Here is a 288358-nt window from a genome sequence, read left to right on the forward strand (position 1 = left end):
ATATGTTAGGGAAGCTAGAAAATCTGAAAAGGGAGACGCAAAGTCTCAATCTAGGTATAGTGGGGATTAGTGATGTGAAATGGAAAGAAGACAGAGATTTCTGGTCAGATGAGCACAGGGTAATATCATTAGCAGCAGAAAATGTTATAAAGAGAGTAGGATTCGTTATGAATAGGAAGGTAGGACAGAGAGTGTGTTACTGTGAACATTTCAGTGATAGAATTGTTCTTATCAGACTCGACAACGATAGTGCAAGTACACATGCCGACGACGCAGGCTGAAGACGAAGAGACAGAGAGAGTATCTGAAGATATTGGAAGACGAATACAGTACATAAAGGAAGATGAAAATCTTATACTCATGCGGGACTGGAATGCAGTTGTATAGGAAGGAGTAGAAGAAAAGGTTACAGGAGAATGTTGGCTTGCGACGAGGAATGCGAAAGGTGAAAGACTAATTGCGTTCTGTAATAAATTTCAGCTAGTAATAGCGAATACTCTGTTCAAAAGTCACAAGAGGAGGAGATATAGTTGGAAAAGGCTGGGTGATACGGGAAGAGTTCAGTTATATTACATCATGGTCAGACAGACAATATACTGGATTGTAATGCGTACCTGGGAGCAGTAGTAGTGATGAAAAGTAGGCTGAAATTTGAGAGATTAGTCATGAATAATCAGTATGCAAAGAAGTGTGATACGGAAGTAGTAAGGAATTACGAGGTACGCTTGAGTTTCTCTAAGGCTATACATACAGCCATAAGGAATATTTCAATAGGCAGTACAGTTGAAGAGGAATGGATATCTCTAAAAAGGGCAAATATTGAAGTTGCAAAGAAAAATATAGGTGAAAAAGGTAACTGTGGAGAAATCATGGGTAACAGAAGAAATACTTCAGCTGATCTATGAAAGGAGGAAGTACAAAATATACAGAGAAATCCAGGAATACAGAAATACAAGTCGCTGAGGAATGAAATAAATAGGAAGTACAGGGAAGTTAAGATTGAATGGTTGCAAGAGAAATGTGAAGAAATCGAAAAAGAAATGATTGTCTTAAGTACTGACTCAGCATACAGGGGTGGTAACATTAAGAGTACAACGTGAATTTCACTGTTAAATGCATAGCAGAGATCGGATAGGTGGAAAGAGTACAGTGAAGGCCTTTATGAGGGGGAAGATTGGTCTGATGTAATAGAAGATGAAACAGGAGTCGATTTAGAAGATAGAGGGGATCCGGTATTAGAATCAGAATTTAAAAGAGCTTTGGAGGACTCCATCAGAATTTCTACAATCATTGGAAGAAGTGGCTACAAAGCAATTATTCGCGTTGGTGTGTACAATATGAGCCGAGCGACATACCATCTGACTTTAGGAAAAATATCTCCACACAATTCTACAAGAGCTGACAAGTGCGTGAGTTATCGCACAATCAGGGTAACAGCTCATGCATCCATGTTGATAACAAGAATAATATACAGAAGAATGGAAAACAAAATTGAGTATGTGCTAAATGACAATCAGTTTGGCTTTAGAGAAAGTAAAGGCACCAGAGTGGCAACTCTGACCTTGCGGTTGATAATGGAAGCAAGAGTAGAGAAAAATAAAGGCACGTTCATAGAATTTGTCGACCTGGAAAAAGCGTTCGACAGTGTAAAATGGTGCAAGATGTTCGAAAGTCTGAGAAAAATAGGGGTAATCTATAGGGAGAGACGGGTCATATACAATATGTACAAGAGCCGAGAGGGAATAATAAGAGTAGACGACCAAGAACGTAGTGCTCAGATTAAATAGGGTGTATGACAAGGATGTAGTCTTTCGCCACTACTGTTCAATCTGTACATCGAAGAAACGATGATGGAAATAAAAGGAACGTTCACGAGTGGAATTAAAATTCAAGGTGAAAGGATGCAATGATACGGTTCACTGATGACATTGGAATCCTGAGTGAAACTGAAGAAGTATTACATGATCTTCTAAATTTAATGAACAATCTGAGTACAGAATATGGCTGAGTCTAAATCGAAGAAAGACGAAAGTAATGAGAAGTAGTAGATATGAGCGCAGCGAGAAACTTAACATCTGGGTAGATGGTCATGAAGTGGATGAAGTTAAGCAAGTCATCTACCTAGGCAATGACGGACGGACCAATGAAGACAGCTAAAGCAGATTAGTGTTGGCAAAGAGACCAATCCTAGCCAAGAGAGTAGTAGTACCAAACACTCGCCTTCATTTGAGGAACAAATTTCTGAGAATATACGTCTGGAGTACAGCATTGTAAGCTAGTGTTACATGGACTGTGGAAAAACCGGAGCAGGAGAGAACCGAAACATTTGAGATGTGGCGCTGCAGGGAATGTTGAAAATTCCTTGGGCTGACAAGGTAAGGAATGAGTAGGTTCTGCGCAGAGTCGAAGAGGAAAGGAATATGTGGAAAACACTGACAAGGAGAAGGAACAGTATGATAGGAGATCTGTTAAGACATCGGTGAATGACTTTCATGGTACTAGAGGGATCTGTAGAGTAAGACAGAGATTGGAGTACATCCAGCAAATAATTGAGGGCGTAGGTCGCAAGTGCTACTCTGTGATGTAGAAGTTGGCGCAGGAGAGGAATTCGTGGCGGATCGCATCACACCAGTTAGAAGACTGATGACTCCCCCCCCCCCCCCACACACACAACAAAGAAAAAGATCGATTTCCGAAATGGAATTTTCAATGAGTATAGCTCCAACTACCATTCTGCGTTCAAAGTCTGTTAATTTCCATCGTGTGGCCACTATGACGTCGGAAGCCTTTTGACATGAATCACCTGAGCACAAAACACAACTCCGCGAATGCCCTGCTCTTAATACCTTGTGTATGCGATACTACCGCCATCTTATATGTTCTCCTTGCTATCTCATAACTTTTGTCACCACACTTTACAATATGTACAAAAAGGATGAACGAAGAATGGAAGACCAAGAAAAAAGCGCTCGGATTGAAAAGGGGGTTGGCCAGGAGTCCCCTATCGTTCATTCTATACATTAAAGCAGCTATGGTGGAAATAAAAGATACCTTCAAGAGTTGGATTAAAAGTCAGGGTGTAGTAAGTGACTGGATTCGGTATTGACATCTCTCTTGTCAGTGAAAGTGAAGAATAATTTTTGAATATCTTGAATGGAATGAATAGTAAGACTAAAACAGTGATTAGCGGTAAATATAACATCAAAATTGGTCTCCACAAAGTAGATGAAGTGAAAGGTTTCTGGTGTCTTGGAAACTAAACACATGACGAACGGAGCATGTAGCACGTACAAAAGCAGACTAGCACATGCGAAAGGATCATTCCTGGGCAAAAGAAATCTACTAGAATCAAATATTGGCCTTAATTTAATGGAGAAATGTTTAAGAATGTATGTTTGCAGCATAATATTCCACGGAAATCAATCACAGTGTGAGGGCAACCCGCAGAAGAATTGAAGCGATTGAGAAGTGATATTAAAAGAAACATGTTGAAAATTAGATGAATTCATAAGGAAGGCAAGAAACGTTACAATTAAAAAATGTAACCAAAAAATTATTATAAGCAACAAAAATTAAATTTACATACCTGTTTTTTCGGCATTCGGTTGTTGCGGGTACAAAGCTTTTCCGATACGTTGTTCAACAGCTGTCTTCAATTTCAGTCCGTACTTTCCAACAAATGAATGCCAATTTCGTGTATGACTCCAGTCAATTGCAAAATCAATTATAGCTTTTGCATCCAATTGTTGAACACGTTGTCTAAATTCTTCTTCTGTAAATGGTCGTTCCCTTGCTTCCTTTAGCAAATTATCGTATCCAACGTCGTGCTCTTTAGCAATGGCATCTGCTCCACTGCGCGGTGCGTCTATATTTATAGGATTTCCAGGTCCTACGTAATCACTACCAGGTAAAGTATATCCTTTCTTCTGTACACGTTCAACTAGTTTTTTAACGCCGTAAGCAGCACCTGCGGCGGCAGCAGTCGTCGCGCCAGCCGCTATCGCTATCTTTCCTGAACTTGTAATACCAGCTGTGCTAATTGCGGCCCCGTCCGTGACACTTTCAGATAACAAGGGCACTGTTTCGCTAGAGGTTGCTGTATCTGCACTCCGGTGACCTCTACCACGATTTCGTGGTCTATTTGGGCGGCGCCGCCGCACTCCAAGATTGCTTTCTTCTGGCGTTGTTTCAGGCACGCGTTCAAATTCAACTGTTTCGCCACTCGTATCCAAATCGTCGTATGCTGCATTATGGCCATACCGTATACGATTAGCAGCATCCTGTCTTTGCACTGTTCGAATATCATTAGTACTACGAGAACGATTAACATTTGTTAATGGAATTCTTTCCCCCATTTCAATGTCTTCCTCAGGTCCCGGATATAAAACACCTCCGTCGTATTGTATAGAGCCATGGTTGCCCGTGCTTAAATACTGATTTACCCAAGACATTTTGCTGACTAAAATAAATAAATCATTACCACCTTTTATATACATTACATTATCGAACAGCACGTGTCGGGCAACCTTTTGCTGGCGTGGGTGCTTGCTCAGATAATTGTCCTAAAAGGACAAATTATCTCGGCGGGACAGTGACGCCGCCATCGCGACCTTGGGACCCGGGGGGCCCCTTTTTTTTTATCAGTTGCTGACCCTCGAATCATGAAACGACGCGACGCAGTCATGTTTCGATTCATGAGGGTCAGCAACTGATAAAAAAAAAGGGGCCCCCCGGGTCCCAAGGTCGCGATGGCGGCGTCACTGTCCCGCCGAGATAATTTGTCCTTTTAGGACAATTATCTGAGCAAGCACCCACGCCAGCAAAAGGTTGGCGCGTGTAAAAGTTGTCTTTTTGGAGTGACAGACATGTGAGTACTGATAACTGAAATTGCTTAGCAACCAATCTAGTATATAAGGGGCATAAAATTGTTGTCTTCACAGTATGTCCTCTGACTACACGTCGAAAACGTCTATTGTCTGTGACGAGCTGCCAGAAACAGTAAGTACATTTCTGTATAATGGACAGTTTGTACAAACTTGCACGAATTGCTGTTTGTGGAAGACTTACAAATGCTTTAGATGTGTATCAATTAGAAGTTCCACAAACCATACGAGAAGATATTTTACTGGAATTCAGATATTCAAAATTCAATTTCATGCTAAATTCATATAGACTGCCAGAATGCTATATTTTTGATAGAAGTGAAAATGTCCCGATGATTAACGAAATTGTAAATGATGCAATAGAAGCAGCTTCCAAAATAAGAGCTGGAATTCCAGTTCCATGGGAAGCACTCGCTTTAACCACAATGTCTTTCTTCGATACTACTACATTCTGGCAAAGTCGATTTAAAATTAAAATGTTTTTTTATGAAATTACTTATAAGCAATTCGTATTTACCATTTGTGAAAATTGCTTATATAAATTATCAGATTCCTGGCAAAATCCGCTACTACAACCACTTCTAATTGATATGAAAATTAATATGGTTACCAAGCCACCATATTTTTCAAATGGTGTAATTTGTCCTCCACAAATTAAGCAATATAGCCATTGGTGCATGTTCTGTGCCAATAGTCCTTTATTCAGAAGTGTACGTTGTGGTGGCTCATTAAGCCAAGTATTTGATTCCGAAGACGACGATGATGATTTACCTGGTTTATTACTTGCAGAGCTTTCTTATTATTGGCAGGTGTGGAGTGTAAAAATTTTATTTACAGAAAAAACTGCTTTATTCTTACCTATTTAGTGTGTTTGCCCTGAAAAGTTTATCTTTGACTGTACAAGTAAGCGGAACACTATATGTCACCTTCTGGCTGTTGTAAGTTAAATGGCCAGTTCTGTACCTTATTTTGTTATGCAAATAGGCAGAATACGGCGCTGCTGTCGGCAACGCCTATTGAAGACATCAAGGATCCGGCGCATTTGTTTGATCGGTTACTACTGCTATAATGGCAGGTTATCAAAAGTTAAGTGAGTTAGAACGTGGTGTTATAGACGGCGGACGAGCGATGGGATCCAGCATCTCTGGGGCAGCGATGAAGTGGGGTTTTCCCGTACAACCATTTCACTAGTATACTGTGAATATCAAGAATCTGGTAAAACATCAAATCTCCGACATCGCTGCGGCTTGAAAAATATCCTGCAAGAAATGGACCAACAACGGCTGAAGAGAGTCGTTCAACGTGAAAGAAGTCCAACCCTTCCGCAAAATGGCTGCATATTTCAGTGCTGGGCCATCAACAAGTGTCAGCGAGCGAACCATTCAACGAAACATCATCGATATGGGCTTCCGAGTGCAAAGCCCAATCGTGTACCCTTGATGACTGCACGACACAAAGCTTTACGCCTCTCCTGAGCGTATCAACATCGACATTGGACTGTTGATGACTGGAAACATGTTGACTGCAAACATGTTGCCTGGTCGGACGAGTCTCGTTTCAAATTTTGTTGGGTGGATAAAGGTGTTGGGGTATGGAGACAGCCTCGTGAATCCATGGGCCCTGCATGTCAACAGCGGAATTTTCAAGCTGATGGAGGCTCTGTAGTTCAAATGGCTCTGAGCACTATGGGACTCAACTGCTGTGGTCATCAGTCCCCTAGAACTTAGAACTACTTAAACCTAAGTAACCTAAGGACATCACACACATCCATGCCCGAGGCAGGATTCGAACCTGCGACCGTAGCAGTCGCACGGTTCCTGACTGCGCGCCTAGAACCGCGAGACCACCGCGGCCGGCGAGGCTCTGTAGTGGTGTGGGGCGTTTTTTTGGAGTGATATGGAACCTCGGATACGTCTAGATAGAGCTCCGACTGGTGACACGTACGTAAGCATCCTTTCCGATCACCTGCATCCATTCATGTCCATTGTACATTCCGACGGACTTCGGCAATTCCAGCAGGACAATACGACATCCCACACGTCCAGAATTACTACAAAGTGGCTCCAGGAACACTCTTTGAGTTTAAAAACTTCCGCTGGCCATCAGAAGTCCAACTCTTCCGCAAAATCGCTGCATATTTCAGCGCTGGGTCATCAACAAGTGTGAGCCTGCGAACCATTCAACGAAACATCATCAATATGGGCTTTCGGAGCCAAATGAATTCTCATGTACCCTTGATGACTGCACGACACAAAGCTTTATGCCTCGCCTGGGCCCGTCAACACCGTCAGCAGGGGCTGTTCAAGCTGATGGAGGCTATGTAATGGTGTGGGGCGTTTGCAGTTGGAGTGATATGGGACCTATGTTACGAACCACTGATATGACAGATGATATGTACTTAAGTATCAACAAGTATCCTGTCTGATCACCTGCATCCATTCATGTCCATTGAGCATTCCGACGGACTTGGGCAACTGTAGCAGAACGATGCGACACCCCACATGTCCAGAATTCCTACAGTGGCTTCTGAGTTTAAACACTTCCGCTGGCCACCAAACTCCCCCGACATGAACATTATTGAGCTTATCTGGGATGCCTTCTAACATGCTGTTCAGAAGAGATCTCCACCCCATCGTACTCTTACGGATTTATGACAGCCCTGCAGGATTCGTGGTGTCAATTCCCTCCGGCACTACTTCAGACCATAGTAGAGTCCAAACCACGTCGTGTTGCGGCACTTATACGTGCTCGCGGGAGTCATAGACGATATTAGGCAGGTGTAGCAGTTTCTTTGGCTCTTCAGTGTAATTTGGGAACTTATAAATGTAAGAATCATTTACTCGAATATTAAAATAGCTTCATTTAAAACCATATTTTCTTTTCTAATTGCCGATTTTTTTCTTGTTATTATTTTAGCTCCTGAATATTTAGAGTGATTCTGGCGTGTTTTATCCTCATTCGGCCTGCCATCTCATGTCGGAATAAAATATACGAGTGGATATATTTCACTAAAGAAGAATTTATGTACCAGTACCTTTGACGTGCACTCGTTACGTTTACAGTTTGAATATAAGAGCTTCAATGTAAGAAGTGAGCTGATACACATAAATTTGTTTATCGTGAGGACTTTCTTCCTCCCCCACGTCTTCCCCCTTTGGTTCCGAAAAGTAGTTTGTAGCTCTTCATTTACTTATCTAGTCAGTTACGTAATAGATTTTTTGTACTATATTCTGATAGTTATCGAGACACGTAATATTTTCGTATTTACAGTAGCTGGCGATAGTTTCTGAGTATGCACATAATGAAACACTGAGAGAAATACTAGAGATGAACGTTAGCCTCTGTGTAGTTGCTGCACGCCTGTTACCGGGGGACGGTCGACGCAGAGAGCGGTTCGCCTCATTAATCGTTATTGATACTGTTAATGAAGCAAGGCCACATCCAGCGCCTGCGAGGAATAATTAATGCGTCGCTACAGCAAGAGACGGCAGTACCCTGCCGAAAGGTACGCGAAGGCGATACAAGACAATCACGTCGGCGTTTACAGGAACCATTTCGACTAGGATTTTTCTCCAACTCCATGCAGGAAACCCTGCTTATGAGGGCAGAAAATGTCTGTTATCTCATTCATTGGCCTATGTCCAACTGTCAAAATGAACAAAATTTTTCTTCTGTGTATACGTCCGAAATTTGATAACAGCTGTTAAGTGCGTTGGAGAGGGTATTTCCCACCGTAACACATGACAGTGTGTCTTGCAATTCCATTCGCACATGTAACGCTGTAATAATGACTGCTTCAGTGCCTCACCACGCTGCAGTTAGTCTACTCTTGTCTTCGCAGTTCCTCACAGTGATATACAGGTATAGGGTACTGTACTATACAATGAAGTGACAAAAGCCATGGGATACGCCCCAGTATCGTGTCCGATCTCTTTTTGCCCGAAGTAGTGTAGTAATCCGACGTCGTATGGGTTCAGAAAGTCGCTGGAAGTTCTCTGCAGCAATATTGAGCCATATTGCCTCTATAGCAGTCCACAATTGTGGAAGCTTGCCGGTGGAGTATTCCTGCACGAACTGACCTTTCGATCACGTGCTATAAACGTTCGGTGAGATTCATGTCGCGCTATCTGGTGTCAGAATCATTCGCTCGAATTATCGAGAATGCATTCCAAACCAATTGTGAACAATGGAGGCCCAGTGAGATAACATAGTTGTTTGGAAACATGAATGACTGCACATGGTTTCCAAGTAGAGGAACACAACCATTTCCAGTCAATGATCGATTCAGTTTGACCAGAGGACCAAGTCTATTCCGCGTAAACTCAGCGCACACCAGTATGGGACTGCTGCCACCTTACACAATGCTTTATTGATAACTTGTGTCCATGGCTTCGTGAAGTCTATGCCACACTCTAACTCTACCGTTAGTTCTTACCAACTGAAATAGAGACTCGTCTGACCACGCTGAAGTTTTCCAGTAGTCTGGGGTCCAACGGATACGGACTCAAGCCCAGGAGAGGCGTCGCAGACGGCGTCGCGCCGTTAGCAGAGGCACTCACGTCGGTCGTCTGCTGCCATAGCCCATTAACACCAAATTTTGCCGCAGTTCTGATATACTGGATTCTGTACTTAATACTATTTCTTGAAAATTTGCTAGTAGGATTTCGTAGGATATACGTAATATGGGTTATAAACCATCTTTTACGATTGTAATATAAGTCTTATTGAGATCAATGCGTTTTTATCTATTTCAAAGCAAAGTCGGTGTAATAATATGGTTTTCCTTGCAAAATCTGCATGGCAAGATCGTAAACAATTCTCCTATATTACAGTAGTATCATTAAAAAGAATTAAATTACAGTTATTACTATTTACTGTTCACTACTTCATTCCTAATGTTCTTCTACATACAGGTATTAGTGTAGTACACAGCACTTCCATTGACATTGAATATTCGTATATTTTCGTTTTTATGTTTGGATTCATTCAGAATAAGTGCGCGTGCATTCGCGCACACGGACGCACACACGCGTGCTCACGCGCATACAAGCGCGCACACATGCGCACTCGAACACGCACGCGCGCACGCACGCACGCACGCACACGCACACCAGTCAAACAGTATACACTCAGAGGAAAAGCAGAGGTTTAAAACACCACAAAAACAAACCAGAAGATGATCATATTCCGTAGACCCTCATTCCGAAGCAAATTACAAAAGCTGTAAGTGGATCAGTGAAAGTATACTCTCCTATAATCGAACAACAATGTGTTGAAGAATATTAGGAATCAAGTAACAAACACAAAACAGTAATAATTTTAATTTATCACTGTTTAATAATAATGATTTAAAGCGTGAGTACTGTTTACTACCCTTGCAGAGAGATCTGTAACGAAAACCTCATTGATAAAATAACCACTGAAGGTACTTTGAAATAAAGCGAAACTTATGTGGTCTAAATACGACTTTTTTTAGAGTGGCAAAAGACGGTATATAACCTGTATTACTTGTGCAACTTCAGTTGTCGAAACGAGGCTCAGTAACAAAAAATTCGTCAAGTGCGAGTAAGACTTGTGCTCTGGTATTTCTGTACAAGCTTAGTTATGTACGTAGCTAATTCACCCATCTCGGGAACAGAGAATCTCGGCCGTTTTTTCCTGTTATCCATTTCTATACTGGCAAGATATCGGTTCCGAGACTTCCGAGACTTTCGAGAATGTTTCAATTTTTAGTCTGAAACATACATTTTGGTGTAATTTCGTATTTGCTATTGTAATTCTTGTGAAGAAAGGGGATCTTAATAGACGGACAGACAGATAAAAAATGACAAAAACAATTGTTTTTCGGATAATATAAATGCAAATTAACAATATTCGAATTTCTATATAGCTTGCACTGTAAAACCTTGCTTACTGCTAAATTTCATGATTGTAGGTCAACGGGACGTATTCTGGAGGTTTCGTTGAGGGATGTTGGCAGTATAAAAATAAGTGACGTAAACGGTCATAACTTTTGATTGCATTAATTTAGGAGGTAGAGTTTATTACAACTCCCCCCCCCCCCCATCTCCTCCGAAAGGACCTTAGTATATGACATAACTTGAAATGTCTAGCTGTGCCTAAGAAAAAGGGGTTTTAACAATAGGACAGAAAAGGTTCCGTTTCCACCGATTGAGGTGAGGAACCCGAAAAGGGCAACATGTTCTCGTAAGATTATTAACATCTGTCGTTAAGCATCGGCTTGTTCAGGTTCTTCAGCGTCTGCTTGACGCGCTCCTGAGACAAACAAATGTGAAAACAGTTTATTGTCTAACCCAGCCACATTAACTTCAAACGTTGTTACCAGTTTCATTTTGCCATCCTCAAACGAAATACATGATTTGGTTGGGTTTCACCACTGCGAAAATCACACAGTCTGTCCATATTATCGCCGCGCAAAGTGGCCGCACGGCTAGAGGCGCCGTGTCACGGATTGCGCGGCCCCTCCTGCCGGAGGTTCGAGTCCTCCCTCGGGCATGGCTGTATGTGTGTGTGTGTGTGTGTGTGTTTTGTAATTAGCATAACTTAGTTTAAGTAGTGTGTAAGTCAAGGGACCTATGACCTCAGCAGTTTGCCCCTTAGGAATTCACACACATTTTGTTCATACTATCTGGTATGGATTCCATACACATACTAGTAGGATGAGTTCTCTTTGTAGATTGCGTGCATTTTCCCATGATCCTACCAACTAACCCAAGTCTACTACCTGCTTTATTTACGATTCCGTCTGTGTGGCGATTCTACTTAGGACTCTGAGGCTTGATACATCCACATATTTTTTGCAGCTGCCTGATTCCAGATGTGACTGTTTTTACAGTCATAGGATACTAAGTTTTGTGTTTTCTAAAGTGAAATACCTTACATATCTGAACATCTGGTGTCATCTCCCAACGTGAGTATTGAGTCAGCTCCGAATCTTTACACTATTTGGAAAACTTACCAGTGGAAGTGGAAGCTGTCTACGACGGGCAGTCGGTATTAATAACGCTCAAACACACACACACACACACACACACACACACACACACACACACACACACACACACGGAATCGCGCACGCACAGGTACACTAACACAGCCACATATTTACGCACCTATTCGTTGCTCTGTTCGAGTCACACAAATATAGCACAGTTCTAAAGTGGTGACATACTTTTTCCTACTTCACTTTGCGTGTACCATAGTATTCATAAATACAGGAACGAATTTTCTTTCCCTCTTTTGAATTAAAATGTCGTAAAAACATCTGCGCTGTTAATCTGATGACATTGCAGTAATTTCTTAAAGTTATATGTACCCAGTCTACAAACACGTGTAGACCGTGTGTTGTTAACGCTTTTCAGTTCTGCGCTCTGATGATGTTCCATGGTAGTGAAGCTGCAGCGGCTGAACACTATTGCACAATACATTAGTACCCTGAAAGTATTAAAACGAATAAAGTTATTGAGGAAATTGTTTATGGTCCGCCACAATCGCACATAATACAATTTACCGGTTTCAGTTGTCTCCTCTCCTCACGCACAGTGCTTCCATTGATACTGAAGACTTACCACACTCATATACAAGGGTTGGAACTTTAATAGTGGCAACTATTTATTCACAGCTCGTACAAAATAGTCACGTGTTTCAAAGTTTTACTGACCTTCAAAGTGGTCACCAGCATAGTGTATAACCCGTTGCCAGCGATGTGGAAGTCGTAGGATACACTTAGCGGGGCCAGTTGCGTTCACAGTTCGAGCGGCGCGGTCTATTGCCCGACGAATTTGTAGCAGTTCTGAAGCGAATGCTGTGAAGTGTTTCTTTCAGTTTAGAAATAGAGTTGAAGTCATGAGAGCTTAGGTCAGGGGAGTACAGCAGGTGGTATAGCACTTAGCAGCCCCATCAGTCAAGCAAATCAGTAACAGCTTGCACTGTACGTGCTTGAGCATTGTCCTGAAGAAAGTGTCATCACTTCTGTCTCTATGCTGTTCATTTTTGGAACACGACCTACGACCAGCTTAGAGACAGAAGTGATGACACTTCCTGCAGGACCTGCCCATCATTTATATCACATATTTTGACTATAGGAAACTAACTTCTGAAACCTGTACGGTAATTACCGTTGGCCTAGAATCGTTAAATTTGGCAAGAAGTAAGATTTCACGGTACAAGTATGGTGAGAATATAGAGATTGTTAATTAGTAACTATATTTTTTTCTTGCAGTCTGTTGTTTGTCTGTTTCTCTGTCAGTCTGTTAAGATGTCTTAGTCTCAGGAACCGAGAGGGATATCAAGTTGCCATTTATATCAAATACTAAGGTCTATGTCACCTTGTCGTTGTAAAAAATTCAAGCTTTTAAGTGAATATAGCCAAAAGATAGGACCCTGTAAGTCACATATTTTCGTACTCGCCGTTTTACTTATCAGAACTTACAGATCTATCTACATAGAAGTCGCACATGGCGGTCTATTAAAGTGCGTGCCTGAAATCCGAGAGGTCGTGGCATCGAGTTTCGGTCGGACCATGGATATTTCAGTCTTCGTTTTATCCTAACTTTCACTTAGGTATCCTTTCCCAGTTTGGATAACCGCGTGGGTTATGGGCACCTAAGTCGCCGAAGTGACGTGCAATAGCTCTTCCACCATGCTATTGAACCAACCGAAATTATTAGTATTATATGTATACATAATTACGTTAGAACGTTTTTTTCGATAGAACAGCGTATCATTTTAATGGTATGTAAGAGCTATTGAAGCGTAGACCCCACTGATGAAACGTTTGTTAATATTTGCTGCGGAACTAGTCACCGAAATGGGAGTATTCGACAAAAGCGATAAATTATTGTTCATTACAGCGCAGTTCCATTTCTCTTGCCACAGAGTCGTATTGACGCAAGGTCCTTTTTGCCATGTAAATGTAAATTCGGGGTTAAATAACGCTACTGGCTTTACATTAAAAAAAAATGGCATCACTGTCGCTTGTTGACGCAACGGCACTCACTGAATAATCTCGATTCGCTGCCTTCAACTGTTTTTGCGATATTAGTGATGTCCACAAATGTCGGACACCATATGCATTAACAGCCGGTGTTTCATGAATAACCAGTGTGAAATCAGTGCATCCCACCACATCTCTGCACTAAAAATCTAGGGAACAAACGGTGAGCAAAAGCGTGTGTATTTAGTAGCAAAATATGAAAAGCAAATGAACAGAGGAAGAGGGAAAGCGAAGGCCACGAGCGAAGAAGGAAAAGAGGAACAATAAATGCTGAAATGACTACCAGGCTCTCGTCGTTGGATAAAATATATGAAAGTTTATGTTTCCTCTCGACACAAGAGGGCTACGTTACTACGCTGACAAAGAGGATTTGGGGGTCAAACGCGGACGTTTTGGCCGTATTTACAGCCGTAATGTAGATGGCGAGCAACTGTATGTAGGTACACTGATCAGACAAATCATTACGCCCCCTGTCCACCTGAATGCTGCTTGGTAGTGTTACTGGCAGGTGATGCTATAAAAGCATATAAATGGAGCGGGGACGAATTGGGATTAAATCTATGAGGGACGTTCCGAAAGTAAGTTTCGTCAATGTTTTTGATAGAGAAGATGGTACGCCAAGCAACGTGATATGAAACCATACACTGCTGTTTCAGTGACAGAAGGGCTGGCAGCGGAGGAGACAGTAGCAGCAGACCGACGTGCCCGAGGTTATTAGAGTACACATCACGATTGCAGATGTACGTGTATCGACAACGTGGTCGCCAATGAAAGTGGGTGCTGATATCCGGTATGAATGGGCACGTGCCACTAGTGTGTCAGTCATCCATGAATGCCTACAGACCATATATTTTGCAGTGGTTGGTTGCTTGTGTAGCATGTTCAGAGAAGGAAGGCAGAGCCAGAGGGATGAAGGCCAAAGTGGGCGTCCCTCCACAGCCAAAAATGAAAACAACATTGCTAGTGTACAGGACATGATGATGTTAGCGGATGGGTACATAATGGTGTCAAGCACACTGCATATTGGCCGTGTCCCAGCCTATCACAGGTTCGCTGATTTGGTAGGTTACCGAAAAGTGTATGCAAGGTGAGTGCCGAGGAACCTGACCACGGATTGGGAATTAGCCTCGATCACTCGATGTGGTACGTGCGAAAGGGAAATGAGATATAGGTGTACCATTTTACCACAGAACAAAAGAACGCCTCAGTGACGTGGAAGCGTGCTATTTCACAAGACGAAGAAAAAATTCAGTCATCTTCAGCAGGAAAGGTTATTGTCATATTGTTTTGGGACTTGAAAGGTGTGATTGTCTTTGATTTCCTCCAGTGAGGGGCCATCAGCGCAGCACATGTGACACCTTCATCAAGGTGAGGTCCACCGCTCGACGTAAGAGACCAGGACTCTTGAGTGAAAGTGTTGTGCTCTTGAACGACAACGCAAAACCACATGCAGCATAGTTCATACAGGATCAGAGTCGTCGCTTTGGACGAGAGAGATTACTTTACCTGGACAGCAGCCCCAGTCTTGCTCCATCGGACTCTTGCCTATTCCCTGCGTTGATAGCCGCACCCTGCGGACGTCAATTCCGATGCTGAAGTGGAGCAGGCAGTGTGACAGTTTCTTGCATTACCGAGTTTTAAAAGAGTGGTTTCTTCAAACTGATTTCATACTACAACAAATGTCGGTCGCGACTATGCCTAAAATAGTTCAAGGTGTTGTAATGTAATAAAATAAACATTTTATTTGTGACTCCTTTTCTTTGCTATCAGCGTAATGTAACAGAATGAATGTGAGCCATGACTGATATAAAAAAGAAACAAACATTAATGCAATGGCTCAGCATAAAAGAGAAATAACTAATGTAGGAACATTATTAACAGTGTAATATGTTGTTTAATTTAGCCGGACGTGTATAAGCACTCAGTAAACTAGCTCAGTTCTCAGGGTAGTTACGTAATCGTCGATAATTAATTGTCCTTTTCTTATTTCCCAACACTACGGATATTATTCCAGGCTCGTCAGAAGTCGTGTACTTATTGCACCAGAGAATATTTGCCAAGTCTATTCGATGTACACTACTGTAATACGTAACATCGTCTCGATTCCCCAATATAAGATAACAAGAGTAGCATCTGCAAATGAAACCCTATAATGGGACTGAAATCCTGTGACCAGACCTTTTCTGCCTGGGATGTTATCTCGTTATATAAAGAAAATCTGTAAATAAAATTGTTAAATTATTAGTAGCTGCCTCCGGTCTCATGGGAACTGAAATAAAGTTAATTGTCCTAACCGACGAAACGTCTCGTGGATGAGCTAAAAGAAAAATGTTAAAGATATTTCTGAGATGGCGCCTAACAATGAAAGTTCTTTGTTAAGTCCCATATCTACTTAAGGCAATACAGGTATCAGACTAACAATAGATTGACCACATACACTAATTCAAATGGCCCTGAGCACTATGGGACTTAACATCTTAGGTCATCAGTACCCTAGAACTTAGAACTACTTAAACCTAACTAACCTAAGGACATCACACACATCCATGCCCGAGGCAGGATTCGAACCTGCGACTGTAGCAGTCCCGCGGTTCCGGACTGCAGCGCCTAGAACCGCACGGTCACCGCGGCCGGCGACACTAATTCCTTTGACAAAATAATTATAATTTTCGGGTTTTAAGTACAATTTACATTATCAGCTCGTACAGCAAGATGAGCTTTACACAAGAACGTCCTCTTAGGTCCAAATCCAAGCAGATAAGTGAAAGACAAAGGAAAGATAGTTCGTGCATAGAAGCGCAAGAGTCGATAGAATAGCATGTCCATTGTAGTTCTATCTCTTGTTCTTTGGCGTACTTGTCGATTATTTATAAAATTTATCGTAATATTTAGTTTACATTTTTTTAAACCCAAGTCCACCCAGGAGAAACAGTACAGTGTATAGTTCATGATGACATGGCATATTTGTTCTTGGCAATGAAGTTTCCGTGTGAAAGGCAATGATGAAATTGACTTTCGGAGTTATGATGCGGACATCAAATGGGAAAAGCCACTTCTACAAGCGACTTTGACAATGGGAAGATTACTGCAGTTCGATATATGGGAAGAATTAACTCTGGAATGGGTGCAATACCTACGATCTGAATGAGATGTTCCCCAGCAGCTGGTTGTGACAAGCGGACCACACACGTGACAGTTATGGTTGGAGATGTGGAACATTACGCACATCTTGCAGTTTTTCTGTATAGCGTACCTTCTTTCGTGTAAAGATGTCCTCCTCGCTGCAGAAGACAACGCCCGGTCATGGTTTCGTTTATGAAATTGTGCTGTAATTGTGATGAAAGCAGCAAAATACCGGACTACTTTTCAATGAAGAACACACAACATTTTTGAAGCATTCTTCTGCTAAAGACTGAGGCGTCCTGAGTGGGATACATACTTTGAAATAAGGATTGTTTATTACGAGAACCAAATTAAGTACAACTTCGGACAATAATGCCAGTACAATTCGGAAACAGCAAGGCCTTGAGGAGCAGGAAAGATTAATAATGACACAGATCTACGAGGCTGGCAACGCGTAGGCAGTCTCCTGATAAGCAGCAGTGGATGGGCCGACATGGTTCTACGGGACTGGGATAGGCGCTCGACAAGTAACGGGATGGTCCTACAAGGCAAGGGGCCCATAGTCATACAACTGCTGACAGGCAAGGTGCCGTACTGACATTGTGGGCTGCCGAAACAAATACTGCGTTGCGGTGCCTTCGAAGGGGCTGACTGGAGTGCAGTGTCGGGCGTGGCTCAGAACGAAGTCCGCAGCTTCGCGGGCAGCGTCGGAGGCAGGAGCAGGCGGGAGTGGAGATCCCTAGCGGAGAGCTGAGGCGACCGTTGGTTGCACTTTGCTCGGGACGTAGCTGGCTCTCCCTGCTTTTTTCCCCTTACTGTTATTTCATCCGCCCCCTCGATCTTGTGCGCTGTCAGTGGTACAAACAACCCGCTCTTCAGCCAGTAGAACTTCTCTCTTACACGCTAAAACAAAAAAGCAAGGGGACTTGTGTATTATGAATTTAAAATGATTTGGAAGGTGATGATAATAGGAGAATGTAAATAATATAATGCTGTCTTCACGAATTGCTTAGAAATGATAAAAATGTGAACAATTGAGAAAACACTTGAAGGACACTAAACACTTGAAAAAACACTTGAAAAAACACTGAACACGACTGGAGATACGCTGACCATTAAACACGGAGCACCGTATGCTTTCACTAAAACCGGGAAAGGACCTGCCTTGGGACAGTAGATTTCCCATGAAAGGGAGGATGGGTATGGAAGAGAATAGGAGACTTGCGGTGTATGGCGGTAGATAGGAGACTGGTGGAGATGAGGGCTGATGATTAGTAAGAGATGGTGACCACACAGGCGTGGCTATGGGGGTCGAGGAGAGGGATAGTCGAAGAGAGGGATAACTGATACCAAGACCCGTACATCAGAGAGCGGGTGGGGGCGAAAGGGAAGCGGAGAGGAGGAAGTAGGAGCCCTTCAGAGGGATGTCGATAGGGTAAGGTGGATGCAGAGTTGGTAAGGTGGAGTTTGTGGCGTTCATAGTCCAGGAGATGGTGAAATTTCTTTGGGAGAGGATGTGGAAGGTGTGAAGCTGGAGGACTGGTGTGATGTGTAGGTTCTGGCAGGGCTGCACACCAGGACTGGAAAGGAGAGGGGACTCTACAACCTGGGTCTCCTTCTTACTAGGCATATGTGCTAAGTATTACACCACAGTGATACTGTGGCTAACAAAGCTGAAAGGACAAGTATGTACCCCTTCCTAACACATACTTTCGCGCTTTTAGCCTACTCTCGCCTTTAGCCACAATACTAAGGTGCTGTAATGATCACCATATCCGCCTAACAGCAAGGAAACCCAGTTAGAGTCCCGGGATTGGCACAAATTTTAATCTATTTCTTGAGTTTCCATCGCTATCAAGGATAAAGTTGAGACTCATATTTCTCTAAGAAAATACAATTCCATCAGATCAATAAGTCACCTATATCATATGTACAGACATGATCCCCCACTACATATAAATCTGGGATGCTATCCCAGTATTGAAGAGCTTCAGCAGTACTGACGGTTTAGAAAGTGGAAAGAGACTGAATGTCAGCTACAATATCACGCTGCTGTAATGGTTCAAATCGCTCTGAGCACTATGGGACTTAACTGCTGAAGTCATCAGTCCCCTAGAACTTAGAACTACTTAAACCTAACTAACCTAAGGACATCACACACATCCATGCCCGAGGCAGGATTCGAACCTGCGACCGTAGCGGTCGCGCGGTTCCAGGCTGTAGCGCCTAGAACCGCTCGGCCACCAGGGCCGGCGCTGCTGTAATGGTTAGCACCTTTGTTAGTAAGGAGACGACCTGGGTTCAAGTCCTGGATGTGGCATCAATTTTAATTCATTTATTCAGCTTCCATCTACACATAGGTAAGTGTGGTAGTCCAAATATGCAGGGGGCAGCCCTGCATACACCACAATATGTTCCAAGGGATGCCTTCTTTATTTCTTGCTGTGCTATGAGCACTTTACATAAGTGAATGATAATAAAGTTTAAGGTGATTCTCATTTATTGTTTCGTCTCAGTTGCATATTTTTAATTAGATTACATGTTTCGACCCCTCTGGATCATCTTCAGATCTAAGTAGTTGCATAAGCAACCTGTCTTGTCTACTCTGATATGTGCTACTGAGTAGAGAAGATGGGTTTCTGTTACGAACTACTTACAACTGAAGACGATCCAGGGGTATCGAAGCATGTAAGCTAATTAAAAATGTGCAACTGATAAGGAAGCATGTGTGTGAGGTAGCAAGTTCATTTTTTAGTAAGGCTCATGTGACAGTGTTGTGTTAACCATTATGATGGCAAAAACATTAGTTGCCAATGACTCACTATGTGCAACAGGAGAGCACCAGAAAATGAGTGTCCGTGAGGTCAAGAGATCAACCTTCTGTGGGATTTATGTATTACGCTTCACAAAATGGACATCATTGTGTAAGATGTCTGGATTTTATGGACCTTACATGAGTTGATCCATAACGACAGTATTATACAGTATGAGATCCTCAGAAGATAATAATTGTATTATATCAAAAAAAGTCAGTTGCAGTAAACTCATGTACTGAAAACTGACAAAACAGTATCTACCAATATAGACAGGGAATGAATATATAAGTGAAACGCATTTTGGAGATGAAACGAGCAGGTGGTTGATGGCATCAGAAAACAAGAGAACAGCGAGCTTCAGTGCAGAAAGGGGTAAGGCCAGAACAATACATTATTCCTTTTAATGTAAATATGGCCAGGACCTAGGGTAAGTGGCTGGACGGCTTTTACAGGGCTACGCTACAAGCCGGCAAGAAAAATAAAATTCACCTCTAACAAGATGGCGATTGGCTGGAGCCATACTGGACGACGCAGACGTGGTGAGATCACTATTATATAAAATCATTTTGAGAACTAAAATTTCTAGATATCTCTCTCGTCTCGCGGCAGACCGCACAAGTGTGTGGAAAATAGCGAGAGCGTTGAGAGCTTTGCTTTCTGCGAAGTATGGACGATACGCTTCACGTATCGTGGCGACAGATAGCAAAGAGGTATTTAATTAGTCCTGCTAGGATTTTTGCGCGTAAAGAAATTTTGCACATTGCTCCAACCGTTAGCGAGTGTGCAATAGCCATTATTTCGACTAGAGAAAAACTTAACATTCTACGGAATACAGAAAAGTTGAGACTGAGTGAATTCAGTCAAGACTAGAGTAGGGAATTAGTGTTTCAGATGAGGCACGGAGACAATGGCGTTGCAGATGCTGCTTGGTAAAGTACCATCACGCATTAAGCTACAGTAAATGTTGAGTCGAGATTTTGCTCACTCCAACGTGCATACACTTTGACTATTGTATATCGAAAGGTATGTTACTAACCAACCATCACATTGATACATGAGAGTTTTTTCACTGGTTCAAAAAGTAAATTTATTCTCCACCAACTCAGGGCATTGACCAGCTATAACGTTGTAGATGTAAATGAGCTAATGAAGATTTAATGATTCTTTCCTGTGATAAAATTTTTTTCATAGGTAGAGATGATGATTTCAATAACCATCAGTTCAATATGTCCAATAGTTAAAAATTTTGTTACTGAGTGTAAAAAGTAATTGTGCATGATTGTTGTGTATCACTTGATCCATGAAAGCACAGTTGATAAATTATATGTAGAATAAAAAAGAGAATAGCTGTTTTGTCTTTCTAGAATAGACACCAAACTTTCACTTTTATTAATTCATGCATTCTAGTTAAGTGAAAGCAGCATTTCTAACGATTTTGCTACGATTGCACATGATATTAGCTGATTTACAGGGCCAGGTTCATATTTATATAGAATGTATGTTTAACACCATGGGGTTGAGAAGACAGTTCAGATGTTTTGTCCATTTGTGCGCTAAGTCGTAAGCTAAGTTTTCACCCATTAGTCCACTCGCTGTATTCATTGTATTCCTCTTGAATACTGTCTGTTCAGTCGAGAGTGTACGACATTACACATTACACTGAATCATCTGGCAGAAACGCTAATATTTCATCTGTCACTGCTTTCTCACTCTGTGAAATTTCGTGGCTTCCTTTCTAATAAAATCTCAGCTTCGTCACCTGTTGTCGAGACATGATGCAATAGTTGCTTTGTTTATCGTTGCCATTGCTCTGCTTTGTATCAACACCACTAGCACTGTAGCTCTGTTATGAATTACTCGTCGGCTAAGCAAATTGACCACACTCCATAGCCTCATCCTCTGCTCCCCAGGAGTGCGGTCTGAAGCGCTTTGACATAGTTTGCGTTGCTCCCGCCGTCGGAGGTTCAGGTCCTCCATCGAGTATGGGTGTTTGTATGTTGCCCTTAGCGTAAGATAGTTAGCGTAAGATAGTTTAAGTTACATTAAGTACTGTGTAAACCTAGGAACCTGTGACCTCAGCAGCTGGTCCCCATAGGAACTTATCAAAATTTTTTCCAAAATCTGCTATTTGATATCTCCAGTCCTGCCCCCTGTGGTCATTAGCAACCAATATTATCGTTGAATGGTAGACAGCGTACAGGGCGTCGAATGCTGTAAACATCATTGGCCTTTCGCAACCTCGCACTCAAGGGGTTCTCAATAAATGAGAATTATTTTAAATATCAATAAAGTTTCTAAATCTCTCAACACGATTATGTCGGCTGTAGTGAATAAGAGCTTAATACTGTTTTAACTCTTGGCAATAATACATAATGTATTCTGTAATTAATATCATGGCATAGTTAGTGGTCGGTTCACCTGGTCAGTCTCAAGCCTTTAATCGCTGAACCTATGTGCCAAGCTTTATTCCTAATAGGCCAAAAAGGAAAATTTCGATTCGTTTGTTTCGTACTTGCTTTAAGGATAGGTATAAACCTTCCATAATTAATGTAAGCGAGAAAGCGCTAGAAGTCAATACAGTAGCTTGGTAATTGAACATTTTTCTGCGAGCTGCCATATCGACCGCTAACACTATTAGATTGACTAAATCACCCTGAACCCTAGAGTGCAAACTTTACTCCCACTGCCGGTTTAGTTAGTAGCTCCGTCCCTGCAACAGGTTTAATCTGCGACACTTCACTCCACCAATGCAGATACAATGATTACTTAACATGGTTCATCGAAATAGTTGGCTTACTTGGGTAAGCTCCCTTGTTTGGCCTTTGGTTCATTAAAATTCTTCCGAGATATCGTGCACGAATTCTTCCGAGTTGGTATATTGGTCTTATTTGAAGAATGACTTTCACAACTCTGAGTAATTTTCTGAGTAACTTGCCCTCCACGTATGAAAATTTATCAGTATGCTCCTCGTCAGAGGTGTACACGATAGCAGCTGCGGTGCCCACGTCCTGATACAAGGTGTTAGGAAACAATACCGACAAAAGTCGAGGGGCTGCAGGCAGAGTCTTTAAGTACAAATTGAGGATAGAGCGTCGTCATCGTCGACCAAACGAGGTAGCGCAGTGGTTAGCACACTTGACTCGCATTTGGGAGGACGACGGTTAAACCCGCGTACGGCCATCCTCATTTAGATTTTCTGTGATTTCCCTAAATCGCTTCGGGCAAAAGCCGGGACACGTCCTTTGAAACGGCACGGCCGATTTCCTTCTCCATCCTTCCATAATACAAGTTTGTGCTGTGTCTCTAATGACCTTGAGGTCGACGGGACGTTAAACACTAATCTCCTCCTACACAGCGTAGAAGTCATAGGTACCGGCGCGTGCAGCTAGGCCACCCATTTGGCAACAAACGTGACTTTGTACACCGACGGACCGTAGGCGGAACGTCTCTCAATGTTGTTTGTTATTCAAAGATCGTAACTGTTTGCCACGATCGCCATTGGAGAAGATGGAGCTAGCTGATGGGTAGACAGACCTCGTCTCCTATGAATGCGATGCTCTGTTGTCTTGGTGGATGACGCTTTTGGACACAGGTTTCCATCCGTAGTTTTTCTTCTGTATAACTAAAAATTCCGAAGATTTCACAACGTTACAGCAGAAAAATAAACCGCAGATGGAAACCCGAGTCCGAAATCGTCCTCCTCCGAGGCAACAAAGCATCGCCTTCAGGGAAGGCAGCAGTTTGCTGCATTTTCTCCATTGGTGATCGTGGAAATAATTCGCTGGACAAGAAACAACAATTCGAGACGTTCCGCATACAGTATGTCAACACACAGTCACGCTTGTTGCCGAAGGGGTGGCCTGGTAGCAGGCGCCCGCGCATATAACTTTGACATTCTGTAGCATCATTGGATTACGTTTCCAGACACGGATTCCTATCCTCAATTTATTCCCCAAGACACCCTGTACAACATCTCGACGTTTGACGGTATCGTTCTGTAACATCATATACATAAAACAATGCTTTGGCCGTGACATGATGTCATAATGTTGTAACTGAGAAAACCAGACTATCTAGTCTAGAACGTTGGACATGGCATGGCGATGGAGAGGGCAGGTCCAACGTGTGACGGGGGGGGGGGGGGGGGGGGGGAATTGCAACCAACGCTACCACCTCCCATCTCCATTAAATCAATGTTGCAATTTTTAACAATCACGAGCACATTTCTGTTTGTCCCATTATTCTCCACCACATTTCTGCTAACAGCTTAGTAGAACTCACAGGCTTTAGTAAAGTTAGCTATTACAAGTCATAAAATACCTATGAGTACTCTAAGATTTCCAAAGTTCTGTGATACATGTTCCTCTAATGGTGGTTACAGTGGTCGGCGATTGCGGCAATATTCCGCCCTAGCTGATTAGAGGTACATCCGCATACGAATACAAACTCTGCGAATTCTACGCTCCAGAATATCATGTAAGCTCACTGGAGAGAACATTGGACGCTCCCTTAAAACAACACACTGGTCGTGCTGAAGTGCTGTAGATGCTGTCGAATTGTTACGTCAGTTTCAATCGCTGATATAGGTAATTACAGTGAAGTGCAGTGGATGTGCCAGTCGATTGCACATAATATTGCGTAGTAAGATGGGTAAATGTGCAGATGTGACACAAGGCTGGAAAATAAATGTCGCGATCGGAAGTGAAGACCACACCGAGAGTTGTTTTTGTTTCAGTACTTACTGTCCAACGTATCTACAACGAATGGTGTATCACTCGCGGCCATATAGCACGCGTGAGAACGGTAGTAGTAAAATGATGCAAACCGACAGCCGCTGGGCATAAATGTCAGGCCTTCTCAATAATAACTAATTTCAAACATTTTTTAAATGGTTCAAATGGCTCTGAGCACTATGGGACTCAACTGCTGTGGTCATAAGTCCCCTAGAACTTAGAACTACTTAAACCTAACTAACCTAAGGACAGCACACAACACCCAGCCATCACGAGGCAGAGAAAATCCCTGACCCCGCCGGGAATCGAACCCGGGAACCCGGGCGTGGGAAGCGAGAACGCTACCGCACGACCACGAGATGCGGGCAAACATTTTTTAAAATTGTGTTTATACTTATTATCGATTTCGTTCCATTTTAGAACATCTTTAGATATATCGTAGTTCTAATTCAACTTGTTTTTCTGTGTTTTAGTTAGGTAGTTTGTGGATCAGTTACATGTTGCATATGTAATGTGAACGATTATTCTATCGAAATGATGTCGAACGAGTCAATTTACAGGATATGTATACATGATACGTGTTAACATTAATGAAAGTGATATTTTTTCGATCTGCCTATGCAACAAAACTCAAAAACAAGGTTTAGTTCCGGGCTACCAGGAGAAATTATATTACATTAAATTAAAACTTGCATTGCCATCTGTCGTGTATACTATGTGGCTGGGCAAATCATCAAAAACTTTTTGCTGCTTTAATAATGGATAATCAAGGTAACTTTTCCCCTCTAATGCTGTAGATATAAACATCATTGTTGGTTAAAATCGTGATTGATTATTTATGACGAATTTGATTAGCAAATATATATATATTGTGAAAGTGCAGTGAAAATGCATAGCTCCACGGAGAGATACGTACATAACGACGGCGAGTGAAATCTTACTGCTCGCTTTTATGCAATCAGTTCTCTCTGTGTGACGAGTTGCCCCAGAAAAATATTCCATAGGACACTATTGCGTGGAAATACTTCAGGAGGTTGATTCGTTTGCTTCCGAGATTAGAATTCGAAGAACAAAAGTAGCTGAAATTAATTGTTTGAGAAGCTCAGTAATATTCTTCTTGGTGTTGAAGTTTTCATCAATATGTACACCTCCAGAAATCTGGACCATTCTATCCTATTCACTGATCCCGCACATGTTCTACACAAGTAGTTGGTATGACTCGATTTGTTGTACAGAACTGAATATAGTGTGTTTTCTCAAAATTTTGCGTGGGTCCACTTTCAGAGAACCACTCGATAATTCTTTAAAAAACATGAATAACGATCCCTTCTGTGGCTTTCTCTCTAAGGAGATTTATTATAACACTAGTATAGTTTGAAAAAAGTACTGAAAGTGCCTGTTGAATTTAAGTGGAAGATCATTCATATCACTGGCCCCATTCATGCGACTACGCGTCAGAAGCCTGAATATCCACCTTTTGCACCTCGGACCGTTTCGATACGTGCATGAAGAGTCAGTGAGGTTGCCTAAGGTACCGACAGAAATGTGGAACCATGCTGACTCCAGCGCCTTGCCAGGTGCTCTAGGTTCCCGGTTGAGGACCCACTGTGTGAATAGCACGATCGAGCTGATCCGACATTCTCGATTGGGTTTTAATGCGGCTAGTTTGGTAGCCAGTGGGTACAGTAACTTCTTCTGGTGCTCTTGAAACCACGCAGATACACTGCAAGCAGTTTGATACGTTGCACTGTCCTGCTGGTAGATGTCATTGTACTGAAGATAAACCAACTGTAATGTAGGGGTACACATGACCCCTAAGATAGATGCATAGAAATGTTGATCCATTGTGCCTTCCAGAAGTACGAGATCACTCAGGGAATGTCACGAAAACATTCCCCAGACATAAGGCTCTCTCCTCCGGCCTGAACCCTTCTGATGATTGTTGCAGGGTACGGCCATCTGTCTGGTGAAGTATAAAACGTGATTCATCTGAGAAGACTGCCTGTTCACACTCGTGGAAGTCTAGCTGTGGTATTTGCATGAAAATTCCAGCCTTCGTCGCCGGTGAAGAGCAGTTACCATTGGTGCATGAAACAGGCGAATGCCACGGAGGCCCATACACAGAAACGTTCGCAGAACGGTCTTTGAGGATACACTGTTGGTAGCCCCTTGGTTCATCTGGCCGGTCAGTTGGTCAATAAATGCATGTGTGCTCGCCAGTATACACCTGTTCAGCTGTCGTTCACACCTGTCATCCGTGTACTGTGGTGCACCACGGTAGCCTTGGTGCCAGTTTTGGATAAGGCCATTTTGCCCGGCCTGATATACTTTAGCGATGGCAGCATGCAAACAAAGTTATCCCTTTTTGAAATGGTTACACCTTTGCCCGGAAGCCAATGATTATTCCCTTTTCGACTTCAGATAAATCACTCGTTTCACCATTACTGCAACGACTGCACTGTTTACGCCATCCCCCGACACGCTTTATACAGGGTGGTCCATTGATCGTGACCGGGCCCAATATCTCACGAAATAAGCGTCAAACGAAAAAACTACAAAGAACGAAACTTGTCTAGCTTGAAGGGGGAAACCAGATGGCGCTATGGTTGGCCCGCTAGATGGTGCTGCCATAGGTCAAACGGATATCAACTGCGTTTTTTAAATAGGAACCCCCATTTCTTATTACATATTCATGTAGTACGTAAAGAAATATGAATGTTTTAGTTGGAACACTATTTTAGCTTAGTGATAGTGCGCTGTAATAGTCACAGACATATGACTCACAATTTTAGTGGTAACAGGTAGGTTTTTTAAATTAAAATAGAGAACGCAGGTACGTTTGAACATTTTACTTCGGTTGTTCCAATGTGATACATGTACCTCTGTGATCTTATCGTTTCTGAGAACGCATGCTGTTACAGCGTGATTACCTGTAAATACCACATTAATGCAATAAATACTCAAAATGACGTCCGTCAGCCTCAATGCATTTGGAAATACGTTTAATGACATTCCTCTCAACAGCGAGTAGTTCGCCTTCCGTAATGTTCGCACATACATTGACAATGCGGTGACGCATGCTGTTAGGCATTATCGGTGGATCACGATAGCAAATATCCTTCAACTTTCCCCACAGGAAGAAATCCGGGGCGTCAGATCCGGTTAACGCGCAGGCCATGCTATGGTGCTTCGACGACCAATCCACCTGTCATGAAATATGCTATTCTATACCGCTTCAACCGCACGCGAGCTATGTGCCGGACATCCATCATGTTGGAAGTACATCGCCGTTCTGTCACGCAGTGAAACATCTTGTAGCAACATCGGTAGAACATTACGTAGGAAATCAGCATACATTGCATCATTTAGATTGCCATCGATAAAATGGAGGCCAATTATCCTTCCTTCCATAATGCCGCACCATACATTAACGCGCCAAGGTCGCTGATGTTCCACTTGTCGCAGCCATCGTGGATTTTTCGATGCCCAATAGTGCATATTATGCCAGTTTACGTTGGTGAATGACGCTTCGTCGCTAAATAGAACGCGTGCCAAAAATGTCATCGTCCCGTAATTTCTCTTGTGCCCAGTGGCAGAACTGTACACGACGTTCAAAGTCGTCACCATGCAATTCCTGGTGCATAGAAATATGGTACGGGTGCAATCGATGTTGATGTAACATTCTCAACCCCGACGTAATTGAGATTCCAGATTCTCACGCAAGTTGTCTGCTACTGGAGTGCGGATTAGCCGCGACAGCAGCTAAAACACCTACTTGGGCATCATTTGTTGCAGATCGTGGTTGACGATTTCCATGTGGCTGACTGAACACTTCCTGTTTCCTTAAATAACGTAACTATCCGGCGAACGGTACGGGCACTTGGATTATGTCGTCCAGGATAGCGAGCAGCAGACATAGCACACGTTGGGCATTTTGATCACAACAGCCATACATCAACACGATATCGACCTTTTCCGCAATTGCTAAACGGGCCATTTTAACACGGGTAATGTATCACGAAGCAAATACCGTCCGCACTGGCGGAATGTTACTTGATACCACGTACTTATACGTTTGTGACTATTACTGCACCATCTATCACAAAGCGAAAAAAGTGGTCAAACTGAAACATTCATATTTCTTTACGTACTACACGAATATGTAATAAAAATGGGGATTCCTGTTTAAAAAACGTAGTTTATATACGTTTGACCTATGGCAGCGCCATCTAGCGCGTCAACCCTAGCGCCATCTGGTTTCCCTCTTCAAGCTAGACGAGTTTCGTTCTTTGTAGTTGTTACGTTTGATGCTTATTTCGTAAGATATTGGGCCCGGTCAGTATCAATGGACCACCCTGTATACCGTCTACTTCTAGTGCTGCCACCTGCCGTCTGTGAGTGGTTAGTGCACGTTGACGTAGAGCATAGGCGGTGGTCATACTCATCTGACAGGACTGATTAAGGAATAGGAGTGGACCAAGAATTAAACCTTATGGTACTTCCTTTGTGATTTTTTTTCTTCCCCACTAAATCTATCTCTCTCTCTCTCTCTCTCTCTCTCTCTCTCTCTCTCTCTCTCTCTCACACACACACACACACACACACACACACACACACACACACACACACACACACACAAATTGGGTCCAAAATTGTGATACGCTAGGTAATTGGTTTCTGCTTGAATGTGAGACCACCCTTCAGTACAATACTTTTTCGAATATTGTTGAAAAAGATGTAAGTAAGGAAACTGTACGATAATTATCTATGTCCTTTGATGAGGTTAACTACTGCATATTTTAATCTGTCTGGGGAAACTCCTTGTGCTAGTGATTCATTACATACATCGCTAACGACATTACTTATTAAATTATATGTGCTGTGCTCAGCCTCCATAAGTAACTACTTCAATGGCTGCCGTGCAAATTACCGGCTGCGCGAACAAAACGAGGTCGACCTATGTACCCAGGGAGAGTTCGTGACCAGCAGGGCTCATATGACGACGGCGAATAGTCTTGCAGCGATCGTCCTCCTTGAAACTCGTCTGAAAAGACGACATGGTTCCACTTCAGTGTTGGCACTGGGCACACCGTTGTCTGGAATATATGTTGTCACGTTGGTAACCATGCTGTCCCTCGTTACACTGTCCAAAAGTACTTTGATGTCGCAAACAAGCCCATTTCATGACTCCAGGTAAGTGATACGGATGTACGACCCTGCATGCAGTAAATTTCCTTCCTGTCAAGGGGGTATTCATGTTAAAGGATCATAATGGCGCTGAGTATGGCCCTCCTGAACTTGTCGACTCAAGTATTAATTAATAAAATGTTCAATGTTCACATGACAGTCGTTTGATCCCGACCAAAGCGACTAGGAGCATCACAGTGTGAGGTGGGGTGGTGGTGGCTGTAGTGTGTGAAATTAAAGTCCCCGTGATCGGAAAACTAGTTATGGAACCATACAAGTTTACTTTTAAAAGGGAATGAAACAAGTCGCATAATGGATGACATCTTAGTAAATCCGAATTTAACAGTTGTAGGTCCACCTTTTAGTTAAGGGAAGGGTCTAACTATTAAATGAAAGAGCATAATTATAAGATATGCTACTTCCTTTCCTTTATTTCTCTTAACAAGCATTCATGTGGGAAGACCCTGAACAAAATAGCAATTCATGCGAGGTTAAAGAAACAGTTATGTGTAATTGCGATCTTGCTACCAATTTTAGGATCGTGTAAAGAATATTGCTAATGCTCAAGTGAACAGCATAACATAAAGTGATAATGGAAAGTGAACTTGGAAGAATAAACACCGCTCACAGATGCAATATGTGTCCTGCAAATTAAACAACTAACTGCGGTCACAAGGTACCCAAACGACTAACTCTGCGAAGTTAACAAACACTGCGTCCTCTGAATTATACCACGGGAAAGCATTGCCGCTCGAGTGTAGTCAAATAATTTCCAGTACTCGCGACTGCGTGCGCGCCGACCGTGTGGACAGTTAATTACGTACCGCACACATCTTCGCATGTGCAGCCCTCAAGGTACTCCAAGACCGTTGTTTGTGGAGACAGGAGGCAGAGAGAGTCTAAACAGAAATTCCAACTTCTCTCAAGTTTTGGAAAAGCTCCAAATCATTCACCAGTGACGGTAATAATTACGCGAGCTATCCACTCTCTAGCCAAGTTTTGCCGAAATTGCTACCATCACCCACAATGAAATTTCAAGATTTCGACAGAGTGCCAGCAAGGGTGAGACTTTTCGTTTATTTTATGGGCAGAGGTACAGGCAGAAGCCAACAATCTTCCTAGCCACGCTCCAGAGCAGGCGTTGAGACGCTGTCTTGCGGTTCCAACGGAAAACTTCTAACTGCCGCATTGTTTAACCCTTTTAGACCCTCTGGTATTGTGTACATCAACTTTCACTTTGTCTTAGATGCAACAGAAATATTTTTCCCAACGTACGCATTTGTGAATGTTCTAGCTTTTCATCATGCGCGAGTGCTGTCAACTGTTAAGCATCCCTACGAAAATATCAGCAAGTCAATGTAGCAGAGCGCAGCAACTCGTGACCTCCCGAAAACACAGACGTATTTCCTTCTCTATATTTGACTGTATAAATGAATACAATTATTGTTATTTTGCATGGTAATTATTAAATGAACATTTCATCGTTTATTACAACAGTTATTTTAGTCCATAAAAGGAAGCCAAACGTACGAATTATGTTTTGCATCAGTGCTTTCTAGACGGCCGGCGCATTGTTGCCTCCCATTGTATTAACATGGCCAGCCCCGAGGCGGGGAAAGCGCTAGGGTAGTAGCTGCATCGGCCATGAAGACCAAGTTAACGATACACGTTTACGGCTGTGGCGAAGGTCGAATGCTCTCGTCCCTCCACCGTTTCTATTCTAGGCTGCTGTGGCTAATAAACGGAAAAATACAGCTTCTCACAAGCCGAAGTGAACAGCTTTAGTTCCTAACTTGGTCGTAGGCAACATGTGGAATTACAAATGTATTTTGCAAGTACACTACTGGCCATTAAAATTGCTACACCAAGAAGAAATGAAGATTATAAACGGGTATTCATTGGACAAATATATTATACTAGAACTGACATGTGATTACATTTTCATGCAATTTGGGTGCATAGATCCTGAGAAATCAGTACCCAGAACAACCACCTCTGGCCGTAATAACAGCCTTGATACGCCTGAGCATTGAGTCAAACAGAGCTTGGATGGCGTGTACAGGTACAGCTGCCCATGCAGCTTCAACACGATAGCACAGTTCATCAAGAGTAGTGAATAGCGTATTGTGACGAGCCAGTTGCTCGGCAACCATTGACCAGACGTTTTCAATCGGTGAGAGATCTGGAGAATGTGCTGGGCAGGGCAGCAGTCGAACATTTTCTGTGTCCAGAAAGGCCCGTACAGGACCTGCAACATGCGGTCGTGCATTATCCTGCAGAAATGTAGGGATCCGCAGGGATCGAATGAAGGGTAGAGCCACGAGTCGTAACACATCTGAAATGTAACGTCCACTGTTCAAAGTGCGGTCAATGCGAACAAGAGGTGACCGAGACGTGTAACCAATGGCACCCCATAACATCACGCCGGGTGATACGCCTGTATGGCGATGACGAATACACGCTTCCAATGTGCGTTCATCGCGCTGTCACCGAACACGGATGCGACCATCACTTTGCTGTAAACAGAACCTGCATTCATCCAAAAAAATGACGTTTTGCCATTTGTGCAACCAGGTTCGTCGTTGAGAACACCATCGCAGGCGCTCCTGCCTGTGATGCAGAGTCAAGGGTAGCCGCAGCCATGGTTTCCGAGCTGATAGCCCATGCTGCTGCAAACGCCGTCGAGCTGTTCATGAAGATGGTTGTTGTCTTGAAAACGTCCCCATCTGTTGACTCAGGGATCGAGACGCGGCTGCACGATCCTTTAAAGCCATGCGGATAAGATGCGTGTCATCTCGACTGCTAGTGATACGAGGCCGTTGGGATCCAGCACGGCGTTCCGTATTACCCTCCTGAACCCACCGATTCCATATTCTGGTAACAGTCAATGGATCTCGACCAACGCGAGCAGCAATGACGCGATATGATAAACCGCATTCGCGATAGGCTACAATCCGACCTTTATCAAAGTCGGACACTTGATGGTACACATTTCTCCTCCTTACACGAGGCATCACAACAACGTTTCACCAGGCAACACCGGTCAACTGCTGTTTGTGTATGAAAAATCGGTTGGAAACTTTCCTCATATCAGCACGTTGTAGGTATCGCCACCAGCGCCAACCTTGCGTGAATGCTGTGAAAAGCTAATCATTTGCATATCACAGCATGTTCTTCCTGTCGGTTAAATTTCGCGTCTGTAACACGTCATCTTTAATGGCCAGTAGTGTAATAATACGAATGTAGGGTGACGCTACATGAATAATTGTCACCTTACAGCCGCACAGCTGAACGATAAACCGCGGGCTGGATAGACCACGATTCTGTCTTTGCCGAATATAGACACATTACTTACAGGAACAATAGCATGATTTTCTGACAGAGAACCACCATTCCACTACCATTCCTGAATGAGGAAACAACTGCGTAATCATTCATGAATTGAATATGGGCTAATTTGCACTGAAATCTTCATGTTTGGCATTCTAAGCATGCGGTATCCTTCACGCCAGTGTTTCCCGCATGTTGCATTCATCGCGTTGCAATTTTAAAGGACAGCAATATACTTCCTTATTAACTGCCAGTCAAAATACTTGGTCACATGCAAGCCCTTTCGAAATTCTATGCTGATTCTGAAACAAAGTGCTGCACAATAAAGGTGGACCTAAATGAAGAAGAATTAGGCTTTAACATGACATTGATGACAAGGTGCAATAGCTCCCAGTAGTAGACAACGATGCAGGTAATATTCTGTCTTCGTTAAAGAACTACCGTGAACCAAATCCTGATGTAGTCTACAAACCTTTACTCCGAACTCGACCCTCTACATTATCGTTTGTCGACTTAGAAGAAGCGTTCTACAATGTAAAATGGTGCAGAATGTCCTAAATCCTCAGGAAGATATGTATAAGGTGTAGGGAGAGACGTATGATATATAATAACAAAAATTGAAGGGGAAACAAGAATGGGAAACCAAGAGCGAAGTGCTCCGATTGGTAGTGGTATAAGACAGGGATCAGTTCTTCGCCCTTACTCTGACATCTATACATCTAAGAAGCAATGATGGAAATAACTCATGGTGAACCGATATCAGTGATATGGTTCTCTGAAGACATTACAACTACCAGTGAAAGTTGGAAAGTACTGCAGAGCTTGTTTAATGGAATGAGAAGTGTAAGCAGCACATATTTTGGATTGACAGTAGACCGAAGAACGTCGAAAGTACATTAGCAGTAGCAGAAATGAGATTAGCTATAAATTTAATATCAAAGTTGAGGCCAGGAAATAGACAAAGTGAAGGAATTCCGCTACTTTGGAAGCAAAATACGTGACGAACGAAGCAACGAGGGCAAACAAAATAGAATAGCACTGGGAAACAGACCCTTCTTGGCCAAAAGAAGTCTGCTAGTATCAAACATCGGTCTCGATTTGAGAAACAAAAAAATTTGAGCACAGAATTATATTCCTACGAATAATGACCTGTGAAGGAACTTGAAAAGAAGAGAATCGAAGTATTTGAGAATGGGGTGCCACAGAGGGATTCTGAAAAACTATGTAGACTTATAAGAAAGGAAATGAGGGTCTCCGTAATTTCGGCGAGGAGAAGAACATGTGGAAATCATTGAGGAGAAGAACAAGAAGAGACATGATGACAGGACTCGTGTTAAGACATCAGAGAACAGCTTCCATGGTATTTGAGGGAGCTTTAAAGGGTAACAACTGTAGAGAGAGACTGAGACTCGAATGCGGCCAACAGGTAATGGAGGATATCTGAGACAGAGGAATTTGTAGCGTTCCTCCTGTGAATTTCGTTCTTACGGTTGGGACACGTTCAAGTGTTTATTGTAAAAGCAGTGACAGTTAAGCAAAAATTTGTGTGTTTAATACAGGAAAAGCAAAATAATTACTGATCTTGAGCTTCAGGCGCATCTTTTCGCCAAGAGTTGATAATCTTTATGCATGTCTTCCTGTATTTTTAATACACACATCAAAAAAAGTTTTGCATCACCTCGGTTGCGAGAGTTTCGAAACCTGTAGAGAAAATTGGAATAGAGATCAACATAAACATCATTTCCGCATTGTTTATTAGTCATGAAAACCACACATTGCATGTTGTACCACCATACAGCTAGACCTTCAGAGGCGGTGGTCCAGATTGCTGTACACACCGGTATCTCAAATACCCAGTAGCACGTCGTCTTGCATTGATGCATGCCTGTATTCGTCGTGGCATACTATCCACAACTTCATCAAGGCACTGTTGGTTCAGATTGTCCCACTCCTCAGCGACGATTCGGCGTAGATCCCTCAGAGTGGTTGGTGGTTCACGTCGTCAATAAACAGCCCTTTTCAATCGGTCCCAGGGTGCATGTATGGAGAACATGCGATGTAGTTATCCTGTAGTGCCTCGCCAATATGTTGCCGCTATGGTAGCACTATCGGTCGGAGGATGGCATTCACGTATCGTACAACCGTTACGGCCCCACATAATGCCATCCCAAAACAGCAGAGAACCTCTACCTTGCTGCACTCGCTGGACATTGTTTCTACGGCGTTCAGCCTGACCGTGTTGCCTCCAAATAAGTCTCCGACGATGGTCTGGTTGAAGGCATATGCAACACTCATCAGTGAAGAGAACTTGATGCCAATCCTGAACGGTAAAACCCGGCGTGTTGTTGGGCCCATCTGCACCGCGCTGCATGGTGTCGTGGTTGCAACGATGGACCTTGCCATGGGCGTCGGGAGGGAAGTTGCGCATCATGCAGCCTAATGTGCACAGTTTGAGTCATAACGCGATGTTCTGTGGCTGCACGAAAAGCATTATTCAACAGGGTGGCGTTGCCGTCAGGGTTGCTCCGAGCCATATTCCATAGGCAGTGGTCATCCACTGTAGTAGTAGCCCTTGGGCTGTCTGAACGAGGCATATCATCGACAGTTCCTGTCTCTGTGTATCTCCTCCATGTCCGAAAAACATCGCTTTGGTTCACTCCGAGACGCCTGGACACTTGCCTTGTTTAGAACTCTTCCTGTCACAAAGTAACAATGTGGACGCTATCGAACCGCCGTATTGACCATCTAATCACGATTGAACTACAGATAACACGAGCCGTGTACCTCCTTCCTGGTGGAATGACTGGAACTTATCGGCTGTCGGACCCTCTCCGTCTAATAGGTGCTGTTCATGCATGGTTGTTTAGTGACATCTCTGAACACTCAAAGGGTCATTGTCTGTGATACAATATCCACAATCAACGTCTATCTTCAGGAGTTCTGGGAACTGGGGTGATGCAAAACATATTTTGATGTGTGTGTTATCTGTCTACTAAGACGACCCAATTCGTCATTTAGAAACGGCGTCAAATCACTGCGTGTGCTATTTGCCAGGAAATAGTTTTGATCAGTTTGTGCCACCACGTTGGAATAATGTGATGTTAATAGAAACCACCAAAGTTTATCATGCCTCAACGAGTTTAGTGCTAAGTGAACATCTTCAGGTGATGTCTAAAAATTTACAAATAATCTTTGTGTGACATAAATGCGTAAAGTCATAATGAGGAACAGAATTACAAATAAATTCTGCGACAGAGACACAGGGAAGGAGTGAGAGGAGTGTGGGCGGGGGTGCGGCCTGAGGAAGGATTCTTTTTAAATGGGGGCGAATGGAATATTTCGGCGTGTCACGTGACTGAGATACTAGCGTTCCTTGTATCTGCATCCACCGTATGAGTGCAAAAGAGAATTTGAGCATGGGAGATGTGGTATGAATGGCGATCCTTGTTCGAGTGATGACCGGATGGCGTCAGTTGTGAACAAAATAAATAGGTAGGAAAATGGCACACCTGATTAACGAGGGATTGGAAGGTGAGAATAAAAAGTGAGAAAAGGCTAAGGATGCATCTACTTGCTATCAATTGTGACTAGTTTTTTCGTGCATCTGAATTTGACGGCGTCTTCATTTTACACTATTTGATTGTTGACTCAATAATTGTATCATTTTTTTACCGGTTCAAAGAACATCGCTTTACTCATCATGTTACAAATAATGAAACACACAATAGATTACTATAAACGTAAAGGAAGTACTGTATGGCCTCTTACGTGTTGCAGCTGCTTATGACTCTGCGTTTTGTACACCTGTGCGCCCGTGAAAGTTCTTCTGGCTTTGCAAAGTCTTAAAAGAGAATTGAACTGAGCTCTCCTGTCACCCTATCAGATCGGTTAACAGCGCAGTCAAGTTACAGTAGCTACGTATAAATAAATCATGTGAAGTCGATGAAGATAGTGGAACATTTCAAGTGCAGCACTCAACGATAAATGTGGAGGTCTTGGCCGCAACTTTTATTGTTCTTAGACATGAAACGCGTCTTGCCTGAGGGAAATAAAATATAAGTAGCGATCAGGATAATGTATAATTGTGCGCTGAATTGATTGCCGCATGGCTCCAAAAGAAATTTTTATTTCGTTACACGTGCAGAGGGATCGTAGTTAACAGATTTTATTCCATGTGCGGGAGTTTTCAAAACCAGCTGATGAAATTGGGAAATGCTTTCTATCGACGATAGCGCAGTTGAATTTTTAGCTATTTTTTCGTAATTACCTGTTTTCTTAGTTTCATATTTACGAAAAGTACTGTTAATAATTGAACTGATCATGAATATACAACATTGCAATGGCGCCTACCACCTACTGTAATATTTATTACTGTTAATATAGACATAGAAATTTCTGTGCGGCATATCTACACTGCGCAAAGAAATTAGAGGGTCATTTTTCTGAAACACCGTCGTTTTTAGTCAGTTTCTGGTCAGAAGTGTGAAAATTGGCTCAAAGGTGCCTACAACCGACCTCTGTCATGGCACAAAACTGTGGCGCTCTGCAACTTCGCCCTAGGGTTCGGCGATACTTCAAAAACGACGACCAGAATTTGGCACGAAATCTTTGAGGGGGACATCCAACAACTCTGTCAATCAAAGCCAAGCCGAATAACTGCTTGGATAAGGGCCAGAGGTGTATCAACGACTTATTGATTTCAAATTTGTGAAGCTCTTTCTCTTGAATAAAATATCCAATCAGATGTTTGTCTGTACGTGTACATCATATCCAACGATATCCGTCCCATTCTGATAATTCCTTCGCGTGGCGTCCTTTTTTTCTATCTTAGAGTGTATTAGTGTGAAAGGAAAGAAGATTGTTTGGTCAAGAGGGTGTGGCCTGGATCATCTCCTCTATATTGTCTGCTATAAGACATAACCACCGATGATCCGCTTGTCGGATAAACGGGTTAAAGTTTAGTGGCCTGACTCACGCTTTTAGAGTGGAACTGGGTTTGTGCGGCTCTTTTTACATTTCATTATAAAAATTAACAGATGTGATTATCAAAACATCCTCAAATATAGGTAGGATTTTTCCAATCTGTGTCTCCCTCTACAATTTTTACCTTCTCCAGCTACCTCTAATATCATGGAAGTTATTGCCTGATATCTTACAAGATGATGACATTGCTATCCAGAGTGAAACTGAAGGATTACAGGATCTGCTGAATGGAATGAACAGTCTAATGAGTAAAAAATATGGACTGAGAGTAAATCGAAGAAAAACGAAAGAAATGAGAACAGCGAGAAACTAATCTTTGTGGTTGATAATTACGAATTAGATTAATTTAAGGTATTCTGCTACCTAGGCAGCAAAATAATCCACGACGGAAGAAACAAAGAGGACATAAAAAATATCACTGGCAAAAATGGCCGTCCTGGCCAAGAGAAGTCTGTTGGTATCAAACATAGACCTTGAGGAAGAACTTTCTGAGAATGTACGTTTGGAGAATAGAACTGTATGACAGTGAATCGTGGACTACGGGAAAATGGGAAAAGAAGTGAATATAAGCATCGAAGCATTTGAGATGTGGTGTTACAGAAGAATCTTAAAAGTTACGTGGACTGATATGATTAGGAATGAGGAGGTTCTTCGCAGACTCGTCGGGGGTAGGAATATATGCAAAACGCTGACAAGAGGTAGCCGGCCGCGGTGGCCGTGCGGTTCTGGCGCTGCAGTCCGGAACCGCGGGACTGCTACGGTCGCAGGTTCGAATCCTGCCTCGGGCATGGGTGTGTGTGATGTCCTTAGGTTAGTTAGGTTTCAGTAGTTCTAAGTTCTAGGGGACTTATGACCACAGATGTTGAGTCCCATAGTGCTCAGAGCCATTTGAACCATTTTTTTTTTTGACAAGAGGTAGAGACAGGATGGTGATCACAATAAACTACAATCGATAACCGTTTTCAATGACTAATAACCATCTTCAGATCTGTGAAAGAAAAAGAAAAAAAAATGCCTTTGAGTTTGATCACAGTAAGGTAAATCTTAGCAAAGATTATTAATCTTATGATTAATATCCTTTCACCTTGAATTTTAATTGCACTCTTGAAGCTTTCTTTTATTTTCATCATAGCTTCTTCGAAGTATAGACTGTACATCAGGGGTGAAAGACTACATCCTTGTCTTACATCCTTTTTAATCCGAGCTCATGGTTCTTGGTGGTCCACTCTTACTGTTCCCTGTTGGTTCTTATACATAATGTGTACTACCCGTCTTTCCCTAGAGCTTACCCCTATATCTATCAGATTTTCGAACATCTTGCTTCATTTAACATTTTAAACGCTTTTTCCGGGTCAACAAATCTCATGAATGTGGCTTTATTTTTCTTAAATTTTGCTTCCATTATCAACCACATCATCAGAATTGCCTAAATAATGAAATATTCAAAAATGGCAATATGATCCCTCTAATAATAAACCAGTCAAAATAAGTAAGTAATATGTCTGTTACATTAAAATGTGTGCGTAAACTGTTTACGTCGTAGTTATTATCCTACATGTGCACTGTCAGTGGAAATAATTTACACTGGGTGAACATTACTAAAGCCGACAACCTGCAGGAACGTATTCCCAACTAGAAATGGAGGAAAAAAGGTCCTGTGAACATGTGACCGGAAATGCATCGTTCCCACGGTAGAAGGCGCTGACAAGTGAAAGTTCCTCTAACAACATGCCTTGTGTTGCTAACAAGCTGCAGACTATGTGATTGCCGCAGCGTGTTACTGCGTTGCTGTGCGATCCGTATCTGTTACAGTTCCCACAAATGAGTTGAGGTGTTATTTTGATAAAGAGCTATACATTATTTATGACGCATTAAATTAACTGATAAAACTGTTGGAAAGCGGTAGTTAGTATTTACTGTCTCTTGGAATGGCCGCTGCAGGACGTTTTTGGATCCACACCACAAATAATGAATGAAAGTTTTCCGTCAACATATACTCCGAGGTATCGTGTCGTACATTTTCGTTGTTTGCTGGTATTGCAAAGTCTGATTGATGGGTTTATTTATAATGCTCTCTTTATCAGTAGGTAGATAGCGCTTTTTTACTGCTGTTTGAAATCCGTTGTTGTTGCAAAAGGTATTTACTTTTTCCAGTATCTGTGTTACCTTCAGTACAGTGTCTAGCAGAGAATTTACGAGGGTCACTCCAAAAGAAGTGCAAACTATTTTTTTCAATCCATCTTTTATTCTACATGTTTGAAAGTTTTACAGCGTGTAGATACATCCTTTAGGAACAATATTTTCATTTCTCCACATAATTTCCATCCCTCTCAACTGCCGTACGCCATCTTGGAACCAGCGCCAATATACCTGCACGGTAAAATTCTGAATCTACCTGTTGGAGCCACTGTTTGGCAGCGTGCAAAAGGGAGTCATCTTCAAACTTTGATCCACGAATAGTCTTTCAGTTTCCCAAAGAGATGATAGTCACATGGAGCCAGGTCAGGACTGTAAGGCGTGTGTTTCAGTGTTGTCCAACCAAGTTTTGTGATCGCTTCCATGGTGTTTTGACTGACATGTGGCCGTGCATTGTGCAACAGCAGAACATCCTGCTTTTGCCGATGTGTTCGAACACGACTCAGTCGAGCTTGAAGTTTCTTCAGTGTTGTCACATATGCATCAGAATTTATGGTGGTTCCAATTGGCATGATGTCCACAAGCAAGAGTCCTTCGGAATCGAAAAACACCGTAGCCAAAACTTTTCCAGCATAAGGTGTGGTTTTGAATTTTTTTTTCTTTTTAGGTGAATTTGCATGATGCCATTCCATTGATTGCCTTTTCGTCTCTGGTGAAAAATGATGGAGCCATGTTTCATCACCTGTCACAATTCTTCCAAGAAATTCATCTCCACCATTCTCGCACTGTTCCAAAAGTTCACTGCATACCGTTTTTCTTGTTTCTTTGTGAGCCACTGTCAACATCCTGGGAACCCACCTGGCACAAACCTTTTTTAACGCCAACACTTTTAGTATTCTGCAAACACCTCCTTCCCCTATCCCAACGTAGCGTGACAATTCGTTCACTGTGATGCGTCTGTCAGCAGTCACCAATTCGTTAATTCTCTGCACATTGGAGTATGTGCAGTACGAGGCCTGCCGCTGCTAGGACAATCCTCAATGATGCCGTGCCCGCTTTCATCACGTAACCTGCTTGCCCACCGTCTAACTGTACTGCGATCGACAGCAGCATCTCCATACACCTTTTTCAACCACTTGTGGATGTTTCCCACTGTCTCGATGTCACAGCACAGGAATTCTATGACAGCACATTGCTTCTGACGAACATCAAGTGTAGCAGCCATCTTGAAGACATGCCGTGACGCACCACCCACGGCAACAGGTTGAACTAACAAGGGGAGGCCGCCAATTGTGAAATTCAGAATCGATTCATACTGCGCATAATAAAAGCTCATGGCCAGAGGTGTAATGTGGCAAAGCACCAAGATGCACTTCTCAACCGTTGTCGAGGAAATCGACAGTTAAAAGAAACCGTTATGGTGGAATACTCTCTACGATTTGTGATTTCCGACAGCGTCGTGGCGCAGGGATAAGCGCTCGGGTTCGTAATGCGAAGGTCGCCGGATCGAATCTCGCGCCATGCAACTTTTTTTTTAGTATTTGTTTTTTGTAATTCAAATATATATATATATATATATATATATATATATATATATATATATATATATATATATATATATATATATACTCCTGGAAATTGAAATAAGAACACCGTGAATTCATTGTCCCAGGAAGGGGAAACTTTATTGACACATTCCTGGGGTCAGATACATCACATGATCACACTGACAGAACCACAGGCACATAGACACAGGCAACAGAGCATGCACAATGTCGGCACTAGTACAGTGTATATCCACCTTTCGCAGCAATGCAGGCTGCTATTCTCCCATGGAGACGATCGTAGAGATGCTGGATGTAGTCCTGTGGAACGGCTTGCCATGCCATTTCCACCTGGCGCCTCAGTTGGACCAGCGTTCGTGCTGGACGTGCAGACCGCGTGAGACGACGCTTCATCCAGTCCCAAACATGCTCAATGGGGGACAGATCCGGAGATCTTGCTGGCCAGGGTAGTTGACTTACACCTTCTAGAGCACGTTGGGTGGCACGGGATACATGCGGACGTGCATTGTCCTGTTGGAACAGCAAGTTCCCTTGCCGGTCTAGGAATGGTAGAACGATGGGTTCGAAGACGGTTTGGATGTACCGTGCACTATTCAGTGTCCCCTCGACGATCACCAGTGGTGTACGGCCAGTGTAGGAGATCGCTCCCCACACCATGATGCCGGGTGTTGGCCCTGTGTGCCTCGGTCGTATGCAGTCCTGATTGTGGCGCTCACCTGCACGGCGCCAAACACGCATGCGACCATCACTGGCACCAAGGCAGAAGCGACTCTCATCGCTGAAGACGACACGTCTCCATTCGTCCCTCCATTCACGCCTGTCGCGACACCACTGGAGGCGGGCTGCACGATGTTGGGGCGTGAGCGGAAGACGGCCTAACGGTGTGCGGGACCGTAGCCCAGCTTCATGGAGACGGTTGCGAATGGTCCTCGCCGATACACCAGGAGCAACAGTGTCCCTAATTTGCTGGGAAGTGGCGGTGCGGTCCCCTACGGCACTGCGTAGGACCCTACGGTCTTGGCGTGCATCCGTGCGTCGCTGCGGTCCGGTCCCAGGTCGACGGGCACGTGCACCTTCCGCCGACCACTGGCGACAACATCGATGTACTGTGGAGACCTCACGCCCCACGTGTTGAGCAATTCGGCGGTACGTCCACCCGGCCTCCCGCATGCCCACTATACGCCCTCGCTCAAAGTCCGTCAACTGCACATACGGTTCACGTCCACGCTGTCGCGGCATGCTACCAGTGTTAAAGACTGCGATGGAGCTCCGTATGCCACGGCAAACTGGCTGACACTGACGGCGGCGGTGCACAAATGCTGCGCAGCTAGCGCCATTCGACGGCCAACACCGCGGGTCCTGGTGTGTCCGCTGTGCCGTGCGTGTGATCATTGCTTGTACAGCCCTCTCGCAGTGTCCGGAGCAAGTATGGTGGGTCTGACACACCGGTGTCAATGTGTTCTTTTTTCCATTTCCAGGAGTGTATATATAGTGGGGCCTCTACTCTAATTCGAACGTTTGACTTACACTATACGTATTCGTTTCGGAATATCGTTTCTACGTCTTCCGTTAAGTACACGTGTAAACATTATGAAGACAATTAATAACATTTGTGAAATACAACTTTGTTTGCGGAAAACATTATCATGTTCGAAGTCGCCAGTTTTTCCACGACAATCGACTTTTAACAACTTATTATATGCATAATTGTTGCAAACTGATTGCCGGGAATTATATATATATATATATATATATATATATATATATATATATATATATATATATTTATATTATATATATATATACTTTTGAATTACAAGAAAAAAACTAAAAAAAAGTTGCATGGCGCGAGATTCGATCCGGCGACCTTCGGATTAAAAATCCGAGCGTTTACCGCTGCGCCACGACGCTGTACGAAATTGTAAATCGTAGAATTTCACCGCAACGGTTTCTTTTAACTGTCGATTTTCTCGACAACGGCTGAGAAGTGCATCTTGGTGCTTTGCTACATTACACCTCCGGCCATAAGCTTTTATTATGCGCAGTATGAATCGAAACTGAATTTCACAATTGGCGGCCTCCCCTTGTAAGTTCGAAAACAAGCGCGAAGGATGTATCTACACACTGTAAAACTTTCACACATGTAGGATGAAAACTGTATTTTTACAAAAATAGTGTGCATTTCTTTTGGAGTGACCGTCGTACTTAGATGTCAGATGTAGGTGGCGGTGCTGCTGTTGTGATGTGTACAGAACGTGGCGCTTGCAGGCGGTGCGCGATGCGACGCCGGCCGCCGTGGCCGCCGCTGCTGCTGTGGCTGGGGGTGGCGTCGGCGCCGCTGTGCCTGGTGACGCTGGCGCTGCGGCTGGACGCCCGCCTCGACGCCGTGCGACGCCTCCTCACCGACTCGCCGCTCGTGGACGGGTGAGCTCCGACGCCGTCCCCTCTTTTTATGCCAACTGTCGCGCACTGTGCACTGACACATCCTACCGGGGAGAGCCAAATGAAGGTATAAGGGATAGTTGCCTGTTGTAACGACTGTGGTGATAGGAGCGCACATGGCTGCGGAAGCAGGAAGACCAGACCCATTTAAGGATACAATGTACAATGATCAGCCAGAACATAATGACCACCGACCTACTATCGATATAAACCTAAACCTGTCCAGGCGACAGAAGCGTCACCTGGAAAGTCTGGTAGTCAGACACTCACGCGGTGGATATAGTATCAGTGAGCATGCTGCCCCTGCGTAGAATGAAAAAGGTGCTCGATTTACCTGAGTGCTGACCCGGAGGCTTGGCATCAGCATTTCGGAAACTGCACTACTTCTCTGGTCTTTGAGGAGTGCTGTGGTGAGTTTCTTCAACACGCCGCGAAACTACGTTCAGACGTCATGGGGTTGGGCAACCATCCCTAGTTACAGATATCGCAAAGCGTAGGCTATAGTGAAGCCAGAATCTGAAAAGCAAGTGTCTAGCATTACGCTATAAATTAGGAAAAATAGTAAACCAAATAATTTCGAAAGTATTAGGCTCACGAAAAACTATGAAAAATTGAGACTTACGTAGTAATGATGAAATTTATCAAAACCAAGAAAACATGTCAGAAGTAATGAGAAAAAGAGGTCTGCTATTTTCTGAACGTTTATATGAATTTGACCGAGGGCAGGTTATGATGGCCTGGACGCTCGGCACGAGCATTTCGGAAACTTTGTGACTTTTCGGATGTTGGAGGAGTGCTATGGCGAGTGGCTTCAACACGTGGTGAAACCAAGGTGAAACCACGTTCAGACATCATGGTGATGGATGGCCACCCCTCTCTATAGACGTCGCACGTCGTATAATGGGCAGGCTGGTAAAATATGACGGGATGTGAACTGTGACTGAACTAACGTCAGACTTTAAAGCTGGGCAAAGTGCAAGTGCGTCTGAACATACAGAACCCTGACCACTCTTAACGATCTGCCTTTGGGCCGACGACCCATATGTCTGCCAAGTTAACACCCGATATCGGCAACTACGACTGAAACTAGCACCTGACTATCGGCTTTGGACACTGGCGTAGCGGCAAAGCGTTGCATGGTCTGATGAATCTCCTTATCTTGTGCATCATGCTGATCCGTCGTCTTCCAGGGAAACAGGTCATCGACACCTACACTGCGGGACGGAGACAAGCCGACAGCGGCTCCTTGCTCTGCGGAACATTCACGTGGGCATCCGTGGGTCCAGTGGAGCTCGTGCAAGGCACCATGACGGGCAACGAGTCCAGTGCACTAGTTACAAACCACGTTTCCCGACGGCAGTGGCTTTTTTCAACAAGATAATGTGCGATGTTACAAGAAACACAGCGCCGAGTTCCAATTGATGTGCTGCCCCCCCCCCCCCCCCCCCCCAATTGAATCCGATCGAACACATCTAGGATGTGAATGAACGTGGCGTCAGAGCACATCGACGTTCTCTCCGGAATTTACGGGAATTAGGTGATTTGTGTGTGCACAGATGTGGTGCCAATTCACTCACGTGGCCTACGAAGGAGGACTCGTTGATTTGATGGCGCGACGCGCTGCCTCTGTTATTCGTGCCACAGGTGGACATACGGGCTATTAGGTAGATTAGGTAGGTGGTCATGATCTTCTGGCTGATCAGTGTAACTATACCCTTTTTTTCAGTCTGCAATAATCAGTTCCTAGCCGGTAAACCTTATTTAAATAAAACGTAACAATAAAATGAAAAACTAAAACTGACAAACAATGAATTTATAGTTAGGAGCCACATGAGATTAGCCCGTGAAATATAACACACAATAATTAAAACCCTAAATTCTTAAGAAAGATAGAATATTTATATATGAATGCCTGAATGTCAAACAAAAATCAATCTTGTACCGTGAAAATAATTGGCACGGCTGGTGAAATTATACCTCAACTGAATTTAAACTTCACCTTAAATCAAAGTGCAATTTCATAAAAGAGATTATCACAAGGATACAATCAATCCCTTGTCAAGGGGACTTTCAGCATGCCAATTTCACAGCATGTATACCGACTGATCTTACAGAAAAATAGAAAAAACAAAATCCTTCAAAAAGCAATTTTAGTGTGTCTATTCTCCAACCTGACAGGCCCAGGCTCCACTTCTTCTTACTTAATATAGCATGATCTACAGTTAAAAATATTTTTTTAAAGCAAGCACTTCTTCATCAACATTGTGTTGTTGCACTAGGGGGCACCTCTGAGAGAGCGTAGGCCCCACTGACTGCGTTCGGCGGCGGCAACATCTGAGGCAGCCTTGGAAGCGACATAAACAAGTTTCTCACTACAACATATGGAAAAAAATAAAAAAAAATTTAGCCAGCCATTGTGACTCTTGTGAAGCCGTTACCCTTTCACGCAGCACCAAAACCTGAATGAACCGATAAGAGGAATCAGTTATTTCGGTAAATATCAACGCGGCTCGTTTTGTGGCTCATACAGACCTATCTATCGCTTGAGCCTTGCCTTACAGTTACGCAGGGTGAGCCATCGTTAATCGTATTTGGCATGTTAATGTTAAGGGGTGGCCGGATGCCCTTCCTGCCGCCACCCCATACCCCCTGGGATGGAATTAGTGTACCCCAAATGTCTGCGTCGAGTGTAATCCATGGAATAGTGCGAAAGTGTGTAAATGTCTGCGAGCCGTGTAACTGAGGCGGAACATGGGGACCAGCCCGGTATTCACCTAGCGTAATGTGGAAAACTGCCTAAAAACCACATCCAGGCTGGCCGGCACATCGGCCCTCGTCGTTAATCCGCCGGGCGGATTCGATCCAGGACCAGCGCGCCTATCTGAGTCGAGGAAGCAGTGCGTATGTGCTCTCGGCTACCCTGGCGGGTTGTGGCTCATACAGACCAACCTTCAGAAAAGGTGAAAATTAATTGTGATTAGTCGTATTCTACCTTTCCTCTTTAGATAAAACTGATAGCACATTGGGGTTTAGTTACGCAACGCAAGTTACAGAAGTAATGGGCAATTAAAAGGCTAGCTGACCTAAGTAACATCGAAAACCAGTAACGTTCAGCAGCAAGATTTGGAACTTATAGTATTTCTATTGACACCTCCCAGGCTGAATGTAGTTTAAGAATCACTAATAGAACTACAGGTGCTTAGCGTCTTTCACTGGCTTCACATTAAAACATTTTAAATGGTACGTGACTGGGACAACCACAGAAACTCATTTTTGAGTCACAATTTACGACAAACTGATTTCAATATAAGTAGTAGTATGGAAGGGGCAGAACTCGCGGACTGCTGAGTCAGAAAGTAACATAGTGCAATCACAGGTCGGTAGTGTTTCCAACTGAAAAATAACCGCCAACAACTTATTATTTCGGAGCATAGATATTAAAACAGCCCACTATCTAGAAAGGACGTCGTCGATAACAGAAGCACGAGGGTTGGAGGGCCACACCAAAACCTAAATCTGCCACAGACAGCAACAGCTACCACTGCGCACGCTGTTAACCACGTCTCTGCTACACCGACCCTCTCAGCTGTGCCACTACCCTGCGTACGCCAAACCAACGGCGGCCCCGCACTGTTTCAGGGCTAAGTGCTTGCTATGGCGTACCACACCCAGTACAGGAGAGTACTGCCCTGTCCAGAAGAGCCCGTTACTCCCTCCCACGTCGCTAGAAAGAGACTTGTCAGCCCTTCTTAGCTCGCTTCTTTTAAACTTGGCGCGGCCAATCACGCCACGGGTAAGGCGAAGAGACGACACACGGCTGGCGCCAGAGACAAGTAGAGGCCGCCATGACTCAATACCAATGTTCATACTGGTATCGAGAGGTGTGCAGATCAGTTTGATAATAATTTAGCATTTCTTTGTTTTATTAAAACAATATTTAACACTTCTCTACCAGGAGAAGTGAAGTCCATGTTAACCCTGTACTTTTCTAGTAACTAAGAAAACAGGAAGCCAGAGTCATTAAAATGGTATCAAAGAACTCTCCTAAAAGTTGACACAGACATTTAAATAGCTATCTAACAATTAAAAAAATAGTTTTGCACAAATGAATCATATTAAAAGTGAGTAACCTTCAGCCAGATTTGGAATTGCAGAATATTAATTGACCATAGCATGATAAGAAACGAACTCGGGAAACAATGAGCCATAGCAAGTGATGATATTCGAAAACATAAACAGACACTTTAAGGAACAAATAAAGCTTTCTTAAATTAAGCGCTAAATATCGGCCACTAATACCGGCCTCACCAGTTGGATTACAAAATGTTCTATCTCCACTTGCTCATAAATCTTGTAATAGATTCACTTTCTTATTCAACATAAAATCCGTAATTCAGAATGTTACAGTGAAACTGCTTCCAAACTATGCAAGAAGAACCTTCTCTCGATACATGGTATAGTAGTACCTTCTCAATAACAAGTGCTCTGTGTACTCGTTACAACGCCCCACTCGCCAGGAGAACCAAACACATGGCCAGGTGTGGCCGCACTGTCAGCCATGTTCGAGCGATATGACGAAGTTAGTCACGGAGTGTGCAGTGCTGCTCGACCAAAACGTGAAGCGCCTGTACACTAAAACATCTTGCACTAACGTGGGAACCTCACCTACTAGCCATCCAACAGAAGGCCCACAATAGACTAAAACTACCAACAGGCCGAACTTGGACATTACACCCCTCCACTATTCTGCATACCTACAAAATCCTGATACGGCCTATCCTCTGCTATGAAAATGTTGCATGGATCTTCGCCACCCCGCCCCCCATCCGAAAACTTTATAACTACCTCCAAATTCTCGAACGCCATCCATGCATTCCATCTCGCATTCCCCATTCGTTTACCTTACAGCACCTGCATCCTCTACCGTGTCATCAAATTCCCAACCCCTCCTCATCTTCTATGATGTCCGCAAACTAGACTCCGATCACCCTATTGTCTCTCCTACATTGTGGAGGGATCCATCCCTATACTTACACACTCCATATTCTATACCAAGGAACTTCAACCAACGCCCTCTCCCAGAAAATGAGATTCACCCTGATATTTATCCCTCCTACCATCTTTTAACTCTTCCTCACCTATCCCATTCCACATTAGGGCTCCTTTCTCTTTTCCCTTTTCCATCCGTCCCATCCCTTTCCTACTGCAACCACTGTCCTACCCACATGACGCACCTCTCCTCACCCTCTGTCTTTCTCACCGACTGTATCTCTCACTATCCATCTCAACTTCTACCTTTCATCTCCGTAACTTTCTGTCCACATTCCTCAACCCCATGGAACTCCGACAATACTTGTAACCCTGGTGCAGGTTCGTCAGATTTTAAGTGAATGTGCAGTACTTCAGTGCTTTATCATAACTCCTCCTGCGATGTATTTTCAAAATGTACATATTTTCTTTTTCTTTTTTTAACTGTCAGTCTTTGATTTTTACTCTAAAACTGAAACGCCCAGATTTTGTTTGTAAATTCTCGTTATGCATTTTTCTAATTTGCTTGTCTGAAGAGCGGAGAGTTGCGCCGCCCACATGGGGCGAGGAGGATGAAACAACAATTAAAAAAAAATCCGCGAGGCGCACACCCAGCACTTTCGGCCGCCGTGTGTATTGCTTAAGCGGCGCGGCGGTCTGGACTCGCTGAGCGGCAATTCGAATCCGCGGTTTCTGGTGACGGATATGAACCGTCACGTCAATACTGCACAGGCCTCTAACTTATACCACTTCTATAAAAAAACATACCGCTCCTACTATCCACCATTTAGTTAGGTAAACGTCAATTACGATCTTCTTGGAGCCATACTGTCAGCTATCATTCGTGTGTGTTCAGTAACTGTTCGCCTAAAGAGAGCGATGATTTTTTTGTGGCATTCATCTAACCTTTTATTTATGTGGCGAAGAGAATTACTCTTATAAGTTTTTCTCTGCCTCGTGATGACTGGGTGTTGTGTGCTGTCCTTAGGTTAGTTAGGTTTAAGTAGTTCTAAGTTCTAGGGGACTGATGACCATAGATGTTACGTCCCATAGTGCTCAGAGCCATTTGAACCATTTGAACTCTTATAAGCCAAGTGGCAACATAATGTTTACTTTATGGATGGATGAACAAGAAATAACAATAGTTTTCAGACTGTCAGGAATGTGTATTCGTTGTCATTCTTCTGTAGCCAACTGTAAACAGGAAATGGCGTCGTTGCCTACAATGTCCCGGTATGAGTTTCCGATATTGTACCGGTACATTTTATGAAACTTGCTCGTATTTACCATTTACCATTATTAGTACATAATGTTGAGATATTATATGAACGTTGTTATGCGCTCTTTATTTTAAGTTATTGAACTGGTCCTGTCTTTCACTAATGCAATGAAACATGAAAATGTGAAACTTCCTTGGGACTAAACAATATATAGCAATAAACTGAAAGCAAGAGAAAAGACAAAATTACCTTCAAACTCGAGAGTGCTTACGAGCATACACCGAGGCAACAGTTTTAAATTCACAAGACTTTATTACGATATTTTACTTCAAAATAAATACACTCGTGGAAATGGAAAAAAGAACACATTGACACCGGTGTGTCAGACCCACCATACTTGCTCCGGACACTGCGAGAGGGCTGTACAAGCAATGATCACACTCACGGCACAGCGGACACACCAGGACCCGCGGTGTTGGCCGTCGAATGGCGCTAGCTGCGCAGCATTTGTGCACCGCCGCCGTCAGTGTCAGCCAGTTTGCCGTGGCATACGGAGCTCCATCGCAGTCTTTAACACTGGTAGCATGCCGCGACAGCGTGGACGTGAACCGTATGTGCAGTTGACGGACTTTGAGCGAGGGCGTATAGTGGGCATGCGGGAGGCCGGGAGGACGTACCGCCGAATTGCTCAACACGTGGGGCGTGAGGTCTCAACAGTACATCGTGTTGTCGCCAGTGGTCGGCGGAAGGTGCACGTGCCCGTCGACCAGGGACCGGACCGCAGCGACGCACGGATGCACGCCAAGACCGTAGGATCCTACGCAGTGCCGTAGGGGACCGCACCGTCACTTCCCAGCAAATTAGGGACACTGTTGCTCCTGGGGTATCGGCGAGGACCATTCGCAACCGTCTCCATGAAGCTGGGCTACGGTCCCGCACACCGTTAGGCCGTCTTCCGCTCACGCCCCAACATCGTGCAGCCCGCCTCCAGTGGTGTCGCGACAGGCGTGAATGGAGGGACGAATGGAGACGTGTCGTCTTCAGCGATGAGAGTCGCTTCTGCCTTGGTGCCAATGATGGTCGTATGCGTGTTTGGCGCCGTGCAGGTGAGCGCCACAATCAGGACTGCATACGACCGAGGCACACAGGGCCAACACCCGGCATCATGGTGTGGGGAGCGATCTCCTACACTGGCCGTACACCACTGGTGATCGTCGAGGGGACACTGAATAGTGCACGGTACATCCAAACCGTCATCTAACCCATCGTTCTACCATTCCTAGACCGGCAAGGGAACTTGCTGTTCCAACAGGACAATGCACGTCCGCATGTATCCCGTGCCACCCAACGTGCTCTAGAAGGTGTAAGTCAACTACCCTGGCCAGCAAGATCTCCGGATCTGTCCCCCATTGAGCATGTTTGGGACTGGATGAAGCGTCGTCTCACGCGGTCTGCACGTCCAGCACGAACGCTGGTCCAACTGAGGCGCCAGGTGGAAATGGCATGGCAAGCCGTTCCACAGGACTACATCCAGCATCTCTACGATCGTCTCCATGGGAGAATAGCAGCCTGCATTGCTGCGAAAGGTGGATATACACTGTACTAGTGCCGACATTGTGCATGCTCTGTTGCCTGTGTCTATGTGCCTGTGGTTCTGTCAGTGTGATCATGTGATGTATCTGACCCCAGGAATGTGTCAATAAAGTTTCCCCTTCCTGGGACAATGAATTCACGGTGTTCTTATTTCAATTTCCAGGAGTGTAGATGTAGTAGAAAAACATTGGTAATTGCAAAGGCTGTTACAAATGGGTACAACACGCTCCCGGGCCCCACATTATGCCAACAGCGGCCGCCTGCTGTATCACGAACTCTCTGATTACAGGCTGGTAAAGGGAGCTTCTAAAACGAGAAACGAGCATACATGTAACAAGTAACATAATGACTTCACAAGCTCACAACCCGTCCCGAGCTCGGTACTGCGCAACACAATGGCAATGACTGCAATTAATAAAATATTTTTCGTAAATAAGAACTTTAAAACCCAACATTAACTAAAATATACACGGCGTCAGCTAACAGCGCCATCAAATTACTCAGCAGTTACATTACATTAGAAAGAGAACACACTCTAGCAATAGCTGTCCAATAATAGAAAAATAGCGAACAATTGGTGTGGTTAGTTAATGTGCCAATGACTGCAAATTTAAGTATATTTCGATAAACTCTGCCTGCTCAAGACAAATCGGTAAAGTGGAAATCACACAAAAGCTTTAGAAGGAAAAACACACTTGAACAAAAACACCAATTTTTTGAAAGCAATAAACACACTGACATATTAAATTCACATAAGGCTAATAAAGCTCAGAGTTCAATTTTGTGGCAGATTATAACTGTTTGCAGGACCGGGAATCGAAGTCGGGACTTTTGCGTTTCGCGGACAAGCGACCGTAAAAGCCAAAGGTCCCGAGTTCGAGTCTTTGTCCGCCATAGTGTCAATCTGCCAGGAAGTTTCTTATCAGCGCACACTCAACTGCAGAGTGAAAATTTAATTCTGGAAACATCCCGCAGGCTGTGGCTGAGCCATGTCTCTGCAAATATCCTTTCTTTGAGGAGTGTTAGTCTTGCAAGTTTCGCCGAGAGGAATTCTGTGACGTCTGGAAGGTAGGAGACGATGTACTGGCGGCTGGAAGGTAGGAGACGATGCGCTGGTGGGAGTAAAGCTGTGAGGACGGATGGTGAATCGTACTTGGGTACCTCAGACGGTAAGGCACTTTCCTGCCAAAGACAAATGTCCCGTGTTCGAGCATTGCCCCGGCAAACAGTTTTAATCTGCCAGAAAGTTAAATGTCAGCGCTAACTCAGCTGCAGAGTAGAAATTTCATTTGGGATGCAATGTGCTGTAAGGAGCAGGGCAAAACACGCTAAACAATTATAGAACAGGCAATGAAGAAAGTTTAACAGACTCGCAGACGCTCACCCATATCATGCCGAAGCAAAGCTCAATTCTGTTCAGCCACATAGAATAACTTTCTATCAGCACTCAACGCCTTCCCAATATGACCGCAACCTAAGCCGCTTGCTTTGATCGTGTTACACTTTAGCGAGCCACAAAAATGCCGCCACGCGGTACGGCTACAACGGCGCACTCAACCCGCTGCAACGAGAAACTTCCTCCACGCCGAGCACCGACTCTCTAAGTAAGCCCGTACATGACGTCTTAATAACAGTTCACAAGATTGCTCCGCTACCTCTGCTGTTTACAACATGTTTTATACTATACCACTACCACGTCACCTCCTGCCTGCCATAAACTCAGCTTTGACGAAGCACTGCCTACCGCTCGATGATAACCCACCGCATTCTCTTGCCCGTCCACAGCTGTCTCCACTGGTCCGCACTTATTTCCTTTAAGCTTCGGCGCTACACGCCCACGACCTCATCGAAGCCGATAGCAAGACTTTCTGCAATCGACTACGGACCGTCTCATTATCAATAAATTATTTTGTATTAAAATATGCCAACGGAAAGGCGTTACGAAAATTGGAGCACAAATGAATTGCATTTAATTGTAACATTATATCTAAATCAGAAACGTGGACTAATAAAAGGGCACGACTATAAAATGTGCCTAAGTCAACAGCTAAGAGGTATTCAGAAAATAGAAACAAACATGGAAACTTGGATATTAAAATATTTTGACTTTTTTTTTGACTGTTTTCAAACAAAGATGGAAACGAATTTGAAGAGCATGTCGGACGTAGGGAAACTTAAGTTTGACACTGCAAGACTGAAAGCATTGCCCCAAATCTTCAATGCAGTAGACGCTATGGCAGGGAACAAGTCGGCTCAATGTGTCTTTACAAGAAAATCGCCGTATCCGTGGTGAGTCGAGGAAGCTACAAACGTAACTTCAAAGCCTAGCGAATGATCCTTTTGTTGGTGGCTGTCTACAGCTGTTAGACAATTTGAATAATGTGTATTTGTGTCATCAGCTGTACAACTGTATGTTTATTCCCTGCCGGTTTCGGTTATTTCAATCATCCTCAGAGCATGAAACAAGTACGAAAAAGACGAATGTAGAATATATACAAGAATCATAGAAAATGGAGGAATTAAAGGAGGTCATTTTACATTAATTGCACTTACACAGTGTACATCAATGGATCAAACATATACTTCCGGCAAATATAACCCAACCAAATGGGGAATTCTCGTAATAGGCTGCCTTAATGCAGTCCATGTAAACGCACTGTACCTTGCCACAATTACAATAGTACACACCTGGTGATAACTTCACACTTAATAACTCACACGTTATAATTGTCAAAGATATGTGAAAGTTGAAACACACAAAAGTGTGAATACCTAAAATATACTGGGACTCCAGTATCGTAATGAGGAGCTAGTGAGACATGGACTGTGGGGAAACTGCAACAGAAGACAATAGAAGCATTTAAGATGTTGCGCTACAGAAGACTATTGAAAATCGGGTGGACTGATAAAGAAAGGAATAAGGAGATTCTCCGCAGCATCGTGAGGAAAGTAATACGTGGAAAACAGTAAAAAGAAGTGACAAGATAATAGCACATCTGTTAAGACAAAAATGGGTCTGAGCACTATGGGACTTAATATCTGAGGTCATCAGTCCCCTAGAACTTAGAACTACTTAAACCTGACTAACCTAAGGACATCACACACATCCATGCCCGAGGCAGGATTCGAACCTGCGACCGTAGGAGTCGCGCGGTTCCAGACTGAAGCGCCTAGAACCGCTCGGCCACCATGGCCGGCCTTCTGTTAAGACAGTAGGGAATACTTCCATGGTACTAGCGGGAGCTTTAGAGGATGTAAACTGTAGAGGAAGACAGAGATTTGGACACATCCAGTAAATAATTGAGGACGCAGGTTGCAGTTACGAAGGAGAGTGAGGTAGGAGAGGGAAAAAACTGTGTATTAAAAACTAACGTGGTGCAAGCCTTTTTAGCAGTTGCATGGGAATAAAGTCATGGTTTAACTTTATTTGAGCCACCCACACCAGCTTGTGGTTGTGGCTACTCAGAATATTTCGAATTTGGTATTAACACGGTACTTAAAGAAAACTGAGTGAGACGTGGTACTTACTGGAATGAATGAAAACGTGGAAGGGAGAACCCACCAATATAACTTTCTTTTCACACAACCAGTTTATTTAATAATATATCACAATAATTTTTTTATACAAAATGAACAAATTCGTAAATTTTTTTTGATCTTAAACCTTAAGATAAATAAGCTTTTGCAAAATCAATCAAAACAGCAAACAATATGACCATAGTTACAAGACGGCCAGACCTGCAGCCCACCCGTTATCGGGTGAAACAGTGGTGTTTACTACCGCGATGGACATAGTCTCTCTTATAAAATGAACTTCTGCAACACATGAAAACTATATAAACACCATTGATGACAGGAGTGATTCAATTACTCAAAACGGGTGACGTAAATTTTAATTTGAAAGCTGTATGTCGAAAGGTTCGGGTTACGAAGCGCAACTGTACTTAAAGGTTAAACAGATAAGAAACAATATGAGAATGATAAGGCTTACTTCAAAGCAACCAACTTCTTAATTTCAATGGGCAACCCAGGTCCGACTGGATCCCAACCCGTCCCTTTTGGCAATCGCAAATAGTTGGCTGTTAACATTTTCAAAGTTAAACTGAGTCTCAGTTATTATGACCGCTCTGAAGGAACGTCTTAAGACATTACCTGTGAACACTTATTACAAGAGAACTCACTCGGCGGAACCACAATCTCCAGCTAAAATACACTAATAATGACCTGGTCTTTCACACACAGAAACGAAGAGCTTAGTACAACAGGTTGTTCAGATTATAACTAATGACTAAAAATGCAATTACAATCAAAGGATCGAACCGGTTAAAATCTAAATCTAACCACAAAGTTCCTCTTTGTTTAACGGTAACCTGTGCCTCAGTACAATTGTTCCGGCTGTATTTACGACCAGGAGCTAATTCAATAGAACATTAATGATCGGGTAGAAACCAGAAAATAACGAGGAGGAGAGGTAAACAATGACGCAAACCACCACGAGGATTACAGAATTTACTCTCCTTATCAGCAAGCAGTTCCATGGATCCACGGTGCGTCGCAGCGGTTATTGAGTGGTCCGATGAAAGCCAGGTAGAAGACGGCAGCCAGGCCACGAGCGGTCGTCCGACACGAATGTTGCCAACCAGCCGACGGGATGTCGGCCTGCTGCTTGTAGCAGACGCTGACCCCGGTGAAGTACTCCAGTATGTTCGCTCTGCGCAGCTCGTGGCTTCCGGCACTCGGACCTCGTGACCACCTCTTATCTCAACCCTACCGACAATCCCCAAACTTTGCACCACCTCCTCTCGAACCAGCGAATCCGTATATACAGGGTGGGCCATTGATAGTGACCGGGTCAAATATCTCAAGAAATAAGCGTCAAACTAAAAAACTACAAAGAACGAAACTTGTCTAGCTTGAAGGGGGAAACCAGATGGCGCTATGGTTGGCCCGCTAGATGGCGCTGCCATAGGTCAAACAGATATCAACTGCGTTTTTTTTAAAAACCCCATTTTTATTGCATATTCGTGTAAGACGTAAAGAAATATGAATGTTTTATTTCGACCACTTGTTTCGCTTTGTGATAGATGGCGCTGTAACAGTCACAAACATATGGCTCACAATTTTAGACGAACAGTTGGTAACAGGAAGGTTTTTTAAATTGAAATACAGAACGTAGGTACGTTTGAATATTTTATTTCGGTTGTTCCAATGTGATACATGTACCTTTGTGAACTTATCATTTCTGAGAATGCATGCTGTTACAGCGTGATTACCTGTAAATACCACATTAATGCAATAAATGCTCGAAATGATGTCCGTCAACCTCAATGCATTTGGCAATACTTGTAACAACATTCCTCTCAACAGCGAGTAGTTCGCCTTCCATAATGTTCGTACATGCATTGACGATGCGCTGACGCATGTTGTCAGGCGTTGTCGGTGGATCACGATAGCAAATATCCTTCAACGTTCTCGACAGAAAGAAATCCGGGGACGTCAGATCCGGTGAACGTGCGGGCCATGGTGCTTCGACGACCAATCCACATGTCATGAAATATGCTATTCAATACCGCATCAACCGCACGCGAGCTATGTGTCGGACATCCATCATGTTGGAAGTAAATCGCCATTCTGTCATGCAGTGAAACATCTTATAGTAACATCGATAGAAAATTACGCAGGAAATCAGCTTACATTGCACCATTTAGATTGCAATCGATAAAATGGGGACCAATTATCCTTCCTCCCATAATGCTGCACCATACATTAACCCGCCAAGGTCGCTGATAATCCACTTATCGCAGCCATCGTGGATTTTCCGTTGCCCAATTGTGCATATTATGCCGTTTTGCGTTACCGCTGTTGGTGAATGACGCTTCGTCGCTAAATAGAACGCGTGCCAAAAATGTCATCGTCCCGTAATTTCCCTTGTGCCCAGTGGCAGAACTGAACACGACGTTCAAAGTCGTCGCCATGCAATTCCTGGTGCATAGAAATATTGTACGGGTGCAATCGATGTTGATGTAGCATTCTCAACCCCGACGTAATTGAGATTCCCGATTCTGGCTCAATTTGTCTGCTACTGATGTGCGGATTAGCCGCGACAGCAGCTAAAACACCTACTTCGGCATCATCATTTATTGCAGGTCGTGGTTGACGTTTCACATGTGGCTGAACACTTCCTGTTTCCTTAAATAACGTAACTATCCGGCGAACGGTCCGGACACTTGGATGATGTCGTCCAGGATACCGAGCAGCATACATAGCACACGCCCTTTGCGCATTTTGATCAAAATAGCCATACATCAACACGATATCGCCCTTTTCCGCAATTGGTAAACGGTCCATTTTAACACGGGTAATGTATCACGAAACAAATACCGTCCGCACGGACGGAATGTTACGTGATACCACGTAATTATACGTTTGCGACTATTACAGCGCCATCTAACACAAAGCGAAAAAAGTAGTCCAACTAAAACATTCATATTTCTTTACGTGCTACACGAATATGTAATAAAAAGTGGGGGTTTCTATTTAAAAAAAACGCGATTGATATCCGTTTGACCTATGGTAGCGCCATCTAGCGGGCCGACCATAGCGCCATCTGATTTCCCCCTTCAAGCTAGACGAGTTTCGTTTTTTGTAGTTTTTTTGTTTGATGCTTATTTCGTGAGATATTTGGCCCGGTCACTATCAATGGACCACCCTGTAGATATACATTCTATAGTACCCTCCAAATGCTCAAGCGCTCTGCACTCCGTCTCGATTTCCTTATTCACCTATTCCTCCTCTTTCCAAGCCCGTCTCGTTTTGCTTTTGTCAATTATGCATAACAGGTTTGCCTTTGTAGTCACAGTCACAAAAGTCTTCAGTGTGTATGGCCGATTTCGACAGTAACTTCATGTTTGCCTGGTCATACATTCACCTCTTGTAGCTCATTGTCCGGTTAGAAACGACCTCGTTACTTATCTGCTGCTACTGAAGCAGCTTGTGGTCGACTGTGTCGTCATTATCCTTTGGGTGATTAGTGGGAGAAGCTGTCTCATTAACTGATGGCAGCACAGGTGCAGACTCCTTGTCTTTTGTCCGACGTATCGTTGGGTAATATGATAAGTTGGTCGATTCATGCATGAGAAGCAGGTACGGACTTCGAATTTTATTAGTGCCGCTATGCTAGAACTTATAAACTTACCCGAGTAGTCAATGGACGTATAATACTTCCGTGGTACGATAAAGTAAGGCATGTGACAGTCTTGTGTTTTCCTGGTTTGGGCTGATTTTCCCAGATGTGATGTGCTTGAACAATAATGTGCTGCATTCCTACATGACGATAATTTTGTACCAGTTATATCAAGTTAAGTAAATGTGGTGAGCTGTGTATAAGCCATTCCACACAGCACACAGCACATAGCAGAATGATGTTAATGGTCTAAAAATTAAGTGCGTCTCTCGTATTTGTATATCAGCTTACATCTAATATTTTTACTTTATGGCCTGTTTTTTGCATGTTTTGCTTTTAGCATTGTGTAAAAGAATTTCATCCTGCACAATACACAGCAAAATAAGTTAAGGGTCTAAGATGTAAGTGCATATCCCGTAATTTTATACCAGCTTGCATCTAATATTTTAAAATTTTTCATATTTTTGCTTTGTCTTACTATTTGCATACTCTTTCTTTTAGCATTCTACTCGATAATGGTGCGAAAGACGAAATCTAGATTGTACACAGAAAACATACTGTCAAATAGTTGATGGCAGTGTAATAAAGACGAGAGAGAGCTTTGCAACTCTTTTCGTATGGCAAGATGAACAGTAAATCGCTTTAACCAACTGCAGAAAAACTGGCTGTGGTGAACTTATTTAAGTTCTTATATGAATTTGAAAATGACTTTGAATATAGCGACCTCAGCAATACGTGAACTTGAGAAATAAATTTATCGTCTGTGAAAACTTTTGCGTTTCAGTGATGAAGTGAGACCAGGTACGTAAGGTACCTTCAGTATAAACTTTAATGTTCAAGAGACTTGTTTAATCCACGCTTGCACTAGGTTTTGTTCTTGCGAATCGTGATAAGTGCAGTGAACTCTTAATAGTGGCAGCACTGTGCACCAAATCACATATTCTACCGTTACTACATGAGCTCAGTATTTATTGAACTTCTATGATTGTCAAGAAAGGGCTGCTAGACACAGATACGAGCGAACTGAAAAAGAAAATTGCCAATTACAAACGGCCACAAAAGTTCAGCAGTTCCATGATCAACTTACCATTCCCAACGCTGTTATTCACAACAGCCGATATTAATCGCAATTCTTGGCCAATGAATTGTAAGGAAATTGACCGAAGGGCAATCAGAGGGCTGTGATAGGTCCTATCAATATCATCTGCTGCGTCATCGAGCAGTCGCGGACTTTCTGCGTACCCACTAAAGCGAGTCTGTCACCTCCGTGCCACGAAATGATTTCTATTCGTCTGGCAGAGGCAAGAAATTGCATCGTATGTAACATTAAGCTAGCAGTATGCATAATATAAGTAGAAAGAATAATAATGGAAATGCTCTCCAGTAGAAGCGAGGCATACTCAGTCTCATTAAGCTGCAGTAGGGAGGTACGGGACAGTTTAATCAGAATTTGTATTCTTATAAATGTGGAAAAAATTTGAGGTAGGTAGGTAGAGAAAACAGTCCTCTAACGTTCGAATACAGTGTTAGTCTTGTGCTCCTTGACACAGTCACGTCGATTAAATATCTAGGCGACACGAAGCGGAATGAGAGTGTACAACCGCTCGTAGGGGCGGCGAATGGTCGATTTCGGTTGATTGTTTGAGACAGAGTGAAAAGCACGTGCAATTCGTATTTTGCTACTGCTCGAGCTCTGCTGCCGACCAGGTCTAATTAAAGACAGATATCGAAGCAACTCAGAGACGTGCTGATACATTTCTTGCCGGTAGGTCCGATCAAGGCCTGAAACATTATTTAGAAAGTTTAAAGAACCGGCGTTATGATAGACTGGAAAACTGTATTACTGACGCCAACGTACGTCTCGCGTAAGGATCGCGAGGACAACATAAATCAGAGCTCTTACGGAAGCATGTAGAGAGTGGTCTGTCCTTTGCGAGTGAAACCGGAAATGGCAGTCTCCGCCGTGCGCCACACGATGTCTTTTTGTGTACAGAAGTGTTCTCTCTGCATTTTATCGGTAATAGTGAACGCTTTAATTTCAGACAGATAGAATCGCATTTCTAATACACTTCCGGGTTTTGTGACGGTGAGGCTATACAAGCCCGACACTTCAACGACAGCATCGGTTCAAGAGAGCAATACACGTATTCCTCAGAACGCATTGGCTGAATTCCTTTGAAGAAGATCCACCGATCATCTGTAATGAATGCCGCACAGCACTTAAGAGCCCTTTTTTCTTCACCTAACCTCATGCACGTTTACTGAGCGACGTACAGGTAACGGAAGGTTTGGACAGCATATTCTCTCGGTAACAGGTATACATGTACGAGTATGTGGATTTTATTTCAGCAAAAGTCAAGGGACAGTTAAGAAACTACGATTTTCTTCTTTATTGTTCGCTTATGAGCAATTTTTCAGTAGCTGACACACTGCGTCTTTTTGTAATTAGGGTAGGTAGTCGTGTAAAGATTGTAAGTGGATATTTTCAGTTTAAATTTCAATACCATTGACCCTTTGTCTCTGCTTTTTGATTTTGATTTTGTTGCATTAAAGTCTTGTTTCCAGTAAAAATTGGAAACGCTCTGAGGGATACAAGCAGAGTGATTTCTGTAAATACATGTAAATCTATACTTCCCAAGCCACATTACGCTGTGTGGCGGAGGGTACTTCGTATACCAGTGCACTTCCCCCTTTAACAGTTCTAGTCGCCTATTGTTCGAGGGAAGATCGACAGCTGGTAAGCTTCCGTGTAGGTATGAATCTCTCTGATTTTATCTCCATTGTGGGAGGAAGTAACATAGTGGCGGACGATTCTAGGAACGTACGCTCTCGTAATTTTAACGTTAGACAATACCGTGATGCGGAACGTCTCCCTTGCAGCCTCTACCACTAGAGGTGGCTGAACATCTCCTTGACGCTTCCGTGCTTACTACATGAACCTGTAGCTAAACGTGCCGCTCCTCTTTCCATCTCCCGTATTTCGTCTAACTCCTATCTGGTGTGGATCCTAGACTGACGAGAAATATTAAAGTATCGTTCGAATGAGTGTTTTGAAAGATTCTTTGTCGATGGAAGCATGAGGGTTCTTCCAGTGAATCTGTTTGGCATCTGCCTTACCCGCTGTTAATTTTAAGTGGTCGTTCCAGTTAATATGCATCTGAACGCATATTCTTAGATATTTTAAGATGAAGATATAAAGAGTGAGGTATCCGACAATATTCAATAAGCTATGAGGAGTATTCAATAAATAATGCCACACTTTCATTTCTCGGCGAATTTCTGTTGAAAAAATACAAATATTTTTGTGGGACTTCGTGGAATATTCGCGCTTCAACACAAGCAGGTGGCGGCGCTACACGTAACCTTCAAAATGGTGTCTGTGATGGAGGTGCGTTCCAAGCACGGAGCTGTCATTGAGTTTCTTTTGGCGGAAAACCAGAGAATCGTTGATATTCGTAGACACCAGCAGAATGTCTACGGAGACCTGGCAGTGAACAAAAGTACGCTGAGCCGTTGGGTGTCGCTTCTGTAATTATGACAACAAGGTCGCGCAAGCCTGTCCGATCTCCCGCGTGCCGGCGGGCCGCACACAACTGTCACTCCTGTATGTTGGAACGTGCGAACACTCTAATTCGAGGTGACTGACGGATGCAAACGAACTTCCCCTTCTCCATGACAACGCAAGATTTCACACAAGTCTGCACACCCGACTGCTCTTTCTCTTCCGTCCTACACCCCGGAACTCGCACCTTTCGACTTCCATCTGTTTGGCCCAGTGAAGGACGCACTCTGTGAGAAGCTGTAGGTGGATGGTACAGAGGTTACTGATGCAGCAAGAGACGTAGAGTGGTACCATGTGGGCACACAGGACATTCCTGTCAGGTGGCATAAGGCCATTTCATTAAATGGAGATTATGTTGAAAAATAGGATTGTAGACAAAAGACTGAGGAATAACATGGCGTATCGGAATCCTGAATAAAATCAACCGGCTTTCAGAAAAAAGTGTTGCATTATATATTGAACGCCGCTTATAATACTGGGCATTACTGTGTGATCGTGCTGCTGAACTTCACCTGAATACTGCTGATATCAAAGGAGACATTGTACAGCTAGGTATTCTGCGGAAGGTGCACTGAGACGTGTTTTTGCAAGCCCAGCGTTATTGCTAAGAACTTGAGCGGAACACGAAAGACAATGAACCGTCGGCACAGCTACAGGTATGGTTGTCGACGAAACTACATATGCTTTATTTCTTCGTTAAAGGTAATTTGTCGGTGTGTAGTGGCCCTATAGAATCACAAATCAATATGCACACTACGCCTAGTTATTCTTTGTCTATTTTTCACTGTCTTTCGTTCTTCCTCTTGTGTCTCCTTCCCCCTTTTCCCTGGCAGCTCGTCATACATCTCCGACACTTCTTCACGTGTATGAATTCACTGGGTTCAGTTTTAAAAACCTACAGAGTATCCCGTATTCGAAAACAAAGTGGAAAACGCTAGAGGTCTTCGTCCTTCCGGTTTATCCTCCGAGACGTCTCTCAGTAAAGATCCCTGCTGTCTTCTATAGACGTGGCCGGCTCATCTTAGTCTTCTTGTTTTGGGTTCTGGAACTACATCTGGTTCATTGAATAGCTACCTGAGCTCCATGTTCTTTCTTCTCCCTTATAGATTGGTCTAAATATGTTTCGCATTATTTCATTTTTAAAAACTTTTACGTTTCTCTCCGTCTCTATATTTGTGCCTCACATAGTATTACTAGTTTGAATATTGTTTTACACTCCTGGAAATGGAAAAAAGAACACATTGACACCGGTGTGTCAGACCCACCATACTTGCTCCGGACACTGCGAGAGGGCTGTACAAGCAATGATCACACGCACGGCACAGCGGACACACCAGGAACCGCGGTGTTGGCCGTCGAATGGCGCTAGCTGCGCAGCATTTGTGCACCGCCGCCGTCAGTGTCAGCCAGTTTGCCGTGGCATACGGAGCTCCATCGCAGTCTTTAACACTGGTAGCATGCCGCGACAGCGTGGACGTGAACCGTATGTGCAGTTGACGGACTTTGAGCGAGGGCGTATAGTGGGCATGCGGGAGGCCGGGTGGACGTGCCGCCGAATTGCTCAACACGTGGGGCGTGAGGTCTCCACAGTACATCGATGTTGTCGCCAGTGGTCGGCGGAAGGTGAACGTGCCCGTCGACCTGGGACCGGACCGCAGCGACGCACGGATGCACGCCAAGACCATAGGATCCTACGCAGTGCCGTAGGGGACCGCACCGCCACTTCCCAGCAAATTAGGGACACTGTTGCTCCTGGGGTATCGGCGAGGACCATTCGCAACCGTCTCCATGAAGCTGGGCTACGGTCCCGCACACCGTTAGGCCGTCTTCCGCTCACGCCCCAACATCGTGCAGCCCGCCTCCAGTGGTGTCGCGACAGGCGTGAATGGAGGGACGAATGGAGACGTGTCGTCTTCAGCGATGAGAGTCGCTTCTGCCTTGGTGCCAATGATGGTCGTATGCGTGTTTGGCGCCGTGCAGGTGAGCGCCACAATCAGGACTGCATACGACCGAGGCACACAGGGCCAACACCCGGCATCATGGTGTGGGGAGCGATCTCCTACACTGGCCGTACACCACTGGTGATCGTCGAGGGGACACTGAATAGTGCACGGTACATCCAGACCGTCATCGAACACATCGTTCTACCATTCCTAGACCGGCAAGGGAACTTGCTGTTCCAACAGGACAATGCACGTCCGCATGTATCCCGTGCCACCCAACGTGCTCTAGAAGGTGTAAGTCAACTACCCTGGCCAGCAAGATCTCCGGATCTGTCCCCCATTGAGCATGTTTGGGACTGGATGAAGCGTCGTCTCACGCGGTCTGCACGTCCAGCACGAACGCTGGTCCAACTGAGGCGCCAGGTGGAAATGGCATGGCAAGCCGTTCCACAGGACTACATCCAGCATCTCTACGATCGTCTCCATGGGAGAATAGCAGCCTGCATTGCTGCGAAAGGTGGATATACACTGTACTAGTGCCGACATTGTGCATGCTCTGTTGCCTGTGTCTATGTGCCTGTGGTTCTGTCAGTGTGATCATGTGATGTATCTGACCCCAGGAATGTGTCAATAAAGTTTCCCCTTCCTGGGACAATGAATTCACGGTGTTCTTATTTCAATTTCCAGGAGTATATATTTGACGCCTCCGTTTGTCAAAAATAACAAAATTCTTGTTGCCAGCGTTTTTTTATAGAATTAACCAAATTTTTGCGCTTGATCCGTAATGTAACTGCGAGAGACGTCTTCAGTCAGGTAGAGAATTTTCCATCAAGGTGCCAGACTTTTCTGTTGCTGATAAATCTGTGAATACCTTAAGTCTTAATACACGTGTAAATGTTTTTTCACGTGGCGGGCCATCTGAAGTGTTGTTGCAAAGTCTTCTTTCCGTGTCTCTTCGCTGGAAGTGGAATAAGCGATAGTAGTCTAGGAAATCATATGCTGGATAAATACAAAAGAAATAATTCTGCAGCTGATTTCCCCTGAATACTCCTACATATCAAGTTTTAGTCATGGATTCTTCTGTCTTTATAATTACGGATTTCTATCAACAGTCTTTTATACATTTTATTCACAGAGACGGCCACGTTTCGTTTCAGGCACAACGACCTTCCGTGGAACATCCGCAAGTTCCTGAAGAACCAGCTGCGGGACTTCCCCTTCCAGGAGGATCTGCGCCGGGTGTCGCCCTGGTCTCGCAGCTCCTGGTCTCACACGGACCTGCCGCGCCTCAAGGAGGGCATGGTCGCTGCGCAGGTGAGCAACACTTTGTGGGTAAATGCTGACTGTTCGATCATCTCTGCCGCATCTATAAATTGGTGGTTGTTCTTAAAGTCACAAGCTCCACTACGTACGGTGGGGTGGGACGCGGTGGGGTGGGAGTTCTTAAAATTTCAACTGTTGGCCAGCAAAATGTAATCTTTAAGTAATTGCTTTTTGTGATTACCAAGCATAGTCTTGAAGGAGGCGATCTGTAATTGTAAATGATGAAGCGTTATACAAATACTTTGGAGTTGTAAAATGGCTCTGAGCACTATGGGACTCAACTGCTGTGGTCATAAGTCCCCTAGAACTTATAACTACTTAAACCTAACTAACCTAAGGACAGCACACAACACCCAGCCATCACGAGGCAGAGAAAATCCCTGACCCCGCCGGGAATCGAACCCGGGAACCCGGGCGTGGGAAGCGAGAACGCTACCGCACGACCACGAGATGCGGGCTAGTTGGAGTTGTACATAAACACTTTATCATAATCGGTAATAATAATAATACTCATAGAACAATAATGGTCCCTATCGACGCTACTCGCTACTGCTTGTAGTAATGTGATTTGAAAACGGCGATTCAGATTTGCCGAAACTAGTCATTAGTCTGCAAACAACTCGATCTCGCCACAAGAAGTATTTGTGTAAGAACACTCCAACATTTAAAAGTAATTTTCGATTGTGTACAGGTGATAATTAATACTTTATGACTATCTCTAATATACAACACTTTTAGACTTACAGAAGGAATTTATATTTTAGAATGCGAAATTGGAATACGCTTAGTTTAGGTTCGAAGCAGTATCTCTTCATCTGTTCACGGGCTACACATCTAATATCAAGCGCTCTTATGTAGCATAACATTTTAAAACTTTTCTTTACTTTTCGTCTGGTTCGTTTATCACCCTCGTTTCACCTCCATAAAAGGTTACACTCCAACTACATTCAAAGATTTCCCAATACTTAAATTTACGTTAGATGTTAAATTTCTGTTTTTCAGAAATCTTTATTGTGCTGTTTCCAGGTTACAGTTTATATCTTTTCCTTGCTTCTGCCACCATCAGGAGGTGGTCACGGTTAAAGCAGGCTCAGACATGGTAATTGGATGTCTCTATAGGACCCCTGGCTCAGCAGCTGTTGTGGCTGAGCACCTGAAGGATAATTTGGAAAATATTTCGAGTTGATTTCCCCATCATGTTATAGTTCTAGGTGGAGATTTTAATTTGCCGGATATAGACTGGGAGACTCAAACGTTCATAACGGGTGGCAGGAACAAAGAATCCAGTGAAATTTTTTTGTGCTTTATCTGAAAACTACCTTGAGCAGTTAAGCAGAGTACCGACTCGTGGCGATAACATATTAGACCTTCTGGTGACAAACAGACCCGAACTATTTGAAACAGTTAACGCTGAACAGGGAATCAGCGATCTTAAAGCGGTTACTGCATTGATGATTTCAACCGTAAATAGAAATATTAAAAAAGGTAGGAAGATTTTTCTGTTTAGCAAAAGTGACAAAAAGCAGATTTCAGAGTACCTGATGACTCAACACATAATTTTTTGTCTCAAGTACAGATAGTGTTGAGGATCAGTGGACAAAGTTCAAAACCATCGTACAATATACGTTATATGACTATGTGCCATGTAACATCGTAAGAGATGGAAAAGGGCCACCGTGGTATAACAACCGAGTTAGAAAACTGCTGCGGAAGCAAAGGGAACTTCACAGCAAACATAAACATAGCCAAAGCCTTGCGGACAAACAAAAATTACACGAAGCGAAATGTAGTTTGAGGAGGTCTATGCGAGAGGCGTTCAATGAATTCGAACGTAAAGTTCTATGTACTGACTTGGCAGAAAATCCTAAGAAATTTTGGTCTGATGTCAAAGCGGTAGGTGGATCAAAACAAAATGTCCAGACACTCTGTGACCAAAATGGTACTGATACAGAGGATGACAGACTTAAGGCCGAAATACTAAATGTCTTTTTCCAAAGCTGTTTCACAGAGGAAGACTGCACTGTAGTTCCTTCTCTAGATTGTCGCACACACGACAAAATGGTAGATATCGAAATAGACGACAGAGGAATAGAGAAACAATTAAAATCGCTCAAAAGAGGAAAGGCCGCTGGACCTGATGGGATACCAGTTCGATTGTACACAGAGTACGCGAAGGAACTTGCCCCCCTTCTTGCAGCGGTGTACCGTAGGTCTCTAGAAGAGCGTAGCGTTCCAAAGGATTGGAAAAGGGCACAGGTCATCCCCGTTGCCAAGAAGGGACGTCGAACAGATGTGCAGAACTATAGACCTATATCTCTAACGTCGATCAGTTGCAGAATTTTGGAACACATATTATGTTACAGTATAATGACTTTTCTGGAGACTAGAAATCTACTCTGTAGGAATCAGCATGGGCTTCGAAAAAGACGATCGTGTGAAACCCAGCTCGCGCTATTCGTCCACGAGACTCAGAGGGCCATAGACACGGGTTCATAGGTAGATGCCGTGTTTCTTGACTTCCGCAAGGCGTTTGATACAGTTCCCCACAGTCGTTTAATGAACAAAGTAAGAGCATATGGACTAACAGACCAATTGTGTGATTGGATTGAAGAGTCCCTTGATAACAGAACGCAGCATGTCATTCTCAATGGAATGAAGTCTTCCGAAGTAAGAGTGATTTCAGGTGTGCCGCAGGGGAGTGTCGTAGGACCGTTGCTATTGACAATATACATAAATGACCTTGTGGATGACATCGGAAGTTCACTGAGGCTTTTTGCAGATGATGCTGTGGTATATCGAGGGGTTGTAACACTGGAAAATTGTACTGAAATGCAGGAGGATCTGCAGCGAATTGACGCATGGTGCAGGGAATGGCAATTGAATCTCAACGTAGACAAGTGTAATGTGCTGCGAATACATAGAAAGAAAGATCCCTTATCATTTAAGTACAATATAGCAGATCAGCAACTGGAAGCAGTTAATTCCATAAATTATCTGGGAGTACGCATTAGGAGTGATTTAAAATGGAATGATCATATAAAGTTGATCGTCGGTAGAGCAGATGCCAGACTGAGATTCATTGGAAGAATCCTAAGGAATGCAATCCGAAAACAAAGGAAGTAGGTTACAGTACGCTTGTTCGCCCACTGCTTGAATACTGCTCAGCAGTGTGGGATCCGTACCAGATAGGGTTGATAGAAGAGATAGAGAAGATCCAACGGAGAGCAGCGCGCTTCGTTACAGGGTCATTTAATAATCGCGAAAGCTTTACGGAGATGATAGATAAACTCCAGTGGAAGACTCTGCAGGAGAGAAGCTCAGTATCTCAGTACGGGCTTTTGTTGAAGTTTCGAGAACATATCTTCACCGAGGAGTCAAGCAGTATATTGCTCCCTCCTACGTATATCTGGCGAAGGGACCATGAGGATAAAATCAGAGAGATTAGAGCCCACACAGAGGCATACCGACAGTCCTTCTTTCCACGAACAATACGAGACTGGAATAGAAAGGAAAACCGATAGAGGTACTCAAAGTATCCTCCGCCACACACCGTCAGGTGGCTTGCGGAGTATGGATGTACATGTAGATAAAGATATCGTTACCCCAAAACCAAAGCCGGCCGCTGGTGGCCGAGCGGTTCTGGCGCTACAGTCTGGAACCGCGCGACCGCTACGGTCGCAGGTTCGAATCCTGCTTCGGGCATGGATGTGTGTGTTGTCCTTAGGTTAGTTAGGTTTAAGTAGTTCTAAGTTCTAGGGGACTTATGACCTCAGCAGTTGAGTCCCATAGTGCTCAGAGCCATTTGAACCATTTGAACCAAAACCAAAACATCCTTATGTGCCACATTTTCTAATCTAAAACCCTCAGCATGACCTAATTTAGTTCCTTGTACGCTGTTGCGTTTGTTTTCGTCTTACACATCATCTTTTACTCATATTAATTACGGGAACTACTTGCTATAATACGACGTGAATTAGCACGTTACCATACAAAACAGCGTTGTAGAGACTAGCCCTCTTTATCCACTAAATAGGATTTTACTTCCCAAATATTCCTTAGACCGTTGCGACCCTGAACATGAATTACGGGGTATGGACACAGTGCGAACTGAATGCTTGAACATAAATGAAGACCTGCTGGTTGTGAAAGGCATGTGCGTAATGTCCTTAATACTTTGGGAGTGTCAGTCGTGGTCAGAATAATGTTCTGTATAGTTGTGAGCGCATTATGTCGGATCTCAGTGCATTCGAAAGTGAGCAATTGTTGGTGCTCGTGTGGTGTGTGAACCCGTTAACCATGGAAGCTAAAGCGTTTGGTGTTTCAAGATGATTTGTACCGAATACAGGGAAAGTGGAAAACCATCATACGCTTAGTTACAAAGCAGACGAAAGTTTGTGTTGTGTGGTCGTGACGAGACGGGCACTGAAGACAAATGTGACAAAAAAATAAGAGGACGTCAGCTGGAAAAGTCTCTGCCGAACTGAATGTCGCACTCTCGAACCCTGTCAGAACCAAAAAAACGCGAAGGGACTCATAAGCTGTGATTTGCAGTGCGAGCTGGAATTCTAAAACCATTCCTCAGCGATACAAATGCTCACAACAGGAAAATGCTGTGTCTAATTTTGGAGCAACGGAAGAATTTCATTTACTCGTATGAGTCTTGTGGTACAGTGTTGCCAACTTATGACCGAGTTTACGTCCCAAAAGTAAAATATGTTCGAAATTTGGTGACAATTTGGGCAGCCATACAGTAGTACTCCAGCGGCCCCATGGTAAGCGATGTGCACATATGGCAGTAGTATCGCGTACACAAGATATAAAAGAGCAGTGTATTGGCGGAGCTGTCATTGTTACTCTGGTGATTCATTTGAAAATATTTCCCATGTCATTATTGCTGCATGATGGGAATTTGTAGGCTGAACGTGGAATTGTAGTTGGAGTTTGACGCAAGGAACATTCCGTTTCGGAAATAGTTAGGAAATACCGAGATTGACAGTGTCAAGAATGTGCTGAGAATACCAGATTTGAGAAATTACCTTTCACTCCAGACAACACAGTGGCCGACGGCCTTCACTTAACGATGGAGAGCAGCAGCGTTTGTCTAGAATTGTCAGTGGTAACAGATAAGCAGTAACGTGAAATAACCGCTGAAATCAATTTGGGACGTACGACAAACGTATCCGTTAGAACAGTGCAGCGAAATTTGGCGTTAATGGGATGACCAACGTGAGTGCCTTTGCTAAAAGCACAACACAGCCTGCAGTGTCTCTCCTGGCTGATGATTATATCGGGTGGATCCAGAACGACTGGAAGACCGTAGCCTGAAATCTCAGATTTCCGTTGGTAAGAGGTAATAGTAGGGTTCGAGTGTGACGCAGACTCTACGAGTCCATGGACTCAATGTGTCAAGGCACTGAGAAAGCTGGTTTTTCTGGTCCAATTGAAACGATCATTGACTATAAATAGTCATGTTCGGCTGCTTGGAGACCATTTGCAGCCATTCATGGACTTCATGTTCCCGAACACAGACGAAATTTGTGTGTGACAATGCGCTGTCTCACCGGTCCACAGTTGCTCGCGATTTGTTGGAAGGACGTTAGAGCAAAAGACCTGGCCACCCAGATCGCCAAGCCTGAATCCCATCGAACATTTATGGGACATAATCGAGAGGTCAGTTTGTGCATAAAATTCTGCACCAGCATCACTTTTGCTGTTATGGACAGCTGTAGAGGCAGCATAGCTTAGTATTTGTACAGGATACTTACAACTACTTTCCGGGTTGACGCCTCGTCGAATGACGCACTACACCGGGCAAAAGGAGATCCGACACGATATTATGAGGTATCCAATGACTTCTGTCACTTCAGTGAAATTGTTGATACATATAGCTGCGCGAGAACTGTTCTTTGCCCTGATAACCACAAGTAACAATGTTTACATATTAGACAGTTCATCTTTAAGACGGCGCGCGTGACTGTTTCAGTGCGGATGAATATAGTCTCCGCAACATGATAAGGAATCGAAGGTTCTGCCACTCGTGAAATATCATAATTTAGCGTAAATTGATACTTCCAATTAAAGCATCAAATCTACAACTGCTCAGCCATCCTGATGCACCTACTCGAAAATAAAGTTACGTAACTAGTAATACCTTTATTTTACACTTCTCAATTAACTAATAACTCAATATTACGACCGTTAACGTAATTGTAAGAGTTTGTTTATGACGCACTGGACGTTACTACTACCGGTCGTGTGCCCGTCTCAGAATTCATTACAACTGTATGTCCTGCTTTCAACAGTCACATTCACGATACAAGTCTGGCTACCACCGCACTCTGCCTACTTTTGGTATTACTTTTCAATATGTGTTGGATCAAAGGTACTTGTGGTCCTGTTATAAACGTTAACTTTAATTGTTGCTATATTGCTGTAATTATGTTCGGTGTTTGGTGTGCTGAGATGTGTTAGATACAGTCTTTACTAGTCATTTATTGCTCCCTCGCGTAATCCCAACTGCGCCAATGTTATGGTCTTCTGAGCGGTCATTTCCGAGAATTTTTGATGTCAAATGAAACTATGTGTTCCCAGAGGCTCTTTCAAGTGTCAGGTGTCTATGAGTTATCCTGTTTCTGCAGACTGAACTGACGAATTCAAATTTATACCATAGCTGGGATTCGAACACGGGTCTCCCGCTCATTGGGCAGGCGAGTAACCAGTAGGTCACCTTGGCACAGTAGCTTTGCTCAGTCATCACTTCAGTCTTCATATACAAATCCTTGACTGTGCAAGAGGTAACGCGAGCCACTTGCGACACTTGCATTACCGATCACAGAAAACAACGTACACAGCCTAAGCCCCTAGCATCAGATATTTATCTTTTAATGACTAACCAGGAGGATTATATCCTTACAGTAGACATGTTCAAGCAATGTAGCGATAGGATTTCAAACACAGTCAGTTCAGTCACTGAGTAATGTGTAATGTATGCAGTGAGACTTGCCTTTGGCACTTTGAACAGCTGCTGTGACCTCAAGGCGTAAGGTCTTTGTGTCAATAAAAAAAGGAGGTATTTATTTACGTTCGTCAGCTCCTTAACTCTTTTAGGACCTAACGACCCATGCCTCGTAAAATATGCTATATGCACTGAAGATCCAAAGAGACCGGTACACCTTCCTAATATCGTGTAGGGCCCCCGCGAGCACGCAGAAGTGTCGCAACACGACGTGGTATGGACTCGACTAATGTCTGAAGTAGTGCTGGAGGGAACTGACACTATGAATCCTGCAGGGCTATCCATAAATCTGTAAGAGAACGAGGGGTTGAGGTCTCTTCGGAACAGCACGTTGAAAGGCATCCCAAACATGCTCAATAATGTTCATTTCTGGGGAGTTTGGTGCCCAGCAGAAGTGTTTAAACTCAGAAGAGTGTCCCTGGAGCCACTGTGTAGCAATTCTGGACATTTGAGATGTCGCATTGTCCTGCTGGAACTGCCCACGTCCGTCGGAATGCACAATGGACATGAATGGCTGCAGGTGATCAGACAGGATAATTACATACGTGAAACCTGTCAAAGTTGTATATAGATATATCAGGGGTCCCATATCACTCCAACTGCATACGCCCCACACCATTACAGAGCCTCCACCAGCGTGAACAGTCCCCTGCCGACATGCAGCGTCCTTTGGACTTATGAGATTGTTTCCATACCCGGACACGTCCATCCGCTCGATACAATTTGAAACGAGACTCGTCCGATCAGTCGAATGTCTATGTTGACGGGCCCAGGTGAGGCATAAAGCTTTGTGTCGCGCAATCTTCAAGGGTACATGAGTGGGGCTTCGGCTCCGAAAGCACATATCGACGACTTTTCTTTAAGTGGTTCGCACGCTGACACTTGTTGATGGCCCGGCATTGAAATCTGCAGCAGTCTGCGGAAGGGTTGCAATTCTTTCACGTTTAGCGAGTCTCTTCAGTCGTCGTCGGTCCTGTTCTTGCAGGAACTTTTTCCTGCCTCAGCGATGTCGGGGATTTTGTGTTTTACCGGATTCCTGATAGTCACGGTATACTCGTGAAATGATCGTACAGGAAACTCCCCTCTGCAGAGGTTTAAAAAAATAACGTAACTGACAGAAATAACCGGTAATTGAGAAGTAACAGTTACTGCGATAAAAACTCTTCCGGTACTAGCACTGATTTCAATAACTGCCAACAGTGCCTGGCGCTATCTAGTTACCGAAGATCGTACTACTACGATGCTCTACACGCCATGGAAATAACCGTAAGACTGCGCACCATCTGTTGTTAGAACGGTGTTCTATTTCGTACGTTCTCACTACTTTCAGCACTAACAAATAAAGTTAATGTAAGAGCTTTGGCTGATAGGTGCGAGAGTGACGGCATTACACATGTACTGTCGTTTCCTTGAGTCACCGCTCTGTGTGTCAATTTAGTTTTGGCTGGTGGTACAAATAGTTACCATAAGGAATTCGAACAAATATGGAAATAACTGTCAGAGGTCGCTATTTTTCCGTGTCTGTTATCGTATTCGCTCACAGTTCTTGTTCTCTGGCAGTTAACGGGCTACTACTACAGTTAACATAGAAGTTGTAACTGTGTTCCTCACTCCAGTTAAAGGTCGTAGAACGTGGTGATGTTCCGATAGAGGATAGGTACTGGAATGAACAAAGTATTTTCGTACTGGTACAGAAATAATCGCCGGCCATAAGTAGTTCCCGAGAGTTGACAAATTGTGGGATTCTATTCTCTCCGCCGGCCGAAGTGGCCGTGCGGTTCTAGGCGCTGCAGTCTCGAACCGCGAGACCACTACGGTCGCAGGTTCGAATCCTGCCTCGGACATGGATGTGTGTGATGTCCTTAGGTTAGTTAGGTTTAACTAGTTCTAAGTTCTGGGGGACTAATGACCTCAGAAGTTGAGTCCCATAGTGCTCAGAGCCATTTGAACCATTTTTTTCTATTCTCTCCATTTGTTGTAGTTCCGGTAACGGTGTCACTCTCTTTCCGGCCTTTTGTTACGTTAGAGCGTATTGAATTTCGTTTCGTGTTCTTATTTCTCTGTGTTGTTGCCACTAGGATAGTAGTACTAGCAATAGTACATGGAACGCTATGAAATATTGTAAAGAGTGTGCTACATGTTAATATTTTTATGGGTTTTACACTTAGTGAAATATTTGGCTATTGTAGGTGAACTAAAAACGGAAAATAGTAAAGTAGCTTCTTAAAGTATACCATACCCCTAATTCTTAATGGCATCATTACGATAAAACAGTGCCGGTGCAGTATCAGATCAATCTCATTAAGTGTGTCTTATCAATTTGAGTAGAAAGAACTTTTTCAGTTCGGTGAAATATAGGTTTGTGGCTTTATTAAAAGAAACATGAGTTTTCTCAATTTGTACACATCCATTGCCAATAGACTTTTTATATTTAATTAGTTTTTGGTAATTGACTTTCAAATATTTTCTACATAGTATTGAACTCATCAATTTTATACAGGAAAATTGTAAAATGGAATATTTACACTTCAGACACATGTATGGCAAATTAACTATTTGATGTACGCATATTTGAAATGATTACTGGTATGTTTACAACAATAATCAGGTCAGATACTTTGTCAGTGGTATTTAAATAAAAAAATACATTTACTTACATTAGGGCTACTAGTACTTAAGCATGTTTAAGCAAGTTTTTGAATATGTATGCTTTTCTGTTTTCAAAGACCTCAAGTCAGTTCATTTTTTATTATCTTAAGCAACACTAAAACACTCTGTCAGAGGCACTCACTGCTAGTTTGAGATTCTGTTATATGCAACACTTAGCCCTTCATTTTGACTGCTCACCTGCCTCATTCATGAATTAGTCTGTTACACATTCTGACAGGTAACTGTCACGATATTAAATTGTAAAAAGAAAAAAAGTCAAAGTAGGCAGGTGGCATTGATAGACGAAGTGTTTATTATTGCCTCATATGTGTGACAGAAGGGGAAAGAAAAGAGAAACATGGAATAGACAGGTAGAGTATTCCTCAGGACAAGGAAGTCTGTTATTGAGAAATTTCTGTAAGCTTAATGCAAATTTGTATTCCCAACCTCAATACTATTAATTCGGGCTCTCACAGTCTGGATACCCAAAGAAGAATTAGACCAGCAGCGTAAAAACTGTATCGTAATGACGCCTGAGGCGTTTAAATCTGTTACCATTACGAGGTCAACACAACCAATCGTCCACTGGAATTTTGCGTACAGTAATGCCAAACGTAAGAGATTGACAACAAACTGATGGCTTAGAGAAATGTAATTTAGTCATCCTCCCACCAAAAAATTAAGACCCTACAGTAGCAGAAGAAACCGAGCAGTTTTTCAAATCTCACATGAAACTTGGATTAGCCTACTCGTACTTACCTTAAGTGAACTTCCTTGTACAAGAGTAAGCGAATCTATCACGTTACGTATATTTTGTGTTGTATTAGAAGGCCGTACACTTATTCTATTAAGTGCACAGCACAAGAAATTAAGCTTCGAATTATACCTATAGGTTTCAGCTTACCTGTTACTTCAAATTTAAGGAAGCACTTTCTTAACACTTCACTTAAACTATGCTGTAGCAAAGTTCTGCATACTTTCTGTTTGCAGCTGCGAATATAATATTACTAATGGCGACCGATAACCTACATACATATAATATGAAACACATAATCGTCCAATCATCAAGTAAAATATACCGGACAATTAATTAGCTAAGGTTATGGCACGATTAATATGACATTCTTGCCACCTTGCACTACTCGCAGTTATAATTCACTGATAACTAAACTGATGGACTCCACATTTTTTTTTTGTTATCGAGTTGAGCCTCTATGGATTGCGTGGTAACAACGAACTTCACTCTAGTGTCCAGATCTTGTTCATGTCCCAGCTTTGACTTCCTGCCAGTATCTTCCGAGTCCACCAAGAAGTGTCTGTCTTTTGGACGTTGATGCCATTTTAAAACCTTTTTAGCTGTTCACCAATCTTCTTAATTTGTTCCTGTCAGTAATTTTTCTCTCTAAGATACCAATCTACCTGAGATCTTTTTCACATTTTTCGAACCATCTTGGTCTTGTGTTCTTAGATTGGATGTAACTCCATATTCTTTTTGTTAGTCGGTCACTGTCCATACTTATGAGATGACCGTAAAATAACAATAGTCTCTTCTTAATGGATGCTGTGATAGGTCCTGTCTTGCCGTACACGTCTTCATTTGCTCTCATTCGCCATTGTCCACCAACCCATTTATTACCTAGGATTTTCCTTAATATCCTAGGCTCTCGATTTTCCAGCCGCTCATCTTGAACTTGTCTATTCATGGTTTGAAGTTTCGGACGAATACAAGCCCTCAGGTTTTACAATTGTATTATAATGTCGGAACGTGGCCCCTATACGCATACTTTTCTTATAGATATTCTCCGTTATTTAACTGTAACGCTGTCTGGAATATTCTGTACAGAAAAATAACTGACAGTTATTTATAACCGCTAAAAATAACGATTATAAAGGAATAACTGTAACCGTGATAACGGTTACTCCAAAATAACCATGCCTCGTGATGACTGGGTGTTCTGTACTGTCCTTATGTTAGTTAGGTTTAAGTAGTTCTAAGTTCTAGGGGACTGATGACCATAGATGTTAAGTCCCATAGTGCTCAGAGCAATTTGAACCAAAATAACCGTTTGGCCCACCTTTACCCCACTTCATCACTACCTCGGAGATGCTGTCGTGCGTCTGCTACACCACCACGTTCAAACTCAATAAATCTTGATAACTTGCCATTGTAGCAGCAGTAACCGATCTAATAACTTCGCCAGACACTTGTTGTTTTATATAGGCGTTGCCGACCGCAGCGCCGTATTCTGCCCGATTACATACTTCTGCATTTTAAATATGCATGCCTATACCAATTTCATTAGCGCTTCAGTGTGTGTGGCGCTGTTGACATTAAGACAAAGACTACGACAAAGATGACTTGAACTGTACTTCTGATTGCAGTTCTGGTCGGCGTACGTGCCGTGCTCGGCACAGCACCTGGACGCGGTGACTCTGGTGCTGGAGCAGGTGGACGTCATCCGGCGGCTGGTGGAGCGCTACCCGCGGGACCTGGCGCTCGTCACCGACGCCAGAGGTGAGCCAGAGCCAGCCACTAGAAACACGGATTTGCCGTAGAGAGCGAGTATCTCTGTCACTTAAGCTACTGTGTCTGTTGCTGTTGTTCGTATGGTAATCCTCACTCCTACGACAGATTTGATGCGGCTGTCCATAGTAGTCTGTCCCATACAAGTTTGTTCATCACTGCATTGCTAATGTAACCCTTCCATTTAAGCCTCCGCACTGTACTCAGGCTGTCATATTCCTTTTCAATTACCCCAGAATCCCTCCCCCCCTTTCTACTTGATACTTGTTTCGTTCTTTCTCTCTTTTCGCTAGCGGCTATTCTGTCAAGTAGATGATCCGTTTTCTCAGGATGGCGGGACGGAACCAACATCTTGCTGCAAGAACCTCCTCACCATCCTCGCATCCACAGACTGTTCCCCGCGGAGTGAAACTTTCATTGGGCCAAACAGATGGAAGACGGATGATACGAGATCCGGTCTCTAGGGTGGATGAGGAGCAGTCTAATGCAGTTTTTTGAGATTATTTCCGGAGCGCAGACTTGGGTGTGGCCTTGTGTTGTCATGGAGAAGTCTGTTTACATTTTTATGGTAACGAGCAAGCTGAATTAAATTTACTGAAGGTAGTACAATACATTTCAGAGTTTGGCGTTGCACCAGGATGGAGGACATCAAACAGAATAATGTCTTCAAAGATATCCGCCTTGATTTTACCGACTGAGGGTGCGGCTTTGAACTTTTTAAGTGATGAACCCATGTTTCATCGCCTGTGACAACGTTTGATAAAAACTGTAACGATCAGCCTTGTAACGCGCAAGCAATTCCGCACTGACTGGCCTCCGTTGCTTTTTATGTTCTTCCGTTAGGCGGCGAGAGAACCACCGTCACCGGAACTCGTCCACCAAACTGGTGCACGAGTGCGTCAGAACTATCAAGAGACGTCCATTTGTGAAGAGAGGTGTTTGTGATCCACCGATCGTCTCGAATGAGAGCTTCCGCACATTCCATCATTGCAGGAGTCGCAGCTGATGCGGTCGGCCCACACGCGGGAGACTGCAAAGATTTGCCCGACCTTGTAGCGATGATGCCAGACGCCTCGCCCAACTAGACACAGTACTTTTGTTGACTACGAAGCGCATATTAAGATCTAAGATGGTCTATTTTTCCATCAAAAGAATCTCAATTACAACTCTGTGCATGGAACGCACCTCTGTTACAGGTACCGTTTCGAAGGCTACGTTTAGCGCCGCCACGTCTCGGAACTTCATGACACTATAAGGGCTGAAGCAGAAATATTCCTCGATGTCCTACAACAAATTCTGCATTTTTTCAACCGAAGTTAACCGAGAAAAAAAATGTTGTATTTCTGATTGAACGCCTCTCGTATGTTCTGTGTTATCAAATTTTAACTGTTTGTGTAGCGTACTCTGAGGCAGAATTTTGGGACCAGACCAGCGTTTGCCTGAACGAGTGTGGGAAACCGCCCAGAAATCACACTTACGTTGGCCGCTGCACAAGCCATGCCCGTTAATCCGCAACGCAGATTCGATGCGGGTCTGGATCATTTTCTTTTCTCGCAGAGTATCGCGCTGTACTTTAGGCTGTACGAGCAGGTCTTCCCCTCTCCCCCGCCCCCCCCCTTCTCCTTTCACAAATGAAAAGTATTCTCGTTTCCCACTGAGTATTCTGTGTACCTATCCTTTCTTTCAGTCAAATTATTCCATATAACTCATAGATTCAGTCATCATCATCATCATCAAGATCTGTTTCATCTTTAACCGGTCCCTTGCATTTCCATTTCAGGTAGTCCACAGCTTCATTCTTAATGCAGCTACACGTGCTGCTGCCTAGCACATCATCCAAGATTTGGAATCTCTTCCTCGACGTACTCTTCTAAGACTGTTTTTGTTTCTTAATATATGTTCACCCAGTTCATTTTCCTTCTTTTATCACAGTAGCTATCTCTGACTCGTCGCAGTACCTTCTTATTTTTCAGCTTACCCATACAACTTATTCTTTCCATCCTTCACCACGTTCAAATCTCAAAAGCCTCCAGCTTTCCTCTTTCCTCTTCTTTGCTCACGTTTCAGCATCATACAGAACGACACTCCATAAAGACATCTTTGACCATATTGCTGCAGAAAACTCTCCTTACAAAATGCCTCTTCCGTCATTTCTACCCCGGTTTTAATTTCTGTGCGGCATTTCTAATCGGTCACTTTTCTGATTCCAAGTTATTTGACGCTCTGTACACCTTTTAAATTTCTTCATTCATCATTGTCCATACATTTTTATTTCGTTCCAGTGTTATTACTTTTGCTTTCATTGTTTTGATTTTTATTCCATAGCTCTTACCTTTAGTTTCCACTATTTCGCGCAACTCTGTTTTGTCTGTTGTTGGAAGGATTATGTTATCTGCAAACCCACCGTACCCTTCTTCCTCCCGTTTTAACCCCTCGTAATCTACTGGATCATGCTCACTCATATTCCTGACGTACACACACAAAGGGACTGGAAAGAGAAAACAGCCTTGTCTTACTCCTTTTCCTAATTCGATCCAACTAATACTTTCTCCTCGCACTTTCACTGACACATTTTGATTTAAATGTAACAACTTGACAGGTATCCTGCATTTTCCTCATTACAGTGGTAAGATATCCCAAACCACATTATTAAATAACTTTTACAGATCTACAAAACACACGCATACGTTTCTTCCATTTTCAATAAACCTCTTTCCCAGAACTCGTGAAAGTCTTATTGCATATGTTGTACTCTGATTCAGTACCTTTACGTTAATTATCCTCACTATCCATCTAAGTTTAAACATACCTCTGTAATATATATTTCAATACCCCTTATTCTCTGCTTGTCTGTACTATAGAAACACAAATACAGTCTTTTGAGAGTGATGCAACATCTGAATCAAAAGTCAAGACATGTCTCTAAAGAAAGTGTCGCAATGAAAAGTTCATATGACAATTTGAAAAATCAGCTTTCTCATTTGGACTAAGTTTTAGTGAAGGTGGTTTACGACTTGCTTCATCTCGATAGGGGAGCTACGTAAAAAGTTACACAGTTTAAAGCAGGATTCGTGTTGTTGTGATCTGCATATGAATGAAAGACGGCGAAATACGGTGTTGTTTCTAAGAACGCCCGCCTTATCAAGCGTTTAGTGGGAGATGAGAGTCTCATTTGACCAACATAAAACAAGCGATATTATTTTTCATTGTTCATAGTTCACTGAGAAGAGGTTCGCAAATTAAAACAAGACTGTACAAGGTTTTGGCATACAAGTTACTGATAACCTAATGTAAATTTTCACCGCACTTCCCCAGGAGACGAATTTACGGCAATGAAATTTCTACGCTTGAAATGAACTGTGTTTTCGGATCAAGTGCTACTGTAATGGCATAACTGTTTACTGGTCCTGAATGCCGGTCGGCGGCTCACTACCTTAGAGAATATGGAATTAGCTATTTGGACTTCTATGTAATTATTCACATATGACTAGTAGAATGTGTAATGGCAAAGTTTTGAATGAGTACTTACGTTCAAAGCAATGAATATGAAAGAGGCGATGGGGGTGTTAATTTGAATTGAACAAATGGCGCAGCAAGAGGTATGTGCATTTACAGGAGAATATTATTATGTGGTTTAGAGATGTAGTTTTACCATCGCTGACTGTTTCCTGAAGAAAAGAAATACAGCCCAGCGTGTTATCGTATTCAATCACACGGTCTGGTATAGACTCCTGCAATATAACGTCCGAGATTCTGCTCATCAAGTAATACGTTTCAACAAAAGTTTTAAATATTCATGTAATGAGTTCATAAATACACTGAAAACATTACGAAAATTGTAAAATGTAAATATGTCCTTTAAGTTTTTTCCATAAAATACAGAGGCTGAGAACTTCTTTGAAGTAGTTTTCTCAATGAGGACAGACTGTCACCTCAAAATACACCTGTGTCATCTTTATCATCAACTGGAATAAAGAGTTAAATACCCTGACATGTGCAGCCGAACATTAGTGTCAATACACATTGTCGCGAAAACGCCAAAATAATGTCATTACGTACCTTAATCGCGTGGCCAGTTGGACAGTCGAACTGACAGACAATCCGTTTTAAGTAAGCTCACCGGAAAATAAATATTAATCTCCTTAGAAAACTATACTGATCTTTTGGGAACGCTTTAGATCGTGGCATTGCTCGTGTAAAAACAAAGTCCGATTTAAAGCTCTTGGCACACACAGTACAGAAACGAAGACCGAAAGGGACCAAGAAGAGTCGGAGTTCACAATGAGACAGTACTGACGGAGCCAAATGAAAAGAAACACTGAAATATTACTTGTCGGGTGGTGGTCATTATTTTGGGACCGTGTCTTCTTCTGGATGGACACGTTGCAGGAATCCGGACGAGAAAGTTCCCTCGCGCGGCGATGATAGTGTAGTGATGCATAAGCTTTTGGCCCGTAGCTCAGGAAGCCCACTCGGATTCAACTGGCTGCACGAGCGCCGTGCATTGGCCTGTGTACAGCCCCCAGCGCCAGGATACAGTCGTGGTGTAGGAGAGAGATCCTTAGGGCTTTGTGCAGCATGGTAGCCTTCGATTGTAGGCGGTAAGGAAGTCGGCTATCCGCGTAACTTGAATGTAATTTGGGTTGCAGCCAGAGTAGGCGTAAGCTCACGGTAATGCATGGGCAATATCCACTCGACGGTCATATGACCTTCCACCACTGATCTAAGCCATGGCAGGAAGGTGCGTTTATGGCAGTTGTATGGAATAACAGCAGCAAGATGGGTCGACGTGGGGATGTAACAGAATGATAGAGAGTAGCTTTGGACGTGTCCATAACCACACCCTGAATGAAGTTGAACAATAATGATGTATCAAATGTGGACTCTTCAACAGGTCTACCAGGATTGGAGTACTACTCTTAACGTTGCAAACCGGCGTCAGAAGAATGTTTGTAACAAGATACGGACCTGTAGGAAGTGGAGACGAGTGTCTCGCCTAGTGAATGGAAAGCAGATTTAAAGCCGGCAGAAATTGTTGGTGTCAGTGAGCAAGGGTCCATCTCAAGCAGTTTTGGAACTACAAATGTGTTGCAATAGGGTACCTCGCAAAACGCCATTGCTGATAGAGGTACTTAAATATACACTACTTTAATGGACCAAAGAGTACAAGAAATGGACAATAGCTGACAGGAGGCGTGTAGTCTGGTATTATTTGTCGCTGTGCTGCCGCTTTTCAGTGATGCAAGACGTAAATACACTGTCGACCCAGTGAGGGTTTGAACTAGCAGTGTGCGGAGGGAGTAGTTAAGTTTTGGGAGCGTTTTCCGTATGTGAATTCGGTCGACTCTTTAAGACTGCCATGACTATTTCAGTATTCTCGGTGACCAAACGTTGTTCACGGGATCATGAATTCTATGTGCTTCAAAATGTTTGATTGACACCACAAACGGTCGTCAACCCACAATCACTAACACAATAAAATTTTTGAAAGGTTACATAACTAGTTTCGACCCACTGAGCCGTCATTTTAAAATGTAATCACAAACCTGGAAAAATGAATTAATAGTTGCAGGCGCACTTCTTTCACATATTACAAAAATACACAAAAACCTGTAAACTGCTGCAAAAGGCAGCAGAAACGGGTCATAAGACATCATGAAAATTTTTAGTTAATCAATAATTTCACACCTTAATGCAGTGTAGATGAAAACAGGATCGGGATGGAAGATATGATATACTCTCGCATTACGTCGTGCAGTGAGGCAGCGATAATTTTGCAAACAAAGGCTCACCCATCGTAATCTTATATCGTACAAAAAGTCCAAAACCAGAACACAACACGCAGTCATACTGTGTTCTGCTACTGATATCTTACAAAGAATATGCACTCCCATTGTCTTTGTAAGATTTCATTAGCAGAACATAGTTTACTGGTGTTAGCGTATTTTTCGTAGTATTTGAAATAAATCTGGTTGCAATTATTAATGCAGTTTTACAAGTTTTAAAAATGATAGTACGTCGAAAATTCGAGTAGTTACCTACCCTTTTTAAAAAATTTATTGTTTTAGAGAATGGCTTGACGACCGTTTGTGGTGTCAAATAAAAATTTTAAATTTCATTCAGTCACACTCATTGATGGCAGTTGCGTTGTAATACAGAATTCTATGGGCACGTCTGTCTTCCGAGATGACAACTGCCGCAGTTTGCCGGTTGCATACAAACGTTTCTCATTTCACTAGCAGCTTATCGCATCTCGACTGACGCACTAAACCCTGATCTTAACCCCAAAGGAAATATGTGGGACTATTTGGAGCACCTGGTGAAACGTGGTAATCAGAATCTCCGTAATTTGGTAGCTCTGTGGGGGACCTAATCATCAGTAATGAATTCGGCTGAATATAGCAAACTAAAAAACTTGAGGACTTACTTCCACGCCGAATTAAGGTCATTAGCAAGGAATCAACGTTATGTCCCTTGAGGATCAGTAATTTTTTTTGTCCGGTGTATTTTGCATGACATGTTTGTGTTTGCAGGTATAGAAGACGCGCACGCGGCGGGAATGTTGGCTAGCCTGGTGGGCGTGGAGGGCGGCCACGCGCTGGGGGAGAGCCTGGGCGTGCTGCGCGCCCTCTACACGCTGGGCGCACGCTACCTCACGCTCACGCACGCCTGCAACACGCCTTGGTGAGTGGGTAGTCCTTCCCAGCCTACGCTGTAAGGAGGCAAACATTTTGCGCTTTGCGTTTGTTGCTCAACAACCCTCATTAAGCAAAAGCATTGCAGCGGTTTAAGTTCCATGCATGGATACAACATTTCGTCATTTTACGTTTTTCTATATAATCGGTGTTGTCCTTTTCTTGTAATAAGAATCATTTAACTGAGTTCTAACATATATTAGTATTAAAAAAATACTAAAACATATGAAGATGCTGTCACACAACGTAGTTTCTTGGAAGTAATCCAACAAAAATTTTAGTTACGAATTTTCGGAAACTGTTGTTTTCGTTCATGAAACACAATAACAACATACATAGTTGATACAAAGAATTTATAAATATACCACAATGACGATTATACGTTCAGAACTGTTATTTGTTGTCTGTGCACAATTCAGTAGGTACAGAGGTCGTAGAACGTTAAAAAAAAGAATCTTCAGAAGTTCTGAGACTCCTTTATTTACTACCCTTTATATTCAGCATGATCTTATAGTTAGGGTTTAAGCCATGGCTTAGATTTTCAGTATAATTCATCGGTTGTGATCATCTTTATTATGCCAGTTGTCGTATCAGATGACGAAGCAAGAGTGAATACAGATTCAAGACATCTTCTGCCTCTAGGGTTCGCAAACTGTCTTTAAAGACAGAAGCACCAGCAGTGGTGAGGACCTTGAGCTTCAAAAGTCAACTGCACCATCACGATGAAAATATGAAATGTGTATCTTCAAAACTTGTAGTCTCTTAACACATTCTGAAGTTGACCGTTTCCTTGGCAAAAACGTATGATGTTAATTCAGTTCCTCTTTCGCCGGCCACGACTTCCCCCGAAGTCTGTAGTATTCCTCCGCCTACATCCCGTTACATTATCAATGACGCTTCCATAATAACTTTGATACTCAAGACTCACGTGCGTTACTTTATTATTTCGATTACCTTCCAACACTCCATGAAGTTCACAACAAAGCCCAACACTATCTGCGTTATTTAATACTTCTAAGTTCAAACTGATCGCGTTTCTATTCCCAAGCGGAAGCAGGACATCATTTTGCCACACTCTAGTCAATTTATTACGCTTTGTTAAAATGGTAATCGAATCCTCAGGCTGGTACACTAGGACAACTCTTTTGCAATACTGTTCAGAACCGCAGTTCACAACGAATTACAGTGGAATCTTGTTTATCTGGCCCTCATTTATCTGAAAGTCCAGTTCATCCAGATCATATTGTTTGTACTGCAACTGTTCAGTACCTGATACTGCGGACGTAATAGTGGCAGAAATCTACAAAGAGAGTCACTAAGTTTGAAATAAGCCGACTGCCATACGCAGATCCTGGCAAGGTGTAGTTAAGACGTTGACATTCAGCTCTACAGTAACGTATGCATTACTTTGTTGTGAGTGTAAGATACATCGAAGAGGAAAAAAAAAGTTTGATCCCTTACACAGGAGAATTGTTGAAGAACATAGCTGCTGAATTTCCTAATATAGCATTTGCAAAGATTCCAGGATGCTCAGGCATAGGTGATAATGACATAAATGACTGCGAAATGATAATGACGCTGGTTACAGCGTTGACGAAATTATCACCGTTTGTTCGTCCGCAGACAATCGACCGTAGTGATGATCGATTAAGCGACTAAGTTGGCGCTTATTACAGAGGCAACAACATAGGTGGACAAAATAATAGCTTATATGCAACGCCACGGCGAAATTAATTCAGCCGCACTATTGCTGCCGAAATCCCTGCGTGATCGCGCTGCACATTAACGACATGTGGATCTTTTTGGAAAGAACGACGTTTCTGTCGAGCAGAAGACCACAGAGAATGACTGTTTTGAAAAAAAAAAAAAGAAATTAGTTATCTGGTGCAGTCACATTTGACACTGATGAGCCAAAACATTATGACGACCTGCTTAATAACTAGTTCGTCCGTCTTTGGAACGAAATACATAACTGTTTCTGCGTATCTGGGATCTGACAGTTTATTGGTAGGTTAGTAGAGGTATGTGGCATTAGTTGTCTTCGCACAGGTCATGTAATTTGGGTAAACAATGGCCGCTGATATGTGTACGTGGTGACGACGCCACATAACGACTCAGATGTGTTCCATAGGATTGACATCAGGCGAATTTGGGTTCACTATAATGCTCCTCAAACCATGGTAGTGCGGTTCTGGTTCCGAGACATGGACAATTATACTGCCGTCGGGGAAAACATCAACCACGAAAGGATGCGGGTGTTTCGCAGCTGTCAGCATGTCTTCGGTTACCACCACAGGTCCTATGCAAGAGCAGAAGAATGTCTTCTGTCACGCTGCACGTTTCGAGCCGCTGTTCAACCTCGATGATGGCGTTCATAGAGACGAACAGCAACCTAGTGCAGCAAAAATGTGATTCACCCGACACGTTTCCATTGTTCGACGGTCAAATGCCGGTGGTCCCGTTCCCACTGCAGTCTTACTTGATGACCTCGTTGGTCAATATGTGAACACTTAGGAGTGGTCTGCTGCGGAGATCAATGTTCAACAATGTACGATGAACGGCGTGCCCCAAAACACTTGGCATGCACCTGCGTTTTGCTCTTTCGGCAGAGATGCCACAGATCACCAACTACCCTACTTCAAAGAGCGGAGAAGCCTCCGAACGCAACGTTCTGTGAAGAGTTGTGGACGACAACCATTTAGCACCTAGTGCTAGTTTCACAGTCCTTCTGCCTCTTTCGGTAGAAGCTCACGCCAGTAACACGTGACCATTAGACCAGTTCCACCGCTTTCGACATACTCATTCTCAGACTCTGCGTACTAATAATCTGCCCCTTGTCAAAGTCGCTTATTTCTATGGATTTCGCTATTAGTAGCCCATAACTTCGCTAGAGTAACCCACAGCCCGTGTCAGGTCCGCTTAATACTTTTGTTATCACGTCACCTGCACGCAAGGCCACCAGGCGGCATCATCGTCGCGGTGGACAGTGGCCATAATGTTTTGGCTCACGAATGTATAACTAATTTCGGTCGGCATCGACCATCCTCATCATAAAAAACAGGAAGAGGTTCATAGAACCTCATTTTGATTGATAACCGCACGTTTCGTTAGAAATAAATTTCAACGGGTCGGGTGGTTAAATTGTTTTCATATATGGAACTGGCTTAAAAGTAACTTACTGATTACTTCAAATTATAAAATTTACAGTTCTTTTTCCAGTGTCTGGTCAACATTCACTTAAAAATGTATAATTTGTGACTTTGCCCCAAAAATAAATGTAACATAAGTGTTTGTAGCATTATCGCATATCATTGTTTCTCTGACTTCCCGGAGTATCCGGATTTTCAATTATATAGATGATCTACAGTTCCTACTCGTCTAAATAAACATGGTTCCACTGTGCTACGAATGTAGGCGCGTCTAACAGTGCTTCTAAATGGTCCATTGTTGGCGGGCAGCATTGTACTGTTCACATTCTTCCAATGGCTGGATATATCTGACCTGCTGTCGCGTACCTACTGTACTAGAGATAGCAAGCAAGACAGCACATGAGAGCTTAAAGAACAAAAATAAATAAATAAAGTGAAACTTGAGTTTCTCTCGGCATGTAAAATGCTTAAAATGTTTGATGAACATACGGGAATGCAGCCAGTTGTCATCATTGACAATAGCCGACATTTCTACAGGTGCACACCCTATCGTGTTGAAGGCGCAGCACTGTGTAAGCCAATTTAAAACCTCGATATGGAGGGCATCTGACGAGAGAGTACACACACAACAATCGCTAGGGACACCACACTACCGACCATGACCAAGATCATTAATTAACGATAGTGAATACTAGTATTAATTACCACTGGATGCGGTAGAATTAACTCTGTACCTTTGTTGTTTGACCAAGGACAGAGGAGGATTCTAAGCAGAATTTAAGCGGAAAAACCTCCATTTATAAGATCATTTTCTAATTTAATCTCAACTGCTTGCTTAATAAAACTAAGCTGAAATGTTACCTCGGAGTCTTTCTCTACGGCATTTCTGAATAAAATATCGGTTTCGATTCGAATAAAATACTCCAACTTTCGGTGGATATATCCACCATCGTCCTCAGGAGTAAAATCTTGAGCCGCTTGGGCCTTAAACTCACTGGTTGCAACCAATCGTGAATACCTGCGTGCGTTACGTCTGCAACATTCGAATATATTACCATGTCAGTGATTTATACGCCCAGACAAGTTACGTTACTACCATATGTTATATCTACTTCATCGGTCCCTCCGTACAAAAGTACCCAAAAACCTAACATCAGAGATCAAATGCCTGTCATCTCATCATATCGAAACAGAAGATCCCACTTACATAGTCTCCCAGCTACGACCATTCATAATATGAAAACATTCGCTAACTCCTTCGCTGTCACTACTGTCAGTCTCTAGAACAGACTGCCTTGCACTCTGCGTACAATTGAATCCTCTGCTGCTTTTAAGGAGATGCCAGAGCACTTCTTTAGTCTCTCGTATAGCGTCTCGCCAAAAATTGACATGTATTGACAACATCACTTCTGTTAAACAGTGAAATCAATGATCCTACTTTATCCCAGTTATGCTTCTTTCTACTTTCCTTTCTCTGCGAGCCACGCCACTCTTTTCCATTATGTACGTTAACTTCATGTTGTCACGTTTCTCTTTCCCTCCCTCCTTTCTCTCACGCCTATTGCTAATAGCACCCGTAATTATATACCTATATTTCTGTAATTTATAATTATTGTTGAACTTGTCATGCACGAACATAAACTGTATGTGTTTTATCTGTACTATAGTAATTTTTAATTTTGAAATCTAGTATACCATGGTTATCGCAATATATGTAATTCAATATATGTAGAGCGTCTGGTTAGATGTAAGAGATGGCCAGATAGCCCTAACCTTGCCAGGTTAAATAAATAATGGAATAAAAGGATTTTATGCCCATTCAAAACGGTTCAGGATGCGTGACAAGCAAAAACTTATAGCCGAATGTTTGGCATAGACGGGGAGTGTTCTTCTAGCCGAAATGTAAGAATAATCCAAATGAGACAATACACAATTACAAACGACAAAACTAAGGTTGCAGTTAGGCCACTGTTCCTGCTGAGCAATTTTCTCAGAGTCTGTATGTCGTGTACGTTAAGCTGCGACGTCTTTGTGCTTTTCGGTAAAGGAAAAGCGTGCCAGACGACGCATCCAACCTTTGAGTGTGTTCTCCATTCACCATCCAAGGCACTCTGCGTCAAACTGTGAACAAAGTTATAATATTTAATCTTTCAAAAAAAAATAAAATGAATGAAAGAACTGCCACTCGCCTCATTTATCGTTGTACATCTGCACTCAACCAAAGCTTTTATACACTCATTCTTAACAGATTTAGTTATGAAAGAGCTGGTGGAGGGAGGAGGGGAATGGAGGGGGTGGCCGGGGGGGGGGGCGGGGGTAGACATTGAGAAACACATAGGATTTATTTGAAACCTACGTATATTTTTTTTGAGCCTGTGACTTCCGATACAACGGAGGTCGACTCGCATATGCTATGACCATAGCTTTTCCTTCGCAATTTCTGTTTCTATTCGATATTTAAATAAACTGGAAGTTCCCTCTAACAGTATCTACAAGAGAAAAAAAAACTAGTAGTGCAGTGTTCGGATCGGGAAGACGAAGCTTCATAGGACGATCTAGGAAAAGGACAACTCTATGAATGTCCGTTATCTATAGGAAAATGGTGCAGTGAATAAGAAGGTAACCGATGATTGCAGTGACTTTTCATGCACGCGAGTGACCCAGAGTGAATACCACGCTCCACAGTAGCCCAGTTGTTAGACTATAAGCCAATTGCTGAAACTTATTTTCACAATTTCTTTGTCATGCTGTACCCATAAAAATGTTCTGGTTTCAAAAGCGAATCATAATCAGAGGCAACACATAATTGTTAAAATCCATTGCATTGAATTTTACTCTCTTTCAGGGTATCTCTGCCATTAACAAAAATTCTGTCCACACAATGTGATTCTATATAAAGCGAGGAGGGATCAAGAATTGCTGTGATCGTTTTCTGTTGTTCTGGAACGACAAATTTTGGTTCAAATGGTTCAAATGGCTCTGAGCACTATGGGACTCAACATCTTAGGTCATAAGTCCCCTAGAACTTAGAACTACTTAAACCTAACTAACCTAAGGACATCACACACACCCATGCCCGAGGCAGGATTCGAACCTGCGACCGTAGCAGTCCCGCGGTTCCGGACTGCAGCGCCAGAACCGCTAGACCACCGCGGCCGGCCGACAAATTTTGGATAAGTGGTGTGGGCAGCCTGATGCTCAAGAAAGTGTCTAATTTCTACAAATAAGCATTTCAAGGACAAGTATTGCGAACTTTCAGTACCAAATCCGAATATCTCGTTTTTCTGTGTGGGCATACATTCATGTTTTGGAGATAAGGAAAAAATTACGTAGGTCTTATTCACAGAAGTTTGAGTAATATTATCCCAGTGCTTCAGTCTTGCTCGGAGGATGGGTTATAAAGGAAATTCCGTTGTTTGAATGTATTAGTCGTGCTTCAGAGCATATCGGAATTACCCCACCCTTAGCGTATATAGCTAGTAAACGTTGATGTAACGGACTTGTTAAATTGAAATAAATATACCTCACTAGAGCTTTGGTAAGGACTGGGTATTCGTCCTCTGCTTTATGAAGGGTCTAAAGACCGTCGCTAAAAGAATACTGTGCGGTGAAACCATTCTCAATAGAGCAAAGCAAGGTCTTTGTATTACCGAGTAGAGAAGGGCATAGTAAAATGAAACGTTTCTGTAACAAAAATCTACAGAAGAGCTACAAAGGTTCCAAAAATCGACCAAATTGTTAAGCGACTGACAGACATTGTTAAACGGGCATTTCTTGGAATTCGGCGTGCCTATGGGCAGACTTATATGGGTGCTACAAAGAGAACGTGAAGGAATGAATTGAGGAAAATGCAGAAAGTTGATGAGGGGCCGAAACGAGTAAACTAGGTGTGACAAAACACGCTGTGTAGGCTGGACGTTACACGATTCTGGTTAATAATGCCCAGCTCCCTACACCCACTGGCGGATACCTCGATAGACTGATTTTGCTCAATTAGCGATTTTAATTGATGAGAGGAAGGTGTAAAGCATAATGGTATCTGGTTTCCGGTATGAAAGAGGAAGTACACCAGTCATCCAGTATGGGACTATAATGGCAACCACACACCGACAACGGCCAAATTATCCTTTAATTTGAAAACAAATGACGTCATAGGTCGGAGCGGAAGCAATCCACAACGCAAATTCACTTTCAGTCATTAGCGAGCCACGGCGTACGTCAGCTGTTCACCGAAGCCATGAATCGTGTTCCAGATGTGCTTTACTGACGGGGACGAAACGTTTACATGTTCGAGAGTATTGCATGATAGTCCATAACAAATTATTTTCATTGCCAAGTGTTTCATACTATAACTACTAATACAGAATGTTTACAACTCCGAAAGATGTACGCCAATGCACTGTTGACAGTTTTCATGTAGTTTCTAAGGAATTCTGTATGGTGCTACATTCGATTTATTTGTTTTCCTCGTAAACAAATATTACATTTGTTTTAGTGGCACTAATGCTTTCTATTACTCTAACTGTAAGTTCCCCAAAGGGTATACAGTGTTCATTCCCATTTGTATGAGCATTAATTGGAGTAACTCCAACTAGTGTATTCTCTGTGTTGTTAAAAGTAGGTTACTGTTCTCTATTGCTTGTATCAATTTTTTTTTTAAATTTACTTGAAATGTATTACACGCAAGGAAGAAATTAATAAATTTAGAAAAATATTTAGACTCATATTAAAGCAAAAACTAAATCTGTCCTTAGCTCTGTCAAATTATTGCTGCTGTAATATACTGCAACGCGATTTAAACAATTTATGAATGATTTAGTGAAAATAATTAGTAAAAATGGCGGGGAACGGTGGACAGCCTTGTCTAACTCCTATTATTATTATTACGTACTGCACATATAAAATCCACATTGGTTAGATTTAAGAAGGGTATAAAGGGCACAATATTGTCAGTAAAAGAAACAAGTAAATTGTTGAAAACCTGTACTCAGTTTTTGCGTACGTACAAAATAATGTAACGCTCTTGGGAGCCAGTGTAGTGATTGCTTCTCTTTGTTAGGGCAGACTGCTCCATAGTGGATGAGCCTGGAAGAATACCCATCCTGGGAGGACTGTCTAGTTTCGGACGGGTAAGTCACGGTTCTTCTGAACATCTGCTTGCAGTTTCAAATATATCTTAGATAATAATTTACAGATTAAATTCCGTATATTTTTTAGATGTTAAATTTCTAATTCCAACTTTTAATTTCTATTGCGGTAGTTACAACAAGATATATTCTACTTCTCAGCATCTCACACTGATATACCAGATAGAAGTCACACATAACCTTCTAAATATGGGGATAAATAAAACGAAACAGCCGTTTTAAACATCTATGAATACTACCTTAATTTGATATAGTCTGGCATCAAATGGGAAAACCGCTTGCAACGAAAGAAATATGTTTCTCAGGTAAATTATTCACCAAACTGCGTTGCAATGGCTTCATAATTGAACATCGGGTGTTGCTTAGACAATCGGAAAAGCGAATTCAGATATTATATCCTGGATGTGCAAGTAATTCCAACACAATAAATACGAAAAAAAGGCATAGAGGTCATAAAGGACGGAGCAGGATGAGGGAAGGCAGTGGACCGTGTCCTTCTCAAAGGAATCATCATAACTTAGTCATGAAACAGTCTCCAGAGACCACGGGAAACCTAATTATGGACAGCCGAACAAGAATTATCACCGCCATCCTATTGCGTTATAACAGCGGTTGGTTAAGCTCTCGAAGTGAGGATTTACCTCATCATTTCCAAACCAACTGTAAAGAAAATTACTAACTCCAGCCTAATTGGGTTATAAGAGGGTTGAAGGCAGCTAAGATGATATTACGACAGATTATAAACGTAGTAAAGGTACCACAATAACTTACAACTTATTAACTCTTGAAACACCAACGAAACACGCTGAAATGTGCAGTCAAGATGCTTTTCAGTCAGATTGCACCAGACAAGTTACAAAAGAAACACTATTTTCATATCGCTGCTGCTGTGACAAGACGCAGTTCCGAACAACACAGGCAGATATCACTAAGAAGAACACAAAAAATTCATATAATGAAATTAATTGTCATTGTTTAACATTGTTTATTGGCTAAGTATTTGATTGTATGTTGCATTTAATTTAAGTTTCAGGACTGTCTTTGTGTCTAACTGAATACGGAAAAACCTTTCTAAAATTTACAGTTGCGCATTATCATAATTTATGTTACAGTATATGAAGAATGATGTTGCTTTTCTATAAATACTTGACTTTTTTGTTTTGATACAAACAATGAATGCACTAGCCAATACGTGTTTCATCTTTTATTGGCTGTAGTAGTGAGGTAGAAAAAAACACAAGACACACAATGAAATGATTTAGGCCATATTTTTGAGTAGCTAGCTGGGGTACCCGGCTTCGCTCAGAGAGTTTATGTGAGACTGTGTGGTAGGTGGAATGAAGGAATAAACTCTAAAGTATAAGAGATAAAAAGCTCTTATTGGAAACATATTCTAACTATTTACAATACTTGTTAAAGTAGAAGAGGTAATATTTTTTTATTGAAAATATATTCTAACTATTTACAATATTTGTTTATAAACATTTTTCATTTTGTCACCCTGAGTATATAATAGTATGTACGAATTTTTCGAATTTCCTACTCGAGAGCAAGCTACGTATAGATGACTGTGTGAGAAGCAGGAGTCTTTGAGGCTGATACCGAAATGTTTTAAAGTTTGTTCTTCCGCTGTGTTACTTGTAAAACTGTAGGCTAATTTGATTAGAAATTGCGGTCTTTTAAACTGGAATATCACTTCAGTAGCGATCAGTGGTATTCTGTGGATAAATAGTGTGTCATACTTGCACTTTCATTGATAAGTTCTGTTTCGATAACGTTATTCGATAGCTGTTTGACTGTCATCCTTGCTAATTACGTAATTTTGGAATGTTCAGATTTCTGAATAGTATGATTGAAGATCCAATTTTAAGTCGAAGACATTAAAACGACAGTCCTGGTACTTGCGAAGAGTTTAGAAATTCTGTAGGCAAGTTCACACTATCTTCAATGTTTAACAACTTGTTGACCGCTTTGTATATTCTCTATTCCCCGGGAATTTTCTTTTGAATATTAAAGCTGATATAGTCAAAAATATTATTTTTAGGTGCCAAAATCGCCCTTTAAAATAGCCGATGCGGTATGCTATAGTTGTGAACAATGTTTGGATAAATGTGGCCGATGAATTTGTTTCCAGCGGTTACTATGTTGCAGAAATCACTGTTGAGTTTGACACCGGTCGTCTAGTCATTAGGATATGTGCCTTCACTTATTTGTAAAAGTTGTTGAGTTAAATGTGCTGTTGTTTCGTTTTTCGATATTTCAACTCCCATGTTCTTTGCTAGTAGCAATATTTGTATGTGTGGCCAGAAATGTGATATTTTTGGCAGGCATTGATGTCGTCTACTGATGTTAACTTGAGGTTAACTGGAAGTGTTCGTCGAAAACCTCCTGAGAGAATGGGCAGAGCTCATCTCATCACTTCAGAGTTTCCTCACAAGTCTTGTTCTGTTCTATCCATGGCTTCGAGTGATTTTTTTTAATGTGCCATCATGCATTAGTCCCAGAAGATAATTTTAGATTGCTTTAGAATTTCACCCCTTTCCAAATGCTCTTGAGATATCAGGCCTCGAGAATTGTTCTTCGGCTATATTCAACGGTTGTTGTTGGTCAGAATAGGCAATTCGTACACCTTCCATACGTGTGGCTGCCTTGCCGCTTGATGCCAGTGATGGTGCGATGTGTTGTTTAGCACGTACACTCCTGGAAATGGAAAAAAGAACACATTGACACCGGTGTGTCAGACCCACCATACTTGCTCCGGACACTGCGAGAGGGCTGTACAAGCAATGATCACACGCACGGCACAGCGGACACACCAGGAACTGCGGTGTTGGCCGTCGAATGGCGCTAGCTGCGCAGCATTTGTGCACCGCCGCCGTCAGTGTCAGCCAGTTTGCCGTGGCATACGGAGCTCCATCGCAGTCTTTAACACTGGTAGCATGCCGCGACAGCGTGGACGTGAACCGTATGTGCAGTTGACGGACTTTGAGCGAGGGCGTATAGTGGGCATGCGGGAGGCCGGGTGGACGTACCGCCGAATTGCTCAACACGTGGGGCGTGAGGTCTCCACAGTACATCGATGTTGTCGCCAGTGGTCGGCGGAAGGTGCACGTGCCCGTCGACCTGGGACCGGACCGCAGCGACGCACGGAAGCACGCAAAGACCGTAGGATCCTACGCAGTGCCGTAGGGGACCGCACCGCCACTTCCCAGCAAATTAGGGACACTGTTGCTCCTGGGGTATCGGCGAGGACCATTCGCAACCGTCTCCATGAAGCTGGGCTACGGTCCCGCACACCGTTAGGCCGTCTTCCGCTCACGCCCCAACATCGTGCAGCCCGCCTCCAGTGGTGTCGCGACAGGCGTGAATGGAGGGACGAATGGAGATGTGTCGTCTTCAGCGATGAGAGTCGCTTCTGCCTTGGTGCCAATGATGGTCGTATGCGTGTTTGGCGCCGTGCAGGTGAGCGCCACAATCAGGACTGCATACGACCGAGGCACACAGGGCCAACACCCGGCATCATGGTGTGGGGAGCGATCTCCTACACTGGCCGTACACCACTGGTGATCGTCGAGGGGACACTGAATAGTGCACGGTACATCCAAACCGTCATCGAACCCATCGTTCTACCATTCCTAGACCGGCAAGGGAACTTGCTGTTCCAACAGGACAATGCACGTCCGCATGTATCCCGTGCCACCCAACGTGCTCTAGAAGGTGTACGTCAACTACCCTGGCCAGCAAGATCTCCGGATCTGTCCCCCATTGAGCATGTTTGGGACTGGATGAAGCGTCGTCTCACGCGGTCTGCACGTCCAGCACGAACGCTGGTCCAACTGAGGCGCCAGGTGGAAATGGCATGGCAAGCCGTTCCACAGGACTACATCCAGCATCTCTACGATCGTCTCCATGGGAGAATAGCAGCCTGCATTGCTGCGAAAGGTGGATATACACTGTACTAGTGCCGACATTGTGCATGCTCTGTTGCCTGTGTCTATGTGCCTGTGGTTCTGTGAGTGTGATCATGTGATGTATCTGACCCCAGGAATGTGTCAATAAAGTTTCCCCTTCCTGGGACAATGAATTCACGGTGTTCTTATTTCAATTTCCAGGAGTGTATTTCCGCCATGTAGATATATAAGAAACCTTTTCCCGATGCCACCTGATGCGTGCAGGTACATAATTCCGCCAATGTTGTCGACGCGGTCCATGGTAACGCTGTAAATTTCCTTTTGATTGTCACTGGGCTGTAATTTGTTGTGAGAAATATGTTGAATTAGTTCGTTGTTGTTGTAGCTTTCTTCCTTTTGTAATTTGGAAGTTTAGCATACTGATAGCATCTCTTCGTGGTGATTGCATCCCAAGTTCTACTCAGGTATGGTTGTTTATTCGTAAACATTTATCCTCTAGACGAATGAGTGTTTCATTGGAGATGTAGTTGTTGAATTCGATGGTAACTTCAGGATGAGCTTGTCAGATTTGGTGTCAGTATGTCATCACTCATACTCTCTTTGAAGGAGTCCCATAGCTGTTTTGGATTCGATAGGTTACATGTTGTTAGAATTATGGGAAAGAAGTCTCTCATTTGTTCAGCTGAGGCAGTGAGTGAGGCTTCTTGTAGTGTTAATTCCAAGTTCTTGTCGTGTAGCAGTAGTCTTAAGCGATGGCATGCTTCTCTGTACGTCTGGCATATGTAACCGCCAACAGTCTTGAGATCTGTGAAATTTGCTGGTCCTAGTACTTCGTGTAGCAACACCCGGAGATAGAAACATTCCATGTTGTTAAAATGTACGGTGTGTACTCGGCCTAGTGCGCCAGTTTTCGCGATTCCTGGATGATCTTTCGTCTTTGAAAGTAGGGACGTCGACGTGTAGTAATGATTCCGCGTATGGATCCGTTTGGCGCATTTGGTAAAAAAAAAAAAAAAAAAAAAAAAAAACAGTCGAGTTGTGTCCTGAGGTGGTTCGCTTGCAATTTTTCTGGCGGTGTCTTTCTTGAAGTAAATCTCTGCACTGAGGAGAGGTATATGGGAAAACCTGAAATTCACCATGCTGCTTCATTACTGTTGACGTATCGTCCCATTTGGTACATGAGAATCTCGTCGTTCCTGTTTTATTGCTCGCTCTCTTTCGCTATTTGAAATGCGCCATGTCACTGCCTTCGTTCGCATACTTACAGGCGTATTTGATGGGCCAGCCGCTATGACCGAGCGGTTCTAGGTGCTTAAGTCCGGAACCGCGCTGCTGCTACGGTTTCAGATTCGAATCCTGCCTCGGGCATGGATGTGTGTGATGTCTTTAGGTTAGTTAGGTTTAAGTAGTCCTAAGTCTTGGGGACTGATGACCTCAGATGTTAAGTCCCATAGTGCTTAGAGCCATTTGAACCATTTTGAATTGATGGATTTCACTGAATTGCGGTATTCTACGTTTGCGTACGCTTGGAAAATTTTGGAAAGCTGTGTTATTGGTACGACCCATTGATTACCTATTTCTAATTCATCGTTGCCTCGTATTCGTATGTTTGCTGTGAAGCCACCGTTTTTAATTGATCATCTTCGGTACTAGGGATAGCTGTCAACTCCGGTTTGTGTGTCCTCCAAGTTTGGTTTTGGTATTTCTTAGTACATTTTCCATCACTCGTATATGGTGAACTGGGATTTACACTAACCTATCTTTAGCGCAGAAAGGGGTAAAATATGCTGGTGTAAAACTTTTCGATAAATTACCAGATGAAATAAAATGTCTGGTAGACAGCAGTAACATGTTTAAAAATAAACTGAAACCAATCTCCTTGGCAACTCCTCCTATACCATAGATGAATTCTTGAATAGGGTTAAATAAATCTATAGGTATAATACACTGTCATCAAAAGAATGTGGACACCTGGCTGAAAATGACGTATAAGTTCGTGGCGCCCTCCATCAGTAATGCTGGAATTCATATTGGTGTTGGCCCACACTTAGCCTTGATGACAGCTTCCACTCTCGCAGGCATACATTCAATCAGTGCTGGAAGGCTTCTTGTGGAATCGCAACCCATCCTTCACGGAGTGCTGCACTGAGGAGAGGTATCGATGTCTGTTGGTGAGAAATGCCACGAAGTCGGCGTTCCAAAACATCCCAAAGGTATAAAATAGGATTCAGGTCACGACTCTGTGCAGGCCAGTCCATTACAGTGATGTTATTATCGTGTAACCACTCCTCCGCAGGCCGTACATTATGAGCAGCTGCTCTATCGTGTTGAAAGATGTAATCGCCATCCACGAATTGCTCTTCAACGGTGGGAAGCATACACACCTCAACACAAAAAAGCCACACCACGAAGAAATTAACCGAATGGGACGGACATCAGTAGATGTGATGTACAGAAAAACGAACGTTTAAAAGTTCAGAAAAATTGGATGATTTATTCAAGAGAAAGAGCTTCACCAATTAAGCTAGGCAATAACGTGTTGGTCCATCTCTGGCCGTTATGTAATCAGTTACTCAGCTATGAACTGATTGCGAGAGTTGTTGGATGTCCTCCTGAGGGATAACGTGCCAGATTCTGTCCAATTGGATCATAGGATCGTCTAAATTACGAGATGATGGAAGGGTGCTATCCACAATGCTCCAAACGTTCGCAATTGGTAAGAGATCCGGCAAACTTGCTGGCCAAGGTAGGGTTTGGCAAGCATGAAGACAAGCAGTAGAAACTCTCGCCTGTGTGGGCGGGCATTATCTTGCTGCAATGTGAGCCCAAGGGGGCTTGCCACGAAGGGCAACAAAAAGGGTTGAAGAATATCGTCGAATTCAGGGCATTCTCTTGCCCTTGGCTTGGGAGACTATCCCCAAAGGCTGAAGAATCAGCAATGATCAACGGCACGAGAGTGCAGAAGGCAATGGAAACCAATGCATTAAAGACGCATAACGTTTATCCACGGGACATATGGCCTATAATGGAAAAACTATGATCTCTCCACTGACAAAAGATTCCGGAATAGTTCCCCATTCGTAACTCCTGGAGGGGACTGCCAAGGGGTGTGTGACGATGAGAACTAGAATGAATAGTCAGCGAAAGGATAACGTTCTACGAGTCGGGGCGTGAAATGCCAGAAGCCTAAATGTGTTAGGGAAGCTAGAAAATCTGAAAAAGGAAATGCGGAGGCTAAATCTCGATATACACTCCTGGAAATTGAAATAAGAACACCGTGAATTCATTGTCCCAGGAAGGGGAAACTTTATTGACACATTCCTGGGGTCAGATACATCACATGATCACACTCACAGAACCACAGGCACATAGACACAGGCAACAGAGCATGCACAATGTCGGCACTAGTACAGTGTATATCCACCTTTCGCAGCAATGCAGGCTGCTATTCTCCCATGGAGACGATCGTAGAGATGCTGGATGTAGTCCTGTGGAACGGCTTGCCATGCCATTTCCACCTGGCGCCTCAGTTGGACCAGCGTTCGTGCTGGACGTGCAGACCGCGTGAGACGACGCTTCATCCAGTCCCAAACATGCTCAATGGGGGACAGATCCGGAGATCTTGCTGGCCAGGGTAGTTGACGTACACCTTCTAGAGCACGTTGGGTGGCACGGGATACATGCGGATGTGCATTTTCCTGTTGGAACAGCAAGTTCCCTTGCCGGTCTAGGAATGATAGAACGATGGGTTCGATGACGGTTTGGATGTACCGTGCACTATTCAGTGTCCCCTCGACGATCACCAGTGGTGTACGGCCAGTGTAGGAGATCGCTCCCCACACCATGATGCCGGGTGTTGGCCCTGTGTGCCTCGGTCGTATGCAGTCCTGATTGTGGCGCTCACTGCACGGCGCCAAACACGCATACGACCATCATTGGCACCAAGGCAGAAGAGACTCTCATCGCTGAAGACGACACGTCTCCATTCGTCCCTCCATTCACGCCTGTCGCGACACCACTGGAGGCGGGCTGCACGATGTTGGGGCGTGAGCGGAAGACGGCCTAACGGTGTGCGGGACCGTAGCCCAGCTTCATGGAGACGGTTGCGAATGGTCCTCGCCGATACCCCAGGAGCAACAGTGTCCCTAATTTGCTGGGAAGTGGCGGTGCGGTCCCCTACGGCACTGCGTAGGATCCTACGGTCTTGGCGTGCATCCGTGCGTCGCTGCGGTCCGGTCCCAGGTCGACGGGCACGTGCACCTTCCGCCGACCACTGGCGACAACATCGATGTACTGTGGAGACCTCACGCCCCACGTGTTGAGCAATTCGGCGGTACGTCCACCCGGCCTCCCGCATGCCCACTATACGCCCTCGCTCAAAGTCCGTCAACTGCACATACGGTTCACGTCCACGCTGTCGCGGCATGCTACCAGTGTTAAAGACTGCGATGGAGCTCCGTATGCCACGGCAAACTGGCTGACACTGACGGCGGCGGTGCACAAATGCTGCGCAGCTAGCGCCATTCGACGGCCAACACCGCAGTTCCTGGTGTGTCCGCTGTGCCGTGCGTGTGATCATTGCTTGTACAGCCCTCTCGCAGTGTCCGGAGCAAGTATGGTGGGTCTGACACACCGGTGTCAATGTGTTCTTTTTTCCATTTCCAGGAGTGTAGTATGGGTCAGTGAAGTGATGGAAAGAAGGATTTCTGGCCCGATAAGTACAGAGTAATATCAACAACAGCATTAAATGGTATAACATAAAATGGTATAACGGGATTAGATTAGTTACGAACAGAAGGGTAGGGCAAAGAATGTGTTACAGTGAACAGGTCAGTGTGGAGTTGTTCTTATCAGGATCGATAGCAAACTAACACCGACACCGATAGTTCAGGTATACATGCCGACATCGTAAGTTGAAGATGAAGAGATAGAGAAAGTATATGAGGATATTGAAAGGGTAATACAGTACATAAAGGGAGATGAAAATCTGATAGTGAAGGGCGACTGGAGTGCAGTTGTAGCGGAAGGACTAGAAGACACGGTTACAGAAGGATATGGGCTTGGGACAAGGAATGAGAGAGAGGAAAGACTGAGTTGTGTAATAAACTTCAGCTACTAGTAGCGAATACTCTGTTCAAGAGTCACAAGGGGAGGCGGTATACTTGAAAAAAACCGGGTGACAAGGGAAGATTTCAGTTAGGTTACATCATAGTCAGACAGAGATTCCGAAATCAGATACTGGAATGTAAGGCGTACCTAGGAGCAGATATAGATTCAGATCACAATATAGTATGATGAAGAGTAGGCTAACGTTCAATAAAGAAGAATCAATATGCAATGAAGTACTAAGGATTCACGAGACGCGCTTGAAGTTCTCTAAGGCTACAGAACAGCAATAAGGAATAGTTCAGTAGGCATCACAGAGGAAAGGACACATGTAAAAAGGGCAATCACAGAAGTTGGAAAGAAAAACATAGGTAGAAAGAAGATAACCGTGAAGAAACCATTTTTAACAGAAGAAGTAAGGAAGTACAAAAACGTACAGGGGAATTCAGGAATACAGAAATACAAGTCGCTGAGGAATGAAGTAAATAGGGAGTGTAGGGAAGCTAATACGAAATGGCTGCACGAAAAATGTGAAGAAATCGAAAAAGAAATGATTGTCAGAAGAACTGACTCAGCATACATTGTGGGGGAAGATTTGTCTGATGTTATAGAAGAGGAAACAGGAGTCGATTTAGAAAAGATAGGGGATCCAGTATTAGAATCAGAATTTAAGAGAGCTTTGGAGGACTTAAGATCAAATATGGCAGAAGGGATAGATAACATTCCATCAGAGTTTATAAAATAATTGATGGAAGTGACAACGAAACGACTCTCCACGTTGGTGTGTAGAATGTATGAGTCCGGCGACATACCATCTGACTTCCGGAAAAATATCATCCACACAATGCCGAAGACTAAAACAGCTGACAAGCTCGAGCATTATTGCACAATCAGCTTAACAGCTCATGCATCCAAGTTGCTAACAAGGAAAATATAAAGAGGAATGGAAAAGAAAATTGAGGATGTGCTAAATGCTGATCACTTTGGCTTTAGAAAAGGTAAATGTACCAGAGAGGCAATTCTGACGTTGTGGTTGATAGTGGGAGTAAGACTAAAGAAAAACCAAAACACTTTCATAGGATTAGTCGACTTGTAAATACCGCTTGACAGTGTAAAATGATTAAAGATGTTCGAACTTGTGAGAAAAATAGGGGTAACTTTAAGGAGAGACGGGTAATATAGAATATGTTAAAGAGCCAAGAGGAAATAATAAGAGTGGATGACCAAGAACGAGGCGCTCTGATTAAGAAGGGTGTAAGGCGGGGATGTGATATTGCCTCTCTACTGCTCAATCTGTACATCGAAGAAGCAATGGTGGAAATAAAAGGAAGGTTCAAGAGTGGAATAAAAATTTGATGTGAAACAATATCAGTGATACGATTCGGTGATGAATTGCTCAAAAAAATGGCTCTGAGCACTATGGGACTTAACCTCTGAGGTCATCAGTCCCCTAGAACTATTTAAACCTAACTAACCTAAGGACATCACACATCCATGCCTGAGGCAGGATTCGAACCTCTGCGACCGTAGCGGTAGCGCGCTTCCAGACTGTAGCTTCTAGAACCGTTTGGCCACTCCGGCCGGCGTAACAGAAGAGAATCGAATCATTTGAGATGTGGTGCTAAAGGCGAATGTTGAAAATTAGTTGGACTGATTAGATAAGGACTCAGGAGGCTCTGCGCAGAATCGGAGAGGAAAAGATTTCGAACCCACTGAGAAGGAGAAGGGACAGGATTGTAGGACATCTGTTCAGATATCAGGGAATGACTTCTATTGTAAAAGAGGGAGCTGTTGAGGGCAAAAACTGTAGATAAAGACAGAGATTGAAACACGTCCAGCAAATAATTGAGGGCGTAGGCTGCAAAGGCTACTGAGATGAAAAGTTTGGGGAGTATGGTGGGTGACAGTTAGGTTAGTATCACATCGCTACCTGGGGCGTCTCCAGACACGTCGTTTCTGGTCTCGGAGTTCAGTTCGAAGCTGAAGACAATTCTACTCCAGTGAATGAGTTTCCAGGCCGAATGCGCGCGATACCACTATTAACTGGCATGTTTGTATACAAAGGTCAAATGGTAGTCGGTGCAAGAAATGCCATGAGCTCAACCCCCTTTCTGTGAACCGCCTTAATGGTCCTCGTGGTGACTGAAACATCAGTTGGACTTCGTATCGGTGATAGTGATAAATCCTGAGCTCTGAGTGCCTCTGTGACGATTGCTAGGTCCTTAGTTCCGTTCTCTCACTATCTCGACCACTTCCTTCTCGACGCTGTGTCCGGTCACGGTTCACCCACTCTTGCCAACATCGTCGAATAGTGACATCATTCCTATTGAAATGTCGAGCGATTCTTTAGTTACTCCGACCGGCTTCTTTGAGTCCAACTACACATCGTCTCTCAAATGCTGAGATCTCCGTATATTGTTCACGCTACCGTCTGCGATGCGGGGTTAGTGTCAAATGGTTCAAATGGCCCTGAGCACTATGCGACTTGGCTTCTGAGGTCATCAGCCGCCTAGAACTTGGAACTAATTAAACCTGACTAACCTAAGGACATCACACACATCCATGCCCGAGGCAGGATTCGAACCTGCGACCGTAGCGGTCGCTCGGCTCCGGACTGCAGCGCCTAGAACCGCACGGCCACTCCGGCCGGCGGTTAGTGTCAAACTGAGTACACGGAACGTAATTCGCAAAGACTCTGTCCTGATATCGACTATCCTTGCCAATTGCGCGTTGAAACTGTGCTGTAGTGTCACACATTCATCCTACGGCCGCCAGAGATTACAGTTTTGCGTTTTCTATATACATCTGGTAGAATATCAATTTGTGACCAATTTAAATAACTCCTGTCATCATGCACTTTACAGTATGGAGCAGAGTCCTTGACATGTCACTATCATTTCTCCCGTTTCCTGTTCAAATCGCGAAAGAGGGGCCGCTTCCATTAAACACAAGAGTATAAATAAATTAACCCTTATTTGTACAATTTAATGTCAGTTGTTTGTGGAGGACTCTCCTGTTTGTGATGGCTGAGAGACGAATAGCCGATAAAAGCGTTAGGCCGGCCTGTCGGTTATCGTCAAAGCGGGACAGCCACTCAATCAGCAAGGCATGGCGCCGGTACTAATTCTGGGATTAGGGTAATCGCATTATGCAGCAACTGGCGCCAAAGGACAGCCAAATTGGATGGGCAACTTTACGCAGCCGGCTGCTATGGGGAGAACTGCCCTTGAGTGATATGATTAGCAACGTCTGTCTTTGAAGATAACCGCTACGGTCAGCGTTGCTACCGAAATGAGAATACTGTGATGTAAATTCGTTGCAGCCCAAATTACTTGAATCGGGAACTGACCCGATTACTGTGTGGAGCCAAGAAATGCAATTTTCCTTAAATGATACTGCTGATGAAAGCTTTCAAGTTACTTGAAAATACGCTTGTATCCTATGTTTAAGTAATACTAATGATATCTACGGGAACGTCTGAACCATCGGAATTGATTGCTAGCGGTGGAGCTACGCGATTTGATTTTCCCGAGTTCGGCGTTATTGATCTAAGAAGAAATGTGGATTATCAAAAAATCTTCAAAACACTGACATTGAAGTAGTAAGGTTGGTAAAGTAGGCAACTGAATGACTTGATCTGATTCGCCACGAGTTTTTCTCCCGTGTCAGCCTCATCTCAGAGTAACACGTACACCCATCATGAGCCATCATTTTTTAAAATATCTTTCATTACTTGTCTCCTCGTATAGCTTTTATCCTCTAGTACCAGGAGAGTTATTTCCTGTCTTATCCTGTTCGTTCTTCCAGTTTGTGTTTTCCAGCTATACGAATAAGCCTTGCCGATTTTAAGTAAAATCTCCTTATTTCTTGTCTTGTTGATCCACCTGATCTACCTAATTTTCTCTAGCATCATGTATTAAATGTTTTGATTCTCTTCTTTTTCGGTTACCCTGCAGTCCACAATTCGCCTACGTACAATTCTGTGCTCTAGACTGACGTCCTCTGAATTTTTTTCTTATGCGAAATTCTTTATTTCAGACTAGTAGGCTTCGTTTGTTGAAGAATGGTCCCTTTATCTGTGCTATCTGTTTCTTACTTCCTTCTTGCTTTCCACGTCTTGCTGTGCCTCACTGTCAAGGCAGCAGAAGTCCATCGTCTGCTATGAGGTTACTAAATATGATAATAAATTTGTCGCTCAAGTGACGTGTGCTTTTTATCATAACTTTCACCTTTCTTTGTTTTATTTGCAGTCCATATTTTGTGTTCGTCGGACTACAGCTTCCATTCTGAATTTTGGTCCCCGTCTTGAACCTTTCTTTCATCATTGCTTCTATAATATACATGTGGAACAACACGGAATGAAGGCTGCGCCCTTGCATTATAACATTTTTAAACAGGGTTTTTCTCTCATGGGTTCTATATAAATGTTTCAGAGAGCATTTACAGCCTACGTCCTAAATTATTTGCTGGACGCATTCCACTTTCTGTCTTCCTCTATAGTTTTTACCCTCTACAGCTCCCTTTAATACCATTTATGTTAATCCCTCATTTCTCAACAGATATCCTATTATCCTACCTCGTACATATGTTTTTTGTCTGTCTTTTCAATATATTCCATTCCTCGTCATTTCTTAACCTATCAGTCAACCTAATTTCGAACATTCACGTGAAGCACCACACCTGAAATGTATGTTTCTGAAATAAACCGCTTTCAGCTATATATGAACTTTTACAGGCACACGACTGGTTTCGTGATGGCACATAGATTCTTCAGGTGTACATAAGTCAGTAAAACATTTATGCCCCGACACAGGATGGATGGGAATTCAGCTTACTCAAATAATATACCGCGACCTGCAACAAACAGGACGTCATAGGTCAAATGTGATTTAACATTACGAAACATTCGTGTTCCTGTCAAAGTTCATATACAGCTGAAAGAGGTTTATTTCGGAAACGTGGATTACTTCAACTGCGGTTGCTCTCAACAGAAAATTGTATGTAACACCTTAAATACTTCGATGCTCTTCTTTTACGGTTTTCCACAGTCCATGTCTCATTCAAATTTAGTACTGTGCTCCAAACGTACGTTTTTAGAAATTTCTTCTTCAAATTAAGGTCTATATTTACAACTAATAGACTTCTCTTCGTCAGGAATGGCCTTTTGCCAATTTTAGTCTCCTTTTTATGTCCCCCTTGCTCCTGCCTAGATAGCAGAATTCCTCAACTTCGTAATCCCCAGTTCTGATGTTTCTCAATGTTCTCATTTTGCTGTTTCTTGTTACTTTCGTCTTTCTTCGTTTTACACTCTAAATTCTGTACTGATTAGACTGTTCATTCCATTCAACAGTGACACAAATTATTCTTCACTTTCACTGAGATGGGAATGTCTTCAGTGAATCTTACCACTGATACCAATTCCCCTTGAATTTTAATTCCACTCTTGAACCTATGTTTTATTTCAGTCATTGGATTTCGATGTATAGACCGAACACAAGGGGCGAAGGACTACATCCCGGTCTTACAGCTTTTCAATCAGAGAACTTAGTTCTTGGTCTTACACTCTTATTGTTTCATCTTGGTTATTGAACACATTGTATATTACCCGTCATTTCCTACATGTCTTAAAGTAATGGAATGCCATTCTAGTCTGGGCTGCCAGATATGGCGAACATGTGTGCGCGAGGTGGCTTGCTTGCGTAAATGAATGTGTGTGCGTTCCTCTTTCTCTTTCTGACGAAGGCTCTGCCGAAAGTTAATGTGTAAATGCGTTTCAACTGCACCTGTGTGAAACTTAACGTGTCACCCTTACGGGAAGTAACAATCTATCTTTTCTCTATATTTCTCTGAATTTCGAACAACTCGCAGCATTTGACATTGTCGAACGCTTTTTCCAGGTCGACAAGTCCTATGAACGTGTCTTTATTTTTCTTCAGCCTTGCTTCCATTATCAACCGTGATGCGAGAAGTGCCTCTCTGGTGCCTTTACCTTTCCCGCAGCTAAGCTGGTCGTCATCTAACAGATCCTCAATTTTCCTTTCAATTTTCTTTCCATATTGCTCTTGTCAAAAACTTGAATGCATGAACTGTTAAGCCGACTGTCCGATAATTCTCGCACTTGCCAGCTCTTACTATCGTTGATATTGTGTGGATGATATTTTTTCAGAATCATAGTAAGTGACCAGTCGCGTACAGTCTACACACCAATGTCAATAGTCGCTTTGTTGCTACTGTCTCAACAATTTTAGAAATTCCGATGGAATGTTTCTGCCTTATTTTACCTTAATTGTCCATAGCTTTTTTAAAGTTGTGGTTCGAGTACTGGATACCCCATATCCTCCCTGTCGACTACTGTTTGTTTTCTATCAAGCCATCAGAAAAGCGCCGCCCCTCATGTAGGTCTTGAAGGTACTCTTTCTACCCATCCACTCTCTCCTTTGTATTTAACAATGGAATTCCCATTGCGCTCTAAAATTTTCCACCATTTCTTATAGTTTTATCAAAGGTTGTTTTGACTTTTCTAAACGCGGAGTCAGTCCTTTCGACAATCAACTCTTTTTTATTTCTTCACGTTTTTCATGAAGCGCTTCCTATTTATTTCATTCTTAAGTGATTTGCATCTGTATTTCTGAATTTCCCCAAACTTTTTTGTACTTCCTTCTTTCATAGATCTACTGATGTGTTTCTTCTGTTACCTATGGCTTCTTTGCAATTACCTTCTCTCTAAGTATGTTTTTCGTTCCAGTTTCTGTGATTGGCCTTTTTTAGAGACGTACATTCCTCTTAAACTGAACTGACTACCGAGCTATTCATTATAGCAGTACGTATAGTGTCAGAGAACTTCAAGCGCATCTCTTTATTCCTTAGTATTTCCGTATCACACTTCTTTGCGCATTGATTCTTCCTGACTGGTCTCTTAAACTTCGGCCAAATTTTCTTCATTACTAAATTGTGATCTGATTCACATCTGCAACGGGATACGCCTTACAATCCATACCTGGTTTCGGAATAATTGCCTGCCGATGATTTAATCTGACTGGAGTCTTCCCGTATCTTCCTGCCTTTTCCAAGTACACTACCTCCTTTAGTGATTCTTGAACAGACTGTTGGCTATTACTAGCTGAAAATTCTTGCAGAACTCAATTATTTTTTCACCTCTCTCATGCCTACCAGCAAGTCCATACTCTCCCGTAACTCCTTCTTCTACTATTTCCTCTAGAACCGCATCCCAATCCCCCATGACGATTAGATTTTCATCTTTTACGCACTGAATAACCCGTTCAATATTCTCATATGATTCCTCTATCTCTTCGTTTTCGGCCTGCAATGACGGCATACCTGAACTCTCTTTGTTGGTGTTGATTTGCTGTCTATTCTGATGAGAACAACTCTGTCACTGAACTGTTTGCAGTAACACACTTATTAGTAACGAATCGCACTTCCGTTATCCCATTTCCTGCTGCAGTTGATATTACCCTAAACTCACATGACCAGAAATCCTTTTCTTCTTTCCATTTCACTTCAATTGCCCCCACTGTATCTAGACTGAGCCTTAGCATTTCTCTTTCAAGATTTTATAATTTACCTATAATGTTCAAACTTCTGATATTTCACACACCGACTCGCAAAACGTTATCCTTTCGCTGGTTAGTCAATCTTTTGCTAACGGTTACTTCCCCCATGGAAGGCCTCACCAGAGATCTGAATGGGGGACTAGTCCGGAATCTTTTGCGAATGGAGAGATCTTCGTAACACTTTTTCAGTTACAAGCCACAAGTCTAGTGGATACACATTGTGTGTCTTTAAAACGGTAGTTTCCATTGCCTTCTGGATCCTCAAGCCGTTGATCGTTGCTGTCTTCCACCTTTTAGGTGGCGTTTCCCTCCTTAAGAGCAAGAGATTGGCCTGAACCTTCATCCACGGTTCCACCCTCTTTAAGAAAGCTGTTGGCAGGAACAGGGTGACTTCTTATGCCGTACGTCTACGGCGGCCATTACTGATGATGGTTTTATAAATTTTTATAAATTTAAGCAGTGGTGAAGTTCTATTCCGGCACCCAGGATGTTTTGATTACTAGTAAAAGAAGTAGCCTTAGACTAGTAGCTACCTCATCTCACTTTCAAGGCCCTCACGGCCTCCTCAATAGTCTTACACATGGTCTACTCATATCAATGCGACCACTGCCTACGTTGGAGACCAACGTGCAAGAATCACTCACAGACTGGAGTTGGCAGCACTAGCACTGGAGGACATATAAAGCGTGTCGGAGGGGCACAGAAACCAGTGCGGTTGTTGTAATGCAAGAAGGAGAAATTTATCTCCTGTCAAAGGGACTGACTGTTCACGTGCCGTCGTGGTTAAAGTATGCCGTGAACGGAAAAATGGCGCTTTCCAAAACCGGCTCCGAGGCTAATGTGGTGCGCCTCGGGAAACAGATAATTGAGGTGAACGACAGCTGTACGCGAGAATAGGCGTGCTACAGTTGAGCAACTGACAACGCAGATGAACCAAGGGGCCCTTCGACGATCGTCCAGCGAAAGTAGCTGCTATGAGGCTAAGCGGCAGGTGGCCGATTCGTGCATCCATGGTGACTGCTGTACATCGGTGACGAAGGCTGGAACTTGCAAGCCAATACCTCTACTGGACATTCACTAGGTGGTGACAGGTGGCCTTTTCAGACGAATCACGTTACGTGCTCCATCGCACTGAAAGCAAACAACCTGCAACAAACGTCGGAAGGGTACTCATGGCTTTCCCTGGTTGACCTTGTCATTGTGAATGCGTAACAGATGAACACAAGTATGCATCTATCGTTGGGAAGCATGTCCCCTCCTACATGCAATTTGTTTCACCGCGGCATGATGGCGTGTACCAGAGGGACAATGCATCGTCTCACACAGCTCACAGCGTATGTGCATGGTTCAAAAAGAGCACCTGGATGAGTTCACCGTACTCCCCTGGCCATCGATCTCTCCGGATTTAAACCTAATTGTGAATCTGTAGGACCATCTCGATCGGGGTGTTCGCACCATGTGTCCTCGAATGAGGAACCTAGCGCAGCTGAGCACGGCACAAGAGTCGGCATGGCTCCACATCCGTTCGGCACCTTCCAGAACACTGACTCTCTTATTGTACGCCACACAGCGGCTCTACCTGTAAAATGTGGTTATTCAGGCTCTTCACTGGATATTGTACATATTTTTCTGAGAACCACAAATATCTTGCATCATTTTAAGTTGTAGAACCCTACTAAACTGTCTTGATTTTTCGTACCTTATTCCTTGGTCACTTCATCTTTCCATAAGCCAGGGTGATCGTTATTGAACAGATATTAAGTTTTCTTTTCTATTCTGCTAAATATAAGTCTTGGAAGTAATTTGGAAACAAAGGGCGTTAAACTGATTGTGCGATGATTTATGAGCTTTTGATATATTCGAGATTGTATGGATGATATTATGCATGGTATGTCTCCAGTCTCGCAGATTCTACGTACAAACTTGAATAAACATAGGAACTATCCATTCAGTGGCACTTCTCTCCACCGTCTAAGTTCCCTATTAGTATCACCAGTAACAACAGAAGTTCTAGTAGACGACATCGGAAACATTTCAATTGGAAATCCCGCGAAGTGAACTTTATGTTTTACTTTGGGTTCAGGCTTCCACAATGCAAAAGCTGTTAGGTTGTACTGCTGTCAATGTACAGTGGTTACGACTCCACTGAGCTCAGTTGCCGCCTGGCGCATTGTTTCTCCAAGCCGCGCGGGATTAGCCGAGCGGTCAAAGGCGCTGTGCGGCTGGTCCCGGCGGAGGTTCGAGTCCTCTCTCGGGCATGGGTGTGTGTGTTTGCCCTTAAGTTAATTTAGGTTAAGTAGTGTGTAAGCTTAGGGACTGATGACCTTAGCAGTTAAGTCCCATAAGATTTCACACACATTTCAACATTTTTTTGTCTCTCCAAATATTTTTGGTGCTTTGTTTTAAAGCGAAAGACAACTTACTGGGGCAGCGCTTTTGCCGTAAACTTCTTCCATGTCGAATGGCGTTCTTTCGCGTCCGAATTTATGATTGGTGGTTCTTATAGCTCCCCCCATGAACCATAGACCTTGCTGTTGGTGGGGAGGCTTGCGTGCCTCAGCGATACAGATGGCCGTACCGTAGGTGCAACCACAACGGAGAGGTATCTGTTGAGAGGCCAGACAAACATGTGGTTCCTGAAGAGGGGCAGCAGCCTTTTCAGTAGTTGCAGGGGCAACAGTCTGGATGATTGACTGATCTGGTCTTGTAACATTAACCAAAACGGTCTTGCTGTGCTGGTACTGCGAATGGTTGAAAGCAAGGGGAAACTACAGCCGTAATTTTTCCCGAGGACATGCAGCTTTACTGTATGATTAAATGATCATGGCGTCCTCTTGGGTAAAATATTCCGGAGGTAAAATAGTCCTCCATTCGGATCTCGGGGCGGGGACTACTCAAGAGGACGTCGTTATCAGGAGAAAGAAAACTGGCATTCTACGGATCGGAGCATGGAATGTCAGATCCCTTAATCGGGCAGGTAGGTTAGAAAATTTAAAAAGGGAAATGGATAGGTTAAAGTTAGATATAGTGGGAATTAGTGAAGTTCGGTGGCAGGAGGAACAAGACTTTTGGTCAGGTGATTACAGGGTTATAAATACAAAATCAAATAGGGGTAATGCAGGAGTAGGTTTAATAATGAATAAAAAAATAGGAGTGCGGGTTAGCTACTACAAACAGCATAGTGAACGCATTATTGTGGCCAAGATAGACACAAAGCCCATGCCTACTACAGTAGTACAAGTTTATATGCCAGCTGGCTCTGCAGATGATGAAGAAATTGATGAAATGTATGACGAGATAAAAGAAATTATTCAGGTACTGAAGGGAGACGAAAATTTAATAGTCATGGGTGACTGGAATTCGTCAGTAGGAAAAGGGAGAGAAGGAAACATAGTAGGTGAATATGGATTGGGGGGAAGAAATGAAAGAGGAAGCCGCCTTGTAGAATTTTGCACAGAGCATAACTTAATCATAGCTAACACTTGGTTCAAGAATCATAAAAGAAGGTTGTATACCTGAAGGAATCCTGGAGATACTAAAAGGTATCAGATAGATTATATAATGGTAAGACAGAGATTTAGGAACCAGGTTTTAAATTGTAAGACATTTCCAGGGGCAGATGTGGATTCTGACCACAATCTATTGGTTATGAACTGCAGATTGAAACTGAAAAAACTGCAAAAAGGTGGGAATTTAAGGAGATGGGACCTGGATAAACTGAAAGAACCAGAGGTTGTAGAGAGTTTCAGGGAGAGCATAAGGGAACAATTGACAGGAATGGGGGAAAGAAATACAGTAGAAGAAGAATGGGTAGCTCTGAGGGATGAAGTAGTGAAGGCAGCAGAGAATCAAGTAGGTAAAAAGACGAGAGCTAATAGAAATCCTTGGGTAACAGAAGAAATATTGAATTTAATTGATGAAAGGAGAAAATATAAAAATGTAGTAAATGAAGCAGGCAAAAAGGAATACAAACGTCTCAAAAATGAGATCGACAGGAAGTGCAAAATGGCTAAGCAGGGATGGCTAGAGGACAAATGTAAGGATGTAGAGGCTTGTCTCACTAGGGGGAAGATAGATACTGCCTACAGGAAAATTAAAGAGACCTTTGGAGAGAAGAGAACCACTTGTATGAATATCAAGAGCTCAGATGGCAACCCAGTTCTAAGCAAAGAAGGGAAGGCGAAGGTGGAAGGAGTATATAGGGGGTTTAAACAAGGGCGATGTACTTGAGGACAATATTATGGAAATGGAAGAGGATGTAGATGAAGATGAAATGGGAGATAAGATACTGCCTGAAGAGTTTGACAGAGCACTGAAAGACCTGAGTCGAAACAAGGCCCCGGGAGTAGACAACATTCCATTAGAACTACTGATGGCCTTGGGAGAGCCAGTCATGACAAAACTCTACCATCTGGTGAGCAAGATGTATGAGACAGGCGAAATACCCTCAGACTTCAAGAAGAATATAATAATTCCAATCCCAAAGAAAGCAGGTGTTGACAGATGTGAAAATTACCGAACTATCAGTTTAATAAGTCACAGTTGCAAAATACTAACGCGAATTCTTTACAGACGAATGGAAAAACTGGTAGAAGCCGACCTCGGGGAAGATCAATTTGGATTCCGTAGAAATGTTGGAACACTTGAGGCAATACTAACCTTACGAATTATCTTAGAAGAAAGATTAAGAAAAGGCAAACCTACGTTTCTAGCATTTGTAGACTTAGAGAAAGCTTTTGACAACGTTAACTGGAATACTCTCTTTCAAATTCTGAAGGTGGCAGGGGTAAAATACAGGGAGCGAAAGGCTATTTACAATTTGTACAGAAACCAGATGGCAGTTATAAGAGTCGTGGGGCATGAAAGGGAAGCAGTGGTTGGGAAAGGAGTGAGACAGGGTTGTAGCCTCTCCCCGATGTTATTCAATCTGTATATTGAGCAAGCAGTAAAGGAAACAACAGAAAACTTCGGAGTAGGTATTAAAATTCATGGAGAAGAAGTAAAAACTTTGAGGTTCCCCGATGACATTGTAATTCTGTCAGAGACAGCAAAGGACTTGGAAGAGCAGTTGAACGGAATGAACAGTGTCTTGAAAGGAGGATATAAGATGAACATCAACAAAAGCAAAACGAGGATAATGGAATGTAGTCAAATTAAATCGGGTGATGCTGAGGGGATTAGATTAGGAAATGAGACACTTAAAGTAGTAAAGGAGTTTTGCTATTTAGGGAGCAAAATAACTGATGATGGTCAAAGTAGAGAGGATATGAAATGTAGACTGGCAATGGCGAGGAAATCGTTTCTGAAGAAGAGAAATTTGTTAACATCGAGTATAGATTTAAGTGTGAGGAAGTCGTTTCTGAAAGTATTTGTATGGAGTGTAGCCATGTATGGAAGTGAAACATGGACGATAACCAGTTTGGACAAGAAGAGAATAGAAGCTTTTGAAATGTGGTGCTACAGAAGAATGCTGAAGATAAGGTGGGTAGATCACGTAACTAATGAGGAGGTATTGAATAGGTTTGGGGAGAAGAGAAGTTTGTGGCACAACTTGACTAGAAGAAGGGATCGGTTGGTAGGACATGTTTTGAGGCATCAAGGGATCACAAATTTAGCACTGGAGGGCAGTGTGGAGGGTAAAAATCGTAGAGGGAGACCAAGAGATCAATACACTAAGCAGATTCAGAAGGATGTAGGTTGCAGTAGGTACTGGGAGATGAAGAAGCTTGCACAGGATAGAGTAGCATGGAGAGCTGCATCAAACCAGTCTCAGGACTGAAGACCACAACAACGGTTCTTAAAGCTACCACAGACGTTTTAACGTTCCAAGTACAAAATTAGTGCAAAATCCCTTCGTCTCGAGACGGACATTCTGCAATACCGTGACAACAGAAAATGGTTTGGACGAACTATAGCCAATAGAAGCGAACCCAAATTTGGTGGAGGTTAATAACGAATATTGCTCTTAGTGTTCAGAAATCAGGAAATGGTGAGATAAATTTAAGTCTGGCAGCTTCTGAAGAAGTTGATGCCCTTGAAAGACGTCACAAAATTACAGCAGGAGATGAAAAACCCCAAGAAACAGCACAAAAAACAACTGGAGTGTTATTAAAAGAGTGAATAAGAGATGCCATAGGCGAGGTGAAAGAAGAGTAGTGGATACTGTCAGAAGAATTATCTCCGAGGAAACATTATGCTGGATGGGTGCAACATTTCTGAACACTTTCCGAAGCAAATGTGGAAACGAATTTCTTAGAAATGTTCGGACTTTCTCTACGTCTATTTACATACCCTACAAAGTACTACAGAGCACGTGGTAGAGTGTACTTTATATGGTACGTCGTGTTAGTTTCTTCCTGCTTCACTTTCGTATAGAGTGCGTGAATGTTTCGGTGCCTCTGCACGTCTTTTCACGCATTCGCCACAGCCTGTCCAAACGGAACGTGAACCACGTTCCTCTAACTCACCATGAAACTCACCCAGAGATGTACCCAGTATTCCAATTTTTACAGAATACACTTCTTCCTCCCCACGTAACGGTTCCTCTTCATTCTTTTTCCGGCCTCCCTCACTCCGTTTGCAACATTTGGTTGTTGCCCCCCCCCCCCCCCCCCCTGCGGAAATGTTCTATCCCAAATACTTTCCAAATCACACTCGCTGCAACAACATCCTCAACTACTGCTCATTTTCAGCAACCTAGTCCAATTAAGTGAAGTGCTTTATTTTTTATAAGACCTATCATAAATAAAATACACACACACACACACACACACACACACACACACACACACACACACACACACACACACACACACACACACGCACGCTCGCGCGCGGCTGCACGTGTACATATAGGGTTTGATTGGTATAATTGCAAATATTTGTATATGTGGTACCTTAATATGTACACACATCTGTTTCTAACAGTCTTTCGACAAACACATCACATAACTGACAATCTAATATTTTCTTTGTGGTCGTTACTGCACTATTAAGTGGACTACCCTGTCAGTGTAGACTACGCGTTTTGCGCCCACTTGTCCACACTTCAACGCCGTACCTTCTGCCCAGGGGAAAATAAGAATTAACGGCCTGCTCTTGCCACATTGGCAGTATGAGGCCACCTATCAGTGCCACGTTGCGGCTCCTCTACCCTGAATGTAAACACACATTCTTTTCGGTAGGGTGTTATAAATTTGATATCCTGGATACTGGCAGTGGGACGGAGTTGACATCCGATGTGATGATGTCGATGATGATATTCGGTTTTGTGGGGCGCTCAACAGCGCGGTTATCAGCGCCCGTACAAATTCCCACTCTTACACAGTCCAGTCTCACCACTTTCACGAATGATGATGAATGACATCCTTGGTGGTACCGCACATGTTCTATCAGAGGCACATCTGAAGATCTTACTGGCTACGGGAGTACCTCAAAATCGCGCAGACCGTTTGTGAAGACACATGCCGTGTGTGGACAAGCATTCTTCTGTTGAAAAATGGCACCACGACACTGTCACATGAGAGGTGACATATGACGAAACAGGATATTCGTGACCTATAGTTGTGCCATCAGAGTTCCTATAATCATTACCAGTCGGAACCTGGAGTTACACCCGATGGCTCACCACATCTCGATGCCAGGAGTACCTATGCCTTTCCAAAACATTGGAAGAAAGAGAGATCTCTTAAGTCTCAGCCATAACTGCCTGCCTACAATTGTCATCCATCGTAGTACAGAACCATGACTCCTTGCTGAACACAACGCGGTGCAATTCATCAGCAGTCCAAGCTTGCTGGTGGCGTGACGACTCGAAACGCAACCGTTTGTGTTGTCTTGTTAATGGCATTCTACGCATGGCACGGTAATTCCCGAACCTGGCTACTGCTAGTCTCTGACCAACAGTGTGAGGAGACACTGAATGGGTTATGATGGGCTCAGTACACAATACGGCGACCCTCCTCTGTGGTGGCCAGACATGATCGACCATAACGTTGACGGCGAGTGTGCCTGCCCTGCCGGCCCGTGTGGCCGAGCGGTTCTAGGTGCTTCAGTCTGGAACCGCGCATGCCTCGGGCATGGATGTGTGTGATGTCCTTAAGTTAGTTAGGTTTAAGTAGTTCTAAGTTCTAGAGGACTGATGACCTCCGATGTTAAGTCCCATAGTGCTCAGAGCCATTTGAATCTTTTTTTTTTTTGTGCCTCCCCTCCTGTGCCCATGCAGTGCATCATGAGGGCGCTGTCACATACCATGCCCCATAAATCTGGAAATGCAAGTTTCGACGAGCTAGCCAAATGGAGACCCACAGTAAGACCCCTTTTCTACTCTCTCAGGCGCTGATAACACTACGTCACCTGAGTAGGCGGCATCTTCATGCCGTTCATAGTGACCACTCACCATCTGACGCTGTTCGTAGCCCTTATGTACCGTAGCAGTCCTGGTGATATTACTAAACACGAATTACACTAATGCACTGTGATGGGCGTCCTAGCTACCACAGAGAATTGCAACTCTAATCATTTGCACACTCACCAATAGTATGTACATTGACGTCCGACGATGATTTCTGGGTACTTCACATTTTTTGTTAGGTGAAAGTTATATTGTTAGAAACTCTGTGTATACATTAATGCTGTAGGGCGAAGAGATGCAATTTTACGCTGCTACTCAAGCTCGCCACGGGCGAGGGAATGTAGTTCCAATAAAAGATCGCACTGTTGTCGTTTTTGCAGCTGGTGGTGCGCGAGATGAACCGCCTGGGCATGATGGTGGACCTGTCGCACGTGTCGGTGCCCACGATGCTGGACGCCCTGCGCACCAGCCGCGCGCCGGTCATCTTCTCGCACTCCGCGGCGCATGCGCTCTGCAACAGCTCTCGCAACGTTCCGGACCACGTGCTTCGCCTCGTCGTGAGTATCCTACTTGCGGAATTCCAGTGGCCAGCAGAGTGCCGAGCCTTGTACCTCTGCGACATGAACCGGAAAGGGACGAACCTGCGCATATGAGCGTCGGCACTCGTGGATCCCTCACACTGACAGAGCGCCTCCGCTTGCCTACCAAGTTACTACAGGTGTTAGTATTGCTCATCTCCCTGCACCGGCCCCTTCCCTCCCCCCCCCCCCCCCCCCACACACACACACACTCAAAATGATGTGCTCAGTCATGCTGCATGTCCAACCTTACACTGTATGGATTGAACCACGTACACGAGCACAAGTCATAATGGTTCAGTGTGAGCGCCGAAACGAAAGCCCGCAGCAAAGGGCGGTGTTGCGCCAGGTTTTTGTCAACAGTGCGCCTACCTCCGTGCTGTCACAACCACTGGACTCTCTGCGACAGAGAATAATACGTGTAAGAGATGTGAAAAATCGAATTTAAAAGGGCTTAAAAATTACAGTTTATTAGTATGCACGGCTGCTGTAACCTATAGCAAATGAATACATTTTCGGTTACAGTATTAACTTGCCATAATTTGTTAATACAACTCAAATCGTCTGCCCCCATGTTCTGGTATCAACGTAAAGCCCACAAGAAAATAGCGGAGTAGGGAGAACAAAGCGGGGGATGGGGTGGGGGGGGGGGGTTGGGGAGAGGAAGCTCCAAACTTCCAGCTCTTTCACAGGATGCAGTGCCAGTTGATTAACGTGATCAAGTACAAAGTTTTCGACATGACGTTGCGGAGATAGCCCGAGGAAAAGCTTCAGAGTCTATCAAAGTAATCGACTGACTACTTTATCGCAGCCACGCAGAGGTAAATCAGGACGGATTCGGCAAAGTTCAGCGGACCGGAGCGATGTCTTCATCAGAGTCCAGAGGCGTAATGTATCCTGGCGATAGGATTTGGATTTGGTGACCGGTGGAATCGTGATGTAATTATCGTCATTTGTTGAAGAGCCGCTAAATCCAAGATGTCCATCGTCTCTGCCACCAATACGTCTTCGTCCATTATTGGAAACGATTAATACAGCATTTAGATATAAGACGTTTGATGAAGCAGCATTGAAACGTATCACTAACGACTATAATAACCAATCACACATCGCAACTTTGTGAGATGCAGTAGTAACTCTTTTTGCAGGAAGTACTCCAGAACTCTCAAATAATTCAGGAATAACATCATCAAACACTCTAAAGCTTTCTTTTACTCCTTGTACATATTGTATATTACACGTCTCTTCCTGTACATTACCCTTACTTTCCTCAGAATTTCCTAAATCTTGCATCACTTTACATTATCGAATTCTTTTTCTAGGTCGACAGATCCTATGAAAGTCTTTTGACTTTTCGTAAGTCTTGCTTCCATCATTAACCACAGCGTCAGAACTACGTCCCCTGGTGCCTTTACCTTCCGAAACTAACTGATCGGCATCCACAGACCCTCTATCTTGTTTCCATTCTTTATTATCTTGACAGCAACTTACATGTATGAGCTGTTAAGCTGATTATAGGATAGCTGTGACACTTGTTTGCCGTTTCTAACTTCGTGATGTGTGAGTGATACTTTTCTAAAAAGCGATACAATTTCTCCTGCCTCACAGACTTGTCTGGTTGCCACTTCCCTCCAATCGTTTTACAAATTCCGAAACCATGTTATCTGCCCCTTCTGCCTTATTGGATCGCAACTCTTCTAAAGCTCGTTTTATCTCTCATAGTGGATCCCCTGCGTCATCCCTATAGAATTAAATTTGTTCTCCTGACACGTCATCAGAGAAGACCTCCCTTTCTTGGTGACTCATTGCACCTATCCTCTCTCTCCTTCTTTTAACACTGAAATTCCTCTTGAACTCTTAATTTTGATGCCCTTGATTTTAATTTCACTGAAGGTTGTTGTGACTTCCTACACGCTGAATCAGTCCTTCCAAACACTCATCCAAAGACCATTTCTTTCTCGACTACACATTTTTCTTGTGACAATTCCACAAGAAAGTCACAAAGTGACTCACGTGCTGTTTTCCTGTCTTCCCATAATGTTTTTATCCTTCTCTCATCTACCAATTAAAGAATTTCTTATGTTACTCAAAGTTTCGTCTTTGTTTTCTACTTCTACCTATTTCTGATCATCTTCTGTGATTGCCCGTTTTAGAAACGTCCATTCATTTTTAACTAACCACACTATCACGTTATTCACAACGTTAGAGAACTTCAAAGTTAACTCGTCATTCTTCAGTACTTCATTACTACACTTCTATCCACGTCAATTCTTCCGGAACAATTCTCTTAAGTTTTCGTCTATCTTCATCAGTACCAAAATGTGATCGGATCCCATACCAAATCCGGGGTACACTCTACAATCGAGTATATAATTCCAGAATCTCTGTCCGATTCCAGAATCTCTGTCCGATCATGATATAATCCAACATGAATCCTCCCGTGTCTCTGGGCCTTTTCCAACTATACATTCTCCTCTTGTGATTTCTGAATAGAGCATTCGCTATTTCTTAGCTGACATTTATTGCAAAACTCATTTAGACTTTCTCCTCTCTTATTCCTATTACCTAACCGATATTCTCCCGCAACCCTTTCTCTATTTCTTCCCCTACATCCCGTTTCAGTGACCGAGGTTATTATCCCTTTGCCTCGCATAGTAGCCGCGCAGTTTGAGTCGCCATGTGACGGATCGCTCAGCCCCTCCCGCCGGAGGTTCGAGTCCTCCCTCGGGCATGGTGTGTGTTGTCCTTAGCATAAGTTAGTTTAAGTAGTGTGTAAGCCTAGAGACCGATGATCTCAGCAGTTTGGTCCTTTAGGAATTCACATACATTTGAACATTTATTATCCCTTTACAGACGGAATTACCCAGTCAGTATCCTCCTATAGTTTATGTCTTTATCTTTTGTTTGCCGCTTTGTCATGTATACTTGAACTGTTGCTATCGGCGTTGGTTTGATTCTTAAGAGAACAATCCTATTACTCTAAAGTTCACCGTAAGTCACTACCTTCCTGCCTACCTTCCTGTCCTTAAATAATCATACTGCAGCCATACTATTTTCTACTACTACTACTGTATTCGTTTGATAAGAAATTATCTTCTTTCCGTTTCAATTCACTGATCACCGCTACAGATTGAGTCCTTGCGTTTCAATTTGAGATTTTTTTAGCTTCTCTACCACACCGACATTACACTTCGTCTCGTGGAATGTTACCACTTCGATTGTTATTCATTCTTTCGTGGTAACCTCCACCTAGGCAGCCCCAGAGATTCAAATGGGGGCAAATCAGGGCTTTTTGCCAACAGAGAGATCATCATGACACTTTTCCAGTTGCGGGTCTAATTTCCTGTGGATACACATAATGTGATTTTAATGTGCATCCTCATGGCTTTGGTCATTACTGACTCCGCCTTTCAGTGGTAGCTTCCCACTCCAAGGACAAGAAGGAGTCAATAACCTCTACCCGCTCTACTGCCCTGTTTTCAAGGCCGTTGGCAGAACGAGGGCGACTTCTTATAACGGAAATTAATAATGATTTTTATTCAAATTTTAACCTGGGTTTCAACCTGGGCGCTCCCCCCCCATTCTAACCCCCCCCCCCCCCCCCCCCCCTTCGCGCAGATCCTGTCATAGCACTAGTTTAAAGTTGCGCCTGTCTGCACACAGGCAGTCCGTAATTAGTGGCATTTCAACCATGGCTCCTGGCTCGTGTCATTCGTAGGCTATGGCTACAACCTTCTTTCGAAGAGAGAAAAGCGATAGCTGGCGACCCTCATTAAAAATTATTTCACCGTTACAAGTATAGCAGAGCACAAAGATGATACGAGTCCGCCGATTAGTACTTCCCTCGCCGATAGTACGAACGTTGTCCTTTGTGAATGATATTTGTTTAGTGAAATATTGTAAACTCTGACCAAAATTGTAATGTGTGAGTGTTAATTTTATTTAGTGAAATATGAAAGCTGTTTTTCTCATATATTTAAAATCGTAATTAATAATCTGGTTATTCGTTCAATATTCATCATTCAATTCACTTACTGCGTCACGAGATGAGACAAAATCGAACAACGAACTTTATTGAGGCCCACTCTAAATGATTAAATAAATTGTTTGCAGCAGGAAATGTACGAGACTTAATGCGATTACGCTACACAGAGGTATGGGCTCCTCCCAGCGTTAATAGGATCAGGCTATGAAACTCTAACTAAATTAATGTTCAACCCAATTAAATGTGTTTCATAAGTGTGTGTGTGTGTGTGTGTGTGTGTGTGTGTGTGTGTGTGTGTGTGTGTGCGTGTGTGTGCGCGTGTGTAGGCGTTCGGTTTTGACAGCAAATATAACTAAATTACTGCATTTGACTGTCTTTACATTTCTAAAATAAGTGATAAATTCACAGGAGCAGGTATAAACGAAATGATTCATTATCAAGACTTTTTCGGCTATCAGATCAATTTAAATATGTATCGTATCAGTATAGCACAGTAATCATTAAAATATTAGATCACACTTCGTGGAAAATATCTTGACATGAGTGAGACTTCTCTTATAGGTTATTCAGTGAATCTTGAAATCTGTTCCTTTGTCATACTCGCACACCGATAGTGTCTTTACAAACGACTAAACATTAATGCAAGTATTAATAATACTCATAGTATAATCAGTCATTGAGCTTCCTCGGGCATGTATGTGTGTGTTGTTTTTGGCATAAGTTAGTTTAAGTAGTTTGTAAGTCTAGGAATAGCTGACCTCAGCAATTTGGTCCCTTAGGAATTCATACACAGTTGAACAGTATACGTCTACCGGAGTTTCGTTCTGTACTTTCCCCGAGGACTCTGGATTTGAACTTTACACATTCACTATTTACACACTTTATTAGAGATGCTGAAAGTACTCGTACCTAACGTCTGCTGTCTTACAACTATGTTATGAGTGCGTTCGTCTATAATGTGGAAAGATTATTATAAATATATGTATATCTGTGGGTATTGTTTTTTCCACAATTTCACCTTATTTACATATATTAAATACATAAATGTGATCTGTGAGTATTTTGCTTTATCAATACGTAATGAACATAATTTTAAAAAAATGATGCATTAGTTAGTCTGATAGTGATTTTGTTTCATGAACTGAACTTGATTGTAATTTTGTTTTAAAATTAACATTATTTTCGTATATAGAAGAAGAGGGTCTACAGCAAATAAAATTATACACTAATAATTATCTTCGAAGTGGTTTGAGGAAAGAAAAGTGCCTCTCTATAATTCATTACTTTTGTGTTTTCATTGCCAAAGTTTCTATACAGAATTACATCTACTTCTAGCTTCTGATTTTCGTGGACTTCTAGTGCCTCTAAGGTATTAAGCTTTGTGCCGTTTGGCTGTATATGCAAAATTCTTTATTCATGCCGTACTCTTGCCTGTTATTTTGTATCGTGTTACGTTCAGAGCGATTGCAGCAACTGACCTACTGTAATATTTTAGTCAAACAGCTATGAAATGTATACAGATCTATTGCAGGAAGCTCTTCCCGTCTGCCCGGTATAAACTTTTCAATATCAATAAAATTCACCAACTGCTTCATACTTTATGATATTTTATTTTATTCTGAAAGCAACCAGGTTCCACAGTTCATTTTGTCATCTTCAGGCCCCATACACCTTTATCCAAATAAATGAACTTATCGAACAGCGCCATAAAAACTGGATAACGTGAATTCCACTCCTTATACAGATGCTTCATACGAAAATGTGACGGCAACTTCGTGACAGCGTTCTTTTAAAACAACGCAAAATCCCCAAGGCTGACAGAGTTTTGCAGAAGTTCGAAATATAATGCATACTTTAATGGGAGATTCTTTTAATAATTTCCACAATGAAACTGTCTCGAAATCTGACAGAAAACCCAAAGAGATTCTGGTCATACATAAAGCACACCAGTGGCAAGACGCAGTCAATACCTTCACTTCGCTAACAACGCTGAAGCCACTGCTGACAGTGCCACTACAGCAGAGTTATTAAACACGGTTTTCCGAAACTCCTTCACCAAAGAAGATGAAGTAAATACTCCTAAATTCCAATCAAGAACAACTGCCAAGATGGAAAACACAGAAGTAGATCTCCTCGTCGTCGCAAAGCAGCTTAAACCACTTAATAAAGGCAAGGCTACCGGTCCAGATTGTATACCAGTCAGGTTCCTCTGAGTATGCTGATACGACAGCTCCATATTTAGCAATTATATACACCCGTTCTCTCACTGAAAGATTCGTACGTAAAGACTGGGAAATTTCTCAGGTCACACAAATACCCAAAAAGGGAAGTGGGAGTAGTCTGTTGAATTACAGGCCCATATTACTAACGTCGGTTTTCAGTAGGGGTTTGGAAAATATACTGCATCCCAACATTATGAAGTACGTCGAAGAAAATGATTTATTGACACGTAATCAACACGCAATCAGAAAATATCGTTTTTGCGAAAAACAACAAGCTCTTTGTACTCATGAAGTAATGAGTGCTATCTACAGGGGATGTCAAATTGATTCCATATTTTTAGATTTCCAGAAGGCTTTAGGCACAAGCGTCTTCTAATCAGACTGCATGCCTATGGAGAATCGCCTCAGTTGTGCGTCTGGATTCGTGATTTCGTGTCAGAAAGATCGCAGTTCGTAGTAATAGACGGAAAGTCATCGAGTAAAACAGAAGTAATATCCAGCGTTCCCCAAAGAAGCGTTATAGGGCCTCTATTGTTCCTAATGTATATTAACGACAAAGGAGACAATCTCAGTAGCTGTCATAGATAGTATGCAGATGATGGTGTGATTTACCGTATTGTTGAGTCATCAGATGACCAAAACGAATTGCAAAATGATTTAGATAAGATATCTGTTTGGTGGAAAAGTGGAATTTGTCATTGAATAAAGAAAAGTGTGAAGTGATTCACGAAAGTACCGTACCAAAAGAAATCCACTAAATTTTGATTACGTGATAAGTGACACAAATCTGAATGCTGTAAATTCAGCTAAATACTTAGGAATTACAATTACAAATACTATAAACTGGAACGATAACATAGATAATGTTGTGGGTAGAGCAAACCATAGGCTACGATTCGTTGGCAGAACACTTGGAAGGTGCAACAGGCCTACTAAAGGCACTGCTTACACAACGTTTGCCCACCCTATTCTGGAGTACTGCTGTGCGGTGTGGGATCCGCATCTGGTTGGACTGACAGATGACGCCCAAAAGGTACAAAGAAGGGCAGCTCGTTTCGTATGCAGGCCGTGGTGGCCGTGCGGTTCTAGGCGCTTCAGTCTGGAACCGTGTAACCGCTACGGTCGCAGGGTCGAATCCTTCTGTGGCACTATCTCCTCTGTTTCGCGTTAATACAAAACGAAAATGGTTCAAATGGCTCTGACCACTATGGGACTTAACATCTGAGGTCATCAATCCCCTAGAACTTAGAACTACTTAAACCTAACTAACCTAAGGACATCACACACATCCATGCCCGAGGCAGGATTCGAACCTGCGACCGTAGCAGCAGCGCGGTTCCGGACTGAAGCGCCTAGAACCGCTCGGTCACAGAGGTCGGCTACTAATAAAAGTGATACTGATGTATTGTTGTATGATGAAATGGATTTGCAGTTCTCTAAGGCTGTAAAATCTGTGGTAATGAATACTTCTGTAGTTAGTTATATTAGGAACGGACATTTGTCAAAATAAAGTAGTCAGATTTGTTGGACGGTGAAACTTTAGTATAAAGAAGGTAACTGCGAAGGAACCTTGGGTAACGGAAGGTAACTGCGAGGAAACCTTGGGTAAAGGCAAAAATACTTCTATTGATCACGAAAGAAGGAAGTACGAAAATGTTCAGAAAAAAACAGGGATACAGTAATTAATTCATTTAGGAATGAAACGAATAGAAAGTGCTGGGAAGCCAAAGTGAAATAGCTGCATGAAAAATATAGAGAAGTGGTCTTTGGGAGAAATTTAGTAGTTCTCAATTGTTCATCGAAATAGCAGTGTGTTTACATTTCGCGCCTGCGGTTGCAGCTGTAGCGGTTTTAAAGTTAAATACTGACAAAGTTATTTTTATAATGTATTCGGTTATTAAATATAGTACTTTCAACGTTGTATCGTGCTGTTTCTGGTGAAATAACGGTTTAATAAACTTTCGGAAACTTTCGCTAGCTATGTTTTATAAAGTAGTATGTGTGTTTAATCGGTAATTAAATTTAGCGCGGTAGTTTTCAGGCGGTGTTTCTTGCTGTTTCTAGTGAAATATTTCAGTAAAAACACTCACTGTTCCCGTGGACCCTTGCATGTTTTCGGTAATTGTTAACATTTTACCATGAGGGAGCAGTGTGGGCTTTGTCGTAGGTTTGTGAGTACTGGGTTATGGTGTGAGATTTATTGAAAGTATTTTCATTTGGGAGGAGGGGGAAGGGGGGGGAGGAGGGATGCAGTAGGGAAGACAGTGGGAAGTCTAGCGGGATCTCCTCCTAGAAATACGGAATTTGTAGCAGAAATAATTTAATAGAGGAGCAGGAATGTAAGATTTGTGCCCTTCAGATGCAGTTACAAAACACAAAGGAGGAACTAGGTATGATGATGGAGAAGGGCTCTGGGGAATTGGAATTGGCAACTGATAAGAAGACAGCTAGGAGGAGGAGATTCTCAGACAGCTATACTTTGCGCATCCCAATAGACCTGACTAGAGTTTAGTGGAGAGGGGCCTCTTGTAGCTGTATGTGTAGGAAACATGCAACAGACCTCATAAGTTAAGGACCCTAAGACATTTGAAGTTTCAAACAGAAAGAAGAAGGTTCTGCTATTAGGTAGTTCACGTGGCAATTGTAGGAAGTGTTGGGGAGTCAGTACCAGATCATCAGTGTTGTGAAGCCTAGTGCGGGGTTGGGGCGGAAATTAACTTAGGAGTGTTATGTAGATATTTTACGAAAAAGGATTAGGTTGTCATTGTGGGTGAAATTGGACGTACTCTTGATAAAGACGGAAAGAATGATGCATGTGTTGACCTGGAAAAGATAGCAACTCAAACTGGTGGCACAAATGTGCATTCGGTACAGTTGTTTCAGCGTCATGATTGACCTCATCTTAATACTGCTGTCAGGCGTGTTAACATGGGACTTCAGAACGAAGTGACGGTGGAGGGCATGGCACAGACTGCAGTGGTGCCAGTTGAGTCTATTATTAGGGGTGGCCTGCAACTCAGTAGTTATGCGAAGGGGAGGTTGGCAAAGCTTACAGGTGACAACGTAGTAGGCGGTGGTGGGATTCCTCATGGGAAATTTCCTGCTGTAGTTGGTGTTAAAGCTGCACCTTTTTAAAATTGAAGCCATCTGATAGGTATCCCCGCTTAAAAGAAGGCTTGCTAACAAAAGAACCGCCTTCAAAGAATGTCAGTTATCCAAGAAGTGAAGGAATTAATACACTTCATCAAAATATAAGAGATATTAGAGATAAAGTTAGTGAATTGCTTATAAAAGTTGACTTCGACATTATTGGTACATCAGAGCATCACTTAATGTGACAATTCAGATACTTCCTTTACTTGGATATACATTAGTTGCCTGTTTATCAAGGAGCTCTTTGCAGAGTGGGGGAGTGGCTATATACATAAAAAGCAGTATTGCATTTGAGTTTGTAGATGGGTCAAAGCACAGCCCCCAAGAGTTATTTGAATGGGTTGCAGGGGTATTTGAATTTAGGCAAAGTAATATTGTAATTGATGTCATTTAATGAAAGTAAACTTCTATTTGTTGTTATTTATAGGTCCCATAATTACGACTCCGGAGCATTACTGTTCAAGTTAGAGAGGATTCTTGGTTCACTTTACAGGAAGTACCAAAATTAATTGTATGTGGTGACTTTGATATTAATTTTGTATAATTCCGATCCCAAAGAAAGCAGGTGTTGACAGATGTGAAAATTACAGAACTATCAGTTTAATAAGTCACGGCTGCAAAATACTAACGCGAATTCTTTACAGACGAATGGAAAAACTGGTAGAAGCTGACCTCAGAGAAGATCAGTTTGGATTTCGTTGAAATGTTGGAACACGTGACCCTACGACTTATCTTAGAAGATAGATTAGGGAAAGGCAAACCAACGTTTCAAGCATTTGTGAAATTGGAGAAAGCATTTGCAATGTTGACTGGGATACTCTCTTTCAAATTCTGAAGGTGGCAGGGATCAAATACAGGCATCGAAAAGCTATTTACAATTTGTACAGAAACCAGGTGGCAGTTACAAGAGTCGAGGGGCATGAAAGGGAAGCAGTGGTTGGCAAGGGAGTGAGACAGCGTTGTAGCCTATCCCCGATGTTATTCAATCTGTATATTGTGCAAACAGTAAAGGAAACAAAAGAAAAATTTGGAGTAGGAATTAAAATCCATGGAGAAGAAATAAAAACTTTGAGGTTTGCCGACGACAGTGTAATTCTGTCAGAGACAGCAAAGGACCTGGAAGAGCAGTTGAACGGAATGAACAGTGTCTTGAAAGGAGGATATAAGATGAACATCAACAAAAGCAAAACGAGGATAATGGAATGTAGTCGAATTAAGTCGGGTGTTGCTGAGGGAATTACATTAGGAAATGAGACACTTAAAGTAGTAAAGGAGTTTTGCTGTTTGGGGAGCAAAATAACTGATGATGGTCGAAGTAGAGAGGATATAAAATGTAGAATGGCAATGGCAATGAAAGCGATTCTGAAGAAGAGAAATTTGTTAACGTCGAGTATAGATTTAAATGTCAGGAAGTCGTTTCTGAAAGTATTTGTGTGGAGTGTAGCCATGTATGGAAGTGAAACATGGACGATAAATAGTTTGGACAAGAAGAGAATAGAAGCTTTCGAAATGTGGTGCTACAGAAGAATGCTGAAGATTAAATGGGTAGATCAAGTAACTAATGATGAGGTATCGAATAGAATTGGGGAGAAGAGAAATTTGTGGCACAACTTGACTAGAAGAAGAGATCGGTTGGTAGGACATGTTCTGAGGCATCAAGCGATCACCAATTTAGTATTGGAGGGCAGCGTGCTGGGTAAAAATCGTAGAGGGAGACCAAGAGATGAATACACTAAACAGATCCAGAAGGATGTAGTTCGTAGTAGGTACGGCGAGGTGAAGAAGTTTGAACACGATAGATTAGCATGGAGAACTGCATCAAACCAGTCTCTGGACTGAAGACCACAACAACAACAACAACATATGACTATGTAAGAAAACGGATGTTGGAAGATCTCCTAAATTCATATGATTTGATGCACACTGTCTTCTTTCTAACCAAGGAGCAGTGGGAGCAATAGCACAACCAGAGACAATATTTTTAATCTTTCTTCATTACCAGATGGGCATTCTGTTAGTAAAAGGATGAATGGCTTTTCGGACCATGGCATGACGTACGGTATTTTATTTTGAGGTAATTCTTCCCATTCTGAAAGCTTATTTTTGACTCAGAAACGGGTGGTATGGGCAATAAGTGGTGTAAGTTCGCGAACTTCTTATCGAGCTCTGTTCATTAGTCATTAGTATTCTGTCATTGGCCTCTCAGTATATACAATCTTTAATGTTGTTTGTTGTTAACAATATCAACTTATTCCCAAGAATTTGAATTCACTCAATTAATTCTATGCATAAATCCAATCTGCATTGGAGCGCACCTCCTTGACTCCTGCGCAGAAAGGCGCACAATATTATGATGTATCCATTTTCAATAATCTATCACAAGAATTCAAATCTCAGCAGTAATCTACGCTTCCTCATGGGCCACGTCATCACGTCTGTCGAGGAGTTCCTTGAAAAATTAAGCTGATTCCTGTGTTATATTGTTGGCTGCGTTCTAATGAGCCGGTGCTGGTTTGGTGTGGTCAACCCCACCACTTAGCGCACAAGGAATGCTCTGTAAAGGAAAACTAAATCTTAAGCCTGTGAACCCAGGCCTTGCTAGTAGTGGAGATCCCAGACTCAGCGACAGACATCAGAAGAATAGCAGCCGTTGGTGTACGTAGTATATGTCAGTGAGTAACGGGAGGAGTGAAGGGACTGTACTTTAGGACAAACAACAGTCTACTCTCTGTACAAAAGAATTTATTTCATGAATTACCATAAACATTTGGGTTAAAGATGCGGAAATGATAATTGTAGGAAAATCCTATACGAACTAGGAAGATCTCATAAAATATAAACACAAGGAAAATATTGATTAAGGTCATTAGCGACTGAATACCACAAATCTACTAAAAGTATTTCAATTGATATTGCTATCAAAACTAGAACTGCGTACTGCGATAATATTAACTAAACTGCTGTAGCTGGGCAGTAATTCCTATCTGCCGCATCACTTCCTCAAATTTAAACCTCAAGGCCACACATGAATTACGTGGCTCACAAGGATGCGAGGCAATGCGAATAATTACTCATGCTGGTGACCTCAACATCTAAGGCCTGAGCAATGCGTCATGTACCTTTCGCAGAATGCAGCGACACACTCAACGATGGTCGCCTGTTGCCTGCGTCGCCGCTCGTACTTGTTGACCTGACAAACCGTCGCTGGGCTCTGACTGAATTTGACAATCTAAAACTTCCCTGTGTTTCTGAGAAGCGTCCCTACATAAGACAAATGTCTTTGTACACTCCCCAAGGCTCGACGACATGCACAGTGTTCCCCTAAAAATTATAGCAAGAACTTTAGCTGTATGAGCCCTTCTCATCTCCTCCACTATGGAGATGTACCAGAAATTCGGCTGACACAAACCTTCCTGAATCAAGTTTTCACAGAAAAATATCTCTCTCGGCATCTCCACAGGGCATGAAGTGTTCCTTGCAACACACAGCACCTCCAGAGAGAAATAGAGAGAGAGAGCAGCCTCCCAATTATCCCTACGTAGCTGAGTATATTGTCGCTAACTTCCTAATCTGTACCACAGCTTCAATTCTTTCCGTGGCTGGTATCGGCCAGGGGACGTGATTGTTACTGTCTATCGTCGCTTAATCATCCTATAAGAATCTCCTAAACAGACTCCTGCATATGCTGGCTTCTACCTGATCAACAAGCGTTCGAGATTCCCGCCTTGCGTTAAAAGCTCCACGAGGGGAGGTGCTCAGCATGTGAAGCACACGCACTGTCCACTGTAGCATCACGTAATTTTAATTTTTACAGAAGACGCATTGTATTTACCTTCAAACTAATAAACTGTTAATACCGTGTACATGCAAGCCACATATGTTATTATTACACTACCTGCTATGCGAATTACCTAATTGCTTTGAAAGTGTGACTTGTGACGTATAAAAGGAATCGGCTTAAGGAGTAGAATCAACCAAACGAGTAAATTGAAATGTTGTGGTAAAAATCACCCAGCCACTCTACAGCGTTTATATAAACTTACAGCTTGTCTTTCTAAGATTCATAAACATTTTATTTTATCTATCATTACTTTTCTGTTGTAATTTCAGATACTGACACGTTCCATGACCATGGGCACTTGCTACTCTATTTGGTCCCACGGAACTAGATGCGTAAAATGAATGAATAAATAAATAAATAATAAAAACTGATTTAGTAATAGGAAATCCAAATCAACCTTCAGTGAAATTAAAATATTACGAACATTAAGAGCACAATGGTAATTTCACTGATAAACCTCAGAGGAGAGAGTGAATAGTGGAAACTGTATACATAAGTCTTCTACGGGGGAGGGCGTATCTGATGACGAGATAAGAAGAGTCGATAGGGAAGATGTAGGTGCTATAGTGTTTTAACAGAGCTTCGGAAGACTTCCAAACAAATAGAAAGAAAGGATAGGTAACATTCTACAGAAGTTTTTTAATCATTGTAGAAGAGGCAACAATCGACGATTTAAGTTCGTTTGCAGAATCTATGAGACTTATGAGATACCAACAGACTTTCGGAAGAATATTATTCATAGAATCCAGCAGTTGGGAAAGCACAAATCATTCACACAATCAATTTAACGGCTCGAGCATCCAACTGCTGAAGACTGGAACAGAGGATTAAGTATGTGTTAGGGGACAATGATCTCGACTTTCGAGAAGGTAAAGGCACCAGAGAGGTAGTTCATAAGTAGCACTTGATGATAGAAGCAAGACTTTAGAAAAGAAAATAGGATTTGCAAATCTAGAAACAGCATTAGACACTGTAACCCGATGCAACATGTTCGAAATGCGGAGAAAGTTTGGAATGAGCATAGGAACTAACTGGTAATATACAACATGCACTATAACCAAGGAGGGATAATAAGAACAGAAGATGTAGAGGGAAATGCTTGGATTAAGGAAACTGTAAGGCAAGCATTCAGTCCTTGACCCTACGATTCAGTCTAAACATCGAAGATGGAATGACGAAAATAAAATAAACGTTCTAGAGTAGGATTAATATTCAGGATGAAGGGATATAAATGGCAGGATTCGTCGATGTGGCTGCTATCCACAGTAAAAGTGAAGAATAACTACAAGACCTATTCAATGGAATGAACAGTCTAAAGAGTAGTGTATATGAATTGAGAGAAAACCGAAAAAAGACGTAAGTAACGAGGAGCAGCTGTGTGGTGCCACACATGGATGTTGGAAATTATGTGGACTGATAAGAAATTAGCAGGTCCTCCACAGAATCGCACGAAGAAAGGATCATATGGAAAACGCTGACAAGAAGATGGGGCAGAATGGTGGAGACCACAAGTTAAGGCACCAGGGAACAACATACATGATACTGGAAGGATCCGTTGGGATTAAAAACTTTGTCGGCGGCGCTGGCCGAGCGGTTCTAGGCGCTTCAGTCCGGCACCGCGTGACTGCTACGGTCGCAGGTTCTAATCCTGCCTAGGGCATGGATGTGTGTGATGTCCTTAGGTTAGTTAGGTTTAAGTAGTTCTAGGGGACTGATGACCTCAAACGTTAAGTCCCATAGTGCTCAGAGCCATTTGAACCATTTTGATTAAAAAATTTAGGGGAAGGCAGAGTTTGGAATACATCCAACAAAGAATTTGAGGAAATACTCTCAAAGTGCACTCAGAGATGAAGAGGTTGGCGCAAGACAGCAATTCGTGGCGTGCTGGAATACTGTTTGACTTGTATTGGTCTCAGAAAAGTTAGAACTACTGTTGTGATATGACAGGGGGAAAGGTAGACTACAGTAGATCGAATATTTTGGGGGGAGATTACGATAAGCTCCTGTTTGCTGCAGCCAAAAGATGACCGCATCTGATTCGGCGGGGAGTTGACTCTTTATCTGTTCACGAGGATACAGACTTGGGTTTTTATTCAGAACCAGCAGAATGAACATAAAATTTATGTGTGTCTGATTTCAGACTTGGCATAGTTTCGCCACGGCTAGCAACGGATGTCCCAGTGTCTATTTCACTTGGCACATGCTGACAGTACTCCATTAGCTTTACCCCTTGTCGTCCTTTCCCAGAAAGATAACACCGTGGACTGTATACTCAGTCTTTCTAAAGTCTTTCTCGCACTAGAATTAACCGATTACAACATACTTCGCGAACCCTATGGCACAGACACTAGGTCAACCCGAGCGTTTGTTGAGAACTAACTTGTTTCATTCGTAAAATATGTTTTTGCCATTGTTAAATTTCATTATTGAACTAATTCAGTTGCTCCAGAATGCTGTCACAACTATTTTCTTTCATTCGTAAACCCTGTTGTTGCCATTATTAGTTTTCATCATTGAACCAATTCAGTTGCTCCAGGTTCCTGTCATAATCCTAACAGAAAAATCACTTAATAAGTACCAGTGCAGTTACCTGGATTGTAATTTTGTTTACATCACTTTTTATGCTTGAACTAACAATAAAGATATATGGCTTTCCCCGTAGGAAAATAGTAACAGACATGTTGTCAACTGTGTTAATAACGACTCATAAAATTAAATCTACGTCTGCATTTACTCTACTATTCACAATAAAGTGCCTGGCAGTGGGTTCAATGAACGACCTTCAAGCTGACTCTCTACCGTTCCATTCTCGAACGGAGCGCTGGAAAAACGAGCACTTAAATTTTTCTGTGCGAGCCCTGATTACTCTTATTTTATAGTGATGATCCTTTTTCCCTATGTAGGTGGGTACCAACAGAATGTTTTCACAATTGAAGGAGAAAACTGGTGATTGAAATTTCATGAGAATATCCCGTCGCAACGAAAAACGCCTTTGTTTTAAAGATTGCCACTCCGATTCACGTGCATGTCTGTGGCACTATCTCCCCTATTTCGCGATAATACAAAACGAGCTGCCCTTCTATGTACTCTTTCGGCGTCATCAGTCAGTCCAACCTGATGCGGATCCCACACCGCACAGCAATGCTCCAGAATAGGGTGGGCGAACGTGGTGTAAGCAGTCTCTTTAGTGGACCTGTTGCACCTTCCAAGTGTGCTGCCAATGAATCGTAGCCTATGGTTTGCTCTACCCACAAAATTATCTATGTGATCGTTCCAATTTATGGGATTTGTAATTGTCATTCCTAAGTATTTAGCTGAATTTACAACCTTCAGATTTGTGACACTTATCACGTAATCGAAATTTAGGGGATTTCTTTTAGTACTCACGTGAATCACTTCACACTTTTCTTTACTGAATGACAATTGCCACTTTTCGCACCATACAGATATCTTATGGTATCTTTTGGTCATCTGCTGAATTTACAAGACGGTAAATCACAGCATCATCTGCATACTATCTAAGACGCCACTGAGATTGTCTCCTATGTCGTTAATATAGATCAGGAACAATAGAGGGCCTATAACACTACCTTGGGGAACGGCGGATATAACTTGTCTACTCGATGACTTTCCGTCCATTACTACGAACTGTGACCTTTCCGACAGGAAATTTCGAATCCAGTCGCACAACTGAGGCGATATTGCGGTGTGGCGGTGTCGGTCGTCTGCGTTTTTGTTATTGCTATCGCTCAGTCCACCTACCTCGATAGGAGTATTGCCGATGTTGCTTCACTCTGTGGCAGCAGATACGTGCTATGCAGTGTAAAGTAGCGTTGATGAAACAACCACCTACTACCTACCACACAGAGGCCGCAAATAACTCTGGTTGAAAGTCAGTTCCTGAAAGTTCACTATTTAAAAAATCGGGCGTTCGGGATCTTTACTCTCTTTGCAGAAAAGCGTTTAAAATTAGATTAACTCTGCTTTGTATTCATACTGAAACACATGAAGTGGCTATCAAGTCCTTATTTATTACGGTAAAACGTTATAATTGTAAGTGCACTATCTGTATAACAAATATTCACTCGAAAATCAGCCACAATTTTAGTAAGTCCGACCGACTAATTTTCGAGTTCTACGAGTCGCAGACGCACAACTATTCGCGAGTTAAACGTTCGGTCGTTTCAGTAATCTTCTTCGAAAGAGGTGCTCACTAAAATATTTCATACAGAGCATGGAACACGCCACGCGGAGTTGTTAGTATGACCAGAAAGTTCACACCCCATACCTCTCAAACTGTCTAACTTAGTAACACCAAACGTTCATTAAATGTTTGTAACCCCAGTCGCTTCATTCGTGATATGTCTGAACCGAAATTAACTCACTATTTCCTCATGTTACAGAGTATTTCTAAGGAGCGATTTGACATCGTGTTATCCGTAGACAGGCTAGCAAGCGACTCCTCTGTAGGTACTCTCCTATATGCCCGCTCCTCTTTACGTGTGGGAACAGTTTAATCAGAACCTTTCTTCCAGATCATTCTCGCGGCAAATCTTGCCTTATCCAGTCACTAACTTTATGGTAAATAATGTCAGCAAAACTTCAAATTCTTGTATATTTTTTAATCAAAATAAACGATGTGCGAAATATTCTTCAAATTGATAAATAAACTTATTCCGCCTCTAACATCCATTCTGGATACTTTTATACAAAAACAAGCACACACCGACATACGTCACCTGAATCGTGGTTGCAACATAACCTTCCCACGGTTCCTTTGTACCTAAAACGAAATATTAAATTTTTACGTATGTACCACATACAATCTCTCAATGATTTCCACGCACTCACACGGCAAAATATAACCAAATAATAATGTTGACTGATTTTTGTATTACGTAACGTACAGTGACTAAAGTTTTAAAAAGAAAATTATAATTAATTAGTTTTTATGCACTGATAACTTTGTAATTTCTTCAAATGATAATGAAAGTCAATCTGTTATTGTTCCTAACTTAGTTAAAAAAAGGCAAGAGTAGGTTTTAGGAGTTTTAGCTAATTCTCTTTATTTCCAAAACAATAATAAATAAAAATATGAAATTTTGACAACATCATGTCATTAATAACAAAAGGCTGTATACTAAATTTGAACAAACTCGGATAATAACTAATATGGATTATTTAGATTCGTATAGGGCATGTATCTTCTTCGTATTGGCATAATGTTGCGCTTTGCACTTCTCACGGCAGGCAGCGTCTGCTGTGCTATGAAGAAAAAAAAAAAAAAAAAAAAAGAGACCTAGCCAGCCTTCCTGCAGCGGCTGCGTGCCTTACTGCAACGACGAATGTCATCTCGTAATAACTTGCTGCGTTACAATATTCCAAATGATTGCATTTTGGTCAGAAGACGCTTGTGAGGAACGGTGTCGAAAGCCTTCTGGAAATCTAAAAATATGGAATCAATTAGACATCCTCTGTCGATAGCACCAATTAATAAATGGCTGAAACCGTGCCGATTACGTGTAAATAAATTGTTTTCTTAAATGGTTCAAATGTGTCTAAGCACTATGGGAGGTCATCAGTCCTCTAGCCTTAGAACTACTTAAACCTAACTAACCTAAGGCCATCACACACATCCATGCCCGAGGCAGTATTTGAACCTGCGTCCGTAACAGCAGCGCGGTTCCGGGCTGAAGTCTTTTTCTTCGAGGTACTTCATAATGTTCGAATACCCTACTGCAAATCGACATTAGTGATATGGGCCTGCAATTCAGCGGACTACTACTACTTCCCATTTTGGGTATTAGTGTGACTTGAGCAATTTTCAAGTCTTTAGGTACGGATCTTTCTGTGAGAGAACGGTCGTAAATAATTGCTAAATATGCAGCTATTGTATCGCCATACTCTGAAAGGAACCTGACTGGTATACAATCTGGACCCGAAGCCTTGCCTTTATTAAGTGATTTAAGCTGCTTTGCGACACCTAGGATATCTATTTCTGTGCTTCTCACCTTAGCAGTTATTATTAACTGGAATTCAGGAATATTTACTTCTTCTTTGGTGAAGGAGTTTCGGAAAACCGTGTTTAATAACTCTGCTTTAGTGGCACTGTTATCAATGACTTCAGCGTTATTCTCGGGCAGTGAAGTTATTGACTGTGTCTTGCCACTGGTGTGCTTTATGTATGACCAGAATCTCTTTGGGTTTTCTGCCAGATTTCGAGACAGTTTCATAGTGGAAATTATTAAAAGAATCTCCCATTAAACAACGCACTATATTTCGAACTTCTCCAAAACTGTGCCAGTCTTGCGGATGCTTTTTCGTTGCTTCTGCAACAGAGATCTGATCCGTTTTGTGTATCATAGGGGGGTCAGTACCATTACTTATTAATTTATGTGGTATATATATCTCAAATGTCGTGGATACTATCTCTTTGAAAACATTCCACAGCTTTTCTGCGCTTACGTGATCAGATCGGAAGGAGCGAAGACTATCTCTTAAAAAGGCATTAAGAGCATTTTTATCAGCCTTTTTAAACAGATATACTTTGCGTTTCTTTTTGTTGGTTGTAGGTGTGATGGTATTCAGCCTTGCAGCAACTGCCTTGTGGTCGCTAATCCCTGTATTCGTCACCATACTCACTATTTGTCCGGGATTATTTGTTGCTAAGAGGTCAAGTATGCTTTCGCAACCATTTACGCTGCGAGTGCGCCCATTGTTCAAAATAATTTTCTGAGAAATCATTCAGTACAATTTCGGATGACGTTTTATGCCTGCCACAGGCTGTAAACGTATAATTTTTCTAGCATATAGAGGGTAGATTAAAGTCGTCACTGACTACAATTGTATGAGTGGGGTACCTATTTGAAATGAGACTCAAATTTTCTTTTAACTGTTCAGCAACTGTATCTTCTGAGTCGGTGGATCGGTAAAATGATCCAATTAATAGTTTAGTCCGATTGTTAAGTATAACCTCTACCCATACTATTTCGAAGGAACTATCTACTTCAATTTCACTACAAGGCAAGCTATTTCTGACAGCAATAAACACTCTAACACCAACTGTACTTAGTCTATCCTTTCTGAGCACTTTGTTAAGTCCCGTAGTGCTCAGAGCCTTTCAGAACACTTTTAGATAGTTTGAAAAATTTTGGGCCGAAGTTATTTCCGGCTTTTGCCAGCATTCTGTACCTATGACTATTTCAGCTTCAGTGCTTTCTATTATGGCCTGGAGCTCTGGTTCTTTCCCAAAACTGCTACGACAATTTACAATACCGATCGTTTTTGCAGTGACTTTGATCGGATTAGAAGACACACAGTGCAGCACTTAGTTTGTTCGAATAGAATTCTGTGCTAATTTATGAGCCTGATGTTTTCTGTGCAGAAAGCGAACGGAGGAATCGTGATGGTGGCGTTCTACCCGCACTTCGTCAGCTGCAGCGAGTCCGCATCGCTGGTGGATGTCGCAGGTACGTAAAACATGGCGAAGTGGCGAGCGACACGCAACACCTGCATCATCATTTGAAAGCTGAGTTATTTGTTCATTTCCTCTACCAAATAGAAGCACGGCAAAGTCGGAAATGCAAGAAACCAATACATACTGTTGGCGTGCGCTTTCAGGAAATTAAAATATTTATTTATGTTCAAATATGGACACTCACGCACGGAGTAAAGTACGATGGAAAGATGAATAAAATGGACTAAATGAAAACGCAAGTGTGGCACACCCAGACTGAATGCGCTAAGTGCCGGTCATGGATTGGTGAATACAGCCTCATATAACTATCCTTTCGGAGACACTAAAACAGGACTTTATGGTGTCATTATTCTCATCAATTACATAGAAAGAAACATCATACATGCTGTAATAGTGACCAAATTTACAATCTAATTTCTACTTAGCGGCACAATCTGTAGTTAATCTGAAATGTGGTACTATCATATCATTTAGCATTTGATAGACCTCCGCCACACACCGTCAGGTGGCTTGCGGAGTGTAGATGTAGATAGTGAGCAATACCCATTTCCAGAGTGTACTTTGGTCGGCGAGTTTCGCAAGTGCACTAAATATTGAACAGTGACGTGCTCTGATGCGGAAACTAGTGGATATGTAGACTACGCATGCAGATAATAAGGAAAAGTTTGATGTCGTGTCAACGATGCGGTCATTGGAATAGGGACAGATGTTAGAAATGCCCAAGAGTGGCGGAAGATACAGGCAGTAGACTGCTTTTAGGAAGCACGGTGGCACTTTGGCATTCGCATCGCATTGGGTTCAACCGATTAAGGCATATTTCACTAACCTCGTCCTATAGTCGATAGGGCAAACCGAAGCTTTTAGGGAGCACTTTGGCAGTCGTATCAGGTGGTTTAGGAAACCACATAGATTCCACAATAGGCTGGCAGATGCGAGATTTGAACCTTGCTTCTTCTGAAAACGTGTCGTGTACTGAAAACCACTAACGAAGCTTAAGGAGAACCTTAATCGATACTCGTGCACTGAAGAAACACATACCTTGATCGGAACCGCTGTTTGCATTCAGAAAACTTGATTGACTCGGTATTGAATAAGTGGCGTTATCTGTATTTACTGCCGGCCGGAGTGGCCGAGCGGTTCTAGGCGCTTCAGTCTGGAACCGCGCGACCGCTACGGTCGCAGGTTCGAATCCTGCCTCGGGCATGGATGTGTGTGATGTCCGTAGGTTAGTTAGGCTTAAGTAGTTCTAAGGTCTCGGGGACTGATGACCTCAGAAGTTAAGTCCCATAGTGCTCAGAGCCATTTGAACCATTTGTATTTACTAAGTAACTGAACCCTTGTCGATAAAAAGGACTTAGACCTTTCCCATATTTTAAAAGAACGTCCGAAATACATATGTGATGAACCTGAACTGCAGCGACTAAACTTTGGAAGTTGTTCAGGGATATTTAGCAGGGATCCGTGGTCTCTGGTGGCTCGTAATAGAGAAGCAGCATTTTGTTTGATTTCTTGCCCTCCTTTATCTTTGTGCCTGTAATACACTGAAAATAATTACACAACGATGCAAATGTCGGCGGCATGCATGTGTGTTTTGATCGTAAAAAATAAGATAAATTCATTTACTCATATTCACAATAGTAGTGCACACTCTGCTTTCAAGTTTGATTTTGGTACTGATCGGTTCTGTCTCGGATTTGAAGGCTTACGTAGTCTGTGACAAAAGACAGACGACTGTCCGTGAAAGATCTGATGATGGATTACAAAGCTGGTGGAGGAACAAGTGTTCCGATGTTCACTTTTCAGCGCACATTGTTGAATAGGGGGCTCCGCAGCATTTTGACCCTATTTCATCGTCAATTACGCAGGCAGCAGGCACGGGATAATCGATTATGGACCAGTCAATGGTCGGGCGCATCAAGTGTCTTGTTGCACAGAGTCGATCTTTTGTCCGATCGCCTTCTTCCAGGCGAACTGCTGCACGGAACATGCACCACGCCTCGGGTGCAGGCCATTCGGTGCAGGTTTACGCACTCGGAAGTGTTCTGCTGGGCATCCGTGAGACTTACAGTACTAATGGAAAGTATCGTGACAGCTGTGGACTTAGCGAACATTATTGGAAATCACGTCCATCCTTTCACGCATTGTTGTCTTTCCTTACGGTGACGCATCTTACAGCAGAATAACTGTGAATGTCAATAGGTCGATACATGCTTCGAATGTCAATAGGTCGATACATGCTATGGTGGTTTGAGGAGCGTGATAATGCACTCCTGTTGACGTCTTGGCCATTAATCTGAACCCAATGGAGGGCATCTGGGACGTTACTGGGCGGTAGCTCCGTGCCTACGGACCATTGGCCCGCAGTTTACAGGAATTGAGTGAGCTGTGTGTATACATTTGGTGTCACATACTTCCTGAAATCAACCAGTGACTCGTTTTGTATCCCGCATGGAAGGAGCAGGAAAATTACGTCGGTACTGCAGTGAGTAAAAGTGGCTTACTGGTGCAAGAAGAATACATAACTTTGTACGGATGCGAAGTCTTACACCCGTCGTATGTAGAACAAAGCTGAAGCGAAGTTTCCTGGCTGGCTACACCTGATGAAATGGGCTGAATCTGTAGCGGAGCTCGTAGAGCTGCACAGCACCAGCTAGAGGGCTCTGTCGTCGGTGTCTCGTGGTAGTGCCAACCTTTGAAACTATTCCGTGGCATCGTTGCTGTCGATAGCACATCTCGTTTAATTCATACTACGCACAGTCGCTGCTGCATTCCATATTGCTCACAAGTTTCTGCTCATCAGTGCTCCTGTTATTCTGTTTGTTAGCTGTAGTAATACTACGTAGACATCACATATGATACAGTGGATATAATTCCTACGGAAAAATGTCAACAAATCCTCGTATTTTAAGTATGTTCGTAAATTTTCATTTGTTTCTTGTATCAACAATTTCTTCCTCCCCTCCAGCTGAATTTTTAGCATCTGTAATTTCTTTCCTTTCCTGTCCATTCGCCTTCCCTATATTTTCTTCCGTTCTAGTTTCAGACGTAATGTATCATGTCTTTTAGCACTTGAAATTTTTCTGTGCGTGATGTGAAATATCTTAACATTAAAGTTGCAGGTTCCATACCTCCCACGATTTTGGAATGATTATCTTGTTGTCGCACTTCTGTTGCCAGTAATTTGTATCCTTTCTCTGTCCGTGTTTTCAGCTCACATACAACACATTCGTTCGGTGGCGGGCGTAGATCATGTCGGACTCGGAGCTGGATATGATGGAATCAACATGTGAGTAGCTAGATGCTGTTAAATATACCACATATTAGAGGTAGTATGACGACAGCTACATTTACGGTGTCGGTGATGTTCATAACTTGTCTAATACTGTAAGTATAGCCACGCGGCACTGTACTAAATTTCGTCGCGGTGAGCTGTCTTTGATTCTTTACTAATGCGCTGTGGTATCCTTGTAAAAGATGTTGCACTGTGATATCCTCGTAAAGGATATCCATGTCACACCATAAAAGACGCGTCCAACCATGAGAACTCAACACTATGCGTATGATTTAAAATAGTAATAAATCGTCTTTTCGAAAGACGCTCTTTTGAACTGGACATTCGCCTAAGGATGGGATACTGTGGAGCTGAGCAATACCTTCGAAAGTACATTATCCATTGTTTCAGCAAAAGACCTCTGCCACAAATACCTACGGTCTTATCGGGTCGTGAACGATCGCAGAAGCGTGCAAATTTCTGATCCTGTCAATAAACATTAGAAATTTAGTATAGTTATGTAGTCTCAAACAGTATGCTTCATTTAATTCATTTTTGCGGCTGTAACCCATGAAGATACTAGCCTACCACATTATCGGAGATCGAAATCACACCTCTTCCTCACAAATGGTACTAGTTTTCTACCATGTGCTTCATCTGTAATATCATTTATAAAGGACATCTACTGTTACGTCGGTTCACCACCTGCACACCATAGTTTCCAATAACTGATATTGCTACAGTACCCAGTTTTTACTATTGGGTGAAAGATGAACAACCTATCGTTCCCCGTACAGAGATTCATAACAAGAATTTGTGTATTATTCCTAAATCAATTAAACGGCTTCTGGGACGGTTCCTTTGAAAAATCAGCAGCCAATCCAGTTCTTGTCCAGTACGATGGATCCTTCTGTCTCTATTGACCTCATCATCTCGGAGAAGTGAAAGCTATTTTCCCTAGCTACTACTCAGTGGACTCTACAGGGCAAGCAGTAGATTCAAAACTTGTGGAGGAGGGGAGACATTGGAATACTTACAGTAATTGGAGTAATAGGATTTATCGTATGAGCACATCATATATTTACAGTAGAAATAGATGTTGATACACGAGCATACTTCACATCAGCAACAATAATTATTGCTGCACCTACAGGAATTAAGATATTCAGATGATTAGCCACATTATATGGAACTAAATTCAAGTTTAACCCGACAATAAATAATTGAAGACATTGGATATGTCATACTCTGAGCTGAAAAGAAAAGAAAAGGAAAGGAAGAAGATTTTATTGGAGATATCATACTCTGACCTGAAGAGGAAAGGAAAGGAAGGTGTCTGATTCCCATTTGGTTAATGAATGGCAGCTATCTTTAGAACTGGTTAAATGTCCGTATCATAGACAAGGAAACTGACAGCGTCTGATTACAAAGCTAGTGGTGAGCATGTACTTAGGGCACACATAACAAATAATACTAAATAGGACGATCAAGTAAAACCAGTATTAGGAAAGGTGATTGGAAGAGATAGGTATGTTGCAAGGGTTCTGGGAAGGTGCACTGAATCTGTAAAGGAAATCACGTGCAACACACTGCTCTGACCATTCTATTTTATGACTCTTTAGAGTTCTTATCGAGTAGCCATGACAACAGACATAAAAAATTCTGAAACGCGTTACTGGGATCGTAACAGGTTGGTACAGCGCATGCGAGAGTGTAACAGAAATGATCGGTAAAGTTAGATCGTAGCCGTAAGAAAAAAGGCAGCTTAGTTCTCGAAACGCTGTTTACAGATTTTGAGAACCTGTATCCGAAGAATGAAGACTGTAGATCGTGGTCTAGGGGTAGCATCGAAATATCCTACGTCCAGAGTTGGAACCTAGCTACTGCTGAAATTTTGAGTAAAAGAAACACTACGAATGGCGGCCGAAGATTTCCGAAACAAATCAGCTTCGTTCTGCCGACGTCGTCGTCCTAGAGAGTCAAGATGCGGAGTCTGAGGCCAGTCTGTAGCACTTGGAATGTGAAACTGTCCTTAAAGGGCGGATAAATCAGCACTGATCAATGTACGACGGTGCAGAAGGCAATGTAAAACACTGCATTAAAGACACAAAATGTGTATCCACGGGTCTTGTGGTCTGTAACTGTTAAAGTTTCATGATCTCTCCGTTGACAAAGTATTCCGGATTAGTGACCCTTTGCGATCCCCGGACGCGGACTGTCAAGGGGAAGGTGAACTTGAGAAAAAGATGGAATAAACAACGACTGGGTAACTTTCTATGAGTCAGAAGATGGAATGTCGGAAATTTGAACGTGATAGGTAATGTAAAAAAATTCAAAACAGGAAATTCAAAGGCTCAGTCTTGATATACCGCGAGTCAGTGAAGTGAAACGGAAAGAATATAAGAATTTATCATCAGACGAATATAGCGTAATATCAACGGCAGCAGAAAATTGTGTGCCGGGAGTAGGATCTGGTACGAATGGAAAGGTTGGGCGGAGAGTGAGTTAAGACCGCACTGACTGGAACAGCACTGCAGCAGAGTGGCGCGGTACGACACGGCCTAACACTGTATGAAATCGTTTGAGCCACAACGCACTACGTGACAGCGGAGCTGCGCGGCGCAGCACTGCCAGAAAATTTCACCAACTGGCCGACTGTGATAAGTCGCGACGCGTTACGTAGTTCCTCTGTCGCCTGGTCTGGTATAGCAAGAGTCCAAATATTGCATGTCATTCGAATCGCAGCTATTTTCACCTGCGAAACGAATGTTTGTTTACCAAAATGGCGTTAGATGACGAAAAAATGGTTCAAATGGCTCTGAGCACTATGGGACTCAACATCTTAGGTCATAAGTCCCCTAGAACTTAGAACTACTTAAACCTAAGGACATCACACACACCCATGCCCGAGGCAGGATTCGAACCTGCGACCGCAGCAGTCCCGCGGTTCCGGACTGCAGCGCCAGAACCGCTAGACCACCGCGGCCGGCCGTTAGATGACGAAAAGTTAATTGTATGTATAAGTGAATATCCGGAGTTATACCACCTTCGAAATGAACATTATATGAAAGGTACCAGAAGAGCAACATTTCGAAAGAAATTTCAAGGAAACTGGAGTAAACGTACGAGTACCTAGAAATTATTTTCATTTTATTTTGTGAAACGGACGATTCGGTCAGTATGTTTTATGACTACATGCTTATTATTACATTTTTCACTACTTATTTCCTCTTCGGCGACATCACCTCTTCACCATGTCATTTTGCCAGAGAAAACTATCTTACGGGGAACTGAAATAATCTTTGAATCTTTCCCGTATCTGGATAGCATTATTTACGAAATTGCACCCTGTGGTCCGCAGCTCGTGGTCGTGCGGTAGCGTTCTCGCTTCCCACGCCCGGGTTCCCGGGTTCGATTCCCGACGGGGTCAGGGATTTTCTCTGCTTCGTGATGACTGGGTGTTGTGTGATGTCCTTAGGCTAGTTAGGTTTAAGTAGTTCTAAGTTCTAGGGGACTGATGACCACTGAAGTTAAGTCCCATAGTGCTTAGAGCCATTTGAACCATTTTGCACCCTGTGTACAAATTACAACCGCGTCGTGCCGCACTGCTACGCTGCAGTTCATTTCCCATCAGCGCGGTCTTGCTTTCACTGTGACCGGTTCAGTGACTGGAGTGTTCTGATCACATACGACAGCCAATCAACGGCGACAATAGTCCACCTATACATGCTGAACTCCCAAGCAAAAAGTGAGGAGACAGAGAAAGTACAGTTATCGGGATACTGAACTCATAACTCAGTGTGTAATTGGAGCTGAAAAACTAAAAATCGAGGAGGATTGAGAAGCGGCTGTAAGGCTGGACTAGAAGAAAGAATTATGGGAGGATATGAACATGGTAGTATGAATGATTGAGGATAATGGCTAACGGAGTTCTGCAATAAATTTCAACTTGTAATAGAGAATACATTGTTTAACAATGACAAGAGAACGAGGTATATTGGGAAAGGCCCGGAGACACGGGAACATTTCAGCGTTATTACGTGACTATCAGGCAAAGATTTCCCAATCGGATAATGGGTCTTAAGGCGTACCCTTTTAAGGTGTGGTCAGGAGCAGCAGATATAGACTCAGATCACAATTTACTAATACTGAAGAGTAGACTGGAGATAAAAAGAAACGTCGTGAAGACTCAGTGAGGAAGAAAGTGACAAACTGAAGTACTGTGGAATGATGAGATATGTTTGAAATGCGCTACACTTGTGGAAGCTCCGAAAAGGAATACCGCAGAAAACGGGTCACTTGAAGAAGAGTGGGCAACTATAAAGAAATTCACGGATCTTCCAAAGAGAACATAGGTACAAAGAAGGCAATCGCGAAGAAACCTCGTGTAACACAAGTGCTCCAATTGATTGATGAAAGAAGGAAGTAAAAAAAAAATGAACGAAATAAATAGGAAGTTCGGGGCAGCAAAGGTCACAAGGCTGCCGCAAAAATGTGAAGAAATCAGAAAAGAAGTTATCGTAGGAAGGACTGAACAAACAGAAAAGTTAAAACAGGCTCGTAGAACATTCCCCTTTTTTTAAAATTCAATCCACCTGGAGTAGAATCCAGGCCCCCCACACAGCGAGCAAGCATTCCACCACAGAACCACACTGCTCGTCGAAAAAATATCGTCTTTATTTTGGTGTGTATTTAACATGGTGGGGAAACTTCAAAGTCGACTTTCTCGATAATTAGAGTTGCATCGAAATGATTTGGGACAGGTATATTTGGGTTCTGAACTTGACTTACCATAAATATAAAAAGTTACGAAAATATGATTACCACGTGGCCCCCTTGTCAGACCATTTTCAACGATTTCTTTTTAGTTGCCTAGTTCCTATTCATTTGTGTCAACTTATTGCATGCATCGTTGGATAACATTTTGTTTGTAGCAGGACTGGTGTTGCAGCACGCCGCTGGGTCTGGAGGACGTGTCGCGGTACCCTCACCTGCTGGCGGAGCTGATGGCCCGTGGCGGCTGGACCGAGGAGGACCTGCGGAAGCTCGCCGGCCTCAACCTGGTCCGCGTGCTGCGCGAGGTTGAGCGGGTCAGTTGGGGGACTGTCTGCCTGAGTGTCTGCAGTGGCGCTGATCTGTGCCTTGCTCTAGGCCAGGGATGACCACCAGCCTAAAGTTTGGGAGCCGCAGACTGTTTGAAAAATCCACCATTAACTATACTGGGTGGTCAGGAAGAAAGGGAGAAGCTCGTAAGTGTGCTGCAGAGTACGTTGGGTTGAGAAATAATTGTTAAGGAAAATACTTCGATAAGTTGTGCCGTTTCCGAGCTACTTAGCACTGAAGTTAGCCAATCGGGCCGTTGCGCACCCACATTCATGCAATCTGCCATAGACAATGTCGCCAAACGTGTTGTTCGTTTGGTTTTCTAAATCCGAACAAGAGAGCGATACAAAAATTAGACATGGGCAGTAGTAAAGATCGAATCGGAGCCAAAGGTTGAACAGTCACGTACGCTATCATCTACGATGCGAGAACAACAAACACAAATTGTATCTGGCACGCCGCTTGAATTTGCGCGCGCAACGGCCGGAATGAATCACTTCAATGCTAATTAACTCGGAAACGACGCTGCGTTCGAGCGTTTTACTCAACCATTATTTCCCAGGACAACCTACCCTGCAATAGCCTTACATGCAGTGCAGACTTCTTCTGACCACACTGTCACTATTCGCATTAATGAACAGATGCTGTGGTTCGTTAATGAAGGAACACTATTTTCTTAACTAACATCACTTCATTATAGATCAGGAGATAAAAAGTTAGTTTCGGATGTAATTTTTCTAGTTATCAATTTTGCTGCGAGCTGGTTGAAATCTGGCTGACATGCACAAGTTCACTTAAATATGCACAAGTTCACTATATATATATATATATATATATATATATATATATATATATATATATATATATATATATATATATGTGTGTGTGTGTGTGTGTGTGTGTGGTGGAGAAAAATTGTCCCTCGATAGCTGATGCCAGTGGGAACCAAAATTACTAATGCTATATAGATCGGCAACGCACAATTTTTAAACTACGGAAACTTGGCGCCACGCGCTCCGATTAGCCGCGGGATTGCCCTGTTGCCGGATGCTCTGAACAACGTATGACCGCGAATGGTGTGCCTGCCGGAGATCGCGATGTATCCAAGGCGGCCCGGACGCTCGGTGCTAGCGCGCCAGCCCTCCACTTTGGGTCCTGGGGGCGAATCCGCTGGGGTCCCGACACATCCATTGTAGTTTTCTGATAAGATTTACCGGGAAAAAACCGTCAGTAGCTGTTAGTTTGCGTACAGAAAGTCTTTTACAAATTGTGTCGGCCCAGAAAACGGTCTTTTTTTGTAGCCAGGCATTGTTTACTTAAAGCAGGTGCTCGAACTGGCGGCCCTCTGACGCAACACGAACTTGGTAACGTCGAACGGTTTTTGCCGAACTCTTTCAAAGTTTCATGGCATTGCCCTGACGTGATTGGCGGCGTGTTGAATGCGATCCATTAATTCCTCTTCGTTTCTAGGGGGTTCCCGTCCGGGTGGGTGACCTAGAACCCTGAAAAATCCCCACACGAAAAAGTTCTGTGGCATCGCATGACGCTGCAACCCCATGCGTAGCCGTATGTCCAGGGGAAATCTCCCAGCACACTGGGTGAGTTTCTTGCAAAAAGTGAATTTGGCCCGGTAAGTCGAGGATGTAGACGGACCGGCCCAATCAGATGGTCACCCACAATGCCTGCCCAAATAATGAGCGCAAATCGTTCCTGGTGTCCGTGGACGTACGTGACGTAAGGATTTACCCTTGCCCAGTAATGAACGTTTCGAGTGTTGTAAAGGCCATCGCGATTGGAAGTGCACTTGTCGGTAAACAACACAATGGCGGGGAAGTCAGGATCTCGTGAAACACGTCGCAGAAACCACCGACAAAACGCTAGCCGGTGTTCATAGTCCGCCACAGGATTTAAGTCTTGGACAGTATGGTGGTGGCTGAGTCGTTCTAGGCGCTACAGTCTGGAACCGCGCAACCACTACGGTCGCAGGTTCTAATCCTGCTTTGGGCATAGATGTGTGTGATGTCCTTAGGTTAGTTATGTTTAAGTAGTTCTAAGTTCTAGGGGACTGATGACCTCAGCAGTTAAGTCCCATAGTGCTCAGAGCCATTTGAACCATTTTGACAGGATGGAAACTAAATGGATGCTGGCCTTCATCCCTCAAAACCTCTCAGACTAAACGATGAGTGACTCTCATGTCGTGTCCAACCGCTCGAGTACTTGTCGTAGGTGCTTCCTCGAAGCGCTCGAGAACAGTCTCTTCAAATACACCATACCGTCGTGTTCGAGGTCTTCCAGCATCACCATGATATCCCGCTTAGCGAGCCTGTTTCGCCAGGTCGCCGATGAATTGGTGTAAATGTTTGCGTGTGTGAGTGGCGTCTTGCTGGGTATCGTTCCTCATACAACCGTCGAGCTTCATGCACATTACCTTCGCCTGGTCCGTATACAAAAACCATAACTCGTTGTTCTTCAAACGAATACTGTGCCGCCATGCTTACTGTAGACTAAATCGCAGGTGACGTGTTTGCACTCCGTAGCGAAGCTTACGTGTGAATGCCTCTGACGTGAGGTGGAGACAAACAGCAAGACCTATACAACACGTGCGCGTACCACATTGGGCCAGTGACGGGGCGAGGGACGTTTGTATGAGTGAACGGACAATCATAGCGGTGTCCGTCAACTGACGAACTGCAACAGGGCAATCCCACGGCCAATCGGAGCACGTAGCGCCAAGTTTCTTAGTTTAAAAATGGTGCGTTGTCCACCTACACAACATTAGTAATTTTGTTCCTACTGGCATCACCTATCCGGGGCTTTTCTCCACCCTGTACATCCTTTTCGAACATTCTTTCAAAATTGAGTAGTTCAGCCCAAGTGTCATTTGAAGTATAAGAGGTGATCAAAAAGTTTCTCTGTGAAGGTCGTAGAGTCCGGAATCAAGATGCTAATGACGTAAAATCGCAGTTAATACGGAGGCAATCATCCCAGCGACGCACGAGGTTGAAGACGCCCGTTTGATGAAACACCATGTCTTGCTGGGTGAAGTAGTCCGTAACTGCTTGCTGCACATCCTCGTGCAAGAGGAATCGTCGACCTTCCAAGGCCTTTTTAAGAGACTGGAGACATGGCATTAGCATGGGGGCGGGGGGGTGATCTTGATTATAGAGCGGTTGCTCTCCCAGTTGAGGCTGGCCTCCCAGATCAACGCCGTCTTATGCCTAATTGTGACCAGGTAGAAATTTGGCGCACCATTCCACAACGGTGGCTTACGACATACATGTTACCCCATACCCATCCTTCATTCTTCGATAGATGTATGGCAGTGTTTGTCCAAGGAAGAATAACAGCACGTTTGTCGTGTTTGGACACATAGTTCAGGTTTCCGCATTAGCTACAAGCACATCGGAAAGACGCGAATGCTATACTAATCCCTTGCCTACGTGCCATTTCTTAAATACACACATTGGAGTCGCGTTACGGTGCATATACGTTGCAGCCACGGCCTCAAAAGAAACTTTATGATCGCCTGTTATACTTCAGTTCTTCGTCCTTTTGCGCTTGCTTCAATTCGCTCCGTTGTTCCTACAACTGCTACATCCTCTACTAAACGGCAGTGAAACGGGGCGTTTGCCGTGAAATGAGTTAAAATAGCTTTACTTCCGCCATTCCTTTAAATCTTCTGTGAAATGGGAAGATACTAGATGAGGTACTAGCTCTGATTAAGGGGCGTGTGACGTGCTCAGATTTTTCAGTTGCTCTAAGTTTCGAGTCTCGGTCCGAGACATAGTTCTGAACTACCATGAAGTTACAATTCAGCACACATCCCGCTCCAGAATAACAATTTATTCAGGAAGGTACGTGACTAGCAAAAATTTGAGACACATAATACTAGAAATTCGGAAAACCAGGAAACTCTCTTATTTCAAGAGACCGTCCTAAAAATAGCTATGAAATATTTGTAGATCAGGCACACCGCCTTAGAGAAACACAATGTTCATCTTACAGCTTCTTCTTATTTAACCGTATTGTCACGTTACATGCAGTATCAAGTCAAATCTGAAAGCAAGGTGGTCAATGAAATACAACACTTGGCAATAAAAGCACTTTCATTTCAAACACCAATGTGCAGGAAGAACAGAAATGAACTCCTCGACGATGAATGTTTGTTTGTATAGAAACATTGTATATTCTAAACTATGCGAACATTACAAGCATGTTGTTGTGGTCTTCAGTCCATAGACTGGTTTGAAGCAGCTCTCCATGCTACTCTATCCTGTGCAACCCTCTTCATCTCCGAATAATCACTACAACCAACATCCTTCTGAATCTGCTTAGCGTATTCATCTCTTTGTCTCCCTCTAAGATTTTTACCCTCCACGCTTCCTTCCAGTACTAAATGGGTGATCCCTTGATGCCTCAGAACGTGTCCTATCAATCGATCCCTTCTTCTAGTCAAGCTGTGTCACAAATTCCTCTTCGCCCCAATTCTATTCAGTACCTTCCCGTTAGTTATGTGATCTACCCATCTAATCTTCAGCATTATTCTGTATTACCACATTTCAAAACCCTCTATTCTCTTCTTGCCTAAACTATTTATCGTCCATGTTTCACATCTTTGCATGGCTACACTCCATATAAATATTTTCAGGAAAAACTTCCCGACACTTAAGTCTATACTTGATGTTAAAAAATTTCGGTTCAGAAACGTTTTCATTGACATAGCCAGTCTACATTTTATATCCTCTCTACTTTGACCATCATCATTTATTTTGCTCCCAAATAGCAAAACTCATTCACTACTTTAAGTGTCTCATTTCTCAATCTAAAATCCTCAGCATCACCTGATGTAATTCGACTACATTCCATTATTTTCGTTTCTCATTTTTTGATGTTCATCCTCCTTTCAAGACACTGCCCATGCCGTTCAGCTGTTCTTCCGGGTTCTTTGCTGTCTCTGACAGAATCACACTGTCTTCAGCAAGCCTCAAAGTTTTGTTTCTTCTCCATGGATTTTAATTCCTACTCCAAATCTTCCTTTTGTTTCCTTTGCTGCTTGCTCAATACACAGATTGAATAACATCGGAGATGTCTGTTTCATTCCCTTCTCAACTCTATTTTCCTTTCATGACTCTTATAACTGCCATCTGGTTTCTGTACAAATTGTAAATAGACTTACGTTCCCTGTATTTTACCCCTGCCTCCTTCAGAATTTGAAAGCGGGTATTCCAGTCAACATTGTCAAAAGCTTTCTCTAGGGTCAATATTACCTCGCGTGTTCCAACAATTCTACGAAATCCAAACTGATCTTCCCCGAGGTTTGCTTCTACCAGTTTTTCCATTCGTCTCTAAAGAATTGGTCTTAGTATTTTGCAACCGTGACTTTTTAAACTGATAGTTCGGTAATTTTCACACCTGTCAATACCTGATTTCTTCGGGAAGTCTGACGGAACTTCCCCTGTCTCATACATCTTGCTCACCAGATGGAAAAGTTTTTTCAGGGCTGGCTCTCCCAAGGTTGTCATAGTTCTAATGGAATGTTGTCGACTCTCGGGGCTTTGTTTCGACTCTCTTTCAGTGCTCTGTCAAATTCTTCATGCAGTATCATATCTCACATTTCATCTTCATCTACGTCCTCTTCCATTTCCATAATATTGCCCTCAAGTACATCGCTCTTATATAGACCGTCTATATACTCCTTCCACCTTTCTGCTTCCCCTTCTTTGCTTAGGACAGGTTTTCCACCTGAGCTTCTGATATTCATACATGCGATTCTCTTTTCTCCAAAGGTCTCTTTAATTTTCCTGTACTCAATATCTGTCTTACCCCTAGTGAAACAAGCTTCTACAGCCTTACATTTGTCCTCTAGCCATCCCCGCTTAGCCACTTTACACTTCCTGTCGATTTTATTTTCGAAACGTTTGTATCTCTTTTCACCTGCTTCAATTAATGCATTTTTATATTTTTACTCCTTTCTTAAATTGAATTCAATATCTCTTCTGTTACCCACGGATTTTTACTAGCGCACGTCTTTTTAGCTACTTGATCCTCTGCTGCCTTCACTACATTGTCTGTCAATTCTACCCATTCTTCTTCTGCTGTATTTCTTTCCCTTGTGCTTGTCAATTCTTCCATAACGCTCTCCCTGAAACTCTCTACAAGCTCTGATTCCTTCAGCTTATCCAGGTCCCATTTCCTTAAATTTCTATTTTTTTTGCAGATTCTTCAGTTTTGATCTACAGTTCATAAGCAATAAATTGTGGGCAGAGTGCACATCTGCCCTTGGAAATGTCTTACAACTCTTAAAATTAAATATCTGGTTACTAAATCTCTGTCTTGCTATTATATAATCTATCTGAAACCTTCCAGTGTCTCCAGGCCTCTTCCATGTACACAACCATCTTTCAGGATCTTAAACCAGATGTTAGCTATGACTAACTTATGCTCTGTACAAAATTCTACCAGGCGGCTTCCTCTTTCATTCCTTATCCCCAGTCCGTATTCACCTACTACTTTTCCTTCTCTTTTTTTTCCTACAGTCGTATTCCAGTCCCCCATGACTATTAAATTTTCATCCCCTTTTACTGCCTGAAGAATTTTTTTCAGTCTTTTCATCAACTGCGGAGCTAGTTGGCGCATAAACATGTACTACTGCGGTAGGCGTGGGCTTCGTGTCTGTCTTGGCTACAATAATGCGTTCCCTATGCTGCTCGTAGTAGCCTATCCTTGTTCCTATTTTTTTTATTCGTCATTAAACCTACTCCTGCATTACAGTCATTTGATTTTGCACTTATAACCCTGTATTCACCTGACCAGAAGTCTTGTTCCTCCTGCCAAGGAACGTCACTAATTCCCACTATATCTAACTTTAACCTATCCATTTCCCTTTTTAAATTATATAACTTACCAGCCTGATAAAGGGATCTGACATTACACGCTCCAATCCGTAGAACGCCAGTTTTCTGATAACGATGTCCTCAGCCCGGAGATCCGAATGTGGGACTATTTTACCTGCGGAATATTTTACCCAAGAGGACTCCATCATCAATTTTTTTTTCTTCAATCAGTGTTCTGACTGGTTTGATGCGGCCCGCCACGAATTTCTTTCCTGTGCCAACCTCTTCATCTCAGAGGAGCACTTGCAACCTACGTCCTCAATTATTTGCTTGACGTATTCCAATCTGTCTTCCTCTACAGTTTTTGCCCTCTACAGCTCCCTCTAGTACCATGGAAATCATTCCCTCATGTCTTAGCAGATGTCCTATCATCCTGTCAGTTCTCCTTATCAGTGTTTTCCACATATTCCTTTCCTCTCCGATTCTGCGTAGAACCTCCTCATTCCTTACCTTATCAGTCCACCTAATTTTCAACATTCGTCTATAGCACCACATGTCAAATGCTACGATTCTCTTCTGTTCCGGTTTTCCCACAGTCCATGTTTCACTACCATACAATGCTGTACTACAGACGTACATCCTCAGAAATTTCTTCCTCAAATTAAGGCCGGTATTTGATATTAGTAGACTTCCCTTGGCCAGAAATGCCTTTCTTGCCATAGCGAGTCTGCTTTTGATGTCCTCCTTGCTCCGTCCGTCATTGGTTATTTTACTGCCTAGGTAGCAGAATTCCTTAACTTCATTGACTTCGTGACCACCAATCCTGATGTTAAGTTTCTCGCTGTTCTCATTGGCCCGCACTAAAACCATATTGAGGCTTAGCATTTTCCTTTTCAGATTTTCTAGCTTTCCCACCACGTTCAAAATTCTATGTCACACCCCGACTCGTAGAACATAACTGTGTACTCATTAGACTGTTCATTCCGTTCAGCAGATCATTTAATTCTCCTTCACTTTCACTCAGGATAGCAATGTCATCAGCGAATCGTATCATGATATCCTTTCACCGTGTATTTTAATTCCACTCCTGAACCTTTCTTTTATTTCCATCATTGCTTCCTCGATGTATAGATTGAAGAGTAGGGGCGAAAGGCTACAGCCTTGTCTTACACCCTTCTTAATACGAGCACTTCGTTCTTGATCGTCCACTCTTATTATTTCCTCTTGGTTGTTGTACATATTTTATATGACCCGTCTCTCCCTATAGCTTACCCCTACTTTTTTCAGAATCTCGAACAGCTTGCACCATTTTATATTGTCGAATGCTTTTTCCAGGTCAACAAATCCTATGAAAGAGTCTTGATTTTTCTTTAGCCTTGCTTCCATTATTAGCCGTAACGTCAGAATTGCCTCATCGTTTAACCATACAGTAAAGCTGGATGCCTTCGGACAAAAACTACAGCTGTAGTTTCCCCTTGCTTTCAGCCGTTCGCAGTATCAGCACAGCAAGGCCGTTTTGGTTATGTTACAAGACCAGATCAGTCAATCATCCAGACTGTTGCCCCTGCAACTACTGAAAAGGCTGCTGCCCCTCTTTAGGAACCACACGTTTGTCTGGCCGCTCAAGAGATACCCCTTCGTTGCGGTTGCACCTACGGTACGATTATCTGTATCGCTGAGGCACGCAAGTCTCTCCACCAACGGCAAGGTCCATGGGTCATGTGGGGAGATTACAAACATATGAAATTATAAATACTAAATAACAATGTTAGTTGTGGTCGGATTTGAATTGGCGACCTGCACGACAACAGCAATCAACACTGATCGCCACGGGTCTTACACGGTCGAATCGCACTAAAGTGACCACCATCTATGTTCGACGTCAGCGTGCAACAAACGACACACAGACGGCAGGTGGCAGCACAGGCCAGTGTAGGGTTTATAACTGGTTTCAAGGGGAAGGGGGGGGGGGGGCGGACATCACTGCATGCGTTGTCGTAATTCGGAAACGGAGTGATTTATCTGACGTCCACAAGAGCTTGATCATTGGGTTTCAGAGAACCGTAAAAACATTTCTGAAATGGCTAAATTTTTAAATTCTTTGCGCGCCGCTGTGGTTGATGTATATCGTGCATGGTGAAATGGCACTATCCAAAACAGGCTCCGAGGTCACTGTGTTGCACCAGCTATCATGCATCACGGGGGTGAACGACGGCTGTGGAGATGTATGTGGGCGAATAGAAGTGCAACTGTTGAGCAACGGGGCATCCAGATGAACCAAGGACCTACCAACAGTGTCTCCTCAACAACTGTTCAGCGAACAGTGCTCGTATGGCCATTGCAGCAGGCGCCTCGTTCATGCACTCACGCTGACTACTGTTTATCGGTAACGAATGTTTTAATTTGCACACCAGTATCGCAACAGCACGTACAGTGAGTGGCGGCCGGACACCTTTTCAAATGAATCACATTATTTGCTCCATCGGACAGATGGCCCTTGGCATGTACGGGCATGTTATCTGAAAGCAAGAACTCTGCAACAATCGTCAGAAGGGTCCAGGCTGGAAGGTATTCCCTGCGTGATCTCGTCATTCTGGAAGGCACAGTGGACCAATATAGTTATGCGTCTATCCTTGGGGATCCTTGTTTCTCCTCGGCACTATGGCATCTACCAGAAGGACAATGGAACTTGTCGCACAGCTCGCAGTGTAAGTGCGCGGTTCAAAGAGCATCAGTATGAGTTTACCATACTCCTCTGCCCGCCAAACAACCCGGATTTAAACCCAGCGAGAATCTGTGAGACCACCTAGCTCAGGCTGTTGCCGCCATGGATCCTCAACCAAGAGACCTAGCATAGCTGGCACGTAACTTGTGTTGGCATGGCATGGCATCCTTTTCGATACCTTCCATAATCTTGTTGCCTCTCTCCCTGCATGTCTCGCAGTGGGCCGCGTTGAAAAATGTGCTAATTCATGTTTTTGAATGCAACTTCTACCCTCAGCTATACCCTCTTGAATATGATGCATAGGAACTCGCAAACTGAACCAGTCTGGAGCGGTAAACATATATGTTCTGAGTTTGTTCAAACTCAAGGCTGGAGTTAACTACGTAATATGAGATAGTCTTTGACTAGTCGGGGATCCCAGGTTCGAAATTCCCATGCTTAAATTTTGAATAAAAGTCATCAGCAATGGCGGCCGAAAATTTCCGGCATATGAAGTCACCCTCGTTCTGACAATGGCCTTGTCAAAGAGGGCGTACGTACGCACTGAGATTCAAAGAACTCTCTTGCCCCGGGGATGGGAAACTGTCTCTAAAACACGGAGAATTATCTGTGATCAACGGCGTGAGGACCTAGAAGGTATTGGAAACAGCTGCATTAAAGACATATAATGTGTATCCCCAAGAATGTGCACTGCAATTGATAAAGTACCATGATGATCTCTCCACTGGCAAAAGTTTCCAGACTAGTCCCCCATTCGGATCTCCGGGAGGGAATTGCCATGGAGTGGTGGAAAATATTGAATAACCATTGAAACGGTTATGTTCTACGAGTCGGGGTGTGACATGTAATAATTTTGAACGTGGTGGGAAAGCTAGAAAATCTGAAAAGGAAAGTGCTAAACCTCAATATGGTTTTAGTGCGGGACAATGAAGTAAACTGAAAGTAGACAAGGATATCTGGTCAGACAAGTGTATGGTAATATCAACAGCAGCACATAATGGTGTAAGTAGAGTAGTATTACTTATGAATAGAGTAGGGCAGAGCTTGGTTTATTGTGAACAGTTCAGTGATAGTTGTTCTCAGCGGAACTGGCAGCAAATCAACACCGACAACAGTAGTTCAGGTATACCTGCCGACGTCGCAAGCAGATGACGAAGTGATAGACATAGTATATGAAAATATTGAACCGGTAATTCAGTACGTAAAGGGAGATAAAATCTAACAGTCACGGAGAATTAAAATGCGGTTGTAGGGCAGCGAGTAGAAATAAAGGTTGCGGGAGAATATGGGCTTGGTACTATCATTGAGAGGAAACGAAGACTAATAGACTTCTGCAATAAATATCAGTTAGTAATACGTTGTTCAAGAATCGCAAGAGGAGGAGGAATACTCAGAAAAGGCGGGAAATTCGGGAATATTATAGCTATATTACATCATGGTCAGGCAGAGATTCCGAAATCAGATAATGGATTGTAAGGCGTGTCCAGGGGCAGATATACACTAATATCATAATTTAACAATGGTGAAAAGTAGGCTGAAGTTTAACACACTACACAGGAAGAATCAATGCTCCAACAAGTGGGATACAGAATACAAAGGAATGAAGAGATACCCTTGAAGTTCTGTGAGACTGTAGCTGCAGCGATAATGAATAAACCAGTAGGCAGCTCATTTGAAGAGGAACGGACATCATTAAAATGGGGAATCTCAGAAGCTGGACAGGAAAACATAGCTACAAGGAAGCTTACTACGCAGAAACGATAGATGGCACCAGAAACAGGAAGTGCAGCGCAGCTAAGGGAGGATGGCTGGACGGAAAATGTGAAGGAATCGAAAAATCAATTATTGTCAGCGTATAGAAAAGCCAAAACAACCTTCGGTGAAAACAACCACATAGATGCAAGATATAAACCAAGAGAGTTAACTCTTCACTTGGATACGAACTCCAGACTAGGAGAGTTAACTGTTCACTTAGATGCAAGTCCAAAAACAAACACTTGTTGAGGGTGCGAGCAGGACGGTCGATTGTGACTTCCTGATGACCACGGTTTGGATATTCGATGAAAGTGGTGGTACTGGAACTAGCTTCACAATCGGAACTCACTGGACGGACTCCACAACCACAATTCTCTGGGCTGTAACTGGACTGTGACCGGTAAGCCCTACCGCACTGATCCCCTAACCAGAACTGCTTGACTTCAGTCTTATTGAGGCCACTTAAGTAATGACATAGTGAACTATTTTGTATACTAAGGACGCTTCATCAGGTTAGGAATAGTAGTGCGGAGATTTGGCGCCACCGGTCTGGGTGAAGTCTTCCTCAACCCACCCCATGAACACGTCATTATTTACATGCTGGTGGTATCTGTTGACATATGCAAGCAGCCGAACCTGGGTGTGCTGCAGTAACGAAAAAGACCTGGGATACAGCAGCAAAATCAATAATTGCAGGCAGTAATTTCTGCTGCATATATTGACAACATTGACTCAAAAATGTCATTACTGAACTTTAGTGTTGTCCTTGTACGTTAGATGTGTTGGTCCAGTGAATATCCATATTCATAACGATTCCGGAGCATTTTATTATGCGAGTCCGATTGTCCGGCATACGAAGTCACATTTGAGGCTAGTGATTCGTTTTCTGTTCTCTGAAAGAGTTGACGCTGTGGAGATTATTAACAGAATACAGTTGTAATATGGTTATAAATTTTTTAATAAATTGAAAATTTTCAAGAAGATAGATAGTTTTGTAAGTGGTGGTGTATTTGTCTGCGACGCAGATTGTTCGGATAGAGCATCCACTTTGAAAACAGGCAGGAAAATCGAAAAAGGTGAGAGAGTTTATGTTATGATCATTATGCCACAAGTAATGAAATTATTTGTAAATTTTTGGCCACGATAGCACAAAGCTTCTGCCAGGATGGAATTAGGAAACTCGTCCAGAGATGGACACCGTGCATATGGATTTTGGGTAGGTGCTGATCCAGCGTTTCATTCCGAGGTTCGGGGATAGGGGATAGGCAATACAGTTTCTTATTGTCTCTGTAGCCAATCCTGTCTCTTCGACCCGCCCTCTCTCCACCCCCAACTGTAACTCTCAATCCTCCACAACTGTGTAAGATTTTAATAGTAACAACAATAAAATATATAAAATGATTCAACATAATAATAATAATAATAATAATAATAATAATAATAATAATAAAATTCCCATGAAACATAAAAATTATTTCATTGCAATAAGACAGTTTGTTTGAGTAGGATAACATTACATTTATTTCTACAGCGTGTCGACATTGTTCTCTTGGCCTGTTCGAACACGAGATCTGTCTCCAGTCGAGCACATATCGGACATCATCTGACATAACACTAGTATCATGTACATCCCTGTATTGACCAAGTGCAACAGACATGGAACTCCATCCTACAGATTGACATCTGGCACCTGTACAGCAAGAAGCATGCACGTTTCCATGCTTGCGTTCAACCTTTTGGCGGTTACACCGGTTATTAATGTATCAGCATTTTACGTCACTCTTACGTTAACCTGTGAACTTGCGATGTTAGTCACTTAAGTATGCTACCTAGACAAATGTATTCCCGAAATTTTATTACCCTGCATTAATTATTTTTTGGTACTGCGTTTTTCTCCGTCAGTGTATATTATTCTTGGTAGCAGTTTGGATGCATGCGCTGTTAAGCTGATTATGTGATAGTTCACGCATTTATCGGCCCTTGCTATCTTTGTGGACGATATTTTTAAGAAGGTCTGATGCTACCTCGGGTCTTACGTGTTCTACAAACGAATCTGAGTAGTCGTTTGGTTGTTACTTCCCCCAGTTCCCAACGAACGTTGTCTCAAGTTTTCTAGAGATCATTTAAATTATGACTCCAGTACTGGATTCCCATTGACTTTGCTGAAGATCCCAGTGCCCATCATCACTAACTTCTCTGGTTTCAGCTCATGAGAAGGAATGGGCTGCCATTCCTCCACGGAGATTCAAGCACCTCATTGAAGGTGTCCGTAGCAGAGTTCAAGACATTATAAAGGCGAAGGGTTGACTCATCTCATGTTAACGTCGACTATTAAGTGTCCGATTACTTTTGAACACATGAAGTATATGTAAAAATATAAATGTTTATACTAAAAACCTTTTCGGTGTCTTCATGGTCTCCATGTTTACCCCCACCCCTTACCTCCTCTTGCAACTGCTCCTGATTGAGGGAGCATGTGAATAGAAGTGAAATGTCGTTGCGCCGATTCTTTTCTTTTTTACTTACTCTCTTCACCTAGTAAGTTGCCCTCGTACTTCGTAATTGTAAGACAGTGAAATGCCTCCAGCACTCCAACCATCAACTGACAATGCGTTGACATCACAGTTGCAGTTAGTCTGCGTAAACCAGCTATGTTGGCCACTAAGGCACCGTATATATGGACCGTGATAGCCTCTTCAGCATCAAATAAGGCTCTGAATATGGTAGGTACACAATAAATAAGATCATAAGGCCGGCTACAAGCGTTTAATTTTCTTACAATAGAGATCGGCCGTGGTCCCCAAGACCTCCAGTCAAAAGGATGGGCATATAAATGCTTCGTAATTGGTCGATGTCGTCTTGAGACTTAAATTTTTTGTTTTCCATTATGTATTATTGCCCGGAAATATAGTTAGGAGGAGCGGAGATACTTTCCGTAAAGATCGCGCTTTGCACCGTTGGTTATTCTTCCTGTGTCTCTGGGCTATCCTCTAACAAAGCACGCACAGATAAAATTAATAATTTTACACTGAAGAGCCAAAGAAACCTGTACAGCTGCCTAATATCGTGCAGGGCCCCGGCGGGGATGCAGAAGTACCGAAACATGACGTGGCATGGACTCGACTAATGTCTGAAGTAGTACTGGAGGAATCTGACACCATGAATCCTGCAGGTCTGTCCTTAGATCCGTACGAGTACAAGGGGGTGGGGATCTAAAAAGTATATTTCAAGCGATTCCAGATATGGTCAATAACGTTGACGACTAGAGAGTTTAGTAGCCAGCGGAAGTGTTTAAACTCAGAAGAGTGTTCATCGCGCCATTCTGTAGCAATTTTGGACATGAGGGGTGTCGCAATGTCCTGTGGAATTGCCCAAGTCCTTCGGTATGTACAATGGACATGAATGGATGCAGGTGATCAGACAGGATGATTACGTAAGTGTCACCTTCCAGAGTCAGGTCACATATCACTCCAACTGCACACGCCTCGCACCATTACAGAGCCTCCACCTGCTTGAACAGTCCCCTTGCTGACATGCAGGATCCATGGGTTCATGAGGTTGTCTTCATACCCGTACATGTCCATCCACTCGATACAATCTGAAACGAGACTTGTCCAACAAGGCAACATTATTCCAGTCAATAACAGTCCAATGTTGGTATTGACGGACCCAGGCGAGGCGTAAAGCTTTGTGTCATGCAGTTACCAAGAGTACAAGAGTGGGCCTTCGGCTCCGAAAGCCTATATCGATGATGTTTCGCTAAATGATTCGCACGCTGGCCCTTGTTGATGGCCCAGCACTGAAAGCTGCAGCAATTTGCGAATAGGCTACACTTCTGTGACGTTGAACGATTCTCTTCAATCGTCGTTGGTCCCGTTCTTGCAGTAACTTTTTCCGGCAGCAGCTACGTCGGAGATTCCTGATATTCACGGTGCATTCGTGAAATGTTCGTAGAGGAAAATCTCCACTTCATCGCTACCTCGCAGATGGTGTGTCCCATCGCTCGTGCGCCGATTGTAACACCACGTTCAAACTCACTTAAATCTTGATAACCTTCCATTGAAGCAGCAGTAACCGACCTAAGAACTGAGCCAGACACTTGTCTTATAGAGGTGTTGCCGACCGCAGCGGCGTATGTGGCTGTTAAGATATCTCTGTGTCTGAGTATGTCTGCCTATACCTGTTTCTTTGACGCTTCAGTGTAAGAATTACTTGCTTGCTAAGTAGCTCTATGTTGAGATCGGCAGTATCTGACCAGTTTCTGTGTGACCCGTGTCCAGGTGCGGGACGAGCTGGCCGTCGCCGGTGAGCAGCCGGTGGAGGAGCGTATCCCGGCTGAGGACGTGCTGGGGCGCACCTACTGCCGCATGCCGGCCGCCTCCGCTGCCGGCTGCGAGCCGTCGAGGGGCGCCGGTGACGACACCGACGTCGACGCCGGAGCGTCGCTGTACGACTAGGCGCCGTCCCTCGCGCTTCCATTACCACCCCAACGACCGTCGCAACCTAACTACACAGCGGCGTTAACCAAGATCGGCCTATGAAGTCAAAACATGACCTATTGTGTTATTTGTCTCTTTCATGCAGATGAGAGAAGAAATAACAGGAATTTACAAACAACACTTAATGAGTACTTGAACTGCGTAGTATCTTCGTTAAGAGTTTCTCGCGCAGTAATGCAACTCTGCTCAACTACAGTCTTCTTTCAAATATTCCGCCGAATAGAGCCGTTTTTCACTTTAGAACCAAATTAGAATTGTATTAATACCGACAGCTGCTCACGGGCGTTGATGTACATCAACGCGGATAGGTGAAAATGTGTGCCCCGATCGGGACTCGAACCCGGTATCTCCTACTTACATGGCAGACGCTCTATCCATCTGAGCCACCGAGGACACACAGCATAGTGCGACTGCTGGGACTATCTCGCGCACGCCTCCCGCGAGACCCACATTCTCACCTTGTATGTCCACACACTACATTCGATGTGTCCCACCCCAACACACTCATTACTCGTGGAAGACATTCTTACCAAGTCCAGTAAGAGTTCGGGGAATAGGTGTGCATCCGCACAGAAGAAGGTCATGGCCGGTATTGCCAGAACTATATACTTATATGGATATGGTGTCTGTTCTTTCGGGCTTGTCCTAAAGAACAGACACCATATCCATATAAGTTTTTCAGTTTTGTCAGTGATAACCTAGAGAGGGTCCAAGGCCCACCACTACTGCTATCTACTATGAAACAGCTGTGTATGTAACGAACTAAATCGTCACTTAATGTAACACGTAACTATTAGCGCTACAGGTATTTCTATTGTCACATGACGTGGTCAAACTGGAGTGACGCTATCTGCAATTGTTTACATTTATTGGATTCAGTAAAATATGCTTTGTTTTTGAAGATCCCAATTCGTTATTTTTATTGGTTACTAGTTTCGGCTAAAGTTGTTAGTCGACTTCAGATCTGAGGATAAAACATTTTTTTCCGTCTACAATCACCAACTGGTGGGGCACATCGTCATAAATCTTGTGCCGGCCGGTGTGGCCGAGCGGTTCTAGGCGCTTCAGTCTGGAACCACGCGACCGCTACGGTCGCAGGTTCGAATCCTGCCTTGGGCATGGATGTGTGTGATGTCCTTAGGTTAGTTAGGTTTAAGTAGTTCTAAGTTCTAGGGGACTGATAACCTCAGATGTTAAGTCCCATAGTGCTCAGAGCCATTTTGAACCATAAATCTTGTGCAAGCTGCGTAACTCAATCTTACTACATAGCTTGAGGAAACAATAACTCGGGTAATCTTACGTTGATGTTTCATCTAGCTGTGTAATAGGTCTGAGTTATGCTGCCGGCACAAAATTTATGACGATGTGTTCGACCAGTTTCTGATTGAGCATGTAAAACAAATATTATGTTCCAGTTTTTTTTCGGAAGACAGATAACGACTTCAGCCCAAACTAGTAATCAATGCAAATAAAAATGATGTGATCTTGATAAAAAAAGACATTTTTTCTGAACCAAAAAAATCTAAAAGTATTAATTATTACATCCAGCTAAATACTCGTGTAAACATCTACCGAAGGAATTGGTTCACACGATAGCTATAGATGAGTTCATGCCTGGTGTTGTACCTCGTGTGATGTAAATCGCTTTCGTCTTTTGTAATTATCATCCATAATTGGGTAGTGGCATTTAATGTAAATTTATTTCTTGTTATTGCTATGTACTGCCGCTCGCAGCTGACTAATCGGTTTATTCATCGATGTACATTGAAGTATCCTCTTCTATAGTCGTACAGTATCCGTGAAAAATGTTGGCAACGTGCTCGTGAAGGTGTCTAACCGTTCAGACAATATGTGGGTCATGTACCAGATATGTAAACGTATCTTGTGGATGAGCATCATTGTGTTGTGACATCTTTGTATTATGATGGATGAGCGAGTGAAAGCTAGGAAGGCAGACACTGTACTAGTGCCGGCACATACATCGCTCCACCAGAACAAAATTTACAGTTCTTCCCGAAGGTTGCCGTCAGCGTACGCGTGAGCACTCAGTGAGATACTGGAGAGAGGTTTTAATCCATGATCAAGAGACGTCGCCACAGGCCATCGCCGTCTTAGACCTGCCACACTTTCTCTGCCAAATACTAAGATTCCTCAACCACTGAATTTCAAAATGTCTTTTTAAATCCTGTGTGCCATTGTTTTGATGTACGTTCTATCTACAGATCTCTTCTCCGTAAGGTACCGTGTAATGTGCAGTGGAAGATATTTTGTATACAACAGTCACTTCCTTCCTTTCTTGTTCCAGACACAAAGGACATGTGGGAAGAAAAATTGTTCCTGAGCTTTCGTCCGAACTCGAATCTCTCTAATTTTCCCTTTTTAGTCTTTTCACCAGATATTCGTAGGAGCGAGCAATATATTGGTTGACTCTTTTGCGACTGTAGGCTCTCGGAACTTCAACAGTACACCACTCGGTGATGGACGACGCCATTATTGTGACGTCAGCCACTGCAATTGAATGAGCGTCATCCTGGCGCTTTCGACTTAGTAAATTAAAATTAGACGAAACACGCTTTTTTTTCTCTGGATTTTCTGTATGTCATCTGCCACTCACATCAGGCAAAATCCCACACTGACGAGCAATACTCAAGTAATTTTTGTAAGCTTTATAGCATCTCAGAATTTTGCACTGTAGTCTTCTCAACGGGCCGTGGTCCACGGTACATGTTTCCAGACTCTTCTGATTCAGCACACATTTTTAGGTACGCATAGGAAAATACATCCGCCCACCTAAAAATGTTAAACTTGGCTGTGGGTTTATGCGGGTCACTAGCAGCTATTATCTCACACAATATATCTCTGTAGTTTTGTACACGGAGATTTTGAACAATGCTATCAAATTCCGGTGGACAACACCTAAGAGGAAAAGGAATAAATACGGTCTCACAGAAATGAGTCTGAGAAGTCGTGATTTGCAACATAAATGCGGTTCTATTCATATCAGGGGTTTGCGCTTCCTGCCAGTGGACAGAACTGGGACGGAGCACAATAATATATTCCATCCTTGGTGACAAAGTCGCTTATTCGAGTAGATGAAGCTCTGTTTGTCACGAGAAGGGCAGATACGTGTCGACTGTGAGGCCTCGAGAAATAAATAAAATCTCAGAAAATTTGAAATGTATTGTTCGTGAGAAACCATCGTATTGATTTTCAAACATAGAAATTATACAGACAACCGGTTGCAAATAAATGTTTAGTACAATTGACCTAGGTTTCGACACCTACTAAGGGTGTCTTCGTCAAAATGAAATTTGAGAAACCGTAAAATTACATTGCGAGAAAGCAATGGTCAGAAATTAGAGCAGCTATTCTCAAGTCAAAAATAAAATAAAATACGGTCCAGAGTCGTCACGTTTGCCAAGCTAGGAATAACATCTAACGCCATAGGATTAATAATGTAGATGGAAAAAGACGATTACAGTTTACACGAAATTAGTGTTTATTTAGCTGCACATTAGCTCACGAAAATCAATAGCAAATATATTAACTTTGAAAGTGCATTTTTCCACTATCAGTCGTGACGAAAACTAACGTTCGATGTTCTGATTAACCACCGTGAGAACATGTACCAAATCCAGAAACAAAGTTAATGTTTGTAACATTGCGCAAAATAGGTCACCGAAAACACAGTCAAATAACCTGATTCCTGTGAAAAGCCAAAGTATGGGCCTGTGCCAAATAGCACTATTCTAAAACCAACGAAAAGTAAATGAAAGTAGCGCTCACATAATTATTATAAGTCCCTACAACGACCGTCTAAAACTCAATGCCATTTACTAGCAAAATACCACACGCGTACTATAACATAATAGCCGTAGAGTTTCGGTCATGTGTTCATCAGGTCTCATTTGTACTTCACCCCTAACTCAGATTCACTACATTGTTCAAAATCACCCGGAGTAAGACATAGATACCGGGAGCTGCTGTCCTTAGATGAACCAAACTGAGACGCATCTCACAATTTAACAACGGTTTTACTACTATGCAACTACCTAACAGCAATCTGAAGCTTCCCAATATTGTTTTAACCTTTTGTTCCTATTCTTTGTTTTGCAATTGCTGTGTATTTCAGTTCAGAACTACTTCATGGTCCAGTGTTTACTCGCCATTCATGTTGCACGCTTACGACGATTTTTTTATGTGCATTCGCTTTTAAGTACAAATTCTGAAACCAGTGTATACGTACCTAACAGATCAACAAGTAGGTGTATCGAATCGAAGTTTGTGGAGTACTTGGAAGTTTCTTTAAAATCCTAAATCTCGCTTGTTCGATTGTAATAAGTTGAAGTCTTTCAGGCTCATTGGGGATCATGCACATTCCTGATTGCAGCTAAGGAGGTACCTTCCCTAATCGGATGGGACCAATGGCCTCGCACTTTGGTTCCCCACCCCTCGCAGTTTGGTCACTCCCGCCCCCTCCCTCCTTCCTCCTCCCCCCAAAACAACCAACGTAGTGCAACGAGAACAGTCGGCCTAACTTTTCAGCCACATCCTTCTGTACAAAGAGTTGAGTAAAATTTCGAATTTTCCTCAATTTTTTTGATCTATATTATTTTCTCTTCCTGATCGAATTCACAAAAACAGCACAGTACCACTCATTATTCCTTCCGTCTCTGAAAATGTTACTGAGTTTGGTATGGACGTGAGGTGTGCAATAATCTTGACAACAAATACCGTGCATCCCTAGCTGCAATTTCTTTAGTTCCTATCTAAGACTTCGCGTACCAGTAGTGTTTAATATATTCGCTTTTATTTTTTCTTGCTTCGCTGGAAAACGTACCACAGAACTTTACTTTTCTGTTTTAAATAAAGGGTAGATTGTTATCAACTATACTTCACAGTTTACATCAACAGTATCAAAATTATGACTGCCTTTTGCGTCTTCCAATGGCTATAGATCAGCAGGTAGAACAGCGTAGATAGAGCGTCAAGTGTCAACGTGCAGTCCTAGCGGTCTCTTCCAAGGAAGCAGCCAGACTGTTCGTTAGATAGAAAAATGGCATTGTTAGGATATGAAATAAAAATTGGGTTGTAGTAGCCCAGATGAAAGAATTGTGATCAGTCTGTAAGAAAAAGTTAAAGATAATACTAAATTTCCTACGTCTGTCAGAAAAATAGTGGTACCTCTACAGGTTACTAAACAGTGAACATGTTTTTGCGGACAAACATTTTCTGATGATAATTTTAATTTTAACAGTTGTAAGTTACTTAATAATTAACGTTTTTTAAATACTGGTGTAATCAATGTGTGAAAAGAAACTTACAAAAGATAATGGTAATGATTTGTAAAAATGTGATAATGCTAATTCTAAAATCATCTCAGATGGTTCTGACCAATACAGTTCCACTATATGTGTATGTAACTCGAACATACTACTGTGTATAAGAAAAGTAACTCGAATAAAATTTATTTTCAGAAGTTAACATCATGTAATTTTGTCAAAATCATTTTTTGTAGAAGCTAAAATACTTAAGCTCCATAGGACATTCAGTTTAGCGAAACAGCTCATTAGGACTGTAATGAAATATAAACAGTTAAATCATACATACGAGAAACCGGGTTTAGTTCACAGCATCTAGTATCTACTACGGCAACAAAGAAAGAGCTGCAGTCGTCAAGAGCAGTATATCAAAACGTGTGTGGAAAACATTTTTCTATGTGCATCTTCAATTTTCAACGCAATAAATGATCCTTTAAATTTCGGGCGTGCAACAGCGGAAGAGAGAATGTTCCTGCGGTTAAACGCCCGAAATATAATGGATTAATATTTTTCTAGCTTTTACATGAGTGCGTGTTACGGATAATAACGTTAACGACATCAAACGGGGGGATGAACTGGGAACGTTACGCGTTATCACTGGTCTCTCGCACGGCACCAGTCTACTCGAACAACGCTATATGATGCAAAATATCCAGAAACCTACTAGTGGACATTAATATGCGATGTGTCTACTCTTCACCTTCATGACGACTTGAACTCTGATTGGGTAGCTTACAGTGAGATGTCTCAATGTCTTTAAGAGAATAGCAGCAATTTCTTTCTCAAGAATGGAAACTGAGAAAGGTATTGATGTTGGACACTGGGGAATGGAGCGAAGTCAACGTCCAAGTTGGAACTCTGACCAAGCCAGTCCATTACAGGATGTTATAGTTCACAAACCATTTCCTTTATGATACGAAGAATTAAAAATGTGCCGGCCGTTGTGGCCGAGCGGTTCTAGGCGTTTCAGTCCGGAACCGCGCTGCTGCTACGATCGCAGGTTCGAATCCTGCCTCGGGTATGGATGTCTGTGATGTCCTTAAGTTAGTTAGGCTTAAGTAGTTCTAAGACCTATGGAACTGATGACCTCAGATGTTAAGTCCCATAGTGCTCAGAGTCATTTGAACCATTTTTTATTAAAAATGTGTTCATATCCTTCTGCATTTAGCGCAATTGATGGACCACACCTTAGCCACAAGAAAAACCTCCATACCATTACCTCACTTCCTCCATACTTCACTGTCGGCTCTACAATCGATGGTAGCTAACGTCCTCCAGGCATTCATCAAACCCAAACCCTTCCATTGGATTGCCAAAGGTACAGCGTGATTTAACACTCCAAATCACATATTTCCTAAATGAACTTTTCGCTCTGCAGCGGAGTGTGGGCTGATACGCAACTTCTTGGCAGATTAAAACTCTGTGCCGAACCGAGACTCGAGCAGGGGACCTTTGCCTTTCGTGGGCAAGCCCTCTACCACCTGAGCTACCCGAGCATGACACACGAAACGTCCTCAAATCCTCAATTCCGCCAGTACTTCGTCTCCTACCTTACAAACTTCACAGAAGCTCTCCTGCATACCTTGCAAAACTAGCTCTCCTGGAAGAAAGGATACTGCGGAGACACGGCTTTGTCACAGCCTGCGGGATGTTTCCAGAATGAAATTTTCTCTCTGCAGCGGAGTGTGCGCTGATACGAAACTTCCTGGTCGATCAAAACTGGTGGTAGAGCACTTGCCCGCGAAAGGCAATCGTTCCCAGTTCGAGTCTCGGTCCGGCCCACAGATTTAATCTGCCAGGCAGTTTCACATATTTCCAGTTATCCACTGTAGAATGACGTCGCTCTTTACACTACCTTAAGCATCGCTTACTATTCATTGAAGAAATGAATGATTCATAATAAGCTGCGCAACAAATGTGCCCCATTCTTCTTCCTACGTATAAGTAATTGCGCTAGCTGGACTCCTGTAGCACTTTGGAACTCACAAGCGTTTCTCTGCGCTCATTTCAAGCTACGTTTTACAACCACCCTCCGTACTGTTCGACCGTCCCTGCTCGTCATTACATTAGTAATGTCTCGTCTTGGCTCAGCTGATGCTGTTCTATAGCGTTTCCAGCCACAGTCGCATCGTCAACAGTCTTCTTTGGCAGTTTTAGAAATATTGAAATGTCTCTGACGGATTTGTTATTCAAGTGACATCCAAAGTGCACGTACGAAATCACCGATGTCTCCCAACCGACCCACTCTGGTATTGCTGCTTCTCTACTGACGACCAAATATTCGCCTCCACCTTTAATAATGAAGGGTCTGTCTCTCGTGACATCTAGTGGTCACTTTCACATTTAATAACGATTTCCGCTTACTTTTGATCAGATAGTGTACTTTACTTTAAGAAGATTATGTTTCTACCAGATGGTGCTCGTATCCTTCTTAGCATAGTAGTATACAGAAGAACAGTACGAAACATTAAAGACAGTAAAGAAGCATGCGACTGAGAGTTGGACTTAATCATGATTGTTATTTTATTTGTGCGTCGATGAACCAACGAAAGAGGAAACCGTCGGAAAAGGAATAGAATTAAAAGGGAACAGATAGCTGTCAGTGGCAAGGCTGATGAAGATGCGGCCATTCTAGATGGATGTAAGGCAGATTTAAACATCTGTTTGGAGATTGGACTGCGTAGTTATCACCCAATATGGTCCATGGGTAAGTAAAGTAGAGGCGAAGGTAAGAAGGAAAATAACGATTTGCTCATCGTCAAATTTGGGAACTACTCTGCAGAAGAATAAGTGATAGTATTCTCTGATCTAGGAAGGAAGATAAGATTACATAATGTCGTCGAAGCAAGGAAGGTATCAGAAGAAGATTGTAATAAGCAAAGAGTCTATTGATGTCAGTTATAGATACGAAAACGAGGGAGAAATGCCTAAAAGTCTCCTTCTGGAATACGGCTTTGTATAGACGGCAAGTGTGGATCACTGGAAACAAGAAGAGGAAAGTAGCTGCAATTTCACTACTGGCCATTAAAATTGCTACACCACGAAGATGACGTGCTACAGACGCAAATTTAACCGACAGGAAGAAGATGCTGTGATATGCAAGTGAGTAGCTTTTCAGAGCATTCACACAAGGTTGGCGCCGGTGGCGACATCTACAACGTGCTGACACGAGGAAAGTTTCCAACCGATTTCTCGTACACAAACAGCAGATGACCGGCGTTGCCTGGTGAAACGTTGTTATGCCACGTGTAAGGAGGAGAAATGCCTACCATAACGTTTCCGACTTTGATAAAGGTCGGATTGTAGCCTACCGCTATTGCGGTTATCGTATCGCGACATTGCTGCTGGCGTTGGTCGAGATCCAATGACTGTTAGCAGAATATGGAATCGGTGGGTTCAGGAGGGTAATACGGAACGCCGTGCTGGATCCCAACGGCCTCGTATCACTAGCAGTCGAGATGACAGGCATCTTATCCGCATGGCTGTAACGGATCGTGCAGCCACGTCTCGATCCGTGAATCAACAGATGGGGACGTTTGCAAGACAACAACCATCTGCACGAACAGTTCGACGACGTTTACAGCAGCATGGACTATCAGCTCGGAGACCATGGCTGCGGCTACCCTTGACGCTGCATCACAGATAGGAGCACCCGCGATGGTGTACTCAACGACGAACCTGGGCGCACGAATGGCAAAACGTCATTTTTTCGGATGAACCCAGGTTCTGTTTACAGCATCATGATGGTCGCATCCGTGTTTGGCGACATCACAGTGAACGCACATTGGAAGCGTGTATTCGTCATCGCCATACTGGCGTATCACCCGGCGTGATGGTATGGGGTGCCACTGGTTACACGTCTCGGTCACCTCTTGTTCGCATTGATGGCACTTTGAACAGTAAACGCTACATTTCAGATGTGTTACGACCCGTGGCTCTACCCTTCATTCGATCCCTGCGAAACCCAACATTTCAGCAGGATAATGCACGACCGCATGTTGCAGGTCCTGTACGGGCCTTTCTGGATACAGAAAATGTTCGACTGCTGCCCTGGCCAGCACGTTCTCCAAATCTCTCACCAAGTGTAAACGTCTGGTCAATAGTGTCCGAGCAACTGGCTCGTCACAATACACCAGTCACTACTCTTGATGAACTGTGGTATCATGTTGAAGTTGCACGGACAGCTGTAACAGTACACGCCATCCAGGCTCTGTTCGACTCAATGTCCCGGCGTATCAAGGCCGTTATTACGGCCAGAGGTGGTTGTTCTGGGTACTTATTTCTCAGGATCTACAGTATGTAGCCAAATTGCGTGAAAAATGTAATCACTTGTCAGTTCTAGTATAATATATTTGTCCTGTGAATACCCGTTTATCATCTGCATTTCTTCTTGGTGTAGCAATTTTAATGGCCAGTAGCGTATATGATATATGAAGCTAAGATGGCGGCCACTGAGTGACGCGCGTTTCTTTGGCTCGCGAGTTTTTCCGCTCATTGAAGGTGTTACAGAGAAGTGCGGCAGTCCACAACGTGTGCATCCGACTAATCAAGAGTTACTTGCCGTGGTGTGTTGTTCTCCGTTGATTACCACAAGTGATAAGTGATAAGTGAGTGAAAAATGGGAAGAGCACGAGTAAGCGGCAGCAGGCGAGGCTACAGGGGCGCAGGCGGCGCGGGCGCCCGGTCTCCGGCGGCAGGTGAGGCCTCGCTTCCCGACATCGGGGAGCTCGTCCGGTCCCAGGTGAGTGCGGCGCTGCACAGCAAAGACACGCTAGACGTAATCGTGCAATCCATCACGGATTCTGTGACGGCCGCGGTCATGGACAAACTACAAGAGTCTGTCGGGCGCAACAGCACCGAAATCCAGTCTCTTAAAAAGTCCCTGGCCGCACAAGAGAAAAAAGCCGCCGACCTAGAAGCTAAACTGTCTGCGGCCACCGATGAAATCGAGCAGTATCAGCGAAGGAACAGCTTGCGCTTGTTCGGGGTAGCTGAAAACGATCGCGAAAACACCGACGACCTGGTCATTAGCCTCGTGCGTGAAAAACTTGGCGTGCGAATCGACGTGACCGATATTGACAGAAGCCACCGTGTTGGGCGCAGGATACCAGGTGTCATGAAACCCAGGCCCATAATAATTAAATTTGTGTCATATCGGAAAAGAGCTGAAGTGTTTGCTCAGAAAAGAAAACTCGCCAAGAGTGGGGTTACCCTGAGGGAAGATCTGACGCGCGAAAGACTAAAAATTTTGAACACTGCGATCACACAGTTCGGCCTTCAAAATGTATGGACCCAGGATGGCAGGATCGTAGTCAAGATGGAAGGAGGGAGGAAAACGGTGACGAACATGTCCGAACTGAAAGACTGAGCGAAATCTCGCGAGACACAAAGTCTCATATTGTACTCTGTCTAATAATAAGTTAATTAGTATTCTTTCTTTTCATTTTTTTACGTAAATATTGCTTCGTTAATTCTATAAGTACCATAAGTACTCTATTTAAAATCAGTCAATTGTTTCACATAAATATTGCTTCTTTATTTGTGTATCATAAGTGCTCATGTATATTCATATTGTCAGTCAAACGGGAATTAACATTCACCATTAACAGGAATCTCCTTAAAACCGCCTTTCTATATCTGTTATTTTCATCCTCGTCACTACCACTACTACTACTATTATCTTTTTCGTAAGCACCACTGCCACTTTCCATCTTTCTTTTCGCTCCCTTCTCCGATACCTCCAGCTTGTCTTTCACCTTTAGCCCACAGACGCTTGAGTCAGTCACGACCTTGGACACACCTGTAAATATGTCTTCCCCCGCGAAATCCAGCTTTTGTCCCTCTTCCGGCCAGCAGGTAAACGGAGCGCGCTCGGTCCTACAGGCGGCCACAATGGGACGGACCGGTTCCGGCGGCGGGCTCTTTGTGGCCCACGCGAACGCTCAGTCGCTAACGGCTCACTTCGACGAGTTCTGTAACCTGTTCTGCCAATCGCTGTTCCATATTATCCTCGTCTCTGAAACTTGGTTGAAACCAAACATCTCTTCCGACGCTATCCGAATCACTGGTTACACTCTCCTAAGGGCAGATCGTGAAACACGACGCGGGGGTGGTGTGGGTGCCTATGTTCGCTCTGATCTGAGACCTACTATACTATGCACATCGGATGCAAAGTGCGAAGGAGAAGCAGAGTTCTTGTTTTTCGAAATAAATACATCAAATCAGAAACTGCTAATTGGAGTAATCTATAAACCTCCAAACGTCGGTGCTATGTCCTCCTTTCAGTCTGCCCTGTCCTCGCTCGTGACACTGTATGAACACATAATCATTATGGGCGACATAATCATCTTGTGGTGCAGTTCTTCTTGTTGTCTCCGTGCTTGCTAAGAAAATGGGATGAGAAGTTCCGCCTTATGCAAGACACCTTTTTTCTCTTGTTTCACCCATACATGTTTCAGCACTTATGTGCTATCATCAGTGGGTTCATTTTTATTTTAACTGTAAATTTGTTGTTATCATATTAACATTTTCGTCGTTTACAACATTATGTAAAAGTTGCATTTATAACTTAATTGGCATTGGCGAAAAATAACATACCTTACATTATATTATTGTCCTCTTATTTTGGTAGCTGTTATGCTACACAATATACAACATGTCATCTGCAAACAGCAAAACATAATTTATTTTCTATTTGCTATGTATTTACGAATGGAAATAAGACTATCATGTTTTCTTTCTGTAACTTACAGTTTTGAGGTTGTGGTATGTTTTCCTGTTTTGTTGGCGAAGTAAATAATATAATATATTGGTACAGATATATAATATATTGGTACAAATACGTAGATGACATAATTTGCTTAATAGATGAACCACTGTCCCGCATAAAAGAACTTCATGATAACATAAACTCCATCCACCCACAAATACAATTCACCATAGAAACACAAACAGATGAAAAACTTAATTTCTTAGATCTCACTATACACAAGAGAAACAACAAACATGAATTCACAATCTACAGAAAACCCACACTCACCAGCACCATTATTCATAACCAATCCAATCACCCCATAACCCACAAAGAAGCCAGCTTCAGATATTTACTTCACAGGCTGAACAAAATACCCATGAATAAGCATGACTACACACAAGAACTGAACACAATAAAACAAATTGCACAGGAGAATGGATATGATGCAAAGAGAGTAGACAAAATAAACCACAAAATACAAAAACAAACAGCACATAACCATGAAACACACACACATACAAACACAACTCATCACACAACAAATCGGCAGACAGTAAGCAACAAATGGCACATAATGACTTACAACAACAAAGCCACACACAGGGTGGGTAATATACTAAAGAAACAAGGACTCAACATAGCATACAGAACCAACAACACAATACAGAGCAGACTTGGAAGAATTACCTCCAACACTGACAAATACAGCCAGTCTGGCATCTACCAACTTACCTGCAACTGCTGTCAATCTGTATATGTGGGCCAAACATGCAGGACCTTCAGAACCAGATATAATGAACACCTCAGAGCACTGAAAAGCAATAGCACACACTCAACATTTGCAGACCACCTGGTAGCACACAACCACCACCCAACAAACATTGAAACTGACCTTCACATCCTAAAAACTAGCAGCAGCCTATACCAAAAATTAACTATAGAAGAAAACTACCACATCCAAAAATCAATAGCCCAAGGAAATAAAGAACTCAATGAATACACATCACTGTGCAACAAAACTCTCTTCGCCACAATAGAAGAACTATACAAGTAAAACACACACACACACACACACAAATCCTCTCTCTTTTCTTTCTTTCTTTATTTCATTCTTTCAGTCTCTCTCTCTCTCTCTCTCTCTCTCTCTCTCTCTCTCACACTCACACACACACACACACACACACACACACACACAATCTCTCTCTCTCTCTCTCTCTCTCTCTCTCTCTCTCTGCCCCAGTACTCATCACACACAAGCAAACCCACATAAACCACACACAACTAACACCAAATACAATTCAAACTCGCGCGCCTCAGCTAGCAGAACACGCAGAACACGCTGCGAAACAAATGAACGCCACACAGCCACAACAACACGTAATGGCAGCGAAAACTCTGCTTATGTTTTGAGTATTCGAAAAACTGCATTACCACACGAACACAGGCAAAGAAGTAAGCCCATTTACTTCGCCAACAAAACAGGAAAACATACCACAACCTCAAAACTGTAAGTTACAGAAAGAAAACATGATAGTCTTATTTCCATTCGTAAATACATAGCAAATAGAAAATAAATTATGTTTTGCTGTTTGCAGATGACATGTTGTATATTGTGTAGCATAACAGCTACCAAAATAAGAGGACAATAATATAATGTAAGGTATGTTATTTTTCGCCAATGCCAATTAAGTTATAAATGCAACTTTTACATAATGTTGTAAACGACGAAAATGTTAATATGATAACAACAAATTTACAGTTAAAATAAAAATGAACCCACTGATGATAGCACAAAAGTGCTGAAACATGTATGGGTGAAACAAGAGAAAAAAAAGGTGTCTTGCATAAGGCGGAACTTCTCATCCCATTCCCATTATGGGCGACACAAACATCGACTTACAGTTAAAATCTCCCTCTGCAGAAAAACTAAGCAGACTGTTCCACTCCCATGATATGAGTTTAACACCGCTGGACCCAACTCATCACACGCCACACAGCCATACACTCATAGATATAATGGCAACAAAGCGACCAGATAAAATAATTCGCGCCAATCAGACATCCGCTCCAGGACTCTCTGCTCATGACGTGATATTCTTAAATTACTCAGTGCATACTACCAAAGAAAAATCTCACCTGGTAACCTACAGAAACCTAAAAAATGTTAACCATGACGCTCTTCAAAAGGATTGCTCAGACATCCCTTGGTATGATATAAGCAATGAACCGACTTTAGACGGAAAAATTCGGGAATTATGTCGCAAAATCATTGCACTGTATGATAAACATGCTCCTCAACGCACTGTCAAGGTAAAGAGAGCTCCCGCTCCGTGGCTCACCACTGCATTACGCCAGTTAATGAATAAACGTGATGCTGCACATAGGGCCTTCAAGCGTAACCCAACTCCCGAGGCGTACGAAGCTTATAGGAAACTCCGAAATAGAACCAAGCAGAGCGTGAGGAATGCCAAAATCAGACATGCCCGCTCTGTCGTATGCGGCATATCAAAACCTGCTGCACTGTGGAAAAAGCTGCGCAGTTTCGGTATAGGGAAGCGAAGATCTGACGCTGTTTATCAAGCGTCTGCAGAAGAATTAAACGATTTCTTCTCAACAGCTGTAAACTGCCACGCAGCGACAAATTACCAGCCCCAAGATATCAATCTCTCGAGAGACAAGTTTTTCCTAAAACATGTCACTACCGGCACAGTACACAAGGCATTTACGAGAATCTCTTCCGAGGCAGTAGGAAATGATGGAGTGAGCATTGGCATGATCAAGAACGTCGTAGACACTATTACTCCAGTTATCACAGACATCTTCAACCTGTCTCTTGTCAGTAGTACATATCCTACTGAGTGGAAGCAAAGTTTAATTCAACCTATACCCAAGACTGACAACCCTAAGTCGCCTGGTGACTACAGGCCGATCAGCATACTACCTGCAATATCTAAAGCCCTAGAATACATCGTCCATGAACAGCTGACGGATTACCTCAAAACTCATAACATCCATGACAAATATCAGTCAGGCTTTCGAAAGCACCATAGTACAGCAACTGCATTAATCAAAGTAACTGATGACATTAAACATGCTATGGACAGACGTGAAGCTACCATCCTAACACTGCTTGACTTTAGCAAGGCTTTTGATACAGTTGACTTTGATATATTACTAATTAAAATGAAGCAGCTGAATTTCTCAAACAGCGCAATACACTGGTTCGACAGCTACCTCAAAAACAGAAGTCAACAAGTCATTTGTGGGTCGGAAAAGTCGTCATGGAAAAACGTGCGCTCTGGAGTTCCCCAAGGCTCCGTCCTTGGTCCATTACTCTTCTCACTGTACATTAATGATATTTCTTCAGTGATTCACTCCTGCAACTACCATCTATATGCCGACGACATCCAACTGTACATAAGTGCAAGCCCCAAGAACATTGCTGACGCAGTAGCGAGTATGAACGCAGATCTTTGCTCTGTTTCTCGGTGGGCACAGAACCTAGGTCTGAAACTAAACCCCAAGAAATCCCAGGTCATACTTATATCTCATCCAAAGTTAATCAGTCGGCACTTTCACGAAACAGTCCCTCAAATACACCTCAATGGTACCCAACTACCATACCAAAAAACAGTAAAAGACCTTGGAATAATCTTGGATGAACACCTAAACTGGGAAGAACAAACAGTTACAGCTTGCCGGAAATCGCTCTCCTCCCTACATGCAATTCAGAAATTTAGAAAAATATTTCCAACCCATGTTAAACAAAAATTAGTCCAAACACTAGTCTTGCCTAATCTTTACTACTGTGATGTAGTTCAACACGGCACAAATAGTGAAAATTCGAGACGCCTCGAGCTAGTGATGAACGCTTGCGTTAGATACGTATGCAATATACGGTTGTACGATCATATCAGTCCTCCATACTCCCAGCTAGGTTGGATACGCCCACATAAGGCACGCGATCTCCACACGATGTGCTTACTTCATCGATTTCTTAGCCACTGGTGCCCCCAATACTTATCTTCTCACATTAAACACCTATCATCATTCCACAACCGCAATACCAGATCGGATACGTCTAGCATCTTGGCTGTACCTTTACATAACACAAAATCTTTCTCCATGTCATTCTCCATCTCGGCCATACGACTATGGAACGCGCTCCCCTGTGATCTGCGTCTTATCCGGAACCACTCAACATTCAAGAGTGAACTCAAGACTTACATATTAGGGACGGTATAGCCACCATTGTTGGGCCCCTCTCATCTCTTTCTATCTCCTCTCCATCATAGCTTCGAATTTTACCATTCTATTTCTCTTCCTCTAACCTATCTACCTCTTCTATATCTCTTTCACCCCATTCTATCGTCTTATGTCTCTGCTTGATGAGAATAACTCACAAGCTGCAAGAACATAACGAGAAAATTCCCAACTAGCAATAGGACTGACATTCATAAAAGAAAAATATGTTTACTTTCATATACATAGTCATTATTATTATTATTATTAGTATTATTATTATTCTGAAAGGTCTCTGTTGGATTCCTTTCATGTTTAATTTCTCAAATTTGTTGTCTTTTATGGAATAAATTCCTCTTCTAAATTTACTGTGGCGTTTCTGACTATCTGGGAGGAGACTGAGTAGTGGAACGTGTTACTTTTACACGTAAACAAGAACGATCTCTCACACTACTACACTTTAAAGCACAGTTTATATGTAATTCTTATATGTAATTCATGTCACACAGTCTCATACGGAACCTACATCCGCTTTCTTTTATATACTGTGTATGATAAGATACTGTCATCCCCCTTCCCTTCTGTGTGAGAGGATGAATGATCAAATGTGTTTGTAGCTGCATGCTTGAGGGTAGCAGACAAGGCTGTCTGCTAGAGAACAGTAGGACCAACGTTGAAACAGGTAGCTACGGTTCCTAAAAGCAGAGAGGTTTCCATTCTTAGTATGGTCCGGTCCGTCCCCTGTCATGTTGGTATAGGAAGCTGCCCCTCTGGCGCCTTCCGTTTGTCTTTGTGAGCGACTCTCAGGAGCACGCTGGGTAGTTCAGTGGCAGTAGGCAGTTGGAGTCCAGTAGTAGCGCAGGGCAGTCCAGCAGTTGCAGTCTGGCGGTGCGAGCGTCTGAAGTGGTAAGATCTCCGGCCAAGCGCGTGTCTGTTAAGTCCATAGGACAATGGATTTGTTAAGTTCAGGTTAACTGAGAATTTAATCATTTTATTTCGGGTTAGCTTTAAAATAGCTAAGGTTATCTTTAATTGCAGCGGAGTGTAATTCTCGTGTCCAGTTCAGATTAATTTGCGGTAGTTGCTTTGTTACTACTTTGTGAGTAAAGTCGAACCACGTGTTGGTCAGTAACTCTAAGTAAGATCAATCTTAAATGCAAATGCTTGTGTGATTATAACGTATCGTCTTGAAAAGATTTTGAATATACCAACTTTTCTTTATGTTCAACCCACGTGGCGTGCACTTTGTGAGACCAGTACCACGTGCTTATATAACTGTTTGACCCATCAGGTTAGTAGTAAGACGTTAGTAACCAGTTCGAGGTTTTTGTTTTGTAATTTGCTTTTTGATCTAATTTATTTTATTATCTAAATTATTGTGGAGTTATACGCTTTCTATAAACCAAGTTGACCACGTGAAGGGTAATTACAAGACGGACAGGATTGTGCTATGAAAGCAAATTCTTTAACTGAAAATTTGAATCTGTTTGTAGTGATTAACTTTCTGTTGCATGTGTTTCAATGTTCTTTGTGTGTTGTTTTATGAATGCAGTGTTGTACCCAGTCTCCCAATCTTGGCCCCATATTTTATGTGTTCCGTAATATTCCAATCTCATAGTCTCACAATCGTAAATAAGGCACCAGCTCAGTTATAACTCACGTATAATATGCTGAAATTTCAATGAACAATCTTTAAAATAAATTTGGAAATATAAACTGATTTCTTTCTTTTTATTTAAATTCTCCTTTTATATAGATATATTACCCGTTGTTGTATGACTGTAAAAGATTATAATCAATGTTAATCTGATTGGTAAGGTGGTAAACCTAGACTAGTTACCCAGTCGTGAAACAGTGGCCCAGTAAACACACGGTTAATCTCCCAAGACAGCTCACAGTTTTAAACCGCTTTCATGGTCTAATTAGCACTCGATTTCAGCATACCAAATTCAAGTCACAATCTTACGCAATTCAGCAAAAGCAAATTAGAGTTTCAATCTTTCACATGGCGACCCTGTTCTGTGATTCCGCTAGACTCTGGAATCTCTGAGACGTTAGATTGCAAGCGTTGTATAATCTTAATTTTTTTTTCCCTACAGCGCTCAAACAACTTTTGCGTTGTTTCTGAGCAGACGTTCAAAAGATTCACGGCGTTGTTGAGCGGCGTTGTGTTGTTTGTCTTGTTTTGTTTTCTATATTTGTTTGTTCTATATATGTGTGTTTTTTTTTTTTTTTTGCTTGTAAATTCCACTGTTTCGAACAAAGATAAAAATTTGTTTTGCGTATGAAAAAGTGCGTACTAGGTTGAGTATCTTTCGTGTGACTGTCGTAAATTTTGGGGGACACATTTATTGTGATTAGTGTGTTGCGTACTGGGTGTGAATTGCACTAATGCTGACACGTAACCAAGCTAAAAGTAAGCGGTCCGACAACTTAAGCAACATGGACCAAGGGGATAATTTGATTTCCAATATTAACGCGTCGGGCGGTTCCGAAAATGCAATGGGGAATACTTCAGACGAAATGCAAAACAGCACGAACGGCCTCACATCAGAGCCACAAATTAATGTGCCTCCAACTAACCAAATTGATTTGGCAGAACTCGTGAAAGCCTTATTACAACAAAATAAAGAATCGTTCCGAGAACAAAAAGAATTATCAGAAAAATTGTTCCGAGAACAAAAAGAATCCGAAAAATCGATCCGCGAGCTAGGCGAACAAATGACGCAGAAATCCGAAAAATCGATCCGCGAGCTAGGCGAACAAATAGACAAAAAATTAATCCAGCAGACAAATAAAGTTGACAAGTCGATGCAGAGAGTGTCCGATGATATCTCACAAAGAATAAACAATCTGGCAAGTGAAATAAAAAGTGACATTATGAAAGAATTAGGCCGTACATTTGAACAAATCGACGACCGTCTGCAAGCCCTAGAACAGAGCAAGCGGTGTGGCGAGGCCGAATCTAAAGAAAGCGAAGAACGGCTACTTAGGAATTTCCAAGAGCTGAGAGAACAATGCCAAAGAGATCGTCAGCAGGTACTCTCGAGGGTCCAGAAGGCTGAAACGCATTGTCCCACGGTCGTTAGCAACACAATAGCGGACAACAGTTTAGCGATCCACGCGTTGGAACTGCAGGTCGAACAATTGAAGCAGACTGGGGCGGAGGACAAGAGACAAATAGATGAGAAGATCGCGGCATTAGCGGACATTGTAGGCACGATGAAGCTGACGGAAAGCGAGAACAATATCACACAGGTAGCGGCCGCAGAGACCGAAGAAGTGCGTTCGCTTCTTAAATTCCAGAAGGGACAGTTTGAAGTGAACAGACAGCACAAAGCTGTAACAGGCGATTTACAAGAACGCGTGGCGCATCTGGAAAACCGCATGGCGTGTGATTCTGAACTCGCCAATAGCAATAAAAATAGCCGTACGAACAGTGCAGAGAGGGACTCCGGCCATGAGGGAGCTTTTGACGACAGGGAAGAATGTAATTTAAGGGGCAGACATGAGACAAATAGAAACATTCAAGGGCCTCGCCAGGAGGAAATGCGGGGATTTGATTTCAAACATTTCCTTACGGTAAGAAAATTTGAGATATTCCGAAATTCTCTAAAAGGCATACATCCACGAGCATGGCTCGAGCAATTTGAGTTCTGTCTTCCTCCCGACTGGGCAAGTTCACATAAAATAGAGTATATGTGTGGCTATTTGGAAGGCGAACCGGCGAGTCGTATGAGGTCGGCAGCGCGTCACTGCAACTCCACTCGGGAGTTTCGACAAGCCTTTCTCTCCGCCTATTGGTCGGAAGCGGCACAAGATAGGGTCAAACATGGCATAATTATGCTGCCAAATTTGAACCAGTCTGGTTTCGGCAGCCCTGCACGCCTATTCGACCACATGCTGCAGGCAAATCAATTTTTATACGACCCATACGGACCTGCGGAACTAATTAGGATATGCATCACCAAATTGCCGATGCACTTGCGGCACGTCATTCTTGCGGGACGATGCAAAGAGGACGTGGAAACGTTTAAAACGCTTCTCCAAGAGTTGGAATACAATACACCAGAATGCCCGCCTAATCAGGCACAAAGTTATTACGGGGCTCAGCAGCGCGATCGCAGTCGTGGCCGTATTACTAATCAACGGCGTGACTGGTCGTCGCGACGCGAACGAAACAATAATCGAGACAGGCCGTATAGAAACTGGGGTAACAGTCGCGAACACAGGTGGAACAACAGAAATGATCGAGGACGTAGACAAGATCGTGAACGCTACAGGTACGGCAACCAGAATCGTTACTACGATGAACACGGTGGGAGTAGGATTGTAGGCGGAGCCCCACATGATGTTGAAATTCGGCCGGCCAATCCTAGACATAATCCAGTAAATGGAAATGAACGAAACCGGCAATGACAAATGATCAGCCCAGAAGGCGCCAATCGGAACAAATGAGCGACATGGCAAATGAGTACATAGGATTTATAGAGAGGAGAATGAATTGATTAGTTTAAATTTGTGGCGTATGAATTTTGAATAATATGTTAGTAAAAATAATGATAAAGATATTTTTATGTGATTGATTGAAGTGATGTTGTTAATTTGTTTTCTTTCCTTGTGCAATTAGGATTTAGTTTGATTCAAACGTAAAGATAAAAGGTTTCCTTGTGAACAAGTGAAATGCTTTTTTTTTGTGTCAATTGAAAAGAGTCGCTCCTGAGAGAAGCAAGATCGTTGCTGAAATTGCAAAAACTCAGGGGAATATCCGATCTGTGGGTATTATGGGTCTGGCAAACCCAGGTCCCCAGCTGTTAGTAGCCTTGTTTCCGATTTTCTGCTTTCAGTGCTACTATCTATCTATTACTATTCTATATCTGTCAGTATAAATGAGGATCTCTTACTATAGTATGCGTGCTGTATGAAAATTTTAAGTTACGAGAACTCTGAGAAAGGAATGAGTAAGTTTGGAATCTTGAAAACAGGATGTGATAATACGATTGTTTAACCATTGGCTTCCCAATATACGATGATTTGTTAATATTGGTGATATATGTCTTTTTTGTTCTTTATAGCTGAGTACGTAAAGTGCTGTCTGTGGATTTCGTAAGTATATTGATTCCCTTCAAGGTGAAAGAAGAATTGTGGTTTGTGTAATTTACGTGGTCCTGAAATATTATTGTGGTAGTCAAATACGAGCAGTTTTTCAGCAAATGGAGAATGGAACGGAAATATGGATCCTTTTTGTAGTCTTGATTGATGTTGAGCCAAAGCCTGGAAAACTTATTCTGCGTTAATACTTGTCCCAGAAAAGCGACGTTTATGTGTTTTGTGTTTTGCTGATGCTGTGAGCAATACAGCCTACTGTTTTCGCTGGTGCGGGATGCACTGCAGCCTATATGATTTGTACTGAGGAAATTTCCCTCTTGAAGGTAGAGGATGGTTAAATAATTTTGATTATGGGAACGAAGGAAAGCTTGGTTTAAGGTAATAAGGATGAAGCAAAACATTTGTCATTTAAACTACAGGAGGATTCGGATCTTTTGTGTCTGTTGTAAGTTCAATATGTTAAGATGATACTGTTTTACAGAATAGAGGTGACCACAATTTTGCCATTCATGAGAAATGAATCCAGAATAACCACCACAGGCGAAATAACTGATTTGAAGGCGAAAGGTAACGTAAAGAAGGAACGAAATCGAAGCAAAATGGGTAAGAAAATGTAATATAACCTGTATAATTAAAATATTTTACCTTCTCAGAGCCGTCTGTGTGATTAATTCTAGTGACAACGTAATTTTAGATGAAATTTTCTTACTGTGTTATGTGTGAATCTATGAGTATGATAAATGTATAATTGCGAGTCTCTTTTCAGGTGTGTGAACTGGTATAAATGTTTTTGCGTGTAAATAACCATTGTTCTTTTTACTGTGTATGTTTAAGGAAAGTTTCTACATATTTATCATGTGACAAGACGTATGCCGCGAGCGTCAAGAAGAGTACGAAGTATAAAAAATGTTGTAGTGGTGTAAACACTTTGTTGAAGTAGCATTGAAGTGGCTTGTGGGATTAATTAGTAGTGGATAGAAGTAGAATTTTGAGTAATGCATGTGTATGGGTAGTTAGTTTGTAGAATAGACAACAGGTGTGCATGTGTGTGTGTAAATAACATGTGAACCCCATGCTCTCCTAACCTATACTTGCGCAAGGCATAACCCTATTCATTTTAGTGAATTAATAAGTGGCATTTGATTTATTAAAACACAAGTGAACCACATTAGTGATGTGGATTTAAATATTGTATTGTCAGTTCATTTAATTTTTATTTTTACATTGTAAAGTCATTTCACTTTTATTTTTTATATTGTCAAGTCATTTAACTTTTAATTTTATATTGTCGATTCATCTAACTTTGTTCTTAAAAATTGTGAAAGACAATACTAAGTGATATTATGTATGACATTGTGTAATCACATAAGGATGATGAAAAATTTCTGTAAATGCAGATGAGAACGTGAAAGCGAACCGGCAAAACTCTTAAGAGACAGCGGGAGCAGCCAGGTAGTTGTAAACTGGCGGGTTTCCCAGCGGGACACGCTGTCAGGCCACTTCGGGAGCGCGGCCGACAACAAAAGACCCTACGCCGCAAACACTTTCCCTCATACCTGCAGCTAATGGGCGGCCGCCCCGCGCGACCCTTCCTGAAGGGAATGACCTGAGATGGGCGAGCGGTCCACCGCGCGGAAATCCATCTCCTGGCAACGCACCTCACGCACGCGACCGTGACGAGACGGCTGCGGTGTAACAACACAAAGGGCGTGGAGCCTTTTGACAGGTACTGTCCAAAGAAACTTGCAGACGTCAACGACGCCTATCGACATTTCCTGACGGATGCCTACTGTCAAGCGACAGTAATTCATGGTTAGATGTTCTCTGGTCGCTAAGGGTGACACGAAGAAGAGCCATTGAAGTGTCATCCTTGCCCAGGAATATCAACCTGGCATGTCAATCGAGGATACTGCACGAATTTGACAATACAAACATGGAACAAAATCGAGATGTACGTGACACAAGAGAAACTTCATGAGAGGGCAGAGACGGCGGGATCGCACGCAACAGATGGACAAAAAATCCCTACTGACAGCTGCGGCGACGAACCCCCTCCCCCTCCCCTTATATTGTGCCACGGAACAGTGGAACTAGTGAGTGTATTAGTGAACAGTGATTATACGGTTCTTAGTTCAATGCATATACGTGTGTTTCTGTCACAGAAACTTTGACTCGTGTGTTTTGCAGGGACTCGATTTATTGGTCTTTATTAAACTTTGACTCATGTATTTTGCAGGTGTTCTATATTTTTGTTTTGTTTTGAAACTTTGACTCTTGCATTTTGCAGGTGTTTTATTTATTGGTGTTTTGTTTTAGATGTTGACTATTGTACTGTTTTATTGATCAATGTTTGTTCTTGTGTTAGCTATTAGATTTGTGTTATTTTGTTTGGTAAATTCATTGCTGTGGCACTGCTTCCTTTATCAGTCAGATTGCTATTCATTCTCATTGGACTGTGATCAATTAGCCTTTGCATGGGGCATATTTATTGTGAGGAACCCCTTAAGGGTAACAATCACACAATTATTGTACTTTCAGTATAATGACACAGTGCTCATTGTTTGCTAACTAACTGAAATATTGTAGAGTGATTAAATTAGTGCCACATAGTTAGGTTAATTCTACAGATTATTAGTTTTATAAGATATAGAATTTTTTTGCGATAACCACTTAGTAAAACATGTTTTTTTTTGTCGATTTTTTGCCTTTTGCGAATTGTGCATTGTAATGTTCTACTTTATGATACTGATGTTATTTGATGTTCTTTTTTTTTTAATTGCTGTGGCACCTTTGCTATTTTCATAAATTTTGCCTGTTAATAAACAGTCATAAATTTGCCTGTGATCAGTTGGCTCTTGCAATGAGCAAATACTGGTGAACTCCATAAGGGTAACAACCAGAAATTGTTTTCATATTAATGACACAGGAACCATTGTTTTTACTTGCTGACCGATTTAGGTCTACATGATCTTTTAAATAGGTGTCACAGATTGTGTGTTTTTATTTTTCTCTCTTTGAAATTGGTAGATTGTAAAGATGTTTGAAATTATTGTTTTTTAGCAAGTAGCTGGTGACCTTTTGCCTTTTTTCTTTACACTTTTGGTTTAAGTAGGGTGTGAGAAGCCTGCTTGGGAATGTCCTAGCATGGCCAGAAAATTCCCTGCACAGTCTTTTCCCGGAGCGTTGGGGTTATGAAAGGTCTCTGTTGGATTCCTTTCATGTTTAATTTCTCAAATTTGTTGTCTTTTATGGAATAAATTCCTCTTCTAAATTTACTGTGGCGTTTCTGACTATCTGGGAGGAGACTGAGTAGTGGAACGTGTTACTTTTACACGTAAACAAGAACGATCTCTCACACTACTACACTTTAAAGCACAGTTTATATGTAATTCTTATATGTAATTCATGTCACACAGTCTCATACGGAACCTACATCCGCTTTCTTTTATATACTGTGTATGATAAGATACTGTCATCCCCCTTCCCTTCTGTGTGAGAGGATGAATGATCAAATGTGTTTGTAGCTGCATGCTTGAGGGTAGCAGACAAGGCTGTCTGCTAGAGAACAGTAGGACCAACGTTGAAACAGGTAGCTACGGTTCCTAAAAGCAGAGAGGTTTCCATTCTTAGTATGGTCCGGTCCGTCCCCTGTCATGTTGGTATAGGAAGCTGCCCCTCTGGCGCCTTCCGTTTGTCTTTGTGAGCGACTCTCAGGAGCACGCTGGGTAGTTCAGTGGCAGTAGGCAGTTGGAGTCCAGTAGTAGCGCAGGGCAGTCCAGCAGTTGCAGTCTGGCGGTGCGAGCGTCTGAAGTGGTAAGATCTCCGGCCAAGCGCGTGTCTGTTAAGTCCATAGGACAATGGATTTGTTAAGTTCAGGTTAACTGAGAATTTAATCATTTTATTTCGGGTTAGCTTTAAAATAGCTAAGGTTATCTTTAATTGCAGCGGAGTGTAATTCTCGTGTCCAGTTCAGATTAATTTGCGGTAGTTGCTTTGTTACTACTTTGTGAGTAAAGTCGAACCACGTGTTGGTCAGTAACTCTAAGTAAGATCAATCTTAAATGCAAATGCTTGTGTGATTATAACGTATCGTCTTGAAAAGATTTTGAATATACCAACTTTTCTTTATGTTCAACCCACGTGGCGTGCACTTTGTGAGACCAGTACCACGTGCTTATATAACTGTTTGACCCATCAGGTTAGTAGTAAGACGTTAGTAACCAGTTCGAGGTTTTTGTTTTGTAATTTGCTTTTTGATCTAATTTATTTTATTATCTAAATTATTGTGGAGTTATACGCTTTCTATAAACCAAGTTGACCACGTGAAGGGTAATTACAAGACGGACAGGATTGTGCTATGAAAGCAAATTCTTTAACTGAAAATTTGAATCTGTTTGTAGTGATTAACTTTCTGTTGCATGTGTTTCAATGTTCTTTGTGTGTTGTTTTATGAATGCAGTGTTGTACCCAGTCTCCCAATCTTGGCCCCATATTTTATGTGTTCCGTAATATTCCAATCTCATAGTCTCACAATCGTAAATAAGGCACCAGCTCAGTTATAACTCACGTATAATATGCTGAAATTTCAATGAACAATCTTTAAAATAAATTTGGAAATATAAACTGATTTCTTTCTTTTTATTTAAATTCTCCTTTTATATAGATATATTACCCGTTGTTGTATGACTGTAAAAGATTATAATCAATGTTAATCTGATTGGTAAGGTGGTAAACCTAGACTAGTTACCCAGTCGTGAAACAGTGGCCCAGTAAACACACGGTTAATCTCCCAAGACAGCTCACAGTTTTAAACCGCTTTCATGGTCTAATTAGCACTCGATTTCAGCATACCAAATTCAAGTCACAATCTTACGCAATTCAGCAAAAGCAAATTAGAGTTTCAATCTTTCAATTCTTGATTGTTATAATTAATTTTTGATTGTTATAATTATCATTGTACTACGTTTATAATCTCTATTTTTTTTCTTAACATTAATACTGTATAACACGTAATATGTCCTTAATGTTCTGTAGAAACTGAAATTTGTTGAATCTGAGTATGCCTGGTTAGGTGTAAGAGAGGGCCTGAAGGCCCTAATCTTGCCAGGTAAAATAAATGCATAAATAAATAAATAAATAAATATTAAAATTTTTTTGAAATCGGAAAAATACAACAAAAGTTCTTGGACTGAGTCGTCTCCCATTTAATACTGCCTGCCGTCTTTCCATTAATTCTGAAGTGTTTTTGTCTTTTCTGTTCACCGAATAAGTCTTTTAGATACACCACATTTGCGATTTCGTCACATTTCTCCTGCTGCAGTCTTCGCTTTACCTTCCTCGTATTTTCCATTGGTTTCCTTACTATGTTTTTGGCCGGATACTTTTGCATTTCCTTGTTGCGTCAGTAGAAGCGGGTATGTTTCTATAATCTTCTTTACATCCACTGATGAGTCAGAACGTTATGAGTACTGACCGGCGCCAGCCTGGTGTGCGCACGCGAGGCGGCACAGAACGTGGAGGCCGGAGGAATACCTACACTATAGACCAGGGCAGAAGGTGACCTGTGACAGAACTGGCGAGTGAATACAATGCTGGTGCAGGCAAAAGTGTTTTGGAGCATACTGCTCAGCGGACATTGTGGAACGCGTTCCGCAGCGGACAATCCTCACATTTCCTTCATGTTCACCCAACGACGTTGTCCATTACGATAGCAGTGGACACGGTGAAAGCTTGCTACTTTCCATTTAAATTTGATCGGAGTATAACAGGTACGGCATCTGTATCTGTGCCCTGAAAAAATTCCTCTTTTATACAAAATATTGACTTGTGAAGGAACATCAACGGTCTCTGACTTGAAGAAATATTAGGAAGTAGGCAGAATTTTCGTAGCGCAAGGGTAAACGTAGGGTAACTTGAACACGTGTTCAAGTAATTTTAAATTACGACCAAGACGCTCAACCCTTCTAATGCAGTCTGAAAGTGTAATGCGTCCTCTCTTGTAGAGAATATGCGTTCTATGGAGATGTAGACTCCGCCTTGTATATCCTACCTATTCGTAAAATCCATGAAACGTAATAGCTACTCTCAATATGTTCAGGATCTCGGTCTCTCAGACTTACTGTATAAATGCAGTAACATGCATATGAAGAAATAAATGTTGCCTGCCGACAACAGTTTACCAGAATAACGAGTCCACTGAAGGTAGGCCGCATTCAATAAATTGTGCTTGGGTCATGTAAGGACTTAGGCAAAGGGTAAGTGACCATGAAAACCTAGTAACATATAATTCACTGTAAGATGTGAAACCTTTGAAAAGAATTTGAAAAAGCTATAGGTTATTACGCAATAAATAAACTCGAAAATTCAGTAATGAAATTGCCTATGTCCTCCATTGGATCACTTGGAGTACACCGTAAATCAAAAATAGAACGAAAGTAAGCCCATATAATGTCTAATCACCGCAGTATTATTAAAAAGTGGAAAAGTAGCGTTGGCCCTGTTCTACATTCACAGATGACTCAATGAAAGACCGATGTTGACCCTAGCACATGACACGAAGCCTCGATAAAAAAAAAGAAAAAAAAATTGGTCACAAAGACAACAAATCTGCAGGGCCGAAAACCATGTAAATATAATACCTCAACACGATGACAGATAACGCTCTCTCACCACAATGAACTTTCCACTCTGCAGCGGAGTGCGCACTGATATGATGCAAGTGAATATGTCATTTTAATTTTTTTAAGTTATCGACGTGCACGTCAGATGTGTCTATTAAACAATATTTGGTCTTGTTGAGACACAGTCTTTGCGCACTCTGACACGTTCTTAGTTGAAGGTGATGGACGTGTTCAGTAGTAGCCTACTGTGTTGACTTGTGATTGTATCTGTTAGGTGAAGAAAGATGTATCGTAAAGGATTAATATGATGTGTGCCTTCGAAAGCGAAGAGAATATAAATTTTGAATATCGTCATTATTTCTGGAAAAAAGATGTTTGAGGTAAGACTGCACCACTGCTCAGCTAATTTTTTAGAGTAATTATTGTCAGCTAGTTGACATTCTGAGATCTGAGAGAAAGACCATCTCACTTCCCTGAGTAATGCACTAAGAAATCAAATGATTAAGCTATTTGGGTTTTATAGACATTCTCCGTTCACAATGTACCCTCTTCAAATCATTGTTCACTACGTTAAGCACAGTGTTATCAGACCAATTTATGCGTGAAGATCGTGCGAAATTTTACTTTGTCGTTTTGAACACATACTTCATTCTAAAACCGTTGATTTGGAATATCGTTTCATGTCAATAATTACTGTCTCCATCCCACTGTTTAAGGAACGTTTATCATTACGCATTATCACACTGCATCATGTGATACGCAACAGTATGAATATCGTTTGGAAATTTCATCTAAAAAAGAAATCTAACTTAGTTGCTGCCTGCTTGCTGTTTCCTATTGAGTTTTTGAGAAATCTGCAACAATGTTGTCAAAACGCGAGATGAGTGGAAATTTTCATTACGGCCAGCTAATTGTTTTACTTCAGTTGCTCATTTAATAGAAATACAAGTCGTATTCAGGCTAGTAACAGTTCAATTCAAATTATATTCTATTTAGTCAAAGGGTAGCATACGAGTTTAAGTTGGATAACAGTTTTGAGTATATAGTTTTGGTACTATGTAAACTTTTTATAGAATTGGAGATAAATTTGGGCTAAATTTCATACATAAACTTACAATGGGGAAGCTACTACGTAACTTTCTGGTATATTAGAACTGTGTGCCGAACCGAGACTCGAACTCAGGAACTTTGCCATAGTTTGGAAGGTTGGTGAAGATATAAATTATTACCTGTTGATATATGACGTCTAGTAATTTCGTAACAATATTAATGAAATATTTTGACAAGAAAATACATTAGTGTTGCGTTTGCGATAATAATTGTGTATTGGTGTCCCAGTACCCACTCTGAAGCAATAAATTCCACTTAGATTGTGAATAATCTCTAAATATAGTGAACGTATGCCAATGCAAACAGCATCTTACGTGATACCAATTACATCTACATCTGAATCTACATGACTACTCTGCAATTCACATTTAAGTGCTTGGCAGAGGGTTCATCGAACCACATTCATACTATCTCTCTACCATTCCACTCCCGAACAGCGCGCGGGAAAAACGAACACCTAAACCTTTCTGTTCGAGATCTGATTTCTCTTATTTTATTTTGATGATCATTCCTACCTATGTAGGTTGGGCTCAACAAAATATTTTCGCATTCGGAAGAGAAAGTTGGTGACTGAAATTTCGTAAATAGATCTCGCCGCGACGAAAAACGTCTTTGCTTTAATAACTTCCAACCCAACTCGTGTATCATATCTGCCACACTCTCTCCCCTATTACGAGATAATACAAAACGAGCTGCCTTTTTTGCACCCTTTCGATGTCCTCCGTCAATCCCACCTGATAAGGATCCCATACCGCGCAGCAATATTCTAACAGAGGACGAACGAGTGTAGTGTAAGTTGTCTCTTTAGTGGACTTGTTGCATCTTCTAAGTGTCCTGCCAATGAAACGCAACCTTTGGCTCGCCTTCCCCACAATATTATCTATGAGGTCTTTCCAACTGACGTTGTTCGTAATTTTAACACCCAGGTACTTAGTTGAATTGACAGCCTTGAGAATTGTACTATTTATCGAGTAATCGAATTCCAGCGGATTTCTTTTGGAACTCAAGTGGATCACATCACACTTTTCGTTATTTAGCGTCAACTGCCACCTGCCACACCATACAGCAATCTTTTCTAAATCGCTTTGCAACTGATACTGGTCTTCGTATGACCTTACAAGACGGTAAATTACAGCATCATCTGCGAACAACCTAAGAGAACTGCTCAGATTGTCACCCAGGTCATTTATATAGATCAGGCACAGCAGAGGTCCCAGGACGCTTCCCTGGGGAACACCTGATATCACTTCAGTTTTACTCGATGATTTGCCGTCTATTATTACGAACTGCGACCTTCCTGACAGGAAATCACGAATCCAGTCGCACAACTGAGACGATACCCCATAGGCCCGCAGCTTGATTAGAAGTCGCTTGTGAGGAACGGTGTCAAAAGCTTTCCGGAAATCCAGAAATACGGAATCAACCTGAGATCCCCTGTCGATAGCGGCCATTACTTCGTGCGAATAAAGATTTAGTTGCGTTGCACAAGAACGATGTTTTCTGAAACCATACTGATTACGTATCAATAGATCGTTCCCTTAGAGGTGATTCATAATGTTTGAATACAGTATATGCTCCAAAACCCTACTGCAAACCGACGTCAATGATAGAGGTCTGTAGTTCGATGGATTACTCCTACTATCCTTCTTAAACACTGGTGCGACCTGCGCAATTTTGCAATCTGTAGGTACAGATCTGTCGGTGAGCGAGCGGTTGTATATGATTGCTAAGTAGGGAGCTATTGTATCAGCGTAATCTGAAAGGAACCTAATCGGTATACAATCTGGACCTGAAGACTTACCCGTATCAAGCGATTTGAGTTGCTTCGCAACCCTTTAGGAATCTACTTCTAAGAAACTCATGCTAGCAGCTGTTCGTGTTTCAAATTCTGGAATATTCCATTCGTCTTCCCTGGTGAAGGAATTTCGGAAAATTGAGTTCAATAACTCCGCTTTAGCGGCACAGTCGTCGGTAACAGTACCATAGGCACTGCGCAACGAAGGTATTGACTGCGTCTTGTCGCTTGGGTACTTTACATACGACCAGAATTTCTTCGGATTTGCTACCAAATTTCGAGACAATATTTCGTTGTGGAACCTATTAAAGGCACCTCGCATTGAAGTCCGTGCCAAATTTCACTCGTCTGTAAATTTTAGCCAATCTTCGGGATTTCGCGTTCTTATGAACTTCGCATGCTTTTTCCATTGCCTCTGCAACAGCGTTCGGTCCTGTTTTGTGTACCATGGGGGATCAGTTCCATCTCTCAGCAATTTATGTGGTATGAATCTCTCAATTGCTGTTGCTACTATATCTTTGAATTTGAGCCACATCTCGTCTACATTTGCATAGTCAGTTCGGAAGGAATGGAGATTGTCTCTTAGGAAGGCTTCTAGTGACACTTTATTTGTCTGTTAGGAAGACTTCTAGTAACACTTTATCCGCTTTTTTAAATAAAATTATTTTGCGTTTGTTTCTGGTGGATTTGGATCACTAATCCCTGTATCAGTCATGATGCTCTCTATCAGCTCTGGATTGTTTGTGGCTAAGAGGTCAAGTGTGTTTTCGCAACCATTTACAATTCGCGTGGGTTCGTGGACTAACTGCTCGAAATAATTTTCGGAGAAAGCATTTAGGACAATCTCGGAAGATGTTTTTTGTTTACCACCGATTTTGAACAAGTATTTTTGCCAACATATCGAGGGACGGTTGATGTCCCCACCAACTATAACCGTATGAGTGGGGTATTTATTTGTTACGAGACTCAAATTTCCTCTGAACTGTTCAGCAACTATATCATCGGAGTTTGGGTGTCGGTAGAAGGAGCCAATTATTAACTTAGTTCGGCTGTTAAGTATAACCTCCACCCATATCAATTCGCACGGAGTATCTACTTCGAATTCACTACAAGATAAACCACTACTGACAGACACAAACACTCCACCACCAATTCTGCCTAATCTATCTTTCCTGAACACCGCCTGAGACTTCGTAAAAATTTCTGCAGAACTTATTTCAGGCTTTAGCCAGCTTTCTGTACGTATGACGATTTATTCTTCTGTGCTTTCTATTAGCGCTTGAAGCTCAGGGGCTTTCCCAGCACAACTACAACAATTTACAACCACAATTCCGACTGTTCCTTGATCCAAGCACGTCCTGTATTTGCCATGCACCCTATGAGATTGCAGCCCACCCCGTACTTTCCCGAGGCCTTCTAACCTAAAAAAACCGCCCAGTCCACGCCACACAGCCTCCGCTACCTGTGTAGCCTCCAGCTGAGTGTAGTGAACTCCTGACCTATTCAGCGGAACCCGAAACCCCACCACCCTATGGCGCAAGTCAAGGAAACTGCAGCCAACACGGTCGCATACCCGTCTGAGCCTCTGATTCAGACCCTCCACCCGGCTCTGCACCAAAAGTCCGCAGTCGGTTTTGTCAACGATGCTGCAGATGGTGAGCTCTGCCTTCATCTCGTAAGCAAGACCGGCAGCCTTCACCAAATCAGATAGCCGCTGGAATCCAGAGAGAATTTCCTCAGATCCAAAGCGACACACTTCATTAGTGCCGACATGTGCCACCACCTGCAGCTGGCTGCACCCTGTGCTCTTCATGGCATCCGGAAGGACCCTTTCCACACCAGGAATGACTCCACCCGGAATGCACACGGAGTGTACACTGGATTTCTTCCCCTCCTTAGCCGCCATATCCCTAAGGGGCCCCATTACGCGCCTAACATTGGAGCTCCCAACCACCAATAAGCCCACCCTCTGTGATTGCCAGGACCTTGAAGGCTGAGAATCATCCACTGAAACAGGGCAGGCAGCTGTATCTGGCTCAGCCAGAGACAGTGCCTGAAACCTGTTTGTCAGCCGCACCGGGGAGGCTTTCTGATCAGCCTCCGGGGACGTCTTTCGCTGCCTGCCACGCCTTGGAACGACCTCCCAATCAACCACAGGCGAGAGCTCAGACCCACTGCGGGCAGCAACCGGGGCAACCACAGCGGCAGACCGATCTGGGGACATGCTGATGTATGAAGCCCTGTGTTGTGTCGATTCCCTAAGGTCTCGACACAATGAGTGGCTAGGTGCACGCGAAACTAACGCAGACGGGCGTAAATTCTGAAACAGGAGACTGGATGAAAACTATAAAGAAAAGAAGAGAGATTTTAATATACTTAACTTTAATGTAGTCTTGTTCTTGTTGAAATACATCTCTTGCATAGTAGTAAGCAATTAGCAATGATACACATGGCGCCTTGCTAGGTAGTAGCGATGGACTAGCTGAAGGCTATTTAATCTGTCTCTCGGCAAATGAGAGGAATACTTGGTAGGTCTAGTCGCAAGCTATGTCGTCCGTACAACTGGGGCGAGGTCATGTCCGTGTCTTGTGACCTGCCATGTGGTGGCGCTAGGTTTGCGATTACACAGTGGCGACACGCGGGTCCGACATGTACTACAGGACCGCGGCCGATTTAAGTTACCACCTAGCAAGTGTGGTGTCTAGCGGTGACACCACATTCCTCCCCCGCAAATCGGCGAACGGTCGTGAGATAAGGCTTCCGCCCGCCGTGGGGAGGACCCCATGTTGACGTATGCGATGAGGTGGGGAGCCTAACAACAGGCGAGGCTGTGCCACCCGCACCCGGCCATTCGGTCCGAGGGGAGCTAGGAAACGCCTGCAAACCTAGTCCAGGGTGCACGTCAACATGAGGTGTATGCGCACGTAATGAGACAGAAGGGTCGACCTCCATGTGGTCGGAGCACCCGACGGGCGAAGACGACATCTGGTCCGGAGCGGGCAAGAGGTCCATGGCGGAGGACGGCTGGTCACGGGAAGCAAGCGGCGGCGCGTGACCCAGGGAGGCGCGAGGCGGCTGCAGCGAAGCGTCCGCTGCTGGCGGCGCCGGCGGCGGCTGCGGCGGCGCGACGCCATGAGGCAAAATGGAAGGCATCGTCGGTAACACCTGGGGATGAGGCGAGCCAGTAGATGGGTCCCCAGGGCGCTGACCCGACGGCTCCGTCGCTGAAAGCAGACGGGGAGCGGCAGAACCCAGGCGACGACAGAGGCGCAGCTGATTGAGATGCCGACGCACCTCACCAGAGGCCCCCAAAACCAAATACATCGCGCGGCCGAGGCAGCGAAGAATGCGCCCTGCGAGCCAACGCTGTGAACCGCGATAGTTGCGATAATAGACAACGTCGCCAGGAGCAAAAGCAGGAGACTGCCGCTGCACAGGAACCGGATGTGGCGGATGCAGCAAAGACATCAGGTTGCGATGAGGACGACCGTGGAGCAACTCAGCCGGCGAGCGACCAGCGCGAGGCTGAGAGCGATATGAAGACAAAAAGAGCAACAAAGCGTCCTCCCGAGAATGCGACTCTTTTAATTTCAACATCTGTGACTTGAAAGTCCGGACCAATCGTTCAGCGGCACCGTTTGACTGAGGCGAAAACGGCGCGGATGTCAGATGTTGAATACCATTGGCCTTGCAGAACGACTGAAATTCTGCGGACAGGAATTGCGGGCCATTGTCGGAAACAAGAGTCTGCGGAAGACCTTCAATGCAAAAGATAGCAGACAAGGCTTGGATGGTGGCAGAAGACGTCGTGGAAGACATCCGGACAACAAAAGGAAAATTACTGAAAGCATCGACCACAACCAACCATCGAGCATTCCAGAATGGACCAGCAAAATCGATGTGCAAGCGTTGCCAAGGGGAAGTGGCTTTCGGCCATGCAAAGAATTTCCGCGGCGTTGCGGATTGTTGTTCGGCACACGCCACGCAAGAGGAGCACATATTCGCAATCGCAGCATCGATTCCGAACCAAGTACAGTGCTGTCGAGCAAGTTGTTTCGTTCGCACTATACCCCAATGTCCTTGGTGAAGAAGCCGTAAGACAGAGGACTGTAACGAACGTGGGACCACGACTCTGGATTGATCATTATCAGAACGCAACAACAAAACACCACGTCGGACAAAAAGTCTCTCCTTGTGGGCAAAAAATCGGCGAACCAAAGGATCCTCGATCCGTGACTTTGACAAGGGCCATTGCGTAGCAACAAAACGCAAAACGGGAGCAAGGACAGGGTCAGCAGCTGTGGCTGTAGCTACACGACGAAAATCAATCGGAAACGATGCGACCACGTCATCGGCTTCCGAATCAATGAACATGCAAGCAAGTTCGGAAGAATCGAATGCTTTATCCTCAGCAACAGGCAAACGGGACAACGCATCAGCGTTGCCGTGCTTAGCAGTGGACCGATACAAGATATCGTAGCGGTACTGCGAGAGAAAAAGTGACCAGCGAATGAATTTCTGCGCTGTACGTGGAGGTACAGGCTTGTGCGGATGAAAAAGCGATGTCAAAGGTTTGTGGTCCGCGATGATTGTAAAGTGACGACCATACAAGAAGTCATGGAACTTGGTAACACCAAACACGAGAGCTAAAGCTTCTTTCTCTATTTGTGAATAATTGCTTTGCGCAGATGAGAGCAATTTTGACGCAAAGGCAATAGGGCGATCATGCGAGCCATCCTTGTGCGCAAGCACAGCACCGATCCCGAAATCCGATGCATCTACCATCAACAAAAGGGGTTTTCTGGGATCGAATGGCGTAAGGCAAGTATTTGAAAGTAACGCCGATTTCAACTGGCGAAAGGCGCGTTCGCATTCCGTCGTCCAGACGAACGGAACACCTTTACGGCGTAAGCGATGAAGCGGAGCTGAAATGGAAGAAGCATTGCGCACAAATCGGTGATAATAATTTACCTTACCCAGCACACTCTGTAGCTGTTTTAAGTTCTGCGGTGACGGCAAGTCCTGAATGGCACGAAGGTGCTCTGGACTCGGATGTATTCCTTGGGCATTTATGACATGCCCCAGGTACGGTAAGTCACGAGCAAAAAACACACATTTGTCCTTCCTCAAGCGAAGACCATTCTGACGCAATACCTGAAATAATGTTCGGAGATTTTGCAAATGTTCGGCTTCTGTCTTTCCTGAGATCACTATATCGTCCAGATAGTTCGCAGCCGTAGGGACCGACGCACAAATAGTTTGTAAATATTGCTGAAATAAAGCAGGGGCGGATGCACACCCGAATGGCAGTCTTTTGAAGCGATACAAGCCAAGATGCGTGTTTACCACTAAGACGCGCTGGGATTCTTCGTCCACAGGTATTTGCAAGTACGCATCTGCTAGGTCCAATTTTGAAAAATATTTTCCCGGGCACAGTTTGTCAAAAAGATCTTCCGGGCGGGGCAAAGGAAAAGTAGCATTCACAAGTTGTGGATTCACAGTTGCTTTGAAGTCCACGCAAAGTCTCAATGTTCCGGAAGGTTTTTGGCAAAATTACTAAGGGTGAGGCCCAGAGAGAAGCCTGCACACGTTCAATGACACCTTGAGATTCTAATTCGGCTAATGTTCTTGCGACCTCATCACGCAATGCGTGGGGAACATTGCGCGCTCTGAAAAATTTTGGTTGCGCGTTGTCTTTCAGTTCCAAATGCGCTTCATAGTTCTTAGCGCAACCAAGGCCCGGTGCAAAAATGTCTGCAAATTCTTCACAAAGACTAGAAACACTGGCGGACGGCACAGTCTGATTCACTGATAGGACCTGATTTACTATAGACAAATTAAACAATTGAAACAAATCCAATCCAAACAAGTTCACTGCACTAGAGGAACGAAGAACATAAAATGACACAAGTTTTGTCTGTCCCTTGTATGTTGCAATAAGGCTGCACTGTCCCAACACAGGTATATGCTGTCCTGAGTAACTAGTTAACGTAACATTTGCGGCACGCAATGGCGGGGCGCCCAGTTGTTTGTACGTGTCGTGATTGAGCAATGAAACAGCAGCTCCGGTATCGAGCTGGAATGGGATCACTGTTCCTGCAAAGTCTAAGTCCACAAAAAGTTTATTGTCTTGTTGACGACAAGAGCGACTGTCTCGTGCAATTTGAACTGAGACAGGTCCAGAAGCACTTGCAACTTTACGGGATTTCCGGCGACGTCGACGCACACGTTGGGTGGGACGAACACAGTCACTGTTAGCTAAAGTGTCACTGGACGGGTGGGCATGAACTACATGAATGTCCATGGGCGAAGGTCCACGAGCCTGATTGTCCTGGGTTCGATTCCGGCGCGAAGCAAAAGGCCTGGAATTATTGCGAGTGTCTGATCTAAGCTTTTTCTGGCAAACACTTTGTACATGTCCTTTCTTTTGACAGTAAAAGCAAATAGCTTGGCGTGACGGGCAATTTTCACGCGAATGTCTAGTTGCACACCGCGGGCAAGATTTCACTGCATTTGCTTGCTTACGCGGCGCACGTGGTTGCAAGCTAGGCGGCCGCAGCGAAGTCGGGCGCGAGGGCCGCTTAGCGTCCCGTGCAGCGGGCCCGGCGGGCCGATTAATGTGACACACTGCTGGCGAAGTTTCAAATGATTCCTGAGCAAAGTCAAGCGTGTCTTGCCTGTCCAATATGTCTATCACTTGTTGCAGGGAGGGATTAACGAGTTTCAAAATCTGTTCCCGTATGCGAACATCAGAAACGTTCTGTGCAATTGCATCACGCACCATAGTATCTGAATATGGGAGGCCACATTCACAGGCAAACGCACAGTCTCTAGTAAGTCCTTGCAAAGTTGCTACCCACTCCCTGTTAGTCTGACCGGCCGTACGTTTTGTACGAAAAAACGTATACCGTTTTGCAACTACATTTACTGTTTCTTTGAAATAGGCATCTAAAGCCGACAAAATTTCTTCGTAGGTCAGAGTTGCTACGTCGCGTCGGGGAAACAATTTCACTATCACACGGTAGGTAGACACACCGACACAAGAAAGCAAAAACGGCTGCCGCTCTTTACCTTGAATTCCATAAGCAGTGAGGTGGAAGTTGAACTGATCGGCCCACTCAGTCCAGCTTTCGGTTGTGGCCTCGAAGGGCCTAAATGGCGGTGCGACAGCGTTGTGTGGCTGCGGTAGCGAAGAAGCGGCTGCCGCCGCATCGGTTTGCAGCGCACGTTGACCCTGGACGAGCTGTCCAAGGGCTTCCAATAACGCCTGCGTCTGCTGATTCTGCAAGCGAAAAAATTCGGACAGTACATCTGGAGAATGCGGCGAAGCCATGACACAAGCAAATTAGAGCAAATAGAACACAAAGACTGCAACGTGGGCGCGGCACCACACCTCGTCGCCAAAATATTGTTGTGTCGATTCCCTAAGGTCTCGACACAATGAGTGGCTAGGTGCACGCGAAACTAACGCAGACGGGCGTAAATTCTGAAACAGGAGACTGGATGAAAACTATAAAGAAAAGAAGAGAGATTTTAATATACTTAACTTTAATGTAGTCTTGTTCTTGTTGAAATACATCTCTTGCATAGTAGTAAGCAATTAGCAATGATACACATGGCGCCTTGCTAGGTAGTAGCGATGGACTAGCTGAAGGCTATTTAATCTGTCTCTCGGCAAATGAGAGGAATACTTGGTAGGTCTAGTCGCAAGCTATGTCGTCCGTACAACTGGGGCGAGGTCATGTCCGTGTCTTGTGACCTGCCATGTGGTGGCGCTAGGTTTGCGATTACACAGTGGCGACACGCGGGTCCGACATGTACTACAGGACCGCGGCCGATTTAAGTTACCACCTAGCAAGTGTGGTGTCTAGCGGTGACACCACACCCTGTATTTCGTAACAACTATTATGAAATATTTTGACAGGAAAAAAATACATTAATGTTGTATGGGTGTGGTACTGTGTGGCAAAACTGTTCATTTTGTTTAAAGAAAAGTGTTACCATCTCGAATAACAGTAGCGTTAATTTTGATAAACGTTCTGCTACTAGCAAAGAGTCTTTTAAGTAACAGCACTGAAGTTACTAAAAATCATTAATGTTGTCTGGTGCAGTTTACTTATCATTCATTTATCTTGTTTGTTGGTTGTAAACGATAACTTTTTTGAATGAACTTAGTGACATTTACACTGCTTGTCAGACAACATTGCTACACGCTCCCAGGTGGAGAATTCCTTAGCCGGGAAAAGCAGTGATTAAATAAGACTTCCTTTTACATTGATAATAAGCAACTAATTTTATTGTAACCTTGCTGAACTTGTACAACACAATACACACACAATTAACGATACGTCACACTGGTTTTGTATGATTGCGTTACACTTGCTTACCTTTCATTTTGTCATCTGCAACCATACAACACTAATGTATTTTTTCCTGTCAAAATATTTCATAAAAGTTGTTACGAAATACAGGGCTTCATACATGTAGAAAAGTTTTTTACTTCGAAAATCTGTGACTGGGAATGTTCTCATTAAGCCCAAAATTAAATAATTTGATGTGGAAGATTTCGTGTTTGCTTGTGTGTGTGTTTGCAATAGGTTTGACTCACTTTTTCTAGTTTCTCTGTAATCTTCCCCGAGTAAAACTGAAGTACGTAACTTTCGTTGTCACTACAAACTACAAAGAACAGGATGGCGGACAATGAAACAGCTCGATGTGTTCAGGACATGAGTTTTAAACTTTTTTGAGGTGTTTCTGCGATTTTGTGTGTGGAGTGTGTTGCGCGTGTTGGACGTTAGTTCTTTGGTGCCGAAGAATACAGTACCATTGCAGACAGCTTTGTATTCATTTATTACTATTATTTCTTTTTTTTTTTTACTAAGCCCTTTTGCATTTGATAGTTTTCTTCAGTTAGCAGTTTTTGTGGGGGGCTGTTGCTACATTTGATAATTTCCAAGTCCGTGTTGATACCTGATGGGTTGTTTCATGTCCATAAGGTGTTCAGCAAATGTAGAACGACAGCTGTTACTCTTTAATAGTCTTCTGTGTTCTATGTGTCTGGTATTAACGTTTCTGCTTCTCAGCCCAATATAAATTGATTTGCACGTCAGGTGGTAAACACCAGACATACTGTATGTATTGGTTGCTCTTAGTTTTTGGCGGTAGTGAGTTATCCGATCTGTAGGCGATTTTTATTGCTTCCGTAGTGCGTCTCAGTTCCATTAGGACAGTTTGTGTGAAATTCCAAACTGCAGTTCTATCTTGCGGCAAGTTGCTGATCCTTGCAGTTTCAACAACAGCTGTGCAGAAGGTAAAAGTGCTAACATCGCTGCAGCAGGTGTCCCGGTTATGAATGTGACAGTATTTGTCTGGCACTTTACGGAAAATGACGGAAGAGCAATGAGGCAACATCAGGTTTTGTACAAATTTAGCCACATAAGTCAGTGAATTCGTCGAATTGCACCGAAACACGAGTAGGCAAAATCTTGGACACTTCTCCATCACAACGTCTCCGCCCACAAAGTGAAGACTGTGTTCGTTTCGCCAGCAAACTGATCAAGGTCCTGGATTACCCGTGGTATTCGCTGGATTAGTCTCCAACCGACTTCTGGTTGTTCCGCAATTTGAAACTGGCAATGAAAGGACACTGTAAATATATATTTCATAGCATCCAAGAAAACAGTACTTCAGTACTAAAAATAGCCCCAGAAAAGTAAGGCAGTGAATGTTTCAAAATATTTTTAAAGCGATTTCAGCTGCCGGCCGAAGTGGCCGAGCGGTTCTAGGCGCTACAGTCTGGAACCGCGCGACCGCTACTGTCCCAGGTTCGGATCCTGCCTCGGGCATGGATGTGTGTGATGTCCTTAGGTTAGTTAGGTTTAAGTAGTTCTAAGTTCTAGGGGACTGATGACCTCAGAAGTTAAGTCCCATACTGGTCAGAGCCATTTGAACCATTTTTTCGAATTCAGCTGTATATTGGTTCAGGGGGAGATTTTTTTGAATAAATACAGTGATCTTGTTTTTCATATATACATTCCTAACGGAACAGGTGCACACCGTGTATTTTGTGGGCTGCTTTGCTGTCGTAAGTGACAGTACACCATTTACCTGTGGTCATGGGCATTTCTTGTTCATGTGTGTTGTGTGTGTTTATGTTTTGTGTGTTTGTGTTTGTGAGCTGGTAACGAGTTGTTTGTTTTTGTATGTAGGTGCCTCATTTCTTTTAGTTTTAATTTTGTGATTCAGTTCCTCTACAGTGTTTTGTATTGTATCCATCCTCTACAGCTATTTGTTATCGATAATTCATTTTTGTAAAAATTACACTTAATTGAATTTTGTCCAATCTGTGTAGCATGTACTGGAAACCGGCTAGTTTGTATGCAGTCGGGGTTTAGAATATTTGTGTGCGGCTGTACTGGTGATTGTGATGGTGATGGTGAATATAGAGAATTGCTGTTGTTGGTGGTTGTTTATTTACAAAGCGATACTAATATCCTACAGTAAGCTACTTGGGCCTAAAAGTTTCAGATACTTTGTTATCAGTGTGAAGTGATCAGAGAGACATTTCCGATTTTACGTTCCATAATGGAACCAAGGCTGAAAAAAAATCAAAATCGCTCATAGGATTTGTCGACCAGGAAAAAGCGCCCGATAATGTAGAATGGTACAAGGTGTTCGAAATTCTGAGGAAAATATTATTCAGCTATACACAACCAAGAGAGAACAATAAGGTTGGAAGACAAAGACCGAAGTGTTTGGATAAAAGAGGATGTAAAACATGGATCCTGACTTTTTCTTAACTGTTCAGTCTCTTCATCTAAGAAGTAATCACGAAAATTAAAGCAAGTTTCAAGCGCGGGACTGAAATTCAAGGTCATGGAATATTGCGCCGTCTGCTTCGTTGTATGTGGTTGCAACTTAATCCCGCCGCGTATTTCATAGCCAGCGTATCTCTGGTATCTGATAATCAGAATGGCACAGGAGTGGTACAGTCCTCTATTATTTAACTGGTTAAATGAACTGCTCACTGTAAGGTAAAATTCCGTAGCATGCGTATCATACAATGAAGGCTTTCACGACGGGATGGTACTGTTGTCGATAATTCTTCCGGGTTATTTGGCCGTGGTCCATGGAATTCTTCTATTCCTAACGTTTCGTCCAATACTACGTTGGACATCCTCAGAGGTGTGGCTAGCCCTGCTGAGTCCTGCCGACTGATGAGTCGGGATTTTTTTTTTTTCTTTATTGAATTTCAATTCCCCCCCGAAGGGGGCGGGCTGGCAGCAGCTTAGTATGCCGCTCTTCAGCCGACAGATTTTGTGACAAAGATCAAGAGAACAAATAATAAAAAACAGGCGATAAAATCGGAGACTTAGAGAGTAACAAGGCGAAAAGAAATCGTGGAACTTAAAACAACAACAGAGGGATGATGACGCTAATAAAAATACAGACAAAGCAGACAGGGAAAACAATAGACAATTAAAAAACACAGCGACAGTCTGGATTCTGTTCGCAAAAGACATAAAATGCACACCGAGCGACAGCATGGTTTCTGTTCGCAACATGAGAAAGACAAACAACACTGAATAGGCACTGGAACACTGCACTAAAAAGTTGGCAAATGTGACACCACAGTCGAGAGCAGGTGGGGGGAGACGGGACAGAAGATGGGAAAACAAAAAAGGGGGGAAAGGAGAGTAAAAGCGAAGGGGGGGAACCGGGAAAGGAGCTGATGGAGGATGAGGACCCAGAAGAGGGGTGGAGGGCAGACGCGACAGGGAGTGGGGGAGGCAGAGGAGGGGAATACAAAAGGACTGGGGGGAGAAGGGAGGTAGGGAGAGGTGTAGTGGGGAGAAAACAGGACGGAAAAGGGGGGGGGAAGAGGGAGCCCAGGGAAAGGACAGAGGAAAGGAGGGGGAGTGAGGATCAGAGTTGATAGGAAGGATAAGACGAGTCGGGAGTCGGAGAGCGGCCTAAATACCGAGGAAAGTGGGTGTGGTCTAGCGTGCACATAGTAGCAGAGAAAAAACTAGTCAAAGATAAACTGTAACTACCGATAATAGTCCGTCAAAGATAAAAATCACTTATCGATTCTGTAACGCCACTGTCCATATCTCGCTTAACATCAAGGCCTCTTCTTTTCTATTAAAATTATCTTCATGTTTATAAATTTCAATAGCATCCCTATACAGTCGTGGATAATTGTTCGTGGTAGCACTTAAAACTGTAGTTTCAGAAAACGTAACTACATGGTCACCTGACTAAAGTGCATGTTGCGCAACGGCCGATTCATCAATTTTTCCCAGGCGGCAAAGACTTTTATGCTCCTTTACCCTCGTATTCACACTTCTTTGCGCAGTACCAATATAGACCTTGCCACAAGTACACGGAATTTTATGCACACCGCTAGATGATAACGGTGGCCCTCTATCTTTAACAGAACGAAGTACTTGTCCTGTTTTTCTGGAAGGTTTGAATACCGGTTTCACTTTATGTTTCAGCAAAATTTTGCCGATTCGATCTGTAACCTTACTAACGAAAGGTAAAGACACCGTATTCTTCCATTTCTGTGTACCATCCTTGTCCTTTAGCCTGCTGTAATTAGGTCTTAAAACTCTATTAATTTCTTTGTTTGAGTACCCATTCTTTTCGAAGGCCTGTTTCAGATGATTCAGTTCCGTATCCAGATGTTCCGGAGTACAAATTTATAAACATGAAGATAATTTTAATAGAAAAGAAGAGGCCTTGAAATTAAGCGAGATATGGTCTGTGGCGTTACAGAATCGATAAGTGATTTTTATCTATGACGGACTATTATCGATAGTTACATTTTATCTTTGACTAGTTTTCTCTCTGCTACTATGTGCACGCTAGACCACGCCCACTTTTCTCGGTATTTAGGCCGCTCTCCGACTCCCGACTCGTCAGTCGGCAGGACTCAGCAGGACTAGCCATACCTCTGAGGATGTCCAACGTAGTATTGGACGAAACGTTAGGAATAGAAGAATTCCATGGACCACGGCCATATTACCCAGAAGAATTATCAACAACACTACCATCCGGTCGTGAAAGCCTTCATTGTGCGATTAGAAGACTCTACGGGGACAATGTCTCGAAATCAGTTAGACTTCTGGAAGTTTCACGTAAGAAGAAAGCACGTTTACTTTGCACTTTAACTTTTTTGTTATGTTGCAGAGACTCCTCTTCCATACCAAATTTTTAAAATTTAGAAGAATGTTTCGGACAGCTCGTCTGCAACGGATTTATGATTACGCAGAAGCTGCGTTGCTCCGTGAAAGAATACATTTTACGAGACGAGAGATGGACTCTGTGGACCGTAAGTTACTGCAACTGCATTTATTTATTGCTAACACTGTATCGGTAGATCTGTGGAATAAAATAGATGGTTTAACGTTCAAACCAATGGAATCTGTAATGGAAGTGACCACCAATAGGCATAAGAGGAAGTTCAATGTAATAAGATCTAACGTACAGAGTACTAATAACACTGTAATTGCAGAGACTGTTATTAACAAATCGTCGAGAGCATTGTCTCAGGATGAGATTTCAGTTCCCGTAAAAGGAGGTAATTATGCTATTACTCCTACGCATGTACCAGTGGAAGAGATTATTGCGAGTGTGGAAGCAGGGATTCGAACCCTCCCTAAGGCAACTGCTAATACAATTCGTATTGAACTCACAAGGGTCTTATGCCATAATAAGCCATTGGAGAGTAATTTAACTAAGGGGGAGAGAAAGGCCCTCAGGGATTTAAATGCGGACGAAGGGATAGTTGTTCTTCCATCTGATAAAGGCAATGCCACTGTGGTGATGAACAAAGAGGACTACAGAAGTAAAATTTTGGATCTATTTGTGGCGGGACATTACAATAAACTTAGAAGAGACCCGACGGCTGTTATTTTGAGGAAAACTAATGCGTTGATGAAGTCTTCTACTTCCATTCCACAGAAGGATAAAAAAGTTTTGCTAAGGAGTTATGCTAAGTGTCCCTGACTTTATGGTTTACCTAAAGTTCACAAAATAAATCTCCCTCTGAGACCCATTGTTAGCGCGATTGATTCCCCTACTTATCAAATATCTAGGTATCTACCTCCTCTTCTACAACCATTCATTGGTAAGACTGATTCTTATGTGAGGGATTCACGCCATTTTATTGAGAAAATTGAAGATCTAACCTTGGCTCCTGAAGACATTCTTGTCAGTTTTGATATTGCATCTCTGTTTACTATGATTCCGGTCAATGAAGTTATGGTTTACATAACGGACGTTTTCCCTGAAGATTTGACCGCTCTGTTTAGACACTGTCTCACATCTAGCCAGTTTCAGTGGGATGAGGAGTTTTATGAGCAAGTGGATGGTGTTGCCATGGGTAACCCGTTGAGCCTTGCGATTGCCAATTTTTACATGGAGAAATTTGAACAATTAGCTTTGAGTAAAGCAAATAAGAAACCATGTTGTTGGTATCGTTATGTAGACGACATATTCGTGGTTTGGACACACGGTAAAAAAGCCTTAGTCGAATTTTTTGATTATCTTAATAGCATAAACCCTAAAATTCAGTTTACCATTGAAGTGGAAAAAGACCAAGCTATTTCGTTTCTCGATGTGTTAGTCATGAGACAGACAGATGGCAGTCTAAAACATAAAGTGTTTCGGAAGAGCACACATACTGATAGATACTTACATAAGAACTCCAATCACCGCCCACAACAAAAAAGAGGTGTAATCTAAAGTTTAGTGGACAGGGCAAAACAGATTTGTACGCCGGAACATCTCGATACGGAACTGAATCATCCGAAAAAGGCCTTCGAAAAGAAGGGCTAATCAAACAAAGAAATTAATAGAGTTTTAAGACCTACTTACAGCAGGCCAAAGGACAAGGATGGTACACAGCAATGGGAGAATACGGTGTCTTTACCTTTCATTAGTAAGGTCACAGATCGAATCGGCAAAATTTTGCTGAAACATAAAGTGAAACCGGTATTCAAACCTATCAGAAAAATAGGATAAGTACTTCGTTCTGTTAAAAATAGGCCACCATTAGCATCTAGCGGTGTGTATAAAATTCCGTGTACTTGTGGCAAGGTCTATATTGGTACTACGAAAAGACGTGTGAATACGAGGGTAAAGGAGCGTAAAACTCTTTGCCGCCTGGGAAAAATTGATAAATCGGCGGTTGCGGAATATGCAGTTCAGTCAGGTGACCATGTAGTTACAGTTTTAAGTACTACAACGAACTATTATCTACGACTGTATAGGGATGCTATTGAAATTTATAAAAATGAAGATAATTTAGTAGGTAAGAAGAGGCCTTGAAATTAAGCGAGATATGGACAGTGGCGTTATAGAACCGATAAGTGATTTTATCTATGACGGACTATTATCGATAGTTACATTTGAAACGTCCCCTTAGAAAAATCAATGAATTACTGTGCTGATAAACCTCTCACATTATTTGATTTTCAAACAACTGAGCAGAACTGAACGTACTCAGACATTTTGCTCTTTCCCTATTCTGATCAACACTAAACTGACACACAATATTTTTAGCGCAACGCAATCTGACTTTTAATAATTCCTACAAAAGAATGGCCCCGACTAACAGTAACCTATACCTTTCACAAATCACTTACCTCCCGAAAATCTTCGTTACTCAAACTACTGCAATACAGCGAGCGCCAATACTGCCAGCTAAATAAAAGATTCAAACTACTGAAGGCACTAACTACTGATAGTGCATAGTTAGCAAATGAAAGATTTTGATAGAGAACTAGCAATGTATTTACCTTAATAGTGTTCAAAAGTCATCTCATATATATATATATATATATATATATATATATCAGTCCATGATATCCAATATTACAAATTTACTGTCTCTGTCCAGATCATCCGCTCTCAAAACTCCGCCAGCTCACTTCCCACATCCACCACTGCTGGCGGCTCACCTCCAACTGCACAACGCTACGCGCTGTTAACAGCCAACTGCCCAACACTACAACAGCAAATTCCAACAATGCCACCCAGCCACAGACAGCACCCAGCACAGCCAGTGATTTTCATACAGAGCGCTAGGTGGTGTTACCAACATAAAAACCTAAATAGCCTACTTACATAGCCCCCATGCTCCCCACAAAAAATTTTACAAATTGTTTTTGGCACTGGCTGATACATATTTGTTACAATTTTTTCACAATTACAATAACAAAGAAATTAAATGCAAACACTTATTGATACAATGTTGGTCAAACGCTAAAACTTTCTCACAGTCCATAAAGTCCTGATCGTTCATCACAGTAAAATTGCAGTGTTTTTCTCAAAGTCTGAGAAGCAAAAGAAAATGCACACGGAAGTAGTGGATTTCCATGCAGTCTTGAAGAAGTAGTGTTGTCCTTCCAACGGAAAGACAGTGCTGACTCTCGACATGCAGACAGGTAATGGGCCACAACAGAGCAAACCCACAGCAGAGTCAGTCGAAGTTTTGAAGAATATTGGTAAGTAGGTCATCACAGAGCAGAGGCGCAGACCAACTGCAGTCCTTGTGGAAATAATGGTACTGGTGAGTCAGCAAAGGTGTAGACCCACTGTAGTCCTTCTAGAAATAATGGTATTGGTGGGTCATCAAAGATGCAGACCCCCTGTAGTCCTTTTAGAGATGGTCAGCAACCATCTGTTGTGACTGTGCGGGTGCACAATCACCATTGAAGAGTCTTGCGGGTAATATAGCAAGTCCATAACCACCACTTTTGCACTCACAAAGTTTTTGGAATTGTCCTTAGAACCAGCAACGATGTTAACGAGTCCCTTGCTGAATTACTAACACACATGCAAGCACTAACAGTCCCAACTTCTCACATACTGTGCATATATTATGACCAACAGAAACGTGCGCACTGAAATGAAACTTAATTTGAAGAACTGGTGTCTATACAATTATAAATTTAGAACATAAGAATACAATTACAAAGGTACAAAATACATCATTAAAGAACATAACAGTACAGATAACATTTGTAGTAACACAGGCTTTACAAAAGAATAGAAATAAACATATACATCCGTGTTACAGGAATTATGATATAAGTAAATACATAAAAGATCAGAATAGCTTTTGAAACATCAACTTCACACATGGGCATTAAAACAGAACAGAATAAATAACGTTCTAAATATCTTTACAAAGAAAATAACATATTATTAGAAAAATTCTACAACATAACTCGTATCAGCTAAACACATGAAGACAGGAAAAACACAAATATACAAGAGTACACAAACACATAGCGGAATAACAGAAAAGGAAAGGACAGGGTTTGTTTTACTGCAGTATCTTGCAAACAAAACTTTCTTTACTTCTTGGAGATCTCCCTTCGTTCTTAATTATTTCAAAAAGTGCTATCTATACCTGCTTTTTGTACCTTTTTCGTAAAATTTCTCAATGCATTTCTTCCAATTCATCGCAACTCATTCTCTTATATAGTCTACCCCCTCTTAAGCTAACTTAAAGCTACTGAGCTCAGATCCATAAACTAAGGGACGAGCCAATGCAGCAACACACAACAAATTAACACCAACAGCAATGACAACAAAAAAATAGAAATTGGCTAAGCAAGCAGCAGTATATCTAAATTAACAAAGCAAATGCAACATTACAACTAATATGAGCCAATGTGCAGCAACAAGAAAAATAAATCAATAGTAAAACTTGCTTAACAGAGTAATACAAAATGAAATTTAGTAGCACAATGTCTGGCAAACAGCATCAGCAAACGCAATAATTAATATCTAAACATGACAAAGCTCAAGCAGAAAAAATAGTACACTAAAAACAACAATGCAGATAAGGGAAATCTCTATTCACATCTTAATGTCTATGTAATTAAATGGTGCACCACAACTTATTCTACAAAATAAATTACCAAGTACTCGAAAAGAAAATTATGTATGCAGTTCCTGTGAAGGGAAATGTCTTTTTGTGCTCCCTCATTTTTTTGGAAGTATATCATAAAATTATTATTTACTGGATCTGTAGACAGAAAGTATTTATATTAGTACATCTATTAAATTTTATTTTAACCAATGCTGCAGTGCAGCTAGAAACTAGATATTAAACGAAATGAGCAAATATATATGTAAAACGACATATGAAATGTCATTCACTAGGCAAATAGCGCCTCCAAATGCAAAAAAATCTCTCAACTGGAAAGACAATAAATGTAAAATGCTTCTCATCATTTCATTAGGTATTTTAGTAAATATCATAAATTAAGAACTCCATAGTGCAATCATATGTTTTCAAGTTTGAACGTGTCGTATTTGCGATGTTCTCTACAAAGAAATGTCAATAGCGAGGATAATGGCCTCGTTTTTCCTCCACCTGTGCCTCTGAAAGGCACACACTAATGGCTTTTTTTTTTCAGGTGACTGTCGCTTGATGGGCCTCCACAGCACATTATGTCAAGGTCATCTACCTTCTTTAGTGAAATATTTATGGCAGCAGTTTCCACTACAGTGACAGTTTCATAAAAAATAAAAAAATTCAAAGTTAGAAATTTACATTAGATGTGTGTAGAAACAAAATCTCATATATAACAGTGTCCAAAAAGTTTTGTCAGCATTGTGGTAACTAACATTCACGTATGTACATACATTTCATAACTCTTAAAGTACGATTCTTGGTTTCCAACATCCTTTTCATAGATCAGAGTCCCTAATCACTACTCCTTATTCCTTACCTTATTACACATGTACATATTCATATTCATCAACACGTCTTCAATATTTCATCATAATAAATACATAGCATAATCAGATTCCTCATGTAGCATCATCTCATTGATCATAAACATACTTCAAAAGCATAATACACATCGTCGTTGTAATAATAACACCATAACACCTCAGCCAAATCTCGAAAACGTCGTAGCCTTCTGCAATAATTTCAAAACCTAAAAAAAATTCTCTGCTCATTTCAATAGTGTCATCTACCTCAAATGTACTTTAAAAATCATGACCCCATACCAAATGCGACATTCAAAGCTCTCATAGTGTCACAATGGTTCAAAAAAAAAAAAATGTGAACAGTTCACAAAGTACAGACAAAATACAATTTCAGAAGTGTGAAGTTATCCAACTGTGTAATTACGTAAACATCTGTCACTGATGTAGTAAAATAAATGTTTGTCACTCTCAGTTAAATGATCAGATAGCTGTGTAATTTATGTGTTAGAGAAATATGGTACCGATGTGTAAAGTTGTATAAGCAAATACCATATTAGCTAGGGCTCCTTGTGCTTGCCAAACACATGGTACACAAAGTAAGCGTGTACCCCCATGAGGATTAATGAAATTATACCCTCAGGTGTAACGGATTATAGCAATGGAATGAAATGTATCACGGAAAACCTTTGTATCATTGTAATTCAAAAATCTTTAAAAATAAGTGTTTTAAGTACAAAATTAATCACTCAAATACGTGTCGTTTAGCGCTAAATGTGCGTCTTGCTATAAGATAATTCTGTGGAAGTGTCATAGTTATCGACCTCCGAAAGCTAAGTTCTGCAGAAGTCAATGTACTTACCTCATGATAAACAAAAGTGAAATGCTGTGCGTATAGATATCGTAGTTATTACATACATTACCGTGATCATGGAAGTACTATACTGTAATGTATTGTGCTATGAGAAAGGCTGTCACATTGTAGCTATACCACAAAAGTTACTACAAAAACACGTTTTACTTTCCAGAATGATACAGAAAAACTGTGCAGATATAAAACAGATACAGCGCAAAAGCAACAATGTAAATTGCGTCACATATTAGTAGCATCGTGATATAATGGTGTAGCTGTCAAAGAAACCAAATGCTAAGTCATCTTTAATCTCACAGAATGTACTTCAAATCCAGAATGTATTTTCAAGTTAACCAAAATGTTGCATTAAAATCTCATTAGCAGTACCTGTATATGTTCTAAGTATGTAAGCCTTATAGTCGTTACGTAATCGTGCAACTAACAAGCAAGAATGTACACACACAATAACACTGTGTCGTCTGTTCCTTATAACAATGCATTCGTAATTACTGTCTAAATATGTTCCCTAGGTTCTAGACTGGATAGTTTAGTTTAAAACATAGTTGCATTTTAACAGTTTATAAGTGTCACAAAGAGTACTAGAAACGTGAAGTGAAAAATTTTATAGCAAAGACTAAGTTAAAAAAAAAAACAGATTATTTCTCAATAAACGGTTTTACATGTTAAATGTGGTGCAATCCTTTACTCTTCCTAGTACGCACAGTTTCAACTTAAACGCAATTATCATGTGGTATACGGTACATAGTGTATATGATCTAAAAACGGTACAGTAGCCAAGATTTTAAGTCCAGAAGTTCATTGGTTTTTGAATTCAGAATTTTTAATATTATTTTTAAAGCTATTGTTGCTACAGCAACTTTTGCTATTCAGACTTCTATTTCTGCATTCCAGATTTTTAAGGTTCATTCCCAAGACATAATTCAATAGTTCTACTCATTCCTTTATGAGAAATGCTATTAATTCCTTTTTAGTATTTTTTCAAATTTCCAACTTAAATTTTCCTTAATTATCGGTATATAAAGCTCTATATACATATGACAATGTCTTGACTCACTGACTGATTGTATCCCAGCCCAAACCACGAAGGGTAGCAACTTGTAGTCTGGAGAGGACGTGAATGTTATACTGCAGGCATCGTTTAAGAAAAAGCTGTCCGAATTTCCACTCGTAAGGAGGTGAAATAGGGGATGAAAGGTATTAAGAGAATTGGGAAGCTAGAACTACGAAAATTCGTATTCAGTTTCTCAGCCGGAAAATAAGTAATACGTGTTTCAGCATTTTTGAAAATTCAACTACTAAGGGAGTAAAATAGTGGGGGAAAGCTTTTTTCCAAATAAATAATTACTAAGTAACTACTAAAGGATTTTTAAGGCTACATCTATGACTACTGGTATCTGACTTCTTGGTCAGAAATAAAAGAAATACATGTTTCTACGTTCCTAAAAATTCAACCCCTAAGAGAGTGCAATAAGGGATGGCAATTTTTAATTAAGTATTTCGTCACATTAAAAAAATTGAAGCTATGTGTATGAAAATAGATATTTCACTTATAGGTTGGATATAAAGAATTACTTGTTAGGGGATGAAAGTTGTCATGGAAATATCTCCACAAGAACACAAAAGGCATGATTAACAAAAACTTTAGAGTCCAACTACCAGAATGGCTTTTGCACGGGAGTACATTCGGAAAAGACCATGCTTATATGATCTTAATTAGCAGGAAAACCTAAGGTGGTGTTGTACTTTGTGAACAGCATGAAAATTCTATGAAATAATAACACAAAAAATATCTCTGCAGGCCACCTAGTCTATCCGCGAAAAGCAGGGTTCGCTAAGCTAGTGTGTTCATAAAACAGACTAACCATAATATCGATAATATTAATGCATAGAAGTATACAAACACGTCAAGACTACTTCCTGCACAAATTTCGTCGTGATCGGTTAATGTTCACGATAAAAAAGCTGGGACTGAACATAGAAAAACAAACGTAGAGGAATATGGATTTTATAATTTTATTAAGAAATTAATGCTAGTACTAGACACATGCCCATTAAAAATTCATCAGCACCATACGTTTCCTCTTTCTGCTCCTAAAAAGCTTTCTTTCTTGAACGATGTAGCATCTTGTGTACTGCTTGATCCATCGTTGATTTCTATAGAAGCACTTCTTCTTGGAGGATCATAAATGAGTGGTGGACTCCTGCTCTCTTCAATCTTCGAGTATCCCATACTGAACTCACAAACAGCTTCTTCAAGACCCAAAAGAATCTTTTAAGACACAAAAACTTCTTTGGGACATTTGGACCAAATGTCATTGTGCAGACTTCCATTTCCATTTTATGTCTTGCCATCAGTGCATCAGATACATGTCCCTGATAGCTGGGTACGATTTTGACTACAGAATCCATACCGAATCTGAATGTTATCTATGTGCACGTGTTGGACGTATTTATGCTGTGGTTTTGTATCCCTGCACATAGAATGATATAGCATAACATACACTGTTGAGTTCATGCTATTTATATGTGGGGCATTACTGACAATTACTGCTCTGTAATAATCACTCAAGTTTTTGACTGTAGATTCCTTGAGGTCCACCTTGCTTTTCTCTCAGAGTTATTCATTTTGCCCAGGATTCTTTCACTGTGTTGTGAAGACCAGCGCCGGGACGCTTTGCTATGTGGTTGAAGTTCATGGTTCTCAGTTCCGCCATCTTTGACAGCAATCAGCGGGCCATGCCCCTCCCACGCTCCATATTTCAATATTTTTTAGACTTCCTTGTCATTCGACTACAGACATATCGTTTTGGGAAGTAAGTAAACATTCCAACGATGAGAAATAGACATTAATTTTTTTGAAAGTAGTTGAAGTTTTAGCTTGGAGTTTCTCTTCAAGAGTACAAAATTGATCTGACAATTGAGTCTAGGAAATCACGGAAAATCTCAATGACAAGGAAAGACGGGAATTTGATCATGTATCGTACAATGTAACAACTAAATTTCGAACAGCTGACACTTTTGTTTTAACCAAAGGAAGTAATGAAAGAAAATGATACTGTAACACGATTATACAAAGAGAGTATCAACCTGAAATTACAGAACTCATTCCAGATAATTTACTTCCTTAGTCTATTCCAAGCCTACGATTGAATTTACAGCAGTAGCACCTAGTATATAAACTGATCAGCCAGAACGTTATAAGCAACTACCCAACAGCATGTATGTCCACCTTTGGCACGAATAACAGTGGCTCAAGGGGAGGGGGGGGGGAAGGTGACGTCACATTAAATCACATCCCAAATGTGTTCGATCGGTTTGAGATCTGGCTAGTTGGGGTGGCCAGCACATCAATTGGAACTAAGCATTGTGTTCCTCGAACACTTCTGACATGGCGCATAATCTTCTTGAAAAATGCCACTGCCTTCCGGAAACATGATCGTCAAGAAGGGATGTGCGTGGTCGGCAGCCAGTGTACGATAGTCCTTGGCCTCAATGTTGCCTTGCACGATCTCCACTTCACCCATGGATGCCCACGTGAATGTTCCCCCGTGTATAATTGAGCCACCACCAGCTTGCCTCTGTCCTACAGTACCAGTGTCAAGGAGCAGTTCCCCTTGAAGACGACGGATTAGCGCCTTCCCGTCGGCGTGATGAAGAAGGTATCGTGATTCATCAGATCATACAACTCTCTGTCACTTCCCAACGTCCAGTGCCGATGGCCACATGCCCATTTCAGTCGCAGTTTCCGACGTCGTTGTGTTGGCATGGGTCGTCGTTAGAAGTATTCAGTGCACTGTGTATTTAGACACACTTGTACTGTGCCCAACATTAAAACCTGATGTTAGTTGCGTCACAGTTCACCTCCTGTCCCATTTTACCTGTCTGTCCAGCCTACGACGTCTGACATCTGTAATTACGAGTGGCCGCCAACCCCACGTCGTCTGGACGCGGTTTCACTTTGTGGTTTCGCCACGTGTTGAAGATACTCACCATAGCATTCCTCAAACACCCGAAGAATGCTCGTGCCTAGCGTCTGGGCCATCAGTCTGCTCTTGGTCAAACTGAGATAGATCCCAAGCCTTCCCCATTCTACACACGGAGCAAACGCTCAATGATACTATATGCATCGTGCATATGTCTAACAGCCATTCCTCACCAGGTGGCGCTGCAACCACCTGGACGGGTCTATATTGATAGTAGATCGGTCGCCATCATGTATATCTGTGTACTTCTGATTTATCTCAGTGTATATCTGAAAATTTCGCTCGAGATGATCATTTTTATTTTATTTTATTTTCCCTCTCAGATGGGCCAACTAAGGTCCACGTGCCAATTTCTGTTCCTTATGAATTGTTCTCTTCATCCAATACTCTTTCATCTGTTCACTAGGATTTATCTCCGTGTCTTCTGATCATACCAAACCAGTTTCTTTCAGTTTTCTATCTTGGAATTCTTCCATTCCAATACTTCTCCCAAAACACTTCTCAGTCAGGTTTTTCTTCAGCTTCTATTTTTTTTCTAAATCCTTAGATTTCATGAACCCAGCATGTTGTTGACTTCTTATCTCACAAATATTTGAAGGTCTTTTCTGTTAATCTACTGTCTTCCGTTCAATATCAATGTTAAAAAAATACATCTTTTTCTCATTACTTCTTATATGTTTTCTACGTTTTGATAAATTTCATAATTACTACATAAGTCTCAATGTTTCATAGTTTTTCGTGAGCCTAATACTTTCTTAATTATTCGGCTTACAGGTATCCTAATTCATCTAAACTATAGTCTCAAGCTAAAAGCCACTTGCATCTACAGATCTAGCTTCACTACTGGATTGTAATGCTTTATTTTTGCATTTTTAGACAGGCAGTTTTTGTTGTAAACATCTTTGATTACACCATAAGTCCTTCCCATTTTGTGTACACATTCCTCTACAACAGCTTCTTTAAAGCAATTTAACTTTAAAATTTTCAATTTGGTCAGTATCTGTTTTGTAAATTTCGGTGCATTTTAGTATTTGTTGGAAAAGTAGTTTTCTCTGTAGAAATTCTTAAGACGGTGCTACTGGCTATCTTGTCTAAAAGATTAATTTGTATTACAGCAGAGGTCACATTTTCGGAAAGGCTTTTGCAAATTCACGATAATTTATTCCAATATTTTTATTTCCCCTTCCCAACTTATTGTTGACATTCAGTATTTGATTCCAAATTCTCACTTTTTTTTTTGGCAAAACACAAATAAAAGGAACTGGTGATAGGCCTTCACCTTGACGTACACCTAAGTTTTATTTCGAAGGGCTGAGATATTTCTCCCATAAAATTGAGCTTAAAAACTTTGTAAGTATTTCACAAATTAGATTTTCTAGTTTAGACTTTACACCCAATTCTTGAATTATTTTATCCATAGTCTTTTTGTCAGAGGAATGACAGATCTTTTTGAAATCAGCAGACGTTAGTACAATAACATTCGAATTCAGTAATCTGTAGCAAATGACTGACTTCGAATTAAATATTTGTCCAGAACATGAACTTCGCTTAGTAAAACCATCATAATATTCATCTGAATGTTCCATTTTTCTACCCTGTTTAGTAAAATCTTGGAAAATTTTTATATGAAACTTGTAGCAGACAAAAATCCCTCTGCATTGTAGTTTATTGCCTTTCTTATGTAGTGGATGTATCAAGACCACCTTCCACCTACCTGCGATTTTTTTATGTAATCCTGATTTCCTCAAAGATTAATTTAATATAATTTTTTTATATTTGGTAGAGACCATTCCAGAAATTTCGCTGTCATAGACCCCTCTCCACAAGCCCTGTTTCTTTTTTTTTCTTTTCTATTTTTTCAAAAGATTTAAATCCCTTCTGCAATTTCTTTTATAGTTGGAAGTAAGTCTAGATTTTCACAAGACTTTGGAAATTCCAGCTTATGATCTCTTTTGGACGATTAAAGAGGACATGGACATCTGACATCTTATTAATTGGCTTCGCCAAAAGGGCGTTAAACTTGTCTAGTGTGCAGACTGTCAGTGGGCTTTTCAAGTCCTCAAGCAGAGTTTGTGTTCTGCTTCTTGTTTGGCTTCTTTTATGCCAGGTTAATCTTTAACCCCGCCTTGTGACATTCGCCAATATGGCCTTGATGCAGTTCTGTCCTACTGGAACCTGAATGGCATCTAACAACCCATCGCTTATACATCAGGGACGCAAACATTAGCGCACCATAATTACCCACAGGTGGAAAAAGAGATGTCTATCATTTTAGGGATTAAAAAGTTTCAAGTTTCCTTGCATGGAGCAAGTTTCGTCCTGATCACTGACCAGATACTGCTGGTTTCCGTATTTACTCCTCATTCCAGTCAACCAGAGGACCACCCACCATTTACAGCGGTGAGCTCTCTTTCTCAGTAATTATTTCTGTGACATTCGTTACCACAAATGCTGATGCGCTCTCATGGCTGCCAGTGAGACTTTATATGGAGTTCGATTGGCGAGAGGTTCTCGTGTTCATGTTGGACGATACCTTGCAACAAACCTTGTTGGATTTTCCATTGATAACTTCATGGGCACAAACCCACTCTCTGAACAACTCTTCAGCTGCAGCTGTTGTCTGTCATACGTTTCTTTTCCGCTCTGATCGACTCAACGGTGACAAGGAACCCTCTTGCACGCTACAAAGTTGGAGTCATGTGAAAGATTTGGCGAGACTTCAAGTCTGCCTGTTGGTGATTCTATCGAGACATCAAACATTTGGTGTGGACTTGGGGGCATGTATTCAGAACCGTACTGTGCACTGCGCCAGTTTTCCTCTTGGACAGTCTAGGAATACCCTTGGGGCAGTATACACATCAGTTTTGCGGATCTATTTTCGAGAACAATGTTGGTCTTGGTGATCAATGCCTTCTCAAATTCTCTGTACATAACCAATGCCTTCTCAAGTTTTCTGAACATAACCAAGCTGTCGTCCACATCAGCTGCCACTGTTTGTCCATTTTTGGTCATTTACGCCATCGAGCGATCCTTCTGTCCGATGATTGTCAGCAATTTGTGTTGCAGGAGATGGAAGGGTTTTGCATTCCCAGTGGTATTCAGCATCTGACTAGTGTCTTGTTTCACCTAACTTCTGAATCAGAGTGCTTTGTGCTTATGTTCAAGCCATAGATGAAGAAATTGTCTCTCTCTTCCCATGATGATGTGTTGTCGAATTTTCTGGCTACATACAAGATGATACCAGTCAATGGGTGCAGTCCAGTGGAACATTTGAATTCGTTGTGACCTGTATCACACGCCCATACCCCTGTGGCCCATTGAGTTTTCCCTCCAGAGTTGTCGTTAAGAGACTGGTCTTTCGACTGGCAGCAGGGGTGGCTGTCAGATGTAATGGTGCGTTATGAGGTAACATTCTGTGGTGGATGTCAGTCAGGAGCAGCTGATCCCTCATATAAATCATTTTTGCCTGCAACAGGTTGGGTCAGCACCGCTGCAGTCTTCAAATAAGTAGGGCAGTAGCGTTAGGCAAGACTTTGCTCCCAGTGGAGGCTCCAATTTGCAGAAGTTTGCTTTCCTGTTGCTGTGCTCTACATGCCCTCTGGTTTTCTCTCTTCAGCTGCAGCCTCAGACCCCACTGAGTTTTGCTTCTGTACCCACCCATGTGGAGCCTATGAATTTTGACCATGTCTCTTCCCCATCCTTCTCGTCTTCCTCTGTCTGCTCTCCATCCTCGCTGATGCATGTGACATCACCTTCGCCACTGCCAGTGGACCAATCACTGCACCCTTGCACCCTTCCTCTCCTCTGGCGGAGCCAGTGACATCGGTATTGCCTCCTTCGGTGGTCGGCCTACTGCTGGGCTCTCCAGAATTGTCTCTGCTTCTGAGCTGGGAGTTGCGGACCATGCCTCGGCATTTCCACCCTTATGTTGACTTTACAGTGTGAAGGAATTTAGTATCCCTGAGAGCAGACATCTCAATGGGCGCTCTGAGTACACTGACTAGTGTGGTCAACAGACTTGGGGCAACAGAGAGCAGTGGCGTTTGCCTCTGCTAACACCACGACATCACCTGCAGTGCCTGTCCCAGGCTCGTGACCATATCGGAAGCACCATAGACGTCTGGGAAATAGTGGCCTGGTCAGATGAGTCCCATTTCAGTCGGTAAGAGCTGTTGGAAGGGTTCGAGTATGGCTCAGACCTCACAAAGCCATGGACCCAGGTTGTCAACATGACTTTATGCGAGCTTGTGGTCGTTCCATAATGGTGTGCGCTGTGTTTGCACGGAATCGACTAGGTCCTCTGCTCCATCGTTGGCGGTAAATGGTTATGTTCTGCTACTTGGACACTATTTGCAGCCAAGCATGGACTCCATGTTCCCAAATAGCGATGAAATATTTAGTGATGACAATGTTCCGTGTTATGAGGCCACAACTTTTCGCGATTGGTTTGAAGCGGATTCTGGACAGTTCGAGCGACTCGTTGGCCACCCATATCGGCGACATGAATCCCACAGAACATAATGAAGGAGTCAGATCGTGTACAAAATTCTGCACTGGCAACGTTTTCGCAATTGCGGACGGTTGTTGAGGCATCGTGGCTCAATATTTCTGCAGGGGACTTTCAACGACTTTTTGAATCGCGCCACATCCTGTTGCTGCACTATGCCGGTTGAAACGAGGTCCGACACGATATTAAGAGGTATCCCATGATTTTCTTCACCTCAGTGTCTATCACTTTTCGTGTCTATGTCGTTTTTGACTATGCTGTATTTCTGTTACTGCATAATCTTTGACTAGTTCAAGAAACATTTGTAATCTTTCAGGTATTTACACTTTGCATTTGTTTCAACTGATCTCTTTGACAATCACATTATGTTTACACTTTTGAAAATTGTAACATGTCAGTGATTAAGTGTGAAACTCTCACCAAGCACACGTTATCGTAATTGTGCTGTGTATGGCACCTCTATATGGATTTTGTTCTGACAGATTTTTATGGCAGTTATGTATGTTCTACATTTGTTTGCGTCATGTTTGACGAAAACGTATTTGTAATCCATTGATGTGCTCTGCATAAGTACTACGGTCTTAAAAGACCTTTCTTAATTCCGCCCAGTCTCTGTATTGTCGGTATATATTTAATATTCGTCTCTCTTTTGCACGTTTCAGTTTTCTCCCGTGAAGTTGGTTATTATAACTGAAATCGGCAGGGAAATATTTAATATTATTATCGTATATATCCGCCTGTACAATTTCCACTATTAATTGTAATACACTGATATATACTGTGTACCTGTTTGTAAACTCAAGTTTACGTTTGAAAATTCCTGATCATTTTGTGAGCTAAATTCGGTTGGGTTGTTTGGGGGAAGAGACGAAACAGCGAGGTCATCGGTCTCATCGGATTAGGGAAGGACGGGGAAGGAAGTCGGCCGTGCCCTTTCAAAGGAACCATCCCCGCATTTTCCTGGGGCGATTTAGGGAAATCACGGAAAACCTAAATCGGTATGGCCGGACGCGGGATTGAACCGTCGTCCTCCCGAATGCGAGTCCAGTGTGCTAACTAATTCTCCACCTCGCTCGGTGTGAGCTAAATTAATGCGTGTTATGTGTAGAAGTTCGTTCTGCGTTTTTCTTTTTTTCATGACTAATTTCCTCTCCTCTTAAATGGCGTAACTTCTAATGGCGTAACTTCTTTATATATTTCCGTGTCAGACTCAGGCAACGGGATACAAAACGGAGCTAGCAGTTACACATATCCCTTGATACTTGTCAAGCGAGAAATGCCCGGAGGACTTGCGCAGCGTGAATTAACTGCAACTTGGTTTCGGCGGCAGCAACGGAAGAGGAGGAGAGAGGGAGGCCGTGTGAATTAATCTCGCGGTCCGCCTCAGGGGATGAGTCCGGGTGGCTGGCTGGCGCAGGTGCGTGCCGTGGCGGGGCGGCTAACTTGTGCCCAGGTGTGACGTCACCTGCAGAGCGCCGTCCAAATATTACGCCGCCCACTGCCGGCTGCCACTTCTTCGATTCGACGCAGAACTGGCGGATTACATGTTGGGGCTGCCATTTATTTATCCAACAGCCTCCATTTAACAATAAAGACTAAAACTTTGTAGTCACCACTATTAGCGTCTATTATATCTCTTAAAAAAATAATGTATGCTATTTATTTTGAGGATACAATCTCCTAGTAAATTTGTTTGTACTTTGATTTATCGTGATCTGTTACTGATTTTTAGTGGAGTTAGTTTTTACTTTTAGCTTTCAAAAAATACAAAACAGATATAATAAGCAAAATAATGAATTTCGTTGATTGCCAATTACGTATTATATCTGGTTTTATCGAGCGCCAGGCTCCCTACAAATTACTGTAAATGCAATAGCGTAGTATTACTCAGCTCCAGTTCACTATCACAGAAAATAGACAAGTTTTAATAAAATAATTTCACTGGATTACTTCAATTAATCTCACTGAATATTTTTACATAATTTCTTCCGCTCCGGCTATCAGACATTGTGCTGTGAAAAATTATTTTTAAATGTACCGCGTAATGGCGGCTAATTGTTAACAGTCAGAGATCACTGTTACTCGCTCCGCAGCAGCTGGAAATATGCTAAATAATTTTCATTAAATATTATTTTCATAAGATAAATGTGGCGTAGGTACTTGAAATAACACACGGAGATTACTTTATACTAACATATTCTTACTAGGACACAGTTTACACCATTAAATATTTGCAATTACGTTACGACAGAAACAAGTGCTAGCGTAGCACAATAGCTTGCGTACCTTATTCCAGCTAACACCAGAACGAACAGAACAAAACAGACTAGACCTAAGAATGAGCATTGCATTGTATTTTATACTGTTACAAAGATAATCACATCATAATCTCATACAGTAAAAATAATGTCTTTTCTGCATTTATCGATCTATATTGTACATTTTTACAGTTAGTGTTATTACCTTTCGCAGATAAATCGATGTTTGTAATTCATTTTGAGTCACATACAGTCATTTTTATTTATGTTTCACCTCGATAATGGTGAATATTGCAAAAGGGACACTACACGGCCCCCTGGGCTACAAGGAACACACTACTTAATGTCTGGTTCTTGTAGACCACGAGTGTCACTTTTATTTCGTTCGTTGGTCACTTTCAGTTCAGTTTACCGTGTATTAGGTCATGGGTACACATTCATTTTGAGTCTTTTTACATAACATGACTGGGGACAGTTACAATATAACAAGCTCTTCCATTTGGACGAGGGCCGCAGGGAAACCCCAGAAAAACCTCGGCAGAGCTGACAGATTTAGCCCTTTGTGTTACTTACATAAGTTGGTTCTATATGTTTTGGTATTACAAGTATTTACATCAAATATAAAATTTTCTGAAAAAGAAACAAACATATAGTTTTTATATGAATGTGTTAATCAAAATTTTTTATATTGTGTTGGTAATATTTTGAGCTTTTTTTATTTATTTTTGTCGGCGCATTTCTCGTCGTGTGGTGTGGATGACGCTGTATGTCGCTACCGCGATGCCTCGTGCCCGTTGCCATGGAGCGTCGGCTGGAAACTGTTGTCTTCTTTCTTGTCCGTAGCCGGCGGTCAGGATGTGGAGTACGGAACGACGTTATTTTGTCTGCGTGGTGCGTCTGCATTGTTGCGCACCGCTCGTTAAAGTTTTCAGCACGGGAGAGGATGCTGACTCGTGCAAATCATGAAACAAATGGACATATGTTATAGAACGGATTCTGTAAGATGTTATGGCTGTGGGTAAGAATTGATTAGTCAACATTATTGCATCATCGAGGCACAGGCTCAATTACTTGGTATTTTCGTGTTCGTTTGCACGTACTGGTGCTGAATGATGCAGGAAATATGATGCACATCCCTGTTATCATCACTTCGTATGGAATATTTATGTTTCACAATTTTTGTTTGACGGCGTTCCACCGTAGTTGCCATTGCAGTAACGTCCTACTATGTGGTCCGTGACGTTATATTAATTGTTGGCGCACAGGAGGTACCGTCCAAACTAAAAATGTTGTCTGTACAGTTTCGAACACACACTGATCACAGTTTTGTGTTTTCAGTCACTGCACACAGATATGTTTTGTTAATGTTTGTACCTCGCGTTTTTTCAGTTGTACAGCACATAAGTGTTTACTGTCCAAGTTGATCACTAATACAGTTCTCATAGTTCACACTTCCACCGCGAATACCAACACACTATTAGAGTTCCTGTTAGTATTGCTCACAGCATGACTTTGATACAATTGTGTTACATGATTACTGGTTTTTTTTATATCACATAGTGACACAGATGTCTGTTCGTTTACACAATATGTTACAATGAAATTTCACAGATCAAAAGCACTTTTGTTCTGTTATTGCATACAATTAAGTGTTACATCATACATGAAACGGATTCTGGCCTGACTTGCAATACTTTTATATTTGAGCATTAATAAATTTGTCATAGGGTATATTCATTTGGGTATTAGGACCGCTGCGCATGTGCTTGCTCCATAAGCTGTTAGCGTACTCGCGTATCCTATAAAAGGTTTGCAACTGTCAAAAACATGCTCTAAAGTGGAGCTCTCATTTAATCTCAAATATTGTGGCTACGTGCTTATACCTTCTCTTTTAAGGTCAAAGCACAGCATCACAGATGTCACATGGTATGTGCACAGTGTTTTGCATACACCATTTCTATTCATTTTCCATGTGACAGATTACAATATTTAGTGCATTCTTGAAATAAACATTTATCACACAGCATAATAAAATTTATAGTTACTGTGGTGTCACCGCCAGACACCACACTTGCTAGGTGGTAGCCTTTAAATCGGCCGCGGTCCTTTAGTATACGTCGGAGCCGCGTGTCGCCACTGTCAGTTATCGCAGACCGAGCGCCGCCACACGGCAGGTCTAGAGAGACTTACTAGCACTCGCCCCAGTTGTACAGCCGACGTTCATAGCAGTGGTTCACTGACAAATTACGCTCTCATTTGCCGAGACGATAGTTACCATAGCCTTCAGCTACGTCATTTGCTACGACCTAGCAAGGCGCCATTACCAATTTATATTGAGCTTCTTATTACTGAACCGTCAGACCAGACCAGATCGGGTTGACGGAGGAGATAGAGAAGATCCAAAGAAGAGCGGCGCGTTTCGTCACAGGGTTATTTGGTAACCGTGATAGCGTTACGGAGATGTTTAATAAACTCAAGTGGCAGACTCTGCAAGAGAGGCGCTCTGCATCGCGGTGTAGCTTGCTCGCCAGGTTTAGAGAGGATGCGTTTCTGGATGAGGTATCGAGTATATTGCTTCCCCCTACTTATACCTCCCGAGGAGATCACGAATGTAAAATTAGAGAGATTAGAGCGCGCACGGAGGCTTTCAGACAGTCGTTCTTCCCGCGAACCATACGCGACTGGAACAGGAAAGGGAGGTAATGACAGTGGCACGTAAAGTGCCCTCCGCCACACACCGTTGGGTGGCTTGCGGAGTATGAATGTAGATGTAGATGTAGATGTTCTACAGTTATGGATTAAAGTTAAGTATTACATCAACTACGTACTTTATTTGCTACTAAAAATTCCCTTAACTGTTCCAGACCTCACGCCAGTCTGCGTGTAATTAAACGCGTGCATTTCGGCCTCCTCTAGCAACACGGTGTTGACTCTTCTGCCAACACTACAGTTACTAACTCTAATAACCACTGAAAAACATCTTACACTTACTGATTATGTTTCTAAACAAATTCTATCATTGGACTGATGGTCCTTTAGCTTCTTTTTACTCATTTTTGAAGGCTGATGTGTAAATCATTCCTTGACATAAAGACAAAACGTCTTACATACTAAGCACAAACAAAACATCAAATTCTTACAACTACACAAAAATATATATTGAAGTCTGTGCAAAACCTACATATTACACAAAAATACGGTAAACCATTCATGTCCTATTGTCAGGTACCACAAATTTCTTTAAGTCCTTATTAGGATACAATCCTTTGATCTTCCCGCTCATCACATCAATATAAGGTAGCTACAACCGTGTGGTATTTGTACAATTTTAAAAGGTCCATTATACAGCATTTGCCATTTCTTGTTCTTCTTTGTTATGAGTGACGACTTAGGATGGTTTCTTATCAAAACTAAGTCGTTTATCTGATATGGGACTGTCCGTTTTATTGACTTGTCATATCGACTCTTTCGTTGACTAGCGCAGCTTGTCATGTTGCTGATGGCGTCCTTTATTTTATCCTCTTGCCTTTTATCTGTGCGCGGCAATTTTGGTAGCGGCGTGATCCATTCATTTAGTTCTGTAGTACTAAATAATAACTCATTGGGCGTGTATCCGGTAGCTGGATGAGGTATTTTCAAAGACGGGTAACAATTCCGGCCACTTTGTATGTTGCTTATGAGTATATGTTCGGATAAATCTGTTGAGTTCCCGAAAAATTCTCTCTACGGGACTTGGTCACGTAGAAACTCCTTCCACAGTTGACCAGTGAAATATCTAGCATTGTCTGTTAGAACATTTAGTGGTTTTTATGTTTTCGGTATGAATTCTTTTGATATGCGTTGTATCATCTGTTTGACAGTAGTGGTTTTCATTGGAAACAATTTCACATACTTAGTAAAGGTATCGTAAACTGCTAATAGATATTTCATTCCACCGCGAGCCGTAGGTAATGGTCCTGCGATGTCCATTGACACAATTTGAATTGGCTGTATCGGAATAATTGGATGCAGTTCTGTTTTGTTGCTTCTATTGTTGGCTTTAGCTTTCTGACAAACGTCACACGTTCGTAATATCTTTTGGACCACACGTTTACTATTCGGGACGTAACAATACCTTTGTATTATTGATACACACTTCTGTATTCCTACATGTCCCCATGCGTAATGCGTGTACCAGATAAAATTTTGTATGTATTTGTACGGGATACACACACACCAGTTTTCTGAGGCAGTGTCATTTCTGTGGTACAATATGTTGTTCTTCACTTTGTACCGCGAATTTTCGCTGTTAGCTTGCTCTAATATTAGTGATCGTTTCACTTTCGTCCAGGTATGATCTTCGTCTTGCAGCTGTCCTACATTCTTGCACAGGTGCAAATATTCGCGACGGTATGGTTGGGACGTCACTAATAAAACTTTATATTCTGACGCTCGCTCGATCATTTCATATAGCTGTGACATGCCTACTGGTAGACGTGATAAAGTGTCCGCAATGACATTATCTTTCCCTTTTATGTACAAAATTTTTAAATTGTATTCCTGTAGTACTAATGCCCAACTGGCTAGTCTGGCATGTAATAGTTTGCAGGTTAATAGGAAGCTTAAGGCTTGGTAATCACAGAACAATTTGACTTGCCATAAACATAATAATGAAATTTTTGCAGAGCCCATACAACACTGAGTGCTTCCATTTCGGTCACCGAATATGCTCTTTCACATTGGGTAAGCACTCAGCTGGCAAAAGCTATAACTCTTACTTCCCTGTTCCCATTGGTTTCTTCTACTTGAAACAGACATGCTCCTAAACCATAGGATGAAGAGTCGGTGGCTATACAAAAATCCCGGGTCATATCCGGATGGTAGAGCATTGTGCATTCATTAAGGCTCCTTTGATCTCTTCATAAGCTTGCTGACATTCTGCGGACCTGTTCCATGTGACATTTTTTCGCAATAAGGTGAGCAAGGCTTCATTGTTGAGCAACTGATTCGGCACAAAACGTCGGAAAAAGTAGACTAGTCCGATAAATGATTTTAACTGTTTTTTGTTTGTGGGCTGTGGGACTTCTTTGATCGCTTGTATCTTCTTGGTATCAGGCATTATTCCGGAAGGTGATATGATGTGTCCAAATTTTGATTTTTCAAGATTTGCTTTTATTCCTGCTTCTGCGAGCTTATTTAACACTCTTTCCAGGATTTCTATATGTTCTTCCCATGTGCTTGTGGCCACTAGAAGGTCATCCACGTAAAGAGTAACTTTTTCTAGCAAGTCTGCGCCTAGCGCTTGGTACAATGCCGTAATGAATACGCCTGCGCTTACGTTGAGTCCAAAAGGTAACACTTTGAATTGATAACTCCTTCCATTGAAAATGAAGGCGGTGAATTTTCTAGATTCCTTGGTTAGCGGGATTTGCCAGTAACTACTTCGCATATCTATCGAGGTTAGATATTCGACTCCATTGAATTTCTGTATTTGTTCTTCTAAATTCACCGGTCTCGTCCTAACGGGTACTATAATTTTATTAATGTTCCTGGCGTCTAGGACAAGTCTGATTTTCCCATATGGCTTGGCTACAACTACCAGCGGACTGCTGTACGGCGAAAGGGATGGTTCTATTATACCCCATTGCAGCATTTTTTGTATTTCTTTGTTAACTGCCTCCCTTTTCGTCCACGGTACTGAGTATGATGCTTGGCAGAATATCGCATGGGGAAACACATCTATATTATACATATATCCTTTGATTATTCCGGGTTTTTCAGAGAAAACATCACTGTAGTTATTCAATAACTGTGCAAGCTGCTTTCGTTGGGATTCAGTTAGATGATTCTTGTGCTTTGTTGTTAAGGGTTTCGGTCCAGCGAAGCGTTTCGTTGTGAGCTACGTCCGAGTAATATTCTCCCTGGCCCCTTAAATTGCTGCTTAATTGAAATATGGGCATCTCTTCGCTTTTTACTCGTACGCTCGGGTAATTTTACCGGGTGTACTTACTGTTCGTGTTAAATCCAGTACAATCTGCTTATTTTCATTCAGTAGGGAGATCTTCCCGCTGGAGAAATCAATTTTTGCTTTCTTTTCGCTCAGGAAACCTCCCCCCAGGATGCAAGTTACTCTCTATCCTTTGACTACGAGAAAGATACATTTTACGTTATCTTCCCCTAGGCATAAATCTACCAACACCTGATAATGAACGTTTTGTACTTGTGCTCCCATGGCTCCAATGACAAAGCAGTTTTGTATAGGAAATGTCGGTAAGTTGCGCTTTTGGCTCAAGGTTTTGAATAGATCATAGCTCATAACATTAGTAGTGGCACCTGTATCTATGTATATTTCTACTGGCAATTCATTAATTCTAGCTTTTATGATGATTTGTACTTCAGTTATTTCTTTTTTGTTACATTGGTTTGATTCCATAAGTAAATCATGTTGTGTACTGTTTCCATCTTGGTACCTCAGTAATAATATATTATCTTGTGTATTGTTTATAGGTGTGCTCCCTGGTTTTTCGCCGACCATCAATTGGGAGCTTATTGTAGCCGTTGTTCGTTTGACGGTCTTGCACTATGGTGGTTTCCGTCAGTTGGCATTTCTACTATCCTTACGCTGCTATTCGAGTCTGTCCATGTTTGTGGTATTGCGTTAGTATTCTGCATAGAATTCCTATTGTCACACTGGTACTGGTTACCGTTAGGAGGCGGTGGTGGTGGCATAGAAGTTTGAATCCACTGCACCGGGTAAGTACGGTTGTTGGCACTACTGCTTTGTTGTGGCCATTGACCTTCATTTCGACGTTTGTTGTTGTAATTATTATTACTGTTACTGTAGCCGGGATGTCCTCTATCTTCCCACCTACGTTTTTGATTGTAAGATGGTTGAACGTTTCCGTTCTTCCTGTTTTGTTCTGCGGATTGATCTTCATTTCCATTTCCGTGTCTTCCAAAATTGGAATTGTTGTTGCCATTTTTAAACTTGCGTGGTGAACCATTACCGTTCTTTATTTATCCTATTTTCTTCCAGGGAGAGATCGATTTCGTCCAGCACAGACAAGTACCGTTCCAGGTCATTTTCGGGTACATTTATTAATTTGTCTTATATAACGAAAATTTAATAGTCATGGGTGACTGGAATTCGTCAGTAGGAAAAGGGAGAGAAGGAAACGTAGTAGGTGAATATGGATTGGGGGGAAGAAATGAAAGAGGAAGCCGCCTTGTAGAATTTTGCACAGAGCATAACTTAATCATAGCTAACACTTGGTTCAAGAATCATAAAAGAAGGTTGTATACCTGGAAGAATCCTGGAGATACTAATAGGTATCAGATAGATTATATAATGGTAAGACCGAGATTTAGGAACCAGGTTTTAAATTGTAAGACATTTCCAGGGGCAGATGTGGATTCTGACCACAATCTATTGGTTATGAACTGCAGATTGAAACTGAAGAAACTGCAAAAAGGTGGGAATTTAAGGAGATGGGACCTGGATAAACTGAAAGAACCAGAGGTTGTACAGAGTTTCAGGGAGAGCATAAGGGAACAATTGACAGGAATGGGGGAAAGAAATACAGTAGAAGAAGAATGGGTAGCTCTGAGGGATGAAGTAGTGAAGGCAGCAGAGGATCAAGTAGGTAAAAAGACGAGGGCTAATAGAAATCCTTGGGTAACAGAAGAAATATTGAATTTAATTGATGAAAGGAGAAAATACAAAAATGCAGTAAATGAAGCAGGCAAAAGGGAATACAAACGTCTCAAAAATGAGATCGACAGAAAGTGCAAAATGGCTAAGCAGGGATGGCTAGAGGACAAATGTAAGGATGTAGAGGCTTTACTCACTAGGGGTAAGATAGATACTGCCTACAGGAAAATTAAAGAGACCTTTGGAGAGAAGAGAACCACTTGTATGAATATCAAGAGCTCAGATGGCAACCCAGTTCTAAGCAAAGAAGGGAAGGCAGAAAGGTGGAAGGAGTATATAGAGGGTTTATACAAGGGTGATGTACTTGAGGACAATATTATGGAAATGGAAGAGGGTGTAGATGAAGATGAAATGGGAGATAAGATACTGCGTGAAGAGTTTGACAGAGCACTGAAAGACCTGAGTCGAAACAAGGCCCCGGGAGTAGACAACATTCCATTAGAACTACTGATGGCCTTGGGAGAGCCAGTCATGACAAAACTCTACCATCTGGTGAGCAAGATGTATGAGACAGGCGAAATACCCACAGACTTCAAGAAGAATATAATAATTCCAATCCCAAAGAAGGCAGGTGTTGACAGATGTGAAAATTACCGAACTATCAGTTTAATAAGTCACAGCTGCAAAATACTAACGCGAATTCTTTACAGACGAATGGAAAAACTGGTAGAAGCGGACCTCGGGGAAGATCAGTTTGGATTCCGTACAAATGTTGGAACACGAGAGGCAATACTAACCTTACGACTTATCTTAGACGAAAGATTAAGAAAAGGCAAACCTACATTTCTAGCATTTGTAGACTTAGAGAAAGCTTTTGACAACGTTAACTGGAATACTCTCTTTCAAATTCTGAAGGTGGCAGGGGTAAAATACAGGGAGCGAAAGGCTATTTACAATTTGTACAGAAACCAGATGGCAGTTATAAGAGTCGAGGGGCATGAAAGGGAAGCAGTGGTTGGGAAAGGAGTGAGACAGGGTTGTAGCCTCTCCCCGATGTTATTCAATCTGTATATTGAGCAAGCAGTAAAGGAAACAAAAGAAAAATTCGGAGTAGGTATTAAAATTCATGGAGAAGAAGTAAAAACTTTGAGGTTCGCCGATGACATTGTAATTCTGTCAGAGACAGCAAAGGACTTGGAAGAGCAGTTGAACGGAATGGACAGTGTCTTGAAAGGAGGATATAAGATGAATATCAACAAAAGCAAAACGAGGATAATAGAATGTAGTCAAATTAAATCGGGTGATGCTGAGGGGATTAGATTAGGAAATGAGACACTTAAAGTAGTAAACGAGTTTTGCTATTTAGGGAGTAAAATAACTGATGATGGTCGAAGTAGAGAGGATATAAAATGTAGACTGGCAATGGCAAGGAAATCGTTTCTGAAGAAGAGAAATTTGTTAACATCGAGTATTGATTTAAGTGTCAGGAAGTCGTTTCTAAAAATATTTGTATGGAGTGTGGCCATGTATGGAAGTGAAACATGGACGATAACCAGTTTGGACAAGAAGAGAATAGAAGCTTTCGAAATGTGGTGCTACAGAAGAATGCTGAAGATAAGGTGGGTAGATCACGTAACTAATGAGGAGGTATTGAATAGGATTGGGGAGAAGAGAAATTTGTGGCACAACTTGACTAGAAGAAGGGATCGGTTGGTAGGACATGTTTTAAGGCATCAAGGGATCACAAATTTAGCATTGGAGGGCAGCGTGGAGGGTAAAAATCGTAGAGGGAGACCAAGAGATCAATACACTAAGCAGATTCAGAAGGATGTAGGTTGCAGTAGGTACTGGGAGATGAAGGAGCTTGCACAGGATAGAGTAACATGGAGAGCTGCATCAAACCAGTCTCAGGACTGAAGACCACAACAACAACAACAACCGAGCAATCGTAATTTTAAGATTCTGATCACATCACGGGCTGATATAGGGTCATCCCAATATCTAGTTTTGTTGATATATTTTTCAAAATATTTACGGAGTGTACCCTGTTTGTGATTGTACATTTGCGGGCTGTATACTTCAGTCCTTGAATAGCCTTAGACCAGTATCTGTGTAGAACAGATTTTTCAAATTGTGCCAGGCTATGGCAATTTTCTATGACTTCATGTGCCCATAAGGCAGCGTCGCCTTGTATATGTGCGATTATGAACTGAATTTTTTGGCGTTCATTCGAGGCACTCGGTAATACATTTCGGAATCCTTTTATGAAGATTACCGGATGCACTGTCTTCTTTTCCGCGTTAAATACTTGGAAATGTCTGTGTTTTATTGGTATGAACAGTACGTAATGTTCTCGTTACCGTACACGTTCCTAACAGGCGTGCCACAGTTGTTAAACATTTGCAAATGTGCACCCTTTAGACTAGAAACACAGTGTGTCAAATTTTGCTACGACAGCGGTGCTGGCAATTTGTATCTCGCTTCGCTTTTTTCACCTGCGTGTGGTAGCGTGTCTGCTGTGGGTTGTTTACATACAGCTGCTCCGTTAGTTTTTTTAGCAGAGCAGATTGTATTTTGCTTTCTACAAGTTCTGTGATCTGGCTTTCTATTTCAGTGAGCCAGTCATGGAACTCTTTTTCTACTTTCTGGGCTTGATCATTTAAATGCGTTTCTATGGTTTCTTTTTGTGTCATTTCTAAATTGTCCATTCGGTTCGCAAGCTGTTCTACTTCGTCCCGGATGACTGTGTGTGCCGTCTGAAGCGTTTGCACATCTTGTGCTATATTGCTTACAATGTTCGGCAGTTCGGCTTGGGCTTTCTTTATTTCTGGCATTTCTGAATGTATCTTTTCGAACATTGTACACTCTTTGACATAAAACTTGACCGGCGGCCGGCCGCTTCAGAGGCTAAGTCCGCGCCGATCGCGACATGGGACAAAAAAACTGGCCAACTCGCTAATTCTCTAAGTCCGTTTATCTGCACAATCTGGCAACACTGTAGACTGCGGCACTTCCTGGAGGAAAACTTGTCCCATGATAGAGACACTCTAGGCTGATTACGCCTGTGGTCTAGCGGTAGCGTGCGTTGTTTCTGTTCATAATGTCAGTGGATCGAGAGCAGCTGGCATAAAATATTTTTATAGCCTCTTCTGTCTGAATGCTGAAGACGTGAATGTAATGGTAGCGCAGATTCAATCTATTTCGCTTTGTGACACACCGATATCAAAATTTTATCCAGTAACGATTTTGCGGCAGATTTCCTGCAGACTGTCCTCCTCTGGACGCCGTATGCGGCAAAGCTCCGGGATCCATTTGCTGGCTACTGGCAGCGGCCGTGGCGACAGCAGCGGCGCTGCACTCCCCCGTTCCTTATCGAAAGCGCCTGCTACCGCTCATCGCTTTTGATGATTTAAAACGCTTTATTATTAAATGTTGCTCCACAGAAAATTTCTACAATTTCCATTCACGCTCAAAAGCAACGGAGACAGACGCCCTGATTAGTAGGCGGGTATTATATTACATTAATCGGCAAGAGCTGAGTATGGCCCGAAATTAAACCACCTCACTACATTCGATGAATTTATAAATGCTTCATACCTCGTTTCTTTTCCTTTCAAACTCAATTATTTGTGCAACTTTTGGTCCATGTTTGGATGTTTTCGTCAAGCCAGAGTGAGCGTCTGTGGTGTAAAGTGTATTACAGTTCTTGTTTCATTCCTTATGGTAAGTCTATGCGATAAACTGTGTGAATACCTTGCAATGCATGCTCTGTAGCAGTGCAGGAACACTGCACATTTGGAGTTCCATGTATGGGTTCATGAAGTATTTATTGTTGATCGGAAGTGATAGTTAAGGTCATCAGATTTAAACCAGAAAAATTTGTCGTTTTGAAGGTTTCAGAGAACGGAAAGGAATTGCTAACGCCGGTGTTAGAAAACGTCTACAGTTAAATGCTATTGCAAAAATTTAGAAGAAGGGAACTATATTAATGAACATTTGCACTTCATAAACAACCTTCTGACATGTTAGACCTATATGACGAACAAAGCTCAAATTTATATCGTTGACAGTCGGTTTCAATCTTTTCAGGGTCTATTTTACAGTGAAGCACCTTGGAATTTGCAAAGCAGAAATCCATGATATTAACTTAATTTACTAAGTCGAAATCGGACGAAGATTGATGCTTAAAGGCATTCTTCAGATTTCGCATAAGAAATTTTTACTAGCAGTTTGCAACTCCATTAATTTAAATGGAAAATAAAAGGTTGTAGTCAGCGGCTTCTACCGTGATTCGAACTGCTATGTTTTATAGTACAAGCACTGCAACGCACAAGGGAACCTCTGAGCTAACGACACACTGGCGGCCAGAGGCGGAATATAGTCACTGCGATGTTGCCTGAGCCTCCAAACGCAACCTTAAACACACGAACAGAGGAGGTGGAGATTACTGTTTTAACGTCCCGTCGACAACGATGTCATTAGAGACGGAGCACAAGCTCGGATTAGGGAAGGATGGGGAAGGAAATCGGCCGTGCCCTTCCTAAGGAACCATCCCGGCATTTGCCTGAAGCGATTTAGGGAAATCATTGAAAACCTAAATCAGGATGGCCGGGCGCGGGATTGCACCGTCGTCCTCCCGAATGCACACACAAACAGGTGTTACTTATGTGAAGAACGCCGTTCTTGGAGTCCAGAAATTAAATATACTTTCTAATTGTGTCATCTTGCAGTGGATTATATCGTACGAGTCTTCGATGTGGAAAACGAATGTCAAGTGAATTTAGCGAGGTAACGCCGACCTACACCCGGAAGTAAATGCACTATCCGAGTGTTGACAAATACTTGCTACGACGCTGCCATTTCTAGGCTCTCTGACGAGGCAGCTCTTCAGCGAAATGCTTGCCGTGATTCTCCGATACGGTTCTTCAGAGTGGAGACGCGCGCGCACGTTTGGTTTTTATGCGGCGTTCTCACCTGATGGTTTCTGACGTCACCTTGTGGGCTATGTATACATATGAGACATTCAATTATCATTAATCCAGAATCATTCAAGTTTCAGCTTCCGGCGTGGAAGAAGGCTGTTGACGCCGACATTATATCATTTCAACGTAGGGAAAGCAAAACGGATCATTCAATGTTTCTCATTCAACATAAAGCATGTGAGATAATTTTCCGTAACGTTCATAATCATCTAAAAATACAAACGAAGTAAAAATACACCGGAAGCTTATTCGAATTGAATATAACGCTTTGCACCTCGATGTCGAATTTGTCCACTTGCAATCTTTTGCAGCATACACATAGAATGTCATGATTACCACGAGAATGAAGAAATATGTTGGTAAGGATGGAAGCAAGAAGAGACGCAGTCAACAAATATTCTATTCCTCATGGCATTCATTTCATTTGACACGTAAGAAGAGGTAAAGCGGGAATTTACTTTCGTTAACACGAAAGATACGCCGCACATATTGATAACGAGGAAGTCTGCGTCTTCATACGTTTCCTCATTGAAATCTGTATGCTCTATTATATACTAAGTAGCCCGATCATTGTTTCAGTAATGTTACCCTCTGGTTTGACCCCGTAACGATGAACAGATTCCAAATGCATGTCTCCCTTCCTGGGTTGTTTTTTGTGTTTTATTGCTTGGAATTCCTGAAGCAGACCACTGTGCCTTCCCCCCTCGTGGGTTAGGTCTCAAAACTAAACCGCTTTGTATCCAATGGCATAATTTATTCAGACAGCATCAGCATAAGACTATCAAACAAAGCCTTCCATTTACAGTTGCAGCACTCTAACCAGCACTGACCAAAGTGTAATCCACGGTCATGGTCCTAAATTACCAGCTGTCTGCTACTGTGGCAAAGTCCGTACTACACTTTCGATTCCGCAGCACCATTTTATGTGGTAACACTGTGTAGTTGGACAGTTGTGCTACCAGGTCTGTCCTCACACTGTCAACTTTATGTATCTCACTTCTCCTGTAGCGTAGATCGCGAGGAGCCGAAGTAAATGAGTGTATTCTGCATGACGTAACATTCAGTATTCCCTTCTTTCATAGCCACTCTTCATGTGCATCGATACCAAATAGGAATGCGAAAACTCTTGCGAGTGAGAGCATGACAATAACAATCGTAACAAGAACAAGCAAATAATGAATGATGTTTATTCCAACGCAGAACGAGAATGGCTTTAAATATAAAAATCTGTATCTATATCTATATCCATATCTATTGATCTTTGAGTTGGCACAATGCAAATATATTCTTAGCATTTAGTTACTGAATTTAGTTCTGGATGTTTGCAGAGAAAAGGAAAAGTCGGTACTTCTCGCTATAATGTGAACCAGCAACTACCCTTTCCTTAGAACACGACTCAAGCAGGTCCTCAAGTAGGTAGCAAGGCACTGCTGCATTCTGTTCCCTGACATTGCTCTGATGACGGTTAATGCAGATAGTTCCGATTATGAAATACAAAACGTATTGCAGGTTAGTTCCTAGGATAGTAACATTAAATTTGCGTTGTAGACGGCACATGAACGTGACGACTATCCATATTACTCATCAATATAAAAAGACAATATTTTGGGAATTTAGCAGGATTACTCAAAATGAATTCTGAAATTGGGTGACTGACTGCACAGGTGCTAAACGTCGTCAAGAGTATACGATGTCCTAATCGCATTAGGAATATGAAGATCGTCTTCGACAGCTCGCAACTTTCACATTGCTATCTCCACCCAACTCCAGACAGCCCTCGGTGGAGTTGCACTACGTTGCCGATGTTATGGAAGGCCTTCAAACCGACAACAGACCACATATTGAAAAATACAAGCGAATTCTCTTGCAGCGTAAGCTTATTGTAACTAATCTAAAAATTATTGGAGAGGAACATTGTCCTATTCAAAAAAAGTAAAATGTTACACACTGTTGACGTCAAACGGACATTATCTATGTCCTGTCTTGTGTCCTACTCATCTATAATATCAAGTGTACTATGAAAATGATTATATATAATGGATGATAGGGTAATGCATTGATACCAGATGGCGGGGGCCGGCCGGTGTGGCCGTGCGGTTCTAGGCGCTTCAGTCTGGAACCGCGTGACCGCTACGGTCGCAGGTTCGAATCCTGCCTCGGGCATGGATGTGAGTGATGTCCTTAGGTTAGTTAGGTTTAAGTAGTTCTAAGTTCTAGGGGACTGGTGACCTTAGAAGTTAAGTCCCATAGTGCTCAGAGCCATTTGAACCATTTGAACTATTTAACACAAAATAGCATTAAAAATTAAAGTTATTCACGAGCAGCTAGTTGAGAATATGTATGAACATTAAATGACACGACGAACTGAAATAATATGACGAAGAGTTCAGCGCTCACTGGGAATAGAGCCCCACACATATCGTTGTTGACTACACACAAAGAGACGTCAGCTACCGAATTTTTATCCACCAGCTGCTCAGAATAGCATCTTGAACTTACAGTCATCTCGCAAATAGTTCTGTGTCTCACTGGGAGTTAAAAACGTCAGATATCGTTAGTGTTGACAACGAATGAAAATACATTAAAAATCAAAATTATTATCCACCAGCAGATAGGTGTTCTCATGATAGAGCTTGATAATACATAATTAAATCTTTAGTGCCGGGCCAGGATTCGATCCCATTCACGCGTAATATGTGAAGGTGTTGAGGAATCTGCAGTTTTGAACAAACAACAAATTGAAGCCGAGCTGTATTGCCACGAAGGGATCAAATTCCGCGTTAAGGGCGGTCTGAGTTGCATTCCCAGTTTAGAACCAATTTTATCGACATACAGAAGCTCAAATAAAAGATGGAATAAGTGTCCTGTGACCATACATAGCGTTTGTGTCGTCACTTGAAATAAATAACTAGTATAAGAAAGGTTACTGGTGATAGAGTTTCTACATGTCGCCACTCCAGACTTTATTGTGGTTCAACCTACCGTCTACTTGGTAAAGAAGGAATATCACCTTTAATGTGAATTTTCAGACCACGCAGCCATTATATCTCCTTCACTTGGTGTAGCCAGGAGAGAATGTAATCTGTCTCTCCCTATCTAAAATCATTGACGGAAGTGGGAATCGAACCCAGACCATAGGTATAACAACCTACCATCTGTCCAACAGACCACGAAATCCTCTTCTGTGCGAGTCATTTTTCTATAGTAACGCAGTTGCGCCACACTGGATGAGAATTCTGACACACAGGCTCCCTGTAGTAATTTGCAGCATGTTCAGTAAATTCATTTACTTGGTTGACCGAATCACCATGAACTAGCTGCCTCGGCTACCCAGTGCATACATTCGACTATTTTGTAATCACAGAAATAAAATCACGTAACTGCCACCTACACACCACTGCCAACAGTGTATGATGCAGAAGTTTAAATACGAAGTGTTCCTTTCCACTTGAGCTATTCTATTGCGCTATCTGTTACTAGAAAACGTCGTTCAGTCCAAAAGAAAAGCTGTAACTGTTTGTCTCTCAGAAGTCAAGACCTGGCCATATGCATAATCTCACAGTGCTGTGGAATCCAAAAGTTCTGGAGGAATAGTTGCCGAGCTCTGGAGCTGCTGTAGCTACGTGTCAGCTTGTAGCATAGATAAGATGTCGCGAGTTCGAATACATTCAGTGCTACATTTTTTAAAACGCAATTCTGCTCTCTGCTGAAGGTATCAATCTAATGGAACTTTGAACATAATTCCCTTCACTTCTCAACCCAAAGTAGTCGCATGTGGAGAAAGGGCTAACTACTGTGACATTTTGTTCTATTCAGGTTTAATAGACAGCAGGCAGCAGATGCATCTCGAAGATGTGCAGGGAGAGCGCATCGTGCCACAATATGTCAGAAAAGTATTTTCTACATTAGCCGTCGTGTGGTAGTGATATTTTATTCTTCTTCAAACTTTGTTTGACAGCTTTAACTCAGAACAAGTTTTCTACATGCATGTAATCAATAAACTGCATGTGCATTGTCAGACTGTCGTAGGTAACATCAGAGAATTCGCATATATCGTTGATGTTTAATTTCTCTCTCATGTTTACTATTGTTTTAACAACACTAAAGGAAACCTTACGAAAATTGTGCACTGTATTATAAGAAATGAAATAAAACTAACCATGATAACCTTACGACGAAAGTATCTGTACACAAGCATGCCTCTATCGACACGAATTAGTAAAATACTACTCACTTAGATTTTGATTGGGTCTGTGTTTAATTGGTATGCTGTGTCATACTCAAGAGGTATGCAAATGTGGCATTTCATAAATATAGTTACGTATTCCTAGAAACCCAAAATTCGCTTGGCAGCAGCGGAAAGAGGCCTTACCTATTGTGCAGCATTGTAAGTTTTTCAACATTGCACTATGAGCTGAAAGCATTTTCTTGCGATTTCCTTATTGATGTTTGATCTGACTGCTTGTAGCTCTTTCACAGAAGGGATAAAAACGTTACAGTCAGTGAGACTGGAACTGCGAACCGTAACAGACGCTTTTTCACAGGTCAGCACGTTACCACAGAGCTGGCGAGGAGGTATGGGTCTTAGCTTCCTATTACGAGGGCAATAGTAACTAGAACTCGTAAACCGCTATTTGAAGGTCGAGATTAGTTGCGGTTTCCACCTGCAACGACTTTCCTGGGCTGAAAACCGTAAATTTTCAATCTTTTGTTACCCTTCAAGCGATAATAACTCAGATTATTCAATGGAAATGACAGGTAAAATCAAGTGAACTTTGAGGCTTAATTCCGTGCACACCAGGAAGTAACTCGTCGGTCACAGGGTTGCCAAACATACGTTGCCTTGTTGCCAAATCTCAGTTACAGTACCAGCAGGAAGAAGACGAACCGATGTGATCCTACAGCGGTATGGGAAGTGACCATAGCTGGTTTCTCCAAGTCGCGGCTGCTACGGCCTGGAATACGTAATGCGTCTGATTCGCTTTCTGTAACTAGGTTTAGGGACTGGAGCGTAGTTACTAATAATACTCAGAACTGACTGCAAACTGAGCATCATAAATCAGTAACTCTCATTGTTGTTTTTATATTTCTTTCGTAAGTGTACTCAAAACTAAGAAAGTCATTCACTGGCGTTTTCGTGCCTCGCCGATAGTCGAGCACAACATACAAATAAAAATAAAAAAGAATGTGTGTGTGTGTGTTTGTGTGTGTGTGTGTGAGAGAGAGGGAGAGATAAATAAAAAGCAATGAGAGAGAGTGTAAAAAATTATTGTAAAGAAATTGAATCATGGTATTTAAAGAAATCTTTCATTAAAATGACACGTTCCACATCATTACGAAATGTCGTATTCATGATCTATGGAACAAGAGTTAATCTAATCTAATCTAATCACATCATATTGATGATTAGCCATGAAGAGTCATGAATTACCGAAATTTTGGCCAATACCAGTAACCAAATCTAAACTTGAAAATAAAAGACGACAATTTTTGTAATAAACCGTGACTCCTATCAAGACCCTTTCGTCCCTGTTATCTAACCACGAAAGACGTCTGATATACCTCCATTCTGAAGTAACAAAGTGTGCATGCATTTAAAGATGAAGTGCATGATGTGAAGTTCTGTGACTGAGATACGAACCCAACACGTAATCCGATTGTTAACTAAGAAAAATCAAATGTTACGTATCGGTTTTTCTTACGAGCCGCTAGGTGTCTGAATCTAAAATAAGGATACAAACTTTTGTGCCTAAGCGACAATCGAACTGCACACCTACTGTGCATCCACGAATATAGCTTAAGTATCAGTTGCTTACTCATGAACAGTAAGATGTGTGCGTGTTTGACCAGAAATAACGACACCTGTTGCGATTGTTGGAAACACATGAACAGACATTGAAATTGCGCGTTAATTTTCACTAGCAGGTGGGTGTGCACTTGATAAAGCTAGAAATGAAATTATGAATATTTTTGTACTGGATCAGGTTTCAGACCCACATACTTACCTTTGGAGGAGACCTAGAGAAGATTGCAGTCTTGGGAAAAGGAACGAAATGACTGAACTATACTGTTCCGAGAGATTCAGATCCTCGAAAGAGGAGATACGAATTCGAATCACAGTCCAGCACCAAATTTTTAAACGTCTCTAGTTCAATCAAGTACAAGTAAAATAAGAGCCCTGTCCATTTAAATGGCTATCGGTTCATCAAATAAAATAAAATTTCCTAATGTAAGTAAGCTTACTGGCGACTGTATTTCTGTTTACCATGACTTCCGCTGTGTCATTTCCCAACGTAAACCGGCTCTGTCCAGTTGGTAATGAAGGAACGTGATGTTTAATGCGGATTCTGTATTGTAACGTCTTTCTCTTGAGGTTACCAGAGGTAAAATAAATCTGTTTGTGCCTCTTAAAAGTAAATGCCTGAACCCACGCATTGCACCTGTGATAGCTCGTTCCACCATACCATTGTGGCCACATTACCCAGCCCCAAGAGTGTGCTGTAACGGATGATGTGCTTAGCTTACAAAATTAGTCACGGTGGAAAAAATGCGAGTCTATTAAATGGTCAAGTAGAAGCAAGCTTCTGACGCAGAGATTATGCTATTCTCATGTCAGCAGGATGTAAAGAATCTTCTAGGCATCATAGGCTGGATGTGAAGCCATTTTGATTTTTCACAAATTCAGCAAATTTCTTAGTTCGAGAAAATCCACTGTGAAGTGTGAAGTTGCCGGATAATTCGATTATTACTGTTATTATTAATGTCATTCTATTCATACCGCTGCTGGAACACAAGTGCTTGAACATCATTTAATGCCTTTTGGTCACTATAGATGTAGTTTCCCAAGAACAGGTTCTTTCCCTGTCTACGGAATCCTTTTCATGTTAATATCAAACACCAGCAATTACTCGTAGATTACTTTAAAACTAAGGTAATTGACGAAGACGTTACTTGGTAACAAAAACGCACTGCCTTTCTTCATTTACTTTCGCCTAGAAATGGCTATCGAGTACTGACAAACCAAAAGGCAAGAGATCTTACTGCCTTCCGATATACGTTGCTGTTAGTTCTTCCACATGATTTGGTCGACATGACCTGTTTCAAGTTGTGTATGACAGATAGTGTTTTAGAAAATCTATTGTTTCCCTTTGAAATAAACAGAAGTATTTTCATTCTAAGCTGTCCAAGTACAAAATTTTCGCAATATTAGTTCAAATTTAATATTCGCTTCTATAATGTAGGAAAGTATTTCACAGTCGCAAAACTCGCATCCGAAACGTTGACCTTACACTTAGTCGCTGACCATACATTCTAGCTCAGAGTGACACCAGTTTAAATAACCTAATGTAGCGAAGACTGTTTGCCAGTGCTCTTTCTCACCGGAAAATATGCAATTCACTCATTTGGCTCCATAAGTACACTGTAACAGTAATTTCTGTGTGAAATTTTGTCAGTAAGCTTTTGCCTTCCAACCGGCAAAATACGGCAGAGTACGGCCGGTAAACAATTCACAAATCACGATTTAGTGCCAATAAGACGATTTCTTTAAACATTGTCGAAGCTGAAGGAATTTAGTTTCTGCTTAAATCGTCTTAAGCAGCAACGTTCACAGATACCTCAAATAGGAAAAAGCTGAATATCCAGGTACGAAGGTTGTAAAACAAACTTCCCACAGTTTGTGTCAGGTTGATCTTTTCGTCTGATAACACTGCTTAAGTATTTTGTCTAAGAGGTATCACAAGTAGTATCCCTGTAGCTGTGGGAATCATGGTTGAAAACGAGTTTAACACCAATGGGTACAGTGCTGCTAAATTTTCACAATTATTATCAACCTAAGTCTGAGTTCATCCACAAACTGAGGCGTATTTATAATATTGGAGCTAGACTGTGTATCCTTGTCTTTCTTGAGTGGTCATTGGAAGGCGTTTACACACACGTATACAATACTATGAATACTTCGAACGCTATGGCTAACGTTGCTCTCATAAACTATTTTTTTTTAATTCTTCTGGGTCTTCAGCGTGCAATATGTGTTGTAGATACAGTCGCAGACCAAAAAATTGACCGCCGAGTCGTTCACGTAAGGTGGACAATACAGTCGTGCTCCTCTCAGAATTCTATGTCTGGCAATATGCTCGATCTAGCAACATGTAGACTGCGGCACTTCCCAGAGGAAGTCTTGACTCCAGTCTTAGTACATTACTCTTGACTACGACCGTAGTCTTGAGGTAAAACGCGAGACCAGCTAATATGATATTGTAGATTCGCTTGAATTACACTCATAGCTTCAGCACCGAGAGGAAAGGGGCGATAAAAATTTTGTCGATATGTGCTTTCGGTCGCCAGACGTCATATTAGCTGGTCTCGCGTTTTACCTGAAGACTACGGTCGTGTTCCAGCAGCGGTATGAATAAAATGATAGTAATAGTAACAGTAATAATCGAATTATCCGGCAACTTCACACTTCACAGTGGATTTTCTCGAACTAAGAAATTTGCTGAATTTGTGAAAAATCAAAATGGCTTCACATCCAGCCTATGATGCCTAGAAGAGTCTTTACATCCCGCTGACATGAGAATAGCATAATCTCTGCGTCAGAAGCTTGCTTCTACTTGACCATTTAATAGACTCGCATTTTTTCCACCGTGACTAATTTTGTAAGCTAAGCACATCATCCGTTACAGCACACTCTTGGGGCTGGGTAATGTGGCCACAATGGTATGGTGGAACGAGCTATCACAGGTGCAATGCGTGGGTTCAGGCATTTACTTTTAAGAGGCACAAACAGATTTATTTTACCTCTGGTAACCTCAAGAGAAAGACGTTATAATACAGAATCCGCATTAAACATCACGTTCCTTCATTACCAACTGGACAGAGCCGGTTTACGTTGGGAAATGACACAGCGGAAGTCATGGTAAACAGAAATACAGTCGCCAGTAAGCTTACTTACATTAGGAAATTTTATTTTATTTGATGAACCGATAGCCATATAAAGGGACAGGGCTCTTATTTTACTTGTACTTGATTGAACTAGAGACGTTTAAAAATTTGGTGCTGGACTGTGATTCGAATTCGTATCTCCTCTTTCGAGGATCTGAATCTCTCGGAACAGTATAGTTCAGTCATTTCGTTCCTTTTCCCAAGACTGCAATCTTCTCTAGGTCTCCTCCAAAGGTAAGTATGTGGGTCTGAAACCTGATCCAGTACAAAAATATTCATAATTTCATTTCTAGCTTTATCAAGTGCACACCCACCTGCTAGTGAAACTTAACGCGCAATTTCAATGTCTGTTCATGTGTTTCCAACAATCGCAACAGGTGTCGTTATTTCTGGTCAAACACGCACACATCTTACTGTTCATGAGTAAGCAACTGATACTTAAGCTATATTCGTGGATGCACGGTAGGTGTGCAGTTCGATTGTCGCTTAGGCACAAAAGTTTGTATCCTTATTTTAGATTCAGACACCTAGCGGCTCGTAAGAAAAACCGATACGTAACATTTGATTTTTCTTAGTTAACAATCGGATTACGTGTTGGGTTCGTATCTCCGTCACAGAACTTCACATCATGCACTTCATCTTTAAATGCATGCACACTTTGTTACTTCAGAATGGAGGTATATCAGACGTCTTTCGTGGTTAGATAACAGGGACGAAAGGGTCTTGATAGGAGTCACGGTTTATTACAAAAATTGTCGTCTTTTATTTTCAAGTTTAGATTTGGTTACTGGTATTGGCCAAAATTTCGGTAATTCATGACTCTTCATGGCTAATCATCAATATGATGTGATTAGATTAGATTAGATTAACTCTTGTTCCATAGATCATGAATACGACATTTCGTAATGATGTGGAACGTGTCATTTTAATGAAAGACTTCTTTAAATACCATGATTCAATTTCTTTACAATAATTTTTTACACTCTCTCTCATTGCTTTTTATTTATCTCTCCCTCTCTCTCACACACACACACACACACACACACAAACACACACACACACACACACACACACACACATTCTTTTTTATTTTTATTTGTATGTTGTGCTCGACTATCGGCGAGGCACGAAAACGCCAGTGAATGACTTTCTTAGTTTTGAGTACACTTACGAAAGAAATATAAAAACAACAATGAGAGTTACTGATTTATGATGCTCAGTTTGCAGTCAGTTCTGAGTATTATTAGTAACTACGCTCCAGTCCCTAAACCTAGTTACAGAAAGCAAATCAGACGCATTACGTATTCCAGGCTGTAGCAGCCGCGACTTGGAGAAACCAGCTATGGTCACTTCCCATACCGCTGTAGGATCACATCGGTTCGTCTTCTTCCTGCTGGTACTGTAACTGAGATTTGGCAACAAGGCAACGTATGTTTGGCAACCCTGTGACCGACGATTTACTTCCTGGTGTGCACGGAATTAAGCCTCAAAGTTCACTTGATTTTACCTGTCATTTCCATTGAATAATCTGAGTTATTATCGCTTGAAGGGTAACAAAAGATTGAAAATTTACGGTTTTCAGCCCAGGAAAGTCGTTGCAGGTGGAAACCGCAACTAATCTCGACCTTCAAATAGCGGTTTACGAGTTCTAGTTACTATTGCCCTCGTAATAGGAAGCTAAGACCCATACCTCCTCGCCAGCTCTGTGGTAACGTGCTGACCTGTGAAAAAGCGTCTGTTACGGTTCGCAGTTCCAGTCTCACTGACTGTAACGTTTTTATCCCTTCTGTGAAAGAGCTACAAGCAGTCAGATCAAACATCAATAAGGAAATCGCAAGAAAATGCTTTCAGCTCATAGTGCAATGTTGAAAAACTTACAATGCTGCACAATAGGTAAGGCCTCTTTCCGCTGCTGCCAAGCGAATTTTGGGTTTCTAGGAATACGTAACTATATTTATGAAATGCCACATTTGCATACCTCTTGAGTATGACACAGCATACCAATTAAACACAGACCCAATCAAAATCTAAGTGAGTAGTATTTTACTAATTCGTGTCGATAGAGGCATGCTTGTGTACAGATACTTTCGTCGTAAGGTTATCATGGTTAGTTTTATTTCATTTCTTATAATACAGTGCACAATTTTCGTAAGGTTTCCTTTAGTGTTGTTAAAACAATAGTAAACATGAGAGAGAAATTAAACATCAACGATATATGCGAATTCTCTGATGTTACCTACGACAGTCTGACAATGCACATGCAGTTTATTGATTACATGCATGTAGAAAACTTGTTCTGAGTTAAAGCTGTCAAACAAAGTTTGAAGAAGAATAAAATATCACTACCACACGACGGCTAATGTAGAAAATACTTTTCTGACATATTGTGGCACGATGCGCTCTCCCTGCACATCTTCGAGATGCATCTGCTGCCTGCTGTCTATTAAACCTGAATAGAACAAAATGTCACAGTAGTTAGCCCTTTCTCCACATGCGACTACTTTGGGTTGAGAAGTGAAGGGAATTATGTTCAAAGTTCCATTAGATTGATACCTTCAGCAGAGAGCAGAATTGCGTTTTAAAAAATGTAGCACTGAATGTATTCGAACTCGCGACATCTTATCTATGCTACAAGCTGACACGTAGCTACAGCAGCTCCAGAGCTCGGCAACTATTCCTCCAGAACTTTTGGATTCCACAGCACTGTGAGATTATGCATATGGCCAGGTCTTGACTTCTGAGAGACAAACAGTTACAGCTTTTCTTTTGGACTGAACGACGTTTTCTAGTAACAGATAGCGCAATAGAATAGCTCAAGTGGAAAGGAACACTTCGTATTTAAACTTCTGCATCCTACACTGTTGGCAGTGGTGTGTAGGTGGCAGTTACGTGATTTTATTTCTGTGATTACAAAATAGTCGAATGTATGCACTGGGTAGCCGAGGCAGCTAGTTCATGGTGATTCGGTCAACCAAGTAAATGAATTTACTGAACATGCTGCAAATTACTACAGGGAGCCTGTGTGTCAGAATTCTCATCCAGTGTGGCGCAACTGCGTTACTATAGAAAAATGACTCGCACAGAAGAGGATTTCGTGGTCTGTTGGACAGATGGTAGGTTGTTATACCTATGGTCTGGGTTCGATTCCCACTTCCGTCAATGATTTTAGATAGGGAGAGACAGATTACATTCTCTCCTGGCTACACCAAGTGAAGGAGATATAATGGCTGCGTGGTCTGAAAATTCACATTAAAGGTGATATTCCTTCTTTACCAAGTAGACGGTAGGTTGAACCACAATAAAGTCTGGAGTGGCGACATGTAGAAACTCTATCACCAGTAACCTTTCTTATACTAGTTATTTATTTCAAGTGACGACACAAACGCTATGTATGGTCACAGGACACTTATTCCATCTTTTATTTGAGCTTCTGTATGTCGATAAAATTGGTTCTAAACTGGGAATGCAACTCAGACCGCCCTTAACGCGGAATTTGATCCCTTCGTGGCAATACAGCTCGGCTTCAATTTGTTGTTTGTTCAAAACTGCAGATTCCTCAACACCTTCACATATTACGCGTGAATGGGATCGAATCCTGGCCCGGCACTAAAGATTTAATTATGTATTATCAAGCTCTATCATGAGAACACCTATCTGCTGGTGGATAATAATTTTGATTTTTAATGTATTTTCATTCGTTGTCAACACTAACGATATCTGACGTTTTTAACTCCCAGTGAGACACAGAACTATTTGCGAGATGACTGTAAGTTCAAGATGCTATTCTGAGCAGCTGGTGGATAAAAATTCGGTAGCTGACGTCTCTTTGTGTGTAGTCAACAACGATATGTGTGGGGCTCTATTCCCAGTGAGCGCTGAACTCTTCGTCATATTATTTCAGTTCGTCGTGTCATTTAATGTTCATACATATTCTCAACTAGCTGCTCGTGAATAACTTTAATTTTTAATGCTATTTTGTGTTAAATAGTTCAAATGGTTCAAATGGCTCTGAGCACTATGGGACTTAACTTCTAAGGTCACCAGTCCCCTAGAACTTAGAACTACTTAAACCTAACTAACCTAAGGACATCACTCACATCCATGCCCGAGGCAGGATTCGAACCTGCGACCGTAGCGGTCACGCGGTTCCAGACTGAAGCGCCTAGAACCGCACGGCCACACCGGCCGGCCCCCGCCATCTGGTATCAATGCATTACCCTATCATCCATTATATATAATCATTTTCATAGTACACTTGATATTATAGATGAGTAGGACACAAGACAGGACATAGATAATGTCCGTTTGACGTCAACAGTGTGTAACATTTTACTTTTTTTGAATAGGACAATGTTCCTCTCCAATAATTTTTAGATTAGTTACAATAAGCTTACGCTGCAAGAGAATTCGCTTGTATTTTTCAATATGTGGTCTGTTGTCGGTTTGAAGGCCTTCCATAACATCGGCAACGTAGTGCAACTCCACCGAGGGCTGTCTGGAGTTGGGTGGAGATAGCAATGTGAAAGTTGCGAGCTGTCGAAGACGATCTTCATATTCCTAATGCGATTAGGACATCGTATACTCTTGACGACGTTTAGCACCTGTGCAGTCAGTCACCCAATTTCAGAATTCATTTTGAGTAATCCTGCTAAATTCCCAAAATATTGTCTTTTTATATTGATGAGTAATATGGATAGTCGTCACGTTCATGTGCCGTCTACAACGCAAATTTAATGTTACTATCCTAGGAACTAACCTGCAATACGTTTTGTATTTCATAATCGGAACTATCTGCATTAACCGTCATCAGAGCAATGTCAGGGAACAGAATGCAGCAGTGCCTTGCTACCTACTTGAGGACCTGCTTGAGTCGTGTTCTAAGGAAAGGGTAGTTGCTGGTTCACATTATAGCGAGAAGTACCGACTTTTCCTTTTCTCTGCAAACATCCAGAACTAAATTCAGTAACTAAATGCTAAGAATATATTTGCATTGTGCCAACTCAAAGATCAATAGATATGGATATAGATATAGATACAGATTTTTATATTTAAAGCCATTCTCGTTCTGCGTTGGAATAAACATCATTCATTATTTGCTTGTTCTTGTTACGATTGTTATTGTCATGCTCTCACTCGCAAGAGTTTTCGCATTCCTATTTGGTATCGATGCACATGAAGAGTGGCTATGAAAGAAGGGAATACTGAATGTTACGTCATGCAGAATACACTCATTTACTTCGGCTCCTCGCGATCTACGCTACAGGAGAAGTGAGATACATAAAGTTGACAGTGTGAGGACAGACCTGGTAGCACAACTGTCCAACTACACAGTGTTACCACATAAAATGGTGCTGCGGAATCGAAAGTGTAGTACGGACTTTGCCACAGTAGCAGACAGCTGGTAATTTAGGACCATGACCGTGGATTACACTTTGGTCAGTGCTGGTTAGAGTGCTGCAACTGTAAATGGAAGGCTTTGTTTGATAGTCTTATGCTGATGCTGTCTGAATAAATTATGCCATTGGATACAAAGCGGTTTAGTTTTGAGACCTAACCCACGAGGGGGGAAGGCACAGTGGTCTGCTTCAGGAATTCCAAGCAATAAAACACAAAAAACAACCCAGGAAGGGAGACATGCATTTGGAATCTGTTCATCGTTACGGGGTCAAACCAGAGGGTAACATTACTGAAACAATGATCGGGCTACTTAGTATATAATAGAGCATACAGATTTCAATGAGGAAACGTATGAAGACGCAGACTTCCTCGTTATCAATATGTGCGGCGTATCTTTCGTGTTAACGAAAGTAAATTCCCGCTTTACCTCTTCTTACGTGTCAAATGAAATGAATGCCATGAGGAATAGAATATTTGTTGACTGCGTCTCTTCTTGCTTCCATCCTTACCAACATATTTCTTCATTCTCGTGGTAATCATGACATTCTATGTGTATGCTGCAAAAGATTGCAAGTGGACAAATTCGACATCGAGGTGCAAAGCGTTATATTCAATTCGAATAAGCTTCCGGTGTATTTTTACTTCGTTTGTATTTTTAGATGATTATGAACGTTACGGAAAATTATCTCACATGCTTTATGTTGAATGAGAAACATTGAATGATCCGTTTTGCTTTCCCTACGTTGAAATGATATAATGTCGGCGTCAACAGCCTTCTTCCACGCCGGAAGCTGAAACTTGAATGATTCTGGATTAATGATAATTGAATGTCTCATATGTATACATAGCCCACAAGGTGACGTCAGAAACCATCAGGTGAGAACGCCGCATAAAAACCAAACGTGCGCGCGCGTCTCCACTCTGAAGAACCGTATCGGAGAATCACGGCAAGCATTTCGCTGAAGAGCTGCCTCGTCAGAGAGCCTAGAAATGGCAGCGTCGTAGCAAGTATTTGTCAACACTCGGATAGTGCATTTACTTCCGGGTGTAGGTCGGCGTTACCTCGCTAAATTCACTTGACATTCGTTTTCCACATCGAAGACTCGTACGATATAATCCACTGCAAGATGACACAATTAGAAAGTATATTTAATTTCTGGACTCCAAGAACGGCGTTCTTCACATAAGTAACACCTGTTTGTGTGTGCATTCGGGAGGACGACGGTGCAATCCCGCGCCCGGCCATCCTGATTTAGGTTTTCAATGATTTCCCTAAATCGCTTCAGGCAAATGCCGGGATGGTTCCTTAGGAAGGGCACGGCCGATTTCCTTCCCCATCCTTCCCTAATCCGAGCTTGTGCTCCGTCTCTAATGACATCGTTGTCGACGGGACGTTAAAACAGTAATCTCCACCTCCTCTGTTCGTGTGTTTAAGGTTGCGTTTGGAGGCTCAGGCAACATCGCAGTGACTATATTCCGCCTCTGGCCGCCAGTGTGTCGTTAGCTCAGAGGTTCCCTTGTGCGTTGCAGTGCTTGTACTATAAAACATAGCAGTTCGAATCACGGTAGAAGCCGCTGACTACAACCTTTTATTTTCCATTTAAATTAATGGAGTTGCAAACTGCTAGTAAAAATTTCTTATGCGAAATCTGAAGAATGCCTTTAAGCATCAATCTTCGTCCGATTTCGACTTAGTAAATTAAGTTAATATCATGGATTTCTGCTTTGCAAATTCCAAGGTGCTTCACTGTAAAATAGACCCTGAAAAGATTGAAACCGACTGTCAACGATATAAATTTGAGCTTTGTTCGTCATATAGGTCTAACATGTCAGAAGGTTGTTTATGAAGTGCAAATGTTCATTAATATAGTTCCCTTCTTCTAAATTTTTGCAATAGCATTTAACTGTAGACGTTTTCTAACACCGGCGTTAGCAATTCCTTTCCGTTCTCTGAAACCTTCAAAACGACAAATTTTTCTGGTTTAAATCTGATGACCTTAACTATCACTTCCGATCAACAATAAATACTTCATGAACCCATACATGGAACTCCAAATGTGCAGTGTTCCTGCACTGCTACAGAGCATGCATTGCAAGGTATTCACACAGTTTATCGCATAGACTTACCATAAGGAATGAAACAAGAACTGTAATACACTTTACACCACAGACGCTCACTCTGGCTTGACGAAAACATCCAAACATGGACCAAAAGTTGCACAAATAATTGAGTTTGAAAGGAAAAGAAACGAGGTATGAAGCATTTATAAATTCATCGAATGTAGTGAGGTGGTTTAATTTCGGGCCATACTCAGCTCTTGCCGATTAATGTAATATAATACCCGCCTACTAATCAGGGCGTCTGTCTCCGTTGCTTTTGAGCGTGAATGGAAATTGTAGAAATTTTCTGTGGAGCAACATTTAATAATAAAGCGTTTTAAATCATCAAAAGCGATGAGCGGTAGCAGGCGCTTTCGATAAGGAACGGGGGAGTGCAGCGCCGCTGCTGTCGCCACGGCCGCTGCCAGTAGCCAGCAAATGGATCCCGGAGCTTTGCCGCATACGGCGTCCAGAGGAGGACAGTCTGCAGGAAATCTGCCGCAAAATCGTTACTGGATAAAATTTTGATATCGGTGTGTCACAAAGCGAAATAGATTGAATCTGCGCTACCATTACATTCACGTCTTCAGCATTCAGACAGAAGAGGCTATAAAAATATTTTATGCCAGCTGCTCTCGATCCACTGACATTATGAACAGAAACAACGCACGCTACCGCTAGACCACAGGCGTAATCAGCCTAGAGTGTCTCTATCATGGGACAAGTTTTCCTCCAGGAAGTGCCGCAGTCTACAGTGTTGCCAGATTGTGCAGATAAACGGACTTAGAGAATTAGCGAGTTGGCCAGTTTTTTTGTCCCATGTCGCGATCGGCGCGGACTTAGCCTCTGAAGCGGCCGGCCGCCGGTCAAGTTTTATGTCAAAGAGTGTACCTATACTTTCTATTAAGACCTTTTCTCTTTCTTCGTTTTGTTCCCTTATCTGATTGACTAGCTGGTGATACCTCTCTTTCCTCAATCCCTCTCTTTCTTCGTTTTGTTCCCTTATCTGGTTGACTAGCTCTTCGTTCTTTTTCTCTAATTTCCGTAAAAATTCGTCAAATGGATCCGGTATTGGTGAGCATACCGGTGTGGTAGTTGTTCTAATCATTGGAAAATTATCACTAGCCCTACTAGTAGCACCTATCGGGTTTACTGTTTTCGTCTGCTGGCTATTTCCTGGCATATCACCGCAAACTACATTGTTTACATTTTCTCCCCCCCCCCCCCCCCCGATCACTATTAATATTTAGTAAGTCAGTGTCACTATCCACATCGCTCAATAATTGCACATTATTTGTAACATTGGACACATTATCTGGTTGCAAATCTAACACACGTCCAACTTTTCCCTTAATGACGATAACTTTCACTGGGCTAACTAAAAAAATTGTTTCAAACTACAAATGCGGACTAAGTTCACAAGTCAAACTGCTTATTATTTCCAAAATCACAAAATATTAATATCTACACCACTGTACACCATGTACCATCTATGATACTATACTGTGATGATACGGGCCTATGTAGCAAGCTTTTATGCATACTGGTCCATACCTTGATTTCTTTTTTCTTTTCTTTTCTTTTTGCTATCTCGTCCTCTCAGGGTCTGTACATTTCTTCTCCGCTTTCCTCGTTCAAGTTTATACATGAAATGGAATTTGATAGACATTAGAATACATACAATACATGTTAACAATTACATACATACAAACCCTAAAAAAAAATATTTTATCTCTTCGAGCCGCACGTTGGGCGCCATTTATTATATCTCTTAAAAAAAATGTATGCTATTTATTTTGAGGAAACACTCTCCTAGTAAATTTGTTTGTCCTTTGATTTATCGTGATCTGTTACTGATTTTTAGTGGAGTTAGTTTTTACTTTTAGCTTTCAAAAAGTACAGAAGAGATATAATAAGCAAAATAATGAATTTCGTAGGTTGCCAATTACGTATTATATCTGGTTTTATCGAGCGCCAGGCTCCCTACAAATTACTGTAAATGCAATAGCGTAGTATTACTCAGCTCCAGTTCACTATCACAGAAAATAGACAAGTTTTAATAAAATTATTTCACTGGATTACTTCAATTAATCTCACTGAATATTTTTACATAATTTCTGCCGCTCCGGCTATCAGACATTGTGCTGTGAAAAAATTTTTAAATGTGCCGCGTAATGGCGGCTAATTGTTAACAGTCAGAGATCACTATTACTCGCTCTGCAGCAGCTGGAAACATGCTAAATAATAGTCATTAAATATTCTTTTCATAAGATAAATGTGGCGTAGGTTCTTGAAATAACACACGGAGATCACATTATACTAATATATTCTTACTAGGACACAGTTTACACCATTAAATATTTGCAATTACGTTACGACAGAAACAAGTGCTAGCGCAGCAAAATAGCTTGCGTACCTTATTCCAGCAAACACCAGAACGAACAGAACAAAACAGACTAGGCCGAAGAATGAGCATTGCATTGTATTTTATACTCTTACAAAGATAATCATATCATAATCTTACAGTAAAAATAATGTCTTTTCTGCATTTATCGATCTATATTTTATATTTTTACAGTTAGTGTTATTACCTTTCGCAGATAAATCAATGTCTGTAATTCATTTTGAGTCACATACAGGCATTTTTATTTATGTTTCACCTCGATAATGGTGAATATTGCAAAAGGGACACTACACGTCCGCAGAAATGTATCCAGGATACGATTCAGCAAACCGTCGCGAAGGTGGACGGAAAGGGTGGAAGGGAGATGGGGGCCCTCGGGAGCCTACTGTCGTGTCAGTATCAACTATGTACTGTTGTTTCAGTCAGTTAGGTATTGTTTAATCAGTTAGGTAAATGTTAGGTAATGTGTAGCCGGCTCATGTCGGAGATCATTGAATGCTTTCGATCTTAAAAAATTAAAGAACAAAGTGCTCTCTTCTGGATGCATAAAGGTAGTAAAGAAGTGCCGCTTTGGTACCTGGAGAAAATTAAAGTTTCGAGACTGGATTAACAAAAACAGAGTAAAAGTAAAACGGTCGTTTTAATGCTTCAAGTGTCCCCCCCACCCCCCCACCCAGCCATATGCGAAACTGTCGAAACTGGGATGCTGTTCAATTCGTGTGCCACACTCACAATTTCAGTTTTACCAGTCAGAGACTGTGTCATTTTGAGGCACTTTCGTATTTATAACCCTTCGTGTCGCCACCCACGATGATATTTTTCAGAAAGAACTGTCCACGTTTTCCATTTCATTCAAGTCGCGGCAGGCGTCCACGCATCGTTGTTTTCCTTCGGGAGTCACACTCTAACAACCCTACCACAACAAAGGTCAAAAATTATGATTGTAGTGTTGCTCACGCTGCTAAATATTGCATTTTCGGGCAACAACAAAGTTATATTATGTGGAAGGTCTCATTAGAACACAGTTAATAAAGTCATTTCATGAAATAATGGATAAACTAGGCATTCATCTTTTCGTGTTTCCCACGCTGGTCTCGTTGTGAACTCATGGCTCAATCGTCGAAAATCTAGGTAGTGATGATTCCAAGATCGGATGCAAAGAGGCCTAGGTGTTATTCTGCGATATTCAAAAGTTTTATAGATGTGTTTCATAAACCATTCTTGGAGATTAGACTTTTGCAAGTTAGGACAATGATGATGTAAAAAAAATAATCAGCACTCCGAATTTAAGTTACACTTCTTTTTTATTACTTTTGTTGCAATATCACTTCACAATATAAAACATACTTGAAAATATCTTCCTCACTGTTAAAGTTCACATTTCATAAACTGACTACAATTTGCGTCTTTTTAACACGAGGACCAAAGCTTGACTCTCTAATAACCGTTTACGCGCCCAAAAATCAGAGTTACAAGTACGTCAAAGATCATAGTGACAAAAGAAAGAATACACATAAGAATAATATCATCGCAATATATACAAATGGTTCAAATGGCTCTGAGCACTATGGGACTCAACTTCTGAGGTCATCAGTCCCCTAGAACTTAGAACTACCTAAACCTAACTAACCTAAGGACAACACACACATCCATGCCCGAGGCAGGATTCGAACCTGCGACCGTAGCGGTCTCGCGGTTCCAGGCTGTAGCGCCTAGAACCGCACGGCCACTCCGGCCGGCTTGCAATACATACATATCGATGTATCGAAGTACCTCTACATTAATGAAATCAAATCTGAATGTTGTCACAGAAATATGTTAACTATTTTACAGAAACACAGTAGAATATTGCTGGTATCGAGAGGTTGAGGTGAGGTGCCGTAATGGTTACGTAATTCAAGTACCCTTACAACACCTTTCTCTGTTCTTCAGTAATTTGCGGAGAATGTCTTGAACACTTTAGAGATGTTCACCTACTTAAGAAAACAGAACGAGCTGCTCAAAAGCTGTTTACTGGCCGCCATGCCATCCTCGGCATCGTCTCCCTTGCTGTGTCATACGGATACGGTATGGAGGAACATGTGGTCAACATTCAGCACTTCCCGGCCGTTTAGCAGACTTTCCAGACCGTGGAGCCGCTGCTACTCGGTCAAGCAGCTCCTCAATGGGCATCACGTGGGTGATTGCACCGCGTACAAACTCTCCCACTAAGGAAATCGAAGGCGGGTTCTCCGCATGGCAGCCATCTACCCTGACCTCCCAGCTATGGAGGCGGACAAATACTTAAGTGTCCTTTCACTATTAACTGACTAAATACACGACTGTTGTTTGTGCAAACGGCCACCGTCGTTACTGCGCCGACAAAAAATTCAAAACTTTTTGAACGAACGGCGTTCAATTGACACGTCTGTTTTTATTCGGATATCACTTGATTAATACCTGAATTTGTACACCTACATCCATACTGCGCAAGATACTTTACGGTGTGTTGGGGAGGGCACTTTGTGTATCAGCGTCACATACCACTGTACGTATTCCAGTCGTGTACTGCTCGCAGATAGACCGATTGCTGATAAGCATCTGTGTAGTCTCTAGCCTCTATCATTTTACCTTCATGGTCTCTTCGCGAGATATAGGTAGAAGAAAATAATATATTGGTTGATTCTTCTAGGAACATATGCCCTTGGAACTTAAACAATAGACCATAACGTGATGCAGAACTCTTACCTTGCACGTCTGCTACTAGCCTTTCTGTGATCCTCCGTGACACTTTCGCATATATTAAACAAACCTGTAACGAAACGTGCTGCCTTTCTTTGGATCTTCTGTGTTCCCACTTTCAGTACTATCTGGTACGGATCCCACACTGACGAGCAATTCAAGGTATTCGTCAAACGAGTGTTTTGGAAGCTAATTCTTTTGTTGATGGACTAAATTTCCTAGGGACTTTTCCAATCCATCTGAGTCTGTTATCTGCCTTACTTGCAGTTAAAGTTCGTCGTCGTTCCACTTCAAATCGCTCCGTACGCATATTCCTAGGCATGTTATGGAAGTAATTTCTACAGTGATTGTTCTACGATTGTGTAATCATTCACTAAAGGGTCTTTTGATCTACATACTCACAATAAGCCACGTTAACTTTGAGGGTCAATTGCCACTCCATGCATCAAGCGTAGACTCTCTACGGGTCTTCCTGCATTTCGCTACAATCTTCAATGGTCGCGATCCGTCTATACACAACAGTATCATCCTCGATTGCCTCGAGGACTGCCTCGTGGAACTACCAACGTTATAAATTTACATGTAGATGTATTTTACATTTACATGCATTGCGGAACGCAACACTCCCCTAAGGGACTCCCGAAGTTATTCTGTCGTTCAAAATGACGTGCTGTTTCCTGTTTGCTTGGAAACCTTCACTGTAATCACGCAATTGGTCTGATATTAGGTAAGTTTGTATTTTATTCGTTAGGTTACTACTAATGAGAGATCTGACTGTCTTAAAAGACGGCCTTGAGTGGCAGACGATTCTTGAACAGATTTCAACATTACTCCGCTATTAAGGAAAGGTGAAAGGCTTTTATAGTTGTTTGTAATTACGGACAGTGGTCTGAAATAGAGGACAAGAGCCTGAAATTTTCGTTTTTTATGTAAAGGGTTTGGTGAATTTGAGAATTTATCTCGTCTGATGAGCTAAAACAGAAGAAAAGTACAAAAAAATTGTCGTATCTCAAATGAGTAATGAATAACCACTGAATGTGTTAAGGTAGATTACTTCGATGGTAACTACATTTCATCATTATATAGAAGGCACATCTTGTTACATTATTATTACAGATATGAATCCAACCATTCTGAATTAACATCCTTCTTATAATTATATCGAGGGTGCCCAACGACTTACTAAAAATACTTTTATTCACATACTCGCAATGTTAGGTTAGAAAAAATATTAATTCTGCGTTCACACCCAAAGGACGGCGCGAAACTAAGCGACCGCTGTGTCATCCTCTGCCATATGAGGTCATAAGGATACGGCGCTTAGGATCAGAAGACCACTCTGAAATGCCTGGGCTTGCAGGTCAGAACGGCTTAGGTTGAGGAAAGGGGCCAAAATAAAGTTTCTGTCAGCTCCCTCAACATACAAACTTTATCCACCAACACACTATATCACAACAAGGGTGCAAAACACTCAAAACTTTAATCGACCTCCTTTGATTAACTTTAGATCGGCTGAAGGCCACACTCAGAATCCAGGACACAAGGCCTAAGCAAGAAATTGAAATACAATGTTCTTCTGCCGGGTTCACCCAAAAATATTTTCTAAATCCTTAATCTAAACAGGCTGAAGGCCTTAGCAATTTAGCTTTAATGGAACTTGGCTGGAGGCCGTATATTAAGGAATAAGGAGTTTCAATCATTAGGCAGAAGGCTTATCTTAAAACGTTGAAAGCAAAATTCCGCTGAAGGTCCATACAAAAGCATCACAATCTTATGCCTTAACGGCAAGACAAGAACATTAAATTAAGAGATGTTAAAACTCGGCTGAAGGCCACACATCAACACAATAATTTAACGGCTTAAGGCCTTGATGTAAAATTCGGCTGAAAGCGCCATATAAGGAATAAGAATCTTATGCCTAAAGGATAAGACAGGAACATTAATTCGGGATATATAAAAACTCGGCTGAAGGCCACATATCAACCAAATAACTAAAACTCAAACAGGGAAGTTACTATGTAACAGACACGGAACGGCGCCCAAGTTTCCAAGGGACGGCCTAGAATTGTGACACTAACGCCCGTTTAGGCAAGACAGGCAGCCTGACCAACAATTTCTAAATCGGAAGGCAACCCAACCGACAGACAGCCGACGCACCAACCAACTACCTGATTTCGGTCACCAGGCCAAAAACACTACAACCAAAATGCCAGCGAGGCGAAGAGACCAGTAACACTGGTCTTCAAATATTGGTGTGTTAATAAGCCAGGGCACAATAACTACTGACACACGTGAACATCGCAACGGTTGTTGGACTACACGCTGTGGCGGACAGCATCAACACGGTAAGAAAACACTCACTCGCTGCTCTGTCGCAACCTAACAACTGGCTACTGCAGTACGCAGACAGCATTACAGCATTTAAAGTATTGCTCAGTCGAACTGACACAGGGTAAACAGTATTGCACGAAACACTGACACAAGAAACTCGAACACTCGTAAAACGAATCACTGGTGAACAACTAGAACAAATCACAGGCGGACACAAACACAAAACCAAAGGACGGTCGGTGATGAAACACACGTCGTCTGACCAGAATACCCATCAACAACCAACCTAGGTCGTTGGCACTCAAACCTTGTGTGTCAGCAACGGTCGGACGAGTTTTGCCCATCCGGGGCTCACTGCAGCTCCAAGCCGACTCAACCCGATGTCCTTTGGGAACTGGGAGACACGGCTATCCGGGCACACTGGCTCGGACCCGATCATGCAGAGGTAACTCTCGCCAATAGGTTACGACGTCTCCGCACAAGAAGGAACCGAGCCACGTCCAGCGAGATGACCCAGTGATGAAGCCCAGAAACGGTCAAAAGACCGAACTAACGTCACCCAAAGAGGCGAACTACTGAACGACCGACCAACGGTCGATCCCGCTGCCATCTCAGTCCGTCGTACAGTTCACCCTGTGTCGCTAGCGGTCGGCGAGTACTGGCTGTCCGCGCCTTCCTAGCACTCCGTCACCGACTGCTGCCAAGTCCCGACTGCACTTCTACCGCGTTCCAACTGCGACCGCTTCAGGTCCGATCTCCCTCCATGACACACCACGGCCGGAAAGTAATGGCCGTCCAGCAAAGATAATACGGCAGGCTAATATCGATACGTACTGCTGCTGCCACTCACGAGGAGGCAAGACAGGAATTCAGAGACACCAGTAATTGAAATTAAAATGACGAAGCAGCCGTACGGTAAAAACAAGATGTTAAACAAAGATGGCACGAACATGAGCCACGCACGGCACACACTCTGTTACGCTATTAGCCATTGTTGACTTTCCAAAGTTTGGAAACGCTTATTCTTCCCATTTCGCCTCACGAGGTTAAGCGCAGGGCACTACAGTCGTTTCTTTTTTTTTTTTTTTTTTTTTTTTTTTTTTTTTTTTTTTTTTTTTGTGGGGCATCCGCTTCTGACTGGTTTGATGCGGCCCGCCACGAATTCCTCTCCCGTGCCAACCTCTTCAACTCAGAGTAACACTTGCAACCTTCGTCCTCAGTTATTTGCTGGGTGTATTCCAATCTCTGTCTTCCTCTACAGTTTTAACCATCTACAGTTCCCTCCAGTACCATGGAAATTATTCCATCATGTTGTTACAGATGTCCTATCATCCTGTCTTCCTTATCAGTGTTTCCACATATTCCTCTCCTCTCCGATTCTGTGCAGAACCTCCTAATTCCGTACCTTATCAGTCCACTTAATTGCCAGTCTCTGTGGCCGAGCGGGTCTAGGCGCTTCAGTCCGGAAGCACGCGACTGCTACGGTCGCAGGTTCGAATCCTGCCTCGGCCATGGATGTGTGTGATGTTCTTAGGTTAGTTAGGTTTAAGTAGTTCTACGTCTAGGGGACTGATGACCTCAGATGTTAAGTGCCATAGTGACTAGAGCCATTTGAATCATTTTTCCACTTAATTCTCAACATTCGTCTGTAGCACCACATCTCAAATACTTCGATTATCTTCTGTTCCGGTTTTCCCATAGTCCATGTTTCACTGTGCGCCAAACGTACATTCTCAGAAAATTATTCCTCAGATTAAAACCTTTGTTTCATATTAGTCCACTTCTCTTGGCCAGGAATGCCCTTTTTACCATTGCTAGTCTGTTTTTGATGTCCTCCTTGCTCCGTCCGTCATTGATTATTTTGCTGCCTAGGTAGCGTCATTGGTTATTTTGCTGCATAGGTAGCTGAATTCCTTAACTTCATCTACTTCGTGACCATCAGTCCGGATGTTAAGTTCCTCGCTGTTCTCATTTCTGCTACGTCTCATTACTTTCGTCTTACTTTACTATCAATCACATTCTGTACTCATTAGATTGTTCATTCCGTTCAGCAGATCATGTAATTATTTTTCACTTTCACTCAGGATAGCAATGACATCAGCGAATCGTATCATTGATATCTTTTCACCTTGAATTTTAATTCCACTCCTAAAATTTTCCTTTATTTCCATAACTGCTTTTTCGATTTACAGGCTGAACAGTAGCGGGGAAAGAGTACATCCCTGTCTTACACTCTTTTCAATCCGAGCACTTCGTTCTTGGTCGTCCACTTTTATTAATCCCTCTTGGCTCTTGTACATATTGTATATTACCCGTCTCTCCCTTTAACTTATCCATATTTTTCTCAGAATTTCGAACATCTTGCACCATTTTACATTGTCGAATGCTTATTCCAGGTCGACAAATCCTACGAAAGGGTCTTGATGTTTCTTTAGTCTTGCCTCAATTATCAACTGTAACACCAGAATTGCCTCTCTCGTGCCTTTACCTTTTCTGAACCCAAACTGATCGTCATCTAGCACATCCTCAGTTTTCTATTCCATTCTTCTGTATGTTATTCTTGTCAGCAACTTGTATGAATGAATTGTTAGGCTGATTGTGCGATAATTATCACACTTGTCACCTTTTGCAGTCTTCGGAATTGTGTGGATGATATTTTTCGCCAGACTCATACTTTCTACACACCAACGTGAACAGCCATTTTGTTACCACTTCCCCCAGTGATTTTAGAAATTCTCATGGATTGTTATCTATCCCTTCTTCGTTATTTGATCTTAAATGGTACAAAGCTCTTTTAATTCTAGTACTGGATCTCCTATCTCTTCTAAATCATCTCCTGTTTTCTCTTCCATCGCTTCATGTAGACCTTTCCGCTCATAGAGGCTTTCAATGTATTCTTTCCACCTATCAGCTCTCTCCTCTGCATTTAGCAGTGGAATTGCCGTTGCACTCTTAATGTTACCACCCTTGTTTTTAATGTAACGGGAGTTTTCCGGTATGCAGAGTTTGGCCTTCCGACAATAATTTCTCTTTCGATTCCTTCACACTTTTCATGCAGCCATTTCGTCTTAGCTTCCCCGCACCTCCTATTTATTTCATTCCTCAGTGACTTGTATTTTTGTATTTGCCGAAACACTTTTGTACTTCCTCCTTTCATCAATCAAATGAAATATTTCTTCTGTTACCCATGGTTTCTTCACAGTTAACGTCTTTGTACCTATGTATCTCTTTCCAACCTCTGTGATGGCCCGTTTTAGAGATGTCCATTCCTCTTCAAATGTACTGCCTACTGAGCTATTCCTTATTGCTGTATCTATAGCCTTAGAGATCTTCAAGCGTTTCTCGTCATTCCTTAGTACTTCTGTATCTCACTTCTTTGAGCATTGATTCTTCCTGAGTAATGTCTTAAACTTCAGCCTACTCTTCATCACTACTATATTGTGATCTGAGTCTGTATCTGCTCCTGGATAAGCCTTACAATCCAGTATCTGATTTCGGAATCTCTGTCTGACCCTGATGTAATCTAACTGAAAGCTTCCCGTATCACACGGCCTTTTTCAAGTACACTTCCTCCTCTTGTGATTCTTGAACAGAGTATTCGCTGTTACTAGCTGCAGTTTTTTACAGAACTCAATTAGTATTTCACCTCTCTCATTCCTTGTCCCAAGACCATATTTTCCTGTAACCTTTTCTTCTGCTCCTTACCCTACAACTGCATTCCAGTTTCCGATGACTATTAGATTTTCGTCTCCATTTACGTACTGTATTATGGTGTCAATATCCTCATATACTTTCTCTATCTCTTTATCTTCAGATTCTGATAAGAGCAATCATACCACTGAATTGTTCACAGTAACACACTCTCTGCCCTACCTTCCTATGCATAACGAATCCGAGTCCTATTATACCATTTTCTGCTGCTGTTGATGTTACCCTATACTAATTTGAGCAGAAATCCGTGTCTTCTTTCCATTTCACTTCACTGACCCCTACTAGATCTAGACAGAGCCTTAGCATTTCCCTTTCCAGATTTTCTAGTTTCCCTACAACGTTCAAGCTTCTCACATTCCACGTTGTAGCGTTGCTCTTGGGGGACGAAAAGAAAAAGAATTGTTATTTTATTTATTTTTTTTTTTAAATGTCGAAAAAGTGAATATTTTGGTGGGCCACTTGGCAACAGAATCAGGGATTGATTACACTATTATAATAGCATACGTTGACCAATAAATACCTGAATAAGAGCAGCATATTGATATATATATATATTTGAGATCGCTCGGAAGAAACATTATCATTTCTGTGCATTTTTATAGTCGCGATGTAGTCATACCCGGATCAACACTAAGGGACCAGAAGATTTATAGACTTTAAAAGAAATGCAACACTACACAATTAAAAAAGAGTTGGTTCAGAAACAATAGGAAAACGATAATGTTCCTTCTGCCTCATGCTGCGTTCGGCCCATCAGCGTGATCGTAATTTCTGGTGATGAAGTAACACAAAATGATTAATATTCAACTTAATAAGGAGATGGAATTATCGAGGTTAATTTACGATAATAAGCACACTTATCTTTAACACACTTTTTTTTAATGCTACGTACCTTTTCATATTAAATTACAATAGATGACCATAGTAGTTAAATACTCTATACATAACAGTCAAAATGTCCTCTTGATGCTGTCTATTCGTAATCAGTTACCAGAAACTACATGCTTTCTGATTGAAAAAGAAATAACATTTAGCATTTTCACTCAATATTTACACATAGAATATAAAATACAGTTGCGGAACGCAGCAAGTCCGCGTCCGCCTCTCCTGGAATACAAACAGTAAAAGGTGAGGCGCCAAAAGCCTCATTTGTCTTGAAACAACAGAATTCTTTTTTATACCATTAATCGATACATGTACATAGATTTACTGGCACCGCGAAAGAACGGCACAGATAAAGAATAATAGATTCTGTCGCTGCTATGCGATGGTTCATTTCTTTTACTTTACAATTGTTCGATAACTTTAGGCCATCAGGCGTTTACTATTGTGCGTATATTAATGTTTGTGAGGCGAAAATTACTAATATTACACTGCCTCCCATGAGGAGGGAAGGAATACCGAAGGTATTACTTTCATCCTCATGCCCATTGGAATATTTGTAATTTTCGGGTGTAACATACAGGTTATTAAAAATTTCATTTCACATTCATTCCATAATAAAAGAATTAACGTTTCAATTTGTAATTACTGACGGTGGATCATTGTGAATTTGTTCTGTGTTTCTGTCAGTGTTTGTATGGATTTAGTCTTTCTTGATGATTCTTAAAATTAAGGCTATAAGTACACATATTTACAAAATTTATAAGGAAATAGAGTCACACTTCATTTTTCATCGTTGCAAAAGTAATTTGACAATCACAACTGGCGCACAACTTTCTGTTTTGACTGTATTCATTATATTGTCATCGTCTTGTCGATTGATTGCCTTGTCCGTTGTCGCACTTAATTATACATTTATTTTCGTCGCACATACACTATTTATGATAGACTTGGATTGTAGAGCGGCCACTGGTGATGGCTTCGACAAGGAAGTCCGTATCTTTCACTTTCAGGGCTCGAGTGTGGCTCTCCGAATTATTTCACATATGAAACAGATAAAATATCTTATATTAGAATAGCTTACAAAACTAATTTTATATACATGTGGGATGGGATATAGGAAGGATCGGATCCTTTGACGTATTTTCGTGTGCTTATTTTCATTCGTATCGTGACCTCTCGTTAAAGTTTACATTTCAACATTGTTTAGAGGTGACCTTGTGACTTGTCTCTGTGTACAATCAGTCATTATACTAATTACGTTAACTTCTCTTTCTTAGAGTCTCTCGGAAGGTTTATGATACATACAAAATGTTTTTCAGTACTGGGTGTGAATGTTTTTGCTACAGAATGTAGCGCACAGCAACCGTGTTGGCGGTTGAACGTTTACATTATTTCGTCACGTGGTGGCTGTCAGCCTCCACTGTTGCGAGCAGTCTTGAAATTCAGTCTGTGCGCGCGCACGTGACCGGAGCTTTCTTGCAGAGCGTTGATTTCGCGCTTGAGGTGCCGTGCGTCGCTTTTGTTCGGCGGATCGTGGCTTTGTGGTTTTTTAGATTGCTGGAGGGAGCTTCTGCCACCGAAACTGCCTCACATCACTTCCTGTCCACTATCCAGTTACGGATTCACAGGTAAGTGGTAGCTACCGCTGCAGCTGTATGTGTGGAATGACACTGATTATTACACACTGCACACATCAATGAATTTTTCACACATATGGTGCAGTAGAATACTGCCACTGAAAATCGTCGAACTTTAAAACTTCACTTGCACTGTGGTGAGCGTCTGCGTGAACGATGTATTAAAAGAAATTCTCGATTCATAACATCACACGGTGTTTACAATTTGATTTACATACTAATATTTACAAGAGTTCATTTAAATCGAGAAATAATCTAATTGACCACTTTGAATAAAAACAATTGTTTCTTAATTAGTCTTTTTTTTTATTTATGCCTACGGTCACAGGTAGGCTATTATAAGTCCTTTTTCTTTGACCAAATTCATTCCAATCTCCTTTACAAATTAATTTAATTCATAGTAATCTTTATCACGCTTGCTTATTCATTTTGTAGGCCCAATAAATTAGTGCTCATCTTATTTAGTGACTTGTGAAGGGAGCTTCATTTATGTCAAAGTTTTTTCTCGTATGTGCTTGTCTTTAAAGAAAGTTCGAGGACAGATTTGAAAATAGCAATTCCGCCTCGGGATTTCGTGTAGGAATACAAACAGTCGAAAAAGAAAAATGGGCAAAGCGGGCCTACTCGCGGATCGTCGACAGAATTTAAATTATTCCTCAACCAGGTCGAAAATTTAATTTACATTGCGCATTACAAAAGCAATATGCGCGTCGCGAACCTACTCATTTTTATACGTAGTGCCTCACTTTCTAAGCACACGTGCATCTTTACAAGTTGATCCTGAGGAGCGGATAGGATCAAGGATCTTAAAGGATTTGCACTTAGGAAAGGGATTCAATAATCACATAATCACAGAGAAAACAATAAATATTGCAGTGCGCACTTAAAATAAAATCTATCACTTCTAGCATTTATATCTAATATGTATCTTGCTGCAGCTTGCTTACTACTCTTTGCTCATTTCTTAGACTAAGTCAAGTTTATGCATTACGCATTTGGGTATTAATTATCATTTGTATATATAAGCCTCTCACTAGAGTGTTGTTGTTTGCTGCTGTCGCGACCTGTGAAGCTTGGGCGAGATCCTTATTCTATTTGCTGCTAGCTTGTGAATTTGCAGTATCGCTAATGCTCAATAGTACCGTGAAGTTGGCATAATAAACCATGTTACTCATATGTTCTTTTACTCAGCTTGTTTATAGTCCGGACTCATCTTACTTTGCGTTATATAATAAAATTCCTTTTTATTCCATCACGCTTTTACTTAAGGTTAACGTCAGGCCTTTTTTAGAACAATTGCACTGCGTTATCAATTTGTTCATGCTTAATCCTAGGTATCTGTTTACTTCAAAGAGATGTTATTTCATCGCTGGCACAGCACTGTGCTGGAAGTTACAAGTTAAATCTACCGACTGTTTTGCGCTAACAGGTGGTGCCTTATTTACGTCACATTTGAAAATAGGGAATAACCTCATGGAATCGAATCTTTTCTCACAACTTTCCTCTTTTGTCTGGACGTTTAAGTATTTCCTTTTAAAACAGGTCATTAACTTGTCCTCGATTAAATTTCACTTACTAATACTAAGCACATATAATCATCATTTTCATATTACTATTTAGTGAGAGAAGTGCATTATTCGCTCCTTCCTGCTCATTCTCAAATTACTGTTTAGCAAGAGAAGGGCATTATTCGCTCCTTCCTCTTTCCTCATTTTAGTACCTCGGGGCTAATTAATACCTCTCGAGTACATCATTTTTCTTACATACTAATTTATAACTAAAATTGAAAATCGCCCTTAGGACATGTCCTCCTGTTTGCATAAAGATTATTCATGTAGATACTTGTCTACAACTTATTCTGTATTTTATTTTCCAGTCGCGTTGTTTTAATACATAGGTTCCCTTTTAGCACCGGTTAACGTTCATTACTTCGTGGTGAATTATTCCAGTCTCCTGACACGGGAGGTGGGGAATTTTCAACTTGACATTTTAGTGTACGAACTTCATCAACTATCTGTTGACGCCATTCAGGTAAATCTTGAGCTAACGTTCGTCTTATCTGGCCTAATTCTGACATCACCGTGTCTCCTGTTTTTCCAGGGGCTGCCAATATTTCAAAGGTCATGTTTTTGACAGTTTCCCTGAGTTCGTTCTTGACCTTGTTTTCTATGAATCCGTCTTTGTTTTTAATCCACTCTTGGTAGTGGTCGGACAATGCTTCAGCATGTGCCTTAACAGTATTCTTTATTTGATCCTCTACATTAAGAGTCTCAATCTGTTTGGAAAGATCAACAACATTCTCGATCGTGTCAACTGCGGTTTTAACTCCTTTGACCTCATCAGAGATTGCAGTATAATCTTCTTTTAAGGTCGCAGCTTGTTTTTGATATTCCATCACTTTTGAATTTATTTCTCCATTGGCTGCTTCGATTTTTTCATCTAACCGTTTTGAAATATCCTCTATTTTTGACTCTACTTGTGTGTCAATTTCTAGCCTCATGGTGGTGATCTGACTACTGATTTGGCTTTGGACATTACCCAACAGGGTATTTAAATCAGCTGTTATGTCTGCCTTTAGTTCGGCCTTTACCGAATTTAACCGTGTATTTAGGTCATTTATCTCCGTTTGCAGATCTGTTTTTACTGAATTTATTTCTGTTTTTACTGAATTTATGTCTGCTTTTACTGAGTTGCACAGATTTGTAAGGACCTGATTTTTATTATGCCGTCTTTCGACCTTCTCTTTTTCTTCGCGGGCCTTTTCATCTAATTTTTCCTGCTTTTCACTTTCCTGTCTTTGCGCTTCTCTCTGTCTTTGACTTTCGAACTTGCGTTCCATTATTGCTTCGATCATTGCGGCCAAGTCATTTTTTTCAAAAGCGGGAATAGTTTGTACACTAGGACCGGCTTCTAAAACTTCGGTCGAGGCTGCTTCTGCCTCCGCTCGTGTACCTATCGCGCGTGATCGTAATGGATAGTGAGGTCCATTCGCATCACCGCTGTCGTCTGGTTTTGTTTGTGCTGCTGTTTACCGTCAGCCATGTTCATGAATTATTTGTCAAACGTCAAAATGCTACAGATATTGTTTGTCACTGCCGTCAGTCGTTTGTCTGTGACGTAGTGCTATGGTTTACTGGGACCTAAGATGAAATTTAAACTCTGGGTAACAACTGACGTTCATTTACGCCAAGAAGACAAGATGGTTCCTACTAATTACAAACAAATGAAATATCACACGTTTTACCAGTTTTGAGCGTAGTTATCCGCCATATCGTAAAATTTTTTTTTATGCACTGACAACAATGTTACACTTTCACTGAATTTAACTACATAAGAATGGACTATGGACAAATTGAAATAAAGCTGTTTCAAGGCAAGGAAAGACAGGTTTACGTTCTGATCAACTCTAAAGATGCTACGTCACTACGAAAGCTTGGCTACTGCGTATAAAAATTTGACTTACTATGGCTGTCTTGATGATGATACGGCTGGATACTCGCGTTTTTTGGTAATTTCATCAATCGTTCTTCTGAATTAATTAAAAGGTTTTCCCACTTCTCTTTCTCGGTTGAATTGCATCAACATGAAAAAATGAAATAATTACTAGAACAAGCACTGAAAAATTTTTAAACACATACATGAAATGATTTTTTTTGATCAAGTCCCTGTTCGGGCGCCGCGTTGCTCTTGGGGGACGAAAAGAAAAAGAATTGTTATTTTATTTATTTTTTTTTTAAATGTCGAAAAAGTGAATATTTTGGTGGGCCACTTGGCAACAGAATCAGGGATTGATTACACTATTATAATAGCATACGTTGACCATTAAATACCTGAATAAGAGCAGCATATTGATATATATATATATTTGAGATCGCTCGGAAGAAACATTATCATTTCTGTGCATTTTTATAGTCGCGATGTAGTCATACCCGGATCAACACTAAGGGACCAGAAGATTTATAGACTTTAAAAGAAATGCAACACTACACAATTAAAAAAGAGTTGGTTCAGAAATAATAGGAAAACGATAATGTTCCTTCTGCCTCATGCTGCGTTCGGCCCATCAGCGTGATCGTAATTTCTGGTGATGAAGTAACACAAAATGATTAATATTCAACTTAATAAGGAGATGGAATTATCGAGGTTAATTTACGATAATAAGCACACTTATCTTTAACACACTTTTTTTTAATGCTACGTACCTTTTCATATTAAATTACAATAGATGACCATAGTAGTTAAATACTCTATACATAACAGTCAAAATGTCCTCTTGATGCTGTCTATTCGTAATCAGTTACCAGAAACTACATGCTTTCTGATTGAAAAAGAAATAACATTTAGCATTTTCACTCAATATTTACAAGTAGAATATAAAATACAGTTGCGGAACGCAGCAAGTCCGCGTCCGCCTCTCCTGGAATACAAACAGTAAAAGGTGAGGCGCCAAAAGCCTCATTTGTCTTGAAACAACAGAATTCTTTTTTATACCATTAATCGATACATGTACATAGATTTACTGGCACCGCGAAAGAACGGCACAGATAAAGAATAATAGATTCTGTCGCTGCTATGCGATGGTTCATTTCTTTTACTTTACAATTGTTCGATAACTTTAGGCCATCAGGCGTTTACTATTGTGCGTATATTAATGTTTGTGAGGCGAAAATTACTAATATTACAACGTCTCGATTCGTAGAACCTTATCCTTTGGCTGATTATTCAATCTTTTTCTCATGGTCACCTCTCCCTTGGCAGTCCCCTCCCGGAGATCCGAATGGGGAACTATTTTCTGTAATCTTTTGCCAATGGAGAGATCGTCATGACACTTTTCAATTACAGGCCACAAGTCCTGTGGATACACGTTACGTGCCTTATTGCAGTGGTTTCCATTGCCTTCTGTATCCTCATGCCGTTGATAACTGCTGATTCTTCTGCCTTCAGGGGCATTTTCCTACCCCTAGGATAAGAGAGTGCCCTGTACCTCTGTCCGCTCCTCCGCCCTCTTTGACAAGGCCGTTGTCAGGCCGAGGGTGTGTTCTTATGCCGGAAGTCTTCGGTCACCAATGTTGATTTTTAATCAAAATTTAAGCAGTGGCGGAATTCAAACCCGGGACTGAGGACGTTTCGATTACTAATCAAAGACGCACTCTTTTTTTGTAAGCCGCGCGGGGTTAGCCGAGCGGTCTAAGGCGCTGCAGTCATTGACTGTGCGGCTGCTCCCGGCGGAGGTTCGAGTCCTCCCTCGGGCACGGGTGTATGTGTGTTTGTCCTTAGGATAATTTAGGTTAAGTAGTGTGTAAACTTAGGGACTGATGACCTTAGCAGTTAAGTCCCATAAGATTTCACACACATTTTTTCTTTGTAAAGAACCGCTGCAATAACAGGACGACGGGTAGGGCAGGGGTCGACACTCGAGGCCTGGTCAGCCTGTCGCCATACCCGCTCAACGTGCTCTAGGATCGAAGGATTAGGGAGAGGATTTAGCGGGTTTTTCTATGTTATTTTATTTATTTATTTATTGAAATTCTATTTTTATTTTATTTTATTTTTTATTCTTTTGTTGTATTTATAGATTTATTTATTTTATTAAAAAAGAGATCTGTCATCTCCCGTAGCCGAGCGTCCGATTCGTCTTCTCGTCTGTTGGTATGCTCTAGGATTCTTCTTCAGTTTCAGCGTCTCATACCTGGAAGGCCCCAGTGAGCAGGAGGATCCGCAAATAATGAACCTAAATAACTAGCGAAGTGGGTCCTGTACTTCGGGTGGCGGCTGAAGCCTGCATGTGTCGACATAATTAGGGCCCAAAAGTCGAGTGTGCCTTTGTGAGCATCACGAAATATGTGGTAAAGGGCCAATGCCCTTTAGCTAATTAATGGCATTCGTTCCGCTCAGTGGAAAGAATACGCAATATATCATCAAGGGAGATAGACTCCGGCAATCGCCGCAAGAGTAACGCCAGCATTCGCTGCGTGAGTAGCCAGCACTCGCTGGTCGCGGCGCACGTCAGGCGGTGTGCATCCGAATTAACGACTGAGCACGTCGGACACAAGGGATCGTCCGTCAGATGAATGGAATGTCGCCTCTGACGAGTAGCGAATTTCCGTTTAAAACCAGTCACCACAATGAACACACCGTCGTAGGTGAATAGGTGTGTATATTGCTCGCCACACCGCGTTCCAGTCAACTTCGAAATGTCTGTATGCAACCGTATTAACAGGCTGCTGTTATTCATAAAGGCGATAAGTCTTTCGTGTTGGGCATCCGTGTCGTCGGAACCTCTGATCTTAAGTAGCTGAGGTCAATCAAGAACTCTCCGATGTGGGCGAGTGCCGGTGAAATGTTCCTACAGAAATCGGGGGATGCAGAGAGTGTGATGCCACTTCATCTATCAGGGTGCCCGTCAGATGGCGTGGGCAGACGTCCACGTGCGACGCATAGTGTTGAGATAAAGCGATCGCGCACGGATATATACATGAATTAAACCGATACCGCCCGCCTGCTACGGCAGTGTCAGGGTGGCGTATCGGACTTTAAAGCCAAGACCGGCATCCGAGAAATGTCCATTTGCTGCTTGAAATCTGTAGGCCATCGTAACCTTAAAGGGAAGACTGTAAGCAAAATATTTCTGTTTGGAGACAAGACAGGTATTGACATTATGTGTTCGTAGCAGCATGTTCATTCGACGCAATTTTTTGCCCTGTATCAAAGCACGTGTCTGGTGTAGTAGCCGGCGGTACGTAGCCACCGCCGTGCGGTGAACATTGCTATAGAACTGCACTCCTCAACATTTGAGTACGGGCACCTTGTCAAATAGCACCTATATTGAGTGGGATAACCCCTCTCCGACGTCCACGTATTTTGTCTTCTTCACGTTGATGACACTCCCAGCCACCGCAGCGTACTAACGTTGCCACTGAAGCGCCATGTGCATTTCATCCTCTGATCTGGCCAGGAACACTACATCATCGGCTAACGCACCACAACGAAAGGTCACGTCCCGTATGCAAATGCCTGCTAATCGCCTCCGTAGACGATGTAAAGCTGGTTCAAGTGCTGCCGCAAATAATGTACCAGACAAGGGGCATCCTTGTCGCACTGACCGTCCAACAACAATGTGACCAGACTGGTAACGGTTCACCATCATGCGGGAGCGCGCTCCGTCGACCAGTCGCAGGACCACCTGTGCAGACTCTGGAGAGAGGCCCATGCATTCCAAAACTTCGCATAGGAAGCCGTGGTCGACGCGGTCGAATGCGTGGTCAAAATCTACGGCGACAAGGGTGCCTCGTATTTTGCAGGCCGCCGTCAAAGCAATTACGTCGTGGTGTACTCCTAACGCTGCATGAATGTTGCTGACACCACCTAAACATGTCTGATCGGTGTGGATGGTTTTCCCGATAGCGGTGTGGAGACGCGCGTGGAGGATTCTGGAGATCTTGTAGTCGTTGTTGAGGAGTGTGAGTGGGCGAATGTCCTGCCACCTACAACCACAATTCGGTTTCGGTACTGGGATCAAGATGCCGTATGTGAATTCCGCGGGACAGTCAAATCAGGGCTTGAAACATTTGGAGTCACTTGTCGCCCATAAGATCACAAAAAGTGCGTTAAAATTCCAGAGGTAAATCGTTCGGGCCTGGCGATTTGTTCGGTGCTCCACGTGCCATGTCTGATGTCAGCTCGTCGGATGTGATGGGCAACATCAGAGTATCATCGGGTGCCACGTCCTTAGGAGCGGGAAAATCGTGCACAGCTCGCCATAATCGCGTGTGCTTCACGGATCTTCCATGTACAAGATCCCACAGTGTCGGGAGAACTTATGCGCTATATCCGTTTGAATCACTGCGCGGTAACCCGCCTCATTTGTTTGTCGCGGTAGTTTGCAGTGGTGCCTCTCGCGCACAATGTGATAGACTGATGCCGTTTCGTTAGGGATGCAGTCTTGCACTCTCGCACGGATGCGGACACCTTCTAGCTGCTCTGCCCAGATGCGAAGTAGACGAGCTTTGAAGTGTTGTACGGACATCTGACGTTCGGAAGACGGCGGTTGCTTCGCCAGCTCACGTAACGCTGTATAGTAAAATTCCGATGTCGTCCTTTGCCAGTTCGATCTGTCACGCCTGTACGCCACTAGGGTCTTTCGGAGTGCATGTTTGACTCATCCCAGCCACCACAGAAACGTGGAAGCGTACGTGGGCAGGGACCTGAAACAACGACGCCACGTCTCGGTAACTGTTTGCCGACACGCTTTCTCGCGAAGGAGGGTGACGTTCAGCTTCCATGGGCCTCTGCTGCGCCTGGTAAGTTTTCGGGGTAAGGTGATAGTGCATATACATGCGAGATGATCCGTGAAGGCCGTCGGCCAGAGTTCCGCATCACGGGTCACTTTCCGGAGGTCACGCGAGGCGAGGCGTATATCTGGTCCAGACGACTGGAAGAGTGGCCGGTAAAATGCGTATATTCACGCTGGTTCCCATCATGTAGGATCCAAGTGTCGTGCAACGCGAGGTCGTGCATCAGTGCTTGTAGAGCCGGGCATGGGACGTAATGCGGTATCTGGTCATCGGGGCTAAAACACCGTTAAAATCGCCGCCCACTATGTAATGGTCCATATTTCCGTGGCGACCTCCTCCGAATTTACGTGCCTGTCACTGTGGTGTGAAGTATCGGAGGGCGCGTAGACGTTAACGAGGCGGACTGCGCCAAGTGTGTGAGCGATGCTTCGCATGTTCGGCAAGTATGTCACTTCTGTCGCTTCCATGCCATCTCGGAAAGGGATGGCCGCTCCTCCTGCCCAGTCACCAGATGGTAGGCTGTTGGTTGTGTAGCCATACATATCTAAAACACAGTTCCGGACAGATTTCCTGGAAAAGGGCGATGTCCAGGTCTGCCGTTCTGTGTAACATGCTGGTCTTGACAGTGGAGTGGACGCCATTGGCATCGTCTGTTCCCACACGGTATGACTGAGACATATAAAGTGATGGAGGCAATGTACGGGTGCAAGCCCACAGTGAGCTCGTACGCTATACAGCCATCCGGTCACGTGACGTGTGTTACTGTGCTATATTATCCTCTGGCTGGCAGGGCTCTCCGTGCTCAACGTGAGCCTTGGTCTCCAGACGACTTATAAATGTGTGCTGTGCATCATTTGCCTCATCTGCTCATTCACCAAGAGAGGACTGGAAGGTCAGTGGTGGCTGGTCACTTTCACAGGAGCCCACATTTTTGGAACCGATCCGATGCGCCTCATTTTCAGTGCCACCAGGTGTAGGAAAGTGTCCGTATCGATAGGCGCGTTATGGTGAATGAGGCCGCTGGAATCCGTTGTAACTGCAGATACAGCAACGGGCTAGATGTCTTCCGCCAGGCTCACGTCCCTGTCCCGTTCTTCAACTGACAGTGGTCTCTTCTTGTGTCGCTTGGGTGATTTTTGATTGCTAGTTCGAGACTCAGCATCTACTGGAGGGCGGGGCTCGACACGGTCTCGGTCATCGGAAATCATTGTGTCCGATACCGACAGTGACGGTGGCTGGATGCCTGCGACACTGCGGTGGGCAGAGGCTGCAGGAACCTCTGTACCGTTTGGCTGCGGTGGCGTCGTCATCGTTGCCGGCTCTCCGTCGGAGGTTGCAGCGGCTTGAGGTGCTATCAGGTTTTCATCATCCGTCACATCATGTCGTACTGCTTCCACATACGCTAATGGGAGAGAGGTCATCGTGGGTCGTTGGGAAGTTCATTGCGGGGCACCCGAACGAGGCGGGCTGCAGACACTCAGTTCTAACATGGCCCTCCTGTCCGCAGCCCGAGCAGGTCGTCAGTTGGCCATATTATATATATTACAAATGCGCGGCAGCCGCCAACGCAAACCTATGATGGAACGTGCTTCTTAAGTTCTATGAGCACTTGGCGTACCCCATTAAGAACAGGGTACGTTTCGAAAGTATTCCATTTTCCCTCTGTGTGGCTCAAAACGGTAGTTCAAAGATGCTCACAGTACGCATCCCCAGACCAGCATGGACAACTGCTACCACGCTCACATTACCGTCAGCGTGGCAGAAGCGGATGCCGTGTTTAGATCGTTGGAGGAGTCCGTCGCAGGCCACTTCGTCAACCAGCTTGAAGTACTCTGTGCCAGATACAATAGACAAATGGATGCCCATCAGTTCTTGCGGTTCTGTATATATGACGTCTCAAAGCGTTCTATTTCATGCGCCTTCGGTCTCGTGTACGATGCGTTGAACATTAGTTTGATAGTAGATTATCGATATGATTGCGCCATGGTGGGTCGGTACCGGTACTGTAAGTCAATACAACGACTTACGATCGCGCGCTAACGGGTAAACAGCAACGCCTGCGGAGCGTTTCTCGGCACCGAGCCCGTCTGCATGGTGTCACGGCCGGAAGCCGACTGTGCTCCTAGGCCACGGGTGCTTCCTACCAGCAGAAAACCTTGGGAGTACCGGGTATTGACGCTGGGTCAGACAATATTTCTTTGTTTGCTGCCTAAAAGATTCCTAGGCATCAATATTTATATTTTTTAACAGTATTGCGCCATATTTTTAAACGTTGGGGAAAAATTTTATGTCACAATATTACAGAATCGTTACAACCTTACGAAGCCAATCTGTGTGTCTGTGTGTCTGTGTGTGTGTGTTTCTCAAATTTACATTCTTGTGACTCATGAATAAAACTGTCAGTAAACAATATTTTCCCAATAATATTGTCTAGTTTTAGAACCCATTGACAGTACTCAAAACAACATTGAAAATCACCATCATGTAACTGGTGATGTTGTTGAACAAAATTGAATGCGTAATATTTATATCTATAAAGAATACTTGGGACGCTTATTTGGTTGATACCAGCCTCTCTTCGTATTTGACGAGAGATGGCATACAGAATTATTATAACAGCAATAACCCCTACTTCTGCAGCTTCATTAGTAGCAGTCTTACTTCGTATACGTTTTATTTGGGGAAAAAGAGAGCGCATTGCCGTTTATTTCATGAATCCCTGGTCACTATTCATCTATGTGGAAACAAATTATAGCGGGTCGAAATTAGTTTGAGATGAAAAAGTTCACTGTCACTCTTATATCACCGGATCATTAAAAATATCCTCCTCCACCAAGTTGTATAAGTCATTTAAAATCACCAAAACATATCGCTATATTAAACATTTTGGAGTAGATTGCACAAAGAGATTGGTCCAAAACATATGGACATTAACCTATAGAGGATAGTTGTGACCACAACATGGCATTATTTATGGTTGGCCATTTAATCTCCAGTCTCCAGTGAACGTGGCCGACACCTTACATAAGTTGGTAGCTTATTGACAGGCCGGGTACGAGAGCTGTCCGCGTGGCACAGCTTCCAGCGACTGCAGCTATCCTGCTCGTCACACGAAAAAAACGTGTGTTCATTTCGGCCTGCAGTTTTAGTCACTCATATTCGACATGTTTTAATATTTCTTAATATCATGGTCACAAACAGAACACACACATAGAGCTATAAATAAAAAAGAATGCTATTTATTAAATACGTATTATCGTGTGTGATCTTAGGCTTTCCCGGCGAATCACCTATTTGTACTATTGTTGGGTATCCAGCCGAGTAACACCATATTTCGACGGCGTACCCTGGCTTCATCTTTAGGTAGTACCTGTGAAATGTGAAGACGGGACGTAGCAAAGATACTCATTCTGCAGGTATCACCTGATGATGACGGCAAGGTACACTGTCGAAACATCGTGTTACGGAAACGATTGCACCTAACAGTAAAAATCACCTATTAAAATATTTCATTTAATCTTACACTTAAGTTTTAAGTACAGAGCACGCCTAATACTTGCTAAAAAGAAACATATTTTTACGTCAGCTGCCATTTTTTTAAAAAAGGTCATTTTGTTGCCATTTCGGTGTTTCGAGTAAAATTCTGGTCAACAAACCGAAGACCGTAAGTGAGACTACGAAACTTTGAATTCAGCAATTTCATTTTTAAAAATCGCTTTCATATCATTCTTTTTGGTGCAGACTCAAGCTGCTGTTTTAACAACTGCGGGAACTCTTCGAGAGTAATATTTTTGTAGGTATCCTTTTTTTTTTTTTTTTTTTTTTTGCGGTACCTCTTCCTTACCAAACGATTATTCTGAGAGTCAATGAGCTGCTGAAGAAATGCTGGGCCTGCCTTCTCAGCGTTCACTGTGGTAAGCGTAGCTAAAATTTTGAAACCAAATTCAAACTGACTTAGGTAACAAAACCCAGTATCAAATTTTTCTCTCAGAGCCTGTAGCACAGTAACAAATTCAGTACTTAGTGTCTTAGTGTCTCGTTTTCCAGACTTCTTCCACTTTCGTTTAGTTTAACGTTTGGAAAGTGCATATAGTAACTTTCTGAAAGTTGTTTTATCCTCGTCAGTATATTTCGCTTCAAACAAGTTGCTAATCAGGAGCGAATTATGTAGTCTCACCTGAGTGCTTTGGTAGTTAGGTTTTGAATGTCTGCTTGTTAATGTAATATTTTTAAGTCATCGTCAGCGGTCTTCTGATTCGTTTGATATGGCCCACCAAGAATTCCTTTCCTGTGCCAACCTCTTCATCTCAGAGTGGCACTTGCAACATAGGTCCTCAATTATTTGCTGGTTGTATTCAAATCTCTGTCTTACTCTATAGTTTTGGCCCTCTACAACTCCCTCTACTACCATGGAAAACGTTACCTGATCTCTTAACAGATTTCCTATCATCCTGTATCTTCTCCTCGTCAGTGTTTCCCACATATTCCTTTCCTCTCCGCAGAACCTCCTCATTCCTCACCTTATCAGTCCACCAAATTTTCTACATTCACCTGTAGCGCCACATCTCAAACGCTTTTATTCTGTTCCGGTTTTCCCACAGTCCATATTTCACTGCCATACATTGCAGTATTCCGAACGAACATTCTTGGAAATTTCTCCCTCACATTAAGGCCTATGTTTGATATCAAAAATGCCCTCTTGGCCATGCTAATCGGCTTTTTATGTCCTCCTTGCTCCGTCCGTCATTGGTTATTTTGCTGCCTAGGCAGCAGAATTCCTTAACGTCATATATTTCGCAACCATCAATCCCGATGTTAAGTTTCTCGCTGTTCTTATTTTGCTACTTCTCATTACTTTCACCTTTCTCCGATTTACTCTCAATCAATATTCTATACTCATTAGACTGTTCATTCCATTCAGAAGATCATGTAATTCTTCTTCACTTTCACTGACTGTACCAATGTCTTCAGCGAATCGTATCATTGATATCTCTTCACCTTGAATTTTAATTCCACTCCTGAACTTTTCTTTTATTTCCACTACTGCGTCTTCGAAGTACAGGATGAACAGTAGGGGCAAAAGACAACATCCATGTCTCACACCCTTTTTAATCCGAGCACTTCGTTCTTGGTCGTCCACTCTTATTAATCCCTCTTGACTCTTCCACATGTTGTTACCCGTTTCTCTCTACAGCTTACCGCTATTTTTCTCATAATTTAGAACGTCTTGCACCATTTTGCATTGTCGAAATCTTCTTTCAGAGCGACAAATCCTATGAACGTATCTTGATTTTTCTTTAGTCTTGCTTCCATTATTAACCCGCAACATCAGAATTGACTCTGTGGTGCCATTACCTTTCATAAAGCCAAACTGATCGTCATCTAGTGCATCCTCAATTTTCTTTTCGGTTTTTCTACATATTATTCTTGTCAGCAACTTGGATACGTGAGCTGTTTAAGCTGACTGTGCGATAACTGTATCATTTTCAGCTCTTGCAGTATTGTGTGGATGATGTTTTTCCGAAAGTCAGATGGTATGTCTCCAGATTCATACATTCTGCACACCAACGTGAATAGTCGTCTTGTTGCCATCTCCCCCAATGATTTTAGAAATTCTGATGGAATGTTATCCACCCCTTCTACCTTATTTGATCTTAAGTCTTGTAAAGCTCTCTTAAAATCTCATTCTAATACTGGATCCCCTATCTTTTCTAAATCGACTCTTGTTACTTTTATTACCGCAGACAAATCTTCCCACTGACAGAGCCCTTCAATGTATTCTTTCCACCTATCCACTCTCTCCTCTGCATTTAGCAGTGGAATTCCCGTTGCATTCTTAATGTTACCACCCATACTTTTAATTTCACCGGCGGTTCTTTTGACTTCCTCTTTGCTGAGTCAGCCCGTCTGACAATCATTTCTTTTCCGATTTGTTCACATTCTTCATACAGCCTTTCCGTCTTAGCTTCCCTGTACTACCTATTTATTTCATTCCTCAGCGACTTGTATTTCTGTATTCCTGAATTTTCCTGCACATTTTTGTACTCTGCTTCTTTCGTCTATCAACTAAATTATTTCCTCTGTTACCCATGGATTCTTCATAGTTACGGTCTTTATACCTATGTTTTTTTTCTTTCCGCCCTATGTGATTGCCGTTTTTAGAGATGTCCATTCGTCTTCAATTGTGCTGCCTACTGAGCTATTCCTTATTGCTATATCTGTAGCCTGAGAGAACTTCAAGCGTACCTCGCTATTCTTTAGTACTTCCATGTCGCACTTCTTCGTGTATTGATTCTTCCTGACTAATCTCTTAAATATCATCCTACTGTTCATCAGTACTAAAATGTGATCTGAGTCTATATCTGCTCCTGGTACGTCTTACAATCCAGTATCTGATTTCGGAATCTCTGCCTGAGCGTGATGTAATCTAATTGAAATCTTCCCGTATCATCCAGCCTTTTCGAAGTATACTTTCTCCTCATGTGGTTCTTGAACGGTGTATTGGCGATTACTAGCTGAATTTTACTACAGAACTCAATTAGTCTTTCTCCTCCCTCATTCCTTGTCCCAAGCCGATATCCTCATGCAATCTTTTCTTCTATTCCTTCCCCTGCAACTGCATTCTAATTCCCCATGACTATTACATTATCATCTCCATTTACGTACTGTATTATCCCTTCAGTATACTCATATACTTTCTCTATCGCTTCATCTTCAGCTTGCGACTTCGGCTTGTATGCCTGAACTATCGTTGTCAGTGTAGGATTTCTATTCTGATAAAAACAACCCTATCACTGAACTGTTCACGGTAATACAGTGTCTGCCCTACATTCCTATTCATAACGAATTCCAGTCCCGTTATACTATTGATATTACTCTATACTCAAGTGACCAGAAATCCTTGTTGTCCTTCCATTTCACTTCACAGAACTCTACTATATCCAGATTGCGTCTTTGCATTTCCCTTTTCAGATTCTGTAGCTTCCCTACCACGTTCAAGCTTGTGACATTCCATGTTCAACTAGTAGAACGTTTTCCTTTCGTTGGTTATTCAGTCTTTTTCTCATGGCCATCTGCTCTTTGGCACTCCCCCCCCTAAGAGGTCTTCACGAAACTTATCATATTACAGGCCACATGTCCAATAGATACACGTTTTATGTCTTTATTGCAATGGTTTCCATAGCATTTTGCATCCCCATACCATTGATCATTGTTGATTCTTTCGCCTTTAGGGGTAGTTTCCCACTCCAGTGACAAGAGAGTGCCCTGAACCTCTGTTCCCTCCTCCACCCTTTTTGACGAGGGCGTTGGCAGAAGGAGGGTGACTTGTTACGGCGGAAGCCATCGGCCGCCAATGCTGATTATTAATCACTAATTAAGTTGTGGCAGGTTTTTAACCTGGGAATGAGGATGTTTTGATTAGTAATATTCAAAGACGCTACTCCTGGACCATGGGTGCATAATCTATTTGACACAGTTCTTGCGATTTCGTCGGTGTCTACAGTAGAGATCAGTAGCTCATGTCAATAGTCCTTTGTTTGTCTGTGCAGTGTAGTTTCCCACGGTCTTTAGTATGGATGGGAACTGTGATTGCTGTGTGCAAACCAAATAGGTGACACTTCGCTCTCTACTCCAGGCTTTGATGACTCAGCTGGAGACTGCAATGGATGGGTGTCATTGCTGTGGGTCGGCTGTGGGAATCCAACGAACGTCAAGCACAACCCATGAGTCCACCGATCGATCCGCACTGGTGCCAAGACCAGTTACTGCTCATGCTGTGGTTGACCATTCACCTGCGCTCGAGTGGGAGGTCGCGTAGTGGTGTGGCAGTCAGCGAAAGACTTCCCAGCAAGATGAAGCCAAAGACGAATGCAAGGAGTCCCCAGTTGGTCTGACAAATGGGTTCCAGGTGCTGTCTGTGGCTGATACTACCCTGCAGCCAAAAGCAATCGCAGAGGGAGGGAGTTTTGGTAGTCCGGATCTCCAAAGTTAGGTGCGCTGCGAGGCACCTTAGGGACATGGCTGCCAAGGACGGGAAGAAAGCTAATGTGCAATCCAAGTGCATACCGAGTGGAGTCATTCCAAACATGGAACTGGTCCTTCTGGATGCCATGAAGCTCATAGAGTGGAGCCAGTTGCAGGTGGTGGCTCAGGTTGGTGCCAATGATGTGTGTCGCTTTGGATCAGAAAGCGGCTTCGAGTGGCTATTAGAAATGGTAAAGGTTGCTAGTCCTGCTTGTGAGATGAAAGCAGAACTCACCGTTTGCAGCATTGTCGACACGACCGATTGTGGACCTCTGGTACAGAGCCGAGTGGAGGGTCTGAATCAGAGGCTCAGATGGTTCTGCGACCGCGTAGTCTGCAACTTCCTCGACTTGCTCCTAAGGTGCTGGGATTTCGGGTTGTGTTAAATAGGAGTCCATTACATGGAGGAGGCAGCCACACGGATATCATCTACATCTACATCTACATCCATACTCTGCAAGCCACCTGACGGTGTGTGGCGGAGGGTACCTTGAGTACCTCTATCGGTACTCTCTTCTATTCCAGTCTCGTATTGTTCGTGGAAAGAAAGATTGTCGGTATGCTTCTGTGTGGGCTCTAATCTTTCTGATTTTATCCTCATGGTCTCTTCGCGAGATATACGTAGGAGGGAGCAATATACTGCTTGACCCTTCGGTGAAGGTACGTTCTCGAAACTTTAACAAAAGCCCGTACCGAGTTACTGAGCGTCTCTCCTGCAGAGTCTTCCACTGGAGTTTATCTATCATCTCCGCAACGCATTCGCGATTATTAATGATCCTGTAGCGAAGCACGCTGCTCTCCGTTGGGTCTTCTCTATCTCTTCTATCAACCCTATCTGGTACGGATCCCACACTGCTGAGCAGTATTCAAGCAGTGGGCGAACAAGCGTACTATAACCTACTTCCTTTGTTTTCGGATTGCATTTCCTTAGGATTCTTCCAATGAATCTCAGTCTGGCATCTGCTTTACCGACGATCAACTTTATATGATCATTCCAATGCGTACTCCCAGATAATTTATGGAATTAACTGCTTCCAGTTGCTGACCTGCTATTTTGTAGCTAAATGATAAAGGATCTATCTTTCTATGTATTCGCAGCACATTACACTTGTCTACATTGAGATTCAATTGCCATTCCCTGCACCATGCGTCAATTCGCTGCAGATTCTCCTGCATTTCAGTACAATTTTCCATTGTTCCAACCTCTCGATACATCACAGCATCATCTGCAAAAAGCCTCAGTGAACTTCCGATGTCATCCACAAGGTCATTTATATATATTGTGAATATAAACGGTCCTATGACACTCCCCTGCGGCACACCTGCAATCACTCTTAACTTCGGCAGACTTCTCTCCATTGAGAATGACATGCTGCGTTCTGTTATCTAGGAACTCTTCAATCCAATCACACAATTGGTCTGATAGTCCATATTCTCTTACTTTGTTCATTAAACGACTGTGGGGAACTGTATCGAACGCCTTGCGGACGTCAAGACACACGGCATCTACCTGTGAACCCGTGTCTATGGCCCTCTGAGTCTCGTGGACGAATAGCGCGAGCTGGGTTTCACAGGACCGTCTTTTTCGAAACCCATGCTGATTCCTACAGAGCAGATTTCTAGTCTCCAGAAAAGTCATTATACTCGAACATAATACGTGTTCCAAAATTCTACAACTGATCGACGATAGAGTATAGGTCTATAGTTCTACACATCTGGTCGACGTCCCTTCTTGAAAACGGGGATGACCTGTGCCCTTTTCCAATCGTTTGGAACGCTACGCTTTTCTAGAGACCTACGGTACACCGCTGCAAGAAGGGGGACAAGTTCCTTCGGGTACCCTGTGTTTGGCGTGGATTGGGCGTTCTTTTAGGTTAAGTCTTGAAGAAACACTGTGAGGGCTTCTGTCTCAAAGCGTGCAGGTCGAACACTGGAAGAACGTAGATCTAGGATCCATATAACAGTTGTAAATTGTCGTAGCTGTGTTGGGAAAGTACCAGAGCTCCAAGTACTGTTGTTCAAATCGGTATAGGCACTAAAAGCTGGCTAAAGCCGGAGATATGTTCAGTGAAAGACGTAACGTTGTTCAGAAAGGATAGGTTAAATACAGTGGTTGTGGCGTGTTTGTAGCTCTTAGTAGTTTATCTTGTAGAGGAATTGACGTAGATCGTTCCTGTGAGTTAATGTGGGCAGAGCTCATTCTTGGTAACCGAAATAAAATAATTGTTGGATCCTTTTACTGACCTCCCAACTCCGATAGTACAATTGGTGAAAGGTTCAAAGAAAACTTGAGTCTAATTTCAAACACGTATTCGACTTATACAATTGTAGTTGGTGGTGACTTTATTTTACCCTAGATATTTTGGCGAATATATATGTTTAAATGCGGAATTGCGCTAAACGCGTTCTCTGAAAATTATTTCGAGAAGTTAGTTCATGAACGCACTTGAATAGTAAACGGTTGTGAAAACACATTTTATCTCTTAGCCACAAATAATCATTAGTTAAAAACGCACATCAAAACGGATACGGGGATTAGTGAACACAGGATTGTTGAGTGAGGCTGAATGTCGTTAACATCCAGATCTTCTAAAAATAAACTAAAAATATACCTATTCGAATAAGCAGATAAAAATTTGCTTATTTCTGAGAGGCAATCTCCCCACTTTCCAAATTAACACTTAAGTGTAGACCATATGTGGCTTGAATTCAAAGAAATGGTATGGACAGCAATTGAAAGATTTGTACCAAATAAATTAACAAACGATGGTGCAGATCCCCCTTGGTATACAAAATCGGTCAGAACACTGTTGCGGAGACAACAAGAAAAGAATTTTAAATTTAAACTACCCAAAATCCCCAAGATTGACGATCTTTTACTGAATCTTCCGGGAAAGATGTTTATAATAGTTTCCACAACGGAACTTTGTCTCGAAACTTGGCACAATGTTCAAAGATATTCTGGTCGTATGGAAAGTATGCTAGCGGCAAGACATAATCAATACCTTCTCTTTGCAATAGCAATGGAAATGTAATGGATGATAGTGCTGCTAAAGCAGCAGTACGAAGCACAACTTTCCGAAATTCTTTCACCAAAGAAGACGAAGTAAGTATTCCAGAATTGGAATCAAGCTGCCAACGTGAGTAACTGGGAAGTAGATAATCTTTGAGTAGCGAAGCAACTTAAAACACTTAATAAAAGCAAGTCTTCTGGCCCAGACTGTATACAAATTAGCTTCCTTTCAAATTAGATTACATTAGATTAGATTAATTATTCATCCCATAGATCCACAAAAGAGAGGATATCCTTCTGGGTGTGGAACATGTCAAATAAACACATTACAAAAATGTGACTAGAAAAACTTGAGTTTCATTAATTTTAATGATCCTCAGTCAATAAACAGTAAAATTATGTACATGATTTAAAATTAAACTTCTAATATTTACAGGTTTAATACTTACATCTGCTGTCATTAAATCCATCATTCACACAGTAGCTGGTTACTTGGCTATTACAACCAAGTATTGTCAAAATTTAAAGTAAATTATTCATTTCAATGATCCTCAGTTAAGAACAGTCAAATTATGTACAAGATTTAAAATTAAACTTCCACTATTTACAGACTTAAGACTGAAAGGTCTCTGTTGGATTCCTTTCATGTTAATTTCTTAAATCTGTTATCATTTACGGCATAAATTCCTCTTCTAAATTTACTGTGGTGTTTCTGACTATTTGGGAGGAGACTGAGCAGTGAAGCGTGTTACTTTTACACATAAACAAGAACGATCTGTCACACTACTACACTTTAAAACACAGTTTATATGTAATTCATGTCACACAGTCTCATACTGAACCTACATCCGCTTTCTTTCATATACTGTATATGATAAGATACTGCCATCCCCCTTCCCTTCTGTGTGAGAGGATGAATGAGCAAATGTATTTGTAGTTGCATGCTGGATGGTAGCAGACAAGCCTGTCTGCTAGAGAACAGTAGGACCAACGTCGGAACAGGTAACTACGCTTTCTAAAAGCAAAGAGGTTGCTATCCTTAGTATGGTCATGTCCGTCCCTTGTCACGTTGGTATAGGAAGCTGCCTCTCGGGTCCCTTCCTGAGGGTGGCGCACAAATACAAACGGAAGTGGCCAGAGAGGCAGCTCCATATACCAACATGACAAGGGACGGACAGGACCATACTAAGGATAGAAACCTCTTTGCTTTTAGAAAGCGTAGCTACCTGTTCCGACGTTGGTCCTACTGTTCTCTAGCAGACAGGCATGTCTGCGACCATCCAGCATGCAACTACAAATACATTTGCTCATTCATCCTCTCACACAGAAGGGAAGGGAGATGA

The 288358-nt window shown here is 42.3% G+C and overlaps 1 protein-coding gene across 1 annotated transcript; it reads left to right on the top strand.

The window, feature by feature from the left end:
• Positions 1-4963: 4963 nt before the first annotated feature.
• On the top strand, positions 4964-163595 carry LOC126198612 (dipeptidase 1-like). Its single transcript, XM_049935064.1, has 11 exons — positions 4964-4998; positions 44041-44196; positions 65901-66057; positions 78113-78245; positions 84788-84938; positions 93158-93227; positions 118570-118746; positions 139353-139437; positions 142656-142731; positions 147668-147806; positions 163413-163595. Exons 2-11 carry the CDS (start codon positions 44051-44053, stop codon positions 163587-163589), a joined length of 1311 nt encoding a protein of 436 aa, XP_049791021.1. The 5' UTR covers positions 4964-4998; positions 44041-44050; the 3' UTR covers positions 163590-163595.
• The last annotated feature ends 124763 nt before the right edge of the window (positions 163596-288358 follow it).

The sequence above is a fragment of the Schistocerca nitens genome, chromosome 8 (assembly GCF_023898315.1).
Source record: "Schistocerca nitens isolate TAMUIC-IGC-003100 chromosome 8, iqSchNite1.1, whole genome shotgun sequence".
Lineage (NCBI taxonomy): Eukaryota > Metazoa > Arthropoda > Insecta > Orthoptera > Acrididae > Schistocerca > Schistocerca nitens.

Excerpts from the sequence above, each read along its gene's own strand:
- LOC126198612 (XM_049935064.1), top strand. The coding sequence starts at position 44,051 with ATGCGACGCCGGCCGCCGTGGCCGCCGCTGCTGCTGTGGCTGGGGGTG. Across the intron at positions 142,732-147,667 it reads GGATATGATGGAATCAACAT|CACGCCGCTGGGTCTGGAGG; the intron begins GTGAGTAGCTAG and ends CTGGTGTTGCAG. Across the intron at positions 147,807-163,412 it reads TGCTGCGCGAGGTTGAGCGG|GTGCGGGACGAGCTGGCCGT; the intron begins GTCAGTTGGGGG and ends ACCCGTGTCCAG.